This window comes from Lepisma saccharinum, chromosome 26 (genome assembly GCF_977018435.1).
Source record: "Lepisma saccharinum chromosome 26, izLepSacc3.1, whole genome shotgun sequence".
In the NCBI taxonomy this organism is placed as follows: Eukaryota; Metazoa; Arthropoda; class Insecta; order Zygentoma; family Lepismatidae; genus Lepisma; species Lepisma saccharinum.
In genome coordinates, this window is record NC_139254.1 from 41,026,822 (window position 1) to 41,295,302 (window position 268,481).

The following is a 268,481-nucleotide window of genomic DNA, read 5'->3' on the forward strand; positions in this document are numbered from 1 at the left end:
ACATTCGCTCATTTTCCAGTCTATCCTCCTTCCTCTCGTCACTTCTATTTTCTTTCATTTTCACCAAAAACACTCTTACATTCTCCTACTTTTTCACACTTACTACACTCTGTTCCACAACTAAAGTTCAGAGCTCCTTCCTTTTCCAAACCCTCCAGCCATTTGAACTGCAGGGAGCGCGTTCCCGAACTGGTCATCCGACCCGTCATTTCCGTTACATATAATACTTTCATATATTCCTCAATCTCATTTCACCTCACTGTCTCTCCACCACCCTCCCCTAATCTCAGATATAACACTGCACGTATGTGGGAAAATATCCTTCAAACTTACGATATCTTATCCGATGGTTACTCCATTGAGTCTTGACCTGGTGTTCGAGTTACTTCCTTGCAATAATATAATAAAATAATTTTAATTAAACTACAATTATTTGTGTGAATATTGTTTTTAAAACATTGAAATATCATAGCCTCGATTAGCTGAATGTGGTATAAAGGCGACGCATAATAAAGTGCATTTAAATTAAATACTCTGGGCTTTAGCAAATTTTGAACTCCTCACATGAAAATTTATTTCGGACAGCAAGGCCACCCGCACGAGTTGTTCTCAGATAGAAGCAGTGCTTAAAATGGGAGAAAGATGGGGTGATACATTCCCCCATTTAACACTCGAGAGGTAAAGTGTAAAACCAGTAACGCTAAAGCCAAGACGCAGTAATTGTGACGACCTTACGATTTTGCATTAGAGGAAGAGTTTTATTGCAATTAAATAAAACATTAAAATGCTGACCCAGGCAAAATTTATTGTATAGAAATATACACTAAAAACGTAACGTTGTCACTTTCTAACAAGGTCTTCTTTAGACAAAGATTCACAATCATTTGTCAACCGTACAGTATTTCAAACCAGACAGTGTCACTCGCTCCACAGTTCAAGGCCAGTTGAAGGTACTGAGGGTGCCAATCGCATCATGTGGTAAGAATGTGTGGAGGACACCATTTTTTGAATTTACGCTTCGTCAGTTTGACGAAGCCTTAGCTTTCAAAGGTTAAGAGATTTTTCACAATGCATCCCTAGCACTAGGATAACCTGCATTGGCAATTAATGTCCTGTCTTTCACGACACCCCTCATCCACGATTTAACGCAAACACTTCCAAAATTTGAATTATGTTAAGTATTTCCAGTTATTTCAAGGAAGACAAGTGCCCCCTCGTATCTTTGTGGCATAGGCGGAGTTATGGAGGGGCTGAGGGGCCTGCCACTTTTGTACTTAAAAATGACTAAAAAATAACACATAATAAAGTTCAGTTACTACATTTTTGTTATGAAGCCATTAGTAGTAGCAAAAGCAGCAAACGCAGTAGTATAAGAAACTTCGAAACGTGTGAAAGATACAAATTAGCAGTTTCAGTGTTGTAAATTATGAAAGTTTTGTATCAAATTCGATATCTCAAAACCAATTTCAAATAATCATGCAAAATGAACTGATATAAAGTGCTTAGTTTATAAATTGCCATACATTGAAAAAAAAGTAGATTGAAATTTCCAGGGTATCGACTGACCGGTTCGACTCCCCCCCCCCCCTGCCGATGACCATGCCTATAGTTACATATGCATGTGAAACCTGGACACTCAAAGATCCCTGAAAACAAAAATGATCAGTTTTTGAAGGTAAAAATAAGAAAAATCTATTGCTCAATTAAAGAAAATGATGGTACTTCGAGAATCCGAAATAATAATGAAATAAAGAGAATAATTAAAAGTTACACCATAATAAACTTTATCGAAGCTCAAAGACCAAGATGACATGGACATGTTCATAGAATTCCAGAGGAAAGGCTAGTTAAAGAAATATACAGACGGGACCCAGTAGGAACAAGAGCAAAATGCATACCAAAAAACAGATTAATGAATGATGTTATTAAGGATCTGATAGATATGACGACCAACAAATGGCGGAATTGCATCAAGGACAGAAAAATGGAGAGACATTGTTGAGAAGGCCAAAATTTTCAGTGTATGAAGTTGACCTGGCCGTATGATTCAAATCTTCCAGTTTTACTATTCTACAATTATTTTATTTACATCGGTTGGAAAATAATGGGAATGATCGTGTGTCTCATGTTAGGGAAAAAGCGACTCTCGTTCACGTAACTAGTGACCTTCGCCTGTTGCCATGCTAAAGTGAAGATTTTTTCCGCAAGTTAACGCCACCAATTTTTTTTTTTTTTATTTAGGAAAAATCCTTAACAGAACTAATAGTTCCAATTACAAAGGATCATATTAAAAACATTTATAATAAATATTAAATATACATTTTAAAAATTACAATAATACAAAACTTCAAAACTACAGAATTACAATATTACAGAATACAAATCAAAAGATAAAAAAATATAAAAAGATAAAAAATGGCAGTAGTATGTTACACAAAGTAACAGAACAAAATACAAACACATTATAGTACAATCACAACAGAGTACTGCTAAATACTTTCAGATACAAACATATTATACATTTCCCGGTAGTGTTGGTGTAACAGGGACAAGTGGGGAGTTGTTGTGCTGCTGTGTTATCATGGAACGTTGCCTATAAGATGAAAGCAAGATTTTAGTCAAACATTCCCATTTGCAGCACGAATAACGGAAAAATATACCAATATCTAACAATTCCTCTCTTTCACCACGCCATTCTCTATTTACAGTCCCTTCCCCTCTTTTCGTTGGCAACTGACAATTCGTCCACCACTGCGTGCTGCCACTTAGGAAACTTTCGATTCCGTTAGTGAAGCAGTAAACATGTAAATTCATTACAAGCAAGAGGACACGCTCAAATCAGCAATACGATTGAACGAAGTTAAATACATTTACAGTGTTTATGGGATTCTGGCATTCCTAAAACACTACAGACTCAAGTGCCTCTGACGTTTCCCTCATGAGCTAACTGCACATTTGAATATTAACTCGAGAAGCAGACACATCACCTTACGAGAAGTCCTAAAATTATATGGACGAACTAGTTCGTAAATTCTGACGTAATGTATACTGTCAAGATTACAAATAAACATTAGGGTGGTTCTTATCGGGACCCTTTTTATTTTCACTGGGGCACTCTGTGGTTAGATTCTTTCTCAAGATAAAATAATACGGAATTGTTTTTCATAATTTTTATAAAAGTTTTTGTGGTCGCTACCACATCATCAAGTTTTGTATTAAAAAGACGTAATACGGCTGGCTGTTCTAAACTTTATTTTAAGCAACTTAACAACAATATTAAAGATTATTTGTAAGCTAAATCAGTAAAAACATCATATTTAAACTTATTGGAACTGTTACGTACAAAACTCTAAACTTAGAATATATGTATATAATAATCATATTATGTAGATATGTAGATGTGCATACATTACAATAGCTAGGTGGATTTGCTCGCATCAGGGTATTTTTTTCTGTACTGTTTTTGTTCTTCATCTGTTGTATGCAATTTATTGTATTATGACGTACCGGCATAGCACTCAACAGATTCTGGTATTCGCCCAAAAACAATGGAACGATGAGTGACTGATGAGCAGAACGTCCCTTTAATGAATGCACTTAGTGGTTCGTAAGACTCACGAGAGATGGTGCTAGCATGCAGCACACAACTGCTTTACATGATTTGTTTTTACTTCCGGAACAGAATCAAAGTAAATTGCTTGATAAACAAATTTTACATTATCGTTCATAAGGATGCGTTAATAGTGATTGTTGATCCCACGCATCATTGTTGTACTCGTTTTGTAACTTCATTATTAGCACTGCCTTGGTTCTTATTAAATTTAAACAATCGGCCACATGTGAGTCCATGGTGATGGACAGCTCGGCAGACCATTGCATGAACGTTGCGTTCTGTTGATGCTACACCTTTATTTTAAAAGCATATCTAGGAATAAAGTTCCAAGTGTTCTTTATAATTTATGTTTGAAAACACGATGGAACGTGTGTTTGGTTTAACGAGTGATTCCTTGGTTCGTGTGTTCAAGACATTTTAATCGATCCTACGTTGATGTTCGATTCGAGATGGAAGTTGTTGATTTCTGTGCGCGATGATCGGAATTGACTTCCGGTGGAAAATATGAAGTGTTGAAAGAGAAAATATTGTAGTGAAAGAAATTGTCATTGTTTCCAGTAGTTTCTGTGGGAATCCGAAGTCTGCTGTTATGATAAAACCATGGATGAAAGCAGAGTACAGGCACGTATCCAGAGGGGAAGCTTAGTGGGCTCGAGCCCCCTCCGAAATTTTTCGATTTACACTAGAAAAAGTGAGGTATTTGGCTTGTGTGTGTGAAAAAAATATTGTGATTATAATTTAAAGAGAGATATAATTATCGAGGAAAAGCGAAGAATGTTCTATAACCCAGAGGAATAACCTTGTTATTGATAATATTGTATGTAAACTTTTGTTGCTCTTTGTTGTCGCAACGAACTTGATCATTATTTACAGATTTGTCAGCTTTTGTAAGTTGCACAACAAAGCTCTGTTGAAGGTAGTGCCAAGAGTCGGGCGATTCGTTGGATTACTAATTCTCTGAAAAGTGAATAGGATTTCGAGTCGAACTACAAAACATTTTATGTGCGGAACATTCCAGAATATAATATAGATATAAATACGAGGATTCAATTTCACGGCTTGTCTGTACAACAGAATCAATAAATAAGACTTCAGGAGTAAGTGTGACAGTCGATTAGTGATCAGTTGACAGTTTTATAAGATGTAGATATTAGGGGGGAGAATTAGTGACACATTTTGCTGGAAAGTGCTTCCACTATTACAAGTTTGGGTCCAAAGCTGAAGACATTACCGACAGTGTAGTGCTAGTTTCGGGTCATGAGCCGAAGAGATCGAAGGTCTCTAAAATAAATATTTCAGCAATAATGGGCATTGGAGCATCATTTAAAAAAAATGAGCTGCACATATCGACTGAAAATCTAAGTTTTGAGTGACGATTTATTAGTGACCGGACAAAGTTTCCTGTATGCAGTCCGAGAGTTTCGTGGGTTAAAAAAGGATCACGATGTTGCATATGTGGAAATTTTAGCGGAAAAAGCAAGCTCGACCATGACTCTGGCATATACGTGCCATTCTTTGTTCTACCAAGTGAGCTACCGAGTCTCCCTTGGCTTCGCTTGATGTTTTGCTGTCGCTGTAGAGCAATGGCATGGTATGCCTGGTGGAGCCTGCATTTTCCGCTTAAATTTCTATATGGCACATCTCTTGTGTATTCCCAACAGTAAGATGTTGCGTGTTTAATTAACAAGCTCAGAAAAAGGAGATAGAATAAAACTAAGGGACATTCCACTGGCTGACAAGATATTTTTCTTCTGTAGTCAACACAAGCTCCCGTTTCAAGGTGAAAATAAGATTGACCCACCAGATTTCACACAGAAGCTACAAGCTATACGTGTAGCTTGAGGATTTTACAAATCGAACACAGGCTTGTGCAGCCTTTCGTGCCGATACGGTGTGAAAAGCTTCTGTTGATTGGGTCACTCATTGCAAACGACGTTGTGTGTGTGTGTGCCTTCGGTCTGAATTCTTCCTAAATCTTGAAGATCCAAGTTACAAGGATGGAAAATTAGGATTTTTGTTAAGGTTACGTTTCGAAGGCAGGCGACAACACCATAAAGGATCATATCCAAACCTAGGAGAACACATTCGAATGGGCCGGACCCTGTGGCGGGGTGGTTAGCATATCGCGCTGCGACGCCAAGGTTCTAATTCTGCTCGAGAATGGTTGTTTGCAGAGGCCTGCACAAGACCTGGAGCAGACCCGTTCGCGAGACATCGCTCCTGAAATGCCATGCAACCTGCGCAACACCCTCGCTTGAGCAGCTTGTCTGGCCACCTGCCCAGATCGTTCCTGGCAGGCATTGTAGACCCGCCGGGTACCCGCAGTCTTACGATACCTAGTAGGTCTCAGTTCGTTCTTTCCATCAACTGCAGACCCCTCCCTCTGCATGACGCAGTTGCTTCGAGTAGAAACTGCACCGGGCCCACACCGTTCTGCAGTGTTGCCAACTGCAATAGATTTGCACTACTTAAAAAAGGGAACTCGAAGCTTCGTAAGCCACATCAAAAATGAAATGAGATTTACGAATGTTGCTACCCCCCCACACACACACACACATTGAAATAGGTTTTCCGTGGCACAGGATCCATAAGTATATGTCGTAAATAACCAATATACGTATATATAGTGATATAGGGCAGGACTGAAACATGTCACGTTCGGCGCTGAAGTCGCGAGTCAAACAACACACTGTTCTACTGCGAACACCAGCGCCGTAGCCAGCCAGGGGCATTGCCGTTAACCTCGTTTGGGGGGGGGGGCAAGTACTTGAATAAACGTAACAACAACAACAATCGCAATAATAGTAATAAAGTAGCATGAAAGGCATTATTATCCTCATAAATCACGCAAAAAGGGGGTAGAAATCGGTTCTCACGCATTTGTGTTGAAACAGAGGATTAGAAATATTTTTTTTCAACACGTCAATTTCACGTTAGCTAATAATGGAAAACAAGCACACAAACTATTTTTGAAAGAAAGAAAGTGCATGATAAATGCATTCCGAATGTACATACATATGGCATGTAAAATTTCCATGTACAATATTTTCTTTTCACATGGAGCGACGTATTACATAATTAATTCATCCAACTCGTAACAAACCAACATTAATAGCAAATAATATCACGGGCCGCCATAGCATTCTCTGTTTTAAAACTTTTCTCACTTAGATCGTTCGGCGCTCAGGGCCGACTCCCGCTACCCCTTTGCTACGGCATTGAACTGGATGAGACTTGTACTTTAATGTTTGACCCCCACCCTGACCCCTCCGCTAGACAATTTCCGTCCAAGGTTGTGAGCAATGCACCCTGCCCCCTCTGGTTGCGCCACTGCGTGCCTGGTTAAGGCACCATGCAATGAAAAACAATTAGTTTTCAGTGAGGAGATTTTTGTTTGCTCGATCATTCATTTAGATAAATGAAACTGTAATATTGCGTGCATTTCCTGGCAATAAGATAAAAACTGCTTACGCTGAACTGAAATCGCTAAGTATATAAATTCTCCTTGGAGAAGAAGCTCCTCCTAGGACTTCGTAGGATTTAGTAGCTACGTAAGTAGGCAACACTGGCTGCAGCCGTCCACGTGGTGATGAAACACCTGGAGCGACACGTTGCCGGAGGGCTGTTTCCTTCCAGCAGGTTTTGCAGGCGCCCGGGTCTTGATGAATGCCCAGGTACCTTGTAAGCGCAGAGCACCTTGAAGACCAAGAACCCGGGTAGAGACGCAAGTCGACTCGTTGCCGTGGGCAGGCGAGCAGGTAAACCTGTTATCGCGTGCAAGCGGGCAGTGGGTAGGTAAAAGGCTGTAACGTACAGAAACCTGGTAGTTACATAATACTGGCATTGTCTCGAACTAAGGAAAGACAAGAAAAAGACACACACATGCACACACACACATACGTACATTTATCTCATCCTCAGTTCTTGGAACTTGGTCAAGGATCTACTACTTCCTATGGTCGGTGCAAGTGAACTAGGAAAACCACCAAACAGGATATCATTGTGGCTTTTGCGATGCCAGGAGTGCTATATGGCCCTGGCGATTCTGGGAATGAACTTTGAACACAACAGGATGTCATAGGTGCATCTGTTCTGGGAAGGATGCACCAGATGGGTACGAAAGTACCCATCACTTCCTTCGTAGGTGCAGAGGCACCTGCACATCCTTAATTCCTAGAAAGGACTAACTAAGTACACAAGCCACTCAGTGCAAGTGTCCCTAAGGGAGAACTGAGGGTGAGACAAAGGACATACACAAATATAAAAAGGGCAGGATATAGAATGGAAAGGGTCAGTTGATTCTGAGAGTCCAGAGAGTCGAGAGTGCAGTCCTGATAATCCAGTCAGCCGAGGGGGAGTTCACCTACATCGATACCGAGACGCTGCCAGTCTACCTCGCTCCTCTCTACCTTAAGTGGGTAAGACGACGTTCCTTTCTTTCTCTAATATAACTGGTCATTTATTTAGCTAGAGTCAGGCCTTAGATTGTTGTACGACGCAACATGACCAATGTTTAATGCAGTATACAATAAACCATATTTAATCTACCTCTGTTGTGTTATGTTCTAGCGAGTAAGATTCCTTTTAAGTAACGTTTGTATCCCCAGAGCGTTACAGTTTGGTGGAGATGCGTTACTTTGCTAACGGCAAAGGCTCGACCCCTGTCCACTTCATTATGTACTTGTTAAAAATGTTACAGGCATAGGTAATCTCGTTTTGTCCTTCGTTCAATGTTGTCGGTTGTTCATTGTTCGTTTTGTGGTAACTCTGCTTCGTATGATGTTCATGTTGTGGATTCAAACTGATTGGTTGAAAGTTCCATTTTATGCTGATTGTGACATTACACTATGTTTTCTTAATGGTTCTTACACGTCAGCAAACCACTGGTGAACGTAAACCCCTCCTTACTGACGTTGTTACTTGTCCATTACCTGGTTGCTTAAGAGAAGCAATAAACACGCCATTACCCGCTGATAGCGAAGCATTAGAAATGCCAGACTCCGCGTCAAATCCTAGTACTTCAGGCGCTACGATGTGTACTTCCTCCAGAACACCGTCAATTCAACCCGATACATTTACCGCTGACACGGGTGAAAATATCACAGATTTTTTTGATACGTATAGAAGAGTTTCTTCCATATTGGGATGGACGGGATCGCAAAAAGTAAAATTTTTGCCTGCTTACTTAAAGAAAAGCGCATTAGCATACTGGGATTTGAACCGAACTACCTTAGAAAATCTAGAAGATTTCTCGCAGGTTGAAGAAGCTTTGACCAAAGCCTTTCAACCCGTTTTACCAGTTGGCCAAGCCTACCTTGACCTCGCAGCGCGGAAGAAATTGCAAGACGAATCGATAGAAAATTATTTCTACGACGTATTGAAACTGTGTAAGAAAGCCCACCCTAATATGAACGACGAAGGGAAAATTAACTTCATGTGTAACGGGTTACCGGCAAAAGACGCCGAAAAATTGGTAACTATGAACGCACAAACGCTGGACGAATTGTTAGCCAATTTACGTCTTTTAGAACGGGCGAAACGTCAATCCGACATTTCTTCACGTACTTACGCACAAGTAGTGAGAGGAAATAATGACAGACAACGAGAATCTTATTCCAACACGAGCAATCACACCCGTTATGTCCATACAATGGATCAATCACGGCATACTGACCGTCAGGATCAAAATAGGCAGACGGAGGATAATCATGGGAAAAGTAATCAAAGAAATACTGGTTATAATCAAGGTTCGTCAGCATTTCGTGGGTCTTACAGGGGAAAGTCAAACAATGCACAAAACAGTGGGAATACGTCGCGACAATGCTTTACGTGCGGATCTATCGGTCACTTTGCAAGAAACTGTCCTAGGCGTGTTTCATTTACACAGAGGGGAGGATATTCAACTGATCGTGGTCGTGGATCATTTTCTATTCAAGGCAGAAATTCACAGAATAATCGGCGAGGAAATTTCAGCAGGAATTACAGTAGAGAAACACGAAGTCCTTCTCCCTTCTCTGGAAATGCAAAACCCCCAAACATTTAAAGGGCCAGCGAAACAGGGGTCGTTTTAGCCCAAGGGAAGGAAAACCCCTGAGGAAACGAGCGTATCACGCCGAAACTTGTTCGTCATTCTTGTCAAATAATGATCACTCTTCTCAAAGACCTATGATTAATGTTAATATTTTCGGGAAAAATATACCCGCTCTTATAGACACAGGTAGTACTTGCAGTCTATTACATTTTGGAATGTTACCTCCACATTTTAGGATTTATGCACGAAAAACTGGATCTGTAACCCTATCCACTTTATCAGGAGTTGCATCAAGAAACACTCCAGTTTGTAATTTCCATTTCAGAATCGGGCAACATAAATTTACAATGCCATTGGCTATCTGTGGTAATTCTTCATTGCGTAATCGTATTATTTTGGGGGCTGATTTCTTTAACTGTTTTGTTAAGTATTTGACTCGAACCGGCGTAATGTTACGCAGATCACGAGATTCATTCATACCAAACGTAATCGAAACTCAGTTACCAATGAGTACAAACAAGATTCAAAACCGGGACAAAAACGACGATCAATTTAGTCTAGAGACGACAGTATTAGCTGCAGACAGTCAATATCCCAGACAAAGTAAAGATACTATAATGATTCCACGTATTTTTAATCATCCGCGTAAATTTATCTCTTTTGCTTTACCAGCTAATCGCGACGAAGTTCCACAGCAGGAAACAACATTTCGGCAAAAGGAAAATAATCCGGACGAAGACGCGGAAACACTCACGGACAATATTCCTTCCGGAAGAAAGAGTTTTACACTGCCGCATTCTAATGATGTAACAGATAAGACTCTTTTTCGAGAGCTTCCGTTCTGCGACAAGAAGGAAAACGAGAATAATGGAAGAGCAGCGTCTAAACTAAAGGTTTTTTCAGCGCATTCAGTAATTTTAAAACCGTATGAATATATGGAACTGATAGTGACTTTTTCTCCAGCTGTTCCATCTAATCAAGATTTTGTTTTAGAGGTAAATAATGGTCTTTATGACCAATATCGCTGTTTAGTGCCAAGATTGCTTATAAATTCATCAACCACACTGCAAGTTCCTATTATAAATATGAACCATTTTCAAGTCCCCTTTCCACAAAACTATGTTCTAGGTGTTTTGTTTAAACCGGAAGTTATTTCTTCTCCTCCGGAAGAAACGTCACTTGAATTTATCAACGCAATTCGTGACGATAAATTAAAGAGCGCATTCACGTTTTCAAACAAAGAGTTCAACGTGAAGACAGATTTGGATATTTCAAAAGATATAACTGATGAGCAGAAAAACGAATTGTTACAATTATTGGAACAATTCAAGGATTGTTTTACGTCATCTCCCGAACAATTAGGTGTTACAAATGCATACGAGGTTACTATTCCACTTGTAGATGATATCCCAGTCCGACGTACTCCCTACAGGGTGTCCCCAAAGCAACGTGACTTTATTAAGTCGGAATTAGACAAAATGCTTAGTCTCGGGATTATCAAAGAATCCGAATCTCAATATGGAGCCCCAATTATTTTAGTAGCAAAAAAAGATGGCAATTGTAGATTGTGTGTGGATTTTCGAGGATTGAATGCGAAGATGAAGGTCCCAAATTACCCTCTTCCATTAATTTCGGATATAATACACTATTTGAGTGGTGTAAACTATCTTTCTACGTTGGATTTGTATTCCGCGTACCATCAATTGAAAATTGCCGAGGAAGATCAATATAAAACCGCTTTAGTTAGTCCGGTAGGAACGTATGAGTTCACTAGACTCCCTTTTGGCCTTGCAAATGCACCAGCTGCATTTCAGCGATGTATTGACAAAGTTTTTGCTGGACTAAAATGGAACAGTTTATGCGTATTCCTAGATGACATTATAGTCTTCAGTGATACATGGGAACAACACATGGAAAGGTTAGAAAAGACGTTCCTTGCTCTAAGGAAGTCTAATCTCAAGGCAAAGCCATCAAAATGTCACTTCGCCTTTGCAGAAACAGAGATTCTGGGTCATATTATCAGTAGAGATGGGATAGCCACCGATCCGCGTAAGGTTTCAGCAATTCACGATATAGCAATCCCAACTAATTTAAAACAAGTTCGTTCCTTTTTGGGATGCGCGAATTTTTTTTCGCCGTTTCATCCAGAACTTTTCTCTGATTGCTAAACCGTTAACAGACCTAACAAAGAAAGGTGTACCATTTAACATGGGAGAAAAACAAATTGCTGCATTTAATGAGCTTAAGCACCGTCTATCAAGTGCACCCATTTTACGACATTTCGATCCTAAATTAGCGATTGAATTACATTGCGATGCATCTCAGCTTGCCTTTGGAGCAATGCTCTGTCACGTCACAATTGACCAAAATAATCCAAAACGGCATATCACACAACCAATTGCTTTTGTGTCAAGATTGTTCACAGGAGCGCAGATAAACTATAGTATCTGTGAGAAAGAGGCCTACTGTTTAGTATTTAGTGTTCTACACTTTAGGCAATATTTAACGGATACGCCGTTCACGGCTGTCGTCGATAGCGCCGGTGCGTGCTGGCTACGCACAGCAAAAGATTTGACAAATCGTTTGGCTCGATGGAGTATTCGGCTTAGTACGTTTAACTTTACTATCCGACATCGTCCAGGAAAAGTACATTGCGTACCGGACTGTCTCTCCCGCTCAGCTAAAGAACCACTCACAGACCAAGAGCGCGATTTTATTGATCATGGAGACGCAATCTGTATTATCGATCAGCAGATCGGTACAACATCAAGTATGCGCTCTCAAGAAATTCGTGAACGCCAATTGCAAGATTCAGAGGTAAAAACTCTAATTGAATTAAAAGAAAGGGACCCAACACATCTGTCTGTCCGTTATTATGACTTAATCAATGGTGTCCTATATAAACGTCATAATGACAGAAATCTACTTGTCATTCCAAACAATATGATACAGGACGTGCTGTCCGAAGTGCATGACTCGCCATATACCGGAGCGCATACAGGCCAAAGTTAAACTTTGCAAAAAGTAAATGAACGATTTTATTGGAAGACAGCTCGACGGGATGTTCACAATTACGTCCGTACGTGTCAATTATGCCAGGAGAAGAACTCTCCTACGGGTGTCAAACAGGGTTTACTACATCCCATACCTACGGGTAATATTTGTGAAAATTGGTCATCAGACATATTTGGACCGGTTACTTCTTCACATGGGTATAAATATATCCTATTTGCAATAGATGCACTATCCTCGTGGGTCGTTGCACAACCGTTAAAAAACATATCAGCGAAAAATGTCGCTAACTTTTTGGTAAATAAGGTTTACACGGTGCACGGACCCATTAACACTTTGCTCACCGATAGAGGTTCAGTTTATAAGGCTGCTTTGGTAGAGAACATATTGGATGAACTTAAAATAAAGCATCTAAACACCTCAGGGTACCATCCGCAATGTAATGGGAAAGCAGAACGCATTAACAGAAGTTTCGCCAATATTTTAAGTAAATATACGGCACGTAACCAAAAGGATTGGTCCACATTTTTGAATCTAGTCGTATATGCATATAACGTAAGTCCACTAGAAGGGATAAATATTTCTCCATACGAGATAATGTACGGTAGGAAGCCCACATTTCCTTTGGAGGTAGGATTAAATTTTAATCCGACGGACCCTTTTTCCATGAAATTTAGAGAAAAGGCAAAGGATATCCAAGAATTGGTAAGAAAACTACACGACAAAAGACATCTAGCCTCTAAGCGACGTTACGATAGCAACAGAATAGAACCTACGTATCAGGTAGATGATTTAGTAATGGTTTACATGCCTGCAAAGAAAAAAGGACTTTCGGATAAACTGCGCAGAAAATACGACGGTCCTTATCGCATTACAGATGTCAGAGGAAATAATGTTTATGATTTACAGAAAGTCAGAGGACAGAAAACACTACGGGTTAATATTTCTCGGTTGAAAAAGTATTGGCCTCGACCAGGTCAATCGATAGATTAGATACGATTAACTTATCCTTCCATTATACGAACTCAACAAAGAGAAACGTATTTTTAACAGACGGGCTTAACATAGCGAAATTCGACAGAAGAGATATCAAGGGAATTTCATTTTAATCATCTAAATTAACGAACGAGGAAATTCTTTCATATAGGCAGGTCAGTAGACAGAATAAATGAAAAGAGGTGATTAATTAAGCAGTGTGATTAATCGGGACGCCGATTACATTACATACACTATTCAAAATAACGTAAGCACGCAAAGTACTGTGAGAGAATTTAATTCAGGTTGTCCGGATAACAAACCCGTCTCTCTCTTGATTACCAGGCAATTGTTTCCGTCAGGATATCACGGATGTACAGCTCGAGTAAAGGCAATGCACAACTCGTTTTAAATATTCACGTGATTCTTCGTCGGGATAACTCTTTTCTTCATTTACTTTAGACTCTTCGGTGGTTTTGTTACGCGAAAATAGGAAAGATGGAATAGACGAAACTATTTTATTGTCATGACACTAACACCTATCCTGCAGAATTCGTTTTCCGTCAACACTATTAAGAAGCGAAAACAAAATCCCTCTTCCTTATGAGTTATCTGAATACTGCGGTTGACGCTTTATCTGATTTCCGGTCGACAGCCTGAGTAGCTCCGAAATAACACACAATTGTTATCAATCTTTCGGATATTCTCTATTAACGTGAATATGAAAATAAATTACTTCTTTTCTGAATATACAATACAAAAGGAGTGCGAATTTTTACCATTCTTATTAATTTTTTTTTTCTCTTTTCCTTATTTCAGGCGTTTATACCACGATTCTCAATAGACTTCAGGTATAACATTATATTACAAATTTACGCGCAGTTGGAACGCTTTATTTTGCTCGAGCTATTAGCATATCTTTTAACAAACTGTATATGGGATTCTTATCCTTATTAATTTTTTTTACTACAGTAATTTTTAAAGCTTTCGCTCTATGTCGCCTAAAGTGATAGGGCAAATCACAGTGGAAGGATTAGATCTGGCAATTACGCAAGACGGCCCTCAATTTCAATCTATTGTAGACGGTTTAGCCTCTCGCCTACATGTTTGCACACCGCGAGTCCTAGAACAGTCTAAGGTTGAATCAATAAATAAGCATTTGCTCATTCTTTATAAAACACAGACGGCAGATAAATTCTTTGCCGATTGTGCAGAAATTGTCAACAATTTCGTAAGGCTCCACATTAAAGCAGGTATATACAAGAATTTTCCAAGTACCATAGATACTAGAAAGGACGACAGGGACGCCGTTGATTTGTATACCCAATTCGACGAGCTCTTACCTCACAAGGCGCCGTAAGAAATATAGTTGTAGAACTCTATTCCATGGTTAATATATCATTGACCAAGATTTACACCTAAATATCTGATTATTTAAAGGCAGATTAAGTTCTTCACTAGTACATTATGTTTAGGAAGAAATAATATGCAGTCATGAGTATCAACGTTGATCATTGGTTCCATAGGTTAAGTACTGAACCATTTTTTATTCCTCCTATAGGAGATATTCGTGACCACGTATGTGAGTTAGTCATATTTTCCGAGTTGTTTTTATTTGTCAAGTTTGTTAATGGATGTGAAGTAGAGGCTCACATTAAAGACAACTTTTTGCAAGATTCGTTGCAGAGAATCAAACATTTTGTAGCTAGGTGCTATCGCAACTACGATTTAGATTTCATGTTCGACTGTGAATTTCAGGCTAGAACAGGCACGCTTGAATTAATTGCTTATTAAAAGGCTTATTAGTGAATATTTTTTCCTTAAGATGGGCGATGAAAGTCAAGATTCTTTTTCAAGTATCACTACGTTACCCTATGTATCATCAGACGATAATATGTCTATTGCAGACGATAGTCCTTCTGAAGCATATGGACGTATACTATCAACGCATGATTTTGAGTCGGATATTCTTCCAGAATACCCTTCTCTCCCTTTTCAGTGGAATTATCCCAACGCCATGGATATTCAGGCCTGTTTTCTTCTTCCAATGCCTAATGAAGAAATTGAGCTACTTATTTTTGTTTTTATGAATGTCGATTTTATCCAGGCATTCATTTCAGGTGAAAATCCTTTCATTGACGAGGGAGTCAATATTTTACCTATGGTCCTAAATCGTAGTTCAATCGCATATGTGTATGTAACTCATGACTTTGTGAAATTCTTACGTAATGGGCTTGATATGTTATCTTCCCCACAAGAACGTGTTTCGTGGCTTAATGAACGTTCCTCAGAATTGAGGACGTTTGTAACTTCCGTCATCAATTTGGCGGGAGATCTATGGACGCTACATTCACATTATGACCCAAGCACGGGTTATTTGCATAACTGGCCCTGCTTTCTGGAAGCATTTATTGGTCTCTATGAAGACTAATACCTTCATGTCTTCTTCATGATGTACATAGCTTCGGGTATTATTAATATATATATATATATATATATATATATTTTTTAGTAGGATTAAGGATATATTGTATTTACAATTCCACTAACCTTGGAATTTTAACTAAAAGATTAACTTACCTCTGTTTTTGTACAGTTCATGTTTCATATCGCGAGCATTACTAGTTTTTGATCGATATCATTAATAGTATTAGTTTAGTATTAGGGATTACTCTTATTAGGTTCATAAGTACACTTTGTTAGTACTATTGGGCGCACACAATTCATATTTTTAATTGTACATAGTTTAATAGACCGTTCGGCATCCCACCACCTCGCTGATAACTGGGATGGGAAATTTTCTTTTCCTGTGTGATGTCGTATGTTCACCCAGCATCTGCATACAGTGTACTCAATTTAGCGATTATTTCGTTTTACTTTATATTGGTACATTTTCTTATTCGCCACGCTTCGGGACGAAGCGCCTTTTCTAGAGGGGAAAATAAAATGTGAGATTGCAGTTGCTTATACGTTCTCTAGTTTCAGAACCATGAACTTCCTAATAGTACTATTATGCGTAAATGTTGGTTGGGCTATTCCAACAATTAGACTCATGCCGGGGGCCTATTGGAGACAGCTTCCCAAAGTGATCCTCTACGAAGGAAGTGTTCCGCTCACCTACAAGGAGAATCTTCCCCATAAGGATGTGGTCGATCAATCTCTTCTCGATTTGGCAAAACAGGAAAAGGTAAATATTCTACTGACGAATCCTGAGGACGAAATCTTCAACTCATTGGATCAAATGGTAGGTAATTTTCAGCAACTTTTTGTGTTACATTTAAATAATACTGATATAGAATTTCCATCACCACCTGATGAGTTTCCAAGAGCTAAGCGGGGATTAGGTTTAAACTTTATTGGTAATTTTGCAAATTGGTGCTGTGGGATATTAAGTGAAAACCAATTCCATGATATCCTCGTGAACGAACGTACACTGAATTCAGAAATACACAAGGTCACTTCTAGCTTGAAAAATGAACATCAGGAAGTGCATTTATTAAAGTCACAAATACGCGATTTAATTCAGCAAACAAATAGTTCTTTATATACTATTGAAACACAAGTTAATATTTTAAAAGCAAACTTCGGAGAACATCTTAAGACGCTAACTGCGAAAGCAAATAACACAAATCACAAAGTAAATTTAATGGCTTTAAAATCAGTTGTTTTGCATCAATTATTAATGAGTTCTACAATTAATTCCGAAATGAGAGAATTACGAACCGCATGTTTCGCAAACAAGATTCCATTGTATTTAATTACGCCTCAAACACTGAGACGAGACCTTAAACAATTAAAATTTACACTAGCAAAAAATGGATATCAGTTGGCCATACCAACTTCTAATTTAATGAAATATTATACTGTACCATTCGCTCACTGCTTGTTTTCTCCTAAGCAAATAGTTGTTACGTTAAAAATCCCAATCACGAAAATGGGAGATAATCCTATTCTTGAAGAATTTCTCACTGTACCTTTCCGCTGGCAAAATAACACTTGCAACATAATTCACCCACCGTTATTTTCAGCCACTAGTACAAATTCCGTTCGACTTTTATCAGGTACATTTCTCGCCACTTGTGACCCACACAATTCACCAATGTGTTATTTACCTCGTTTTGGTCACGACGCTACACTTGGCAGTTCTTGCGCCCAGAAGATACGATTAGGCGCTACGATTAAGGAACTAGCAGGACATTGCATGTTTCAATGTTATGAAGGAAATAATGTTATCATTACGGAAGTTGCTCAAGACCATTATGTCGTCACAAATCCACCACCTCAGATTCACGGCGAATGTAGCGATAAGGCAGTCACTTTAGAAACTTACGATACAGAGCCAGGAGCTCTGGAAATCACTCTTCCATGCAGTTGTTCACTAACAATAACCGATACTACGGCTATTCCAAGAACATTCCCTTGTGCTAGTCAGACTAGTGATAATCTACACAGCTATCATATTCTACCCGCCTCCTGGGGTAAAATACCAACAATGAAAATAGACGTATTATTCGCAGGGAGTAAAGCGGCAGAATTTAATCACTTTAACGATTGTTTAGACGCTGATTGGCCTAAGAAAATACCATTTCTAAAGATAACAACACAAACCGAATCAGTTAAAGATAATGAGGATTATACTGACAGCTTACAGGATATCGATACCGATATCTCAGACGGAAATTTAATTAAAATATCTTTTGGTCTCGTGTGGAATGTTATCCTTACTCTCACTGTAGTATGGATAGTTTATAAATATCGTATGATAACAGCTCAATTAATGGCACTTAAGCAAGTACAACCCGCAGATGCATTGGAAACATCACCAGAATTAATTCAGGATATTATAAGTTACTCAACTATTGCGTTAATAATACTCTTGGTAATTATTTTTATGTATTGGATATTTAAGAAATATGTGAGACAGTGTTGCAGACATATAACCCTAATAAGATCAAGACAGACTGTTCCGTCTACCCAAGTGTTATTTCAGAACGACACTTCCTCTAATGTACAGATGAACCCTGGAATCAAAACAAGACCTAAACCTCTACCACGTAAACTCAATACGGCACATAAACCTGTGCACCTCTCTATGACAGCATGACTAGTCGTGTTGATTTCTATCTTTCAGTCTTCTATTGTAAAAGTTGAAAGCTTAACCATGAGAACATTCGTTACATCTGGAATATATATGACCGAAATTGAACCCCCTATCTTGTATGAAACTTCAGTACCTCTACTATACCAACTACATTATAGTGAGGCATCTTCTGAAATTATAGACTGGGAAAATCTACCTTCATCTATAGGAAACACTCCTATTACCACCGACCCTTCACTTCAAGGATGGAGCTATTTCCTTATTACGAAAACCCATATCCGAACTCTATTTTTAAAAGAACAAGATATCACTAAAATTCGATATCGAATCCTACAATTCCCAGCAACAGACTGGATTAATATCCAACGTCTTGATCTTGCTAATGCACCGCACGTAATGCATATCCTAATTACTGCTTGTCAAAAACGAAAGATACATCCAGCGATAATATCCTTCCACACGCTAGCACAACATATTCAGACGCTGGAAAGTAAGGTAACCAAGTATAATTACACTCTGGCTATATCGTCCAATAACTTAGGACAGTATTATAACGTACCGATTTTAGAATGTACTATTGGACCCAACTACACCTTACTCGCACTAAAAATACATCTTATCAGGAAACACTCTACTATACAAGCATATAACTTGAGACCTTTACCTTATCAATTTGACCAGCGTGTTTGTCAAATACAATTGACAACAGACGTAATATTATTCGACGAACACGAACATACTTATTACGAACACTTTTGTTCCATATCAACTGATATTTTATGCTTTATCACGCCTGTCAGAAACATTTTTACATCGGAATATCGATGTATTGACTCTATAGTTAAACAAGAAGTTCAATCAGTAGTGCAACACTGCCCACTACAATGTCATGATGAACCGATATTAAACTTACCTGTATTATTGAATGTTTCAACTTATTTAGTATTACCATCTTCAGATGTTGAGATCACAGTAAAATGTGAAAGTATACTCTTTAGTTTTAAACGTAATTCCCCTCATGGCACTTTAGTAGTACAACTAGGATGCCAGTGTGTTATGTGTATTGCTTCGCAATGCTATCGAGCACAATTTCCATGTATTTTACCAAATCCTACAAAAGCGCAGATCTCGCAGTTTCTGCCCATACATTGGATAGATCAGAACAACACCAATGATACCGAATACGAATGTACTGCCAATATTATTGAAAAGCCTATATGCAAAGTAGTGAATCAACCTACCGAAACGTCTATACAAAATGTGACGTCCTTGGTACATATTCATGTATGGCTTAGTCTAGTGACATGCCTGTATATCTTTCTCACGGCATGGATCTCTTATAGGATCAATTGCAGAAAGCATAAGGCACAAAGAACCACTTCTGTTCCTGTGGCCATAAGAACTAAATTAGATCAGGCACCTAATTATGAAGCTCCACGATGCCCAATCTACGAAAGTATTTTAGAATAACGTATGTATCAATTGCTAAAGATATGTTAGTTTCAGAGCCTGGGACAACTATAAAATCGAAGCCAGCCTCTCCGGGGATCCGGCAGTAAACCAGCCGCAGTACCATTCCAATGGACATCAGGAAGAGGAAGTGGACTCCAGGTCAAGATGAACAAGGAAGTGGAAGTTCAAGTGCAAAATAATGGAAAATAATAGACGCTCAAATACATAAAGACTATTCCGATAGAGCAATGTAACTCACCATATATATATATATAATTGTATTCAAGTATAATACTTCTGGTATACTAGATTCCAGATAAATAAGTGACCAGAGTAAGATAAGAATAATGAACTGCAATATAGCACAGTCAATAGTTCCTTACGCAAGGATACTCCAATACTTAATATGATTAGATGGAGACCATCTAAGCTAGGGTGGGGCGTAATGTAACGTACAGAAACCTGGTAGTTACATAATACTGGCATTGTCTCGAACTAAGGAAAGACAAGAAAAAGACACACACATGCACACACACACATACGTACATTTATCTCATCCTCAGTTCTTGGAACTTGGTCAAGGATCTACTACTTCCTATGGTCGGTGCAAGTGAACTAGGAAAACCACCAAACAGGATATCATTGTGGCTTTTGCGATGCCAGGAGTGCTATATGGCCCTGGCGATTCTGGGAATGAACTTTGAACACAACAGGATGTCATAGGTGCATCTGTTCTGGGAAGGATGCACCAGATGGGTACGAAAGTACCCATCACTTCCTTCGTAGGTGCAGAGGCACCTGCACATCCTTAATTCCTAGAAAGGACTAACTAAGTACACAAGCCACTCAGTGCAAGTGTCCCTAAGGGAGAACTGAGGGTGAGACAAAGGACATACACAAATATAAAAAGGGCAGGATATAGAATGGAAAGGGTCAGTTGATTCTGAGAGTCCAGAGAGTCGAGAGTGCAGTCCTGATAATCCAGTCAGCCGAGGGGGAGTTCACCTACATCGATACCGAGACGCTGCCAGTCTACCTCGCTCCTCTCTACCTTAAGTGGGTAAGACGACGTTCCTTTCTTTCTCTAATATAACTGGTCATTTATTTAGCTAGAGTCAGGCCTTAGATTGTTGTACGACGCAACATGACCAATGTTTAATGCAGTATACAATAAACCATATTTAATCTACCTCTGTTGTGTTATGTTCTAGCGAGTAAGATTCCTTTTAAGTAACGTTTGTATCCCCAGAGCGTTACAAGGCACACTATGCTGGCCTCTAGTTGTTTGTGAATGTCCATTCATCAATTTCGTCATTCATTCCCATCTTCGCAAATTAGCCAAGGGGCACAAAACGCGAAGTAAAATAAAATAAATGAAATCAAATCAAAACATTCGAGTGGATTGTTCATTGCATAAGAGCTTCGTGAAATCGACACATAGACATACTAAGATCGTTTCGGCACAAACACAACGGGCGTACATTGCAACAGAGGAGTCGAGTTATAAAAAATGCCCCGATATCACGTTGTCGTTCTGAAAGGAAAAAAAACAGCAGCTTGAAAAGTGGAAGATTTAGGAGACAATTGCTCTCCATTTTTGGCCCAGCACTATGGCGTTTTAATGCTAACCTTTGTCTACCAAGAGAAAGTAAACATTTCTTGCCCCTTTTCCCCCCACCGTTTTGGAACTGAATAGCCACCATCGACCTTAAACCTTGCGAGGATCTATCTATACCCCTGTAAAAATATTATGATGCCCTCCCCCCGCCCCCGAAAAGAATTTCTGGATACGTGCCTGATAGAGTAGAAGTACAATGCAGAAAAACGTTGGAGGTGAGTCGAACTCTCGAGTCCCGGAGAGAAAAAAAGGGTGGATGTGCATGCAAGATTCTTCGTCCTCGAGACACAAGGTAAGGAAACAAAATTTCCTGAAGTTACGTTGAGAAGAAGAACATTCTCGCACAACATGGTACCTACGGATATGCAAAGTTCGTTAATGAGATAGCTATCTCGCGTGTTTTGAAACTAGTGTTACACGGTACTATTACTCGCTACGAACCATGCGGTAATTACAAAATGGCCGTCGACGCCATGTCAGAAAAACGTTGTGTGAACACATAGAACGAACTATTCTCGTTCGAGAAACGTATAGTACATGCCAAATAATGGTCAAATATGTTCCAGGATTAGTTTTACGTCTATTCTACGAAGTAATATCAGCTATTGGTAACCAATTTTATGTAACATAAAATTTGCATGCTAACGCTCGTATGTCACGGGTCATTGTTAAAGACATATTGACAATAACTTTTTTGCCAAGAGGAAACGCTTTTGCTCATCATCGTTTGCTCATTTTGAAAAGCAACACTCTATTTTTATTTCTTTCAAAACATAATGTAATATTCATATTATTAATAAACGATCATAAACATCTATACACATTAGGTAAAAGTTTAAATTGGAAGGTTGTGAAAGTATGTTATACGATAAGTGTATATGGCCTTACGTCGAATTAGTTCAGACTGGATGATATAAAATTATACGCTTGAAAGTACTGATCTTACATACTAAACAATTGTCACTATTTTTTATTTTATTTTTGTATATACACAATAGTGTATGCGGTGGCTCAGTCGGTAACGCGTCTGACTACCATGCTCAAGGTCCCGGGTTCGATCCCCGGCCGGTTCAAACCCGGGAACTTTTCTAACGTTGGAAGCGGCCCCGGCACCCACCAAGCGTCGAATAACATGCGTACCTGGGGGAAACCCTGGGGGGTAAAGGCGGTCAGGGGCGTGATGCTGATCACATCACCCCCATTCACGACCGGATCAACAAAGTGTGGGGCGTTACCCCCATACCCCCTATACGCCTTCATGGCGTGGTGCTATGCACAGGGGAGCACTTTACTTTTTTTTACCTTTATATACACAATAGTTTCAATGATCATTAAGGTTCAAGATCACACTAAATAATTTTGTAGAAATCTTCAGTCGAAACTTTATTCTTTCTCGACGAATGGAAGACTTGTTAACATTGTAATTCAGAGAATCACATCCAACGCATTTATCCCTTAAAGGAGCAAGAAATATTCCAATTGCGAAAAAAATATGACACTTTACAATCAGACTGCTTGAAACTTAAAAGTGACAGAAAGATACAAAAAATTTGTAAATTCCTGTTGCAACGTTGCCAATTTTGTTGTATCAAGAGAGATACAAAATTCCATTGCGGAAAATTTTGACAACATAACGCAATGTATCTTATATTATACAAAACAGAACATATATTTCCTTAAATTTATTCACAAAATGAAAATTTGGAAATTATTTTATTATTATATGCTATTGTAATAAAAATATAGCCGCGGTGCCTCAGCCAGTACGGTGTCTAACTACCATGCAAGAGTCCCGGGTTCGAACCCCTGTGAGGGAGAACTGGGGTATTTTCCACCTGTTCAAGTGGCTCCGGTATGTTTCTCCTTTGCGCCAGTTTCTACATCTACCCTAAGTGTCCAATTTTGTCATTGGGGGCAGTTTTTGTATCTATCCTTCATGCCCCATTATCTAGATATCATCCTATCGGATATGAGCCGTGACCAAGTGTTCTCCAAACAAAGGTAGTTTTGGTTCATTTTCTAGTTGGTGGTGATGGAACATTTTCTAGGGATGGGTGGACACTTTTCTTTTTGTGCTCAATTTATATCGAAATATCTTCGGCGCATCATTGTAACGCACTTCCAAAGATTAAACATGGGGACAACTAAATAAGGATCAAAGTGATTTGCAGTATCTTCACCTTCACTTGAAGAACTTCTCAAGTCAGAAATTCTGTGTCACAGGGAATGATACTCAAAATTTTTCCAGGCTTCTAAGAGTCTCATAAAACATGCAAAGCTGAATTTTCTAAAAATATTTAATGAATAATTTGAGTTTGGAAAGTATTTTTGTACTCCGGTATGGTAATATAAAATCTGCCATTTCTGTAAGCTTGTCCATTGAGGGGCAACTCAATATCATGCCATCAAAGGTTCTGGATTCGAATCCCAGTCAGTCGCATGTGATCCTTTGAGAGTGTCATTTTATAAATTTCATCTATTCATGAATCACATTCAGCACCATCATTAGCCAACAATGTTTCATTTTCTTTGACTTTTCTAACAAATAAAAGAAGAGTAATTATGAAATAACATCTATTTCTAATGTTTTTAGTAATACAGAAAAGCTTATAAATATTATAACATAAGTGAATTTATGCATAGAATATAGTCCCGGACCAAAAAAATATAGTTTTGAAGAAACTCTTATTGAAATATAGTAAAAACATAATGTTGTATGTGTACAATATCACATATATGCATTACAATCTGGTCCCAAAATCAAATTATGGTAAAGTGGGCAGTGCATCTTCTCGGATAAGATCCATTTTTATTCCATGAATTAGCCAAATATAATAGATGCGGCTATATTTTTATCTCTTATGTTTTATAGCACATTTCTGTTAAATATTCAACAAAAAAATTCATGAAAATATTATTTGGAAATTACAAATGAAATAAACCTACATGCATGATGCAGCATGCCTTATTGTTGTACGCCATCGTACGTTCTACAAAAACTAAAAGATGGCATCACTCACCAGTATGAAACAATACAAGTATCTTGTAAAACCCATTGCCGCTCCTGTGAGAAATCGCAATATTCTGGCTGTATAGAGGCTCCTATATTATATGTATCTTGAGAGATACATTTTCCTTAAGAGTAGTTGCCAGGACGACAGCTGCATTTTGGTTGCTTAATTTTGCAACATCGAGACCAACAGCCAAATTAGTATCTAGACGTTTCTTTCTACTTCGTTTCTTCGAAGGCTCTTCGGAGATTGAGGGTTCTTGAACTGAAGATGAATCCGATAAATCGCTTTGATTTTCACTCGAAGATTGCAGTAGGACTGGATTTTGCTTAGTGATCGATTTAATACTCTACTCCACTTTCAACAGCATTTTTTTCACACGATCCTTTTTCGTTTCAGCCTCAGCTTCTTTCTTTGCGAGTGCTTTTATCTAAGCCTTCAATTTTACCAGGGTGCTCTTTCTGTCGCTGGGAAATCACGATGTTCCACTGAAACATCATTTCTTGAGATTTTAGAAATTCATTATAACTGAGGAAGATAAAACATGTTTCGATAGTGCAACAGTAGTTTTGGGGGGTGGGGTAATAATGTGATCGCACATTGCCATTACGTTAGTTTTATTATAGGAGAGCCAGGAAGAGCAAATGAGCAAAATGTTATGTAACAGAGCCAAGCAATACATGGCTCTATGCTGTCAGAGTAACAGTTAGATGAAAATTAGAAGTGAAAATTACAAATTATGACAAAGCTCTGATCCGCGGTAGCGAACTCTAAAACGTAATGAAATGTAATACAATTTTACTGGGTCTCATCTTTCAAGTAGGAGAAAGAAATGGCGTGGTGCCCCGGTAATATTTTAGAAGTTGGATTTTAAGGACCACCCTAATGAACATGTTACTTTTTCATTAGCAGTGTGTCACGTATGTCATTGTGTGCGCACTATTTCACCTGTGCCATTTCCTACAGTAACATGTCAAAACAGACACTACAGCTTCCTGAAGTCTCTTGTCCTTCATCGAGCAAGCCAGTGACAACAATTCGCTGAAGAGGCAAGTAATACTCCCCTTTCAAAAATTTTTAAATTTTGGAGTAAAAAATAAAGGAATATATAAATGAAAAGCCTCCATTAGATCATATCGTAAATACTAATCTGGTGTATTGTCAATGACCTAATTGTTTAAGAAATTACTACAAAATTCGGATGTGTAATTTATGTTCATGGGATCACCGCCATGACCCACAAATATATTATAGCTAGTTTCTCCAGCAGTAGAATATATTTCCACACATATAATTCATTTGTAATGATTAGTGGCGTAGGGATGTGACGACCCCTTCGACCAGTGGCTTCTACACTGCAGTTAGTCAACCAAAAAAGTGAAATGGCCAACATTTTGCTCTTTTGGGATATACAGAGCTGACCTGTCATGGCTCTATGAGCATCCCACAATTGGCAGAAATGGGATACAGTTGGTGGACTACAATGTGCGGTCCTCCATTCATTTTGGGCGTTAGGCGTAGAGCTGCCAACTCTGCACTGTAAAAAGACATGTCAAGAATCAGCAATATGAGGCCATGGATGTTCCCAAGGTAAAATATACCGGAGGTAAAATAGTCCCCCATTCGGATCTCCGTGCGGGGACTACTTTGGGAGATTCCTGGACTAAAAATAAGATCTACATTAGGAATAAGGATATTAAATTAGGCACCTGGAATGTTCTCAGCCTTTGCCGACCTGGGGCATTTCAGTGTACAGTTAATGAGATAGTTAAGTATAAATTAGATGTTGTAACTGTCCAGGAAGTTAGGTGGCCAGGAGAATGTAATTGCAATTCTAAAAATTATACTTTTTTCTATGGTGGTATTGAAATATCATAATTTTGGAACATACTTCTTCATAAACAATATAATTAACTCGGCCCTTAAAACAGTGGAATTTATTAATGATAGTATATCATATGCAGTTTAACAAGGTAGGTGGTGCAAACGTATATTAATAAACATTCATGCACCAACGGAAGATAAAGATTATAATATTAAAGATAACTTTTATGCAGAGTTAGAACAGGTTTTTTTTATAAATTCTCCCAGTATGATATGCAAAATTCTCTTAGGTGACTGTAATGTACAGATTGGCAATGAAGAGGCATTTAAAACTACTATTAGCAAAGAAAGTCTTCATGAATTAAGTAACGATAATGGTATAAGAATAATTACTTTTGCAAATACAATTGTGAAAAGTACAACTTTTAAACATAAAGATATCCTTAAATATACCTGGTCTTCTCCAGATAGTAAACCTCATAATCAGATAGATCATATTCTTATTGATAAGAGAAGGGCATGCTAATATACTTGATGTTCGTTCACATAGAGGTGCAGACTGTGCCAATTACTATTATGTAGTAATTGCTAAATTAAGAGAAAGACTCTCGGTAATAAGTCATAAGCAAAACAAATCTAAATGCTCTAAAATTTAATACAGGAATGTTTTCTGACGATAGAATTTCTTACGTAAAGCAATAGAATCAGCAGCTGAGGAAATTATAGATACCATGAACCAAGCTAAAGTAAGATATGGTTTGATGATGAATGCCATAATCTAATAGAAATAAGAAATCAGCTAGATTTAGTTGGTTAAATAACTCTGATGATAGAAATCTAAGCAATTACAATAGAATAAAGCGAGAAGTTAACCGCACGGTTAGAAGTAAGAAAGAATATTACTTGAAAAGCAAAATTAACGAAATTGAGTCAAACAACAAAAATGAAAATATCAGAGATTTATATAAAGGTTTAAATGAATTTAGAAAGGGGTGGCAACCTAAAGTAAACTTGATAAGAGATAAAAATGGCATTTTTTTGGCTGACTCAAGCGATATTTTAAATAGATTGAAGAACTACTTTAATGATCTCTTGAATGTTCATGTAGGACATAAATTAGAAGTAAATGTAGTGCACACAGAACCTAACTTGACTGAAGTTAAAGATGCTATTAAAAGGCTAAAGAATAACAAAGCAGCTGGCATTGATTTGATACCAGCTGAGTTGAATAAATATGGTGGGAATTCGTTAATATGTAAAATTCATAAATAAATTTGCTTAATATGGAATAAAGAATTAATACCTGAACAGTGAAAATAATCCATAAATGTCCCTTTGTTTAAAAAATATGATAAAATGACCTGCAATTATTATCGTGTAATTTCTCTAGTCTGAACAACATATAAAATATATAACATTATTTAGCAAAACTAACCCCATATGCTAATTAAATTATAGGTGATTATCAATGTGCATTTAAACGTAACAGATCAACAACAGATCAAGTTTTTCACATCAGACAGACACTTAAGAAAAAGAGGGAATATATTCAAAATGTCCATAAACTATTCATTGATATTTAAAAGCACATGATTTAGTCAAAAGAGATAACTTATGTAATATATTAGTAGAGTTTGGAATACCCAAGAAACTTGTTCATATGATAAAAGTGTGCACCAGTGAAACAGAAAGTAAAATTCGTGTGAATATTAATATGCCTGACCAATTTACAATTCATGATGGGTTAAAACAAGGAGATGCATTATCTCCATTGCTCTTTAATTTTGCCTTAGAGTACGCTGTTAGGATGGTAAAAGAAACTAAGAAAGGACTTCAATTAAATGGTGTGACTCAGTTGTTAGCATATGAAGATAATGCAGACTTATTAGGGGATAATATAAATACAATTAAGAATTATGCTAAAGTATTTTTCATAGCAGCTATAGAGATTGGTGTGGAAGTTATCAAGATAAAACTAAAAATATGCTAACAGGCCGAAACCAAGTGTTAGGTAATAATCAAAATCGAATTATTGATAAAAAATTTCCAAATGCAAGTACTTAAGAGAAACACTAACAAATGAAAATGATATTAAACAGATAATAAACATGAGACGTAATTCAGGAAATGTTTGTTACTTTTCTCTTCATAAACTTTTGTCCCCTCGTTTAATATCTAAGAAACTAAAAGTTAAAATATACAAATCAGTAATTTTGCCTGTCATATTATGTGGATGCTAAACTTGGTCCCTTACGTTGAAAGTGGAACATAAAGTGAGAGTATTTGAAAATAAGATCCTTAGGAAAACATTTGGACCTAAATGGTGTGAGGAAACAGATGAGTGAAGAAGGTTACATAATTTAGCAGTACATAATTTTTATACATGTCCAGATATTATTAGAATAATTAAATCAAGAAGACTTAGGTGGGCAGGCCATGTATCACGAATGGGAGAGGAAAGAAGAGTTTGCAGGATTATTGTTAGAAAACCTGATGGTAAGAGACCAGTAGAAAGACCAAGATGAAGATGGGGGGATAATGTTGAGATGGACTTGAAGGAAATTAGTAGGAATAGAAAAGAGTATATAGATCTTGCTCAGGCTAGGGACAGATGTAAGGCCTGTGTTGCTGCAGCCATGAATCTTTGGGTTGTTGAAGGGTAGAGAGTTAGTTAGTTAGTTATTTGTAATGATTACAAAGGACAGGAAAATATCAATATTCCACTCTGTATCCTGTATTCTAACCAGTCATTTCAATCATTACATATGACGTGTTGTCAGTACCATGTTGAGGCGAATAGAAACTAATAAACTCTACAAAAAAGAAAATTTATTTTCTAGAATTATGTCCTAAACTCAGTTGTTCTTACTTTTTTTGTAAGAATCACGGACAGGAAATTCTTTTTTAAAGAGGAGAACCCAGATAAAAAAATTGATTCGTAAATATGTATCATTTTTTTAATGTTCATCCTAAATTAAATGTTAATAATTAATTAGACCATAATCATAAAACTAACAAATATAAAATTACATTTCAATTATTTACCAATTACTGGACTAAATCAATAATATAGCTAGTATATTGTAAATTCCTCAGCCCAAAAGCATTCAATTAATTTGTGCTCATTTTTCTTAACATTCATTTTTGATCAAACGTTTACAAAATTTATCAGTGTAAGATGTATTATTACATTGTTCAATTAATTAATTTTAGTGTTTCTTTTAATTGTGCTGAGAAAAATATGAAGAAATTTTATGTCAGCCATAGACATAAGCTGAGATGGAAAAGCAGCAGCAAGATGTCAACTCTCAACGAAAATTGTTTTTAACGGATTCAAGCGTCAAATATTTATATGAGCTAAGTATGTAAATTAGTTCATAAACACACGTCTCAGCACTAAGTAATATTTAAAATTTTAAAAAGTAGCACTTGTCATCAAGGACAAACACCATATACCTGTTGGCCAGAATTAAAGTTACCCAACTCAGATCCCTCTGTAGCCTGTTTGAGGCATCGTAGAACTCTGAAATTTGGTGAATCTACTATGCAGACCATGGCGAAGAGGATGGCGATAAATATAGTTCACTTTTCGCCACCAGGTTGAAATGTGGCGCTGTACTTTTATGATGGGTTGTGCAAATAATCAAGGTTAAGTGATTTAACTGAGTTGTTAATTAGAAAGACATTTGTTAGTGGCTGGAAGTTGCGAGAAAATAATCTGTCATTTATTTCAAGATTGCAAGGTAAAGGCAAATCCATAGTTTATTGGAGCATTTTACGTCATTATTACAACCCATCAAGGAAGTACAGCGCCAAATTTCAACCTAGTGGCGGGAAACTTAACTATTTTTTATCGCCATCCTCTTTCTCATGTGTGCTTCCCCGATGGCGCAGTGGTAGCGTCGTCGCCTTGTAATCAAGGGGTCCCAGGTTCGATACCCTGTGGAGGCACAAGTGGTTCGGATCCCACTTTAAAGTGTAGGCCGAGTCCCGATTAGCCTTTTTGTGCATAAAGTGGACAAAAACACCAATTCAATCAATCAATCAATCTTTCTCATGTTTTGTTTAGTGCATTCACGAAATTTCAGAGTTCTACGATGCCTCAAACAGGCTTCAGAGAGCTCTGAGTTGGGGAACTTTAATTCTGGCCACCCGGTATGTATATACAGGGTGCTCGGAAATTCCCCTTACAAACTCCTAGGGCTAGTAGAGGGGACTGAGTAGACAATATTTGGAATAGGAACCCATGTCCCGAAACGTACCGTTTCCGTGCTACAACCATGACAATGTGTGGAATGTACCTGTGTTGGTATGCAACCGGTTAGGCAGTACATGACGTAAGAAGAAAACCTGATGGAACGTGACGTCTACACTGCCGCGGTATCCAGCCTGGAGCCCCATTTACGTGCCTTTCCGTCTCCGATGAACATGGTTGAGTAGTGTAAAATACCCTATAACCAGTGCGAGAAATGATGACCCCCCCCTCAGGCAGATTTGCCTACACTTAAAACCTGCTCAACATGCCCATATGAGCTTTTTGCTCAAGTGTGGAACCCCGTCTAATCCAAGATTTTTGTAAAAATGCCCTCGGGAAGTTCCTGTGAAATGATGAGCCCCCTCAGATTGATTTGTCCACACTTACAAAAGGCACTTCTGTCAGATTGTTGTCCATAAACTTGTTAAAAATATGCCCCTCTTGATATTTTTTTTTGCCCACACCTAAAACTACGCCAAACGTATTAACACACACACACCCACCCACATACACCCACACTGATCTTGACCTTGACCTTGAGATGATGTTGACCTTGACCTTGACCATTTTTTCGATTATTTTTTCGATTATTTTTCGATTATTTTTTCGATTATTTTTTCGATTATTTTGACCTTGACCTTGACCTTGACCTTGAGATGACCTTGCCCTTGACCTTGACCACACCCACCCACATACACACACACACCCACCCACATACACACCCACACCCACCCACATCCACCCACATACACACCCACCCACATCCATACATATTTACTTCCCGGTACACTTCTATTGCATCATGTTGTGTAATATTATGCAATAAATTATTAGGCATGTGTTGTTTTCTGATTAATTGGTTATGACATAATGTGATGATGTGGTGTTTTCTGATTGGTTTAAATAAGCAAGGTTTCTATTGGCTCTATAAATCTATATAAGCCAGAGCACAGTGCAGATTCCTCACCATTGCTGGATCGGCAGTGGAACCCACATCGCGGGGGATAGAACCTGAACAGGCTCCACCAAAGTATAGGAGACTTAGAAGCATATAATTTGGCGGAAAACCCAAGTAAGGTCATAGAAACAATATACACTGATGCAATAAAAGCCAATTTTTGGCAGGGGGGCCAAAGTGGTTCCTAAATACAAAATAATTAATATCTCAAGAACTAATTGACATAGAGCTATGGAGTTTTTTTTTTCTGCACTGAACCCAACTGATATTTTTTTATTAAGCATAGAATTTTGATTTGAATCCCAAGAAAGTTTACATAAACACCAAAGCCAAAAATATTCACACACATACACACACACACACACACTAAATATACAAAACACACTGCTGAACCCAACTGATATTTTTTTATTAAGCATCGAATTTTGATTTGAACCCCAAGAAATTTTATATAATAAACATAACAAAATTCTAATATTTATTTTTGTTTAACAGGAACAACAAGTTCTGAGCACATAAGCAGTTTCTGAGGAATACAAGGCAGCAGCAGCAGCAAGCAATTAACTTATAGAAGGCAGTGTGTATCATATCTAATTGCATGGATAATCTTGACACAGGATTTTTTGAGAGAAGATGTATTTCAAAATACATAAAATCTAAGCCACTTGTTGATGATTTAAAGCTTAGATTTTTTGGCCTGTCCGAGTATGACCTGTTTGCTGTGCAGAATGAAACTGAAATGCAGTGGGTGCTTGCCAGTGACAGGCCATTCCAATGCCTATATCTCAACTTTATCAGTGAGTTTGAAAGGCTTGTATACAACAAGTACAAGAGAATTGTTGGATTGTTTGTTAATTTTTATACAGACAGGTGCCATTATAATTTAAGGTTGAAATTGTTTGACAATTATTGGTTCAACAATTGCTATGAGCATTGTTTTGAGTATAGGATGCCCATGATTGCATCTCAGAGTTTAAATTGGAGACATTATAAATATTCAAATAAAATTATTAACAAGATATCTAAATATAAGAAGATTGAATTTGTTACAACTGATAATGGGAATTTGTACAGTGGTGAAGATTTCAATCCAGAGTTTGTATCTTATTCCGACTATATATATTTGAATGAGCTTGTCATGTATTTTATAAGGCAAAAATTTAGAGATTACACTTATGATTGTATTGTTGAGGCACTGGGGCAGAATAATTTGCATGGCATATGCAACTGTGGGAGAGTTTTGTCCAGACTCTCAGTGTAATTTCAGGCACAGGAATCTGGCAGTTGGGCATCAACCCCTCCATATCCATAACAGCTCTGTGTTTATAATAGATAGGAATATTGAGTGCATCTAACAATTCCTGCCCATAACAGTTCCATGTTGTAGAAATATTAGCAAGGCTCTGTGTCTGTGAGATTTGAAACCTTGTTCCCAATCAGTTCCAAGCTGTACAGCTCTGTGTCTGTGAGATTTGAAACCTGTTCCTGTACAGCTCTGTGAGAATTTTCATAGTGCCTAATAATATCAGCACAGCTCAGTTAGGATCGCATCTAACAAATATCAAGGATTTGTACCTAATTACAGTAGCACAGGGATAGGGATAATAAGTATAGACTATTGATATAGAAATTATTTTTTTCTTCAATCTTATTCTTAACAGTTCTATGCTCCTATGTGTCTGAGCAACATCAGTACAGCACAGCTCTGTTAATTAATATCTATTGAAACATGTGTCTGTGCGGGGATTTGTACCTAAGTATAGCTATTATTGAGTATAGAATTATTATATCTAGAACTATTTTCTGTGTCTGTGCAGGGATTTGTACTTAATAACATCAGTACAGCATTGCTCTGTTAGAGTATAGATTTATATTATTATTGAAACAGCTCTTCACAAACAATCTCATCTAACAATTCTATAACAGTTCCGCTCAGCTCTGTGTCTGTGCGGGGATAAACATCAGCACAGCACAGCTCTGTTGCTCATCTTTTCAGCTCTGTGTCTGTGCAGGGATTTGTACCTAATAACATCAGTACAGCACAGCTCTGTTAGAGTATAGATTTAATTATATTATTATTGAAACATCTAGAAATTATTCCTCAAACAAATATCATCTAACAATTCCATAACAATTCCATGCTCAGCTCTGTTGCTCATTTTTTTCAGCTCTGTGTCTGTGCAGGGATTTGTACCTAATAACATCAGTACAGCACAGCTCTGTTAGAGTATAGATTTAATTATATTATTATTGAAACATCAAGAAATTATTCTTCCTAACAATTCTATAAAAAACCCATGCTCAGCTCTGTGTCTGTGCGGGGATTTGTACCTAATAACATCAGTACAGCACAGCTCTGTTAGAGATAGGGATATTGAGTATAGATTTAATTATTGAAACATCTAGAAATTATTCTTCAAACCAATATCATCTAACAATTCCACAACAATTCCATGCTCAGCTCTGTGTCTGTGCGGGGATTTGTACCTAATAACATCAGTACAGCACAGCTCTGTTAGAGACATTTAATTCTTCACATTTATATCCATAACATCTCTGTGTCTGTGTGTCAGTACAGCACAGCTCTGTTAGAGATAGGGATATTGAGTATAGATTTAATTATATTATTATTGAAACATCTAGAAATTATTTCATTCTTCACAAACAAATCTCATCTAACAATTCCATGCTCAGCTCTGTGTCTGTGCGAGGATTTGTACCTAATAACATCAGTACAGCTTAGCTCTGTTAGAGATATTTAATTCTTCACATTTATATCCATAACAGCTCTGTGTCTGTGTGAGACAAGCACAGCTCTGTTAGAGATAGGGATATTGAGTATTGAAACATCTAGAAATTATTTCATTCTTCACAAACAAATCTCATCTAACAATTCCATGCTCAGCTCTGTGTCTGTGTGGGGATTTGTACCTAATAACATCAAAACAACACAGCTCTGTTAGAGATAGGTATATTATATAAATTTAAAAATTATTTCATTCTTCACAAACAAATCTCATCTAACAATTCCATGCTCAGCTCTGTGTCTGTGTGGGGATTTGTACCTAATAACATCAAAACAACACAGCTCTGTTAGAGATAGGTATATTATATAAATTTAAAAATTATTTCATTCTTCACAAACAAATCTCATCTAACAATTCCATGCTCAGCTCTGTGTCTGTGCGAGGATTTGTACCTAATAACATCAGTACAGCATAGCTCTGTTAGAGACATTTAATTCTTCACATTTATATCCATAACAGCTCTGTGTCTGTGTGAGGCAAGCACAGCTCTGTTAGAGATAGGGATATTGATTATTGAAACATCTAGAAATTATTTCATTCTTCACAAACAAATCTCATCTAACAATTCCATGCTCAGCTCTGTGTCTGTGTGGGGATTTGTACCTAATAACATCAAAACAACACAGCTCTGTTAGAGATAGGTATATTATATAAATTTAAAAATTATTTCATTCTTCACAAACAAATCTCATCTAACAATTCCATGCTCAGCTCTGTGTCTGTGCGAGGATTTGTACCTAATAACATCAGTACAGCATAGCTCTGTTAGAGACATTTCATTCTTCACATTTATATCCATAACAGCTCTGTGTCTGTGTGAGGCAAGCACAGCTCTGTTAGAGATAGGGATATTGAGTATTGAAACATCTAGAAATTATTTCATTCTTCACAAACAAATCTCATCTAACAATTCCATGCTCAGCTCTGTGTCTGTGTGGGGATTTGTACCTAATAACATCAAAACAACACAGCTCTGTTAGAGACAGAATATTCAATTCTTCACATGCATATCCATAACATCTCTGTGTAATTCCATAACAGTTCCATGCTCAGCTCTGTGTCTGTGTGAGGCAAGCACAGCTCTGTTAAAGATCTTCACAAACAAATCTCATCTAACAATTCCATAACAGTTCCATGCTTAGCTCTGTGTCTGTGTGAGGCAAGCACAGCTTTCATTCTTCACAAACAAATCTCATTTAACAATTCCATAATAGTTCCATGCTCACCTCTGTGTCTGTGTAGGATTTGTACAGCAACATAGCTTTGTTAGAGACAGAGTTGATGGGTATAAATATTATCTCATTCAATTCTTCACCTCCATATCCATAACAGCTCTGTGAAATTTATTCTTCACATCTAACAATTCCCATAACAGTTTCATGCTCAGCAAGGCTCTGTGTCTGTGTAGATAGGGATATTAATATTTCATTCCTTCATAACAGTTCCTGTGTCTGTGTGGGATTTATACAGAGCACAGCTCTGAGATAGGGATTAATAGTTAGGGTATAATTAATTCTTCACATCTATTGAGTCTCTAGATGTTATTTCATCCCTATGCCATGACAGTTTCAACTCTGTATTTGTATGGAATTTTAAACATGTCTGAAAAGTGGCAATCAATGCCTATTGTTTCTATATAAACGTTTCAACGTACGTTGACACAGAGCTGAGCATGGAACTGTTATGGAATTGTGAAGAATTGAATATTCTGTCCCTAACAGAGCTGTGTTGTTTTGATGTTATTAGGTACAAATCCTCGCACAGACACAGAGCTGAGCATGGAATTGTTAGATGAGATTTGTTTGTGAAGAATGAAATAATTTTTAAATTTATATAATGTACCTATCTCTAACAGAGCTGTGTTGTTTTGATGTTATTGGGTACAAATCCCCACACAGACACAGAGCTGAGCATGGAATTGTTAGATGAGATTTGTTTGTGAAGAATGAAATAATTTCTAGATGTTTCAATACTCAATATCCCTATCTCTAACAGAGCTGTGCTTGCCTCACACAGACACAGAGCTGTTATGGATATAAATGTGAAGAATTAAATGTCTCTAACAGAGCTATGCTGTACTGATGTTATTAGGTACAAATCCTCGCACAGACACAGAGCTGAGCATGGAATTGTTAGATGAGATTTGTTTGTGAAGAATGAAATAATTTTTAAATTTATATAATATACCTATCTCTAACAGAGCTGTGTTGTTTTGATGTTATTAGGTACAAATCCCCACACAGACACAGAGCTGAGCATGGAATTGTTAGATGAGATTGGTTTGTGAAGAATGAAATAATTTTTAAATTTATATAATATACCTATCTCTAACAGAGCTGTGTTGTTTTGATGTTATTAGGTACAAATCCCCACACAGACACAGAGCTGAGCATGGAATTGTTAGATGAGATTTGTTTGTGAAGATTGAAATAATTTTTAAAAATTTATATAATATACCTATCTCTAACAGAGCTGTGTTGTTTTGATGTTATTAGGTACAAATCCCCACACAGACACAGAGCTGAGCATGGAATTGTTAGATGAGATTTGTTTGTGAAGAATGAAATAATTTCTAGATGTTTCAATACTCAATATCCCTATCTCTAACAGAGCTGTGCTTGCCTCACACAGACACAGAGCTGTTATGGATATAAATGTGAAGAATTAAATATCTCTAACAGAGCTAAGCTGTACTGATGTTATTAGGTACAAATCCTCGCACAGACACAGAGCTGAGCATGGAATTGTTAGATGAGATTTGTTTGTGAAGAATGAAATAATTTCTAGATGTTTCAATAATAATATAATTAAATCTATACTCAATATCCCTATCTCTAACAGAGCTGTGCTGTACTGACACACAGACACAGAGATGTTATGGATATAAATGTGAAGAATTAAATGTCTCTAACAGAGCTGTGCTGTACTGATGTTATTAGGTACAAATCCCCGCACAGACACAGAGCTGAGCATGGAATTGTTTTGGAATTGTTAGATGATATTTGTTTGAAGAATAATTTCTAGATGTTTCAATAATTAAATCTATACTCAATATCCCTATCTCTAACAGAGCTGTGCTGTACTGATGTTATTAGGTACAAATCCCCGCACAGACACAGAGCTGAGCATGGGGTTTTTATAGAATTGTTAGGAAGAATAATTTCTTGATGTTTCAATAATAATATAATGAAATCTATACTCTAACAGAGCTGTGCTGTACTGATGTTATTAGGTACAAATCCCTGCACAGACACAGAGCTGAAAAAAATAAGCAACAGAGCTGAGCATGGAATTGTTATGGAATTGTTAGATGATATTTGTTTGAAGAATAATTTCTAGATGTTTCAATAATAATATAATTAAATCTATACTCTAACAGAGCTGTGCTGTACTGATGTTATTAGGTACAAATCCCTGCACAGACACAGAGCTGAAAAGATGAGCAACAGAGCTGTGCTGTACTGATGTTTATCCCCGCACAGACACAGAGCTGAGCGGAACTGTTATAGAATTGTTAGATGAGATTGTTTGTGAAGAGATGTTTCAATAATAATATAAATCTATACTCTAACAGAGCAATGCTGTACTGATGTTATTAAGTACAAATCCCTGCACAGACACAGAAAATAGTTCTAGATATAATAATTCTATACTCAATAATAGCTATACTTAGGTACAAATCCCCGCACAGACACATGTTTCAATAGATATTAATTAACAGAGCTGTGCTGTACTGATGTTGCTCAGACACATAGGAGCATAGAACTGTTAAGAATAAGATTGAAGAAAAAAATAATTTCTATATCAATAGTCTATACTTATTATCCCTATCCCTGTGCTACTGTAATTAGGTACAAATCCTTGATATTTGTTAGATGCGATCCTAACTGAGCTGTGCTGATATTATTAGGCACTATGAAAATTCTCACAGAGCTGTACAGGAACAGGTTTCAAATCTCACAGACACAGAGCTGTACAGCTTGGAACTGATTGGGAACAAGGTTTCAAATCTCACAGACACAGAGCCTTGCTAATATTTCTACAACATGGAACTGTTATGGGCAGGAATTGTTAGATGCACTCAATATTCCTATCTATTATAAACACAGAGCTGTTATGGATATGGAGGGGTTGATGCCCAACTGCCAGATTCCTGTGCCTGAAATTACACTGAGAGTCTGGACAAAACTCTCCCACAGTTGCATATGCCATGCAAATTATTCTGCCCCAGTGCCTCAACAATACAATCATAAGTGTAATCTCTAAATTTTTGCCTTATAAAATACATGACAAGCTCATTCAAATATATATAGTCGGAATAAGATACAAACTCTGGATTGAAATCTTCACCACTGTACAAATTCCCATTATCAGTTGTAACAAATTCAATCTTCTTATATTTAGATATCTTGTTAATAATTTTATTTGAATATTTATAATGTCTCCAATTTAAACTCTGAGATGCAATCATGGGCATCCTATACTCAAAACAATGCTCATAGCAATTGTTGAACCAATAATTGTCAAACAATTTCAACCTTAAATTATAATGGCACCTGTCTGTATAAAAATTAACAAACAATCCAACAATTCTCTTGTACTTGTTGTATACAAGCCTTTCAAACTCACTGATAAAGTTGAGATATAGGCATTGGAATGGCCTGTCACTGGCAAGCACCCACTGCATTTCAGTTTCATTCTGCACAGCAAACAGGTCATACTCGGACAGGCCAATGAATCTAAGCTTTAAATCATCAACAAGTGACTTAGATTTTATGTATTTTGAAATACATCTTCTCTCAAAAAATCCTGTGTCAAGATTATCCATGCAATTAGATATGATACACACTGCCTTCTATAAGTTAATTGCTTGCTGCTGCTGCTGCCTTGTATTCCTCAGAAACTGCTTATGTGCTCAGAACTTGTTGTTCCTGTTAAACAAAAATAAATATTAGAATTTTGTTATGTTTATTATATAAAATTTCTTGGGGTTCAAATCAAAATTCCATGCTTAATAAAAAAATATCAGTTGGGTTCAGCAGTGTGTTTTGTATATTTAGTGTGTGTGTGTGTGTGTATGTGTGTGAATATTTTTGGCTTTGGTGTTTATGTAAAATTTCTTGGGATTCAAATCAAAATTCTATGCTTAATAAAAAAATATCAGTTGGGTTCAGTGCAGACAAAAAAACTGCATAGCTCTATGTCAATTAGTTCTTGAGATATTAATTATTTTGTATTTAGGAACCACTTTGGCCCCCCTGCCAAAAATTGGCTTTTATTGCATCAGTGTATATTGTTTCTATGACCTTACTTGGGTTTTCCGCCAAATTATATGCTTCTAAGTCTCCTATACTTTGGTGGAGCCTGTTCAGGTTCTATCCCCCGCGATGTGGGTTCCACTGCCGATCCAGCAATGGTGAGGAATCTGCACTGTGCTCTGGCTTATATAGATTTATAGAGCCAATAGAAACCTTGCTTATTTAAACCAATCAGAAAACACCACATCATCACATTATGTCATAACCAATTAATCAGAAAACAACACATGCCTAATAATTTATTGCATAATATTACACAACATGATGCAATAGAAGTGTACCGGGAAATAAATATGTATGGATGTGGGTGGGTGTGTATGTGGGTGGGTGTGGGTGGGTGTGGGTGTGTATGTGGGTGGGTGTGGGTGGGTGTGGGTGTGTATGTGGGTGTGTGTGTGTGTGTATGTGGGTGGGTGTGGTCAAGGTCAAGGGCAAGGTCATCTCAAGGTCAAGGTCAAGGTCAAGGTCAAAATAATCGAAAAAATAATCGAAAAAATAATCGAAAAAATAATCGAAAAATAATCGAAAAAATAATCGAAAAAATGGTCAAGGTCAAGGTCAAGGTCAAGATCATCTCAATGTCAAGGTCAGGATCAGTGTGGGTGTATGTGGGTGGGTGTGTGTGTGTTAATACGTTTGGCGTAGTTTTAGGTGTGGGCAAAAAAAATATCAAGAGGGGCATATTTTTAACAAGTTTATGGACAACAATCTGACAGAAGTGCCTTTTGTAAGTGTGGACAAATCAATCTGAGGGGGCTCATCATTTCACAGGAACTTCCCGAGGGCATTTTTGCAAAAATCTTGGATTAGACGGGGTTCCACACTTGAGCAAAAAGCTCATATGGGCATGTTGAGCAAGTTTTAAGTGTAGGCAAATCTGCCTGAGGGGGGGTCATCATTTCTCGCACTGGTTATAGGGTATTTTACACTACTTGGTTGAGTACAAGTTTGCAGAATACACGGCCATGATCCTTGTGTATGGCGCAACGGAAGGGAATGATAGAGCAGCTCGTCGGCTGTATCAAGAGCGTTATCCACAACGTGCGACTCCATCGCATACCCTATTTGCCAGCATTACGCAACGGCTCCGAGAACGAGGTACCTTCACCGGCGACAGGAAGGTCTGTGGTGCTCGAAAGAGACGTCGCACACCAAAATTGGAAGAGGCTGTACTGCACCACGTTGAACAGGACCCGTCAACAAGTACGCAAACAATTGCGCGTGAAATGGGTGTTTCTCGCAGCGTCGTGTGCGAGGTTCTGCATGAGCAACAACTATATCCTTACCACCACCAAATGATACAGGCTTTGAGACCAGCCGATTTTGTACCACGCGTTAATTTCTGCACGTGGTTTCTGCACCGCTGCATCGACGAGCCCCTGTTTCCACGTCGAGTTCTGTTAACAGATGAATGTAAATTCACTACGGAGTGTGTTCTCAATTCTCGAAACAGCCATGTCTGGGCAGACGAAAACCCTCATGCGACGCATGTCCGGGGATTCCAACACAGATTTGCTATCAATGTGTGGGCAGGTATTCTGGGCGGTCATGTGATTGGGCCGTACCTTCTTCCAGCCAGGCTAACGGGTGCCGCGTACTTGATTTTCCTACAGGCAGTATTGGCCGTCTTCTTGGATGCTGTGCCATTGAACGTATGCCCGGAACTGTGGTTTCAGCACTATGGCGCACCGCCTCACTTTACACGTGACGTTCGGAGACATCTTAACCGAAGATTCGTGCAAAGATGGATAGGCCGAGGTGGTCCAACCGCGTGGTCCCCACGATCGCCGGATTTAACGCCATTGGACTATATCTTGTAGGGTCGTATGAAGAGTATGGTGTACGAGACTCCTGTAGAGACAGAGTACTACGAACTGCTGGCACGTGTTATGGTCGCTGCACAAGGGATTGACGGGACACCAGGTGTGATGGAGCGAGTGTATCGGAACATGATTCGTCGATACAATGTGTGCAACGACGTTGGTGGTCGTCACATCGAGCCACTGTTGTAGTTGAGCAGTGCCGTATGCAACACATCTAGTGCAGTCACACGTCATTCACTTCTGTACCTTATGTAACACCTCATTTGACATGTGTATAATAAATGATTACACTTTAGGTCATCAGGCGATATTCTGACGTCATGTACTGCCTACCCGGTTGCATAACAACACAGGCACATCCGACACATTGTCATGGTTGTAGCACGGAAAAGGTACGTTTCAGGACATGGGTTCCTATTCCAAATATTGTCTACTAAGTCCTCTCTACTAGCCGTAGAAGTTTGTAAGGGGAATTTCCGAGCACCCTGTATATAGTACGTGTAGAACGTAAGTTTCATTTTCAGTTTCTGCCGCAGTAGCGCTGCGATTGCGAGTGCGCATGCTCGCCGAGTTTCTGATCCATTGTCAAGCACCGACGTCACTTGGATGAAATATAATTATCAACACACGCAGGGGAGAGGAGCTTTTCTTTCAGTACAATTTAGCACAGATAGGTTTATCGGAACTAGACTAGAAGTTAAAAGTGGGATCCGAAGTACTATGTACATACCTTAATCGGGTATCGACTCAGAGATCCCTTCAATAAAAGAGGACGACGCTTTCACTACACCATCTAACACTCCCTAGTAGTGCAGACGCTTGGCAGTGGGTTGTGATAATTTTCAAGAAAATCAAGACGACCCGCAATTATAAAGTGCTGTCTGTGATCCGATATTTGAATGCGCGGAATGTGTCAGCAGCTGAAATCCGCTCAGATTGGTTAGGTGTATGGGGAACAGGTCATGAAGATAAGTGTGGCATTTTAAAGATGAACGGAGAGTGTGAGTTTTTGTTTGAAGTCCAATTTATTTAGATGGATAATCAGGACTAGTTTAACGTAGGATCTCAACTACGATATGCCTCCACCGGGACCTTTTCATTACAAGGCGATGCCGTTATCACTACGTCATCGGGGAGGTACAGTGTCTTTCAAAAGTTTTAGGACAACGACATTTTAATCTAGGCAACCCAAATTACACAAGCCGTTGGTGGGTTGCGTGCAGAGTTAGGCTCAATTTCAGGGTTGCCACATGCACAATAGATATTTATAAAATACGCGAAAGAAATATAAACAATTATTATTGTATAAAATTATTAAAAATATCACTATTATATCGCAAATGACAAAATTCTTTCTGAAAGAAAAAAATAGGTTTTCTAGTATTTCATCGCTGATGAGTCTACAGTAAGGAAAAGAGGTGAGAGGAAACGAAAGGTTACAAAGGAGAGGAGAAAGAGAAAGCGAAAGGAGAAGAGGAAAGTAGAGGAGAGAAGAAAGATAGGATAGACGAGGAGAGGAGATGTAGTGAGGAGAATGGAAAAAGATTCAAGGAGAGATGAGGAAAACAGAACAAAGAAGAGAAAAGAGGAGGAAAACGAGAGGAGAGGAGAGGAGGAAACGAGAAGAGGGAAGTGGAGAGTAGAGTAAAGGAGAGAAAAATATAAGAACGAAAAAAGAGAGTGCAGTGGAGTCGGAAATCTAAGACAGGAAAGGAGATAAGAGGAGTGGAGAAGAGTGGTATGGAGATAAGATGCGAGAAAAGCAGGGAAGGCGATATGAGATAAAAGCAGAAGAGAAAGAGGGGAGAGAAGAAGGAGAGATGAGGTAGTTGCAGAAAATATCGTCTGAGCGTAAAGAATGGATGCATTGGTCAAATTATCAACATGAAACATTCAATAACATTTTGAAATGTATTGGAGAATATATTAGATCGGTGCGAAATGCCTTTTGGCTGAGTTCAGAGCAAATTAAAATCTTCCATGTAAGATCTTTGATTTTACCTGCGATTACACCACTAAAAAAATGAACGTAATTTTTAATATTTATAAGGATTATTCAATTCTTCTAAACTTCTCGGTTCGTTGAAATTGAGATTTTGTAATTCAATATTTCCTCTCCCCCCATGGTTAATTCCAAACTGCATCATTCCTTTTCACACGACGTGGACAATGAACACAATGGGATATGTCTAAAACGTACGAAAATGTTCTGCCACCGGAAGGGTTTGAACCTGCGACGATCAGATTGACAATCCTGAACGGTAGCCACTACCCTACAAGCTTTCGCTCTTTAAGCCAGGTAGAAGGAGCTGACCAATGAGACATGTAGATGTAACTCTCCTGCATGTAACGTGCAAACAAGTATTGTTTGTAACAAAGAAAACGAAAGTAGTAAGACTCGGCGAAAACATTTAATGGAGAATTGCACATGGTGAGAACTTTTCATTCTATATTTGCGGAGGTATCCTTGCATTGAACTCAAGTGGGAAAAGGGATAAAATTAGCATGTCCTGAATTGCCACACGTATAAATAGTTATTTCATTAATATTTGTCAATGTCTTTGAAGCAGTACACAATTATCGTTAGAGTATCATAATTCACGATCTTATATATAAAAATATCCCGTTGAACGTGTGTCAATTCATTTATTTGTTTATTTTTTTTTATAAATTTCATATGCAGAACAATGTATCCACTATATACTGCTATTACAAATAATGTTACCATGCTCTTGTTTAATGGAAGGGATTCTTTTTTAAGGAACATCTAGTATGGAGGATCGAACGTGGGACCGCAATGCTTTCAAGAACTCTAACCAATACACTACGCCCTTTGTTTTCTTGGAGCTACAGTTCCTAATTATTCTGTCGCCTCAATATTGTAAACGTTATCTGCAAAAAAGAAGTTAAATACTCAGATATAGCTCTGTACTTCTAGAATTACTTTATACACATGCATTTGAAATTTAACTCTGAATTTCTTTCTTCGTATTAGTATATCTAAGCTTGTGAATATATTTTATTTGTAATTTTATAACGGTTTCATGAACATCTACGAAATAGTTCCTTATAACTTGGAATATGGTGAATAGATATGAAATGTCTTGAAATTAATTTTCGACCACTAGATTTTGGCAAGGGAATTATGTGTGATCTTTTCCAGTCATTCATTGCTTAAACAAACGTTTTAAAACTACGTGGAATTTTCATTCTGGGATAAGTTTCTTTACTTGCTACATGTATGCAAACTACACTCTGTCCCACTTATCTCTGGAGCAGGTGAACGAAAAAAAGTATCTGAGCAGCGATGAACACGTGAGAGGAAAGGGATTGCGTGGAGGGAGGAAAACCACTGCAGTTACCAGCCTTCCCAGCAGCGTGCACTGATTCGCTCTCTCCACTCGATCCCTTTTCCCCACTTCTCTTCCGCTATGCGCGGCTTTGTTCCAGAGATGCTGGGACAGGGTACAGTTAATTGTTTCTCAAAAGGTATCATCTATGTTTGTATGCCACACATTGAATTCTTACTCACATGGAAAAAAAATATCAATTTGTATTCAGGGGTAGTTTCACAGTTACAAACTATTTTGGCCTTGATGAGAAGTTTAGTGTAAGTAGGCATTTTGTTTATAATTTTGAAATTGAGGTCGTCTAAGGTTGAAATCCTCATATTTAGGGCTTGAACTCGTCATCCCAAGAGGTTGAAGATCGTCCTCTACTTTGTGCGTGACCATCTTTATTTCCCTATTCATTATTCATCCTCATCGTCGCGATTAGCCAAAGGTAAAATAAGAAAAGTCCTCCTTTGTGAACTCCGACTGCAGGACGGCATGGATTCGAGTCCGCCTATGCTCACTCTCTAGGTTCTCGGCCTGTGTATGGGACCGGTGGCAACCCTCCATCGTGAAGAAATTGGAGATCTACGAGTGAGTAGCGTAACCCGGTCTCGGAAATCACATATGGGGCATGTTCCTGGGTAAACAAAAAATAATCGGTCACACAATTCGATTATCGAAGGCGATAAAATAACCTCCGGTTGACCAAGTTGCCAATATAAATAAATGGAATACAGATTGTCTTCGAGCTTACATTGTTAAAAAGGAGCGGATACACGTATTACTATGCCAATAATTATTCAATACGGTTTTTTGTTTGTCAGGAATTATCACTTAAACTATTGCATGTTGAGCTCGTGCCTACCTAGCCGCTTCTGATGAAATCTACCATTCTTCAGATTCTCTTTAAAAGTCGACTCTGGTCACTTGTAACGTGCTGGGTGCAGACACTGTGCATCGAATCACAGTGGGTTGCGATAAGAAGCGGCCTTGAATAGCGTGAGTGAGTCACTTTGATCGCGAGCAAGCTGGACTACCAAGCTTGTCTGCCTTTGAAAACCAAGTCATTTTTTTCACGGTTTCCGAACGCGATTGCTATTGTAGAAGTATATATTCTCTCGAAAGAGCAAGAAGGAAATTCGACCAATGTTCTCCCGTCGTTTAAAACCAAATATTATCTATTAAACGAAAAGTTCACGATTGTCAATAAACGGTTTAACCTATCTGAGCATAAGGTAAATGTAAATACTAAATTTAATAGAAGGGTTCTCCAAAATTTCTCTTCCACTGTCTACGTAAGGTCAGTATCCAGGGGAGGGGCCACGTGGGCATGCTCGCCCCTCGAACCCAAAAATGTTTAAATGTGAACCTATAAATAAATAAATACGAAAATAACATCGTCGATTTTTGAAATGTGTAAAAATTTCAATTTTCCTCTTGCATAAATGAATCTGTTTCTTGCGCAAAAGTCTTCAAGCTGCAATAGTGGGTGGTTTTAGTTCTATAATAATTGATGCAAGGCTAGCAGACGTCCGATTCACCGATTTAGTCAGAACAGTGCGTTACTTTCAATCCCTGTCCCGACTTTTTCGAACTGCAATCGTGATGCGAGATGTCTCTTTATTATTGTTTTTTTGTTAACTCACAATTAGACATGTTCTTTATTGTATGAATAATTCTAAGTACGCAACATAGAATTATCATGACTTTTTAATGGCGCTCGCACTATTTGAACTATTTTGTAATATCTGTCTGTCTGTCTGTCTCTCTCTCTGGTCTACGTCAATGACAGAAATACAAGCAATATTCTTATTTATTTTTAACCAATTAAAGGAAAGTGTAAGCATTTAAAAGAAATAAGAAAGATCATCACTGTTGCTCTTCCTTAGAAATTGTTGTTCTTCGAGGAAGAAAAATTAGAAGGATTTAGTCCAGCACCTTAACACAGTGTCCCACGAGTCTCTCTTTACTAATACTGTCAAATGTGACATGATTTTATGAATAAAATTTTCCGCCTGTTTACGTATAACGTTGCACAGATTTGGTAGTTCGCACACGGTGTAATTATTTCGTGTTACCTTACGCAACAGCAAATACATTTCATAAGACTGTTCTGGACACAAGACTTGCATCAGTAAACAAGCATTTTGTCTGTTACAGTATCACAGGGAAAGAACATCGTCCTGTAACGTTCAAGCCTCTAGATATTTTCCATTAATAATGTCTAATCACAATAATAAGTTAGAAGAAATAACTCGCATTTTCACAACTACCAATATTCTCGTTTTTAATCACTTCTAAAATTATTTCTCGAAGATATCGGTTATACTACAAGAAAGCAAATCAAAATTAAAGTAAAAGTTCAACTACACGTATACCAAACGACATTTACAATATTAAAGGGACAGAATACTTTAAAAAAATTGTTGTTTCATTCGAAGGTAAAGGCGTGGTGTAGCGGTTCTTCTACCTGGTTTAAGGAACGAAAGCTTGTAGGATACTGGCTAACGTTCAGGATTGTTAATCTGGTGGTCGTAGGTTAGAACCCTTCCGGTGGCAGAAAATTTTCGTACGTTTTAGACATATCCCATTGTGTTCATTGTCCACGCCGTGTGAAAAGGAATGATGCAGTTTGGAATTAACCAAGGGGGGAGAGGAAATATTGAATTACAAAATCTCAATTTCAACGAACCGAGAAGTGGAGAAGAATTGAATAATCCTTATAAATATTAAAAATTACGTTCATTTTTTTAGTGGTGTAATCGCAGGTAAAATCAAAGATCTTACATGGAAGATTTTAATTTGCTCTGAACTCAGCCAAAAGGCATTTCGCACCGATCTAATATATTCTCCAATACATTTCAAAATGTTATTGAATGTTTCATGTTGATAATTTGACCAATGCATCCATTCTTTACGCTCAGACGATATTTTCTGCAACTACCTCATCTCTCCTTCTTCTCTCCCCTCTTTCTCTTCTGCTTTTATCTCATATCGCCTTCCCTACTTTTCTCGCATCTTATCTCCATACCACTCTTCTCCACTCCTCTTATCTCCTTTCCTGTCTTAGATTTCCGACTCCACTGCACTCTCTTTTTTCGTTCTTATATTTTTCTCTCCTTTACTCTACTCTCCACTTCCCTCTTCTCGTTTCCTCCTCTCCTCTCCTCTCGTTTTCCTCCTCTTTTCTCTTCTTTGTTCTGTTTTCCTCATCTCTCCTTGAATCTTTTTCCATTCTCCTCACTACATCTCCTCTCCTCGTCTATCCTATCTTTCTTCTCTCCTCTACTTTTCCTCTTCTCCTTTCGCTTTCTCTTTCTCCTCTCCTTTGTAACCTTTCGTTTCCTCTCACCTCTTTTCCTTACTGTAGACTCATCAGCGATGAAATACTAGAAAACCTATTTTTTTCTTTCAGAAAGAATTTTGTCATTTGCGATATAATAGTGATATTTTTAATAATTTTATACAATAATAATTGTTTATATTTCTTTCGCGTATTTTATAAATATCTATTGTGCATGTGGCAACCCTGAAATTGAGCCTAACTCTGCACGCAACCCACCAACGGCTTGTGTAAATTGGGTTGCCTAGTTTAAAATGTCGTTGTCCTAAAACTTTTGAGAGACACTGTACATGCGCATGATGAGGAACACAGTGGCCGAACATCTGTGGTGGCTGACGACTTTGTCCGTGCAGTGAAAGAGAAGGTAACGGAGAACAGAGGTTTCACCCTATCGGCATTTTCAGTGACAGGAGCAAAGATGCTGTCACACTTGGTTATCATAACAGGCGGCATCGCTCTAATATACGGGGATACAAAACATGGTCTTGTCATGGTAAGTGTCTGAACACCATAAAAATTAGTCCAAAATATGTACAGTAGTGAAAAGAATAATTTCCGGATTGGAAGTCTTATATTCTCTTACTCTATTTCAATGTGCAATAAAGAATTTTACCCACTATATTTTGTATTTTCTTTCCTAATTGGCAAACATTACGAGGTTTCTACATGTGCAAGATATGTAATTTAATCCATAAACACTAGTTCAAACACGAATATATTTTGTTTAAATATACAGTACTTTAACCTTGAAATTTTAAGATAATGAAAATAGTTAAACTTTGTTTCTTTCATTATAACTATGTTTTTGAAGGTGCGTTTTGCAAGCGATATTTGTGTTGCTGTTCATGTCCGTTAGCTTATTAATTCTGGTATGAAATGAAATGACAGCCAATAGGAGACAGCCAAAAGGTTCCAGGTGGTTTCTTTATTCCGTTGTAACTACAGTCTGGCAGAAAATACAGTTCCACAAAGGCATATGGTAGAAAAACAAGCAAGAATTTATTTTTATTATTATTTGAATATTCAATTTGATCCAGAATTTCCAATTACTCACTGAAATAAAATTACTTTCCAGTCGTTTCTCAAATGATGATTCAATAAGATGAAGGTTACTTCATGAAATGGACTGTGTTCAACAAAATGTTGCACACCCGACATATTTTTCCTCTGGAGATCGTCATGTTGAGGATAATACTTATCAAACGAGAACATCATCATCTTGAAATGAGCTTACACAATATCTGAGAGCGACTTCTGTGTACAGAAATATCTACTTTTATAGAATGGTCTGTGCAAGACTGAAATATTTCATTGTTACATTCCACAGTCATATGAAATCGGAGCTTGACTTTCTTTTTCACTCAAATTTCGTAATCGGAGATTACGCGATGATTCATTAACTTTATGTTGAAACATACACTTTTCTTTCAATGACGTTTGATGTACATGTGTTATTTTAAGCGTTCTGTATCTGATCATTTGACACAATCATGATTATTATTCTCCTGAAAATATTTAATAATGAAAATGCTTAGGAAATTATAATGACAAATACCATGAGAACCTCGAGTGGCACCATAAAACTGATGGCAGAGCCCGGTACCAGGTCGTAATCGTGCACACATTATTACACACACACACATGTAACTCCCGTGCACTGTAAAATTAAACCACTGTCTTGTAGAGACGAAATTACTGTACCATTTGGAATTGACTACAAAATAAATATGAATACTACATGTTTGTAATATAAAAGTAACTTTTACCAGTGTTAATATAATGAATAAGCTTGTCCACAGACAAAATCTGCTGCAACTGTTTGTAGTTTCTTCTTGGTATTCTCGGGTTTGAATCCTGGTTTGGGCTTGCGTGATGTTTTTATATTTGAGGACTAAAAGTGGTAAACCTTGTAAGTGCAAAACGCGAAAATGTTTGGAAATCGCATAGTTCCGCACATCAGCCCATAAGAACGTGCACACTAGTGACCTCCTGACACGCCCTTTGAACTGCTTAGAGGGCTACCAGCCACATTTCACGTTTACCACATTATAAAGCATGGAACATTTCACAGTTTAAAGTGGAAAACGGTGTTTGAATTATTGTGGCACTTACAACGTTTACCAATTTTAGTCTTCATTTCTTCATCAATTTCATCCACTCATCCTCACCTTCGCGATTATCCAAAAGTGTCATACATGCGAAGTAAAATAAAACAAATTAACCAATCAATTATATTCTCATTGGAATAACTTTTTTCCCCAGCAGATAAGATTTTTCTTGATGTGGTACGCAAACCATGATGTTAGTGACTGACTTCGTCTGAGTGTTCAAAGGTTACGAAATGCTGGGTTAAAGGTTATTGTGATCGCAATACAAGACAATTTAACGTACCAAGTTATCTTTCTCTCTCACACGAACACATAAAAACATTTTCAAAACAAGGTCCTGCAAACGAGTTATGTGCAGAACCGCACTCAGAAAGCGGTCAGAGTGGCCGAGTGTGTTAAGTGATTGACACTGAAACTACCGGGTTCCGGGTTGGAGTCTTGGCCAGGAATGAACGTCCTTTGTAAGTATTTCACCATTAATTGTAGTATATGTTAGTAGATATGAAAAGTGAATTGAAGAGTTATTCTTTAATATTGCGTTGTCGAATTTATATATATGTTTTGCACGCACACACACACACACACACACACACACACACACACACACACACACACACACATATATATATATATATATATATATATATATATATATATATATATATATCATGCGTATGTGTGGCGTGCATGTATATATAAGTTAAACGAATATCAAAATCTCTTAACCTTTTGTAATTTTACCAACACATTTTGTTATTAGTTAGCCCAGTATCTGTTATAGATAGTACACAAAATTACACGTTAAATATTTAACTGAATGCGTCGGAGAGCATAAACTGCACAAATCGTGGTATTCATTTTTTGATCGCTACCGAGTCCAACCCTCCTCCAACCCTCTTGTGCTCTTTAATGTTTAAATGAAATGTTCTCGTTCATATCATTTGCAATTTTAAAAAAAAATCGGGATAATTTACTAAAGATTTTCATATTCAGCCTATAATCTTCGTTTTTTTTTAATTTGGAGCTAACAATAGGCACATTTAGTTCGCGTCAATTTTCGATACTAGGTGTAGTGGAGGTTGTAAGCCCATAGTGTAATATTACTCATGAATGACGTATTGAGACTCAATAGACAGGTGACTCAGGAAGGTTATGCCATTGGCTGGGCTTCTGCGCTGGGCGAGCGAGAGGTCTAGCGTGGCAGATCCTTGCCGACTGAGAGAGACTTTGGACGAACTGGACACAGGCTGGACAGGCTGAGTATACTGCATTACCGTCTATCAACCTTTTGGGGCCTGCATGGCCGGGTGTAATTTACCTAAAGATAATAGAGTTATTTTGAGTTCTTAAAAGTGCAAGAAAATGAATTTGTCTTTGTTTTAATTTTTTGAGGTGGATTGCTCCGGGTCATGTTGGCTGTGGGGGTTTTGGGCGGGGCTGAGGTTGGCTCAGACTCGTGTATCCGTTACTGACTGACTGGTGACAATCAAATGGGACGAACTGTACTATTTTAACTGGGCGTTAATCCATAGAAATTACTGTTGAGTTAACTAAATTTGGAAAGTATAAGTAATAATATTATTTGTAATAAAGAAAATGTGTTAAAGAATATTAAGTTTAAATTGTATAATTTAAGTACCTAATATATGATCATTACGTTCCACTGCGCCGATAAGACAATCCTCGTCTCACTTCTTTAGTATTAAAGGGGAAACAAGAGACGTAGAGGATTATAAGGGGTACCCCAATGTCAGGCTGGTGAAAGGACATTTCTCTGAACGAAGAAGACGGATAGTGGTGTTCAAGTTCATAAGAATTATCAAATGCGTGTATGTTGCTTTAAACTTTTATTTGATTAGGTAACACATACGTGACAATATACACACTACATCTGTCCGGAACGTAGTGCAAATGACACACACACCAAATACACTACATGACACCAAGTGAACGAAACAGATCAATCTGTGTCGCATGAACTAGGCCCGAGAGTGCAGAGAGAGTCGAAAAGTACAGCTCACTAAACAAGCATCCGTGGTAATATCCACACTCTCAATGGAAGAAAAATAATCGACAACACACCGTATCCTCCACCGTCTAGACATGGATTGGAAACTAATGGAATTGTTTTGAACGAAGTGAACCTTCCATAGCATAGTAAAATTTTGAAGATATTTTACCAGCATCATACACTGTACATTTATTTTCTTCGACAATTTACTTTTGATAAAATATTTTAAGTGACTAGTATGTACTACCTTTGATGAATTCCTTGAATAATGTGTAGAATCATTCATAGTGAATATTGTTGAGGAAATTGGGGTGGTTTTCGTTGCATTGACTGTACTGAGTGATCTGTCTTACAGCCACAAGTTCTATATAAGTTGCTTGACGACAAAGGTCTGGCCACACAATTCAGCGACTATTTCGGAATGGAAGTTATTTAAGTTTCTGAGTCTGTGTACAAGAAAGAAGAGAAGTGTGAGAATTAAAAGCCCAGATCACCTAATAGTCGAGGACAATTTTAGCTTCCAACGTGTATTTTCGATACATTTTCAACGTGGAATCGAGGATGTTGACAGTAAGATTTTTGGGTAAAAAATCAGATCATTGCTAATAAAATTATTACTGAAAATATTATCTAGTGCAAACACTGGATGAGGGGAATATCTGGCATGTGTTTCATTTGCATTTTTCAAACTACAAACCATAAATTGACTTAATCTACATACGTAGTTGTCCCAATATCTGTTAAAGTTTTATTACTTGAAGAGTTAATTTTAGCATTTAGAGGAAACACATGAAGAATCATATTATTGGAATTTTGAATGGAAATATAAATTTCTTTGATCAAAGGGTAGAATGTGTAAATAATCAAGATCTGTCCTGGATTATCTATTTTACACTTGTTATTAAACTGGGTACTTTTTATTTAATTATAAAAAACAAATAATATCACTGCTCAACAATGATTTTGTTAAATGAATAATTTTCACTCATACTTATGTTTCTTGGTGTCCTGATTCTGAATATGAAGTCAGTTTCTGTAACGGGCTCCTTTTTTTGGAACGCGTTACATTTATACCTCCTTGTAGACCGTTTTTACCATTGAGCTCTATTGTAGTAGCAAACGTACATGCATTATGAGTTCAAAAACATGGAAGAAAGTAACTTTCTTTGCTTAAAACATTTCTGGGCAAGCCAATCATTGTTGACAACATCGATAAAATAGTGGTTAATTACAATCAGGATATACAGCTAAGGTAACATTTCAGTTGAAATCCAGTTCTCTTACGTTTGTGGCATAAATAAATTAGTTGGCACTAGTTTCTACATATCTTGTGTTATATGCATTGTGTATGTATTTAAAAAATGCCTTATAAGTATTTTTGTTATATTTGCTGTGAGTCAGTGGCTAATACAGAAGTGACAGTTTCGAGTGACGAATTTCAGTCGAGTGACTCACCTCGCCCAGAATTTTTCTAACCTACACTTGCACTATTTTATTTAAACATTTTTTCGCACTGTAAAATGGAAACAAGCTGACTTCCATGTTCTAAAGATTAGAGTATTGTTTCACAAAAAAAAAAGAAAAATAGGTGTTCAGGGCTGGAATAGAAGGTTATTATTGCCTGAAAAGAAGAAAAGTATGAGTGAAAACTGCATTAGGCCTATACTGTTTTATTGAACATGAGTAATTGTTTCTGGAGCGTAAATATTTGTTATTTGAACTAGTTTGGATAGACAATTCTGGGGGATTGAGCGATATTGTATCACATTTTGAAGCACACTAGATCCAAATTTAAACTGTAGGTCCAGTCCCGATTAGCCTTACTGTGCATCAAGTGGAGTTAAACACCAAATCAATCCAATGAAACCTATGAATCATATTTTGGCTGTAAAATGGATGACTAGGATAAATATTGGACCCCTCATACCTGCTGAGTTTCATGTGAGATATTGGTATGTGTGGCTGAAAGAGTTCGTCACATGGCATTCCGGGAATCCATCGTTTGGAGAAAACCATTAAACAACTACAAAGTACTTCTTGATAACTGCACACATTAAGATTAATATGTTCCTAAAAATCCATTCGTTGGTTTAAATTTTTGACTTATCGCCCTCTGTCAATGACAATGTAAGTAACAATCATGAAGAACCCTTCCACCAGGAAATATACACCACGGAAAACAGTTACCAAGGTAAGTGGAGCCCACGAACGTTAGCCGACTACTCCTGGACTTTCAAGAGAGATGTCACTCAAGCTTAATAAGCTTAGTAGAGCCAAAAAATCTTTAGAAGTACATTTAAAGTCAGTATACAGAATATGTAAAACAAATTAATCTCAATAAAGCAAAGTTATTTCTACACAAACAAAGAAGTAAATTAGAAAATATCTTAGCTCGATAGAGAAAAACAGTAAACAGATTTGAATTCAGCGGTAAACATCCTTTAAGAATTACTTCTTCTATCCATTTAACAGAGAAAAACTTAAAATTTGGTTTCCAGTGTGAGCGTAATTATCCGAAATGTTTATCTTTCATTTACCATAAGAAATAATAGTTTTGCTCTTTTCCTGTAATGAAATGAATAACATGAATTTAGGAGAATGAAGCTGACAGGCTTGACTCTAGCAGCACCTTGCTAAGTCCAGGGCTATAAATGATAACAGTGATATTAATGCAGATAAAAACAAGTGCACCAAGGCATTGCATCTTTATTGAAAACTTAGCGAACAAATGATGTATAATCCCTCCGGATGCTTCACCACTCCTCGGGATTTGGAGCGTATACAGAAAAAAAAATGAAAAACTGTATTTTTTCCTTTCCCGTACTCTCTCCTGAAACCTTAATTTCTAATGCACTTATCGCGATAAAGATTACGTAGATAAGCGAATCGAAACACCTCTGTTTTTCAACATTCCATTAAGTATGTGTGGGCAGAACTTACGCCTATTACCAACACTGACCTATGATTTTGATACTTCTGCCTTTCCTGTAGTTTATTGGGTATCAAACAACAAAAAAATCTAGAATCCGTCCCATATCAGCTCGTGAACCCTATCTAGGTTAAGTTTTCCTGACCCCACGCCGTACTGACGCTTATGTTTTATCTCAATGGAAGTCAAGTTTTGCTCTTTTAATTATACACGCAACTTTGAGGCCATACTCTCTCTTGAACACATTTCTAGACATTTCATGTTAAATCGACAATATCCTGAACCTTACATTTTTTCATTCATTTGAAATGTGTCATACTGGAAAGAGCACTTGAGGTAGGAAAATATGCAAGGTTGCTGATCCATATCTTTTGTATTTCCGAAATTACAATGTTGCAATCTGACAATTTTTTCCAACATATTGTTAATTTTGAAATGCAATATTTCGGCAACCAAGGCATCTATAGAACTGGTTCGGATGGCGTTAGAAATGACTTGAAGAGCTGTTTAACATGAGATACAGCATGCCTATGCCAGGGTAAAAGAAAGTAGTTGAAGGTGGTGTAAAGAAAATTTTGGTAGCCATTTTTTGGAGGCTAATGGATCCAGAGTTATGTTAGAATTAGGTTAGGGAAGGCTATGGTAGGCTAGGTAATGGATGATAACAGATTTTGATTGACAAATTATGAAAACAAGAACGAAAATGTTACTGAAGAGAAGCACAGATATCTTAATCAATTTTCAAATTTTACTGCTGTAAACGTCTCGTTAAGTTGATCATTTAATTTGAATTACGTAGTATTTACATGTTTCTCGTGTTATTACCAGCATTTTGTTTTACAACAACTGTGATTTTAAATTGATGTCGAAGTATTCAAACATATTGAAATACTATTTTATTCACCAAAGGGACCGAAATGGACTGTACCTTATCCCCTCTCCCTTCATCGGCTACAGATCCGGAATGGCGAACAAAGGCAAAGGAATCCATCGGAGAGAATGAAGAAGTGGTGGAGACGAGTATTGTTGCTTTGAGGAACATGATTCTAGGTGAGTTGAAGACGTCATTGAGGGTTAGGCAATGGAAATTAAATCATCAAAGAGATGGGGCATTGGTTTCAAGCAGAGGGTACATATTTCAGAAACTTGGGTTGGATAATATCAAGCAGTTGTGGCAGAAGTGTGTGATTCTTGTTTTGTTTCTCTCACAATTTGTTTTTGGAGATAATGAAATCTTCACATAACCCTCTCGAATATACTTCCATACATTCGTGTACCGAATTAAAACGAAACATTAATTAAAGTTGTCATTGTTTGTGATAGTTTACGAAATTGCCTGCTGTCGAAAATGTTTCTGCATATGACATCGATGTTAAATGAAATCCTTCACCATATTCTAAGTGAATATGTATCTGGCTTAACAATTGTATTTCACCTCTTTTAAATACACATTGTAATATACGTTCCATACATTTGTCATGGTAATATCTTTCTGGAGGGGCGGTGGTGTAGTCGGTAGAGCGTCTGACTGCCCAGGGGTGGGTGATCCAAGGCTAGAATATTTCCGGCACTGTCCCCGATTAAAGCGGCTCTGTTAATTAAATGGGTTTACGGGAGGCAACCCTGGGGAGTAAAGGTGATCGTGTGCTTATGATCACAAAAACTTCAGACCACACATCCCTATATAGCCTCCTAGCATTGTGTAAAGATCACGAGGAACTTTACATTATGTTAGTGGAGATTGATTGATTTATTTAGTTATTTATTGTTCACTTTAGGGATATATTTATTTATTTATTATCCTGCGCACTACAGGCATCTGCCCTTTTACGGTGCACAGTAAATGTCTTACATAGCATTTATACACATCAAAATAATATGTATACACATTTCAGATATAAAAAAAATACATATAGAGGTTATATATATCGTCCATAAACATTACCGTGGATAAAAAATGAATCAAACCTTACACAATTACATTCATATATGTATGGGTGTATATATATATACACATAAAGAAGGTAATAATAATAATAATAGTAATAATAATAATAAAAAATAATAATAAAATAATAAAAAATAAGTAAGAATGTTGTCCACTAAATAGCGTTTATACTCAGAAAATTTAGCAAATATGTCCAAGTGTATGCCCCTCTCTAACCATTCATTATACAAGCTACACATTCTTCGCAGGGGAGCCATTTCTGCGGATTTTGTACGGGTGCGGGAAATTGCAAAGAAGTAGACCTAGTGTCCGGGTACTGAATCATCATTTGGGGCTCGTGGGGCTCGATCGCCTTAATGGATTTCTCTCGTAAGGCGCAGTGTTGCCAACTCCTTACCCGAAAAAATCACCAAGGTTGTGGCGCTCGTCGTAGCCTTTTATGATGTACATTTTGAGAGCAGAGTTGGCAAGACTGTGGGTTTACTGTAGCTTTTTATGAGGGGGGGGTTTATTGCCCTCTGTTTACATCTGGCAATACTACCGTAGATTGACAGTGTTGTTAACCTACTGGTTTTTTTTTCACTGTAAATTTTCATCAAAGGACCTGAGGGGTCCATGTATTTTTTATGTCTGGCAATACTGTTGGGGGCCTAGTGTTGGCGACACTGTGGGTTTTTACTGTAGCCTTTTATGAGGGGGGTCTATTGTCTTTTTTTATATTTGGAAATTTTATTGGATGTTTTGTTTGAGGCTTGGGTTTTTCCAACCCATCCGAAGAAAATTCCACTATATGATCTTTCACTGGCTAAGCTAACCTACAAATAGGAATTGGCAACACTGACGAGTCTTGAATTATTATTTGAGGCTCGTCGGTGTTGCCTACCCACTCTACAAAAATTCTACTATATGATATTTTGAAACTTTTGAATGCAACTTATCGTAATTTTCCAACTGTGGGACCAAATGTTTATATATCGTGACTTTTGTAAACCTCTTTCGGGAACAATGTGTCGCACACACACACGTGCGCGCGCGTGCCTGTATTGTGACGCAAGCAAACAAAAAAAACTTTGCGTGTCATTACAAAAAAAAACTTTGACCGTATTCTTAAATAACTAACAAAGACAATGAATCTTTTTGGCTTCCGCAAACAGATCAACATGGAGACTGCACCGCCAAATTCCAATAACCTCTTACCTTCCGTATTATCTAAACTCAATGGTTTACTGATTGTTCATCTCAACAGCATTTGGACGAAACTGAATGACGATGTGGGCAAGATGTTTTATGTTTTTAATAACAATTTACATTTTTACGAAATTCCGATCGACGGGAAACTTCAAATTACCGTGAATCCGGAAAACGCAGGCGAAATCAAAATTTCTACCGGCAAGAATATTTTTCGAATCAAGCACGACAAGATGCTTTCTAACATTACGTACGATGTTTCTGCAGATTATCTTTACATGGAACTTCTCGGAGATTACGACAAACTCATTCCTCTCTTTGTAGAATTACGAATCGTCTATCCTATTATAAATAACCGTTAACCAAAAATGCCTAACGACATTTTCGGCAACACCAAGCGTGTAGACCACGCAGAAGAGATTCTCATGTTGGACATTCGAGTTAAGAAGTTGAGGACCGATTTGATCGCTTTGCAGGAGACCTTAAACAAAAGTTTAGAGTCGGAAATCGCTACGCTCCAAACGCAATGTCTCGACCCCATTCTGAAAATCGATTCCGAACTGAAAACGCTCATAAAAAATTATGTCGACGTACCTTCTTACGACAGCGTTCAAAATATACAGTTGAGCGTGGATTCGCTTCAAAATGATTTGGCCAAATTACAGCAATTTCAATCGAAAAATGAAGATTTGTAAAAAATAAAACTCGAAATCGAAGAACGAACTTCCGCAATAGAAAAGAATTTCTCCGAACTTCAAACCGTGGTGAACGATATAGACGCAGAACGCTTGCACGTCGTCGTTTCCAAATTACAAGAAGAATTCACCGGCACGTTGGAAGAAATTAAATCCAAGTTGCAGACTTTGGAAGATACCATGACGAACCTACCATCGTCGGACGAACTGCAGGTCATCGGTAAAAGCGTTGCGAACATAAAAATTCAATTGGAGGCCTATCAAGATTTCGAACACATTCAAACCACCATCGCTACGCTTCAGGCGTCCTTGGAATTGATCAACGAAGAAATTAAAAATATTCACGCCGAAGCGAGAGCGTTGACGAGCATTCAAGACACGTTGAGCACGGTTCAGCATAAAATCGAATATTTAGAAAATTTGAACGTCGAAACGAATCTCGCTCATTTTCATCACGTACTCGACAACATACAGGGTGACTTGGAATCGTTACGGACGAGCGTGCCTTCGAGCGAAGATTTGGAAAAATTGAAAACGGCGGTGACGGCACTATCCGATTCGAACGACATCAAAAGTTCATTGAGCGATCTCGAGAGTAGGGTGGCCAATCTCCCCACCTCCAAAGAATTGCACGCTTTGAAAAGAAACATATCTCGAATGCTGAAACGACTGGAAACGGAAACGGCGAACGTGGAACAGATTCGAGACGAAATTAGTTCGCTGGTGTCGACGCTACCCACTTCGCAGAGCGTCGCCGATCTTCACACGCAGTTTACAGAGATGCGAAGCATCGTGAACGATCTTACCGAGAAGAGCTCGAAATTGAATCAAGTCGAGAACCTTCAGAATATTGTCGTCAACATCAGAGATCAAGTTGGAGTGTTGGAATCCACGCAGGAATCGACGCTGGCCTCTTTCGGTGCCAAGTTGCAAGAACTCAACGAAAACTACAAGCAGTTGAACGTGGAAGTGAAAATCAAACCGTCGTTTTCTGCCGTAACGGATACCATAGTCGAGCATTTGCTGCCCATCGAAAATAAACTCGGACCAGTTCACAGTAATCTGCTCGGCGTCGACACTAAATTCGCTAAACTGCATTCTCTGCAAGCCATCGAAATCAACAGCGTACCCAATCAACAGAGAATCTCCACGTTCGTCGAAGGTAACAAACTGTACATGTTGCATCCTTATCATCCGTACTACAAGTTTCTCCTCGATGGCACGATTCAGATAAACGAATTTTCGTACTGGTCTCACGGTAGAAAAGCTAGCGTTCCCACCATGACTTTGATATCGAATCGTGGTGTCCAGAAAGCAGGAAACATTCCTCTGGCACGTTGGAACGAAACGCGCAACATATATGAAATACACGAAGACGAAGATCTCACCGTTTTCGACGTGAGTGCCGGCGATAAGCTGATCATTCAAAACACGAGCGAAGTGCCACCCTCTTTGAATCCCATCACGCTTGTGCTTCTCTTGAAACGTAATCTCTAAAAAAAAAATGTCTATGCAAGCCATCGTCGAAGAATTGCATAAACCTGCACGCCGTAACTACGAACGTTTGGCTGTGGTAACCAAGGGCATCGACGACCTCTGGCAAAGCGACCTCGTCGAGATGAGTAGCGGCAATTTGAAAAACGTACATAAATTGAACAAGGGCAACAAGTACCTCCTCACCGTCATAGACACGTTTTCGAAATTCGCATGGGCTCTACCTTTGAAGGCGAAAACGGGAACATGCGTCACGGAAGCATTCAAATTAATTTTTCGCGAAAGCGGCGGCAGACGACCACGGTTTCTGCAAACAGACAAGGGGAAGGAATTTTACAACGCCGTATTCCAAAAGTTTATTCAAAAACATGAAGTTCAACATTATTCGACCTTCAGTCACATCAAAGCCAGCATAGTGGAAAGATTCAATCGAACCTTGAAAACACACATGTGGAAACGATTCACGCTTCGGGGGAATTACAAATGGGTCGACATCCTGCCGGAACTCGTCGACACCTATAATGATACGGTACACAGAACGATAGGCATGAAGCCAGCCGACGTTACCAAGTCCGACGAGCAGCGTTTAATTTCTACCGTTTACTGCCCAAAGTACACGCCCACGACAAAAAAAGCTAAATACAATATTGGAGACCGGGTGAGGATCAGCAAATTCAAACGCACCTTCGAGAAGGGATTCACAAAAAATTGGAGCACGGAACTTTTTACCGTGGTTCGAGTTCTACCCGGAAACCGACACACGTATATAATAAAAGATAGTAGCGGCGAGATTTTGAAAGGAAGATTTTACGAAGAGGAACTCTCTAAAACGAAACACCCGGACACGTACCTCATTGAGAAAGTATTGCGTAGGAAAGGTGACAAACTGTTTGTCAAATGGCTGGGACTTCCGGAAAAGAGTTGGATCGACGCGAACGAAGTGATCTTGTGAGTACGTGGAACGTGGTGAAGCGTCTACCGGATCCGGAAAGTCAAACGAGAAAAAAAAAGAACGGCAAGTTGCTTCCCGACAGCATCCGCTGTCTGATCGTAGGTCCTTCGGGGTGTGGGAAAACGACACTGCTCGTGGACAATTTTCTTCTCGCACCGAATTGGTTAGATTGGAAGAACAGGCACCTGTACGTGTTCTCGAAAAGTTTGGAGCAATCCAAATACCAGCAACTGATAACTGTACGATGGTCTGGACATTGCAACGTTCGCCTCGGAAATAAAACCACTCGACGATTGTCGTGAAAATTCAGTCGTTGTGTTCGACGACGCCATCCTGGAAAATCAAAATGAAATTCGCAACTTTTTCACGCAAGGTCGTCACAAAGGAATGGATTGTTTTTACCTAGCTCAAACGTTTTCCAAAATTCCAAAACAGTTAGTGCGCGACAACGCTAATTTCATATGTTTGTTTCGTCAAGATCACACCAACCTCAAGCACGCGTACGATGACTACGTAGGCGGAGACATGAACTACAATCAATTTTCGGAAGGCTGCTGCTCTACTTGCTGGAACGGTGACGATTTCGGATTCGCGACGATCGACATGACGAGGAAACCCAACGACGGAAAATACAGAAACAAAATCAACGACTTTCTAAACGTTGCAACGTTGTGAGAAACGATGTATATAAATAAACGTTATGACGAAACGAAAAATCGAGGACGAAAATCTCAAGCTTCGCGATTACCTCGCGAAACGCTTCAAAGGTTGGAAATCCGAGAATCGCGGATTCTACGAAGAGAAGAAACGTCAGGATCAACCTGTGATCGATGCCATCAGCGGTCTAGGTAAAGAAATTAAAAATGTCACGGAACAAAATAAAAATTTGATTAATGAACTCGTACCGCTCGCAGCTAAAAGTTACGCCGCACCCACGCCTATTTCGAGCATTCCTTCGACGCCGTTCGAACTGAAGGATGCACCGGCACGACGTCGAGCCATAGGCAGCACGTCTTCGGATAAAATCGAGTTGGGACCTTTGGCACGAGACTACCTGAGCACGGGGAAATTCGACAAGGATGAAGTGTTCGGATTGTATCCCAGCATGGAAACCAGCGAAGGCGGCGGTGTGGTGTGGAAGATTGGGAAATCGAAGGTGACCTTCGAAGGCAACGACATTAAAGTCAATTTAGGCGACAAGGATAGTTGGAACAGGTATCCGGGTACGGTGGGACTGTGGGAACTCGTCGCCAAAAAGCAGCCGAAAGATTACACCGACGAAGATTACCAAAGTTACAAGGAAATTCTGATCATGACGGATGCCTTGTACCAGAACAACGACGCCTCGCAGAATAGGGTGAAATCGAGCAGCGGCGAGAAGTACAGGAATCTCATCAAACCGATTTGGAACCAGGTCAAAACAGGCAGCGGCGTCAAACGCTACAACACGTTACCCAAAGAATTCGTTTGGGTGGACGACGTTAGGAAACTCGTGGACCGATTGTTGGTGATAGCCGGCGAAGAGAATGCAGGTAACCGTAATTTCTACAACGAGAAGGTTGGCATCGTGGACATGATCAGCACGAAACTTTCCAACTTCATCGTGAACGACGACAAGGGCATAGGTTACCTGATCAAAATCATCAACACGCTGCCTCCGAAATTTTGGAACGTGGCCGAAGGAAAGGGACTCGTGAACGACATCATCAACAAGTTACCTTTCGAGATGCATCTACCTGGCTACCAGTACTGCGGACCGGGCACCAAACTCGAGAAAAGATTGGGGAGAGGAGACAAGGGTGTGAATCCGTTGGACGCGGCATGCAAAGATCACGACATAGCCTACAACACCACGCAGACGGATCTGGACGCACGTCACGAAGCAGACAAAAAATTGGAACATGCAGCTTTCGAAAGGTTCGTGAGCAGAGACGCATCGCTGGGTGAACGGGTCGCCGCACTGGGTAGCACCATCGCCATGAACACGAAACAAAAATTGGGGTGGGGTATATAAATAACATACCGTAAAAAAAACAACTTGATATATAAATAACACACATCGTAAAAAAAATAATCTTCGGTATATATAATTAACACACATCGTGAAAAAAAAGCAATTAAATTTCTCTCTAACACTCTGACAACTGAAAAAATGAGTGATCTCCAAGCATTAAAACAAATGCTAAATTTGTCAGTCGAGTATGTAAAAATTCAGGAATTGGAAGTCGACAAACCTTACACGATAACTTCCGGTTCAATCGTTTCTACCCAGTATGGTCCCAAGGTACGCCTGTTGCTCAACGCACAATACAGTCTATTTTTACCAGATCGATACGCTAACATGTTATCCGACGAGAAGCTATCTATTTTAATCGAGAACAAAACTCGAATCGTGTACAAGGGGACAAAGGAACTTCTTGGTAAGAAAACGAAGCACGTAATAGAATTTGTGTAAGGACTGCGAGGCCGTGAAAAAAAAATCTCAGAATATTTATATATAAATAACATACCGTAAAAAAACTACACAAGAAAAAATCTCAGAATATATATATAAATAACATACCGTGAAAATAACACATAGAGCATCAACATGAAGCCCAAGGGTGTCGTGTACCAGATACCATACTCCAATCTTAAAAATCTAGGTACCCTCGATGGGTTACTCACCAAGAAACAACGCGAGAAGAAACGTTCTTGCTTGTCGAAAGGACACGGAATGAAATTACTTCTCAGCACACCTCAATTGAAAAGATTGCAGCGTTCGCGGAAACAGCAAAAGATCGGAGGTTTCATATTCAGCATCCCGGCCATCCTGGCAGCATTGGGGGCCGTGGGAAGTTTGGCCGGTGGAAGTGCCGCCATCGCGAAAACCGTCATCGACTCGAAGAAGAACAAGGCCGAGTTGGAAGAACAGAAACGTCACAACCTGGCCATGGAGAAGAAAGGAGGAAAAGGCGTGATGAGAAAGTTTAAAAAAAAGAAACAGAAGCACTCACCAACCGAGACATTGAATCTCTGATCGAACCGTTACAAATCAAACACTTCAGAGGAGTTTTCATGTCCGACTCGTTACCTTCAAGCGTCAAAAGAAGAGAATGCGGAGTAGTCAACTTGGACGGTCAAGAAAATCCAGGCACGCATTGGATATGTTACCACAAAAACGATGATAAAGCATTCGTTTTCGATTCTTTCGGAGGTGTTCCACCTACAAATTTAATTCATTATCTGAAAACGAACAAAACCTCTATATACTACAACGACGAACGCATTCAAAATTTCGGAGACGTGAACTGCGGTCATCTCTGCCTCTCCGTGCTCGCGTTTCTCTCTAAAATAAATAACCCTACGATCGAGGATTTCCAGAAAGCATTGTGGAACCTCAAACAGCATCACTAGGATGGGCGTGTTCCATCTCACGAGCGAATCTTCAATCTTGAAACTCACGCTGCACGACGACATCGTCTATCCTAAATCCGTGGCTCTGCGTGCATTCTACAGCATGTACCTCATACCTAATGTTACGCAGCACAACAACAAAATTAGCGTCGGAAGCGAACACATCGTCGTCACGCCAGGACAATACAATCTTTCCACTTTGCAAGCTCAATTACCCAAAGGCACATACCTTTCTCAAAATTCGGTCACGCACAGAGTGGAAATCCTGTCGGCGACGGAGACCGTGGACCTGGGCACCATGGGAGAACTTTTAGGTTTCGAGAACGACACCAAACTCGAAGCTGGCATCAAGCACGTGGCAACCAACATTCCTAAATTCTTGGCCATAGAGACTCTGAACGTGCACTGTAACGTGGCCGAAGGTATGATCACGAAATCTTCGGACGGATTGTTAGGAAGTCACAAGCAGACGGGAATCATAGCCACTTTCAAACCAAGTTCCGAGTTCATGGAACCGATCATCTACACGCCCTCTTCGCCGATCTATTTTCCAGTATGCCGCAACCGCATAGACGACATAGAGTTGGTGGTGACGAACGAGAAAGGAGACGTGGTGGATTTCGCAGGTGCCACTACGACGGCCATCGTGGAGATCAACGTATAATAAATAACCATACATGTAAAATGGAGCAAATCGAAAGTTACGAATTGCAATCTTTCCCTCCCAACCGTCGCACGTTCGCCAATCTGAACGAAGCGAACAGGGAGATCGAATACGACGTGGACGTAGGCGACGGGTTCATTCATCCTCACAGAGCGGACCTCTACCTTCAATTCGACGTGGTGAAGAAGGAAAGCGGAGACGCGTTTCCCGCAGCAGCAAACTTGATACTCGTGGACAACTTCGTGCCTCACCTGTTCTCGCAGGTGGAGGTGAGGAAACACAACACCGTCATCGACAGAATAGATTATCCAGGCATCACGTCGACGGCGGTGGGAACGTTGAAATTATCCAAAACGGACGCAGCGTACTACCAGGCCGGGGGATTCGAAGCCGGGGCCAAAATATCGACGAAAAGTCACACGGTGCTCTTTCCCATGCGTCTGCTGCCTGGTTTCTTCTCGGACTACAAGGAGATCATGTGGAAGGGAGAACTGAGGGTTACGTTTCGAAGAGCGGCCAACGACAACGACGCACTGATGCGATACGCTACTTTGGGTCCGGATGGCACCACGCCGATAGCCAACACTTTACCCGAAGCAGCGAAATGTGTCATCCGGAGCATGGAATTGAGAATGCCGGTGGTGGAATACGAAACGAACTACGCCCTCAAGTACAAAGCAGAGATCTTGAAAAGTCCGCAGGTGCCGATTCACTTTCACGGTTACCAGTGCGTGCAGAAGATGGCGTCGGGAAGTCACATGGAATTCGACGTGACGACGCAGTTCAACAACATACAGTTCGACATGCCAGATTTCGTCGTAGTGCTTTTTCAGACCGGGCGCGATAACAACCAGGAGAAAGATTCCAGCAAGTTCGACGACTGCAAAATCAAGAACGTTTATCTCAAGAATGGACGCAACGAAGTGTTCCCGCGCGAGAATTACAACCTCGACATGACCAAAGACGATTATCTCAAACTTTACGAAGCGTTTTCGGCTTACAAGCGCGTGACCGAGGGAAGCGTGGACATGTACTACACGCCCAGCGAATTCAAAGCACGGAGACCCATGACCGTCATCAACACATCTAAGAGGAAGCAAGTGGTGGTCAACGATCGTACCAACATCAAGATTGTATGCGAGTTCCACGATGCCTTGCCTGCAGATACTCTGTGCAGTGTCATTCTTATTGCAGAGAAAACATTTGTGTATGACGTCAAGAATGAAAGAGTAACTGAACAGTTTTAAATAAATAAAAAAAATAGCACACAATAAGAAATGTGGAATTTTATATATATAAGTACAAATTGCAATTAGCAGTTTCCAGAAGTTTAATTTTGCTGTGCCATGCATGCATGTAATCGAGGAAGTGGAAGTAAATTAAAATTGTTTTTTTTTTCGCATTGCCTATTACTTTTTGTTACACTCTGGGCAGGTCTTACTAGTTTGGAGGCGATAGTGGCCCCACGGAAGTGTATGGACCCCACATTCAAGAATACACCTCTTGTCGTCGTGTGCATCCAGAGCAACTTTCCTGACAATATTAGTTGTAAGCACATGATCGACGCTTTGGATACGATGCTCTTTTTGTAGAATGGGCGATTTTGTTCTGAGGCACTCGAGGTAATCCTCAAACTTGAGGTGCTCCCGAACCACTTGCCTGCTTACACCCTTTGCCTTTTTTGTTACAGAACCCTCAGCCCGGATCGCATAGGCTTTGGCACGAAGTCCAGCAAACTCCACAATCACATCCCCGTCTTTCTCGTCCTTGAGTTTGCCGGGTATTTTTTTGTTCCGGGGCAGAATTCCATACCGGTTTAGCTGGGGATAGCCCGATGTGTCGAAGAGCTTGACAAGAGCTGGAACTTTGGCCATATCACCATACGCATCGGCCGTGCGAACATGGTACACCAAGCTGTCTGTGTCTGTGTAGAGGAGCGAGATATTGTGGTTGTAGTGTGCACGTAGTATGCCGTAATATGTCTCGAACATGCACAACTTGCTCAGATCCAAAACTGCAGCTCCCACATAGATGGGCTTGTTGAGTAGCACCTTGCCCCGGTTCATGTGAATCAGAGACATCTGTTCGTTGTAAATTGTTCGAGACCTGAACAGCGGGCTTGGAACAAGTCGACGACACTGTGTTTTCTTCGTCACCAACCTCACATCAACGCGATTTCGCACATTCTCCATGGTCTTCCCAAATACCGCATTGTTCATTAATTTGAAAAAATCGCGATCAAGTTCCGAAGTGGCATCAGTGCGATGTTTGGTGTTGAGTTCGATGTACGGCTTCAACCATGGAGACTGCCTGAACAAGAGCACGCGGTAAACTGCTTTGAACGAGACCCCTTGCTGCATTAACCACTGGAGGTTCCGGTAGTGTAGCACATAACGCTTTTTGGGCTCCAAGTCCATGACGAGCTTCGGTTGATCCGAGCCAGGTGGACACTTGAATTCCGGAGCAGGCGAAAGGTCACAGAATGTATCCTGCAGCTTCTCGGGGAAGTCAAGGTCCACCTCGGCAAAAAACCCAAACTCGTCGCACTCTTTTTCGATGTCGTGGTATAAAGGATCAGCCCACTCAAACTGTCCTGTTGGGAGTGGCTGCATCATGGAGTGCCCGTAAAGATTATTCACGTCAGTGTACATGATGTAGCTTGATGGTTGGGAGGGGTCGTAACCAGTGGCCATGTGGTGATTGTTGGCGTGTGCGAAGCGTTGCGACACTTGGACCATGCCGCCCCGGATAGCTCTCTCGATGAAAAGCATGATATCAACATCGAAGATAAGTGAAAGTTTAACTTTAGTCAGCAGGAGCATGGCCGACCATGCCAGTCCAGGAAGGCTGTAAAAATATACAGGGTCCAGGTTGTAAATGTTTATCGCAGTCGCCCGAAACGCCTGGAACACATCGGCAAGAAGCGTCACATCAAGCTTCAGGTATGCATCGTGGTAATCACCGAAAGTTCGGCAACCCAACTCGACCCACATAGACTGAGCATGCTTGTACTCCTCGTCGGTAATACCTGAACCTCTCAGCTGGCTGTAGAACTTATCCTGGGGAGGCAGCAACTCTTCTTCGAACTTGGAAGGGTCGGTGACGTATTCGTAGGGGTAGACCCCTTTACGTCTGATGAGTGCGACATCTAAGTTCGGGAAACTTGATGTGGTAATGGCTAGTTGGTCGTCTCTGAGCTTCCCAGCAAGAGCATCGAGGCTTGCCTGGAGGAACCTCAGAGAGTCGAGGAACCGAAGCTCGATGCTGCTGCTTGAGTCGGGGATCGGCACCCACTTGCTGATGCTAATATAACGCTCCTCGTTCTGTGCCAGGACATTGATTCTCGCATTGTCGTACCCTGGATGTGTAACCAAGTGATGGAAATCATATCCCGAGCCATTGTGAAAAAAGACCGGTATGAAGCGCGGGTCCCTGGCTCTCAAGTTACATCTGTTGCACCACGGGCCAATGTAGCTTCCGCTCCCATAATGGTCATGGTGGTGGACCTTTTTGTTATCGTCAGTGAAGACCGAGTTGCAAACAGGACAATTTAGAGCCATTTCGTGCTGATGCTTGTTTTTGGGAGACAGAGGCAGCATGGGCTTGGGGGCCAGCAGCACCTTCCCTATCTTGATGGCTTCCTGTTGCATTCTCTCCAGGAAGTGTTTGACCGGGTCGGGACCGCGATACACATAGGGCTCGGAGGCAATATGTTGGTCTCGCCACACCACAATATAGGAGTAACTCGAGGCCTCGTGGATTTGGAAAGGAATGGTAGAGGATGTTTCGGGGTTGGGCTCGCAGTTAGATAGAGGTTGAAGAAAGGCCTCGAAGTCTGCTACAATATAGGCAGGATGCTTCACCATAGCACTGTGCATGCGAAAGCACTCTACTGCACCAGGTTCGGGCAAGATAATTCGTGCAGGCTTGTTGGTACCACAGTAGAACATGTGGCGAGCTAGCTTCTCAGCAGCAATGTTGGGACCTCTGATGCGCCGGTAATCCTGCTGTTCTCGATTATTAAATGTAGCCAAGCACCTGCGACACACCTCGACGTGGGTTTTGTCTTTGCTCCGTTGGCTCGAAACAAGCCGAGAGAGGGAACGGATAAGGGTGTAATGGTGATGGGTCTCGTCCTTGATGAGCAGGAGGTTGATTTCTCGTACCTCGTTGTTGTTGCTCACGTTGCTCACCCGGATGGGGTGGACCTCATTTTCGTTCTCGGTGAGACCGTAAACATTGATGGCTAATTGCAGGCCCAACAAGTCACGAGCACGAACCTCAAACTTGCGAATATGCGAGACTTCTACAGGGTAGGCAATCCCGGCCATTGCAACCTCCAGTTCCGACTCATACTGCGTGTAGTGGTTAACACGGCGTGGATTGTTTTCCCTAGGTATAGGGTGCAATGCTGCCAGCACCGACCAGAGGAAGCATTTGGTGTCTTTGTTCTGAATATTGAGAACAGCTTTCCTTGCTTCAACCTCGGGTGGCAGGGCAATATAGCTAGACCCTGCCAGTGGCAGGGACTTGCTAAGTTTCAGACGAAGTTCGTGGGGGTCGCCACACAGCGAACCGCCCGAGCCTTTAGCCTGATGCTCCTCGTGCTTTGCCACAAACTCCTCGACAAACTTGTCGTAGATGCTGTCGAGGTCAGTGACATCTGCCTGATGCAGTGTTTTTGCTTTTGTGGCATGGAAGAATTTATATATTTCATCAGACGGTTTCTTATACTTGCAGCATAGCACAGCATAGAATTTAGTGGAGTATGTAGCCAATGCATCGTTGAGGATGGATATTATCTTAGCTCGCTCGCTCTCCAGAAAACTACGCACATCGCAGAAGCTGTCTGATGTTATGTTAAAGTCTTCTAATAAATGCTCAAACGCAAATCGGTCTGCTTTCTTCGCCAGCTTGACGCGTTTGGTAGGTGGCGATGTATCGAGGGAGGTTACTTCTACCTTTCGCTTGGAAGGTTGCGGTAGAGATGTTCCAGTGCTCTTGCAAGTAAGCTGGTGTCGCTTGAAGTTGTCAATAGAAAAATTTATTCCACACTTAGAGCACAGTTTGGTCGCACATATTCGCTTTCCCGGCACACAAGTACGACAGTGCCTTTGAAAATGTTTACTTGACATAGCAATTTGGCACGTAGGGCAATTTTTTTCAGAACGCATAATGCAGAGATTTTTTGGGGGTATGTTATTTAATACCTAATGCTGTGCAATGCAAAATATAATTGTTCACTTTTTTTTTTAACTATTTTCTATGACCTTACTTGGGTTTTTTTTTTCGCCAAATTATATGCTTCTAGTCTCCTATACAATACAATATACGTACAATATTGTCGACAGTATGATATTTGAGCAGGTTGCTTGTCACCTAAACACTACAGCTCACAGGTTGGGAAAATCTGACATGAAAGCAGATAATACGCTTATGCCTTATTTATATATAATTTTCACGGGGCGTACAATATTGTCGACAGTATGATATTTGAGCAGGTCGCTTGTCACCTAAACACTACAGCTCACAGGTTGGGAAAATCTGACATGAAAGCAGATAATACGCTTATGCCTTATTTATATATAATTTTCACGGGGCGTACAATATTGTCGACAGTATTATATTTGAGCAGGTCGCTTGTCACCTAAACACTACAGCTCACAGGTTGGCAAAATCTGACATGAAAGCAGATAATACGCTTATGCCTTATTTATATATAATTTTCACGGGGCGTACAATATTGTCGACAGTATCATATTTGAGCAGGTCGCTTGTCACCTAAACACTACAGCTCACAGGTTGGGAAAATCTGACATGAAAGCAGATAATACGCTTATGCCTTATTTATATATAATTTTCACGGGGCGTACAATATTGTCGACAGTATGATATTTGAGCAGGTCGCTTGTCACCTAAACACTACAGCTCACAGGTTGGGAAAATCTGACATGAAAGCAGATAATACGCTTATGCCTTATTTATATATAATTTTCACGGGGCGTACAATATTGTCGACAGTATGATATTTGAGCAGGTCGCTTGTCACCTAAACACTACAGCTCACAGGTTGGGAAAATCTGACATGAAAGTAGATAATACGCTTATGCCTTATTTATATATAATTTTCACGGGGCGTACAATATTGTCGACAGTATCATATTTGAGCAGGTCGCTTGTCACCTAAACACTACAGCTCACAGGTTGGGAAAATCTGACATGAAAGCAGATAATACGCTTATGCCTTATTTATATATAATTTTCACGGGGCGTACAATATTGTCGACAGTATGATATTTGAGCAGGTTGCTTGTCACCTAAACACTACAGCTCACAGGTTGGGAAAATCTGACATGAAAGCAGATAATACGCTTATGCCTTATTTATATATAATTTTCACGGGGCGTACAATATTGTCGACAGTATGATATTTGAGCAGGTCGCTTGTCACCTATACACTACAGCTCACAGGTTGGGAAAATCTGACATGAAAGTAGATAATACGCTTATACCTTATTTATATATAATTTTCACGGACGTACAATATTGTTAAGAGCACCAGTTTTTGTAGAGCTCTCTTTTTCCATCTTTCCTCTATACAGTGAAGCTGTAGAAGACACAATTAGCTAACCTAGCATACAACATACCTTTCTAATTAATATGGATATTGTCACACATTCCTCTTATTTTATACTGTTGTAAATAGAAAAGATTATGTACGGTAAATGTTTTGTACATTATAGGGAAAAAATGCAAAATATCCCCCAATTTTAATTCGATCCACCTCTGAATCGAATTTTTTACATATTCTCACGCCGCCATATGTTGTTCTATTTGCTTCTTTTACTTGCCTTGCTTAATTAACTCTCGCTAATTAGCATTTTTTTGGAAGAAGTCAACTAGAACAACATATGGCGGTATGAGAAATATGCAAATCAAAGAACATTTTAGCAATATAGGGGCCCTAGCAATTAGCTTTATCGACTAAGAGTACTCTTTTAAACGTCTTTTGCTGATCGTATTACTAAACGAGGACGTTTAAAATGTTTGGGTGTTGAAAAAGTTTGACCCTACTTTTTATTTCTATTGTTTGCTAATAGATGGCGCTAATAGTACCCCCTCCCCTCCCTCTCCCCTCTTCTCCTCTGCTGTATGACAAATAGCACAAACATAAAAATCAAGATTTTGGAGAGCAAAACATAAAATTTGCATGCATCTGATGTCGAACTAAGAACTTTTATCTTTCGGGGAGTCAACATTATTTTTTTACTCAGTCGTCATATAACATGAACACACGCAAATATTCACATGTGCTTTTTATTATTTTGTGTTCGGTAAGTACAAGTATATTCTTACATAAATTATTGTTTAATTTAATAAATTGTAAACTCGGAGCCTGCTATACTAACACTCCTTCTGTCTATTGAAAGCGAATGTTGCGTGCATACGGAAATAACACAGAAAAAAAAAGCGGATGGAAGCAATTTAAAATCAGTGGAGCAAGGTCAGTATTACGAGAGCGTAAAAACATGTGCTTTCATTCAACTTCGAAAAATAAGAATAAATGTATGCATACAGAACACATATGCTTTCTTTTCACAGTTGTAAAAACATATAAATTGTACATGAAGTAAGTTACGGGAAGGCTCTCTCTTTTATGTCTGTGTATATGTTGTACAATTAGGTACAAGTTGTTGTACAATTAGGTACAAATTGTTGTACAATTATTCCTAGGCCCCCAACAGTATTGCCAGACATAAAAAATACATGGACCCCTCAGACCCTTTGATAAAAATTTACAGTGAAAAACCCAGTAGGTTGACAACACTGTCAAAAAATCTACGGTAGTGTTGCCAGATGTAAACAGGGGGGGGAGGGGGCAATAAACCCCCCCTCATAAAAGGCTACAGTAAAAACCCACAGTGTCGCCGACACTAGGCCCCCAACAGTATTGCCAGACATAAAAAATACATAGGCCCCTCAGGTCCTTTGATGAAAATTTACAGTGAAAAAAAACCCAGTAGGTTAACAACACTGTCAATCTACGGTAGTATTGCCAGATGTAAACAGAGGGCAATAAACCCCCCCCCCCCTCATAAAAAGCTACAGTAAACCCACAGTCTTGCCAACTCTGCTCTCAAAATGTACATCATAAAAGGCTACGACGAGCGCCACAACCTTGGTGATTTTTTCGGGTAAGGAGTTGGCAACACTGCGCCTTACGAGAGAAATCCATTAAGGCGATCGAGCCCCACGAGCCCCAAATGATGATTCAGTACCCGGACACTAGGTCTACTCAAAGAGTCGCTTTCTTGATCGCAACTTTGGATGGGGAACATAGAAAGCTATTTTTGAAAGCAGAGAGGAAGAATCCAATTTGTCGTTAAGAAGTTTGAAAAGAAAAAGGAGCTGATGTATGGTTCTTCTGTTTGCAAGGGAGGTAATATGTAATTTAATTAGTAATTCATTATAAGGTGTCATCTTTGGCTATGCACCATCTCTCCTAAAAATTATAGCGAGTGAACTTATTTTGAACTTTTTCAATAAGATATATTTGTTTACTGGTTTGTGGACTCCACACTATAGATGCGTATTCTAATTTGGGCCTAACATATAGGTTAAATAATGATAACAACGCTTTATTTTCATTGAATTCTCTTGCAGTTCTCATAATGAACCCCAGTTTTCTATGCTCGTCATTAACAGTCTCTGTGATATGTAACTGAAACGATAATTTATCATCGAACACTACACCAAGATCTGTTATTGATTATAATGATCCATGGTTTCGTCAATTACATGATATCATATTAGCTACCTTGCATACTACAATAGAGTACATTTTTTAGTATTACACAGTTCATGATACAATCCAATATATAATATATTTGAACATTACGTAGATAGTGAGTCTTTACACATATGTTCATGACCATTAAGGGTTAATAGAGTAGACAGGTATGTTCGTCACTCTTCACATTCTATCAGTGGAGTTATTCATACTCATTTAGTTTCTTCATTTTTCTAGGAATTCATTACTATCTAATACATGTTGCTGAACATGTTTTCTGAATTGCTAATTGCACATTTGCTTGTATACAAATAGTCCTGTTTGGTCAATACAGTTTTTCGATATCTGTAGGCTTATTATTTTTAAATCATTATTCTGAGCTGTTCTTGTGCTGTATTTGTGAAGGGCTCATTTTTTGTTAAACAGAAGAGGATGTTCATGTATCAATGTGACTGTTTCTAAAATATATATACACGGTACGGGTAATATGTAAAGAGACTGGAATATAGGTTTACTGGCTGACCTTGAAGTTTTCTGCACGTTATTCTGATAATTCTTTTTGCAGTTTGAGTATAATATCTGTTTTGATTGAAAGGCACCAGTACGGGACACCATACGTAATATGTATTTTAATATTTCTGTTGTTACAATATTTGCAAGGATATTGAACATATAGCTGTATGAACTCACTTTTTCTGCTAACACTTGAGTCTCTTTCTCCCATGTGGGTTTCCCATTGATCCATACTCCTGGGATTGTGCTGTTTTGGCTTTCTACATTTCTCTTTTCATTGAGTTCTATATTTATACTTTGTTGTGCCCCTTTCTCAGGATTAAAGTTAACACTGAAGATATTTGTTTCGTATATGTATAATTGATTGTAACACATCCAGTTCGTCAACTTGTTCATAGCTTCAAACTGGTACATGTTTGTAATATATGATCCGAATCATTCATATGCAACTCCCCTATTTCCTAGATCGTTTAATTTTTTAATTAATTATTTATGGTTTACCATATCGAAAGATTTGTAAGGTGAGAGGAAATACCGTGTACATGTTCGCTTTCATTTCTGGTATTCTATATTTTTGATAAGAATGAGTCTAAAGCTTCATTTTTTGTTTTATTTTTCTAAAGCCAAATTATGTATCTGACAGTGCTTAATGCTATCTACAGATTGATTCACTCTGTTATAGTTGAGTCGTTCAAGTATTTTGGAGAAAGTTGGGAGAACTGAGATTGGCCGATAATTTTGCAGATTTTACTTATTTCCTTTTCTAAATTTTTTTTTATTATTTTCAATTCATCAGGAAATTGACCTGTTTTGAGTGAAAGATTGCATATGTCAGTGAGGCGATATATAATGTATTCTGCTCAGATTCTTATTATTATAAAACTAGGGATTTCATCATGTCCAACATAGTTTGTATCTTTAATTTATCAATACGTAACATCAAAGCTCAATATCATGTATAATCTTGCAAAAACCTGTTCCAACTTGAGCAGACCTGTAGTTGGCTTTGTTGAGAAAGACGTTTTGCCACAGAAAGTGGTTAGCCGGTTACCATGGAGAAAGGTGAGTCAAGGTGAAGCAAAATGGACAAAACGAGGAGAATTGGGGGCCAACGGTCTATTTTGGTCAATGATCGCTAATAGGTGAAGACCGAGGAAGATACGTTCTGCACGACATCGAAAGGGTTAGTGATCATTATTCCTCTAACTGCCATTCTCAGTCAGAAAGGTTGGGATAAATCAACTAACATGTCATTTATTTAAGTTAGATCGGTTACTTCGTATCTGGATCTGATGGGGCCGTCGCGGCAAGCTAGTGTTGCGATTTATGCGATACGCTACAACACCATTTCTTAGATCCCACGTTCTACATGGTAGAACGCTACGTGGTGTTCATGCTTGGGCTTTTTCATCCATTTTTTTCGGAAATGCGGTGAAAAATTAGATATGGCATTAAATAGTGGCGTTCCAGATTTTTTTCGTGCGGTTCTTATTACAAAAATGGCGTCAATATTGTTAGTAATATTTAATGTCGTTTTGCGAACTTGAAAACGAGGTCGATACCATCTTGGACGTCTTATTAATCTCTCGGAAAATGCAGTTGACCCGTCTATTGACACAGAGGGGCCTCCGTGTGTATCGTCCAATCCCCGCAGGAGTACTATTTTTACTAGGAGTCCCAACGCGTGCAAGCTACTTCTGAAACTCTAAACATTCCAATAAGTTAAATCAATCCCCAAGAATGGCTCATCGTACATCCCCTTCTTTTTGAGAGCATCAAATTTCAGGGTGCCTCAGGTGAAGACCTTAATATATTTGTTGAGCGCTTCAAAAGGTCGGCGATTCTGAAAGCTGGGACGAGGCTAGGAAATGTCTTATGCTTTCAGTCTTGTTCAGCGACCCAGCGCTGCGATGGTTTAATGCCATCAGCCAGCAACAAGGTGTAAGTTTAATGACTTATGACGATGTGAAAAAGAAACTGATCGAGGATTGCACAGGCTCCCACGACTAGCTGCGAATTGAAGAACAAATACGACACCGCTTTCACAGATATGATGAGCCGTTATCCTCTTTTGTTTAGCCGCCAACCTTAGTTTATGAGGGAGATTTCTAAGAAACAATACGATTAAGTTCCAGGGCTTTTGAATGACTTAAATGATTTTGAAAAAGCTAAATTATTGATGTGTCGTAGTTCAGTGCAGAAACTCCTGCATACTTCACATAAAGAAAGCTTATTCCCCTCTACCGCTGAGTACATTTCTATGCAACATAACCCAGTAGTCAGCATTACGGGGGTTGATCCAGACATTGTAGCTAGAGCTAAACAAGATGTAAGTTTACAGCTGCACGCGTTGCAAGCGGAAGTGGACCTTCTGAAAGCACAACAAATGCCCCAACCTAGCTCAGAATTGTCTGCTCTTGAAAGGCTTACCAAACAGGTCAATAAGTTAACGCCGAAAGTCGAAGAAGCATTGCACACCAATAACAGTAACAACTCCAAAACTGGAGACCCAAATCCCGATAGAGCTAGATTTACTTGCTTACGGTAATAGAAGAGGTTTTCAAGGCAAGGGAAATCGAGGCTACAGCCAATATCAGTGTACTGTACAATACCGGTCAAATTTTAACCGTAGCCAGTGGCTAGGTCATCCCGTTCCCCCACAAGGAAGTTTGTAACAAGGTTAGCGACGTGGCAGGCAGCTGTATGATATTTGCTGTTTTGCTAACCACCGTGAAGAGTACTGTCTACAGAATATAGATCGTTTACACTCCAATTAGCCGCAACTAGTGGAGACATACATTCAGGCAATAAAAGGACCCAGTCTCTACTTTCCCGTCTTAAGACCTATCTATATCAATGCAAATGCAAATGGGGAACATCAAAGGTTTTTTTTGTACTGCGGCAGTCAGAGATCCGTGACGGTTTAGAAGGGCGTTACTGCCTATGCAATGAGCAAAGAGGTTTCAAGTAAACAGTCTCATAAAAGGTGTCACAAATAACTGTTTGACACTCAAGGAAGTTGTAATTTTAGAGTCTACTTTAAACGGCTTAACATTTAGTCACCCCTTTAGGGTAGTGCAGAATTTCAGTCAAGATACCATCCTCGTTAACGATTTTCTCAAAGCTTTAAATGCAAATTTAGATTTTGAAAGTAATAAACTGGTTTTGAACAGTTTGGGCACTCCACCTCGCAACCAAATTCTGTTAAATTCTAAGAAAACTTTTGTTGTGTCCATCAAATTAGCAAAGCTAATTATAAACACTGAAGAATATGTAGGAATGTAAAGAATAGTGGTGAAACCGAAATCACACTTGTGTATTTCTTTAAAATTTGTGAATACGGAAAATGAAGATATAAATTTGATTGAACCAGATTTAGATTTTCAGACTAAATGAGAGCTTTCGGTGCCGCGGGCAATACTCAATCCTGCAATACGGTTTGTTTGGGTATCCAACCCTTTGAATTAAAGAGTTATTATTCGCAAGGCTACTCGGATTGTTGGTGCTGAATTTTGTGAGTTTTCAACTCGCTCATCAGACATAAGGAAAATTGTAAGATATTAAACTAAGGCAGAATCAGAAAACGAAGATATCCCATTCGCGGATATTTCCCAATTTGATATCAATTCGGAATTGAAGAACATGAAAACAGTCAACTTTTGGAACTTTTTTTAATATTCAAGCATGGCCAAGGTATAGCTACAAACCAAAAGTTTCATGGCCTCCAGGAAATTCCTTAAACCCCTTTGTAAATCCGAGTTGAACAATTCACCCCATCAAGAGGAAATTCGAGCATTTTTCTTCACGTACAATATTTCCCACGACAGTACACCGTTCTGGACCTGTACCTTTTGGAGGACAGGAATTTGATGTACAGTCAACAATATTTGCGACGGGATCACAGAATGCTTAGTATATACAACTCGCACAGCATTTCCTTCTTAAGTTTCTTTCGAACTATGAAAATGCAATTCCACGCCATTGGATGTGCTTAATTGCGATATTGGAATATATATATTTTTAGGTGATCGAGGTATATTGCATAGCCGTCAAACGCCCAACGGATGTGCGTTCATGGACCTATCGCATAGTATAAATAGGAACATATTTTGCAATTTATTACTAAAATTATTTTACCGATTACTTCCAGACACCAAAAATCTCAAGTGCAGAACAGATGACATTTACATCCTTAGGTACCTCAGACATTGCAAATACGACATCAAAGAAGCTTATAATATGGTAAGTTGTAGTGACATTTTAAGACCTATACAAGTACTGTAAAATATACCATAGCACATAACAAAAACAATACATCAAGATCAGGGGTTCAAGGGTTCGATACCCAAAGGAGGCACATGTCAATGTGGTTCAGACCCCACTTTAAATTGTAGGCCCAGTCTCTATTAGCCTTTCTGAGCATAGAGTGGACTTGAAACAATAATTCAATCAATCAATTCAATTTTCAAGATGCATGGCAGTTTGTATATATCTTGTCTACTCTTACGGCGGCCGCTCTACATCCTGGCAAGCAGAGGGTTAGCAGTGAATGCACCGCAGACCAAGCAGACAGAAAAGGTGCCGCCGGCAGATACGACATGTCGGGAGGAAGTACTACACATCTCGTTCTACAGGCTGCTGTTTTTCTTATTGCACTGGATTGGTGGCTTCCCAGCTACCATCTTCTCTTACCAGCATGTAGAACGCCTGCCGTAAGAGTGGAAAAATGCTGTATTGGGAGTGGATGGACGTGCGTGAATATAGCTCAGCATTAGCACCGCTCTGGAACCCAGGCATTCTTCTCTCCACAGTCGCTATTTTCCCACATTTTCTGCCAGACGAATATTGTTTCCTAATGTGGGCATTAGTCGACTAATTTTGGTAGATTACTAAATCAATAGAAAAATATCGATTAATGAAAATTAGCCTACTGAAAAGAATAGACAACTAATATCAGTCGAATTGGTTGTTCGACTAATATTAGTCGAATTCGTCGTTCGTCTAATTATAATCAAGCTAGTCGATCGAATAGTACTAAAATTTTTAGTCGAAGATTATGTATATTGTTATACAGGTGTATAAGCTTAAATCTGCTGTTTGCTCATAGATGGCGTTACTGAGCGTATGAAGCTACCATGGGCACTCCATACCTGGTGTTTGTATGAGTTGGACATCGGCCAACACGAATCAGTGCACATCGTCAGCACGTGGAGACAACAACAGACAGTGTTCCTGTGGTAAGCATGTCTAGTTTTGTGCCAGAAAAAAAGCATATGCGGGAAGCTTTGCTTTTCTGCTTCCATTTAAAGAAATAGGCTGCTGAATCGCATCGAATGCTTGTGGAGGCCTATGGTGACAGTCATGTAGCGGAAACAACGTGCAGGGATTGGTTTTGTCGGCAATTTTGACCTGAACGACAAGAAGAGTGAAAATCGGCCCAGGAAGGTTGAGGACCATCAATTGCAGGCTCTTTTGGACGAGGACGATACCCAAATGCAAAAGATGCTTGCCGAGCAATTGGGTGTTACTCAAGCAGCCATTTCCATGCGTCTACGTGCCATGGAAAGGTTCAAAAGATTGGAAAATGGGTGCCGCATGAATTCACCGATCGGCAGCTGGAGAGACGCCATAACACATGCGAAATCTTGCTTGCCAGACAAAAAAGAAAGTCTTTCCTGCATCGGATTGTGACTGGCGACGAAAAGTGGATATATTTCGAGAATCCTAAACGCAAGAAATCGTGGGTTGATAACGGCCAACCATCAACATCTTCCTCGAGACCAAATTGCTTCGGCCGGAAGACGATGCTGTGTGTTTGGTGGGATCAACAGGGTATCATCTACTTTGAGCTGTTGAAACCTGGTGAAACTGTCACTGCCAACCGCAACCACCAACAACTGATCAAATTGCACCGTGCTCTGTGTGACAAAAGGCCGGATTATCAACAAAGACATGACAAGCTGATTTTCCTCCACGACAACGCCCCATCGCACACGTCAAGACTGGTCCAAAACTACTTGGAGACACGCAACTGGGAGGTGCTACCCCATCCCGCCTATTCACCAGACCTGTCCCCTTCCGACTACCATCTGTTTTCGTCGATGGGCCACGCCCTCGCTGAGCAGCACTTCGATTCCAATGCAGACGTCCAAATATGGCTTGATGAGTGGTTTGCCTCGAAAGAGAAGGACTTTTTTTGGCAAGGTATCCACAAATTGCCCGAGAGGTGGGCAAAATGTGTAGCTCGCGAGGGCAAGTACTTTGAATAAATTTCTTGTTGCTTTCTATGAACAAACCATGTGTTTTTCTGACTACAAAACAGCAGATTTAAGCTTATACACCTGTATATGGTGATAAGCTCAAACGAGAACTAGGGTAGGGGATTTCTTCGCTCCTGCTTGACCTTCAATTGATCATAATCCAATAAGAATGCCAGTAATTTCAATGTTTCTCGTTGTAGATCCCCTGTTTGCAATCTTCATATAGTTACGTGGCACCTAGAATGCACTCCTGAAAGAAGTAAAACTACAGAAGTACAAACACTTTCGTAAGACACTGGACACGTATGTTTCACGAAATGACGAACAGAATCAAAGTAAGACCAGATTCGACTATAACTGAAATGTCATCTGACTTATTATAAAATATATAACTAAGTGACCGAAACGAATGAAGTACATAGGTAATCTTATCATTATGTCATTTATTTGCACACAAACAGAGTATTTTCTCATTTCTTTGTGAAGTTGAAGCTTCTTTACATAAGTTAATTGTTCATTATTTCATTCATGTAGAGGTGCTGACTGTGCCAGTGACCATTATTTAGTAATTGCTAAATTAAGAGAAAGACTCTCAGTGATAAATCATAAGCAACAAAATCTAAAAGTTCTAAAATTTGATACAGGAAATTTTACTGATGAACGAATTAAGAAAGATTACCAAATTAAACTGTCAAACAGACTTGATGTTTTGCAGGATTTAAATGATGATTAAAATATAAATGAAACAGATGTAAATAAGAATTGGGAGCACATAAGTAATGCAATAGAATCAGCAACTAAAGAAAGTATAGGATACTATAAACCGAGAAAAAGTAAGCCATGGTTTGATAATGAATGTCATAATCTAATAGAAATAAGAAATCAGGCAAGACTTAGGTGGTTAAATAACTCTGATGATACAGATCTAAACAATTATAATAGAATAAAGCGAGAAATTAACCGCACGTTTAGAAGTAAAAAAAGAGATAACTTGAAAAGCAAAATTAACGAAATTGAAACAAACAGCAAAAATAAAAAAATCAGAGATTTATATAAAGGTGTAAATGAATTTAGAAAGGGGTGGCAACCTAAAGTAAACTTGATAAAAGATAAAGACGGTGATTTTTTAGCTGACCCAAGCGATATCTAAATAGATGGAAGAACTGCTTGAATGACCTTTTAAATGTCCATGTAGGAGATAAATCAGGAGTAAATGAAATCCACACAGCAGAAACTTTAGTTCCAGAACCTAACTTGACTGAAGTTAAAGATGCTATTAAAAGGCTAAAGAATAACAAAGCACCTGGCATTGATTTAATACCAGCTGAGTTAATTAAATATGGTGGAAATTCATTAATATGTCAAATTCATAAATTCATTTGTTTAATATGGAATAAAGAAGAAATCGCTCAACAGTGGAAAGAATCAATAATTGTTCCTGTGTTTAAAAAAGGTGATAAAATGAACTACAATAATTACCGAGGAATTCTCTACTCTCAGAAACATACAAAATATTGTCTAACATTCTTTTAACAAGACTAACACCATATGCTAATGCAATTATAGGTGATTATCAATGTGGATTTAAACGTAACAGATCAACTACAGATCACATTTTTCACATCAGTCAGACACTTGGAAGAAAGTGGGAATATAATCAAAATGTCCATCAGCTATTCATTGATTTCAAAAAAGCATATGATTCGGTCAAAAGAGATAAATTATATAATATATCAGTCGAGTTTGGAATACCTAAGAAGCTTGTTAGTATGATACAAATATGCACCAGTGAAACAGAAAGTAAAATTCGTGTGGGTAATAATATGTCTGACAAATTTACAATTCATGATGGGTTAAAGCAAGGAGATGCATTATCTCTATTGCTCTTTAATTTTGCCTCAGAATATGCTGTTAGTAAGGCAAAATAAATTAAAGAAGGACTAAAATTAAATGGTGTGACTCAGTTGTTAGCATATGCATATGATGTAGACTTACTGGGGGATGATGTGAAAACAATTAATAACAATGCTAAAATATTTTTCAAAACTGCTAAAGAGATAGGTTTGGAAGTTAACAAAGAGAAAACTAAATATATGCTTACAGGCCGAAACCAAGTGTTAGGTAATAATGAAAGTCTAATTATTGATAACAACTCGTTTGAACCAGTTTCCAAATTCAAATACTTAGGAGTAATATTAACAAAATGAAAATTATATTAAAGAGGAAATAAAAACTAGGCTTAATTCAGGAAATGCATGTTACTTCTATCTTCATAAACTTTTGTCTTCTCGTTTAATATCTAAGATACGAAAAGTAAAAATATACAAAACAGTAATTTTGCCTGTAGTATTATATGGATGTGAAACGTAGTCCCTTACATTGAAAGAGAAACATAAATTGAGAGTATTTGAAAATAAGATCCTTAGGAAAATATTTGGACCTAAAAGGGATGAGGAGACAGGTAAGTGGAGAAGGTTACATCATTTAGAACTACATAATTTGTATTCATGTCCAGAAATTATTAGAATGATTAAATCAAGAAGACCTAGGTGGACAGGCCATGTGGCACGAGTGGGAGAGGAAAGAGGAGTTTATAGGATTCGTGTTTGGAAACCTGATGGTAACAGACCTGTAGGAAGGGCAAGACGAAGATGGAAGGACAACATTGAGATGGACCGATAGAAATCGGTAGGGATAGAAAATAGTATATAGATCTTGCTCAAGATAGAGACAGATGGAAGGCCTGTGTTAATGCAGCCATGAACCTTCGGGTTTAAGAAGGCTATAGAGTTAATTAGTAAGTATCTTATAATTTCCATGTGTACTCTGCTACATCTTATTTTGTGGGATTACGTTGTAGATCAGCATTTACTAAACCTTTCCCCAAAATAAAATCTATTGAATTGAATTGAATTGATGGTTGCATAAACTAATGAGAAAAAAAATCGCATTTATATTGTTAGAAACTAGACGCGCAAAACTAAAATTTGAAGGTTTCCAAAATTGCAATAATTTGTAACGTATTGAATTTCAATTAGAGTACAAAAATTCTTCATATTTTTTACATATAGTGTAAAGTCTTAATTTTTATTTTCAGTTGATAAAGCACTATAAACACAAGTCAGTCGAAAGGGGCTGGTATATCAATGACCCCGAATCTGATCTTGGATCGGCCCTGGAGGCTGTGAATATTAACATTTTGGAAGAACGCGATGATGCTGGAAGGAGAATAGTATGTGGCCGCATAGGTAATTATAGATTTTATGCAAACATGTTAAGAATGAATTCTGCGGAAATAGTATACCTAAGTCCAGTAGGAGAGAATATCCCGCAGAGATATATACTGGATAATTTTCATTATAACAGCATATTTTCAGGATTCTTATTAAATTGTTCTCCAAATTAGCCGTTTTTTTTCAGCTTAAAATATAAATCGCCAAATAACGGCGTTTTTTTCCATAATATATATTCTAAGTACTAAAAGTGTGCAAACACTAGTAGTAATTCTTGTGTGCAAAGCCACTCCTCGCACTATCACCTTTGTGAGACAAGGGTACAAATTAGTACAATGTTGCCAATTTTCATTGTTCGTATTACATAATTGACTACAGAAATGAGCTCAGGGATTTGTAACAGGATCGTTCTCGCCATAGGCTATAGCACCCCTCCCCCACCCGAAAGAGACGACCAGATTGTTCTGATTGAAAATAATATTTGATTCTCAAACGCATAAAATTTGATTTATTGAATTTTCTAAATTATTGACAAATTATTGAAGACTTTACACCTAAATAAAATAATCGTTTGTTTCTTTCCACCTTTTTCCTCAAAGTTCCCCTAACCCATAATCAGGCAAACAGTAAAGTGTATCGAAGAAGGCACATAGTATAGGAATTACAGAAACACAGTTTGCAAAAGTTGCGTAATGGTACCAAAAAATCTTTAGGTAAATCTAAAACATTTTAGGGATTTCTTGCCACACCAAGAGGGCTGGTTCTTCAGCTTGTATAAAAGTAAAGGAAGTCCACCACTTCACTAGACGCAAACGTTAACTTTTGTGGCGAAATGCAAGTACGAGCTGAAGTAGTTGTAGCTAAAAGAAATATAATAACGAGACTAATATTTTTCAGCCTTATCACCATCCCCTTGCTATTACATTACTTCCTTTTTGTATAAAATAATCAGATTTCCTCTCATAGGATTGTAATTGCTTCCTAGCATCAATGTTAGATCTGATATAAGCATATCTTTCTCACCATAAAGAGAAGATGAAGTATATACCATTATTGTGACCAGTCTCTCAACTTATTGGGTGTGACGAAGAAAGCGAGCAATTGCTGTTCAGCAATATTGAATGCATCTACCATTTTCTTGATGAAATTTGAATTTCAAATGCGTAACCGTAAATAGCTCTCTTTCGAAGCTCACATCCCAGTCTATCAAGTTGATGTCCTCTGCCATGAAATGTATGTCTGGCACTTTTGAAATTCCACATCTGCACTTCACCGATTACACTGATTAACAAAAAAAAAAAAAAAAAAAAAAAAAAAAAACGGCGGATATCTTGGTATCCAACACGCGTTCTAAGACAATTGAAACATGCTGATTCAAAATATGCAAACCATTTGTCTGTAACACCCACCATTCTTGAGATATACGACATCAACCATTTATATATGTTTAACATTGTATCAAGGCAAACAACTCACAGACATACGTTTCACTAGAGCACTTTTTGCTAAGTGGAGTACTATTGAACATGGCTTTAGCTAAGAAAATTGTGCAAGTGCATCACATGACACATATACTATATAGTAACATCTAGTTGAAGGTATAATAAACATATAAAATTCATACATGTAGAAAATACTTCCTTAATTTAAGGTGTGTTTGGTTTGAATTTCTTGGCTGTAGAGTTATGTTTGTGCTGAGCATTTGGCATCTCACGCTGAAGCGTCCAACAGTAGTCAGTCTACATTGCTGCACTCCATCGACACCGATAGCGTGAATCCATCACCAAGATGTCCTGATGAAAATGTTCACTATGTTCGTCGCTGACTGAATGTAGGTTCTCGGGGAAGAAGTCAAGATGTGAGTCGAGGATATGAATTTTGAGGGACATGTTGCAACCCAGCTGTCTTCTGTACACACTAATGCACTTCTGCACAACATTCACATAGTCAGCAGATTTATAATTTCCAAGGAAATTGGCTACGACTGACTTCAATGCCACCCATGCATCTCTTTCAGTGCCACACAGTAAGTCTTGGAAGTGGCTGTCAGCAATGATCTTCCTTATTTGTGGACTTATGAACACACCTTCTTTCACTTTCGCATAACTCATCTCCGGGAACTTGTTGCACAGGTACCGAAAAGCATCTGAGTTGTTGTCTAGTGCCTTCTTGAAATTCTTCATGAGTCCCAGTTTCTAATGAAGAGGTGGCATGATAACTTTTTCACGTTCAACCAACGGCACACGAAGGACGTTTTTACTTCATGACTGCATTCTATCTCTGATCGGCCAATCCTTGTTTATATAGTGGTGCTTCCTATCTCTGCTATACTACTCGCAGATGAAGCAGCAGTACTTCTTCGCCTTAATTATCAACCGCGCAAGTTGCATGCACATGTAAAACATATGATCTGTGGTGCCCATGAATTACTACTATCTAGTACCTTCGAATCGTATAGTTCATATGCTTTCTTCAGAAACGGTGTAAAAGTCTTACGATGAGGATGGATTTCTGTTAGATAGCAGCACACATAGCAAAACAGATCTGGTGAATTTATGCAACCTCTGGACCCCATAGTCCACTGTCACTCAAATTAAAAATGAAATAAATGAAAGTATAGTAATGCGATCTTGAAAATATTTCAACGTATTACATTAAGTATAACTGTTTTCACAAACGACGAAAAAAAAATGGTGTTGCACGAAAAATAATGAAAAACGACGAAATTTTTTTGAGGAACGGTATTCCATGAAAAATAAAATGTTGTCGATATCTTCAAAACCTGACGTGATAGAGCAAAACGGTTTTCAGATTTGAAATCAGCATGAAAAACTGCATTAGAAAATGTAAACATCATGTCAGATATCTACAGCTTGTTTATCACTGTTATTTGCCTTCTAAGCTTCTAAAACACTTCTCACTGACATTTCTCTGACTTGTGTCTAGCATCTGTTCACATACTGGGCAGCAAATTCTTTGGGAGAGTCAAAAGTGAATTCTTGCTGATCTCCTAATCCAACACAGTTTTCCAAAGACCTTAAAGGTACCTTGAGAGCTAAATTGCCAGAAACAAATGCCTAGTACTATTTGCATATTGAATTCTATCCTACAGAGAACGAAACAGGGGAATATACATACACACAACGCAAGGTACCTAAACAATATGGCAATACGGCCTGTTTGCTGTTTCCAAGTAGTTACATGGTGAATTCAACACATGGCGTTAGTATGTCATTCATATTATCTGAATAACATGATTGATCATGTTGACTGCACCTTTAGTGTAGTAACTTGAGGGAAAAAATCGTAAAATATGGAACTTGTGATTGTGATCTAAGTGATATCAAGAAAAATTCCTACCTTTACTAGATGTTTTGCTCTTTCTGTGAATTATTAATTCCTACAGCTTCCAGGTGATTACTGTTTATATCTCTAGTTCATATTATCGTATGACGGATTTGGGTCATAATTACTTCCGAGAAGAGAAGTTCCTTTAATGTTCAAGTAGACAAATTAATTAGCAATTGTTGCCGAACTGATTTAGTGATTTGGGGTTTCTCGTCCGTTGTGTTAATGCACGCGTAGTTCAGAGAATTCACGCTGGGGAAAAAGCTTACGAGCACAAAGGAAACCACAAATAAATGATTCAAAATTTACACATTATTTGTCTCTGTTTAAGAATTTATGAAGAATGGAGGAAATCTTCATTAATTTAATAATTAAAATCTTCATATTTATTATAAACTTCTCACATAATTTCGCAGTAAACTTGAGAGAAAAGAAACTTTTGTTTAGCAAACAGTACGAATTATCATATTATGAATAACGTGTAATAGTGGACATGTTAACGGATTTCAAGGGAATGGTTGTGTTCAAAAATCCATGTGTAGAATGAATGTAAGAGTATCCGATTATCCGCGCTGCCATTGAGTTTATTTAACCAGAAAATAATAAAAGTGGCTTATTAAGCGTAGATAATCACTTCTTTAACACACACTCATTGTAACGTTTTGGCATGGGGTTGTTCATTGACAAACGTTTCGACCATTTTGTGTCCCTAAATAAATTCGTTCATCATCTCGTTGCCCTAACTTTACATTGGACAGCGATAGCATGGCTATCCAAACGTTATTTTCAACGAAGGTAAGAATTTCTCGTGTAAATCGAAAACAAAAATGTGTTTTGCAAACCTTTATGATTATATTGCAACTCATAATTTTCCGAAAATTACATTCTCCTGAACCTAAAAATTAATATGTTAAAGTGCAACGGAATTGTAGCTAAATATATAGTATACTTATACACAGAGAGCACAAAACTTGACGTAATTTAGGTCGCCCTTAGCTGCCATACGTCTATAATACAATTAAAATTTTTCCACCACGCTTTACGTTTCCTCTTGTTGAGATTTGCAAGTATTTATAATTCAACTTCGGAAGCAGGAATCGGAGAAACTCACCAAATTACAAATAAAAACTAATGTATTAAGTGAGGAAATTCATGATATTTATTATTATACACTATGCCCTATCCGATAATTTAAAATGAACTATGTTTTCTTTGTATTAAGCAGATTCTTCCCCGAAATTTTGTCTTTTTTTCTTTCGGTTACAACAATTTTAAAATTATAATTCCTGTAGATAAGAAAGCTCTAGAGATTGCGAGACAAGAAACAGAAAATAAAATATTTTTGGTAATAACTATTCTTCTCGAAATATGTGTATTTATAAAATAGAGAAGCATGTTTACTGACCATGAGAAAAAGTACGATATCATGTAGAATAAGAATAAAAGTACATTATTATGTATTAGAATTATTATGTATTATTTTTTACCAGATTCACAAGAATAAAACACTTATATTGTGAAAATTTCAAGTGACGAAAACAAGTGCTGTGCAAATCATTTCGGCATACACGATTGACTTCACATGATCCCACAATGGGGACAAATCTGGTGATCGAGGAGCCCATTAAACTAGCCCACGTCAACCAATCCGTCGACCAGGGAACTGGAGGTCCTGATAGTGACGAAACTGTCGCCCATTATGAGGTTGTGCTCCATCCTGCTGAAATTATTAAGGGGAAACTGCTATCCTGCTTCAAAACGGACGGTGAAATGTGTTATTGTAACAACTGCAAGTATCCCTCGTCATTTAAATTGTCATGAATGAAGAATTGGCCAATGATACTTGTCCCCCAGATCCCGGCCCACCCCATAACCTTCCCAGCACCAACCATATTGCTCGGATCTCTCCACAACGGGTTTTCAAAGGACCAATACCGCATGTTCTGTTTATTCACTTCCCCTTTCTCATAAAAAGTTGCTTCATCAGAATGCAGAACATGCAGTGCAAAGTGTGGGTTCTTGCCCATAACATTCTTATCATTAAAGGTTTCATAAATCTAATTTCACCACTGAATTATTGGTGAAATTCTAGCACAAAACCATACCCCCACATGTTCCACTTAACATTTAAAGAAATGATGTTGTATTCAAGATGGCGGTCACCAAGATGAGGGATGTTGTCATGACATGCAACAAAAAGATTCCCCCTAGGTCTAACATATTACTACCATGACCAATTGCTGCAATCATACTCCTTTCCATTTTATAAGGAGTGGTCAGGGACTTTTGTCTCACCCTTTAAATTGCTGTGCATTGCCTATAATAGAGAGACGTACTGTACGTGGTTCTGACAGTAATTTTGTAAAAAGCACTTTTACGCAACCAACACTTTTACTGTGAGAATCAAAAAATATTTTACGTATTACAGTTAGTGCTAATTAAATGTAATATCGACTTCGTGATCAACGGTTGTTCCAATGTTCGATCGAGTGACATCACGTGATTGAACGATCGTGTACTTCGAATGTAACAACACAAGCGTTAAGGGGTTGATATCTCTTCCAATGTACAGACAAGTTTTTTTTCTTTTAATAATAAGATATACATATAACCTGAAAATATTTGATTTGTTATTATCACTGTAGTTGTGAAGCTGACACGAGATAATTGCCAGTAGCTTCAAATGTGTGAAATTACGCGACGGTAATTGAGGCGTTGAGGATACGAAGGGCAAACTCAACATTGGTCGATTTTTTCTTCCCTTGCTTGGTTGTCAGGCGTAAGTGAATATGTTAGACAAGCTTTTTTGTTTAGAATACCCTTCTCACCATATACAACTAGGGCTGACTGAAGTTCTCCTATCTTCTAAGAGCGGTAGAGCTCCGGATACGAAGGGCGAACTCAACACCCTAGCTCCCTGCTACTCGGACCCCGCCCACCCCACTCCACCGCTTAGCACGTGGCTTGGATGATTCAATCCACTTAGTTTAGTTTAGTTCGTCACTTCTATTGCTCACCTTGCTGGAATGCTATCACGATGTCATTAAGTGAATTAACGATAATCATGTTTGCGGGGCACTCCAGAAAGCGAGAGGAAAACGAGAAGCCGTGGAAGAAGGTGGAGGCAATGAAGAAAAGGAACTCCGGCGAAGAATACGTATCAAGACAGACGATTGTTGTGGTACCAGCTCGTCAAATCGGTGAGCCATGTAGCTGCCAATGTTATTTGAAGGTAGACCGAGAGAATGTGAAAGAGAGTTTTGATGGTATCTGGAAACTGGGTAGTTACGACTTACAGAACTCGTATATATATCAAAGTTGGAGATAAGCAAGGACGTAAAAATGCCTATTGTAAAGGGAATGCTGAGTTGGATTTTGTGGTGTCTCGACTACACTGTAACAATACACAGTGTGAAACACAAAGTATGCCGTACCCCATTTTATAATGTGCATGGAATATCGCAAAAATGTGTTCGTACTGCTATTGATAAAACTGGTTCGACTGGAGCCGTTGATCCTGACCTAAGGTGAAAATAAAATCTGGTCATAAAGTAGCAGAAGACAGAAAGACTAAAGCGAAACAACGCATTATGTCTTTGCCAACTGTGTCAAGCCACTATAGCCGCGCAAAAGTCCTCATCGAAAGTACCTCCCGGTTTGATTAAACATTAGTTCGGTCTTTTCCCTATACTTGGAGTGGCCGAAAGAAAAGTATCCAGGAAGTGAGCCCGTAACCAAGCATTATTATATGATATTTTCAATCGCGAATTTAACATCGGGTTTGAACCTCCCCGCAGTGATACTTGCAATTCGACATTCCCATAAAAAAATATTTAAAAAGATAACTGCGGTTCTGCCGACAAAATCAAAATTCTCAAACATTAAAAAAAAAGCTGCATCTGATGAAAGCTTAACTTCCTCAAGAGCTCATCAAATCTTTGGAAAATGATGCCTATGAAGGTGTCCTCGCTATTGCATTCGACTTACGGCAGGCACTCCCCAACCCGTGGTATCCAGTTTTATAAACGGAAACTGTGGACATACAACTTCGGTATTGATAAAGTTAAAAGAGGGGCCTCTAAAATATAGGGTAAGTCAAAATGATGGACCCGATTACAGAAATTTATTCTGTGAAATCTAATAAACATATGTTATTGTGAGACATGCGCTTTGAAAGGTTAACTTTCAAAGTTTAGTTTCCACGCAGTGTTTCCACTTTCTACCGCTAGGAGTGAGCAGCGAGCAGGAAAATGGCGTTGACTGGAGAACAGAGATCTTTCTGTGTGCTTGATTATCATGTGAACAAGTCTGTGATTAGTGTGCAACGGCATTTCCGTACCAAATATCGGGGAGAACCACCTACGGGGAAGGCCATTCGTAAGTGGTATGAACATTTCAGAGATTCGGGCTGCATCTATAAACGAAAATCGACTGGTCGTCCGTCGACTGGGGAAGAGACAGTGGAACGAATGCGCACATGTTTCGTGCGGAGTCCACAGAAGTCCACTTCTACAGAAAACTGTCTGTCGGGTTCTTCGGAAACATTTACAAATGAAACCCTACCGCTTGCAACTAGTTCAAACCTTAAAAGACACTGATTATACTTTGCGCACGTCCTTCTGTGCTGATTTCCTTGCATAATGGAAACGGATGGGTTCTCTGAGAGATTAATTTGCAGTGATGAAGCAACTTTTCACCTTTCAGGGAAAGTGAATAGACACAACGTAAGGATTTGGGGAACTGCTAACCCTCATGAGTTTGTGGAACACGAACGCGATTCTCCCAAAGTGAATGCCTTTTGTGCCATTTCCCATGAAAAGATTTATGGGCCCTTTTTCTTCCATGAACGTACTGTGACAGGACTTGTTTTCCTTGATATGCTGCAACTATGGCTCCTTCCACAGCTTGCAGAGGATAGCGCAGATTTCATTCTCCAATTGGATGGTGCCCTGCGCATTACCATGGCAGCGTTCGGGACCATCTGAATGGGGCATTGGAACAACGTTGGATAGGCCGTGCATCTCCGGAGGATCGACCTCTCCTTCATTGGCCACCTCGTTCCCCCGACTTGCCCCATGTGATTTCTTCATGTGGAGTTTTGTCAAGGATCATGTTTACGTACCACCACTTCCAACGACGTTGGATGACCTGCGTGCCCGGATCACAGCAGCCATTGCTGATATTGACTGAAACATGCTACACAAGGTTAGGATGGAGATAGACTGTTGGCTTGATGTGTGCCGTGTAACGCGAGGTGCTCACATAGAACACTTGTGATTTGTTTTAAAAAAAACTTTGACAGTTTACCTTTCTTAGCACATGTCTCACAATAACATTTGTTTATTATATTTCACAGAATAAATGTCTGAAATCGGGTCCATCATTTTGACTTACCCTGTATATGTGTTGGATGAAGCGACAGCAAATCTTGGTTCATGTGAAATCACTAGCTGCATTAGTCACTTCTTATCAGACGTTGATGATTGCATTAAACAAATGATTATGCTTAGCGAAAACTGCTTTGGACAGAATATGAAATTGAATTTAGTTTTGGCCAACTTGTCTTAAATCCACAGAGTAAATTCGAAGAAATACGACATGTTTCTTTGACGCCTGACATTCCTACCTTCCTTGTGACTGGGACTTTGGACATATTGAGAAAGAGGTTCGGCTTGTCAACGTCTACTCCAAGGATCATTACGAGTACTTCATTCAAAAATGTTGTCAGAAAACACCATTCACGGTAGTACAAGTCACGCAAGATTTTGTTTTGGACTACACCAAAAATATAAGAGGTTTTTTTAATCAAGGTCCAATCGGTCGTGAATGAATGCAGTGTACGGTGAAACTTTCATGAGTGGCAGCAAAGTGCGGCAATGGTGCAGGAACTTTGAAGCAGGACGTACAGACGTTCATGATCCAGCCGGTCAGGGAAGGAAGCGAGTGTGAACGGATGATCTTGTTCAGAGAGTGGATTAGGCGATTCGAGAAAATCGTCGGTTCACAATTTCTGTGTTGAGTGAGTTGTTTCCCGAAATTTCAAGGTCAGCTCTCCATACCATCGTGAGTGAGAGACTTCATTACCGCAAACTCTGTGCGAGATGGATTCCCAAGATGCTGTCCGATTAGCACAGAAGACAGCGAATGTGCGCCGCCTTAACGTTTCTTCAGCGCTACCATGATGAGGGAGAGGATTTTTTGAACAAAATTGTCAGGGGAGGAGACATGGATTCATCTCGAAAATGAAGAAACAAAAGAGCAATCCAAACAGTGGATGAATTCCCATTCCCCGAGTAAACCAAAGAAGTGAAAGCGAACCTTCTCCATCAGAAAGTGTATGGCTACTGTGTTCTGGGACAGAAAAGGAGTGTCGATGGTGGAATTCATGGAACGTCGAACGACCATCACTGCAGCCTCATACAGCGTGATGCTTCAACGTCTACGAAGTTCAATTCAGAACAAGCGAAGAGGAACGTTTTCATCAGGCATTGTCCATCTTCATGAAAATGCTCGGCCGCACACTGCAGCTGCAACACAAACGCTCCTGCAGCATTTTCGACGGGAGGTGTTTGATCACCCACCCTACAGCCCGGACTTGGCTCCCTTAGATTTTCATCTCTTTACGCACATGAAAAGCTGGCTAGGAGGACAGCATTTTGGCACAGACAACGAGCTGCAGACCAGCGTAGAGAATTGGCTGAAAGCACAGGCGGCTGCCTTCTATGACGAGGATATTGGAAAGGTGGTACGACGCTACGACAAATGTCTAAATCTGGTCAGCGACCAAGTAGATAAGTAGCTTGAAGGCGTAGCTAAATGTTGCAAATGAATGGTTTTTATTTCGCGACCGCTCGGACCTTGAAAAACAAATAGCCCTCGTACAACAAAAACTCAGCTCCACGGCGCCAAATTTAAGGATAGTAAAACATATGAGTTCACCAAAGACTACAATCAGTGGTTTTACATCCACAAAGCTTACAATTTGGGCGTCAAAACTTCAGTGAAACTTCAGAAAGGAAAGTACAGCTCTTATGACACTTCCAAGTTCAATCTGTCCGCAGTTAAGTTACCGAGTCTTTATGATTCCCTTGTGCATGTGCCCCCTTCAAAATTGAACCAGATCTACTGCCGTACGTTCCATTGCCATGGTCAGCATACTTCACAACCATTCTGGAAAATCATACTGGAAATATCTCCACACCAAACGAGGGTGACGCTGAGGAAATAGAAGACAACCAACTGGATTACGATAACTAAATTGCATATTGTTCAGTTTAAAATAAAGTTATAATAATGTTTTAAGTTCAATGGGAAAAATAGTTTTGAGTTCTGATTTCGTTAATAGTATATTGTACACTACAGTTCCTTTCATTAGTATTTCTTGTGCAATATAGATATATTTTCATTACAAGTCTGGTTCTCCTTTTTATTTCCATGACATTTATTTTATTTGCTCACTTTCGAATGTTTGTTATAGATAATATTTCTTAACAAAATTTAGACATTCAGATCAAAAATAGCTTAAATGTTTTTTTGTTGAGTTTATCCGAGTGCAAAATGACTTCATGCGTTTATATCGAAACCAGCATTTGTTGAGTTCGCGAGGCATGAGGAGCTTTTAGGTCGTCCACCACGTTACAGCGATGCTCCAACCTCAGTACACTCGAGTACAAAATTATTCAAATGATACAACTGTCATAACTCCCCTCTCTTGGGAGAAAAATTTCCTGCAAGTGAAATTTTTACAAAATACACATTTATAATTTACACATTATTGTTGCCCTTGGTCGGATGTCTACTCGGCTTCGTTCTCATACATAGTTCACAATCTTTGATATAACTCAGAATACCTTTTCTCATACCAGGCAAAAAGTACAGTTTCCTAACTCTTCTGAGTACCTTTTCACAATCAAAGTGGCCCATATTGTCATGATAATTCTTCATGTATTACAGAAACTAAAGATTGAGGTATACATATTTTCCAGATGTTCTCAAAGTAAAAATCTCTTATCATCAAAATTCCATTGCATATTTTACAAAACTTTTTCAAATGTCTACACCTTTGAGGTAAACTTACATTTATACTTTCACAATTGTTCAAATAATCAATAATAGTTTGAAATAGCTTATCATTGTACTGTTCTTGGACTAACAACTCTACCGGTATATCTAATACTTCATTTTTAAACTTTACATTATTGTTTATGTGCATCATAATCGGCTCTGATTCTGAAAATTGTCTGGACAAAAAGTCCGCTAGACCATTGTCAGATCCTTTGCAGTATTCTACAATGAACTGGTATTTTTGAAGTTAAAGGGACCGAAGCAATAAGCGAGGGTTTCAATTCTTCGAATGGTTCTGCCAGGTGAGACACTTATGATCACAGACTAAAGTAAATTATTTACGCAAAAGATATTGTTTCATTTTTCAATACAAAATAAAAGACTTAAACATTCTAGCTCGGTTATGGTGTATTGTTTCTCATACTTTCAATGTACAACTTACAATAGCTTATTATTCTTTTCTCATCATCAATTATTTGATACAAATATTCTCCAATGCCAAGTAAAGAAGCATCTCCTTGGACATAGAACCTTTTATTAAGATCAGGATGAAATAGAAATTTCTTGTTTGAGCAAATCAAAACTTTATTGTTCCTTCTTAGTCCATATCCATTTCTTACCTTTCCTTAACAATTCATATAAAGGTGCACATATGGAAGCAAAGTTTGGAATGAATCTTCTCATCCAAGAGAAAAAACACTATTTTTTAAGTGTCTTTACATCCTTTGGAGTAGGAAGACTGAGAATAGCCTCTACTCTCTCTGGATTTACTCTTATACCAGTTTTGTCAATAATGTGACCCAAGTACAATAACTTTTCTTTACAGAGGAATTTCTTCTTTAGACGTACAGTCATACCAGACTCTCTTAATTTTGAAAATACACATCTTAAATGTTCTATGTGACTTTCTAAAGATTCACTTCTAATGCATGAGTCATCAACATAAATGATCAAATTCTCTGACAGAATGTCGCCTAATACCTTGGTCATTGCCATCGTAAATGCTTGTAGTCCATTACATGTACCAAATACTAAACGTTTGTATTGGTACTGTACACGAGGGTCACTATTTATATTTTGAGCCTAACAATGAAAAAACAGGAATTTGGCATTGAAAACTGCTTTATTGTTTTTCGAAGTATTCTCCTTTATGGTCAATACACTTTTGCATTCGTTCGAACCATTTGTCAAAGCAGTTTTTCCAATCTTCTTGAGACACCTCCATAATATGGTTTTTCAACGCATCAACGGCGTCTTCCGCCGACGAAAATCGTTGTCCACGCAATTTATTCTTGACATTCGGGAACAAGAAGAAGTCATTGGGTGCCAAATCAGGACTGTACGGCGGATGACCCATCAATTCGATTTTTTGACTGTTCATAAAGTCGGTTGTTAGACGAGATGTGTGACAGCTGGCATTGTCTTGATGAAGAATGATCCTACGGCGTTTGTTTGTTTTCCGTATTTGACCGAAGACCTCTGGCAAACAAATTGTTGTGCACCATTCACAGTTGACCGTTCTACGTTCCTCTAAAGGCACAGTTGCCACATGACCAGTTTTCCCGAAAAAACGGGCGACCATTTGTTTCGATGTGCTTCGAGCGCGAAAAACTTTTGTTGGATTGGGTTCATCTTGAAACACCCATACAGTCGACTGCTGTTTAAGTTCCGGCTCATATGCATATATCCATGATTCGTCACCTGTTACAATCTTATATATGTCTTTTGAAGCACCACGATTGTATTTATTGAGCATTTGTTTGCACCAATTGACGCGAGCGTCTTTCTGAATTTTTGTCAATTTGTGTGGGATCCAACGAGAACATACCTTTCTCACAGCTAAATAATCATGTAATTTTTTATATATGCTGGTGGACCTAATGCCTATGGTTGCCTCAATCTCACAGTATGTCACATGACGATCTTGCAGTATTAGGTTTTGCACAGCATCAATGTTTTCTTGAACAACAACTGATTTTGGACGACCTTCGCGAATCTCGTCGGTGAGCGAATGGCGGCCACTATTAAATTCGTTATACCAGCGTTTCACAGTGGCAAAGGATGGGGCTTCATCGCCAAATGTGGAAGTAAGTTGATCGATGCACTCTTGTCTTGATAATCCACGTCGAAAATCGTAAAAAAATCATCGCACGAAAATGTTCACGAGTTAATTCCATTTTATTGTTTTCGCGCAATCTCCAAGGCAACATAAACAACACAAATGAAGCTATTAACAACACATTTGAAGTACGGTATGGTCAATAATGCCAGACGATTCCGTGCAAACGTCAAATCGCGCCTAACTTCAATCAGTGTTGCCAAGGCTCAAAATAATAAATAGTGACCCTCGTACCTTCAAACAAAAATGCAGTATACTTTTAAGATGACTCTAACAACAAAATGTGCTGAAATGCAGAGGACATATCGACCAGTGATACATATGGACTACCAACAAATCCTTGTAATGCCTCTTCAATATTAATTGGTCTAATTTGACTAACTTTTTGGCGTTGATTAATATTCCTAAAGTCAGTACATAGCCTTACACTTCTATCAGACTTAGGAACTCTTACTAGTGGATTTAAATAAGGTGAATCAGAAAGTTCTATAATGTCCCACTCAAGTATTTTTTTTAATATGTCCTCTAGCATTTTGTCTGTAATGATAAGGTATTCGATATGACTTAGAAACTATAGGTTTTGTTGTATCTAATTCAATATGATTTTCATATTTAGTTAATAAACCAGTTTTTTAATCAAACAACATCCTCAATTCAAGTAACAAATCAAACAGTTGCTTCTTTTCACCTTCATCGAGTATTTCAGCTTGCATAGCATTCAATTTAAGATCTTCTACACTTTTCCTCTTTTGACTTCGTGTTACATTAAGAAAACTACTCTATGCCTCTTCATTCACATCAAAATTTGGACAAGATATAGGTAATAATTTAACTAATCTTTCACCTTGTTTGGTATGTAACAATAATGAATATTCCTTGAAGTCTACATTATACAAAAAATCTAAACCTAAAAGAATTTCTACTGTCAAATCTTTGACAACATCAAACTGAACAAAGAACATAGTATTTTCAATTTCTATATCCACACAAAATTTTCCAAGTACTTTCTGTTTTCTTTTTCCATAATAGCCAACCAAAATAATGTCTTATATTGACTCTAATGTAGGTCTGGTGACTTCACTAGTAATACTTTTCCATTTGTTCTCTGACATCAAACAACTTTCGCTACCACTATCTACTAAGCATTTACTCTCTATCCCATTAATATTTGCAAAGATAGAAGTTGTATTCTTGACTTTGTTCCTGAGGTTTACAGGGAACCTTCAGTTATTATAACTTTATATCGCTTCATCTTCTAACAAGTCTTCATAAAAATTAATATCTACCCTACATACATTTTTAAAGCATTATTGACAGTTTGCTTTACTAGGATTTTCATTACAAAGTTTGTTTCTTAAATCTTCAGTATTAAGATTGACTACTGACACAAAATTCTCATCTTCGTCTTACCTATTCTGTGTCACAATTACAATAGACTCACTATTTAGTTTAAAGGTTGTTCAGGCACAAACCAGGGCGCATTCATCCTAAATGGAGATCCAACATCACCATTTTCTATTTCTTCCCTAGTACTACATCTAGGCTCACTTCTTTGAGGATTGTTTTGAACATCATCGTGGGGTGCAGTGTTTGTACTAGTATTTCCATACCTAGACCTACTATTATCAGCATTTAAACGATTCTGGTTACTATAATTGTATCTACCTCGAAAGTTACTATTCCTATAGTTATTACCAGAATATGAAAAACAGTTTACTCTCCAAGACCTTTGACCAGATCTACTATCATTACTACTATTATTATCAGTGGCATATCTCCTGAATTTACCAGAATTCCTTACATTAGTCTCATGGCTTGTATTAGAATTTTGCATATTGCTTACTCTAGATTGATTATTCCTTTTAGTTTCATTAACAACTTGTACTTGATAATACCAACAGGCCTTCCATCTCTCATACTTTCACCTTCAGCACTTGCATACAAAGCTTCATGACGAGGAACCAATTCAGCAGCGGTACCAAGACTGATATAAGGTTGATTTAAGATTGCTTCTCTAACTCTATTTGGTAACTTCTGGGATACTAAAATAGTTTTTTTGATGTTCTGGCATGTCTGGCTGAATGGAATTTAGTAAATTAATCTCTGACCAGAAATAATTTAACAGAGTTTATCTACTTTCTTTGCTGTAGCTCTTGCACAAGACATTTGCAAGACATGTTGACTTCCACGATGCCGTTTCAAAGGCATTAATTAAAAGAACCTTAAAAGAACTAAAATCTACGATGTGTAGTTTCTCTTGACAGATCCAATTTTCAGCAACACCTATCGAAAGCATTGGTACATACTTCATGTAATCTTTTTTTGGAACATTTAACATATCCAAGCGATCTTCAAACTCTTGAAAAAATTGTGACGCCAAATAATCCATCCTAGTTGCAGTAAATTTAGGTAACCTATCTAGATCGAAGTACTTAAGTGTACTAGGTACAAACTTCCTTCTGTAACTACTACTTTTGTGTTCAGTTCAACTTTCCGAACTACTATCACGAAATTTATTTCTTGACGTGATTTTCGCAACTCTATCTCTCTTATAGCTACTTGCAGATTTACGTTTAATCCCCCTTAACTGAACTTTAGTTTCAGAGCTAGAAGATTTTACATCAGAATCAGATTCTCCTTTACGTAATGATCTTTGCTTTCTAAACGTGATATATTTAGTTTTTTGGATGGGTAAAGAAGGTTTATTTGCTTCCCTTTGCAGTTCAGACAATCTGGAAACATCAGGACTAACTAAGCCTTGTACTCAAGTTTCTAATCCATAAGAAGATTTTACCGGTTCAGCACTTACTCTCAACATGGAAAAATCATTCATTAAATCTCTAACTTGATACCAAATATTCTTCAACTTATCATCTAGAACCTCATATTTGTTAGTAATCTCTGTAAGTTGTTGTAAGCAACCCTTAACAGTAATGTCAATACTAGATATTTTCTGTTGAACGGATTGAACGCTCAAGTTTAGATCTTGAATAGTTTGTCCAGACTTAACACTAATTTCGTTAAATTTACTATTCAACTCAGCAATACCAATTTCATGTCCACTAATGTTATTAAACAACTCCTTCAAACTACTTTCATTTACATGTACAAGTTGACTAAACTTTCAAACTTCTTTTGATTCATTTCGAGTGTTTCCTTAATATCTACACATTCATTTTTTACCTGTTTTACATGAGAATCGAAAACTTCTCTCAATTTTTTATGTTGATTTACACACGTAACAGAAACTTTGTTTATCTTCTCTTCCAATTTCGTGCTCAAGTTGACCACTTGTTCCTATAGTTCATGGGTGCATTCCTTTGTTTCGACCAAATTACCAGACACTTTCTTTTCGGCTCGTGCTTCCAATAATTCGAAGTCTTGCCTTAAGATACCTATACTGGTGCCTACATTACTTACTCTGGCCTCAACACTATTAATATCCGCTTTGACGTTACTTTCAACACTGTTAATATCAACCTTTGCACTACTAACTTGTTCGCCGAGTCTAGTTTCAAATTGTTTAAAGAGAAACTCCAATTCCTTTTTTGTAGCCATTTTCAATTTCCGTTACTGCTAGCTAAGAATTTTAGTTGTCTCAGTGTTCAGTATAACTATTTTATAATTTCGGTGCTACAATCACAGCACGATAAAGTTATTCGTCACTCTTCTTTTCTACATAGAAAAAGTTCAGTACTTACGTTCCAACATCACAGACAAAAAAGTTGAATTCTTCCATCCAACAGCTACAACAAGATTCTAACGACGTATACGATCCAGTCCTCCTGTTTGTGCGCCATACTTATGACGACGGGAAGTAATGAGAATCAGTTTCTTTGACTTACTATTTATTCAACACAAACAAGTAATTGCAGGTATTACACTCCCTTCAAACGTCGAGCCACTGCCCGATACCCAGTCCGACAGCAAGCGATCAGCCGTTTCAACTACTAGCACCTCCCCCTTCCCTCCTCGCTCGAGCCGCGAGGCATGGGGAGCTCTGAGGTAGTCTACCACGTCACAGCGACGCTCCTACCTCAATACACTCGAGTACAAAATTATTCAAATGATACAACTGTCATAACTGTGTAGGATTTTCGTGAAACGTAAAGGATCGAGCACCAACGATAATGGCGGACCGTTCATAATGGTAGCTCATCATTTGAAGATTGCAATGATTTACATATTATCAGACATTAGTCTACAGTCTTTTAACGAAGGAAAAATTAACACATTGTAAGGTGGAATCAATATGGCATGATCAAATATGAAATTATCTCTCTTATGTTCAGATACTGTATGTGGCGCTTACTAAGGACAGTGAAGGACCTTTCGTTCGCCCAGACTGTGACATGTAATCCTTAGTCTTGTGGTGACAAATTATGACACGTAACATCCTTGTTTATTGGTTTTGTAAAAGATTGTATTTACTTGCGTAATCTCATGTCAGAATGTAAATAAAATGTGTTTCGATATACGTATCTACCAATGAATGTAACATATTATTAGTTACAATATATCCTTTGGCCATTTTTGGCGTAAAACAACAAAATATATCACCAGGCCATTTTGTGTACATACATCAATTTACCCAATATGGATAAAATGTTATATTTAACAAGCTTTTCACTGCATCCATGGTATTATCTGGAACTTTCTCTAGTATTCTGAAAATGTTAATCCATGCTCTGTCTTTGAAATTTTTCCATTAGTATTACTGACCTGACTTCCAACATCATTATAAATAATTGCAAACCTTAGGTTGGTCATATCGGTACGTTACTTTTGGTAAGAATATTCAGTTCTTCTATTCTTTTTCTGTTGTTACGTAAAGCTGAAGCGAAAAGCAGGTAGTAATATGTCACTGAGCATGAGGTAATTGGCCAGGCTTCTTGTTTCTTGGACGTGTGTGTCACTTTCCATTGATGACAGCTTCACACATTTGCTGAGTGTACTGCTGATCTGGGCTCAAATCTTGTGCGTTTGCAAAGTTTAAATTTTCGATGGGATAGCATGAAAGTTTGTAATTAGCCACTCCTCACAAATATTTAGCATTTTCCCTACAGGATAAGAAATAATAAAAATATATGAAGACATACTTTATACAAGAAACGTAAATAAGACACCAAGTTTTCACATATTTATTCTATTACAATTTGTAATCTTGTTTCGTTAAATTTGTGTGCAAGAAAATTTACATCAAATGAGGAACTGTAGATGTAACTTACAGTTAATTTACAAGCACCAGTTACTGTAGCTGTAACACGGTTAGTTTTTTTGGAAATAATGTTCTGAACACTGAATATTCGTAAAGAGATATTGACGTATATATGGGTTAGGCCTATATGTAAGGAAAACAGAAGTATACGTAGTTACACAAAATATAATAAACATTTAGACGTATGTTATTTTGTAAAGATACCAAATAGAAACAAATTAATGAAGGTAAAATTGCAAGGCCAAATCCGAAACTCGGAGAATGACAAGTCATCGCTTTTTCTTCTTCGTTTCCCGACCTCCAGTAATCGCAATCAACCGTGGCAGTCCAGGACTACAAGAAGTAGCAGAAGTAAAAAGCGATGAATATAAAATAGTTCCACCAAAAGCTTCCGGAGAAAAATGTCCCAGACCTCAAAAGAGAAGCAGGGGATCTTATCCTGAATGTTGTACTGGCCGCCACAATGTTAGTACTGGGTCATCGGCTTTAGTGTTCTCTAGGGCCCCTAATTGTATTACCTGAATTAGATGAGAACGAAATCGATCATGTACAATAAGATGTTGTCCGGCCTGGTTAAAAATTGATTTCTTGAAAAAATATTAAATCCATTAATCCCCCAAGCACTTTACATGGAGGAAGAAATGGCAAATAAGACTAACGAGATCGTGATGACCTACACACAGTGACCTGTGTGTCACTGTGTGGAAAATGCTGCACCTATTTATACCAAAAAAACGCAAGGGAATTCTTAGTGTTAGCATCTGTTAAACTAAAAGATAATCTCTGTAGAAAATGTAAATTACAATAATTAAACATATGATTCAACTATGATTGATATAAAAGATTACATATTGCGCTAAGAAAACCCTGTTACAGTTCCAAGGGATTCAATGATACTGACGGCGGAAAACTTGGCCCGGCTGCTTGTCTGTGTCGCAGAGTACCTGATGGAGGACGAAGACACGCAGATGGCTGGAGTGATATCTGTGATAGACGCAGCTCCTGCAAGTTGGGAGCACTTCCGCCTCTGCACCCCTCATAACATAAGGACTTCAGTGTACATGATTGAGGTAAGATACATCACTTTCATCTCCACCAAAAAGAATAATTTCGTTCCAGGATAATTATATGAGTTTGAGATAGCTTATAACCTGTCTTTAAGTAATTTTGAAAAGTACGCTTTTCTGCTTACATTTCAAATATTAACTCACACTCCTCACAAGTTTTGAAAATATTAAACAAATCCAGAATCAATATTTATATTACATTTACTTTGAGTAGTTGTATACACTATGTGGTATTATTATCGTCCTTTATGACGATGATGATGATGTTAATAATAATAATAATAATAGTAATAGTAATTATTAGTAGTATTTGGTGTCTAATAGGTAAACAAATTAGTGTTGGTCAAGGATTGTGACAACGATTACTGCTATAAATTTAGAGTTGAATTTTTCAATGCAGTTAAGTATAGCAATGAAATGAAGGGATATTGCATTCCACGAATCAGACGATGCATATCAAAATGTCAGACGAAAAATCGTGCATCTAACTTGTTTTTCAATACTCTGTGGAGATCACGTTTTCGGATTCCTAGTGCATATAGTCTGCCAAAATTTGACTATTATTTTAATGAATATTTATAATGTATAGTTATTGAGGGAGAGAGAGTAATTCCCTAATTATTGTCACCACGGTGACTAAGGTACAATTAAAGATTCCGACCTGAAATTTCTACACATAAAAGTTATCTTGGCTGATTGGCACTTACTAACATTAGAAATAGTTGGCCAACGTATTTTGCAAGAACTAAAAATTCCACTCATACTTTTCAACGAAACACAGAGCAACAACCATAAAAATATTAAATATTTCTCTAGAGACAAATAAAGCAACTTTATAAATATTATCAAGTCTCCAAAATTATTCAAAATCATTAGACGTTGAAATAATATGTAGGATAGAGGTAATAATATGTACTATTAAAATTTTTGAAATAGGAATGCCATTGATTACACAGAAAGTCAAGGATTTATTGAAATGAAATTATCTGATATATATCCAGAATATAGAGCTTATATATATTAAATCGATACCATGTGAAGTGATAAGTTACCAACTATAGCATCTAAGTAACAGATATTAATTTTCAGAATGTAGCGGCAACTTTGTTAGATCTAAAACTTTGTTTTTCAATCAGACAAGTATATTATATACAAAGCTTAGGCTTCACGATTACCTCTCAGGTTTTGGGATTCTTTTGCACCATACACTATTTAAATGTCTATTTTTAGGTTCTTCGCATCGGCTTTGGCTTTAATCATCAATTTCATACTTTAATTGGTGATTTGATGTTAGTCGCGACATCGGGGAATGGAGGTAATCACAATGAGATTAAGAACATTCATTACGAAGGAACGGACATAATATAACCGATTTTAGGAATATGAACTCACGGAACTCTCTCCTTAGTTACAGTAATGCTTTACATCAATGTAACCCTGACTTAACATAATTGTATATATATCGGTATCTTCAAATCGATATTTTATTTCTACATTGAATATTGATTGACTTGTTTTGTTTTACTTCGCTTTTCATCCACTTATGAATAATCAACGAAGATGAGGATGAGTGATGATATGATGAAGTTGATGGAGGTTGACTCACAAGGAACACCGGAGCTAAGGCGTGGAAACGATCACAGGATCACTGGCGTCGTAGCGCGAATCCCCTACCACTCCGACACGAAGCCCAGACACAGTGAAAAGCACATTCAACAAAGACCTTAAATAATATTACGTACAGCATCCAGAATACAAGTATGTGTGAATTAGTCATAATGTGTTTGTTAACAAAATTTAAAACACATTGCTAAAAGGAAAAACCAATTTACCTTAAATCCTGGCAATCCACTGAGTATCATTATACTTGTGATACGTATATCGTCAACGAAAAGCATCAGCATCTTAAACATCGTCCCTCGCGCAAAAGATTAATTTTAAGAGATCTCATAAACATTCATTTATACGTCGTACTTCATAAATATCAACGATCTGCATTTTGTTAATAATAAAACAAATTAGAAAGGAAGAGGATGTGCTGGTCTTTAAACCCGCAAGCTCTTATGCTTGGCTAAAAGCAAGTGACGGTAAGAATACCTGCGTCTTACAAACTGTTTTATGACACCTTACTGAACACAAGCCATTTGAAACTGTTGAAGTTTGTTAAACATCTATCTGTCTGTGTTGGTGACATTTTATCCACAGATTGTGGGGAAAGAAATGATATTGTGCATGATTCTTATTGTAAACCAAATCCCGGACATTTGCCTCTTTCTTCTCAAACGCATGGTTTCCAGGTAGAATAAAACCATATTCATTGCTTCAAACCTTAGAAAAAACGAAAAACGATTTCCAATTGCCATGCATAACCGTAAACATTATTCACAATTCTTAATCCAATTGACTATTTGCTTGATTATGTATTAAATTATAGTTTCCCTATAATGTTTTTCGTCCAGTTGAAGGACCCGTCTCAAATTTGGCTACTCTCAGTTGGCGCTGAAGTACAATATTCGTTCGTTTAAGAATTCTGGACATTGAACATTTTCTGGGCAGTCAAGGAGCAAGTTTAGAAGTGAACAACAATGTAAATGTTATTACTTACCTTCTCACCACAGAAGTTCCTAGCATGGAATCTCGGCCTAGCCATGGGTTTTCTTTCAAAATTCCTCTTGAATATTTTAATTTAATTAGCACGTGTCTTCAATGTCGTCATTTGCGAGAGATGACAGAAAAGTGACAAAAATACAAATTCAAGAAAATGTTTTTTTAAAAATAGATTTCTTGCACAATTTGAACCGATCAAGAAGGGCTGACATTTTATATATTTTCGTCTCATCAAAAGTGGAACCATTCTAGGACTTGATCTGCAAGAGATTTCGACATAAGTAGGTTAACTATGGATTTAATGTTGATGGCGAATATTGGATATTGGAAGACGAGTATTTTTGCTACCAGAAATTAGTTTTGACACATATTGGCAGAATTGACAATAGTTATTATGTTAACTGATTCAGCAGCTAACACCTCCATTTTATGGTGGTTTTAAAAGAATGCCATCCGCCTCCGTGGTTGAACCCTTTGAATGACCGATTGTTACTTTAGGTTCTATGTTCCAGTTTCATTTTAGACGTGGGAGGTGTCCTATAATTCAATAATCATTTATTTGTAGCCCTTCTATCTATCTAAACTTCTCGAATTAGAAACTACAATTAGTATATTTCATATTTACTCAAAAAAGATAATGTAAATAAGGATATTTAAAAATTTCAAGGAGCGAGCTGAAGGAACCGAAGTTGTAGGAGGAAGATCATACTAAGCGATATCCCACCATGCTATCCAAAAAATATTTCAAATAAAATTCAATGAAATCCAGAGAACCCAGATTCAAAGATACATCGCAAATCAGAAAAGTCGTTAAAAAGTTCAGTTTCTATGCGCAGATATGTGGATCTCTATGAATTTTAAAGCTTGTGTTTCTCAAATGTTCGAAAAATATGGTGTGCACTATTTCATCTCATCTCATCAGAGTTGTACCTGATTCCACCATTGTGTGATTTGGTCAATGAACATGGTGCATTTTTTACAGGAAACATTTCCAATTGAAGAGAAAGAAAGGCATTTTATAAACACTCCGCCTATATTTAATATGCTGTACTCTGCAGTGAAGCCATTTCTACCTGAGAGGATTACCAAAACTGTAAGTTAACACTAAAGTTTGAAAAGGTGAAGGACAACTGTATTGTCAAACCCAAGTCGTAAAGCTGTTACTAGAATTAAGACACGGTACTTAATTTTTTCCGACTTCTACCTCTAATGTACTAGTATATACACACATATCTAACATATACCTACTTAGAAAAAGTTATTTTGCCACTATAATATACGCATGATGGTTCGCATGAACATCACTAGGTAACAATTTTACTGCTGGAATTCTTGTACATGGTTTAATCAATATATTTGGAATTACAGTTTAATAGTACTATTGTTTTTGGTTTTGTAAGTAAGAATAATGTAATAGAAATGTGTTCCACAACACACTCACGTAATTAGAGAATCAAGGCAGAAATAATAAAAAATGAAACAAAAGTCAGGAGTGGAATCCAAGGCTGCTGGAATACCGATATCGTATTGCAAAAAGACCTTCAACAAACTATCATCAGTATTGAACACTTAAGATGGAGAAAGTTTATTCTGCCGTTGCCGTTACCTATTCTTTAAAAATTAATTTCATTCTTAAAAATGGTGGCATACTGTCGTGGTACGTACTTCTGCCTTCAAGTAAATCTTTTTCTTATCGATAAAGCTTGAGACGTATCTTGATTAATTACAAAAATACAATTTTGCAATTTTGAACGTCTCCATATACACCTCTCTCAAACAAAAAGTACTTTTTTATAATTCTGTAGTTCTTACAAATACAAACCTGCATTTATTTCAGGATTCTGAACTAGATTTTCAGATACACCTGGTTTACAGTCAAAATCATCAATCATTTTAAGAATTGGTCCATCATAGAATAAATTGAGAAATTCAGGGTTGCCGACAAAGAATTTCAAACTATAAAAGTACTTACAAAGTGAATTTTTCGGTTGCAATTCTCTAGAGTTTTTCCACACTCGATTTTGTTTCTAGCCCTTCGTTCAGTTTTCACGACTAGACTAGTCAGCTTAACTTAAATTTCGTTCATGTGTCAATTGTTATGCGAGGAAGAAGACGTATGAAAAACAGGCACAAAGTATTTATACCCTGTCCCATTATCTCTGGAGCAGAACCGTCTATAGCGCCAGAGAAGGGGAGGAAGTCGAGTTTGCAGAACGAAACAGTACACGGTGCAGCGAAGGCTGGTAAAGGCAGTCGACTCTCCTCCTCCCTCCACGTAATGGAGTTCCCTCTCCCGTGTTCATTGGTGGAGCCGTCTCGCGTCACAAATTGCCCAGAGACATGTTTTCGTTCCCCTGCTACAGAGATAGTTGAGCAGGATATACCTCAACATGAGACACGGTTACGCCCCTTCCCCTCTCGTCCACTATTGCCTTTCAAGAACTTGAATATGAATTGAACACGATATGTAGCTTGAAGGAAATTGTGGTGTGCTTAATTCCATGGCAACGATGAACATGCTCAGGGTGCATGATATATCTGTTGGAAGGCATTCAAGAAATCAGCCAAAAATCTTGTATGGAGCGAACGTGGAGGAAAGTTGTAATCTGCATTTAGTAAACCTAGAGGAAAAATTTGATTGTGGAAGCTCTTGCTTAGCACCATATAAAACCTTCACAATAAATACAATTAAAAGTTGTGACAGCTAGTAAGAAAATGGCATGATTGTAATATAGAAAGTAGAAACTGGATCTTTCTATTCGTTACATTTTACAGGGTGATTCTAAAGGTATAGTACAAACGAAAACCACAGATACCTCCCATGAAATAGAGACGAAAGTTCCCCTTCCACTTTGCCGAGAGATGCCTCCGTGAGGAGCTAGACAACGCCAAAAACGTGTGAAAATGAACTTCACACCTCTGTACAGCCAGTACCAGTGAAGATAGAAAGGCGGAACAAACGAAGTCAAAAGGAACACCAAAGTCGCCCATCCGAAAAACACTAGACGGCAGTTGCGCAACGCTTGCGCATGGGGTTCCACAAAGGAAATAGGAGTGTCCCGCAAGACAAGTGAAGGGAAAGGGTAGCGATCGACAACGGTATGGACAAAAGAAGCAATGAAGCATGAAGTAACAATTGCACAGCGGGAAACAAACACATGCCACGCGTGGGGAGTCCCCAAACACAGTGGGGAGACACCGCAGCAAGAACAAAGCACGGTGCAACAAAAGAGAAAGAGGACCGGACGGGGAATGGTACCAGTCAAGGAGACAACAAATGCGGGACGAGGGATTCCCCGTAGCAGCACCGAGGATATGTCACACAGAGGTCGTGCGCCAGCAGGACAAACACAGAAACTACGGGCACAGGAGGTTTATTGCCACGAAAAAGGTGCACTTACAGATAGGAATAGTACGTAGTACGTAGTCGTACCCCGGACTGACGTTGTTACAAAAGTTGCTCAAATTGACGACCACCACATTCAATGCAGGTATTGCAGCGTCGCAGGAAATTCTGACGAACCCTATCAAAAATCCCTGGCATGGTACACACCTCGGCCGATGCTGCAAGTATCCGCGCTACCAATGTTTCCTTGTCAGGCACCGGGGTCTCGTAGACGAGTGTTTTCACATGACCCCACAAGAAGAAATCCATTGGTGTGAGGTCAGGCGAACGGGCGGGCCAGGGGACGGGGCCCTCTCTGCCGATCCAGCGCTGTGGGTAGGTACGGTGCAAAAGGGTTCGCACTGTGCCATCAAAATGTGCAGGCGCTCCATCCAATTGAAACCACATACGATGTCGCACGTAGAGGGGTACATCTTCTAGCAGCTCTGGAAGGACAGATGCAAGAAAGATGCGATAGAGGCGGCCATTTAAACGTAGTGGCAGCAGGTATGGACCGATAATCTGTTCATCGATGATACCTGCCCAGATATTCACTGCAAACTGGGTCTGATGGTGCACCTCGACTGCTGCATGTGGATTTTCATAATCCCACACATGGCTGTTTCGGCAATTGAAGATGCCCTCACGGGTGAATGTTGCCTCGTCCGTGAAAAGCACATGGCGCAAAAAACGGGGATCGTCGGTACATAACTGCAACAGTCGTTGACAGAATTCCACACGTCGTGGGTAATCCCCAGCCTGCAACACGTGGACTCGCTGTGGATGATAGGGATACAGCAGATCATCATGAAGGACACGCCACACTGTCGACTGTGACACTCCAGTAGTGGTATTGACTGTATTATAAACCCGAGAAAGGAAGAGCCCCCCTCAAGCAGATTTGCTACACTTAAAACAGGCTCAACATGCCCATATGAGCTTTTTGCTCTAGTGTGGAACCCCGTCTAATCCAAGATTTTTGTAAAAAATGCCCTCGGGAATTTTTTGTGAAAGGAAGAGCCCCTCAGATTGATTTGTCTATACTTAAAAAAATTGCATCAGCCAGATTTTTGTCCATAAATTTGTCAAAAATTGATATTTTTTTGGCCACACCAGAAATTAAGCAAAAACCCATACATACACACACATACACACACACACCCACCCATATACATACATATTCACTTCTAGTTTAAGTTTAATTGATAAACAAGGGGTTCTGGGTTCGAGTCCTGATAGATTGAAATATGTGTGGCAAAATAATATTTCCATACGTGAGATTTTGAGAATAATTACTGCTAGTTGATAGCTCCCAGATCTGAAAACCTGGTAAAAGTGTTATACAACAGAGCCTAGTTAATAGCCGTTGTCTGGGTATAAAATCATATTAACTGCTGTTATATTTTTATGAGGCAAAACTCCCTGATCAATACAATGGAATAGAGGTCAAGCAAACATAATTAATTGTTTGCATGTTCTTCTAATCTTTTAATCAATCCTATGTTTTGGCCGACAATAAATTATGCTTGCCCGGGAAAATTATATTTCTTTTATGCCAGCAGATATAATCTACACTGCGTCTTTTCAGAGAGAAATAACATATTATTCATCATCAAAGAGTAATTGCCTTCTTTCTGTATGCCAGTAGATATAATCTATATTGTGTCTTTTCAGAGAGAAATAACATATTATTCATCATCAAAAAGTAATTGCCTTCTTTCTGTATGCCTGGGAGATTTTATCTGTTGGCTTAACCTGCACTATGTTTTTTCAGAGGGAAATTACATGTCATTTATCATGGGACTCAAAGAGAAATTATTATCTACACTGTACCCCTTTCAGGGACCATCCATCATATTGAGGAAATTCCTAGTATTGGCTTCATGGATATTTGTCATGCAAACTGAATTGCAGGTTTGGTTTTGTTGCAATAATATAGGCTCAAGTCTTTAACTTACAAAATATTGTATATTTCTGTATTTCAGCTTTTGGCAGATGTGTTGTGTTTTGGGTAGGTATAAAAGCTTTTCTGCCACGAGCAGAGGTACTATAAAATTTGGGTAAGTAATATATTTCCTGACGGCAAAGTGTTGTTTTATAATCAAGGGGCTTCTGTGTTTGAATCGGACCTCTAGAATTGCTCTGTGACCCTCTCATTTCTTACATCATAAACATATGATTTTTCCCCTATGAGAATAACACTACATATGGTGTCATCAGGTAATGCCTCATGGAATTCACAGATAATTTTAATGTTTGTCCTGTCATTCACCACAACTTGTTTTCTTTTTGAAGTGTTGATTACAAACATGGGTCTCTGTGCTTTGAATTCATCTGGTGTGTAATGCATGTCAGTATTGCCAGTAGTGACACGTTTGAATGCCGTAAATGCCTCATATAATTTGAGGAAATCATTCTTGGACATGTCTAAATTATAATTTTCTCTAGGAAAGACCTCATTTCTGCCATTTTTAAGATATATGTTCTTGATGTTGCAGTTATCAAATTTGCTTAAATTTTTTTCCTGATTATTGTGTCTTCCAGTCTGAAACAGAACCACCACAAAATCCGGCATGTCATATTGAATACTGGAGAATGAATTTGTAGCATCAAACTCATAATATGTACCAGATGCAGGCTTCTGTACACATTGATATGTATAAAATTGCAAAATAACCTGTGGATTTTTTATTATATCAGCTTTGTATTTAAGAGCATAACTGGCCTCATATTCAACAACCGGGATTCTTAACTCCATAGTCTGAATAATGCATTTGCCTTCATCAGGTAGGGTATTGGGCAGAGCTTCTCCTGTAGGGTTTATTGCACTGTACCTCATCAAAGCATTATTATCATTTGCAGCTCTTCTAAATGTAATTCTTAACCCACCCTTCCACATAATTTCTTTGTAATCCGAGAAGAATCCTGGCAATAGGCGCATCGGGAACAGCACAGTGTGGTTCTTAGATAATATCTTATCACCAGCCTCAAATCCACCTATTTTGTAGTATGAAGCCTCGGTTTTGGATAATTTTAATGTGGCTAGAGCTGTGGGGGTAATGCCGGGATAATCCACTCTGTTTATAACAACACCATGCTTTCTGATCTCAATTTCAGAGAACAGATGCGGCACAAAATTATCTACTAATCTTATATTTGAATTTGCCGGATAATCTGTTCCATCGAGCTTTACAACATCAAATTTGATGTATAGATCTGCTCTGTGGGGGTGTATAAATCCATCCCCTACATCAAGATCAACCTCAATCTCTGTGTTGGGTTGATTTAAATTTGCAAATGTCCTCCTGTGTGGAGGGAATGATTGTAGCTCATAACTCTCAATATTTTCCATTTTTTTTGTATGTATTTTTATTTAAATATTAATCTCTATGATAGCAGTTGTTATGGCTCCAGCAAAATCAACTAATTCTTCTTTTTCATTAGTGACCATCAATTCAATATAATCTATTCTATTATGGCACACAGGAAAATATAATGTTGGGGATGGATTGTAGATGATTGGCTCCATAAATTCAGAATTAGGTTTGAATGTTGCAATGATGCCAGTTTGTTTGTGAGTGCCTATGCCATTTAACTTGGTGATCATACCCTCGGCCACATTACAGTGAATATTCAGAGTCTCTATGGCTAAGAATTGAGGTATATTGATAGCAGTGTGTTTGATGGCTGGTTCAAGTTTTGTGTTGTTCTCAAAGCGTAACAGCTCTCCTATAGTACCCAGATCCACTGTTTCTGTAGCAGATACAATCTCTACTCTGTGAGTGACAGAATTTTGAGTTTTCTGGGTAATTGAGCATTTAGAGTGGACAGATTATATTGCCCTGGAGTGATGACAATTTTTTGATCCCCTACTGCAATTTTGTTGTTGTGGTGTCTAATATTAGGGATCAAGTACATGCCATAAAATGCTCTGAGAGCTATTGTTTTGGGATACACTATATCATCATGTAATTTGAGTTTCAATATTGAATTTTGGCTGGTGAGATGGAATACCCCCATGATGTTTCAAATACCACAAGGCTTTTTGAAAATTTTCAATTGATGGTTTATTTATTTGAGACATATATCTGAGAACAGATAAACACAAATGTCCACAATTAACATCTTTGAAGTTTTGAACACGGGCATTATTGTAATAAAGATTAGCTGAATTTAGATATTTTATTAAATTTTCAGGTGGAACACCTCCAAATGAATCAAACACAAATGCCTCATTTTTTAAATATTTAAGATAACAAATCCAGTGAGTGCCCTGATTTTTGTACTTATCCAAATTAACAATGCCACACTCTTTGTTGAGTGGTTGTTCTGGTAAAGAATCAGACATGTACACACCTCTAAAATGTTTGATGCCCAGTGGCTTGATTAAAGCTTCAATATCTTGGTTTGTAAGCGGCTCTTGTTTTTTTTAAACTTATTCATGGCTCTCTTAACACCTTCGCCTTTTTTCTCCATGGCCAGGTTATGGCGCCTCTGCTCATCTAATTCTGCCCTATTTTTCTTGGCATCTATTACTGTTTTTGCTATGGCAGCTGATCCCCCAGCCAAGCTCCCAACAGCCCCGAGAGCAGCTAAGATGGCCGGGATGGTAAATATGAATCCCCCCACATGTGATTTTTTTCTTGATTGCTGTAATTTTTTTAATTGAGGGGTACTAAGCAACAATTTCATACCATGGCCCTTGGCAATACAAGAGCTTTTTTTCTTGCGCTGCTTTTTGGTTAAAAGACTGTCAATAGTTTTAAGAGATTTGAGACCTGCATAAGGTATTTGATACATAACACCCTTGGCCTTCATTGTAGGTTTATTATATACATATTCACAGCCCCCACCCCAGTTTTTGTTTGGTGTTCATAGCTATGGTGGTTCCCAATGCTGCTATTTTTTCACTTAATTAAGCATCTTTGCTTACAAATCTACCAAATGCAGCCTCTTCTAATTTCTTGTCTGCAACATGTCTCTTGTCAAGATCAGAATGTGTGTTGTATGCTATGTCATGGTCTCTACAAGCAGCATCTAGGGGATTAACACCAGGATCTCCTCTGTTTAATCTATGGTCCAATTTTATACCTGGACCACAATACTGATAGCCTGGAATGTGTAGTTCAAATGGCAGCTTGTTTATGATGTCATTAACCAGCCCCCGGCCCTCAGAAATATTCCAAAATTTAGGTGGTAGAGTATTAATAATTTTTATGAGATATCCAATCCCCTTAGTGTCATTCACTATAAAATTAGACAATTTTGTGCTTATCATGTCCATAATTCCAACTTTTTCATTGTAAAAATTGTGGTTGCCAGCATTTTCCTCCCCAGCTATCACCAATAACCTATCTACAAGTTTCCTGACATCATCAACCCACACAAATTCTTTAGGCAGGGTGTTGTATTGTTTGATTCCACTGCCAGTCTTGATCTGTGACCATATGGGCTTGATTAAATTATTGTATTTTGCTCCACTGCTCGACTTGACTCTTTTTTGTGTGGGATCATTGTTCTGGTATAGAGCATCTGATTTTATTAATATTTCTTTGTAATAATCATAATCTTGATCTGTATAGCTGCCAGGCCTCTTCCTAGTTATCAGTTCCCACAATCCAGGTGTTCCGGGGTACTTAACAAAAGCACCTTTTTCTCCGAGACGAGATTCTGAATAAACAATCAGATCATCCCCCATAAATGTTACTCTGAAATTGCCAATTCTATGTATGATACTGCCATCAAGCTCTGTGTCAGCATATAAGCCAAACACCTCATCTTTGTTGTCTTTAGGTGTGGTTAAATATTTTTGGGCAAGAAGACCCAATTCAATAGGATCCTGAGTAGCTTCAATTCTTATAGCAGCAACAGGACTAGGTGTATGAATACTGGAAAGTGGGGTAAATGGATAATCTAATATGTTCCTAGCAGCTACAGGTACAAGCTCTGTGATCAAATTTTGATTTTGCTCTGTAACAGTTTTGATGTTCTTACCTAAATTATTAATAGCATCAATGACAGGCTGTTCTGTTTGTTTGTGTTTTTCATAAATTCCACGGTTCTCTGATTTCCATCCCTTAAATCTTTTTACAAGATAATCTCTTAACTTAAGATCATCAATGATTGGCCTTTTCATGGTTATTTATTTATATTTCAATGTCTAGAAAATTGTTGATTTTATTTCTATATTTGCCACTATTGGGTGTTCTTGTCATATCAATTGTGACAAACCCATAACTGTCCTGGTTCCAGCACCTACTGCAAAACTTGGAAAAATTATTGTAGCTCAAGTCCCCACCTACATATTCATCATGTATGTGTTTGAGGTTGGTATGATCTTGATGAAACACACATATAAAATTGCTGTTGTCTCGGATCAGCTGCTTCGGTATTTTAGAAAAAGTCTGTGCCAGGTAGAAGCAATCAATGTTTTTGTGTCGGCCCTGTGTAAAGAAATTTCTAACCTTGTTTTGATTATCCAGTATAATGTCATCAAACACAACAACAGAATTATCGAGACATTCATGAAGTGGCTTAACATCTGATTCAAAAGTGGCAATATCCAATCCATCATATAGCTTCATCAGCTGCTGATATTTTAATTGTTCCAAGCTCTTAGAGAAGACATACAAGTGCCTATTTCTCCAGTCTAACCAGTTGGGTGCCAATAAAAAATTATCAATCATTAGTGTAGTTTTACCACAAGCTGATGGCCCAACAATAAGACATCTAATATTTTCAGGCAGCAACTTGCCATTTCTCTTAATCTGCTGTTCAGGTTCTGGCAGCCTTTTTATAACATCCCAGGTGCTCATATTATCACTTTGTCTGCATCGATCCAGCTGTGTTCTGGAAGTCCTAGCCATTTGACAAATAACTTGTTGCCTTTTCTGCGGATGATTTTTTCTATGAGATATGTGTCAGGCTGTTTAGTTTTGTTGAGTTCTTCTTCATAGAACCGGCCTTTGAGAATTTCTCCTCGGTGGTCTTTTATTATATATGTGTTAAGGGTCCCAGGTTTAATTTGAACCACTGTAAATAATTCAGTGCTCCAGTTTGTTGTAAAGCCTCTTTTGAATAAGTGCTTATATTTGCTGATTCTTACTTGTTCACCCACCCTGTATTTGGCCTTTCTTGTTGTTGGCTGGTATCTAGGATAATAAACAGTCCTGATCAATTTTTGCTCATCAGATGAAGTTACTTCAGAGGGTTTCATGTTGATTGTGGAATGGACCGAGTTGTTATATTTATGTAGAAGTTCTGGAAGAATATTAATCCATTTATAATTACCTTGGAGGGTAAATTGTTTATACATAAGATTTTTTAGGGTTTTGTTGAATCTCTCTACAATTGAGGCTTTGAGATCACTGTAACTCGAGTAATGTTTTATTGCCTGACTTTTAATAAATTGTTGAAACACTGAGTTATAAAATTCTTTGCCATTATCTGTTTGCAAATAGCGCGGTGATCTTCCACTCTGATTGATGATTGTTCTGATGGCTTCTGTAACACATTTTCCAGTCTTGGATTTGAGTGGCACAGCCCAGGCAAATTTTGAAAATGTGTCTATTACAGTGAGTAGATACTTGTAGCCCTTGTTGATTTTGTCTAAGTTCTTCAACTGTCCACTTGCCATTTCAATCAAGTCGCTCTGCCATAAATCATCTATGCCCTTTGTGACTACTGGGAGTCTCTTAAAATTATGTCTGGCCTGTCTGTGTAATTCATCAACAATAATTTGTCTAGACATAATATGAAAACAAGAATATTGCAACTATGGGGTGTTCAGCAGCTGATACTACAGGATTTTCTAAATATAATTTGTCTCCAATATGTATTTTAAATTCCAAAGAGCCATCATCTTCAGTATAGGCTGTTTCTAATGTATTGGGATCTGTAAAATCCTCTAATTCTACACTGGTGATTTTCACTTTGTTATCAGCATTTGTTATTGATAAGGTGGGGTAGTGGTGTGCCTGTGGTTGAAGCCAATATTTGATCTTGATTGGTCTCAATGTGCCCCCAACAAAAAATTGGTAATGAAATTGTGCAGGGGACAGCATATATATTTTGCCACCTGGTGTAAATGGAGAATTATATTCTTTGTTGGGGATGCTGTACAATTCAAGAATTACTGAATGTTTTGGATTCTCGATTATGCCTGTTATTTCCTTTTCTGCTGTGAGCAATCTGCTTGTTACAGATTCAAGATGCTCATTGATAGTCCTAACAACATCATCATGGCCTGGCTTAATTTTTATGTCCACAACAAGTTTCTTGTATTGTTGCACAATCTCTTGAAGCTGGGTGGCAAAAACAGACAGAGCATTTGCTTGATTGGATTCCATGGTTCCTAGCTGTTGCTTGATATTAGCTACAATTTGTTGCAAATTTTCAACAACTGCCAATTTTGAATTTTGAGCAGTAAGATCATGGACCTGTCTTCGGATATCCTCAAACAGGGCATGCAGTTCATTAATATGTTGATTGGTTGGAAGAGTGGCCACTGTCTGAGTGAGATGTTTGATCTCTGTCTGGATATTCTTGATATCTTCTGATTTCAATATCCTATTCACTGCCCTCTTAATATTTTTAAGTTCCTGTGATGTAGGAAGATTTGATACTGTATTTTGCAAAGATTCAAGTGCCAATTTTACATTGTTTAATTCAGAAGCATCAGCCACATTTTGCATAGCATTTTGGAGCAGGGCTATATCTGCCTGAGTGGGTGTGGATTGTTGTAAAATTTCAAGTTTTGTTTGGATATCATCTATCAAGTGATGAAAATTAGATAGTTCAGATTCAGTGCTGAGGTTTTCAAGCTTTGTGATTTGGTGCTGGACACTGACAAGGGTATCTACAATTCCAGACAATCGGGATTCTAGTACATTTGCCAAATCACTTTGCACTGCTGCTATTGTACCTTCAAGATGGGTTATGGTACTTTGAATTTTTCCAAAATCTTCATATGTTTCAAGTTGGAGCTTAATATTTGCTACACTCCGAGTTATTGCATTCAAAGCATCAGAAGATGGCAAGTTGTTCATAAAATTTTCAAGTGTCTCAATTTTTTCTTTAACCTCGGCTATGGCATTGTTCAGAGGATCCAGATTAGGTATCTGGAGTGACTGAATTTGTTCTTTTAGAGTGGAAATCACTAGATCAAAATCTTCTTGTGATTTTATGCTTTTGACAATTGTTTGGAGCTGTGCCTGGACATTATTAATCTGCTCTTCCAATTGTTGTTTCAATTGCTCAGAGTTGGTGGCCTGTTTCTTAAATTTGGCTTGAAGAGCTGCTACAGCTTCTTCCAAACTTTGAAAATTATCCAATGTGGCCAAATCAGTATATTTTTGAAGCAACAATTTGAGTTCAGAATCAATTTTAAGAAGAGGGTCCATGCATTGTGATTGTAAATTTGTAATTTCTAGTTGAAGGCTGGCATTGAGTGTGGTTTGTAAAGCTTGTAAATCACTTCTCAATTTCTTGACTCTGACATCAAGCATCAGAATCTCATCACTGTGATCTTCATGTCTTGTATGGCCAAATATATCATTAGGCATTTTTGTTTTACTGGTTATTTATTATAGAGTATCTGATTCTTAATTCTATAAAAAAGGGTATAAGCTTGTCATATGACCCAGGGACCTCAATATATAAGCAGTCACCAGCAGAAACAGTATATACAGTGCCAGAAATCATGTTTGAGTGCTTAATTCTATAAATATTTCAACCTATTGAAATCTTGACATTACCCTCAGGGGTTGTAATAAATTGCAATTGACCACCTACAGGTAATTGGTAATAATTTAAATTATTGTTAAATATGTACAATGTTTTACCTGTTTCATCATCATTATCTGTAAATATGCTGTTCAGATGAATAATTAACAAGCCACTCAGTTTAGACAGCATATCAGAAGAGGGTTGTGGTGTTGGCAGCTCCATAATAGCCTGTTTTTTGAACCCAAATAAGTTCATAGGCATGTTTATTTATTTCAAATCATGCTCTGTAATTGGGCATTGATTTCCATTTTTCAAATCACAATGCCCCCAAGGTAAAGTATGTATGCCACATGATAAAATGCATCTCTTATCATCATGTGGGTCCAGGGCCACTTTTCTTACAATATTTGAAGTCAATAAGTGATCCTCACTCTGAATTCTATTTTCTGATGTTTTGATTAAATTCTGGGATTTGAGGCAATTTTCATAATCTTCAAATACAAGCTCTTTTTCAACAGTTATTTTGCCGATACCCTTGGCCTTTTTGGCAACAGCACCACTACATGTTTTAAAAGTGTACATCTTGGCACTTAACCCAGCAAATTTCACAATAACATCACCAAGTGTCTCATCTTTTAACTTGCCAGGCACCTTTTTGTTGTGGTGTTTAATTATTGTATGTTCACTGGTATCAAAGTATTGAAAAAATTCAGGCTGTGCAATATCTTGATAAACATCTTCTGTTTTAATATCAAGAACAAAACTATCCGTATCCATGTACATCAATTTTACACGATCACCATAAAAAGGTTTCAGCACATCATAATACAATGTTAACATATGTAATTTGGCCAATTCCAATATCGCAGCCCCTACATAAATAGGCTTATCAAACTTAATCTTTGTTTTCTTCATGTTGAAAAGTGCCATGTGCTCATCATAAATTCTTCTATAATTGAAATTAGGCTTTGCAACCAATTTTTTGCTCAGGCTGGGGTCAGTAATTATTTTAACATCGGTATGTTTTCTGACATTTTCAATTGTTTTGCCATACACTGAATTCACTATCAATTTAAACAAGCCCTTATCAAATTGGCTCTTTGCAGATGTTCGAAGCTCTGTGTTTGTATCAATGTATGGTTTCAACCATTCTGAGTGCCTGAACCTCAAAACTTTGCCAACTTTGGTCACTTGAACACCATGATTCATCAGGAACTGGAGGTTTTTGTAATATGCGGCATAACCCTGTTTTGGCTCCAGAGTCATCATGAGCTTCTTCTGTTTAGAGCCAGCTGAGCACTGAACCTCGGGAATTGGGGGCAGATCAGAAAATTTATTGTGCAAATCATCAGGAATTATCAGATCAGCCTCTAAGAATAGGCCGTAGTCACTGTCATCAAAGTCCTGAAGATCTTCAATATTGAAATCTTCAACCCATTCAAGCTCTGCATATGGCAGTTTTTGCATCATGGCATGACCATAGAGGCTGTTTGCATCTACATACACTATATAATTTGATGGCCGTGCTGGATCATAATCAGGCATATATTTGTTATTTGCTCTGGCATATCTCTGAGAACATTGCACCATCCCTCCTCTTATACATTTCTCCATAAACAGATACGTATCTTGATCTTGGATCAGATCCAATTGCATTTTAGTGTTTAAAAACATTGCAGACCATGCTTGGCCCGGAGCACTGTAAAAATACATTGGATCCAGCTTATAATTTTGCATGGAAGATTTTCTGAATGCCTGCAATATATCAGCTAAGAGGGTGACATCAAGTTTCAAATATGCCATGTGATAATCACCAAATGTCTTGCATTTTAAATTGTTCCACATCAATTGGGCATGGTGATAATCTTCATCAGTGATTCCAGATCCTCTGATTCTGCTGTAAAACTCTTCTTGTGGTGGCAGGGAACACTCATCAAATTTAGAAAAATCTGTAACATAGTCATATGGATATACACCCTTCCGCCTAATTAATTTCAGGTCCTGATTTGGAAACAATGCACGTGTGATTTTGAATTGATCATCAGATAATTGATTTGCCAGTGTAGGCAGGCTAGCCGATAAAATTCTGTAAGAATCAAGAAATCTTATGTGAATAGGAACACCATCAACTTTAATTATCTTGCTAATAGATATATATTTCTCATCATTTTCAGCTAAAATATTTAAATTCTGCTTGTCAAACCCCTCGTATCTGATCAGATGATGAAAATCATAATTGGATGCTCCATGGCAAAATATGGGGATAAATCTTGGTCTCTTGATCTGAATATTGCAGCTATTACACAGGGCCATTTTAAATTTACCATCTGTATGAGAATGGTGATGAACCTTGATATTTGCATCTGAAAATTCACAATCACATACCGGGCATTTTTCTGCATTGTTGAAATCTTCAATCTGTTTCTCTGTTAAAGGCAACATAGGCTTTGATTTTAATAAGATGTTAGATGCTATGTCACGGCACTCATTTTTTATTCTATGCGCAAATATTTTGATGGCATCTGCTCCCATGTATGAATATTCTTTAATAACAACACCATCCTGTACAACCACATAACAAAAGCTGGAAGGTTCATGTAGCTGGTATGGTGTAATTGCAGATTCTTCAGGATCTGGATTGCAGAATGCAAGAGCTTTGAGGTTTGATTCAAAATCACAGACAATATATGCTGGGTGTTCCAACAAGGCTTCAAACTTTTTGAATTTGCAATTTTCACTTGGATTGGGCATCACCATATGAACAGGTTTATGGTTCCCACAGTATTTCAGATGCTCAATTAACTTGTTTTTGGCAATTTCTGCACTCTCTTCACGAACCCTATTTACCATTTTTTGACCATAAAATACAGTTAAGCATCTTCTGCACAACTTGAATATTGTATTGCATTTGTCTAGTTGTTTTCTGACTAAAGCTTCAAGATTATGTATCAGAGTGTAATGATTTGTGCCATCCCCTTCAATTAAGAGCAGATCAATCGGAACAGCAGAATCATCATCAAATGTACTGATTCTGAGAGGTGCTATCGGGCAATTGCCAGTGGAACAAATAAATACATTAATAGATAATTGTTTGCCATTGATGTGCCTGGCCCTTTTTTCAAATTTATCAATATTCTGAACAGACATTGGATATTCTAAACCCTCCATTGCATCGTCAAAATCATATTCATGCTGTTTGTAATAACTTATTCTATCAGGATGCCTTGAAACTGGATACAAAGCAGCTAATATACACCACAAAAAGCATTTCTGGTCGGTATTTTCAATATTGACCACGGCTCTTTTGTTTTTGATATTGGCAGGTAATGGCAAATATGTAGATCCTTGCAATGGGCTGAATTCAGAAATATTAACATATAACTTGTGTGGAGAACCGCATAGGCTCCATCCAGACTCTTTTGCCGCAAATTCTGAGTGTTTGATGTTCAGTTGATCCATCAAACTGCTTATTATTTTGTCCGAATTTGCATTTGAATATACAGGTACAGTTTCTGTTATGTGGGGCTGTGTAAATTTTGTGCCATTTGGCTTCTTATATTGTACAAACAATTTGAGGGACAGCTTATAAGACCCATTTTGTGCATTTAGAATTGCCTGCACATTAGGATTTACTGTTCAAAAAATTATTAATACCACATCTTGGCTCTGATACAAACCGGTGATCCCTTAATTGGCCGTTAAAACTGCTACGGATGGGTGCATGGCGTGGCTGCTTTGCTGCTCTGGCATTAACAGGTGCTTCATGCCTTCTTTTCAGACCAGATGTAGATGGTTGTGTTGATGATTGTGCAGAGCAAGTATCTTTATGTGTATATGTGAAATATTCCATGCTGTATTTTGTATTGCATTTGGGGCAAATTTTTGTGGGAGTTCTGTATTTGTCTGGGTTACAAATCTTTTGGTGTCTGGCCCAATTAGAGCTAAATATATTTTTATTGCACTGATTACAATATTTTTGATTCGGCATTTTTGCTGTTGTTTATTATATACAATTTCCTGGGTTTCAATTCAAAACTTTATACTGAATAAAAAATATCAGTTGGGTTCAGCTGTGTGCTTTGTGTGTGTGTGTATGTGTATGTAGGTGTGTATGTGTGTTAATATTTTTGGCTTTGGTATTTATATAAAATTTCCTGGGTTTTAAATCTAATCTCTATGCTTATTATGACAGGTTGTAAAGCCAATAGCTTACAAGTGGAAAAAAAAAATATTCATTCACACTGACCCAGCGCAAATACCTGCACAAACATGCGTATCTAGAATGGCAATGACCTTGTTATGTATTGATTTTTGTATAACAGGCTGGGACAAATATAAGCTTGACTCTAAATATGAGTGGATTACAACAAATATCAGATTTTATATTGTTCAATATGAATATTTAAACCAAACAGGCCTGTAAGTATGAGAAGCACTGTATCAACACATCTGTTCTCCTCAGTCACTCTCACAATACTGGCTGATGCAATACTCGGGAATTTCTGTAAGTACTGGCGCTGAGGAGAAACATGCAAAACAAAAATCAATACTACCGTCTCGGGAATTGTACACACTGACACAGAGGGGAATTACTTGAAACATGCAAACATATAATATAAGAAATAAGAGAGTCACGGAGCAATTCTAGAGGGGCTCTGCATATTGCATTGTTTTAATATTAGATAAGCAAATTGAACCTGGTATCCAATTAAACTTAAACCAGAAGTAAATATGTGTGTGTATGTATGGGTTTTTGCTTAATTTCTGGTGTGGCCAAAAAAATATTAATTTTTGACAAATTTATGGACAAAAATCTGGCTGATGCAACTTTTGTAAGTATGGGCAAATCAATCTGAGGGGCTCTTCCTTTCACAAAAAATTCCCGAGGGCATTTTTACAAAAATCTTGGATTAGGCGGGGTTCCACACTTGAGCAAAAAGCTCATATGCTCATGTTGAGCTTGTTTTAAGTGTAGCAAATCTGCTGGAGGGGGGGCTCTTCCTTTCTCGGGTTTATAATACAGTCAATACCACTACTCACTCCCACTGCACGTGCAATGCTACGGGTGCTTGTGGACGGTGTGTCGTCCACGCGAGCAAGTACGTCACCCTCGACCGCCGCGGTGCGCACATGTCTTGGGTGACCGACATGATGGCCTGCACGTAACACACCCGATTCACCAAGGGTACGGTGCACGTTCGAAAACAACCTGCTGTCGGGTTGTCGACTCTCCGGATACCGTCCGCGATAAAGGCGTGCAGCTGGTCGGCCATTGCCATCTGCAAGGCCGTAGACAAAATGCATGTCCCTCAGTTCTACAAATGTGTAGCGTTCCATGGTACGGTGAGGATAGTGCCAATTATTGAATACTGTACTGCAGTGCACAGGTGGCACACACACACACACATTGGTCACAACGGCTTCGAAACAACGTACTCAATTGTCGTACGTCAAGCACACCTCCACCGCACCGGCTCTTTCACTGACACGCTCCCTGACGCTGCACTTCCAATCAGCCCACACGTCCGCACGGCGCTGTGGTACAATCAGCTGACGTTCCTGAGCCACCCGTGCCTGTGCTCTTCACTACCTGACCACTGCCGTCATGTGGGGCCATGTACTCTGGGGCCTTGTCATCGTGGAACACATGTAGCGTCCTTCATTCTTGGCCGATTCACCCACAACACGTACTTCGTCCGTCTTGCTCGAGCCGACGGGGAGCACTACGTACGATCGTGTGGTGTTTGTGTACACCAATGTGGGGTAACCCAGCAGTTGAACAGACGTGCTAACCCCCACGTAGCTTCATTACGCGATTGTCCCACGCAGTTTATCTGTCCAGCCTTGCTAGGCCCGGTCTCACACCCACGCGGCAGTGTGCGGCTGCGGTGGTGTGACGCCACGCTTGGTTTCGGAGCGGAAGGCTGCGGCCGAGGAGGGACTCGAGTTGTTCGGCTGGGGTTGCGCTCGGAAGCAAGCAGCCGCGTCAGGTCTGGGAACGGTGGACCTGGTGATCGGGATGGAAAGATTCCGACCTCGTCCATTAGTGGCGTCCACCGTACGGAGTGGTGGGGTCCGTACGACACTCAAGCAGCCTTTCGCCCGCTCCCACCCAGCGATGTGTCTCCGGCTTCATTTCTAAGAGGCTGATTGGGCCCCATCACGACGTTTGTTACAACGTCAGTACGGAGTACGTGGTCCTATCTTTTGTCCCTACCGTTGTCGATCGGTACCCTTTCCCTTCAATTGTCTTGCGGGACACTCCTATTTCCTTTGTGGAACCCCATGCGCATGCGTTGCGCAACTGCCGCCTAGTGTTTTTCGGATGGGCGACTTTGGTGTTCCTTTTGACTTCGTTTGTTCCGCCTTTCTATCTTCACTGGTACTGGCTGTACAGAGGTGTGAAGTTCATTTTCACACGTTTTCGGCGTTGTCTAGCTCCTCACGGAGGCATCTCTCGGCAAAGTGGAAGGGGAACATTCGTCTCTATTTCATGGGAGGTATCTGTGGTTTTCGTTTGTACTATACCTTTAGAATCACCCTGTATATGAAAATTTGAATATCGAAGATTGATTTCAAGGAGATCATTCTCACGTAAGATCAGAAACCAATTCTGTTTTGCCTTCCTACACAAGAGAAAATAGCGAGGATGCGTAGGAATTTTACAACAGATCAAATGACGAAAACTGGTTTTATTTTAAATTTATATGAAAACAATACATTTCTAATGCTATTACTTTAAGATTTATCGTATTTACAAATTTATTTGACTGTATTCAAGTTAAGAAAATACTTTCTATAATTCTATTTTCTGTTTCGATGACACATGTATTTTTAACCTTATTCTTAATGTTTCTTTTTAAAGATCTTCGTCCATGGAAATGATTATTCTTCGCTGCACAAACACATCAAACCAAGTCTTCTACCTCGAAAATATGGTGGCACGCAACCTGATTTCGACCTTGAAACAAGTAGAAGTATTATCCTCACGAAAGCAGAAGCCCTAAAAGGTAATAATAGGTTCTTTATTTTAAGCAGATATATAGCGTATGTAAATACATATCTTTGTGTCATATCATTGGTAATTTAAGTAGAAATTATATGGAGGGCGTCGGGGCTGGAGGTACATAAAACACATATATACGGGGACTACTTTGAAGTAGATTAATGTAAGAGTAGTGTATATTGGTTGTTTCTACGCAACACTTTGTAGGTATGCATTTGTAGCCTATTTTTTATCAATTGAATATCAGTTTTTGACATATTTTGACAATTTTTTGTCGATGTTTTAGCGTTTAGCGATGTTTTAGTAAAATTTCCCTTTTTTCCCACTCACAGTTGTAGGTATATTACGATCTTACTTGATATAATTTAACCTATTCATTTTTTTTATTACGTGCTAAACTACACGAGGTAGTAGTAGTGGAAGAAACCCGGTTCACCAACCGAAAATGAGGCTCGAAGTGAGGCTCGGTGAGGCTCGCCTTAATGGTTTTCTCTTGTAAGGCATAAGTCTCATTTTCTCGCAGTGTTGCCAACACCTCACTCGATCACGATCTTACGTGATATAACTTAAAGTATCTTACGATTTTTTTTACGATCTTCAGTGATATAACTTAACCTATCATTTTTTTATTTGCACACCGAACTAACTTACATTATATTTTATATAACCTAAAAATGTATTGATTTTTTTTTAGTATGTGGCAATTTTTTTAGGATTTTTTTTAAAACTCCGTAACCCTCTCGTTCTTCACGTCATGAATGAAGGACTTCTCTGCAATCAGGATGACGCTGCACACGGTATCCTCGGGCAGCGCGTCGTGGAACTCGCAGACGACCTTGATGTTGGTTCGATCGTTGACCACGACCTGCTTCCTCTTCGTGGTATTGATGACGAACATGGGTCTGTGGGTTTTGAATTCGCTGGGCGTGTAGTACATATCCACGTTTCCCTCGGTCACGCGCTTGTAAGCAGAGAACGCTTCGTAAAGTTTTAGGTAATCATCTTTGGTCATGTCGAGGTTGTAATTCTCGCGCGGGAACACTTCGTTCCTCCCATTCTTGAGATAAACGTTCTTGATCTTGCAGTCGTCGAACTTGCTGGAATCTTTTTCCTGATTCTTGTCCCTCCCGGTCTGAAAGAGCACTACGACGAAATCTGGCATGTCGAACTGTATGTTGTTGTACTGGGTCGTCAGTGCCTTTCCACGAACTCCAGGTAGGCCTTCGCCGTGGGCCACACGATGCTCGTGACGATCTGATCGACCGAGTCCGTCGTACGATATCCCGTGTCGAAGTATTCACCCCACGCTCTCTTCAGGATCGTGATCAGAAAATGTATTTCCTGCACGTCTATGGCGGTCCTCAACCCTTTAAATTGCACCTCGTCGCTGTCGGCCAGCTGCAAGACGTACTTTTCTTGGTCAGCGCGAAAAAGTTTTTCAGTACGAATTCGACCTTCACCCGCAAGTTCGGGAACCAACCGCTCGTGCAGGTGATCGATCAAGCTATCCTGAGCGCGTTTATCCGTGAGTATGAAAAGCGAATCCGTGTCCATGTACATCATGCGCGGTCGCGGGTTCGAGGGAAATTTTTTCGACCACGTCGCGCGATTTCAGCAGGATGGTTCGCGACAGAAAAGTAACGATGGGGACGCGCAAGCGGGGTGTTCTTCGAAACGAACGAGCCCCAAACTTTTTTCCCGTACGGCCTGCGAATGTAAGGTTGGTTCACGTGAGCGCGAATTTCTTCGGGAATGTCTTTTAGTTCGTACATCTGACCGTACATGCTGTTCATCATCAACTTCGCCGTGTTCCGTTTTGCGTCCATTTCGAGAAAAATTTGCCCGGCGGCAAGGGTCTTGCAGTTCTTGGCATGCTTGATTTTTTTACGCAAGGTCATGATCTTGCGGATGCACAGCAAAAAATACACGTGCAGATCCGTTTCCGTGCAGCCGGTTGGGATTCGTGCTGCCGCGATAAACGTCCACTTCCGTGCCTGGTGGTTCCGGTGTGGAATTCACGCCACTCAACGTGAACTTGGAGTGGCGAGAGCCCCGCTGCGACCATGACGCTCGGGTAGTAGGGACGTATGAACCCCGAGAAAATTCTATATAAAATAACATACCTGGAAATTATATTCACAGTATAGATTGAATTTTTGATTTTTGTATTCCCCTGAGAAATTCTATATAAATAACATACCTGAAAATTCTATTCACAGTATAGATAGAATTTTTTGAGTTTTGTAATCACCCCCAAGAAATTCTATATAAAATAACATACCTGAAAATTGTATTGTACACGACGATTTCGATGCTCAAGGGTCGGGATGGTCTCTGTGTGGAAGTCCTCACACGTTAACCGTTTACGTGAACCGATTCTCGCCTCTTCGCGCATCCAGCTACGTTCCTCTTCCAGTGGATATTAAAAATAAAAAAGCCGTGCTGAACATTCAAAATATAGAAGATAAATGTTTTCTTTGGTGTGTGTTGGCGGAACTTCACCCGATTCATTGGTCAAATCATCCAGAACAGGTTTATCATTACAAGCAACATGAACCTGAACTGGAAAATGCAATGGCTGGCATCGAATACCCGGTAACCATTTCGGATATATCAAAATTCGAAACACGAGCACGAGATGCAGAAGGAAAACGCTTAATCATCAACGTGTATTCCTATACATTGGATAAACATGTCGTGCATCCCGTCAGGATAAGCGATGTCGACGATGACGATGCTCGTGTGAATAATCTTCTTCTAATTTCAAACGACAGTGTTCACCATTACTGTCTCATTCGTTCACTATCACGCTTGGTCACAAGTCAATCAACCAAGCATGCAAACAACATCTAAGTTTGCCCGAGATGCCTAACCACGTTCGACGATCGAAAACAAGTCGATTATTGAAATTAAACCAGACGTCAGATTGCTACCGATAAACTTGCCGAACATAAAATATATTGCGGCAACAACAGACCGGGTCGAATGTTGATGACCGAAAAGAACGAAGTGGAAGAATTTAGGATGCACAAGGCGTTGTTGGAACATCCGGCCATCATCGTTGCTGATTTCGAGGCGTTCCTCAAACCACTTTCATACTGCGATCCGGATCCCGAAGTTTCTTCCACACCTTACCAGCTTCACGAACCAAACAGTTTCGGTTACGTTGTCGTGCGACAGGATAAAATAAATGAACCGTACGTATACCGAGGACCCGATGAAATCAAACGCTTGTTCGAAAAGATGGTCGAGGAGGTTTGGAAAATTGGATGCATGCTGCGAACATCGAAACCGATGCTTCCGTTATCTGCTATCGAACTTCAAAATTACTATGACACTGTCAAGTGTCCTGTGTGTGATAACCACTTCACAGACGACAATCGTAAAGTGTTTCACCATTCGCATACGGACGGTCGCTTCATAAGCGGAATCTGTAATGCATGCAACCTCAAAATCCAAAAACCAAAATTCGTCCCCATATTCTTTCACAATGATTCTAATTACGATTTTCATCCCTTAATTAGGAAACTCGGATACGACACTCAAAAAATAGATATTCTTGCTCAAAACGAAGAACGATACATCTCTATAAGTAAGAAAGTTATGATTCCTGAGACTAAAAATACCATCGATATGAGGTTTCTGGATTCATATAGATTTATCTCTGCAAGCCTGGACGCTCTTGCCAGCAAACTTTTAGACGAACAATTCAAAATTACAAAAGCTAGTTTTCCCAACGTAGACATAGAACTCGTTAGACGTAAAGGGATTTATCCTTACGAATATGTTAGTGATAATTCTAAATTTAATGACGACGCTCTCCCACTTCCAAGAGAATTTTACAGCAGACTCAGAGAGAAAGCAATTACGGACGAAGAATACCAACACGCGCAACTCATGTGGGAGAAATTAGAATGTAGGACACTCGGAGACTACCACGATGCCTACTTAAAATTAGACGTAACGATACTCGCGGATATTTTTCAAGCGTTCAGGAAAACGGCAACGAATATTTATAAATTAGATCCAGCGTATTTCTACAGCCTACCGGGATTAGCGTGGTCGGCAATGTTATTCCAGACAAAGGTCAAGCTGGAACTGATATCGGACGTGGACATGTTACTTTTCATCAAGAGGGGGATTCGGGGCGGGATGGTACAATGTGTACAGAGATATGCAAAAGCCAACAACGTGCACATGAAAGAAGATTATGATTCAAATCGAGCATCGAATTACATCTTCTACGCCAACGTTAATAATCTCTACGGACATGCCACGGTACAGAAACTTCCTTACGGGGGATAAATCAAAATTTTTCCCGATGAAATATAAAACGGAGAGTTTACTGATTATAAATACAAATATTTTGCTATTTTTAATTATTATTTGAGAATTAGAAGTTGAGAGAAGAGATTTATTAAATAATTAATTTACCTAAAATTTTATTGTTTTAAGAAGAATCCTAAAAAAATATTTTATATATATAAAACCTAAATTATAAAAATATAGATATAAACCAAAAGTTTACTGATTAATAAATTGAGATTATAAATACAAATATTTTGCTATTTTCAATTATTATTTGAGAATTAGAAGTTGAGAGAAGAGATTTATTAAATAATTAATTTACCTAAAATTTCATTGTTTTAAGAAGAATCCTAAAAATATTTTATATATATAAAACCCAAATTATAAAAATATAGATATAAAACCCAATTATAAAATATAGATATAAAACCCAATTATAACAAAATGAATAATCAAATTAAAAATCCAAACCAAGATATTTTATATCATGTTGTATATAATACAACACATGTAGATAATGAAGAATTAGATATTCCAAATTTTCTAGCTAAACTTAAACCTAAATTTAAAAATTTAATTTGTGATAAACTTAGACAATATTCTCTCAAATTATATTGTATTTTATCATCAAATTATATAAATCCTGGTAATAAAATAGAAAAATTTTATCATCAGACTCATGTGTTAAAATTATACTATAATGATACTAATAATTTAGATGATATTTATGATAGTATTTGTGAAGAACTTAAGTTACAACAACAACAGTTCGAAAAACAAGATTCAGGTTGGTCTCTTTGTGATACAAACCATGAACTTGAATTGAAAATAGCAAAAAATGCCCCTCTTGGAGGATCTGGTTATATTAAATTACCTAAAGAGATCAGAAACAAATTAGCTGTATTAAATATTCAAAATAATGATAATAAATGTTTCCTCTGGTGCATCATAGCATATTTTCATCCAGTTAAAAATTATAATGATCACAAATATCGTGTCTCCAATTATGAAAAATTTGAAACAGAATTTAAAAAATCCATGTCAGGAATAAAATATCCAGTACAAATCTCAGATATTGAGAAATTTGAAAAGCAATATCAACAATACAATAAAAAATCAATAAATGTTCATGTTTATGGTTATGATATAAATAATAATATTTATCCACTCAGACACCATCCACTATCTGCTGGTGGACATATCATAAGATTATTATATGTTACAGAGAGAAATAAGAAACACTATTGTCTCATACAAAATCTAACAAAATTGGTGCATAATCAAATAACATTACATCATCTTAAAATTGCTATATGTGATAGATGCTTGACAAAATTTTATGGAAGAGGTGACAAATCATGTGAACAGCAATTAGAGGAACATATTGAAAAATGTTATTATTATCCTCATGTAACTTACAAATTTCCATCCAAAAGTATAAAATTTTCTAATTATGAATCGCTGGTACAACATCCATTTGTAATCTATGCTGATTTTGAAACAATACAGATACCGATGCAAACATGTCTTCCCGATCCAAATGAATCATATACAACAAATATAGCTAACCATGAATCTTGTGGTTTTGTACTAAAATTAGTAAAAACTTATGAAGAAAATATTCCACAACAATTATTTATTTATAGAGGTAAAAATGCATCTCGAATATTTATTGAAAAACGTAGAGAGTGGGTAAAAGATTTTGCTCCAATTTTATATAATACAAAATTGATGAATAAACTTACACCAGAACAACATCAGAATATTATGATACCAAACAATGCAAATATTGTAAAAATATTTTTAATTTATTTAATCCAAAAGTTAAAAACCATAACCATTTTAATGGAGAATATATTGAAACAATTTGCAATTCATGTAACTTGAAAATAAAGAAACCAAATTTTATTCCAGTATTTATTCATAATTTACAAAATTTTGATGCACATTTATTTATCAAAGAATTAGGATATGATACAGAAAATATTAATATTATACCACGCAGTAAAGATAAATATATTACCATAGAAAAAACTATCAGATTAGAAAATGGACAAATAATTAAACTTAGGTTTCTAGATTCATATCAGTTTCTATCTAGTAGTTTGGCAAATCTGGTGAAATAATTATCCGATGATGAATTTATTCACACAAGAAAATATTTTAATAATGTTAATATGGAATTGCTAAAAAGAAAAGGAGTTTACCCCTATCAATACATGGATAGTTTTGATAAATTTAATGAGACACAGTTACCACCGAAAAAATAAATTTTATAACCATCTTCAGGATGAAGAATGTAGTGAAATAGATTTTCAATATGCACAGACAATTTGGAATATATTAAATTGTAAAACAATGGGAGATTATCATGATATCTATTTAAAACTGGATGGTCTTTTGTTAGCTGATGTGTTCGAGATTTTTCGAAATCGTTGTTTCAAGAAATACAATTTGGATCCTGTTTTTATGTATACAACACCTGGTTTATCCTGGCAAGCTATGCTTTTAAATACAGAATTTGAAATTGGTCTTGTTACCGATATCGAACAGTTCATGTTTGTTGAATCTGGTAAGCGTGGTGGTATAGTCCAGTGTCCTTTAAGATATGCAAAAGCAAATAATAAATATTTATCTAGAAATTATAATGCTAATAAAAAATTTAAATATATTTTATATATTGACATGAACAATTTATATGGTTATGTCATGAATCAATCACTACCAATTGACAATTACGAATGGATGACAGATACAGAACTTGAAGACAAAGATTTCTTAAACTGGTCTGAAGATAATGCAAAAGGTTGTCTACTGGAAGTTGATTTGGAATATCCATCACATCCACATGACCGACACCATGGTTTTGCTATGGCACCAGTTTCTCAAAAAGTACCAGGTACAGAGGAAACAAAATTGATATTATCATTTGAAAATAAAAATAATTATGTACTTCATTATCGACTGTTACAGTATTATTTGAAACATGGTATGAAATTAACAAAAATCCATAAAGGGTTAAAATTTGATCAAGAAAGATGGTTATCTCAATATATTGAGAAAAATACAAATAATCGAATACAAACAAATTCTAAAGTTGAAAAAAATATTTATAAATTAATGAGTAATTCCATATATGGAAAATGTTTAGAGAACAAAAGAAATCGAGTGAGGTGTAATTTGGTGTCAGAACGAAAAAAACTTCTGAAACTTATTGCCGACCCCACATATAAAAGTTTTACAAAAATTACTAATAATCTAACTCTTATTGAAAGATCCAACACCAATATAATGTGTGATGCACCGATAGCTGTTGGTGTTACAGTTTTAAAATTATCAAATTTGGAAATGTATAAATTTCATTATGATGTTATGAAACCTAAATACAAAAATAGAATTAAAGTAGCTTATATGGATACTGATAGTTTTGTATATGAGATAGAAACAAATAATTTATACAATGACTTGTTCTCTATAAATAAATATTTTGATTTTAGCAATTATCCAGAAAATCATCCATTATACAATATTGAAAACCAGATGATCCCTGGGAAAATGAAAGATGAGGCAGCAGGATCTATAATATCAGAATTTGCCGGACTCAGATCGAAAATGTATTGCATGAAAATGGATGGGGAAGAAAAAGAAATTAAAAAAGCTAAGGGTGTAAAACAGGCATGTACAAGAAAACTTGCAATAGATGATTTCAAACAATGTTTAAAAAATAAAAATAAAAAATTATACATGCCTGCCTACCATCTTACTAGTAAATTAGACGGTGTTTATACTACAATAGAAAATAAAATAGCTCTTGATGGGAATGATAATAAATTGCAAGTATTAAATTGCAATATCCATACTAGAGAATATGGACACTATAATACATTAAAAATTTGTTTTAAATGTTATAAATTCAAAAAATTAATATAAATATTACAACAATTTAAAATTAGTTTATTCTATTATATTTTTATTAAAATTATTCTATAAATTCAAAAAATTAATGCAAATATTACATAATTTATTTTATATAATTAATATTTTTTTAAATAATACAGCAACCTAACACTGTTCTATTATATTTTGTTCTATTTTATTCTATTCTGTTAAAATTGTTGTATCATTCTTTCATTTTTTACATCATATATGTGTGATTTCTCCAAAATTAAATTGCACTACATATGGTATTTTCAGGTAATGGTTCATGAAATTCACATATTAACTTAATATTAGTTCGATCATTGATAACCACCAATTTTCTTTTGATGCATTTATTAAAAACATAGGTCTGTGAACTATGAACTCGTCTGGGTTATAATACATATCGATATTTCCTTCAGTTACTCTTTTAAATGCAGAATATGCTTCATATAATTTTAAATAATCTTGTTCTGTAATATTTAAATTGTAATTTTCACGTGGGAATACCTCATTCCTACCATTCTTAAGATATATATTTTTAATTTTACAGTTATCAAATTTGCTGCTATCTTTTTCCTGATTGTCATCTCTCCCTGTCTGAAACAATACGGCTACAAATTCTGGCATGTCATATTGTAGAGATTGGAACTGATTAGTAATGTCGTACTCGAAAAATTTACCCTCTACAGGTTTCTGTATGCATTGATATGAATAAAATTGTATTGGAATTTGAGGATTTTTCAAAATGTTGGATTTGTACTTCAGAGCATAATTCGATTCATATTCAACTATAGGCATGCGTAACTCCATAGACTGGATATATGGTATGGATACTAGATAATACTAGATAATGGTGTAGGAGGAAAATCTGCATAATTTTTAGCAGTAAGAGGTACCAATTCATTTATGAGATTTTAATTTTGTTCTGTGACACCTTTAATTTCTTTACCAAGACCACTGATTGCATCTATAATTGGTTGATCTTGACGTTTGTGTTGTTCATAGAATCCTCGATTTTCTGATTTCCAACCTTTGAATCGTTTGGTGAGGTACTCACGTAATTTAGAATTGTCTTCTATTTTGTGTTTTGTCATTTTTTTGATTAGAGGTTATTTTTATAACGTTTTAACGTTTTTTATATCGATTTAACGTTCATGAAATCGTTGATTTTGTTTCTATATTTTCCATTGTTAGGTTTTCTAGTCATGTCGATTGTAACAAATCCAAAATCATAATCGTTCCAACAGGATGAACAAAATTTGGAAAATTGGTCGTAATTTAAATCTCCCCCCACATAATCATCATGAACATGTTTAAGATTAGTGTGATCTTGACGAAACAAACATATTAAATTTGAATTATCCCTCAGTAACTGTTAGGAATCTTAGAATATGTTTGAGCCAAATAAAAACAATCTATTCCTCTGTGTCGACTTTGAGTGAAGAAATTTCGAATTAAATTTTGATTTTCCAGAATCACATCATCGAATACCACAACAGAATTTTCTAAACAGTGGTCGAGAGGTTTAATTACTGATTCAAATGTGGCTATACCCAGTCCCTTATACAATTTCATGAGTTGCTGGTATTTTGGTTGTTCTAAACTTTTTGAGAATACATACAGGTGCCTATTTTTCCAGTCTAACCAATTAGGCGCAAGCAAGAAATTATCTACCAGCAGTGTAGTTTTACCACAACCGGATGGGCCAACAATAAGACACCTAATATTGTATGGTAACAACTCACCATTTTTTTTTACTAGTTTCTACTAACTCTGGCAAACGTTGCACAACGTTCCAAGTTGGTATCATAGAATCACCTGGTTTTCCTGTATCCAATTTTTTTCAGGCAATCCTAGCCATTTTACATACAATTTGTTATTCTTTTTCTTTAATATTTTTTCAATAAGATATGTATCTTGATATTTTGTTTTAGTGAGTTCTTCTTCATAAAATCTTCCTTTCAGTATTTTATTATAATTATCTTTTAATATATAAGTATACCTGTTGCCTGGTAAAACTCGAACCACTGTAAACAATTCGGTGCTCCAATTTTTTGTGTAACTTTTCTCAAATAAATGCTTAAATTTACTAACTCGCACCTTATCTCCTATTTTAAATCTGGGTTTCTCTGTTGTGTATTTATACTTATGACAGTAAACAGTAGAAATCAATCGTTGTTCATCAGATCTAGTTACCTCGGCAGGTTTCATATGTATGGTTCTATACATGGAATTATTGTAATTATGTACTAGGTCAGGTAAAATTTCTACCCATTTATAGTTACCCTGTAGAGTAAATTGTTTCCACATGAGATTTTTTAATGTTCTGTTGAATCGTTCTACTTTACTTGCTTTAAGATCACTGTATGTAGAATAATGTTTAATATTATGTTGATTCATTAATTTGGTAAATGTGGAATTGTAAAATTCTTTTCCTCTATCTGTGTGCAAATAATTCGGGATCCTACCTTGCTCGAAAATAAATTTGAAAGCTTCAGCGACACAAGTTGCTGTTTTAGATTTTATAGGAATTGCCCATGCATATTTGCTAAATGTATCTATTACGGTAAGTAAATATTTGTAACCATGATTTATCTTATGTAAATTTTTTAAAACCCCCGTAGACATTTCTATCAGATCACCCTCCCACAGAACATCTATGCATTTTGTTACCACAGATAATCGTTTGTAATTACGACGGGCTGGTCTGTGTAATTCATTAACTATACCTTGTCTAGACATCTAGTACGAAGAGAAAATATTACATAAAATGGATTAACCTCAGGGTATAATTGTTTTATGTCAAAAATTAATTTATCACCAGTTTCAATATGAAAAAGCGATAATTGTTCATCCTCATGTATTTTATATTTGTTGGCAGATTCATCCCGGTATGCTATAGGTATTTGAACTGCTTTGTGTATACCATCTTTTCTTATTATAGTAAATTTGGGAACTTCGACATGTTTTATATTATTTAGAAATCTAATCTTCAAAAATTTAAGTTGGCCATCAACAAAAAATTCGTGTGCCTGTGCGTACGGGTATAATTTGTAAACATTACCTGCATTAACATATGTCCATTGCCCTCGAGTGTTTGGAATACTTTGTAACCTAACAATTTCCATAGAATAAAACTGACGAGAATCTGCATCGTCTAATCTGCTTAATACCGGTTCCAGGTGTTCGCTGATAGTACGAACCAACTCATCGTAACCCGGTTTAATTTTCACATCCACATTTACCTGTTTGAATTGTTTTTTCAAATCATGCAATTGATTGGCGAAATTCGATAAGTTCGATTCTTGTGCTGCTTCAATGGTGCTAATTTGCACCTTAATGTTCGAGATAATCTGCTGTAAACATTCTACTAGTTTCAATTTTGAACTCTGGCTAGCGAGATCGTGTACTTGATTTCTGATGTCCATAAATAATAACTTTAGTTCATTGATTATTTGGTTGGTGGGAAGATTAGCAACAGTTTCTTTGATTTGTGCAATTTCCCCCTGAATATTTTTAATATCTTCAGATTTGAGTATTCGATTTACTGCTCTCTTCATGGCTCTTATTTCCTGTGAAGTAGGCAACAATGCTACAGTATTCTGAAGTGTGGTCAGAGTTAATTTTACAGCATCCAGTTCGGTTGCATCTACAACAGTTTTCAAAATTTCTTGCAGTTGGGTTATGTCATCTTGAGTAGGAGTAGATTGCTGCAGTTTTTCTAACTTATTCTGTAAGTCATCTATGAGATGGTGGAAATGAGATAATTCAGATTCGGTATTGAGATTTTCTAATTTAGCAACTTGTTGTTGTACTAGGGCTAAAGTTTCGGTGATACCTGGCAATTTTGATTCCAGAGTTTCCTGTACAATAATTAATTCATTTTTCATAATTTTAAGAGTATCTTCGATGTGAGCTATGGTTGCTTGTATCTTACCAAAATCCTCAAAAGTTTCCAGCTGCAATTTAATGTTTGTTACACTACGAGGAATGGCATTGAGTTCAGTAGATGAAGGCAAATTATGAATAAAATCTTCCAATGTTTGAAGTTTGGTTTAAACTTCGGTTATGTCTGAATGCAGTTCATCTGTCTGCAGTTCTATTTTAATATTTTCCAGTGTAGGAATCTCAAAAAATTGAAACTGTTCCCCTAATTTGGTAATACTCGCATTTACTTGTTCAAATTCCTCTTGAGTTTTGATACCCTGAACAATGGTTTGCAGTTCGGTGCGAATACTATTCGCTTGCTTGTTTAATTGCTGTTTCAATTGTTCGGTATTGGTTATCTGCATTTGTCGAAATTTATCGAGTTCATTTTTTAATTTGGCTACACTTTCCTCCAAGTTTTGAAGATTATCTATTGAGGCTAAATTGGTATATTTTTCCAGTAGAGATTTGAGTTCTCCATCAATTTTTACTATGGGGTCAATCAGTTGAGTTTGAAGATTTGTGATTTCTGCTTGTATATTCACATTTAATAAATTTTGTAAAATTAATAAATCTGATTTAAGTTTTTTTAGACGTTCATCTAATCTAGCAATATCATTGGAATTATCCGGTATTTCCTGTCTTCTCCTGTTCCCAAATATGTCCATAATATATTTGTTATTTTATTTATTTATTATTATTTTATTTTTGGTATTTTATATATTTCATAAATTCATAGATTCATAGATTATTCTTATTTCGATGAAGAGATGAATTAATTTATTATACTCCCCAATTGTTTCAGCATACAGGAATTCACCTGCTTGCACTTCGTATGTTGTGTCGGGACTAATTGCATTATGCTTAATTCTATACAAATTCCGACCTATGTGTACAAGTGCTGCATTGGATGGAGAGATACTTATTTGCATTTACCCACTGACAGGAATTTTATATGATGGTTTGTTATTATTGAATACATGTAATTGTTTCCCTGTGTCTTCATCAACTTGGTACCAGATTCTATTTAGATGAATGATGACCAAACTTCTCAATTTACTAAGAATATTTTTTATAATATCCATGTTGACTGGAATTTTCTCTATTTGTTGAATATGTTGTTTCTTAAACCCAAACACATTCATTGGCATAATTAGAAAATATTTATATAGTTATTTTATTAATATATTTGCATGAAATATGTTGAGGTTTAGGATTCTTTTCAAAACTATAAAATTTTAGATAATTAATTATTTTAACAAACCTCTTCTCTCAACTTCCTAATAATATAAGAAATAAAAATTAGTACACATATGGTGATATAGAGATATACAAATACAGGATCTTCGGTTCAGATCTGAACCGAATAGATGCTGGAGTATTTTGCTAAAATTTGTAATAATTTATAATATTTTTAACTTAGCACTTCGCTTTAATTATTGAAAAATAAAATTTTAGTAAAAGTTATAAAAAGATTTTGAGTATATTACTGTATAGGTGTAGACAATAAAAGTACACCAAAATTTCGGGGGTAGCCTAGACCGGAAATAGACCGGAAGTAGACCGGAAGTAGACCGGAAGTAGACCGAAAGTGGACCGAAAGTGAACCGGAAGTAGACCGGAAGTAGACAGGAAGTGAACCGGAAGTGGACCGGAAGTATACCGGAAGTAGACCGGAAGTAGACCGAAAGTGAACCGGAAGTGAACCGGAAGTAGACCGGAAGTAGACCGGAAGTGAACCGGAAGTGGACCGGAAGTATACCGGAAGTAGACCGGAAGTAACTTAGCACTTATTTTTAACTTAGCACTTCGCTTTAATTATTGAAAATTAAAATTTTAGCAAAAGTTATAGAGGGATTTTCGAAAATTAGCAATTTTGCACTATGAAAATTGGAATTTGAGCTTTGACTTTTTTTGCGCTTGTATTATATCACTTTTTGTAACAGTCAAAGTTAGATTTTGAGTATATTACTGTATAGGTGTACACAATAAAAGTAAACCAAAATTTCGGGGGTGGCCTAAAACGTACCGTTTACCCTACTTTCAATCTAGATATGAAATTCAGAAAACCAACAAACTCACCTTCCACGATCACATCGATTGCCTTTACTCACAATCGACGATACTAAGTATAGAACAAAGAATCCAAAGTGTAGACCATGTGATTACAACAAACAAAGTTAGGAAAGTAGCATTAGATCCGCATGACGATAAAAGATGTATTTTGTCTTGTGGAATCCACACGTTGCCTTGGGGACACTATCGTTTAGAAATTTGTAAAAATTGTAGGCAATGCAAATGAAAAAAATAAACTTAAATAACTATAACTAAAATAAAAAAACTTTAACTGTCTCACATACACAATAAATAAATAGCAAGGACAAAGAATCTTTTTGGTTGCCGAAAATCATCATGGAGACTGTACACCGCACGACGACAGATCTACCTTCCGTGTTATCTAAACTCAACTGCCTGTTGATCGTTCACCTCAACAGCATTTGGACAAAATTGGATGATGAAGTCGGCAAAACTTTTTACGTCTTCAACAACAATTTACATTTTTACGAGATTCCGATCGGCGGGAAACTTCAAATCATCGTGAATCCGGAGAACGAAGGGCGAAAAATCAAAATTTCTACCTGCAAAAACATTTTTCGAATGAACCACGACAAGGTACTTTCTAACATGGCGTACGATGTGTCTGCAGGAGATTTTTTATGCGTGGAACTCCTCGGAGATTACGACAAACTCATTCCTCTCTTCGTAGAATTACGAATCGTCTATCCTATTATAAATAACCATAATGCCTAACGACATTTTCGGCCACACCAAGCGTGTAGACCACGCCGAAGAAATTCTCATGCTCGGTGTTCGAGTTCAAAAGTTGAGGAGCGATTTGATCGCTTTGCAGGAGACCTTAAACAATAGTTTGCAATCGGAGATCGCTACGCTCCAAACGCAATGTCTCGATCCTATTCCGAAAATCGATTCCGAACTGAAAACACTAATAAAAAATTATGTTGATGTACCTTCTTACGACAACGTTCAAAATATACAGTTGAGCGTGGATTCGCTTCAAAATGTTTTGGCCAAATTACAGCAATTTCAATCGAATGAAGATTTGGAAATATTGAAACTCGAAATCGAAGAACGAACTTCCGCAATCGAAAAGAATTTCTCTGAACTTCAAACCGTCGTGAACGATATCGATGTAGAACGCTTGCATGTCGTCGTTTCCAAATTAGAAGAAGAATTCACCGGCACGTTGGAAGAAATTTTAATCCAAGTTACAGACTTTGGAAGATACCATGTCGAACCTACCATCGTCAGACGAACTGCAGGTCATCGGTAAAAGCGTTGCGAACATAACAATTCAATTGGAGGCTTATCAAGATTTCGAACACATTCAAACCACCATCGCTACGCTTCAGGCGTCTCTGGAGTTGATCAACGAAGAAATTAAAAATATTCACGTTCAAGCGAACGCGTTGACGAGTATTCAAGACACGTTAAGCTCGGTTCAGCAGAAGATCGAATATTTAGAAAATTTGAACGTCGAATCGAACCTTGCTCATTTTCATCACGTACTCGACAACATACAGGGTGACTTGGAATCGTTACGGACGAGCGTGCCTTAGCAGGAAGATTTGGAAAAATTGAAAACGGCGGCGACGGCATTATCCGAATCGAGCGACATCAAATGTTCATTGAGCGATCTCGAAAGTACGGTGGCCCACCTCCCCACCTCCAAAGAATTACACGCTTTGAAAAGGAACATATCTCGAATGCTGAAACGACTAGTAACGGAAACGGCAAACGTGGAACAGATTGGAGATGAAATTACTTCGCTGTTGTCGACCTTGCCCACTTCGCAGAGCGTCACGGATCTTCACACGCAGTTTACCGAGTTGCGAAGCATAGTGAACGATCTTACCGAGAAAAGCTCGAAATTGAATCAAGTTGAGAACCTTCAGAACATTGTCGTCAACATCAGAGATCAAGTTGGAGTGCTGGAATCCACGCAGGAATCGACGTTGGCCTCTTTCGGTGCCAAGTTGCAAGAACTGAACGAAAACTACAAGCAGTTGAACGTGGAAGTGAAAATCGAACCGTCATTTTCTACCGTAACGGATACCATAGTCGAGCATTTGCTGCCCATTGAAAATAAACTTGGACACGTTCACAGTAATCTGCTCAGCGTCGACACTAAAATCGCCAAATTGTTCACCTTGCAAGCCATCGAAATCAACAGCGTACCCAATGAACAGAGAATCTCCACGTTCGTCGAAGGTAACAAACTGTACATGTTACATCCTTATCATCCGTATTACAAGTTTCTCCTCGAAGGCACTATTCAGATAAACGAATTTTCGTACTGGTCTCACGGCAGAAAAGCTAGCGTTTCCACCATGACATTGATATCGAATCGGTCCAGAAAGCAGGAAACATTCCTCTGGCACGTTGGAACGAAACGCGCAACATATATGAAATACACGAAGACGAAGATCTTACCGTTTTCGACGTGAGTGCCGGCGATAAGCTGATCATTCAAAACACGAGCGAGGTGCCACACTCTTTGAATCCCATCACGCTGGTGCTTCTCTTCAAACGTAATCTCTAAAAAATGTCTAGGCAAGACATCGTCGAACAATTGCATAAACCTGCACGCCGCAACTACGAACGTTTAGCGGTGGTAACCAAGGGAATCGATGACCTCTGGGAAAGTGACCTCGTGGAGATGAGTAACGGCAAGTTAAAAAACGTACATAAATGGAACAAGGGCAACAAGTACCTCCTCACCGTCACAGACACATTTTCGAAATTCGCATGGGCTCTACCTTTGAAAGCCAAAACGGGAACATGCGTCACGGAAGAATTCAAATTAATTTTTCGCGAAAGCGGCGGACGACCACGGTTTTTGCAAACAGACAACGGTAAAGAATTTTACAACGCCGTATTCCAAAAGTTTATTCAAAAACATGACATTCGACATTATTCGACTTTCAGTCACATCAAAGCCAGCATCGTGGAAAGATTTAATCGAACCTTGAAAACACACATGTGGAAACGATTCACGCTTCGGGGAAATTACAAATGGGTCGACATCCTGCCGGAACTCGTCGACACCTATAATGATACGGTACACAGAACGATAGGCATGAAGCCAGCTGACGTTACGAAATCTGACGAGCAGCGTTTAATTCCTACAGTTTACTGTCCAAAGTACATACACTCCGACTACCAAGAAATCAAAATTCAAAATTGGAGACCAGGTGAGAATCAGCAAATTCAAACGCACCTTCGAGAAGGGATTCACAAAAAATTGGAGCACCGAACTTTTTACGGTGGTTCGAGTTTTACCCGGAAACCGACACACGTATATAATAAAGGATAATAGCGGCGAGATTTTGAAAGGAAGATTTTACACCCCGACACGTACCTCATCGAGAAAGTATTGCGTAGGAAAGGTGACAAACTGTTTGTCAAATGGCTGGGACTTCCGGAAAAGAGTTGGATCGATGCGAACGAAGTGATCTTGTGAGTACGTGGAACATGGTGAAGCGTCTACCGGATTCGGAAAGTCAAACGAAAAAAAAAGAACGGCGAGTTGCTTCCCGACAGCATCCGCTGTCTAATCGTAGGTCCTTCAGGGTGTGGGAAAACGACACTGCTCGTGGACAATTTTCTCCTCGCACCGAATTGGTTAGACTGGAAGAGCAGGCACCTGTACGTGTTCTCGAAAAGTTTGGAGTAATCCAAATACCAGCAACTGATGAAACTGTACGATGGTCTGGACATTGCAACGTTCGCTTCGGAAATAAAACCACTCGACGATTGTCGTGAAAATTCAGTCGTTCTGTTCGACGATGTCATCCTGGAAAATCAAAATGAAATTCGCAACTTTTTCACGCAAGGTCGTCACAAAGGAATGGATTGCTTTTACCTAGCTCAAACGTTTTCCAAAATTCCAAAACAGTTACTACGCGACAATGCTAATTTCATATGTTTGTTTCGTCAAGATCACACCAACCTCAAGCACGCGTACGATGACTACGTAGGCGGAGACATGAACTACAATCAATTTTCGGAACGCTGCTCTTCTTGCTGGAACAGTGACGATTTCGGATTCGCGACGATCGACATGACGAGGAAACCCAACGACGGAAAATACAGAAACAAAATCGACGACTTTCTAAACGTTGCAACGTTGTGAGAAACGTCGTGTATAAATAACGTTATGACGAAACGAAAAATCGAAGACGAAAATCTTAAGCTTCGCGGTTACCTCGCGAAACGCTTCAAAGGTTGGAAAACCGAGAATCGCGGATTCTACGAAGAGAAGAAACGTCAGGATCAACCAGTGATCGATGCCATCAGCGATCTAGGTAAAGAAATTAAAGGTGTCACTTAACAAAATAAAAATTTGATCAACGAACTCGTATCACTCGCAGCTAAAAGTTACACTGTACCCACATCCATTTCGAGCATTCCTTCGACGCCGTTCGAACTGAAGGACGTACCGGCACGACGTCAAGCCATAAGCAGCACGTCGTCGTCTTCGGATAAGATAGAGTTGGGACCTTTGGCAAGAGACTACCTGAGCACTGGGAAATTCGACAAGGATGAACTGTTCGGATTGTATCTGAGCATGGAAACCAACGAGGGTGTTGTGTGGAAGATTGGAAAATCGAAAGTCACCTTCGAAGGCAATGACATTAAAGTTAATTTAGGCGAGAAGAATAGTTGGAACTGGTATCCGGGTACGGTGGGACTGTGGGAACTCGTTGCCAAAAAGCAGCCGAAAGATTACACCGACCAAGATTACCAGAGTTACAGGGAAATTCTAATCATGACGGATGCCATGTACCAGAACAACGATGCGGTGAGAAGTACAGGAATCACATCAAACCGATTTGGAACGAGGTGAAGAGTGGAAGCGGCGTCAAACGCTACAACACGTTACCCAAAGAATTCGTTTGGGTGGACGACGTGAGGAAACTCATCGACAGATTGTTGGTGATAGCCGGCGAAGAGAATGCAAGCAATCGTAATTTTTACAACGAGAAGGTTGGCATCGTGGACATGATCAGCATGAAACTTTCCAACTTCATCGTGAACGACGACAAGGGCATAGGTTACCTGATCAAAATTATCAACACGCTGCTTCCGAGATTCTGGAACGTGGCTGAAGGAAAGGGACTCGTGAACGACAACATCAACAAGTTACCTTTCCAGATGCATTTACATGGCTACCAGTACTGCGGACCGGGTACCAAACTCGAGAAAAGATTGGAGAGAGGTGTCAAGGGTGTGAATCCGTTGGACGCTGCATGCAAAGATCACGACATCGCTTACAACAACACTCGCACCGATCTGGATGCACGTCTCGAAGCAGACAAGAAATTGGAGCATGCCGCTTTCGAAAGATTCGTCAGCAGAGACGCCTCGCTGGGTGAAAGAGTTGCAGCACTGGGCACCACCATCGCCATGAACACGAAACAAAAAATTGGATGGGGTGTATAAGTAAATAACATACAGTAAAAAAAAACATGTCTTGTATAACCGACTTACCGCACGAACTGCTATGTAAAATATTCAAACACGCAGTAAACGGAGATGTAGGGACACTTTTAAACATAGCAAAAACGACGCCGGAATTTCGTATCCCATGTGAAATGGTTGTCAAGGATTATCTTCGGGAGATCAATGGCATGAGGTGCGGTGATCTCGACACTCTTCTTTCGGCCGCAGGGGAAAAATTAAACAAGAAGATGGACGAGCTTCACGAGGCGAGGCAGGGGTCTAAACAGGAGACCGAGGAAATCATCGTGCACATCATCGCGTTTTCCGAAGCACGAAATTTCTTCCTCTGTGAAAAAAAATAATAATATATACGTGTCAAAAAAAATTTATATATAAATAACACACATCGAGAAAAAAATCTTCGGTATATAAATAACACACATTGTGAAAAAAATTCTGTAACACCCTGAAATTTCTCTTCGATATGACTGAAAAAATGAGTGACCTCCAAGCATTAAAACAAATGCTAAATTTGTCAGTCGAGTATGTAAAAATTCAGGAATTGGAAGTCGACAAACCTTACACGATAACTTCCGGTTGAATTGTTTCTACCCAGTTTGGTCCCAAGGTGCGTCTGTTGCTCAACGGACAATACAGTCTATTTTTACCAGATCGATACGCTAACATGTTATCCGACGAGAAGTTATCTATTTTAATCGAGAACAAAACTCGAATCGTGTACAAGGGGACAAAGGAACTTCTTGGTAAGAAAACGAAGCACGTAATAGAATTTGTGTAACGGCTGCGCGGAGTATATAAAATAACATACCATGAAAAATGACAACTTGTATAACTCAACTTCCTCCCGAAATGTTGCACAAAATATTTACGTTCACGTTCGACGGGGATGTAACTAAACTCATAGACTTGTGTAAAGTAACGCCAGAATTTCGTTCACCGTGCAAAATGATTTTAATGGATCACCTCCGGGAAATAAGCGGAATGAAAAAAATGTTCTGATCCCCAGAGACTCTCTTTCGAGTTGCATACAAAAAAATTGACAATAGGTTAGACGAGCTGCACGAGTGGAGGCAGGGGAGAAGAAGATTTACCGAAGACTGGTACGCGTCGAACATTGAAACTGTCGATCTTGTAAACCACATGATAGCATTAGGCGATGCAAAAACTTTTTTCTTTCCCAGAATACATATATATAAATAACACACCGCCACCTATTCTGAGTGAGACGATATAAATAACACATACCTTGAAAAAAAAATTACACGAGAGAGGGGAGACAAAAAAATCTCAGAATATATATATATATATAAATAACATATCGTGGAAAAAACAAAACATGAAGCCCAAGGGTGTCGTGTACCAGATAACATACTCCAATCTAAAAAATCTAGGTGCCCTCGATGGGTTACTCACCAAGAAACAACGCGAGAAGAAACGTTCTTGCTTGTCCAAGGGACACGGAATGAAATTACTTCTCAGCACACCTCAATTGAAAAGATTGCAGCGTTCGCGGAAACAGCAAAAGATCGGAGGTTTCATATTCAGCATCCCGGCCATCCTGGCAGCATAAGGGACCGTGGGAAGTTTGGCTGGGGGTAGAGCCGCCATCGCGAACACCGTCATTGACTTGAAGAAGAACAAGGCGGAATTGGAAGAACAGAAACGTCACAATCTGGCCATGGAGAAGAAAGGGAAGGGGGTCATGAGGAAGTTTAAAAAAAGAAACAGCACTCACCATCAGAGACATTGAATCTCTGATCAAACCATTACAAATCAAACACTTCAGAGGCGTTTTCATGTCCGACTCGTTACCTTCAACCGTTAAAAATAGAGAATCCGGCGTAGTCAACTTGGACAGTCAAGCAAATCCAGGCACGCATTGGATATGTTACCACAAAAATGATAAAGCATTTGTTTTCGATTCTTTCGGAGGTGTTCCACCTACAAATTTAGTTCGTTATCTGAAAACGAACAATCCTATATACTGCAACGACGAACGCATTCAAAATTTCGGAGACGTGAACTGCGGTCATCTCTGTCTCTCCGTGCTCGCGTTTCTCTCTAAAATAAATAAGCCTTAGGTGGAAGATTTCCAGAAAGCATTGTGGAACCTGAAACAAAATCACGATGGGCGTGTTCCATCTCACGAGCGAATCTTTGATCTTGAAACTCACGCTGCACGACGACAACGTCTATCCTAAATCCGTAGCTCTGCGTGCATTCTACAGCATGTACCTCATACCTAACGTCACGCAGCACAACAACAAAATTAGCGTCGGAAGCGAACATATCGTCGTCACGCCAGGTCAATACAATCTTTCTACTTTGCAAGCTCAATTACCCAAAGGTACGTACCTTTCTCAAAATTCGGTCACGCACAGAGTGGAAATCGTATCGGCGACGGAGACCGTGGACCTGGGCACCATAGGAGAAGTTTTAGGTTTCGTGAACAATCACTCAAAACTCGAAGCTGGCATCAAGCACACGGCAGCAAACATTCCTAAATTCTTGGCCATCGAAACTTTGAACGTACACTGCAACGTAGCGGAAGGCATGATCACGAAATCCGACGGATTGTTAGGAAGTCACAAGCAGACGGGAATCATAGCCACGTTCAAACCCAGTTCCGAATTCATGGAACCGATCATCTACACACCCTCTTCGCTGATCTATTTTCCAGTATGTCGCAACCGCATAGACAACATAGAGTTGGTGGTCCCGAACGAGAAAGGAGACGTGGTGGATTTCGCAGGTGCAACGACGACGGTCGTCGTAGAGATCAACGTATAATAAATAACACATAGTGGAAATGGAGCAAATCGAAAGTTACGAATTGCAATATTTTCCTCCAAACCGTCGCACGTTCGCAAATTTGAACGAAGCGAACCGGGAAATCGAATACGAAGTGGACGTAGGCGACGAGTTCGTTCATCCTCACAGAGCGGACCTTTACCTTCAATTCGACGTGGTGAAGAAAGAAAGCGGAGAAGCGTTCCCCGCAGCAGCAAATTTGATACTCGTGGACAACTTCGTGCCTCACCTGTTCTCGCAGGTGGAGGTGAGGAAACACAACACCGTCATCGACAGAATAGATTATCCAGGCATCACGTCGACGGCAGTGGGAACATTGAAATTATCCAAAACGGACGCAGCATACTATCAGGCGGGGGGTTCGAAGCGGGGACGAAAATATCGACGAGAAGTCACACGGTGCTCTTTGCCACGCGTCTGCATCCGGGATTCTTCTCGGACTACAAGGAGATCATGTGGAAGAGAAGACTGAGAATCACATTTCGAAGAGCGGCCAACGATAACGACGCACTGATGCGATACAGCAACTTTAACGCGGACGGCACGCCACTGCCCAACACTTTACCCGAAGCAGCCAAATGCGTCATCCGGAGCATGGAGTTGAGAATGCCGGTGGTGGAATAAGAAACGAACTACGCCCTCAAGTACAAAGCGGAGATCTTGAAAAGTCCACAGGTGCCGATTCACTTTCACGGTTACCAGTGCGTGAAAAAATTAGGGTCCGGAAGTCACATGGCATTCGACGTGACGACGCAGTTCAACAACATACAGTTCGACATGCCAGATTTCGTCGTAGTGCTCTTTCAGACCGGGAGGGACAAGAATCAGGAAAAAGATTCCAGCAAGTTCGACGACTGCAAGATCAAGAACGTTTATCTCAAGAATGGCAGGAACGAAGTGTTCCCGCGCGAGAATTACAACCTCGACATGACCAAAGATGATTACCTAAAACTTTACGAAGCGTTCTCTGCTTACAAACGCGTGACCGAGGGAAACGTGTACATGTACTACACGCCCAGCGAATTCAAAACCCACAGACCCATGTTCGTCATCAATACCACGAAGAGGAAGCAGGTCGTGGTCAACAATCGCACCAACATCAAGGTCGTCTGCGAGTTCCACGACGCGCTGCCCGAGGATACCGTGTGCAGCGTCATCCTGATTGCAGAGAAGTCCTTCATTCATGACGTGAAGAACGAGAGGGTCACGGAGCAGTTTAAAAAAAATCCTAAAAAAATTGCCACATACTAAAAAAAATCAATACATTTTTTAGGTTATATAAAATATAATGTAAGTTAGTCCGGTGTGCAAATAAAAAAAAATGATAGGTTAAGTTATATCACTGAAGATCGTAAAAAAAATCGTAAGATAGGTTAATTTATATCACGTACGATCGTGATCGAGTGAGGTGTTGGCAACACTGCGAGAAAATGAGACTTATGCCTTACAAGAGAAAACTATTAAGGCGAGCCTCACCGAGCCTCACTTCGAGCCTCATTTTCGGTTGGTGAACTGTGTTTCTTCCACTACTACTACCTCGTGTAGTTTAGCACGTTAAAAAAATGAATAGGTTAAGTTATATCACGTAAGATATTAATATACCTACAAGTGTGAGTGGGAAAAAAGGGAAATTTTACTAAAACATCGCTAAACGCTAAAACATCGACAAAAAATTGTCAAAATATGTCAAAAACTGATATTCAATTGATAAAGAAAAGAGGCTACAAATGCATACCTACCAAGTGTGATTGGGAAAAAAGGGAAATTTTACTAAAACATCGCTAAACGCTAAAACATCGACAAAAAATTGTCAAAATATGTCAAAAACGGATATTCAATTGATAAAAAAAGAGGCTACAAATGCATACCTACAAAGTGTTGCGTAGAAACAACCAATATACACTACTTGTAAGATTGTGGTATCTGAGTACACATTTTGTTATTAATAAAAGTCCGTTACTTTTTGAACAATCCTCGTATGTTAGACTCAAGAATGTTCATTGATTTTCTTGTTCAGGTTTTGCAAGAATATTTCAATTGTTTTACGTACAATTCAATTTGGACACCATTTTGTAGCTCGACACATATCAAAACGATACTAAAGCTTGTGGCAAAGTTTGGCGAGCATTTGATGCGTTATTAGCGCAAGGATACACTGTATGAAGTCACCCAAATCGTGAAGTTTCATATGGTGCCAAACATGTTTAATTAAGCCCCATGAAAAAAAAACGCCGAATGGTGTCAAATCTGTGATTCTCTCTTATTAGGCAGTGGCCCCTCTTCCGATTAGACGCTCAGGAAACGTTTCATTCAGAAACGTGGTAACCTCTCTATATAAGTGTGATGGGGTACCATCCTGCTGAAATATGAAACCGGCGAGAATTTTCGCATGTAAAAGTTTGCGTCAGTATAGGCTCCATAAAAATTGAACCTATGACGCCATTTTGTGCATTCCTAGCCAGTCATTGACATTTGGTGTGTTCTCTTCAAGTTTGATCATTTATAAGGATTTCCATTATATCAAATGGCAATTGTGCTTGCTAACCTTCCTAGAAATGCGAAAGGTGGAGTCAACACTGTATAACACACTATCAAGATAATTGTGATTTCCATCAATACGGCCGAGCATATCAACAGCGAAATTAGATCTTAGGAGGTAATCAGTTGGTTGCAAGTGCTTAAATAGTTTCAGTTTGTAAGCATGCAAATGGAGATGTTTCTGAACAGTGTCGTGAACAGTTCAATAGGGATCAACGTGAAGTTCATGTCTCATGGACTAACGTATGTGGACTCCCAGAGAATGCATCACGCACTCGTTCCACAGTCTCTTGGCTCGCATGGTTTTAAAGACGTTTTCCATTTTCTGAAACCAAACTTCCAATCTTCCTTAGAGTTATATCTCACTTATAAATGAATTTGCGTGATGCGTAATTCTTATTCCATTCCCTCCGTACACGCCGCCGAACACTCGTCACTGATATTAACTCAGCCAACCACAACACGCACTGCGTTTTACGCTGTAGCATCCAGCGGCCTTCACTAGACATGGTACAGACCAGTTTGCGAGAAATCCACTACATAGAAACAGGAATTTTAGCTACGTATGACACATCGCTGAACATGCAAATAGGTTTCCTGTAGTGCATCTTCAATGAAAAACAACAAATTTTGCGTGGCTGGAAGTTATATGAGAGCTATTGTTTGCTGTTTTGGGTTGCATACATAAAATAAAGATTTTAAGTACTTGTAGGGCAGAAACTAAGCGCTTCCGGGGTGATTTTTATTAGGAAAAGTTACTTTTTTTATTTAATATTTTCCAGCACCCAACCGTTGTTGAAGTTGTTTTGCTACACTCTGTGTACTTATATATAACAACAAGAACATATGTTGACCTACATGCATACACACATACACATGGGCATATATATGTGTGTGTGATAGTGTGTGCGTGCATATGTGTGTGTGTGTGTATATATATATATATATTATATATATAATTGAAACGTCCTTTCCCATTGTACTTTTATTCTTATTCATTCCCTTTTCTCTTGTACAAATGTTTATTGTTATTAAATCTTAATTTCCGTAATTTACCTATCACTGATAATGTCAGGATAGTGACAAACCTGTATACTTATCTTGTTAAGAATTGTTGCCATGGCAATTACGGGTGTGTTTTGTGTTGACTTGGAAGTTCTGGCTCGGTTTTTGAATAGAGTGATCAAGTTAAATTATACGAATTTTAATTTCTTTGAGTGACATGTTGTATGTTAGGCATATAAGTATTTAGTTTGCAAAGAAGTAAAATAGACTATCTTTTTCTTAGTGCAAACTTAACTTTGATTTTTATCTTACGAACTAAGATATTACCCCATACACTGTTTCATGTGAACTTATTATTTTCTCGTTTAGTTAAATCATGTTCTTTGACTAAAGAACGTGTCAAGATTTTGGAGCAACAACGCGGCCTCGAAATCTGATGTATCCTAAGTGGTGTTCATTTTTGTGTGTTCGTGAAGTGAAATTGATTTGTGATTGTGATGGATATTCTGTGTAGACGAATATCGTAACGCAACTCCCATGCTGCGTTTGGGATAGAACCAAGAACCTCTAGAATGAATTGGGTGATGTAGTTATTTGTTATTCATCTCTCGGATGGTTATCACTCGCTTGGCCTAAATGTGATAAATGCAAGAGGTTACATTTAAAGGAATGGCGATAGAAATTAACTTAAGTTAGATATGGGTTTTATACTCTCCATGACTGAACCGATATGGATTGGTTTAGAAAAGGATATTATTTGCATTACAAATAGATGAAGATTGTTCCTTCACTTGTCCTCTCAAATGTTACTTGTCTAACCTCGCTGTCACACATCGATTCAATCACACACCATCGTCCAATAATCGTTCTTCACTTTGCTTCTCTCTCACAATCCGCAGACCTTACTCTCTCTCGTATTCTCGCCAACTGATCACACCTCCTGACAACTCCATCACTCATGCCACATACGCCTTCCAAGTCAATCACCCGACCTTTGTCTGATTTCTTATTCAGCATTCCTATCTCTGCTACCTGCTATGCTAAGACTTTATACTTCTTACCCAATACCTTGGGTACGATACGCTCCTCTACTCCCTAAAGAAAATCTTTTGATTTTACTTAAATATGAAAGATTTAAAGTTGTATTCCATATCGATATTTTCTATAGAGAGATTTATTTATTATAAAATATAGTGTACTAAAACATTGTAATAGCATACCATTACCCAGAATATATGTAAATGGAATAATATAGGTCCTGAAAACATATAGATATCACAAGTCCCGATAGAAAATGAGAAGATAGAAATACGTCTGCGTAAAGCATATAAAAGGTAAACACTGGCACGTGAGTTTGTTATGCTAACTCGGCAATCTGCTCGTGCGCGTATTCATTGAGAGGCTTACGCTCCACACCTAAGTTCCAATACTACATGATGACGTAACGAAGTCCGTGCATAAGCATGCAACACTCTGGCACCACGTGAGAAAATCACACACGTTGACGTTATGATTGTCCATGCATAAAATATGTAAACACACACCACGTGACACAATTATAAGGTCATTGTTCCATCAGTATTGACCTATTTAAAAGGTTTATGGCACAGTAACACACTAACGAGGTAGTATGCAATCAAACCTATAAACACTGACACTGAACAATTCTATTAAATTTTGAAGTTAATATTTACAAAATCAGCAACGTTTATGATACTCATCCAAGATACATTTGCACACATATTTTCGATGTAAAGTTCACCGTCTCTTACTGTAGCGTATCGTGTAAATATCCCTGTCGTTTTTATTTATAATATATTTCAACTATCACACTAAATATTTAATTAGAAAACTTGAAGTTAATCAAAATATACATATACACTGTATCAGTAACTGTCCTTGAGTAATAATATATGTACATGAATTTATGTATTTGAAAATAAGAATATAATAGTGTTCGATAGATAAAATCACAGCACTAACATTTGTCCATAAAATTAATGCTTGAGGGATTCTGATTCTCACAAAGAGTTCAAGTAAAATACCATAATTTTACTCTTGTTAACATCACTTAATAGTCTCTGCGTATAGGAATGAGGTTTGTTCTTGAACCAAACCACGTATATATGTATATATTAGTTCCTTGTGGCCGTGAAAAATGTTTTTCACTTTGATGCATTAACTTTGCAGCTACAAATATTGTCATTGATGAAAAACGTACAGTAGAGAACTGCATATCGTCGAATTGTGAATGTGAAGTATTTAGTTGCATGTAAATATTCCTTCAAATCGATGTATGTATTATCAGCGTTGAAGATTAGCCTCGCTACTACTTAACTTCAGTAGCAGTTAATTAGAATAGAATGAAGGAGATCCGTGGTAAACGATTTGGTGCTTACCAACTGATTTCGCTGTACTGCGTAATTAAAATTGTTGAAAGGTCTAATTGTAATTCATGTTTCCTCGTGTCGAAAAATTAAAAGAAAAATCTGAGAAACAAAAATCTTGAGAAATTCTCAAAAATTTTCGTAGATGAAAATAATTTCTCTGCATCCTTCAGGTGTAAATCGTGTTGATTTCTTATTTTTCAAGGTTTTAGCTGGTAACCATCTCTAGACGTTGACATCTGTGTAAAAGCTGAACTGAGTACTGTTAACATGGTTTCATAATATTGCTAAAATGTTAAAATGTTCATTTCACCGTTAAAATTTGAATTATCTGTGAGGTTAATTCAGGTACGTTTTGGAAAGGAAATTTGCATCATATACCGAACAGGTATTTCCTCATGATCGTTGGTGTAATGTTGTGTGTATAAGAGAACTTAATATGTCAGTATGTGTAGAGGTTTTGTTGAGACAAGGGCGCCTCTAAGTCACCCTTATTTTAAGAAAGTAGTATTTGTAAATATTTCATGTATGAAAAATCTTGTAGTTGAGGGTTGTTATATTTTAGGAAATGGAATTTGACAAGGAGTACCGATTCAATCATAACATTTACTCTTACTAAAAATTACCAAAATTCTGATTAATGCCATCCTTTACACACCAAATGTAATTACAATCTTGAGAAGAGAAAATAAATAAATATAACTACTAATAATTACTAAAAGCAAATTGAACTTTACATATGAATGGAATGGAATGCGTTATATACTCCTGAAGATTTTATGAGTGCATACTGTATACTACTGCAAAATTTAAATTATAATTGATTTCTGAAAATATTTATAAATAATAATTGAATTGAATGAAATACTTTAAATATTACTAAAAATAATGTGTCGAACGATCGTTCTTCTGTTAGTATAATTGTTAACAATAACGTCATTAATAAAGATTAATTGTAAAATACACAACTTGCTGATAGTGTCCATGACAATTGGAATACGTAAAATAATATTCTAAGAATCCGAAATTTCCTTGTCCATTATAGACTCTTTCTCCCCTAATGATATTGCAATCAGCCTAAGAATATTCAAGGGAAATAATAAACAATTGTGTGTACAAAAAAAATATGGAGAGAAAAAAGTGAAAGTTGACAATTGGTAGTGTTTAACTATTTATATATATATATATATATATATATATATATATATATATATTCACGTAACATTAAATGACATAAAAATGAAAACTTAATTGCAACTCATATTCCAAATGTTGCCAGATGAAGAAATATCGTTCTGAACGGACATGAAGTTGCATGTTCTTTGTATCCTTGAAGTCGTTAGCCAGAGTTGAAAGAATGTTCTGTCGGCAGTTTATTCAGTTTCCCGGCTAATGTGGAATGTGAGATATCTGCTGTTTAATTTGCAACGTGTTGGTTACTTCATGTCAAAAGATAATTTTGCCCCTGCCGATGTAGGGAGATATCGTTGCCGCAAGAAACGAATAGAATGCGTAACTTGTATATTTCTTCAGTTGTTCTGTCTTTCTGAATGTAACTCAAGTTTCCCCATTCCTTAAAGAGGAAGGAAAATTTCCGTTGCATCCGAGTTAAACTTTATGCTTTTGCTAACGAAAGACATTTTACCGTGAAGGCATTTGAAATTGACTTTGGATATCGCTTCGTATCGCTGTATGTGTAAAATACTACTTAGTTCTCCTATGCTCCTCATTGACTTGTTAATCTTCATATTAGATTTCAAATCTAGCTTTTATGTAAAGTTATGTAAGAAAGATATACAAAATAATTAAATCTCAATGTAAAATGCGTATAATTATAAAGGTAATCTTATATTATTTCCAAATGATACATTTTATTTAAGCTTTATAAATATCAATGAACTTAATATATTCACTATTCTCTTCGTTATTATTATTATCTATATTATAATTCTTATTATCGCAATTCTTATTTAGTTATTATTGATTTGTAGCTTGTTTAATTGAATAATTTACTGGCTGTATGCATATTCAGCTCTTATTATAACTGATCTCTTTATTTTAACGTTATTTAAATTTTATAAAACTGATAATCTCATATTTCTATCATTTATTTAGTTATTAAAATTATAAATGTAATTAACTTAAATTTAACAATTGAAATATTAAAATGTGTATTTGTTTAAACACTATTTTGATTAACCACGCTAAATCATAGAGAATTTTATTCTCATTGGGCGTGAACACATATTAAAGAAAGATTATGGAATCTGCCCTTCATTCTAAGTTTACAGATCCTGTCGTTGTGAGGTGTGAAGCCTAGAACATTCATCCTGATTTCCGTTCGTACCATAAATCCAGTTCCTAGGTGACCTTTTCTTTCGCTATTGTAGTTATAGTATAAAGAATAGTCTATTTTTGTTATGTTTCCATAGTATTTGCATCTACTTTCGTGAATGGCTACTATTTGGAATGTAGATTTCAATATTTCTACAGCAATTTCTTGCATTTTACCTGGTTTCAGCATCGTAAGTATGTTCCAAGTTCGAATTTTGACGATCTCTCTTTAATTCCTTTTAACTCGCCTTCGCTGTCGTATGTAAATCAGTCCGGCATTCCTTTGTTGAGCATTTTTTGCATGTGTGATCTTTACTTGGTGCAGGAGTCGGCCTAACGCAAAATCCGGAAACTAGAGGACTAGGGTTTGTATCAGGTTTGCTTCCTTAGAGCGGTTGCATTACTACGGCTGAGGAATTCGATCCATCCACTCATAACCCTGGTGACTAGACAATTACCAGGTGCTACCTCCCGGGTCAGGAGGAACTGTAGCTCACGTCGGCATAGTTCTACTCCCTGAGATAGGACACTCTCTAGAAGAGAGTTCTGCTACGTTCATTTGGTGCAAAGGTACATAAACCTTAATCTTAAAACTCAGCTAGCTTATCTACAGGGTAGGGTTCTTTGTAGACAACGAAACCAGACAGGATGCCTTCCAATGGAGACGTTTAAACGAATATATTATTTAAACACATGATACATGGAGTAAGAATATTTACATGATAAGCTACTTTCTTCTATGATTTGTATTATTTTATTTTCTCTATTTGTATATTCTTCTATCTGGACTTCCTTCTCAATGGACAAATCTGGATCTGGACTTCCTTCTTAATGGACGGTCTGGATCGGGACTTCCTTCTCAATGGACAGTCTGGATCGGGACTTCCTTCTCAATGGACAGTCTGGATAGGGACTTCCTTCTTAATGATACAAGTTTGTGTCTTTGAGCAGATATTGCATCTGTTTGGTTGATTTACCATTCCCGTAGCGGAATGTTTGTTTTTCATCTTTCCAATTTGCTTTGTTCTTATTTATAAAATTATTCACATATATTATGCCAATTCTTAACCTTGCACGACTGGTGCTGCCATCTCTATTCGTCTTTGGCAAACTATTCACATTACTTGGTCCTATTGGGTACGTAACAGTTCCTACTAGTTATTGTTGTTTGGACTGGGTAGGAATATTAGGATAGGATACGATAGGTAAGATAGGACGTTTCCTGTTAATATGTTGGAATATATTTTTCTGAGTTTATTATGAGCAGGAATGTAAAGATTCCACCAATATGCTCTTGGTCAAGCAAAGATATATGTAGTAAAGTTTCGCTATTTTGATATTGCTGCATTAGCAATTTAGGTATTAGAACAATTTCTGGCCTGTCAGTTAACTTTTGGAAAAGTGTGCATTATTTAAGTTATGTGCATAATAGTTTATAAACAGTTTCACAAAGTTGGTTACAGAAAATGAAAATATCACAGCATTATAATTTTATTTTAGTTTTACAAAATTAAAATCAAATGTAACGCTAATCTAATTTGATTTATTTCATCTAATTTCAGCAGAAGCAGCAGCAGGATTCACATCCGAGATGAATTATCAAAGTTAGAGACCGTAGTGGCTTTCCTTCAGCTATTGTGATCTTTTCTCTTTTAAGAAACGTGCTAGTAGAGCTGTATAGAATTCTCCCTTTGTATCATATCATGAAAATACATTTAATATTTGTTGCTGTTAGTTTTGTATTAGCAACTAGTACAAATATATTATTTGTTTTAAGAAAGAAAAATACTGAAATCTACTTACGAATTGGTATATTACACTATATCCCATAATACATAATTAGAACAGTAACAGTGATAATGAAATGAATTTCTTATAATCATATGTTTTTTTATCATTAATACAATTTAATTGTCAATGTTATAAAAATATGACAGTCACAATAACCTCCCCTCCTGGGGTGAAGATAATATAGACATCATACTTTGGTGGCTTAAAAAGATACAAGATCTTAAATATACACATCGAAGAGTTACATAACTTTAAAATATTCAACATTCAAAACAACATTTAATACTATAACAAATCTTTCAAAGAATGACAATAAATTCGAAACTTGCGCACCTATTTGTTAACATTCAACAACAGCTCGTGTTTCTTCTCCAATGAACAGTGGAAGGGTTTGCTATTTTGTAAATTGTGTCTACACTTTATCTGTTTTCCATCTAAAGACACCAAGTTCACGAAATTGTTCTTCACTTCCTCCACCAAAAATGACCCCACATATAAGTCATAAAATTTTTGGATAGTTTTGTTCAAGGCAGAACTTCTTGCATGATTCCTAACCATAACCAAATCACCTTGAACAATTGTAGGTGTTTCTGTGTTTGAATGAGTCTTCTTTCTAGATTTTGAACGTTTAGTTGTTTCAATTAACTGAATATATTTAGCTGTCCAAGAGAATTCGTTCATCTCTTCTGGCCAGTCAATAACAGAAGTTATTTTATCTCGAACTTCCTCGTGTAGAAAAATTTCAGCCGGAGTGAAACCAACAACCTCGTTATATGAGTAATTTAGTAATTTTATAACATTTGTTAAAACTTTGGACCAAGATCTGTGGTTGGCTTTACAAAAGAGTCTAAGCAAACGAATGATCTCTTTATTATATCTCTCAATTGGATTCGCATGAGGCGAATATGGTGAAGTGAGAATATGCTTTACACAAACTGACTTCAAAAATTTTTCCCATTCATTGGATTTAAATTGTGATCCATTATCTGTTAAAATAACTGTACACATAGGATAATGATGGAAATAACCTAAGTTAATTCTGTTTATAATTTCTCGAGTTGTTGCCTTCCTGAGAGGATAAGCCATAACATATTTGCTGGTCAATTCTACAATAGTCAGAATATGTTGATATCCTTGAGATAATGGCAATGGACCAATCAAGTCTAAAAATAAGAACTGATGTAAATTGAAAGAAATCATGTGAAGCTCCTCTTTGGTAATATGTTGTATTTTTTGATTCGTCCTTGCACATTCTACACAATCACTTAAATATGGCTTGACACTTCCTCTCATCTTAGGCCAGAAATAGAATTTAGAACACTTCTTATAAAGCTTAGAGAATCCAGAATGGGCAGCCAAATCATGTTGTTCATACAAAACTTTTTTGACAGCTGCTTCAGGTACAAAAACTCTCCAATGATTCGAGCTGGTAGATCTATAAAAAAATATATTTTGATGTAGTTTAAATATTCCTTTTGCCTCTCAACATAGGCAAAAGTTCAGATATAGGTTCTACCTGTGTCATGGGTGAAATTACATGTTCATTCAGCTTCCTAAAATCAACAACAGGACGCCACAATCCACCTGCCTTTGGAACTATGTGGAGAGGGTTCCGGTATGGAGAAGTACTTTCATGAATTACTCCCCACGTTTTTTTTTCTTTAATTCTTTCTCCATATCATCTCGTCTACCGAATGGAATAGGGTACGTAGATGCCACTATAGGTTCATTCGTATCTAGCTGTATGTCATATGATTCCACCTTGGCTGCCTTTAGTTTGTCCGAAAAAACATCTTGATACTTCACTAATAAATTAAATAATTTATCAGCAACTCCAGTTTCACAATATTCGTTGTCATAAACTTTATTATGGATATCTTCTTCAGAAGCAAGATAAGCAGAATCATTAACATGAGAAGATTCAAATGTTAAATTTTTACAAGCTTCAATTACGGAATTTAGCGAGCAAGTATTATTTGTGAAACTCGGAAGAAAAGGAGCTGACACTTCCTTACCACTTGAATGAATTAGTTCAACAGTAGACATACGATAATTAATTATAGCCTTATACTGCCTCAAAAATGGTGCTCCCAAGATCAAATCGGCATGTAATTGTTTAACTGCATAAATACCCAAGTGGAAAAATTCATCTCCCAACTGCATAATGACATATTTAAAACCTACAACTTTTATATGTTGCTCACCAGCGAAACAAGCCAACTGAATTCCTTCTATTGGTTCCAGCTTTATACTTGGTAATAAAGAACTTAGAGTGATCCAAACCTTGTAATCCAACAAATTACATTGACTACCAGTGTCAATTAAACAATTAAGAAACAAGTCACAAATTCTTTCCTGTATTTCTGGTGCTTCAAGTAAAGGTGTAGGAGTTCCTTTATCTGTAACAGTCCACTCAGGCTCTGAATCAAACCACTCCAGCAAAAATGCAACAGGTAAAATATCTCCTTTATCAACGCCTAAATATTTAACTCCATTAAAGTCACCGAGACAAGACGTAACATGCATAAGGTTAGCATCATAATTACAAGTAAGCTCCATGTGGTCATCCTTTGGCAGGGCTAATTGGAGCGCATTTCCCCGCCTTAGTTGTTTAATGTTCTCGGAGGGCTCCGACTAGTAATATTAGTAGTGTAATTGATGCTACAACCAGGACCACTTACAAGTGTACAAATGATGAGCTCATATAATTAAACAGCCCGATTTGCCCACACTTAAAATTATGCCAAGATGCCCTTATTCCCCAATTCTTCAAGTGTAATATGCTCTTAATTCTAAGAATTTTGAATTCTAGTGTACAAATGATGAGCCCCCTCAGATTGATTTGCCTACACTTATAAAAGGCACTTCTGTGAGATTGTTGTCCATAAATTTGTTAAAAATATGCCCCTCTTGATATTTTTTTTGCCCACACCTAAAACTAGGCCAAAACGTATTAACACACACCCACACACACATACCCCCCTCACCCACACCCACCCATACACACACACACACACACACACATATTTACTTCTGGTTTAAGTTCAATTGGATACCAGGTTCAATTTGTTTATCTAATATTAAAACAATGTAATTCTTCTAGAATTGCTCTGTGACTCTCTCATTTCTTACATCATAAACATATGATTTTTCACCTATGAGAATAACACTACATATGGTGTCATCAGGGAGTGCATCGTGGAATTCACAGATAATTTTAATGTTTGTCCTGTCATTAACCACAACTTGTTTCCTTTTTGAAGTGTTGATGACAAACATGGGTCTCTGTGCTTTGAATTCATCTGGTGTGTAATACATGTCAGTATTGCCAGTAGTGACCCTTTTGTATGCTGTAAATGCTTCATACAATTTAAGGAAATCATCCTTGGACATGTCTAAATTAAAATTTTCTCTAGGGAATACCTCATTTCTGCCATTTTTAAGATATATGTTCTTGATGTTGCAGTTATAAATCTACTTGAATTTTTTATCTGATTATTGTGTCTTCCAGTCTCAAACAATACCACCACAAAATCCGGCATGTCATATTGTATACTGGAGAATGAATTTGTAGCATCAAACTCATAATAAGTACCAGTTGCGGGCTTCTGTACACATTGATATGTATAAAATTGTAAAGGAATCTGTGGATTTTTTATTATATCTGCTTTGTATTTAAGAGCATAACTGGCCTCATATTCAACAACTGGGATTCTTAGCTCCATAGTTTGAATAATGCATTTGCCTTCATCAGGTAGGGTATTAGGCAGAGCTTCCCCTGTAGAGTTTAATGTGCTGTACCTCATCAAAGCATTATTATCATTGGCAGCTCTTCTAAATGTGATTCTTAAACCACCCTTCCACATAATATCTTTGTAATCTGAAAAGAATCCTGGACACAGGCGCATTGGAAACAGCACTGTGTGGTTCTTAGATATAATTTTATCACCAGCCTCAAATCCACCTATTTTGTAGTAAGAAGCCTCGGTTTTGGATAATTTTAGTGTGGCCAAAGCTGTGGAGGTAATGCCGGGATAATATATTCTGTTTATAACAACACCATGCTTTCTGATCTCAATTTCAGAGAACAAATGCGACACAAAATTATCTACCAATCTTATATTTGAATTTGCCGGATAATCTGTTCCATCGAGCTTTACAACATCAAATTTGATGTATAGATCTGCTCTGTGGGGGTGTGTAAAGCCATCCCCTACATCAAGATCAACCTCAATCTCTGTGTTGGGTTGATTTAAATTTGCAAATGTCCTCCTGTTTGGGGGGAATGATTGTAGCTCATAACTCTCAATATTTTCCATTTTGTTGTATGTATTTTTATTTAAATATTAATCTCTATGATTGCAGTTGTTGTGGCTCCAGCAAAATCAACTAATTCTTCTTTTTCATTAGTGACCATCAATTCAATATTATCTATTCTATTATGGCGCACAGGAAAATATAATGTTGGGGATGGAGTGTAGATGATTGGCTCCATAAATTCAGAATTAGGTTTAAATGTTGCAATGATGCCAGTTTGTTTGTGAGTGCCTATAAAGGTAAAGGTAAAAAAAAGGTAAAGTGTTCCCCTGTGCATAGCACCACGCCATGAAGGCGTATAGGGGGTGTGGGGGTAACGCCCCACACTTTCTTGATCCGGTCGTGAGTGGGGGTGATGTGATCAGCATCACGCCCCTGACCGCCTTTACCCCCCAGGGTTTCCCCCAGGTACCCATGTTATTCGACGCTGGGTAGGCGCCGGGGCCGCTTCCACCGTTAGAAAAGTTCCCGGATTTGAACCGGCCGGGGATCGAACCCGGGACCTTGAGCATGGTAGTCAGACGCGTTACCGACTGAGCCACCGCGGCCACGCTTGTGAGTGCCTATGCCATTTGATTTGGTGATCATACCCTCGACCACATTACAGTGAATATTTAGAGTCTCTATGGCTAAGAATTTAGGTATATTAATAGCAGTGTGTTTGATGCCCGGTTCAAGTTTTGTGTTGTTCTCAAAGCCTAACAGCTCTCCTATAGTACCCAGATCCACTGTTTCTGTAGCAGATACAATCTCTACTCTGTGAGTGACAGAATTTTGAGTTAATACTATACCTCTGGGTAATTGAGCATTTAGAGTGGACAGATTATACTGCCCTGGAGTGATGACAATTTTTGATCCTCTACTGCAATTGTGTTGTTGTGGTGTGTAATATTAGGGATCAAGTACATGCCATAAAATGCTCTGAGAGCTATTGTTTTGGGATACACTATATCATCATGCAATTTTAGTTTCAATATTGAATTTTGGCTGGTGGGATGGAATACCCCCATGATGTTTTAAATACCACAAGGCTTTTTGAAAATTTTCAATTGATGGTTTATTTATTTGAGACATATATCTAAGAACAGATAAACACAAATGTCCACATTTAACATCTTTGAAGTTTTGAACACGGGCATTATTGTAATAAAGATTAGCTGATTTTAGATATTTTACTAAATTTTCAGGTGAAACACCTCCAAATGAATCAAACACAAATGCCTCATCTTTTAAATATTTAAGATAACAAATCCAGTGAGTGCCCTGATTTTTGTACTTATCTAAATTAACAATGCCACACTCTTTGTTGAGTGGTTGTTCTGGTAAAGAATCAGACATGTACACACCTCTAAAATTTTTGATGCCCAGTGGCTTGATTAAAGCTTCAATATCTTGGTTTGTAAGCGGCTCTTGTTTTTTAAAAACTTATTCATGGCTCTCTTAACACCTTTGCCTTGTTTCTCCATGGCCAGGTTATGGCGCTTCAATTCATCTGATCCTGCCCTATTCTTCTTGGCATCTATTACTGTTTTTGCTATGGCAGCTGATCCCCCAGCCAAGCTCCCAACAGCCCCAAGTGCTGCTCAGATGGCCGGGATAGTAAATATGAAACCACCCACATGTGATTTTTTTCTAGATTGTTGTAATTTTTTTAATTGGGGGGTACTAAGCAACAATTTCATACCATGGCCCTTGGCAATACAAGAATTTTTTTCTTGCGCTGCTTTTTGGTTAAAAGACTGTCAATAGTTTTAAGAGATTTAAGACCTGCATAAGGTATTTGATACATAACACCCTTGGCCTTCATTGTAGGTTTATTATATACATATTCACAGCCCCCACCCCAGTTTTTGTTTGGTGTTCATAGGTATGGTGGTCCCTAATGCTGCTATTCTCTCACTCAAAGAAGCATCTTTGCTTACAAATCTACCAAATGCAGCCTCTTCTAATTTCTTGTCTGCAACATGTCTCTTGTCAAGATCAGAATGTGTGTTGTATGCTATGTCAAGGTCTCTACAAGCAGCATTTAGGGGATTAACACCAGGATCACCTCTGTTTAATCTATGGTCCAATTTTGTAACTGGACCACAATACTGATAGCCTGGAATGTGTAGTTCAAATGGCAGCTTGTTTATAATGTCATTAACCAACCCCCGACCCTCAGAAATATTCCAAAATTTAGGTGGTAGAGTATTAATAATTTTTATAAGATATCCAATCCCCTTAGTGTCATACACTATAAAATTAGACAATTTGGTGCTTATCATGTCCATAATTCCAACCTTTTCATTGTAAAAATTGTGGTTGCCAGCATTTTCCTCCCCAGCTATCACCAATAACCTATCTACAAGTTTCCTGACATCATCAACCCACACAAATTCTTTAGGCAGGGTGTTGTATTGTTTGATTCCACTGCCTGTTTTAATTTGTGACCATATGGGCTTGATTAAATTGTTGTATTTTGCTCCACTGCTAGACTTGACTCTTTTTTGTGTGGGATCATTGTTCTGGTATAGAGCATCTGATTTTATTAATATTTCTTTGTTGTGCTCATAATCTTGATCTGTATAGCTGCCAGGCCTTTTCCTAGTCATCAGTTCCCACAATCCAGGTGTGCCGGGATATTTAACAAAACCACCTCTTTGTCCAAGATGAGATTCTGAATATACAATTATATCATCTCCCATAAATGTTGCTCTGAAATTGCCAATTCTATGTATGATGCAACCATCACGCTCTGTGTCAGCATATAAGCCAAAGACCTCATCTTTGTTGTCTTTAGGTGTGCTTAAATATTTTTGAGCAAGAAGACCCAATTCAATAGGATCTAGAGTAGCTTCAATTCTTCGAGGAGCAACAGGACTAGGTGTATGAATACTGGAAAGTGGGGTGATTGGATAATCTAATATGTTCCTTGCAGCTACAGGTACAAGCTCTGTGATCAAATTTTGCTCTGTAACAGTTTTGATATTTTTACCTAATTCACTAATAGCATCAATTATAGGCTGTTCTGTTTGTTTGTGTTGTTCATAAATTCCTCGGTTCTGTGATTTCCATCCCTTAAATCTTTTTACAAGATAATTTCTTAATTTAAGATCATCAATGATTGGCCTTTTCATCCATCATATAGCTTCATCAACTGTTGATATTTTAATTGTTCCAAGCTCTTAGAGAAAACATACAAGTGCCTGTTTTTCCAGTCTAACCAGTTGGGTGCCAATAAAAAATTATCAATCATTAGTGTAGTTTTACCACAAGCCGATGGCCCAACAATAAGACATCTAATATTTTCAGGCAGCAACTTGCCATTTCTCTTAATCTGCTGTTCAGGTTCTGGCAGCCTCTTTATAACATCCCAGGTGCTCATATTATCACTTTGTCTGCATCGATCCAGCTGTGTTCTGGAAGTCCTAGCCATTTGACAAATAACTTGTTGCCTTTTCTGCGGATGATTTTTTCTATGAGATATGTGTCAGGCTGTTTAGTTTTGCTGAGTTCTTCTTCATAGAATCTGCTTTGAGAATTTCTCCTCGGTGGTCTTTTATTATATATGTGTTAAGGGTCCCAGGTTTAATTTGAACCACTGTAAATAATTCATTGCTCCAGTTTCTTGTAAAGCCTCTTTTGAATAAATGCTTATATTTGCTGATTCTTACTTGATCACCCACCTTGTATTTGGCCTTTCTTGTTGTTGGCTGGTATCTAGGATAATAAACAGTCCTGATCAATTTTTGCTCATCAGATGGAGTTACTTCAGAGGGTTTCATGTTGATTGTAGAATAGACCGAGTTGTTACATTTATGTAGAAGTTCTGGAAGAATATTAATCCATTTATAATTACCTTGAAGTGTAAATTGTTTATACATAAGATTTTTTAGGGTTTTGTTGAATCTCTCTACAATTGAGGCTTTGAGATCACTGTAACTCGAATAATGTTTTATTGACTGGCTTTTAATAAATTATTGGAACACAGAATTATAAAATTCTTTGCCATTATCTGTTTGCAAATAGCGCGGTGATCTTCCACTCTGATTGATGATTGTCCTGAAGGCTTCTGTAACACATTTTCCAGTCTTGGATTTGAGTGGCGCAGCCCAAGCAAATTTTGAAAATGTGTCTATTACAGTGAGTGGATACTTGTAGCCCTTGTTGATTTTGTCTAAGTTTTTCAGCTGTCCACTTGCCATTTCAATCAAGTCGCTCTGCCATAAATCATCTATGCCTTTTGTGACTACTGGCAGTCTCTTATAATTATGTCTGGCTTGTCTGTGTAATTCATCAACAATAATGTCTCTAGACATAATATGTAAACAAGAATATTGCAACTATGGGGTGTTCAGCAGCTGATACTACAGGATTTTCTAAATACAGTTTGTCCCCTATTTGTATATTAAATTCCAGAGAGCCATCTTCTTCAGCATAGGCTGTTTCTAATGTATTGGGGTTGTAAAATTCCCTAACTCTACACTGGTGATTTTTGGTTTGTTATCAGCATTTGTTATTGATAAGGTAGGGTAGTGGTGTGCCTGTGGTTGAAGCCAATATTTGATCTTGATTGGTCTCAGTGTGCTCCCAACAAAACTGGTAATAAAATTGTGCAGGGGACAGCATATATATTTTGCCACCTGGTGTAAATGGTGAATCATATTCTTTGTTGGGGATGCTGTACAATTCAAGATTTACTGTATGTTTTGGATTCTCGATTATGCCTGTTATTTCTTTTTCTGCTGTAAGCAATCTGCTTGTTACAGATTCAAGATGCTCATTGATGGTCCTAACAACATCATCATGGCCTGGCTTGATCTTTATGTCCACAACAAGTTTCTTGTATTGTTGCACAATCTCTTGAAGCTGGTTGGCAAAAACAGACAAAGCATTTGCTTGATTGGATTCCATGGTCCCTAGCTGTTGCTTGATATTAGCTACAATTTGTTGCATATTTTCAATAACTGCCAATTTTGAATTTTGAGCAGTAAGATCATGGACCTGTCTTCTGATATCCTCAAACAGGGCATGCAGTTCATTAATATGTTGATTAGTTGGTAGAGTGGCCACTGTCTGAGTAAGTTGTTTGATCTCTATCTGGATATTCTTGATATCTTCTGATTTCAATATGCGATTCACTGCCCTTTTTATATTTTTAAGTTCCTGTGATGTAGACAGATTTGATACAGTATTTTGCAATGATTCAAGTGCCAATTTCACATTATTTAATTCAGAATCATCAGCCACATTTTGCATAGCATTTTGGAGCAGGGCTATATCTGCCTGAGTGGGTGTTGATTGTTGTAAAATTTCAAGTTTTGTTTGGATATCATCGATCAAGTGATGAAAATGAGATAGCTCAGATTCAGTGTTGAGGTTTTCAAGCTTTGTGATCTGTTGCTGGACACTGACAAGTGTGTCTACAATACCAGGCAGGCGAGATTCTAGAGATTCTTGTACATTTGTCAAATCACTTTGCACTGCTGCTATTGTACCCTCAAGATGGGTTATGGTACTTTGAATTTTTCCAAAATCTTCATATGTTTCAAGTTGCAGCTTGATATTTGCAACACTCCGAGTTATTGCACTCAAAGCATGAGAAGATGGCAAATTGTTCAAAAAATTTTCAAGTGTCTCAATATTTTCTTTAACCTCGGCTATGGCATTGTTCAGAGGGTCCAGATTAGGTATTTGGAGTGATTGAATCTGTTCTTTTAGAGTGGAATACACTAGATCAAAATCTTCTTGTGATTTTATGCTTTTGACAATTGTTTGGAGCTGTGTCTGGACATTATTAATCTGTTCCTCCAATTGCTGTTTCAATTGCTCAGAGTTGGTGGCCTGGCTCTTAAATTTGGCTTGAAGAGCTGCTACAGCTTCTTCTAAATTTTGAAAATTATCTAATGTGGCCAGGTCAGTATATTTCTGAAGCAATAATTTAAGTTCTGAGTCAATTTTAAGAAGAGGGTCCATGCATTGTGATTGTAAATTTGTAACTTCTAATTGAAGACTGGCATTGAGTGTGGTTTGTAAAGCTTGTAAATCACTTCTTAATTTCTTGACTCTGACATCAAGCATCAGAATCTCATCACTGTGATCTTCATGTCTTGTATGGCCAAATATATCATTAGGCATTTTTGTTTTAGTGCCAGAAATCATGTTTGAGTGCTTAATTCTATAAATATTTCTCCCTACTGAAATCTTGACATTACCCTCAGGGGTTGTAATAAATTGCAATTGACCACCTACAGGTAATTGGTAATGATTTAAATTATTGTTATATATGTACAATATTTTACCTGTTTCATCATCAACATCTGTAAGTATGCTGTTCAGATGAATAATTAACAAAGCACTTAGTTTAGATATTATATCCGAAGAGGGTTGTGCTGTTGGCAGGTCCATAATAGCCTGTTTTTTGAACCCAAATAAGTTCATAGGCATGTTTATTTATTTCAAATCATGCTCTGTAATTGGGCATTGATTGCTATTTTTCAAATCACAATGACCCCATGGTAAAGTATGTATGCCACATGACAAAATGCATCTCTTATCATCATGTGGGTCCAGAGTCACTTTTCTTACAATATTGCTAGTCAACAAGTGATCCACACTCTGAATTCTATTTTCTGATGTTCTGATTGTGCTACATGATTTGAGGCAATTTTTGTAATCCTCAAATTCAAGCTCTTTGTCAACAATTACTCTGCCAATGCTCTTGGCCTTTGTGGCAACAACACCACTACATGTTTCAAAACTATACATCTTGGCCCTTAACCCAGCAAATGCCACAATAACATCACCAAGTGTCTCATCTTTTAACTTGCCAGGCACCTTTTTGTTGTGGTGTTGAATCTCTGTATGTTCACTGGTATCAAAATATTTAAACAATTCAGGCTGTGTTATATCTTGATAAACATCTTCTGTTTGAATATCAAGAACAAAATTATCTGTATCCATGTACATCAATTTTACACAATCACCATAAAAAGGTTTCAACACATTATAATACAATTTTAACATGTGTAATTTGGCCAATTCCAATATCACAGCCCCTACATAAATAGGCTTATCAAATTTGATCTTTGTTTTTTTCATGTTGAAAAGTGCCATATTTTCATCATAAATTCTTCTGTAATTGAAGTTGGGCTTTGCTATCAATTTTTTGCTCCGGCTGGGGTCAGTAATTATTTTAACATCAATATGTTTTCTGACATTTTCAATTGTTTTGCCATACACTGAATTGACCATCAATTTAAACAAGGTCTTATCAAATTGGCTCAATGCAGATGTTCGAAGCTCTGTGTTTGTATCAATATATGGTTTCAACCATGTTGAGTGCCTGAACCTCAAAACTTTTCCAACTTTGGTCACTTGAACACCATGATTCATCAGGAACTGGAGGTTTTTGTAATATATGACATAATCCTGTTTCGTCTCTAGAGTCATCATCAATTTCATGTGTTTAGAGCCAGGTGAGCACTCAACCTCGGGAATTGGGGGCAGATGAGAAAAGTTATTGTGTAAATTATCTGGAATTGTCAGATCAACCTCTAAGAACAGGCCATAATTACTGTCATCAAAATTCTTAAGATCTTCAATATTGAAATTTTCAACCCACTCAAGCCCTGGTTATGGCAGTTTATCCATCATAGCATAACCATAGAGGCTGTTTGCATCTACATACAGTATATAATTTGATGGCAGTGCTGGATCATAATCAGGAATATATTTGTTATTTGCTCTGGCATATCTCTGAGAACATTGCACCATGCCTCCTCTTATACATTGTTCCATAAACGGATACATATCTTGATCCTGGATCAGATCCAATTGCATTTTAGTGTTCAAAAACATTGAAGACCATGCTAGGCCGGAGCACTGTAAAAAAACATTTGATCCAGCTTATAATTTTGCATGGAAGATTTTCTGAATGCCTGCAGTATATCAGCTAAGAGGGTCACATCAAGTTTTAAATATGCCCTGTGATAATCACCAAATGTCTTGCATTTTAAATTGTTCCACATCAATTGGGCATGGTGATAATCTTCATCAGTGATTCCAAATCCTCTGATTTTGCTGTAAAACTTTTGTTGTGGTGGCAGAGAACACTCATCAAATTTAGAAAAATCTGTAACATAGTCATATGGATATACACCCTTGCGCCTAATTAATTTCAGGTCCTGATTTGGAAACAAAGCACATGTGATTTTGAATTGATCATCAGATAATTGAGTGGCCAGTGTAGCCAAGCTAGCCGATAAAATTCTGTATGAATCAAGAAATCTTTAGTGAATAGGAACACCATTAACTTTAATTATTTTGCTAATGGCAATATATTTCTCATCATTTTCTGCTAAAATATTTAAATTCTGCTTGTCAAACCCCTCGTACCTGATCAAATGATGAAAATCATAACTGGATGCACCGTGGCAAAATATAGGGATAAATTTTGGTCTCTGGATCTTAATATTACAGCTATTACACAGGGCCATTAAAAATTTACCATCTGTATGAGAATGGTGATATACCTTGACATTTGCATCTGAAAATGCAGAATCACATACCGGGCATTTTTCTGCATTGTTGAAATCTTCAATCTGTTTCTCTGTTAAAGGCAACATGGGTTTTGATTTTAATAGGACATTAGATGCTATGTCATGGCACTCATTTTCTATTCTTTGTGCAAATTCTTTGATGGCATCTGCTCCCATGTATAAATATTCTTTACTAACCACACCACCCTGTACAACCACATAATAAAAGCTGGAAAGTTCAAGTAATTGATATGATGTAATTGAAGATTCCTCAGGGTCTGGGCTGCAGAATGCAAGGGGTTTGAGATTTGATTCAAAATCACAGACTATATATGCTGGGTGTTCCAACAAGGCCTCAAACTTTTTGAATTTTGCATTTTCACTTGGCATTGGCATCACCATATGAACAGGTTTATGGTTGCCACAGTATTTCAGATGCTCAATTAACTTGTTTTTAGCAATTTCTGCATTTTTTTCCCGAACCCCATTTACCATTTTTTGACCATCAAATACAGACAAACATCTTCTGCACAACTTGAATATTCTATGAGTTTTGTCTAATTGTTTTCTGACTAAAGCTTCAAGACTGTGTATCAGAGTGTAATGATGTGTGCCATCCCCTTCAATTAAGAGCAGATCAATCGGAATAGCAGATTCATCATCAAATGTACTGATTCTGAGAGGATCTATAAAGCAATTGACACGGCCAGTGGAACAAGTAAATACATTAATAGATAATTGTTTGCCATTGATATCCCGGGCCTTTTTTTCAAATTTATCAATATTCTGAACAGACATTGGATATTCTAAACCCTCAATTGCTTCATCAAAATCATTTTCATGCTGTTTATAATAACTTATTCGCTCAGGATGCCTTGAAACTGGATACAAAGCAGCTAAAATACACCACAAAAAGCATTTCTGGTCATTATTTTTTATATTAACCACGGCTGTTTTGTTTTTGATATTGGCAGGTAAAGGCACATAAGTGGAACCTTGTAATGGGCTGAATTCAGAAATATTAATATATAACTTGTGTGGAGATCCGCATAGGCTCCATCCAGACTCTTTTGCTGCAAATTCAGATCTATCAAACTGCTTATTACTTTGTCTGAATTTGCATTTGAATATACCGGTACAGTTTCTGTTATGTGGGGCTGTGTAAATTTTGTGCCATTTGGCTTCTTATATTGTGTAAACAATTTGAGAGACAGCTTATAAGAGCCATTTTCTGCATTTAGAATTGCCTGCACATCTGGATTTATACTCTTCAAAAAATTCTTAATGTCACATCTTGGCTCTGATACAAACCGGTGATCCCTTAATTGACCGTTAAAACTGCTATGGATGGGTTCATAGCGTGGCTGCTTTGCCGGTCCAGCATTAACAGGTGTTTCATGCTTGCTTTTCAGACCAGATGTAGATGGTTGTGGGGGCAATGTTGATGACTGTACAGAACAAGAACCCACATGTCTATTGAAATATACCTTGCTAAATATTTTATTGCATTTAGAACATATTTTAGTGGGAGTTCTGAATTTGCCTGGGTTACAATTCTTTTGGTGTCTGGCCCAATTGGGGCTGGATATATTCTTATTACACTGATTGCAATATTTTTGATTTGGCATTTTTGTTGTTGGTTTATTATATAAGATTTCCTGGGGTTCAATTCAGAATTTTGTACTTAATATATATATATATTTTATTCAGCTGTGTGCTTTGTTTATTTCTTGTGTATATTTAATATGTTAATATTATTAATTTTTATTCTCAGTTTATTATATAAATTTTTTTGGGTTTTAAACCAAAACTCTATGCTTATTATGACAGGTTGTAAAGCCAATAGCCTACAAGTGGAAAAAGATAATAAATATTGATCTACACTGACCTCCGCAAATGCCTGCACAGACATGCATGTAATAGAAAGGCAATGACCTAGCGCTGTGTTATGAATTGATTTTTATACAACAGGCTGGGACAAATATAAGCCTGACTCTAAATATGATTGGATTGCAACAAACAAGCTGGATGCAACAAATATCAGATTTTTTATACAAAATATAAGCCCTTTTTGTTCAATATACCAGAAATATATTTAATATGAATTATATATTAAACCAAACAGGCCTGTAAGTATGAGAAGCACTGTAACAACACATCTGTTCTCCTCAGCCACTCTCACAATACTGGCTGAGGAGTAGCGCAAAATCTCTTTCTATACCCCAAGCACGGATTAAAACATCTGAAACAATAAAGCAATCAGAATATAACACATCATCACATTATGTCATAATTAACCAATTAGAAAACAATACATGCCTAATAATTTGCTTCATAATATTAAATAATAATTTGTTGCATAGCATGATGTAATAGCTCTTGCATCATAATTTGTTGCATAATATTGGATAATAATTTGTTGCACAGCATGATGCAAGAGCTCTTGCATTACATGTGTGTGTGTGTGTGTGTGTGTGTGTGTGTGTGTGTGTGTGTGTGTGTGTGTGTGTGTATGGGTGGGTGTGGGTGAGGGGGGTATGTGTGTGTGGGTGTGTGTTAATACGTTTTGGCCTAGTTTTAGGTGTGGGCAAAAAAAATATCAAGAGGGGCATATTTTTAACAAATTTATGGACAACAATCTCACAGAAGTGCCTTTTATAAGTGTAGGCAAATCAATCTGAGGGGGCTCATCATTTGTACACTAGGATTCAAAATTCTTAGAATTAAGAGCATATTACACTTGAAGAATTGGGGAATAAGGGCATCTTGGCATAATTTTAAGTGTGGGCAAATCGGGCTGTTTAATTATATGAGCTCATCATTTGTCCTGGTTCTAGCATCAATTACACTACTGAGGAACATTCTTGATTTAAACTAATGTCATTGCAATTCATTCCATTTCGGAAATTCCCATTGTTCTTTGCTGAAATCTCTCATTTAGTGTTAATGGAGTCACCTTGCAATGCTGTATTGGTCGGACTTTGAAATCTTCTATTTCTGTTGTATCTAGGTGCATCTGTATTATTGCCATTACTAGCGTTCCTTTGAGGATTTGTTCTTCGATTGTTATTATGAAAGTACAAACTTCGATCGTTACCTTGTCGCCTATAGCTCTCTTGGTTAGCTCCACATTGCCTATAGTTTTTTCTGGGATTCCTAGCAGCTGGTTGGCCCATAAGTCTCTCTGAAGCTACTGTTTGGGGAGATGAATCGCTGCATGACTTATTTTCCATAGACACTTGCCGTACAAAATGCCTAGATTTTTCGAACCTATTCGAGTTGTACTCCCTACTTATATAATCACCAGGTAGTGACAAAGATTTGGTTTTATCACTAGAATATAAGTCTATTGTCCTGAGTTTATGTGTTAATTGTTTAAGGTTGGAAATTTCGTGACAACCCACATTCTTAGAAACTGTTTCTGGCAATTGCTTCAGAATTACTCTTATTATATCAGCTTGTTTAGGCTTTTCTACAAGGTTGCAATAAGATGAATATACCTTCAATGCGTACGCTTCTAATGATAAACCAGAAGATGTGTTGTATTTACGAGAACGCAAAACTGCCAGTTGGCTTTCTAACAAATCATTCGAAGCAATTTGTTCAAGAAACTTGCACACAAAATTATCATATGATGAGAAATTCCGTCTTTCACTGTTGAACCAATACGCTGCAGTATTGTAGAAACATTTGTGAATAACTTGCAGGCGGTATTGAGAAGATACACCAACCAAATTTAACATTGTTGTCAGCTGGTCTATAAACTCCCTAGCTGATTGTTTCGAGACGTCACCTCCAAAACGTGGTAACTGGCTTAGCTCATTTACACGAATAACTTTACCCGGGCATTCTCCAAATGGGTTTCCTGCAGAAATATTTGTATTACATTCTGTACGCGCAGGTTTACAAAACTGGTTTGATTCAAAATTTGGAGACTTAGAATCCCTAGAAGCAATGTTAATTGGATCATTCAAAATGTTATTTCTGGGAGTGTAATTTTGGTTACAAAACATCGGACTCATTGAAGTTGTAGCATTTGTATTACCAGCCACAGTATATATTGGCTTCTCACATGAAGGTGTATACTGAAAATACATTTGTGAAATTGGATTATTTGAATAAGCTTTCGTTGTACAACATTGAGTTTCATTATGAAAACTGGCATTCAGAGGACTTCCATAACCATAATGGTTAGTAGAACAAGGTTCATTGTAATGCCCTCTATATCCATTCTCCGAAAGTGCGAAGTCCCTATTGGCCAACGGATGTGTAGTGAAATGAGCAGGTGATCCGTCACGTAATGGAGGATCCCACAAATAGGATGTATTGGAAAGCCTATAGGTAAAATCAGTTCCTAAAGAAGTAACGTTCTGACCTGATTTACGTTTAGTAATTGCAGGTACATCAATATCAGAAGAATCATAACCGGAAGAACCAACACCACGTTTGTCACTCCAAGCACTATCCCGAAATTTAACATTTCGTGATCTTCGATTTGAATTTGCATTATTTGTTTGACAAGCCACATGCTCAGTTTGTTTACTATTTCCATCCTCTTCGCCCAGTTCTCGTCTTCCATTCAAAGTTTCATTAGCAACACTGTTACTGATGGCATTGCCTTTCTCCAAAGAAATAACCCTATCTCTAAGGTCATTTACCAATGTTTCAGAGCTACTTGTAGCAGTCTGAACTACCTTCATTCTATCTAATTCCGCATTTAATGTTTCAAATCTAACCTCTTGTTGAGAAAATTTCTCCATAATTTCCTCATTGCAGACTTCCAACCTTGCCAACTTTCCGTCATGACTCTGAAACTTCGACATGCATTGTACTAATACCTTAATCCAATTTACACCTCAACTCACTGCTAACATTTTGACAAGTTTGGGCAACATCTTGTAACGAATGTTCAATATGATCAAGCTGGCCGTTAAACCTAACATTATGCAGCTGTAATTCATTTTGAATGGCTTGAAATTCCCTTTGTAACATTTCATTATTTTGTCGCATATCCTTTTGTAACTCCTTTTGCAACATTTCATTATTTTGTTGCATATCCTTTTGTAACTCCTTTTGAAACATTTCATTATTTTGTTGCAATTCACAGCGAATGTTCTGTTGCAATATTTCTTGTAGTTTTTCATTATTTTGTTGCAAACTTTGAGTAACCGTAACTTAAAATGCAGCAATAATCTTGCCAAAGTTGGGATTCACTGTACGTGTATACGATTTTAACAAAAATGGATCAAAATCTGGTTTACAAGATTTGCAGAAATAATTTTCAATAGAAGAACTAAATATTACCCAGTGCATTACAGTCAAACCTCTGCACTCCAAATGTTCCCATTTAATGCAGCCATTGCACTTTACAAGACAGGAATCTGCTTCAATGTTACTGCAACAAATAATATTCTTCATTGGATCAGCATTTTCTTCAATAGTTCCATTTTCCCTGAAACTATCGACGACATCGGATCTTAAGAAAACTCCCGTTCTTAATTTGTAAGAATGTTGCTTCCGAACCATTATTTAAAGTAATCAGAAGATAACTTCCACACTATATATTCACGAATCCTGGCTGAAGATCGCCATAATTGTTGCTGTTAGTTTTGTACAACTAGCAACTAGTACAAATATATTATTTGTTTTAAGAAAGGAAAATACTGAAATCTACTTACGAATTGGTATATTACACTATATCCCATAATACATAATTAGAACAGTAACAGTGATAATGAAATGTCTTTCTTCTTATCAAAGATTTTTTTATCAGTAATACAACTTGATTCTGAATGTTATAAAAATATGACAGTCACATATTACAGTAGTTCTTGCTTTTTACAAATGGTTTTGACTGAAATAATCAGCATTTTCACTACGCTATTGCATAAACTTTTAATATTTCACTCCTCTGATCATATTATCACACTGATATTTTCCTGATACCGCCGGCTCAGTGACAGATGTTGCCATCGTAAATATTTTCTACTACATGCTGGTGAGGGAAGTGGGGAGCGGGAAATTGAACAATCCAGCACGAAAAGGAATGAAGCAGCCTGTAGAACGAGGTTCACGTAGTACTTCCTCACATCACATCGTAACTCTCGGCTCCACCGCTGTTGCCTTGTTGGCCTACGGCGCAATCTCAGCTCCCCACTTGACTTGCAAGCATGTAGAGCGCTCGCCGTAGGAGTAGAAAAGAACTGTAATTACGGTCTGTGATGGGCATTATTTCAATTAATATAAACGTTACTTATTGTTGCGATTAGCCAAAAGTGCAGAACAGTGACATTCAATCTAGGCTGTTCATGACGAGGCACTAAAATCATAGAATTTCATTTTAGAGCAAATAATTGTTTACGTTTATAATTTTAATTGCAAATGTTACAGCTACGATACACATATTGTATCAGCACAACTCAGAATCATTACAAGTGTCCAAAATAAAATTATAACTATGGAATAGAATAGAATGGTCTTTATTTTAGCAGTCGTGTTTCGGCCTCATGTCTCGAGTTTTTTACTTCAACATAAGGAATGCATTGGAATATATAACTACATTAAAATGACTTTCTGAAATTAAAAAAGAGCAAATTTTAAATGCAAAGGATCTAACTGAGTTCGTGGATAGCGAGTGCAAAAATTTCAGTATTATTTTCTACCACTTTAGAGAAAAGATTAATTGACAACGAAGATGTATAAACAACAGGTGAGGGTTTCATATATCGCCTTCATATTTAACATAAGTCACCGTAGATTTGCTATCAACTTGTAATACATTGTGTTCCACATGCTATATTTATCAACTGCCGTACGTCAATTCAATCTCAGGACCATAAAGTGGTAAGCGGTGATGATTCTTTCTCTTCATCAAATAAAAGGATTGTTTTTGGTTTTATATCAAAAATCTAATCTCCATCAACCGCTAACTTCAAGTGACGAACTTTTACACCAGACGTTAGTGACTGATAAAATTAAAGCGGAGTTGAGTTGGTGAAGGAATCTGAACTCCAATAAAAAGATGGTCATCAATTCTACAAATAATTAGGTAGTAACGGCAGATAACTATGGGTATGTGCCACTTTGCAGGTTCATATAGGAACCAGCACTTTGATAATTGTATGTATCAATGTCCAGGTGCAATACAAACATTAATATGTAATAAATGTAATGGATTTTTTTCTACCATAGATATACTGTTGAACCTTAAGAGAAAAGTAAATAGATTAAATGGCCAAATAGAATTTCCAATATGTGGGATAGAAAGTCAAGTGTTGTTAGATGGGAAGAAAAAAACGAGATATGAACGTCGCAGGGTAGCCTGAGTCATTTAGACAGAGACGTCAATTTATTCGAACAAGTGTTCTCGGGTTACGAGCCAGGTTAAATTGGAGTTGACTTTCAACGTTTCGAGGGCATGCATTGCTCTAATCTTCAGGGAATGTAGAAATGGATACCAGTGACTATAATGTGGCGGAGTTTGGATTCTGTCTTCCTATTGGCTTTCTCCGGATCCTGGTGTTCTCATTGGCTGGTGTCTTGTTTTTACGGAGGAGTGGGGTTCCAGGTGTGACTGAGCTGGAGTCCCACGTCCCTGTTAAGTTTGGTGCTTCCCCGTGGTATGGTTATGGCTTCCTTTACCCGTCTGTCCCAGTAAACGGCACAATTGGCTTTTATTTTGGTGTCGGCAAATAAAATTATGTGTCCCTTGTGTTCCGCAAGTCTTGACTTTACCGGTTGGAATAATCGGATATTACGTTCACGTTCATTCCGCCGCTGCTCAATGGTGCGTCCCGTTTGGCCTATGTATGGTGTCCCACATTCACAGGGTATTCGTATTGCATGAGTGTACCGAATGTGTAAAATGTGCCAAAATTCCCAAAATCCTTCCTTTCCTTATACTTCCAGTCGCTTGCGGCACCTTAAGGCTAGAAACCGTTAGGGTCTGTGTTTCTCACACATCAGAATCTAGGTGAAGCTAATGCAATTCAGACGCAGCCGAGGTTTTTGCTGGATAGCAGGCTTTTATCCTAGAAGCTTCCCTTCTCTTTCTCTTCAAGTTTTTTAAACATTTTTCTAATTTCGACACTTGGTAAAAGTCTTCTTTAACAATACTATAAACCAGGAAGCATGATTTCCGACATCCTGTAGGTAGTTAACTACTAGTGCATTCCTGTATGAATAGAGGTCACTTCAGAGGGGCCACATCCAGCTAAACCTGGATTTGACTCTCAGAGGAGGGCTACCCCTGGCTGAAACCAAATCCGGACGCCTCAATCAGCCTTATGAGGCAAACTTGAGACACTAGGCAGGGTTAAAAGATGTAAAGGGGTAGTTGCCGGTTGACTCAGGTCGTGCACCACTCACCCCCGCGAGCCCTTTGGGGGGCGGGATTTTTCCTTTCCTTCTTTCTTTACTTTTTTTATTTCTACATTCTCTGAAGATGAGAACAATGTATGTCCTCGAAACGTTGAAGCCAACTCCAATTTAACCTGGCTGGTAACCCGAGAACACTTCTTTGAATCACGTCACCAGGAAAGCTACAATACCCACATCTATTGATGTATTTTGTTTCTTATGAAATGAAATGCAAAATTAGTATATTTTAGCGTAAAATATGTGTTTGTTCTACAGCTGCTGGAATTCTCTGTCCTTTTTTTAAACAATTGATGTTGTCAAGTGTTTCACATAATGTTTCAGAGAGATTATTCGTTATTAATTTACACTTATTTAAACATTAAATGATATAGCAAAATGTCATGATAATTTGGAAGGAATATTGTCATCAATGAAGAGGTCAAACTTTAGTTTAAACATTTCCTCTGCTTTAACTTTTAATGCTGTTAACAAGAAAAAAATTGTGTTATTGTTTTAGTATGAAAAATTTGATTAAAGAGAGTAGCATGCATCATATCACTGTGTTTTGAAGGAGGATAATTTGTGTGAAAAAGTTTTCCGTTTCTAAATTGTGACGATAGAAACCTTTAAAATATATTACTTCATCAATTCCAGCTACTTTTCCTCTTGTGTGTATATATATATATAACACAGGGTTAGTTAAAAGTATCGGGACAGGCCAGTAGACGGAGGAAAATCACATGTTGCAAGTGGGTATTGGTGCGGAAACTGCATTGAATGGGGGTGTGGCCATCACAGCAGTCATCTTGCATTCCGCAATATTGGATATCACACAATATTTTCAAATGGAAAGGGGTATGTATGACACATCAATTTAGGCTAGAATCGTCCCACAAATGGCAATCCGAACCCATTTTGGACCTATCGCCATTCGTGGAAGAGATAGGGTGTGCTACGTTATACTGAAAAAATGAGATTTGTCTGAAAGAATTGTTTACTGTATTCTTGTGGGTAACTGTACACTTCAAGTAAACAGAGAGAGCATGGACATGAAAACATGACATGGACTTACAGAATGCCTCAAAGCAAGTGCTCACACTGCTTCCCGTCGACTGTCTGACAATACTATGTCAACCGATCATAAAAACTGCAAAGTGAACGTTGCATCATATCCCTAGAAAGTCCTCTTCTTTCGTCCACAATGCGATTCCGTAGATCATTCATTGAGTGTGGTTTGGTGCGATACACTTTGTTCTTCATGTGCCCCAATAGAAAGTAATCCAGGGGTGATAGATCGGGAGATCTGTTTTCCTCAGTTCTCCCAGGCGAATGCCAGGATGGTACCTTACTTAGAGGCTGTGACTTCTACTTATCTTCGTTTCTTCCATTCCTGCCTCTAGTCTTTTACATGGGTTGCTTTGATAGTTTGTTGAAGACAACATAGTATCGCAAATTACCGAATTAAAGGCCAGTCTAATCAATCCTTCCTTACAACAGAATAACATACTCTTTTGTAGCTAACACTCCTATTTCAGGAATTAAGAGCATGAGGTACGTATTTGTTTTACTTTCCCTTCCACGGACAGAAATAACATTATTCGTCTGGATATGGCTCTACCTGTACACATCCCTTGTAGATTGTAGTCAACTTCCTCGAAGGTCAGTTGTATTTGTTATCGTCCTTGCGAACGTTCTGCATGTCGCTCATGTTGGTGAGTGTTGTACCAAAGGAAGTGATTTGTGTCCGTGTCGGTGGTCAAAATTGAGCTAAGTGAACGAGAACGTATTACGTTATTAATGATGATGGCTATGGAGATCGCAAGCGATCGTATACCGAGGTGCGACAGATATTTAATGCTACATTCCCTGAACGTAACCCAATTTCGAAGTAAACTGTCGAAAGAACCATTCGACGTTTTGCAGCAAGTGGAAGTGTTAAAGACCGTGTGCGATCAGGAAGGCCGAAATCGTGTAGCGACCAAGCAGTTTCTTTGGATGTGTTACAATCTTCTGTGGAAAATCCGCATACATGGACAACCAGCGTTGCCAACATGCTGGACATCTCCCAGAGTTCAGTGCAACGAATTTAAGTGCGCAGTAAGTTTAAACCCTACAAAGTGAGTTTAGGCACGAACTGACGAAATATGACTTTGATCGCCGTATTAAATTTTGCGAAGTAATGATCCGAAATATCGATAACGATAGTATTCAGCTTAATGACATTGCATTCTCTGATGAAGCGACATTTATGTGAACCGACATAGCTGACACTATTGGAGCGATGAAAATCCGCATTGGATGATGAAGCATCAAACCCAGTATCCACAGAAACTGAATGTTTGGGTAGGAATGATAAGAGGCATCATTCTTGGTCCTTTCTTCATTGACGGCAATCTGACAGGTGATTTGGAATCTCTATTTCTTAGTAATTCTCTCCGTATAATTTATATCCCTTCGTATTGATATTTTCGACAATTATCTTCAAAGTAGTCTATGATAAGTGAAACTTTGGAACAATTTAGCCTTGCTGCAGTTACGTACTGTAAGGAGCCCTTTGGAGCTGTCTATATAAATGAGTATGCCAGAGATATTCGGAACCATCCCCAAGTAACTCTGGCTCAAATTATACAATTAAAGGAAGTAAATGGTGAAAGATAGACTATTGATGCTATTTAATAACAAATCGGACCCTGTTTTGAAAACACATACCTGTCGATGTTGTTGCACACACTTGCTCGCACACAATCCAATCAAGCACTGACTATTCTCCCCCGACATCTCGCCTATTGCATTCTCCGTCCTTGCGGTAGTTGGAGCCAAACACCTTCTCATCTGCTGACTTAACATTGTATACGCAGGAAAGGAGGTAGGGTAGGCAAACATACACCACACACCCCCTCTTGCCAATGCAAAGAATGTGGAGAGCGAGCGGTAGTGTTTCCTGAAATATACAATAAATATAACATAATATATGAAGAATAATTGGAAATATCATATCATATGTAACCTCTGTCCGGAGAAGAAATGTCACTATCATCACAGTTATTATATGCACAAAAACTCATTATCACTGCCAAGAGACACTAATTTTTGTTTACGTTGCTCTTAAGTTTATTGTATCTTTCGTTTTATTTCATTGTTTTAAGCACCACATCATTGTCATATGATCAATTCAGTAAAAAAAGCAACACCATGTCCATCACCAGGAGTAAATAAAATCAGAATCTGTTAGATGAGCTGTTGGTTTCGTTGACCTTACGTCAAGCAAAATATGAAAATAAAAGAACGATGACGTAATGCTCAAAGTGCAGTGGACTCGGGAACATCGGTATCTCAGATAGCAAAATATCTCATCACTGGAAAGACAGCAGCGTCAGCAGTTCTTGCCGTGGCTAAGCTGTCCAAAGTTCACTGGTCGTCGGAGTTGGACCGCTGAGTGCTGCGACGTGTCGCATCATCAATGTAAACAATAAGGCACGTGGTGCAGGGATATATGTTTCCGTGGGTTCATAAGAAATATGAAAAAAAATGAATTTGACTGAAATCTTTAAGGATTGCAACTAATTAATTTAACGTCAGCAAGGGCTGAATACTTCTTTTGATTGGTAGGATGAAGATATGGGCCAGAGATCGAGCGCTACAGTGGATCGTGAATTGCGGGCGAAGGAAGTGAACCCGCGGTCTGCGAGGTAGGACTGAAATTGCCGGTCGCGTGGCCGGGCGACGCTGCTTTCATTTCATTCAAGAAGGAATGATACGGAAATTCTGGAGAATACATATGATGAAGAGAAGAAACAAAATTAAAAGAAGAAGGATGATTGTTGCTGCCGAGGAAATGTGTGTAGGCGATTGAAGTTCGAACGCTCGTGCTCGTTGAGGAAGTTATAGAAGAAGACAAGTGACATAAACGTGACAAGTAGATTCGTTATCTAGAGCGTTTATATGCGAAAGTCAACATGTAAATAAAAGGGTTGGAATTCATGCTTAGGAGTGAGCTAAAAAGACGCTAAATTCAGAAATGGCACTTGCATTTTCCAATTTCTGTTAGTCACTTGAGAAATATTGAAGTTAGGCGTGAGATCATAAATGGTTCCAAGAGGAATTTCTGTTGAATTCGACCATTTCGAAGGTAAAAAGTGTATGGTATGAAAGGCTGAATGTTGTTTTGCGACGCAAGGATAAACGGGATGAATGATGAGGATATCAGCAATAACAACTTTCGAATTACAAGGCAAGGATATCTTGATTGTGTCGTCATGTTGATGAGTGTGGAGAGGATAATTAATTAAGGAAGCATTAGGAACTCTGACACAAATTCCGTTCGGTCAATTTGCAAGAATTGTTATACAAAAATATCAACATTCCGATAAGGAGTCACATACAATCGTGGCATTAAGAACTTGTATGCATGCTGCGAATCCATAAAGAGATGAAAGAGGAGTCGGGATTTTACAATTTTTTTCTCGATGACGTTGACATCTGTCCAGTTTTGCACCCTGTATAAGGCTGAAAGCATTATCATCGTTAATTGCCACAAAAGATGGAACTGAGTCAATGAGACATGCTCCGTTTTCGAATTTAAATGGAATGGCAATTATTTTGTATAGCTTATAAGCTGACAAATTTCGTTAAATTGACACATTAAGAGTTACATAGATGTGTGTGTCCTTTATTTTACATTTTGCTATTTGCGTTTGATAGTAGCTTTATATCAATTTCGTTGGAATAGTCAATGAATATCCATCAGGAAATATGTTTTCAGTACGTTCTTCCAGATCCTTACGTAAGGTTTTCAAAGGTACAGTTTCGGAGTCTAAATATACCATGCGGCATGATTTTAACGTACTTCCGTACTTTGAAAATTTAAAATTATCACGAGTTGTGAAATTTGCATTAATGAAGTCGAAATTTCCAATATTAAGCCTTGAAATATTTTCTTGTTTTCTGCAAGTGTATAAAGATTCTGGTCATATTTGTTCTGTTGGTTATCGAATGTGGTAACGAAATTTTTAAACTGCTTCAGAATGTAATTTAATTTAGCATCATAGGTCTGTATTTCGCTGTATAAATTCTGAAGAAATACATGGTTGCCTGCTATTTCTTCACGTAGTGCAACAACTGCACTCTCTGCCTTTGGTTGAGAAGTTCTGATTTTGTCCACGGATCCCTGTGTAGCGACGTCAACATAATATTTTTCAAAAGTTGAAACAAAACTAAAAATTGATCGTTTCTCTCGAGATCCTGAATTTTGCGGCGGTTGTGTAAAGTCTTGGATCTCTTGATAGTATGTTTGAAGGATTGAAAATTCGTCAAATAGGTGATGGCGCAGCCTTTGAAAGTTCTTGGACAAGACGCAACGGATGTGTGTTTCGTAGGGCTTTGTTGCACTTATCCTCGTGTAGCTTCGATTCTAATTTCTGTAGGAGGGAAAGTTCCAAGAAAACTTTGTATATTACATAGTCATAGGTGAAGATTTCTGGTAACAGCTTAAGGTAAATGCCAGAAACGTTTTGAAATTCATTTGTTTCTGCAGCATTGTAAGGATTAGCTAAGATATACAAAAGGGGAAGTAAATCTGTAAATGCCATTCTTCTCTCTCTTGCCTGGGCTATCGCAATAAGTATTCTGAAGGTAAAATTCATTCTTTTTTTACATACGCCGAAACGAAAATTATTTGAATTATGTGCACAACGTTGTGTAATTGTTTACTAAGTGTGTACAATGTAAGGTGTAACAGGGGCTGAAAGTGTCACCAGATGTTGGTCTTCTGTTTCTGCTGGTTGTGCATGACGACATCTTGCATCGTCCAAGGTGTTGCTTTCCCTTTGAAATGGATAGGGATGATATCGTACTCCTGAAGAAAGTGGGCCAAACGTGTCATTCTACTATTTTTTTTTTATATTTACAAACGTAAGAGACTTGCTTTCTGTTACGAGATAAAGAGGTTTTCCTAACAGGTAGAAAGGAAACATTCTTAGTGCATAAACACATGCTAAAGCTTCTAAGGACAACGTATCGTACCTAGTTTCTGCATCACTTAACGTTCTGCTGGCAAATAAAATAGGTCTCAAGTTTCCATTGATGTCACTTTGAATTAGAATTCCTGTGATACCACGGGTACTTGCATCTGTGAATACATAAATCGGTTTCTCAGGAGAATATGCTGCAAGTACAGGTATGGAGACATAGGTTTTCGTCAGTGTTTCAAAAGAATTCTGACATTCTTCTGTCCACTAAAATTTCACATTTTATCTTTAGCAGTTGAAGAATTGGGTAGGCAATAGACACATATGTTTTAATGTAGGCTCTCAAATATGAACATGCGCCCAGAAAACGCTATGCTTCTTTCTGATGTTTTAGCACTGGATAATTTTAAATCGAATTGATAATATTTTGTGAAATTTAGAATCCCTTTTGTGAGACTACGTGTCCAAGATCTAAAATGTTGGTGCAACTGAAGAAACCTTTACAAGGTGCTAGGCACAACTGTATTTGACGTAATCTTGTAAATGTATCACGTATGATTCTAAGCAGTGATGGAATGAAATTACTTGCTAACGTGATGTCATCAAAATATATTGACATTTCCTTTTCATCGATGCCATTAAAAACCATTGAAATAACCTTATTCAGTGCTGCAGGTGAATACTTGTATCCCATAGGAAGGTAATTGAACTGATACGAATCTGCTGCTGGAATGGAGAACGCTGCTTTCGTCTTAGATGCCTGAGATAGCCTGATCTGTTAAATGGCTGAAGCTAAATCAAGTTTCGTGAAATGTTTCTTAACATTGTTTCGATTGATGGAAGAGAAAATATGTCATATTTTACTTGTTCATTCAAATGTGCACATCAACCAGTAGCCTGTATGTATAATCTGGCTTCTTTATGAGAATGTTTTGGAAATTGTAATGCAAGCCTTCCAACATCCTAATAATTCCCACAGATTGCATTTCCTGCAATTTTATCTTAACTTAATCTCGTAAATGTATGGGCAGCGTATACTGCAATCGATGGGAACGGCAAATTAGTGCCTGTGTCGATGTTGTTCTCATAGAATAGATAATCTCCACGATCAAACTTATCCTATTGACATGTGTGTCACTAATTCAAAAATAGAGTCATTAATATTTTTATTTTCTTCATTACTAAGGTCTCTGTTAATGTTAAGTTTGTTACTATCAAGTTTTATTCTGTCTAATGTTTCTTGGTTTAAGTTTAGACACTTGTGTGAGGGGTTACTTGTGCACTTGTGGCTGCGCGTCATTATTGTATTTCGTTGGATGCGAAAGGAAACGGCAGATTATTTCGCCACTGGCTAAATGACCTAGCATTGTCCCATTGTATATTTTCATCTTTTAAGTTGTAGGATTAGTGACAGGCAAAATAGGTGAGTTGGTAGTTATGAGTGCTTTAGGGATTAAAATATCTTTCTCGCGAAACGATTCATCAGGTTTAAAATGATTCAAGCTTTTATCTGCCGTGTTGACAATTATGACAGGCACGAATATCCGGGAGCGAGGCCGAATGTAAACTTTTCTAGATAAGGTGACTTGCGGCTTCGCTTCGGCTGATATTCTGTTAATGAAATGATCCGGAACAATGTTTACTTCAGTTTCGTTCTTCGGAAGAGAAAATGGAGGTGGTTTTCCAAACCATGAAATTTGCACAGTACTACTGTTGGAATAAATATTTACATCATGTACCATCTAAAAATTGTGGATATAGTTTGTGAACAGTAGCTACGCGGAACGCATGTCGAAACCATTTCCTTCTAAGGCGAAATCTGACAACGGCTACTTCTCGTACAGGAATTTTTGTTCCAGAGACTACCTTGATGTAAGAGTTAATTTTGATTCTTCGCGAATTTGGTGGAATGAGTTCTTCACTAATTATGTTTTCAGCGCTCCTAGATCTAAACAGATGTTTACAAATTTATCATTATAATTTCCGAACTTTGCGCTTAAAAAATACAGGTCTTTTTCATTTATGAGAGGGCCATTTACTCTAAATGGTCGTCCGATACGCCATGCCCAATCCGAACAGTGTTTATATGTTTACATTGGAATTTAAAACATGATGTTCTTACTTGCGATTGGCTTGCTTGGAAGTACTGCAGATGAATGAGGCTTGTTGGGACGCTTGGCACACTTGAGTTTGTGTCTGTATGACGCAACTTTGGTGATGGAACGCTGAATGTTACGTACCATTACCGCGTCTTCCATTATATGGTCGTGAGGGTCTCAATATGCGATCTGTTTGTTGTGACAAAAAGTTTGTTCTTGGTTGTTTTGGTAAGCATCGCCAGTGTCTCGTGGGAAAAAATGTGCGAACTGAAATTCCCTCTTTGTCCTCTATTTAAACGTCCTTGGTTAAAGCGGTATTTATTGTTTAAACAAAGAACAAAATGCATACGAGAGCAAAGGACCAGTGAATGATGTGAAAAACTAAAATTGGTACTTAAAAAATTGATTCTTCTTTAACACATATATATCTTTATATCCCATGTTATGAAAATGATTGACGATATTTTTCAACATTTTACAGTCCTTATGTAACTAAATCGAACCGAAATGTATACAAAGAGAATGGATTTTCCCAAGGTAAAATATTCCGGAGGTAAAAAAGTCCCCCGTTCGGATCTCCGGGTGGGGACTACTTTGGGAGGTCCCTGGACTAAGGATAAGATCTACGTTAGGAATAAGGATATTAAATTAGGCACCTGGAATGTTCTGAGCCTTTACCGGCCTAGGGCATTTCAGTGTACAGTTAATGAGATAGTTAAGTATAAATTAGATGTAGTAGCTGTCCAGGAAGTTAGGTGGCCAGGAGAAGGGAATTGTAAAACTAAAAATTATACTTTTTGTATGGTGGTACTGAAAATCATAATTTGGGAACAGGCTTTTTCATAAAAACTAAAATTATCTCGCCTCTTAAAACAGTAGAATTTATTAATGATAGGATATCATATGCAGTTTTACAGGGTAGGTGGTGTAAAATTATTTTAATAAACATAGATGCACCAACGGCAGATAAAGATGATAATACTAAAGATGATTTTTATACAGAGTTAGAACAGGTCTTTGATAAATTTTCTCAGTATGATACGAAAATTCTGTTAGGTGACTGTAATGCACAGATTGGCAAAGAAGATACATTTAAACCCACAATTGGTAAAGAAAGTCTTCATGAATTAAGTAATGATAATGGTATAAGATTGATTACTTTTGCAACCTCAAAGAATTTAATTGTGAAAAGTACCACTTTTAAACATAAAGATATCCATAAATATACCTGGTCTTCTCCAGATGGTAAAACTCATAATCAGATAGATCATATTCTCATTGATAAGAGAAGGCATACTAGTATAATTGACGATCGTACACATAGAGGTGCTGACTGTGCCAGTGACCATTATTTAGTAATTACGAAATTAAGAGAAAGACTCTCAGTGATAAATCATAAGCAACAAAATCTAAAAGTTCTAAAATTTGATACAGGAAAGTTTACTGATGAAAGAATTAAGAAAGATTACCAAATTAAACTGTCAAATAGATTTGATGTTTTGCAGGATTTAAATGATGATGAAAATATAAATGAAACAGACGTAAATAAGAATTGGGAGCACATATGTAATGCAATAGAATCAGCAGCTAAAGAAAGTATAGGATACCATAAACCGAGAAAAAGTAAGCCATGGTTTGATAATGAATGTCATAATCTAATAGAAATAAGAAATCAGGCTAGACTTAGGTGGTTAAATAACTCTGTTGATACAAATCTAAACAATTATAATAGAATAAAGCGAGAAGTTAACCGCACGTTTAGAAGTAAAAAAAGAGATTACTTGAAAAGCAAAATTAACGAAATTGAAACAAACAGCAAAAATAAAAATATCAGAGATTTATGTAAAGGTGTAAATGAGTTTAGAAAGCGGTGGCAACCTAAAGTAAACTTGATAAAAGATAAAGACGGTGATTTTCTAGCAGTAGTGGGTTTTACGGTACGGACGGCGCGAGAAAGTACGAACCTTTCTCCAGCAGCTTTGGCCATACTTAAAACTTGGTCAACATGCCTATTTGAGTTTTTTTGCTCAAGTGTGGAGCTCTTATAATTCAAGATTTTTGTAAAAATGCCCTCGGGAATTTTTCAGAAAGTACGAACCCCTCCTCAAGCAGATTTGCTATACTTACAAAAGTTGCATTAGCCAGATTTTTGTTCATAAACTTGTCAATTTTTGGCTACACCAGAAATTAAGCTTGTAGTATGTTTTTCTGTCAAAATCCCAGGAATCTTGAATTGATATCTATTGGGTTCTGAGACCGAGTGGAGTGTGGTGCATTGCCTTGTAATCAAAAGGCTCGGGTTTGAGTCCTCATAAAATCTGATGGCAAAATGTTAATATTGTTGTTTTGTAAACAAAGAGGCTTTGGGTTCGAGTCCTGAGAGATGTGGCATTCCATACGTGAGATTTTGCCCTGTTGATAGCTCCCAGATCTTAAATTTGGTAAAAAATATTATACAACAGAGTAAAATTATTCTCTATTAAGAATCACCAGAGTTTTGTTATCTGGGAGCTCAACAATACGGGGCAAAACTACATAATCAATACAATAGAATGGAGGTCACGTAAACATTGTATGTTCTTTCCAATCTTTTTGATCAGTTCCATGTTTTGGCCAACAATAAATTATTGCATGCCTGTGAGTTGTATGCCAATAGATATAATCTATACTGCGTCTTTTCAGAGAGTTATTTATTATTAAAGAGTAATTGCCTTCATTCTGTTTGCCTGAGTGATTATATCTATTGATATTGCCTCTATTGTGTCTTTTCCGAGGGGAAATTACATGTTATTTGTCATGGGACTCAAAGAGAAATTCTTATCTATACTATATACTCTTTCAGGAAACCATCCATCATATTGAGGAATTGCCTTCTCGGATATTATCATGCAAAGGTTTGGTATTGTCGCAACAAAATAATTGCAAGGGCAGATGTGCTGGGTAGGTAAAAGCTTTTCTGCTCGTAAGCTATAAAATGGGTAGGTAATATATTTTCTGACGGTAAAGTATTGTTTTATATCCAAAGGGTTTCTGTGTTTAAATCGTGTTTCTAGTTCGAGTTGCTGTTTTAAGTCTATTTTATGCACAGTAAGGCTAATCGGGACTGGCCCTACAGTTTTAAAGTGGGATCCGAGCCACTTGTGCCTCTACCGGGTATCGAACCCGGGACCCCTTGATTACAAGGCAATGACGCTACCACTGTGCCATGGGGGAAGCCCTGAATCGTGCTTCTAGAACTGCTCCGTGACTCGCTCATTTCTCACATCATAAATATATGATTTTTCACCTATGAGAATAACGCTACATATGGTGTCATCTGGTAAAGCCTCGTGGAATTCACAGATAATTTTAATGTTTGTTCTGTCATTAACTACAACTTGTTTTCTTTTCGAAGTGTTAATTACAAACATGGGTCTCCGTTCCTTGAATTCATCTGGTGCGTAGTACAGGTCAGTATTGCCAGTAGTGACCCTTTTGAAAGCCGAAAAAGCTTCATATAATTTGAGAAAATCATCCTTGGAAATGTCTAAATTGTAATTTTCTCTAGGAAAGACTTCATTTCTGCCATTTTTAAGATATATGTTCTTGATGTTGCAGTTATCAAATCTACTTGAATTTTTTTCCTGATTATTGTGTCTCCTAGTCTGAAACAGAACCACCACAAAATCAGGCATGTCAAATTGAATACTGGAGAATGAAGTTGTCGCATCAAATTCATAATAAGTACCAGTGGCAACCTTCTGTACGCATTGATATGTGTAAAATTGAAGAGGAATTTGCGGATTTTTTAGGATATCTGCTTTGTATTTAAGAGCGTAACTGGCCTCATATTCAACAACCGGGATTCTTAACTCCATAGTCTGAATAATGCATTTGCCTGCATCAGGTAAGGTATTAGGCAAAGCTTCCCCTGTAGGGTTTAATGTGCTATACCTCATCAATGCATTGTTATCATTTGCAGCTCTTCTAAATGTAATTCTTAACCCCCCCTTCCACATGATATCTTTGTAATCCGAGAAGAATCCTGGCAACAGGCGCATAGGAAACAGCACCGTGTGATTTTTAGATAATATCTTATCACCAGCTTCAAATCCGCCTATTTTGTAGTAAGAAGCCTCGGTTTTGGATAATTTTAGAGTGGCCAAAGCTGTGGAGGTAATGCCGGGATAATCTATTCTGTTTATAACAACGCCATGTTTTCTGATCTCAATTTCAGAGAACAGATGCGGCACAAAATTATCCACCAATCTTATATTCGAATTTGCCGGATAATCTGTTCCATCCAGCTTTACAACATCAAATTTGATGTATAGATCTGCTCTGTGGGGGTGTATAAAGCCATCCCCTACATCAAGATCAACCTCAACCTCCGTGTTGGGTTGATTTAAATTTGCAAATGTCCTCCTGTTTGGGGGGAATGATTGTAGCTCATAACTCTCAATATTTTCCATTGTATGTATTTTTATTTAAATGTTAATCTCTATGATAGCAGTTGTTGTGGCTCCAGCAAAATCAACTAATTCTTCTTTTTCATTAGTGACCATCAACTCAATGTAATCTATTCTATTATGGCACACAGGAAAATATAATGTTGGGGATGGATTGTAGATGATGGGCTCCATGAATTCGGAATTAGGTTTAAATGTTGCAATGATGCCAGTTTGTTTGTGAGTGCCTATGCCATTTGATTTGGTGATCATACCCTCGGCCACATTACAGTGAATATTCAGAGTCTCTATGGCTAAGAATTTGGGTATATTCATAGCAGTGTGTTTGATGGCCGGTTCGAGTTTTGTGTTGTTCTCAAAGCCCAACAGCTCTCCTATAGTACCCAGATGCACTGTCTCCGTAGCAGATACAATCTCTACTCTGTGAGTGACAGAATTTTGACTTAACACTACACCTCTGGGTAATTGAGCATTTAGAGTGGACAGATTATACTGCCCTGGAGTGATGACAATTTTTTGATCCCCTACTGCAATTGTGTTGTTGTGGTGCGTAATATTTGGGATCAAGTACATGCCGTAAAATGCTCTGAGAGCTATTGTTTTGGGATACACTATATCATCATGCAATTTGAGTTTCAATATTGAATTTTGGCTGGTGAGATGGAATACCCCCATGATGTTTCAGATACCACAAGGCTTTTTGAAAATCTTCAATTGATGGTTTATTTATTTGAGACATATATCTGAGAACAGATAAACACAAATGTCAGCAATTAACATCTTTGAAGTTTTGAACACGGGCATTATTGTAATAAAGATTAGCTGATTTTAGATATTTTATTAAATTTTCAGGTGGAACACCTCCAAACGAATCAAACACAAATGCCTCATTGTTTAAATATTTAAGATAACAGATCCAGTGAGTGCCCTGATTTTTGTACTCATCCAAATTAACTATGCCACACTCTTTGTTGAGTGGTTGTTCCGGTAAAGAATCAGACATGTACACACCTCTAAAATTTTTGATGCCCAGTGGCTTGATTAAAGCTTCAATATCTTGGTTTGTAAGCGGCTCTTGTTTTTTTTAAACTTATTCATGGCTCTCTTAACACCTTTGCCTTTTTTCTCCATGGCCAGGTTATGGCGCCTCTGCTCATCTAATTCTGCCCTATTTTTCTTGGCATCTATTACTGTTTTTGCTATGGCAGCTGATCCCCCAGCCAAGCTCCCAACAGCCCCGAGAGCAGCTAAGATGGCAGGGATGGTAAATATGAATCCCCCTGTATGCAATTTTTTTCTTGATTGCTGTAATTTTTTTAATTGGGGTGTGCTAAGCAACAATTTCATACCATGCCCCTTTGCAATACAAGAGCTTTTTTTCTTGCGCTGCTTTTTGGTCAAAAGACTGTCAATAGTTTTAAGAGATTTGAGACCTGCATAAGGTATTTGATACATAACACCCTTGGCCTTCATTGTAGGTTTATTATATACATATTCACAACCCCCACCCCAGTTTTTGTTTGGTACTCATAGCTATGGTGGTCCCCAATGCTGCTATTTTTTCACTTAAAGAAGCATCTTTGCTTACAAATCTACCAAATGCAGCCTCTTCTAATTTCTTGTCTGCAACATGTCTCTTGTCAAGATCAGTATGTGTGTTGTATGCTATGTCATGGTCTCTGCAAGCAGCATCTAGGGGATTAACACCAGGGTCCCCTCTGTTTAATCTATGGTCCAATTTTGTGCCGGGACCACAATACTGATAGCCTGGAATGTGTAGTTCAAATGGCAGCTTGTTTATAATGTCATTAACCAACCCCCGACCCTCAGAAACATTCCAAAATTTAGGTGGTAGAGTATTAATAATTTTTATAAGATATCCAATCCCTTTAGGGTCATTCACTATAAAATTAGATAATTTTGTGCTTATCATGTCCATAATTCCAACTTTTTCATTGTAAAAATTGTGGTTCCCAGCATTTTCCTCCCCAGCTATTACCAGCAACCTATCTACAAGTTTCCTGACATCATCAACCCACACAAATTCTTTAGGCAGAGTATTGTATTGTTTGATTCCACTGCCAGTCTTGATCTGTGACCATATGGGCTTGATTAAGTTGTTGTATTTTGCTCCACTGCTCGACTTGACTCTTTTTTGTGTGGGATCATTGTTCTGGTATAGAGCATCTGATTTTATTAATATTTCTTTGTAGTGCTCATAATCTTGATCTGTATAGCTGCCAGGTCTCTTCCTAGTCATCAGTTCCCACAATCCAGGTGTTCCGGGGTACTTAACAAAAGCACCTTTTTCTCCGAGACGAGATTCTGAATAAACAATTATATCATCCCCCATAAAAGTTACTCTGAAATTACCGATTCTATGAATAATGCTGCCATCAAGCTCTGTGTCGGCATATAAGCCAAAGACCTCATCTTTGTTGTCTTTAGGTGTGGTTAAATATTTTTGAGCAAGAAGACCCAATTCAATAGGATCCAGAGTAGCCTCAATTCTTCTAGGAGCAACAGGACTAGGTGTATGAATGCTGGAAAGTGGGGTGAATGGATAATCTAATATGTTCCTTGCAGCTACAGGCACAAGCTCTGTGATCAAATCTTGATTCTGCTCTGTAACAGTTTTGATATTCTTACCTAAATTATTAATAGCATCAATGACAGGCTGTTCTGTTTGTTTGTGTTTTTCATAAATTCCCCGGTTCTCTGATTTCCATCCCTTAAATCTTTTTACAAGATAATCTCTTAACTTAAGATCATCAATGACTGGTCGTTTCATGGTTGTTTATTTATGTCTCAACGTCTAGAAAATCGTTGATTTTATTTCTGTATTTGCCAGTATTAGGTGTTCTTGTCATATCAATTGTGACAAACCCATAACTATCCTGGTTCCAGCACCTGCTGCAAAACTTGGAAAAATCATTGTAGCTCAAGTCCCCACCTACATATTCATCGTGTATGTGTTTGAGGTTGGTATGATCTTGATGAAACACACATATAAAATTGCTGTTGTCTCGGATCAGTTGCTTCGGAATTTTAGAAAAAGTCTGTGCCAGGTAGAAGCAGTCAATGTTTTTGTGCCGGCCCTGTGTAAAGAAATTTCTAACCTTGTTTTGATTATCCAGTATAATGTCATCAAACACAACAACAGAATTATCGAGACATTCATGGAGTGGCTTAACATCTGGTTCAAAAGTGGCTATATCCAATCCATCATATAGCTTCATCAGCTGCTGATATTTTAATTGTTCCAAGCTCTTAGAGAAGACATACAAGTGCCTGTTTTTCCAGTCTAACCAGTTGGGTGCCAATAAAAAATTATCAACTATTAGTGTAGTTTTACCACAAGCAGATGGCCCAACAATAAGACACCTAATATTATCAGGCAGCAGCACTCCATTTATCTTATTCTGCTGTTCAGGTTCTGGCAGCCTTTTTATAACATCCCAGGTGCTTATATTATCACTTTGTCTGCATCGATCCAGCTGTTTTCCGGATGACCCAGCCATTTGACAAATAACTTGTTGCCTTTTCTGCGGATGATTTTTTCTATGAGATATGTGTCGGGCTGTTTAGTTTTGCTGAGTTCTTGTTCATAGAATCGGCCTTTGAGAATTTCTCCTCGGTGATCCTTTATTATATATGTGTTAAGGGTCCCGGGTTTAACTTGAACCACTGTAAATAATTCAGTGCTCCAGTTTCTCGTAAAGCCTCTTTTGAATAAGTGCTTATATTTGCTGATTCTTACTTGATCGCCCACCCTGTATTTGGCCCTTCTTGTTGTTGGCTGGTATCTAGGATAATAAACAGTCCTGATTAATTTTTGCTCATCAGATGAAGTTACTTCAGAGGGTTTCATGTTGATTGTGGAATGGACCGAGTTGTTATATTTATGTAGAAGTTCTGGAAGAATATTAAGCCATTTATAATTACCTTGCAGTGTGAATTGTTTATACATAAGATTTTTTAAGGTTCTGTTGAATCTCTCTACAATTGAGGCTTTGAGATCACTGTAACTCGAGTAATGTTTTATTGACTGGCTTTTAATAAATTGTTGAAACACTGAATTATAAAATTCTTTGCCATTATCTGTTTGCAAATAGCGGGGTGATCTTCCTGAATGATTGATGATTGTCCTGAGGGCTTCTGTAACACATTTTCCAGTCTTGGATTTGAGTGGCACAGCCCAGGCAAATTTTGAAAATGTATCTATCACAGTGAGTAGATACTTGTAGCCCTTGTTGATTTTGTCCAAGTTTTTCAACTGTCCAGTTGCCAACTCAATCAAGTCGCTCTGCCATAAATCATCTATGCCCTTTGTGACTACTGGCAGTCTCTTAAAATTATGTCTGGCCTGTCTGTGTAATTCATCAACAATAATTTGTCTAGACATAGTATGTAAACAAGAATATTGCAACTATAGGGTGTTCAGCAGCTGATACTGCAGGATTTTCTAAATATAATTTGTCCCCTATTTGTATTTTAAATTCCAGAGAGCCATCATCTTCAGCATAAGATGTTTCTAATGTATTGGGGTCTGTAAAATCCTCCAACTCTACACTGGTGATTTTTGGTTTGTTATCAGCATTTGTTATTGATAAGGTAGGGTAGTGGTGTGCCTGTGGCTGATGCCAATATTTGATCTTGATTGGTCTTAATGTGCCCCCAACAAAAAACTGGTAATAAAATTGTGCGGGGGACAGCATATATATTTTGCCTCCTGGTGTAAATGGCGAATCATATTCTTTGTTGGGGATGCTGTACAATTCAAGAATTACTGTATGTTTTGGATTCTCGATTATGCCCGTTATTTCTTTTTCTGCTGTGAGCAATCTGCTTGTTACAGATTCAAGGTGCTCATTGATGGTCCTAACAACATCATCATGGCCTGGCTTGATTTTTATGTCCACAATAAGTTTCTTGTATTGTTGCACAATTTCTTGAAGCTGGGTGGCAAAAACAGACAGAGCATTTGCTTGATTGGATTCCATGGTCCCTAGCTGTTGCTTGATGTTAGCTACAATTTGTTGCAAATTTTCAACAACTGCCAATTTTGAATTTTGAGCAGTAAGATCATGGACCTGTCTTCTGATATCCTCAAACAGGGCATGCAGTTCATTAATATGTTGATTGGTTGGAAGAGTGGCCACTGTCTGAGTGAGTTGTTTGATCTCTGCTTGGATATTCTTGATATCTTCTGATTTCAATATCCTATTCACCGCCCTCTTAATATTTTTAAGTTCCTGTGATGTGGGAAGATTTGAAACAGTATTCTGCAAAAATTCAAGTGCCAATTTTACATTATTTAATTCAGAAGCATCAGCCACATTTTGCATAGCATTTTGGAGCAGGGCTATATCTGCCTGAGAGGGTGTGGATCGTTGTAAAATTTCAAGCTTTGTTTGGATATCATCGATCAAGTGATGAAAATGAGATAGCTCAGATTCAGTGTTGAGGTTTTCAAGCTTTGTGATTTGTTGCTGGACACTGACAAGTGTGTCTACAATACCGGGCAGGCGGGATTCTAGTACATTTGCCAAATCACTTTGCACTGCTGCTATTGTACCCTCAAGATGGGTTATGGAACTTTGAATTTTTCCAAAATCTTCATATGTTTCAAGTTGCAGCTTAATATTTGCTACACTCCGAGTTATTGCATTCAAAGCATCAGAAGATGGCAAGTTGTTCATAAAATTTTCAAGTGTCCCAATTTTTTCTTTAACCTCGGCTATGGCATTGTTCAGGGGATCCAGATTAGGTATCTGGAGTGACTGAATCTGTTCTTTTAGAGTGGAAATCACTAGATCAAAATCTTCTTGTGATTTTATGCTTTTGACAATTGTTTGGAGCTGTACCTGGACATTATTTATCTGCTCTTCCAGTTGCTGTTTCAATTGCTCGGAGTTCGTAGCCTGGGTCTTAAATTTGGCTTGAAGAGCTGCTACAGCCTCTTCTAAACTTTGAAAATTATCCAATGTGGCCAAATCAGTATATTTTTGAAGCAGCAATTTGAGTTCGGAATCAATTTTAAGAAGAGGGTCCATGCATTGTGATTGTAAATTTGTAATTTCTAATTGAAGACTGGCATTGAGTGTGGTCTGTAAAGCTTGTAAATCACTTCTTAATTTCTTGACTCTGACATCAAGCATCAGAATCTCATCACTGTGATCTTCATGTCTTGTATGGCCAAATATATCATTAGGCATTTTTGTTTTACTGGTTATTTATTATAGAGTATCTGATTCTTAATTCTATAAAAAAGGGTATAAGCTTGTCATAAAATCCAGGGACCTCAATATATAAGCAGTCACCAGCAGAAACCGTATATACAGTGCCAGAAACCATGTTTGAATGCTTAATTCTATAAATATTTCTCCCTATTGAAATCTTGACATCACCCTCAGGGGTTGTAATAAATTGCAATTGCCCACCTACAGGTAATTGGTAATGATTTAAATTATTGTTAAATATGTACAATGTTTTGCCTGTTTCATCATCATTATCTGTAAGTATGCTGTTCAGATGAATAATTAACAAGCCACTCAGTTTAGACTTTACAGATTGTAAATCAGGGGAGGGTTGTGGTGTCGGCAGGTCCATAATAGCTTGTTTTTTGAACCCAAATAAGTTCATAGGCATGTTTATTTATTTCAAATCATGCTCTGGAATTGGGCATTGTTTCCCATTTTTCAAATCACAATGCCCCCAAGGTAGAGTATGTATGTTACATGACAAAATACATCTCTTGTCATCATGTGGGTCCAGAGCCACTTTTGTTACAATATTTGAAGTCAGCAAGTGATTCTCACTCTGAATTCTATTTTCTGATGTTCTCATTGAATTCTGTGATTTGATGCAATTTTTATAATCTTCAAATTGGAGATCTTTTTCAACAGTCACTCTGCCAATGCCCTTGGCCTTTTTGGCAACAGCGCCACTACATGTTTTAAAACTGTACATCTTGGCACTTAACCCAGCAAATTCCACAATAACATCACCAAGCGTCTCATCTTTTAACTTGCCAGGCACCTTTTTGTTGTGGTGATGTTGAATTCTTGTATGTTCACTGGTATCAAAGTATTGAAACAATTCAGGCTGTGCCATATCTTGATAAACATCTTCTGTTTGAATATCAAGAATAAAACTATCCGTGTCCATGTACAATAATTTTACACGATCACCATAAAAAGGTTTCAACACATCATAATACAATGTTAACATATGTAATTTGGACAATTCCAATATCGCAGCCCCTACATAAATAGGTTTATCAAACTTAATCTTTGTTTTCATCATGTTGAAAAGAGCCATGTGCTCATCATAAATTCTTCTGTAATTGAAGTTGGGCTTTGCAACCAATTTTTTGCTCCGGCTGGGGTCAGTAATTATTTTAACATCGGTATGTTTTCTGACATTTTCAATAGTTTTGCCATACACTGAATTCACCATCAATTTAAACAAGGCCTTATCAAATTGGCTCTTTGCAGATGTTCGAAGCTCCGTGTTTGTATCAATGTATGGTTTCAACCATTCTGAGTGCCTGAACCTCAAGACTTTGCCAACTTTGGTCACTTGGACACCATGTTTCATCAGGAACTGGAGGTTTTTGTAATATATGACATATCCCTGTTTCGGCTCCAGAGTCATCATGAGCTTCTTCTGTTTAGAGCCAGGTGAACACTGAACCTCGGGAATTGGGGGCAGATCAGAAAATTTGTTGTGTAAATGATCTGGAAATATCAGTTCAGTCTCTAAGAAGAGGCCATATTCACTGTCATCAAAATTCTGAAGATCTTCAATATTGAAATCTTCAACCCACTCAAGCCCTGCATATGGCAATTTATCCATCATAGCATGACCATAGAGGTTGTTTGCATCCACATAAAGTATATAATTTGATGGCCGTGCTGGATCATAATCAGGCATATGCTTGTTATTTGCTCTGGCGTATCTCTGGGAACATTGCACCATCCCCCCTCTTATACCTTTCTCCATAAACAGATACATATCTTGATCGTGGATCAGATCCAATGGCTTTTTGGTGTTGAAAAACATTGCGGCCCATGCTAGGCCCGGGGCACTGTAAAAATACACTGGGTCCAGTCCATAATTTTGCATGGAAGATTTTCTGAATGCTTGCCATATATCAGCTAAGATGGTCACATCAAGTTTCAAATAAGCCATGTGATAATCACGAAATGTCTTGCATTTTAAACTCTTCCACATCAATTTGGCATGGTGATAATCTTCATCAGTGATTCCAGATCCTCTGATTTTGCTGTAAAATGCTTCTTGCGGTGGCAGGGAGCACTCATCAAATTTAGAAAAATCTGTGACATAGTCATATGGATATACACCCTTCCGCCTAATTAATTTCAGGTCCTGATTTGGAAACGAGGCACGTGTGATTTTCAAGTCATCATCAGATAATTGAGAGGCCAGTGTAGCCAGGCTAGCAGGTAAAAATCTGTAAGAATCAAGAAATCTTAATTGAATAGGAACACCATCAACTTTAATTATCTTGCTAATAGATATATATTTCTCATCATTTTCAGCTAAAATATTTAAATTCTGCTTCTCAAACCCCTCGTACCTGATCAGATGATGGAAATCATAATTGGATGCTCCATGGCAAAATATGGGGATAAATTTTGGTCTCTTGATCTTAATATTACAGCTATTACACAGGGCCATTAAAAATTTACCATCTGTATGAGAATGGTGATGAACCTTAATATTTGTATCTGAAAATTCAGAATCACATACCGGGCATTTTTCTGCATTGTTGAAATCCTCAATCTGTTTCTCTGTTAAAGGCAACATAGGCTTTGATATTAATAAGATGTTAGATGCTATGTCACGGCACTCATTTTCTATTTTATGTTTAAATATTTTGATGGCATCTGGTCCCATGTATGAATATTCTTTAATAATAACACCATCCCGTATAACCATAAAACAAAAGCTGGAAGGTTCATGTTGCTGGTATGGTGTAATTGCAGATTCTTCTGGATCTGGGCTACAGAATGCAATAGGTTTGAGGTTCGATTCGAAATCACAGACAATATATGCTGGGTGTTCCAACAAGGCTTCAAACTTTTTGAATTTGCAATTTTCACTTGGATTGGGCATCACCATATGAACAGGTTTATGGTTGCCACAGTATTTCAGATGCTCAATTAACTTGTTTTTTGCAATTTCTGCATTTTTTTCAGGAACCCCCTTTACCATTTTTTGACCATCAAATACAGTCAAACATCTTCTGCACAACTTGAATATTCTATTAGATTTGTCTAGTTGTGTTCTCACTAAAGCTTCAAGATTATGTATCAGAGTGTAATGGTATGTATCATCTCCTTCAATTAAGAGCAGATCAATTGGAATAGCAGATTCATCATCAATTGTACTAATTCTGAGAGGTGCTATCGGGCAATTGCCAGTGGAATAAATAAAAACATTAATAGATAATTGTTTGCCATTGATATGCCTGGCCTTTTTTTCAAATTTATCAATATTCTGAACTGACATTGGATATTCCAAACCCTCCATTACATCGTCAAAAAGATGTTCATGTTGTTTGTAATAAGTTATTCTCTGAGGATCCCTTGAAACTGGATACAAAGCAGCTAATATACACCACAAAAAGCATTTCTGGTCGGCATTTTTTATATTGACCACGGCTCTTTTGTTTTTGATATTAGCAGGCAAAGGCACATAAGTAGATCCTTGTAATGGGCTGAATTCAGAAATATTAACATAGAGCTTGTGTGATGAACCGCATAGGCTCCATCCTGACTCTTTTGCCGCAAATTCAGAGTGTTTAATGTTCAATTGATCTATCAGCCTGCTTATTATTTTGTTTGAATTTGTATTTGAATATACAGGTACAGTTTCTGTTATGTGGGGCTGTGTAAATTTTGTGCCATTTGGTTTCTTATATTGTACAAACAATTTGAGGGATAGCTTATAAGAGCCATTTTGTGCATTAAGAATTGCCTGCAGATCAGAATTTATACTGTTCAAGAAATTCTCAATGCCGCATCTTGGCTCTGATACAAACCGGTGATCCTTTAATTGGCCGTTAAAACTGCTACGGATAGGTGCATGGCGTAGCTGTTTTGCTGCTCTGGTATTAACAGGTGCTTCGTGCTTTCTTTTCAGACCAGATGTAGATGGTTGTGCTGAGCAAGTATTTTTATGTATATATGTGAAATATTCCATGTTGTATTTTCTATTGCATTTGGGGCAAATTTTTGTGGGAGTTTTGTATTTGTCTGGATTACAAATTTTTTGATGCTTGGCCCAATTAGAGCTGGATATATTTTTATTGCACTGATTACAATATTTTTGATTCGGCATTTTTGCTGTTGTTTATTATATGCAATTTCCTGGGTTTCAATTCAAAACTTTATACTGAATAAAAAATATCAGTTGGGTTCAGCACTGTGATTTGTATGTGTATATGTATATATGTGTGTATACACTTAATATTTTTGGTTTTGGTATTTATATAAAATTTCCTGGGATTCAAATCTAATCTCTATGGATTAATATTATTAATATTAATCTTATGACAGGTTGTAAAGCCAATAGCTTACAAGTGGAAAATCATTCACACTGACCCGGCACAAATGCCTGCACAAACATGCATGTATAGAATAGCAATGACCTTGTTATGTATAACCGGCTAAGACAAATATAAGCTTGACTCTAAATATGAGTGGATTACAACAAATATCAGATTTTATATTGTTCAATATGAATTTAAACCTGTAAGTATGAGAAGCACTGTATCAACACGTCTGTCCCCCTCAGTCAGTCTCACATAACTGGCTGATGCAATATTCAGGAATTTCTGTAAATACTAGCACTGAGGAAAAAAATCAAGACTAACGTCTCGGGAATTGCGCACATTGCCACAGAGGGGAAACATGCAAACACGGACCAATTCTAGAGGTAGGCTCTGCATATTGCATTGTTTTAATATTAAATAAGCAAATCCAATTAAACTTAAACCTGAAGTAAATATGTATAGGTAGGTATGGATACAAGTTTATAGACAAACTGATACAATTTTGTAAATCTGCTTGAGGGGGGTTTGATATTTTCTGAATTATAAAATTCTTGGGTTAGGCAGGTGCTACACTTAAACAAATAAACATGTTGACCAAGTTTTAAGTATAGCAAATCTGCTGGAGAGGGGTTCGTACTTTCTGAAAAATTCCCGAGGGCATTTTTTACAAAAATCTTGAATTATAAGTACTCCACACTTGAGCAAAAACTCATATGGGCATGTTGACCAAGTTTTAAGTATGGCCAAAGCTGCTGGAGAGAGGTTCGTACTTTCTCGCGCCGTCCATAGCATAAATATATCTACTTCTAGCTGACCCAAGCGATATTCTAAATAGATGGAAGAACTACTTTAATGACCTTTTAAATGTCCATGTAGGAGATAAATCAGAAGTAAATGAAGTACACACAGCAGAACCTTTAGTTCCAGAACCTAACTTGACTGAAGTTAAAGATGCCATTAAAAGGCTAAAGAATAACAAAGCACCTGGCATTGATTTAATACCAGCTGAGTTAATTAAATATGGTGGAAATTCATGAATATGTCAAATTCATAAATTAATTTGTTTAATATGGAATAAAGAAGAAATCCCTCAACAGTGGAAATAATACATAATTGTTCCTGTGTTTAAAAAATGTGATAAAATGAACTGCAATAATTACCGTGGAATTTCTCTATTCTCAACAACATATAAAATATTATCTAACATTCTTTTAACAAGACTAATACCATATGAAGGGCCAAGGGGAAAAACGATGAATGTCGATTTTTCGCCCATTTTGAGATCGCAACGCCATCTGATAGTTCAGAAGCTGTACTATAAGAATGAGAACGGCCTTGGTTGGGAAACGATGAGATGTGCCTGAAAAACGCATTATTATTTTGGCATATATTAACGTTCTTATGGAAAGAAATACTTTGTTTTTCATTTCCTGGCAAATTGTCTCGAATGAACATTCATCGTTTTTCCCCCTGGCCCTTCATATGCTAATGAAATTATAGGTGATTATCAATGTGGATTTAAACGTAACACCTCAACTACAGATCAAATTTTTCACATCAGACAGACACTTGAAAAAAGGTGGGAATATAATCAAAATGTCCATCAGCTATTTATTGATTTCAAAAAATCGTATGATTCGGTCAAAAGAGATAAATTATATAATATATTAGTAGAGTTTGGAATACCTAAGAAGCTTGTTAGTATGATAAAAATATGCACCAGTGAAACAGAAAGTAAATTCGTGTGGGTATTAATATGTCTGACAAATTTACAATTCATGATGGGTTAAAACAAGGAGATGCATTATCTCCATTGCTCTTTAATTTTTCCTTAGAATATGTTGTTAGGAAGATAAAAGAAACTAAAGAAGGACTAAAATTAAATGGTGTGACTCAGTTGTTAGCACATGCAGATGATGTAGACTTATTAGGAGATGATATAAATACAATTAGCAATAATGCTCAAATATTTTTCAAATAAGCTAAAGAGATAGGTTTGGAACAAAGAGAAAACTAAATATATGCTTACAGGCCGAAACCAAGTGTTAGGTAATAATCAAAATCTAATTATTGATAACAACTCGTTTGAACCAGATTCCAAATTCAAATACTTAGGAGTAATATTAACAAATGATAATTATATTAAAGAGGTTATAAAAAGTAGGCTAAATTCAGGAAATGCATGTTACTTCTCTGTTCATAAACTTTTGTCTTCTCGTTTAATATCTAATAAACTAAAAGTTAAAATATACAAAACAGTAATTTTGCATGTAGTATTATATGGATGTGAAACTTGGTCCCTTACATTGAAAGAGGAACATAAATTGAGAGTATTTGAAAATAAGATCCTTAGGAAAATCTTTGGATCTAAAAGGGATGAGGAGACAGGTGAGTGGAGAAGGTTACATAATTTAGACTTATATAATTTGTATTCATGTCCAGATATTATTAGAATAATTAAATCAAGAAGACTTAGGTGGGCAGGCCATGTGGCACGAATGGGAGAGGAAAGAGGAATTTACAGGATTCTTGTTGGGAAACCTGATGGTAAGAGACCTGTAGGAAGGCCAATGCGAAGATGGACGGACAACGTTTTGATGGAGCTAAGGGAAATCTGTTTGGATGGAAAAGAGTATATAGAACTTGCTCAAGATAGGGAAAGATGGAAGGCCTGTGTTGCTGCAGCCATGAACCTTCGGGTTAAGAAAGCTAGGGAGTTAGTTAGTTATGTATGCAAAGTTAAATAAAATTTTTGAAAGTGCTCTTTCAGATAACTGTTCTCCAAATGAGGGTATTAATCTATGCAAGCGTGGAAATAAGAAAATAAATATTGAAATAGACAGTTATGAGAAAGATCTTGAATAGGATAAAAGGGGGTGAGGACTTGTGAATGGCGATAATATTTAGTATATTTGAATAAATCTCTGCACCGAAGGTTGAAGTCCTGACATGATGTTCCTTTAAGACTGTCCCTTCATAAACAATCTTCATCATGCCGACCTCAGTGGCAGAGTGGTTATCACTAGGGAACGGAACTTTATGTGCTTAAAAACTAGGAAATATTTAATTTTTATGTGTCATAAATGTTGAAAATATGTGACAAGAATAAAAAAAAAACATTTGGTAACAAAACAAAATATAACTTGCATTTCAAACACCTGAAATTAGTTTCTATATGCTTACCTCTTAGCGAGCTATTTTTTGGGAGAATTGCAGAGGATCACCATAGTTTTGTTTCCAAATTCTCCATTGTAAATCTGTAACGATTATCTCTAAAAAGCATCTTGTATTGTGAGAAAGATCGGTACAAGTCACAAAAACAATTCTTGCATATTTGAAACACGAATTGTCACTAACGCTGAAGTTTTCCAAAGCACGGAAGCTGCAAAAGCGTTCGCGGACGATTCAAGCTTTCGTATGGAATTAGAGAGAATGGGCATGTTTGTTGAGACGTATGCCAATTCTTGCAGAATTTCTATAGACTTCTATATGCGTCTTCTTTGTCGAGATCATTTACAACAGATACATTTATTTTTTAAAAGTTCTGTTCATAATATATGAAAGAGGTGGGGAGAATAAACATTTTTCCTTCGAGGATTTCGAGGTAGCTGAAGTCAATGATCTATTTTATGCATTTAAAATGAAAATTCGCAAAATGTGTATTTACATACGAAAAACTCGAAAACATGTGCTTTTATGTAAAATAAAATTTGCTGAGTTAACATAAGGCTATGATCAGAATTTTGGAAATAACGAGGGTCTCTATTATAACGATCAAATCTTGCCAACTATCAGGTAAATATATTAATCACCGTAATAAGCAACAAAAAATAATTGGACTGTGGTTGTTGCACTGTGGAATATGGATGACGAGCCGGTTTACCGGGCGAGGAGGCCGATTCTGGGGTAAAAAAAAAACATAAAAATACAATTTTGGAGCAAATGGACGGATTCGATTGATATTTAAGACAGCCCAGTATCAGTTTCTGATTGGCAAAATCCCAAAACCACAACATGATATTACATGAATTAATGGAGATATTAAAGGTTAAAGAGCGAGAGTTGATGACAATAGGTACAGACTCCCTGTCGCTCTCTACAAAGCGACCGTGCAGAATAGGGTGTATCGAAAAAAACTTTTTTTCGAAATGTTAATGTGGCTAGTGCGGAAAAGTGGCCATTTCTGACCAAAAAGACGCCTGATTTATTTCAAATTTTTTGGAGGTCATTTAGGTGGCGCGCATCGACCTTGAATTTTTTATAGTGATCTGGTTATACAACACGCACAACAATTTCACAAAAATGTCAATATTTGGCTATGTTATGTCTTTTTTTCTGCATTATGGTCGTTTATTGTTTTGTTTATGGTAAATATGTTAAATTCGTGCGTCAGGGGTGGTTTTTCTATGCTGTTTACGTATTCTTTTGCTGGAGAGTGGAGAAAACAAAAGAAGAAGAAACTGAAGCGAACGAAACAGAACTGGGTGGGGAATGGGATGTGTTCTCGGGGTTATGGCAGAGGGAGAGGGGGGAGAAGGGGTTGAGAGCGGCAAACATTCGGTACAGCGCCTTGAATAACGTAGTGTGGAAAACGGCACGGTTCTGCGCTCTCTGGCTGGTCCCACTCGAAAATGATACCGCTAGAGGCGTTGGTGTTGGTCCCGGTGCTTGGTATTCGTCTGCTTATAATGGAAGAAAATGGAGTTTTAGCTGCAACGTCTGATTCTTTTACATGAAGCATTTCTATGAATGTGATAATTGCTATGATATTTATTACAGTGGTCGCGAAGATATTAACGAACATTCTAGACAGTCGACCACGTCCTGTTATCGTCATACTTTCGTTATAGTGCAGGAGGCCTTAAAAAGATCGCCTCGCGGGCTTCCAGCAGACAACAATATGGGGGTGTGTCTGCGAGAACCAATCAGGTCCGCGAATGAGCGAACCCAGTTGCCACAGCTAGCTCGCTGCACCCTTCTGGAAGGGTGAGTAACCTCTGCCTCTTGCTACCTCAGCCTGTTTGTTTGGCTGAGGAGCAGACGACACGAGAGTATCGGCAATAGTGTGCGAGCGACGTCTGCTGCTAGCTGTTAGCCCGCGAAACGATCTTTCTAAGGTCTCCTGCACTATAATATTACGGGAGAAAAAATACGCGTGGAATGTTCTTGGCAACTAGATTTTTGTGTATGAATTAAGTTCATTATTATTATCATCATCATCATTTCTTTTAAAGATATACACACTGAAGCATTTGTAGTTTTGATATTTACTGTCTCTTTTCTTCCGCTTTAAACTAATCGCGGCGATGATGATAATGATGATTGCTAGAAATGACAAGAGGAACCCCACAAAACTTTCTTAGTGACATCGACATGAGTGTAAGGAAACTTTCAAACCAATGGGACAAGCGACACGGGATGTTCACACTGTCGCACTAGTGACACACACTTCCAGACTGTAAAATAGCATTCATTGCAAATGAGGGTCCAAACAGCAAACGACACGTTCATATGGCGTATTCGCTTGCTACTTCTTACTTTGGTCGGAGAGCTCCTTAAAGGAAGGGTGCTGAGACCGAAGCGACGCGCTACAGGGGTAGTTCCCTACTAAGTGACAAGCGACATGGTGCATTCAGTCTATTAGCAAGCGTTGCTTGCTAACAACAGATAGGCGAGACGATAATCCGCACATTACAACAACAGATCTAGGCGACACGATAAGCCACACGTGTCGCTTTGTCGCTTCTTCGTTGCTCAAACTGGGCCATTTCCTCAATAGCTCGCAACATGTTGCCGTGGTTTGCTGTTTCCGCATACGCGATGCAATGAGTGTCTTGATTTAGTGAGATTGCGCACCAAAGTGACAAGCGGCACGCGACACTTATGGCTTGAGGATTTCACCCACCAAACGCTGGCCCGTGCTTCCCGTCATGCCGCTACGATGTGAAATGTTGCTCTTGATTGGCTCGTTTCCAAGCAACATGTCTCGCTTCGGTATTAAAGTTGCCTTGGACCGAAGGACCCGTGTCGCTTTGGTGTGAAATCCTCGTATCGTTTGTTGCGTGTCGCTTTGGTCTAAAATCTCCTTGAGGAAACGTTGCAGTCATAGCTTATGTCCCTACAGTTCGAAAGGCTGCTTTGATTACCGACTGCTCGCTTTCAAGCGACAATTGTGGTTTGTCGCCTCGGTATGAAATATCTCTCAGGATACTATTTATATTCTAATAACATAGAAAAATGAACTCTAATACACAGTCCAAGACCTGACGTCCGGAATCACATTGCGATGTTTCTTCTTGTGTTACGCACGCATGCTATTTATTTTTTCATTCTATTTTACTTTTATTTCTAAATTAATGCCATTTCGTGACTGCAAATCACTCCAGAAATATAACTGTTTCCATCAATTCACGTACCGCCTTTCAAGACAAACAAATGTACATAATATATTCCAAAAACTAACAAAGCCGCATTACTTTCATAAGAAAATTATCACCGATTCTGATCGCAATGCCATCTATGTTCTCATCAGTCGTGGGAACCAGTTTCTTGGGTCGTTTTCCACACTACGTTATTCAAGGCGCTGTACAGTCGGCAAGCATCGGTGCTCTTGGAGGGGGAAGAGGAGGGGAGGGAGTGGCCTGAGAGGAGGGATTTGTTTGTTTTCAATATGAAACCCTTAGTCTGCCTTGCTCTTTGCGGCTGTAAACTGCTTGGCGTGTTGCGCTTGTGTGTCGATAATTAAATATTACTTGCTTGCGTTCATTTTTGTCTTTGTTTACTGCGCAGTTACTACCATTTTGTAATTGCTAGAAAGTGATTTCGCAAAATGAGTAAGAATAAAGTGTTGCGTCAAACTGACAAGGACTTCTAATTTGGGTGTCCAGAAGAGCTTTCGGACAATAGGCTTCCAAGTTATTGTGATGTTAAGAAACATTTTCTTTGGGAAAAAAAAAGTGCAAAAAGTTGCAAGAGGCGAAAATCCCTTCCTCAGAGATTTGGCGAACGCTACCGCGAATAAAACTATTCCTACAGTGTCTAAAAAACAAGTGGTGGACATGATTTTGGATTATAACAAATCTTCAATGAATTTGCTTAAATGTGCAAAACGTGCCTCGGCTGAAGAAAAGGTGAAACGTTTTAAGGAAAGTGGACATAAACTCTGATATTTGCTCGTGCAAGTGTACCAACTCAGGAAAGTTATCCAACTGTGAAAGAGTGAACAAAGTGTGAGAAGCAGAGCGACCTTTTGTTATGGATCAGCAAACGAATGGGAAAATGCTAATTGGAAAGGTGGATTCTGAAATGTCAGACGAAATTCGAAAAAAGGCTGAAAGAAGGGAGAAATGGTCTGCGTCCAAGACAAACGTTACGGACACCAGCATGAAGAGAAAGAAGACGAGATCCTGGACGACGGAAGAATCTTCGAGTAAAACTGAAATATCTGGAACTAACGAAAATGATGCGGATTTTGAGCCCGTGGCATCAACCTCAACATCAGTAAAAACACTGACACGCATCGATCTATAGGAAGTTGCTTCAGCTACCTATCCAACCAGGACTTCGAGGAGCCACGTTTCTCTTATAGTATGTGCTACTTTGGAAGATGTGGGAATAATTTCACCTGACAATAAAGACAGTGTTGTTGATAAAAGCAAAGTGACGCGAGAAATGCAAAAACTTCGAGCTCAAATTCAATCTACATCAAAGTAAGAACAAAAACGTATCAGTGGACTTTACTTTGATGGACGTAAATACAAAACTTTACCGAAGCAGCAAAAAGGAGATCGTTTTTACCGCAAAGATATCTTTGATGAACATGTATGTTTGGTAGAAGAACCGGGATCGATTTATTTTGGCCACACAACGCCCTTATCTGGAACTGCCGAGGAGATTAAAAATGGTATTTTCTATTTCATTGAAGAGAAGAACATTGACTTGCCTGATCTACAAGTCATTGGGTATGACGGCACACCGGTAAACACAGGGTGGAAATGCGGAGTCATGCTTTTAATTGAAGAAAAAGTCGGCAAGCCACTCCAACACGCAGTTTGTCTTTTTCACTTAAACGAATTGCCGTTTCGCCATTTACTAACAACATTAGATGGTGCCACTAAAGGTCCGTCGAAACTTTCAGGACCGATTTGAACAACCATACAAACCTGTGAAAATCTTCCAATTTGTAAGTTTTAACCTATCACAGTCCGCTGGGTGGAACAAATGTCAGGTATAACAGATTTAAGCACGGAGCCAGACACCTCTGGAATATGATCCACTTGTCCCGATTTCTCCAAGACCACTTGAGAGATCTGATGGATAGGGTCATTCAACAAAACGCATTCTTCGTCCATCCTGAAAATCTCCTGCTGGCTTTAATAGCCGACCAAAACCCAGAAATAAGAAGTCTTGGTTGTCAAAGAATTAAGAAAGCAAGAGGATTGACAAAAAGGAAAAAGAATTAGCACTTTTGTTTTACCAACCATCAATTTTCATGCAGATCAATACTATGACATGGTTGATTGGGCTTCATGCTCCCTCCACGAGCCTCTGTTGACAAATAATATTACAAATGAAGAAGTAAATGACTACATTGAAAACAAGATTTCCCCTGCCAGACACAAGCAGTGGAGCGACTTGTGAAAATCATCACAGAGGCTGCTTCTTCCGTTTTCGGCGCCAGCGCACGTGATGGCTACATCAAAGCAAAATTGGAATCTAGAGAACTTATGCCGACATTTCGAACAAAAGGTGACTATAAAGTTGAAGTAGAAAACTAGAAGAAAATCTTGGTCTGCCCCTTAGTAAAATTATGTTTGCCAACATAATATTTGGAGCTCGCAGTCCAGCCACCTCCTCGTGGAGAGCTCAGGGTTATTTTCAAATCATAATAAGCTATGGAAATAAGCTGGACGTTAATTGAGGAACTGTTAGCAATCAGAAAGCCAAAATATTATATTTAGTTTTTTATATCGGAAAACTTTCGAATAAAACACAAAGTCGAAACCAATTGGAAAACATCAATAGAAAAAAACGAATTTTAGCCTGAAATTGACAATTTTTGACCAAAAGCATACGAAAACAGAATAGAAAGCCACCCCTGAGGCACGAATTTAACATATTTGGAATAAACAAAACAATAAACGACCATTGCCAAATAATGACATTTTTGTGAAATTGTTGTGCTTGTTGCATAGCCAAATCACTATCAAAAATTCAAGATCGTCTTGAAGCAATAATTTTCCTTAAATCATATTCAAAATTAGCACCAACCCCAGCTATAAATATTGTTAATCTGGATAATAGTAATAACACCCTACGAAAAATAGTAAACATCACTATGTCCCTAAAACGAATCAACAAATAAACCCCAGTAGTAACCAAAGTAGAAGAGTGAACCAATGCAGAAACTGATGTTGGCGCCGCTATTGCTGCCGGCAATCATCCAGAAAACGGAATTTGTGCACTCCTTTTTATCCCATCAACAATAATAAATCTAGTAATAGTAGTATGATTGGTGCTATTATAAACGCGAGAAATGATGAGCCCCCCTGAGGCAGATTTTCCTACACTTAAAACTTGCTCAACATGCCCATATCAGCTTTTGGCTAAAGTGTGGTACTCCGTCTAATCCAAGATTTTTGTAAAAATGCCCTCGGGAAGTTCCTGTGAAATGATGAGCCCCCTCAGATTGATTTGTCCACACTTACAAAAGGCACTTCTGTCAGATTATTGTCCATAATCCTGTCAAAAATATGCCCCCCTTTATATTTTTTTTGCCCACACCTAAAACTAAGCTCTTGCATCATGTTATGCATCAAATTATGATGCAAGAGCTTTTGTATTATGCAACAAATTATGATGCAAGAGCTTTTGCATTGTGCAACAAATTATGATGCAAGAGCTTTTGCATTATGTTGTGCAACAAATTATGATACAAGAACTTTTTGTATTACATATCAGTTAGTATTGTGAGAGTGGCTGAGGAGTACAGATGTGTTGTTGCAGTGCTCCTCTTATTTTTTAAAAAAACACAAAAATATAGCAGATTTGTATAAATTGAATTATAGGTTTGTTTGATTCAATATATAGAATTTTCTAATATATTGAACAAAGGGTTTATATTTGCCCTAGTTTGTTATACAAGATCAATACATGACACATGGCATTAGGTCAATGCCTTTCCATGCACATCACGACATGCCTGTGCAGACATGCAATTGTGAAAGGTCAGTGCTTCAGTGGATCAATACTTATTCTATCTTTGTGCATGTAGGCTATCCTGTACAACCTGTCATAGGTTTATTAAGTATAGAGTTTTGATTTGAACCCCAAGAAATTTTATATAAATACCAAAGCCAAAAATATTAACACACATACACACACACACACACACACTAAATATACAAAACACACTGCTGAACCCAACTGATATTTTTTATTAAGCATAGAATTTTGATTTGAACCCCAGGAAATCTTATATAATAAACAACAACAAAAATGCCAAATCAAAAATATTGTAATCAATGCAATAAGAATATAACCAGCCCCAATTGGGCCAGGCATCAAAGGAATTGTAATCCAGACAAATGCAGAACTCCCACAAAAATATGCCCTAAATGCCATAGAAAATATAGTCTGGAATACTTCACTTATAAACATAAAGGTACTTGCTCTGCACAGTCATCAACATTGCCCCCTCAACCATCTACATCTGGTCTGGAAAGGAAGCATGAAACACCTGTTAATGCTGCACCGGCAAAGCAGCCACGCTATGAACCCATCCATAGCAGTTTTAACGGTCAATTAAGGGATCACCGTTTTGTATCAGAGCCAAAATGTGACATTAAGAATTTTTTGAACAGTATAAATTCTGATGTGCAGGCAATTCTAAATGCACAAAATGGCTCTTATAAGCTGTCCCTCAAATTGTTTACACAATATAAGAAGCCAAATGGCACAAAATTTACACAGCCCCACATAACAGAAACTGTACCGGTATATTCAAATGCAAATTCAGACAAAATAATAAGCAGTTTAATAGATCAATTGAATATTAAACACTCTGAATTTGCTGGAAAAGAGTCGGGATGGAGCCTATGCGGATCTTCACACAAGTTATATATTAATATTTCTGAATTCAACCCATTACAAGGATCTACATATTTGCCTTTACCTGCCAATATTAAAAACAAAAGAGCCGTGGTTAACATAGAAAATAATGATGAGAAATGCTTTTTGTGGTGTATTTTAGCTGCTTTGTATCCAGTTTCAAGGCATCCTGAGCGAATAAGTTATTATAAACAACATGAAAATGATTTTGATGAGGCAATGGAGGCTTTAGAATATCCAATGTCTGTTCAGAATATTGATAAATTTGAAAAAAAGGCCCGGGATATTAATGGTAAACAATTATCTATTAATGTATTTATTTGTTCTACTGGCCGTGGCAATTGCTTGATAGCACCTCTCAGAATCAGTACATTTGATGATGATTCTGCTGTTCCGATTGATCTGCTCTTAATTGAAGGGGATGATACACACCATTATACTCTGATACATAATCTTGAAGCTTTAGTCAGAACACAACTAGACAAATTTAATAGAACATTTAAGTTGTGTAGAAGATGTTTAACTGTATTTGATGGTAGAGAAATGGTGAATGGGGTGCGGGAAGTGAATACAGAAATTGCTAAAAACAAGTTAATTGAGCATCTGAAATACTGTGGCAACCATAAACCTGTTCATATGCTTATGCCTAACCCAAATGAAAATGCCAAATTCAAAAAATTTGAAGCCTTGTTGGAACACCCAGCATATATAGTCTGTGATTTTGAATCAAACCTCAAACCCCTTGCATTCTGTAGCCCAGATCCTGAGGAATCTTCAATTACATCATACCAGCTACATGAACCTTCTAGTTTTTATTATGTGGTTGTACAGGATGGGGTTGTTAGTAAAGAAGATTTATACATGGGAGCAGATGCCATCAAAAAATTTGCAGATAGAATAGAAAATGAGTGCCATGGCATAGCATCTAATGTCTTATTAAAATCAAAACCTATGTTGCCTTTAACAGAGGAACAGATTGAAGATTTCAACAATGCAGAAAAATGCCCGGTATGTGATTCTGAATTTTCAGATGCAAATATCAAGGTTCATCACCATTCCCATACAGATGGTAAATTCTTAATGGCCCTGTGTAATAGCTGTAATATTAAGATCCAGAGACCAAAATTTGTCCCCATATTTTGCCATGGTGCATCCAATTATGATTTTCATCATCTGATCAGGTACGAGGGGTTTGACAAGCAGAATGTAAATATTTTAGCTGAAAATAATGAAAAATATATTGCCATTAGCAAAATAATTAAAGTTAATGGTGTTCCTATTCACTTAAGATTTCTTGATTCATACAGAATTCTGTCTGCTAGCCTGGCTACACTGGCCACTCAATTATCTGATGATCAATTCAAAATCACATGTGCTTTGTTTCCAAATCAAGAGCTGAAATTAATTAGGCGGAAGGGTGTATATCCATATGATTATGTTACAGATTTTTCTAAATTTGATGAGTGTTCTCTGCCAGCACAACAAGAGTTTTACAGCAAAATCAGAGCATCTGGAATCACTGATGATGATTATCACCATGCCCAATTGATGTGGAACAATTTAAAATGCAAGACATTTGGTGATTATCACAAGGCTTATATAAAACTTGATGTTACTCTCTTATCTGATATACTTCAGGCATTTAGAAAATCTTCCATGCAAAATTATAAGCTGGATCCAATGTATTTTTACAGTGCTCCGGGCCTAGCATGGTCTGCAATGTTTTTAAACACTAAAATGCAATTGTATCTGATCCAGGATCAAGATATGTATCTGTTTATGGAACAATGTATAAGAGGAGGAATGGTGCAATGTTCTCAAAGATATGCCAGAGCAAATAACAAATATATTCTTGATTATGATCCAGCACTGCCATCAAATTATATACTGTATGTAGATGCCAACAGCCTGTATGGTTGTGCTATGATGGATAAATTGCCATATGCAGGGCTTGAGTGGGTTGAAGATTTTAATATTGAAGATCTTCAGGATTTTGATGACAGTAACTATGGCCTGTTCTTAGAGGTTGATCTGACAATTCCTGATGATTTACACAACACATTTTCTGATCTGCCCCCAATTCGTGAGGTTAAGTGTTCACCTGGCTCTAAACAGAAGAAATTGATGATGACTCTAGAGCCGAAACAGGATTATGTCATATATTACAAAAACCTCCAGTTCCTGATGAAACATGGTGTTCAAGTGACCAAATTTGGAAAAGTTTTGAGGTTCAGGCACTCAAGATGGTTGAAGCCATATATTGATACAAACACAGAGATTCGAACATCTGCAATGAGCCAATTTGATAAGACCTTGTTTAAATTGATGGTCAATTCTGTGTATGGCAAAACAATTGAAAATGTCAGAAAACATATTGATGTTAAAATAATTACTGACCCCAGCCGGAGCAAAAAAATTGATTGCAAAGCCCAACTTCAATTACAGAAGAATTTATGATGAGAATATGGCACTTTTCAACATGAAAAAAACAAAGATTAAGTTTGATAAGCCTATTTATGTAGGGGCTGTGATATTGGAATTGGCCAAATTACACATGTTAAAATTGTATTATGATGTGTTGAAGCCTTTTTATAAGGATCGTGTAAAACTGATGTACATGGACACAGATAGTTTTGTTCTTGATATTCAAACAGAAGATGTTTATCAAGATATAGCACAGCCTGGATTGTTTAAATATGTTGATACCACTGAACATTCAAAAATTAAACACCACAACAAAAAGGTGCCTGGCAAGTTAAAAGATGAGACACTTGGTGATGTTATTGTGGCATTTGCTGGTTTAAGGGCCAAGATGTACAGTTTTGAAACATGTAGTGGCGCTGTAGCCAAAAAGGCCAAGGGCATTGGCAGAGTGACTGTAGACAAAGAGCTTGAATTTGAAGATTACAAAAATTGCCTCAAATCATGTAGCACAATCAGAACATCAGAATCCAGAATTCAGAGTGTGGATCACTTGTTGACTACAAATATTGTAAGAAAAGTGGCTCTGGACCCACATGATGACAAGAGATGCATTTTATCATGTGGCGTACATACTCTACCATGGGGTCATTGTGATTTGAAAAATGGTAATCAATGCCCAATTACAGAGCATGATTTGAAATAAATAAACAAGCCTATGAACTTATTTGGGTTCAAAAAACAGGCTATTATGGACCTGCCAACAAATAATGATATATTTGGCCATACAAGACATGAAGATCACAGTGATGAGATTCTGATGCTTGATGTCAGAGACAAGAAATTAAGAAGTGATTTACAAGCTTTACAAACCACACTCAATGCCAGTCTTCAACTAGAAATTACAAATTTGCAATCACAATGCATGGACCCTCTTCTTAAAATTGACTCAGAACTCAAATTATTGCTTCAGAAATATACTGACCTGGCAACATTGGATAATTTTCAAATGTTAGAAGAAGCTGTAGCAGCTCTTCAAGCCAAATTTAAGACCCAGGCCACCAACTCTGAGCTATTGAAACAGCAATTGGAAAAGCAGATTAATAATGTCCAGACACAGCTCCAAAAAATTGTCAAAAGCATAAAATCACAAGAAGATTTTGATCTAGTGATTTCCACTCTAAAGGAACAGATTCAATTACTCCAGATACCTAATCTGGACCCTTTGAACAATGTCATAGCCGAGGTTAAAGAAAAAATTGAGACACTTGAAAATTTTATGAACAACTTGCCATCTTCTGATGCTTTGAGTGCAATAACTCGGAGTGTTGCCAACATTAAGCTGCAACATGAAACATATGAAGATTTTGGAAAAATTCAAAGTACCATAACCCATCTTGAGGGTACAATAGCAGCAGTGCAAAGTGATTTGACAAATGTACAAGAATCTCTAGAATCCCGCCTGCCTGGTATTGTAGACACACTTGTCAGTGTCCAGCAACAGATCACAAAGCTTGAAAACCTCAACACTGAATCTGAGCTATCTCATTTTCATCACTTGATCGATGATATCCAAACAAACTTGAAATTTTACAACAATCAACACCCACTCAGGCAGATATAGCCCTGCTCCAAAATGCTATGCAAAATGTGGCTGATGCTTCTGAATTAAATAATGTGAAATTGGCACTTGAATTTTTGCAAAATACTGTAACAAATCTGCCTACATCACAAGAACTTAAAAATATTAAGAGAGCAGTGAATCGCATATTGAAATCAGAAGATATCAAGAATATCCAGACAGAGATCAAACAACTTACTCAGACAGTGGCCACTCTACCAACTAATCAACATATTAATGAACTGCATGCTCTGTTTGAGGATATCAGAAGACAGGTCCATGATCTTACTGCTCAAAATTCAAAATTGGCAGTTATTGAAAATTTGCAACAAATTGTAGCTAATATCAAGCAACAGCTAGGGACCATGGAATCCAATCAAGCAAATGCTCTGTCTGTTTTTGCCGTTCAGCTACAAGAGATTGTGCAACAATACAAGAAACTTGTTGTGGACATAAAAATCAAGCCAAGCCATGATGATGTTGTTAGGACCATCAATGAGCACCTTGAATCTGTAACAAGCAGATTGCTTACAGCAGAAAAATAAATAACAGGCATAATCGAGAATCCTAAACATACAGTAATTCTTGAATTGTACAGCATCCCCAACAAAGAATATGATTCACCATTTACACCAGGTGGCAAAATATATATGCTGTCCCCTGCTCAATTTTATTACCAGTTTTTTGTTGGGGGCACACTGAGACCGATCAAGATCAAATATTGGCTACAACCGCAGGCACACCACTACCCCACCTTATCAATAACAAATGCTGACAACAAACCAAAAATCACCAGTGTAGAGTTAGAGGATTTTACAAATCCCAATACATTAGAAACATCTTATGCTGAAGATGATGGCTCTCTGGAATTTAATATACAAATAGGAGACAAATTATATTTAGAAAATCCTGTAGTATCAGCTGCTGAACACCCTATAATTGCAATATTCCTGTTTACATATTATGTCTAGACAAATTATTGTTGATGAATTACACAGACAAGCCAGACATAATTATAAGAGACTGCCAGTAGTTACAAAAGGCATAGATGATTTATGGCAGAGCGACTTGATTGAGATGGCAAGTGGACAGCTGAAAAACTTAGACAAAATCAACAAGGGCTACAAGTATCTACTTACTGTAATAGACACATTTTCAAAATTTGCCTGGGCTGTGCCACTCAAATCCAAGACTGGAAAATGTGTTACGGAAGCCTTCAGGACAATCATCAATCAGAGTGGAAGATCACCGCGCTATTTGCAAACAGATAATGGCAAAGAATTTTATAATTCTGTGTTCCAACAATTTATTAAGAGCCAGTCAATACAACATTATTCGAGTTACAGTGATCTCAAGGCCTCAATTGTAGAGAGATTCAACAAAACCCTAAAAAATCTTATGTACAAACAATTTACACTTGAAGGTAATTATAAATGGCTTAATATTCTTCCAGAACTTCTACATAAATATAACAACTCGGTTCATTCCACAATCAACATGAAACCCTCTGAAGTAACTTCATCTGATGAGCAAAAATTGATCATCACTGTTTATTATCCTAGATACCAGCCAACAACAAGAAAGGCCAAATACAAGGTGGGTGATCAAGTAAGAATCAGCAAATATAAGCACTTATTCAAAAGAGGCTTTACAAGAAACTGGAGCACTGAATTATTTACAGTGGATCACCGAGGAGAAATTCTCAAAGGCCGGTTCTATGAAGAAGAACTCAACAAAACTAGACAGCCTGACACATATCTCATAGAAAAAATCATCCGCAGAAAAGGCAACAAGTTATTTGTCAAATGGCTAGGACTTCCAGAACACAGCTGGATCGATGCAGACAAAGTGATAATATGAGCACCTGGGATGTTATAAAAAGGCTGCCAGAACCTGAACAGCAGATTAAGAGAAATGGCAAGTTGCTGCCTGATAATATTAGATGTCTTATTGTTGGGCCATCAGCTTGTGGTAAAACTACACTAATGATTGATAATTTTTTATTGGCACCAAACTGGTTAGACTGGAAAAACAGGCACTTGTATGTTTTCTCTAAGAGCTTAGAACAATTAAAATATCAGCAGTTGATGAAGCTATGTGATGGATTGGATATTGCCACTTTTGAATCAGATGTTAAGCCACTTCATGAACGTCTCGATAATTCTGTTGTTGTGTTTGATGACATTATACTGGATAATAAAAACAAGGTTAGAAATTTCTTTACACAGGGCCGACACAAAAACATAGATTGTTTCTACCTGGCACAGACTTTTTCTAAAATACCGAAGCAGCTGATCCGAGACAACAGCAATTTTATATGTGTGTTTCATTAAGATCATACCAACCTCAAACACATACATGATGAATATGTAGGTGGGGACTTGAGCTACAATGATTTTTCCAAGTTTTGCAGTAGGTGCTGGAACCAGGACAGTTATGGGTTTGTCACAATTGATATGACAAGAAAACCCAATAGTGGCAAATACAGAAATAAAATCAACAATTTTGTAGACATTGAAACATATATAAATAGCCATGAAAAGGCCAATTATTGATGATCTTAAATTAAAAGATTATCTTGTAAAAAGATTTAAGGGATGGAAATCAGAGAACCGAGGAATTTATGAACAACACAAGCAAACAGAACAGCCTATTATTGATGCTATTAGTGAATTAGGTAAAAATATCAAAACTGTTACAGAGCAAAATCAAAATTTGATCACAGAGCTTGTACCTGTAGCTGCAAGGAACATATTAGATTATCCAATCACCCCACTTTCTAGTATTCATACACCTAGTCCTGTTGCTCCTCGAAGAATTGTAGCTAATCAGGATCCTATTCAATTGGGTCTTCTTGCTCAAAAATATTTAAGCACACCTAAAGACATCAAAGATGAGGTTTTTGGCTTATATTCTGACACAGAGCGTGATGGTAGCATAATACATAGAATTGGCAATTTCAGAGTAACATTTATGGAAGATGATCTCATTGTATATTCAGAATCTCATCTTAGAGAAAAAGGTGGTTTTGTTAAATATCCTGGCACACCTGGATTGTGGGAACTGATGACTAGGAAAAAACCTGGGAGCTATACAGATCAAGATTATGAGCATTACAAAGAAACATTAATAAAATCAGATGCTCTATACCAGAACAATGATCCCACACAAAAAAGAGTCAAGTCTAGCAGTGGAGCAAAATACAACAATTTAATCAAACCCATATGGTCACAGATCAAGACTGGCAGTGGAATCAAACAATACAACACCCTGCCTAAAGAATTTGTGTGGGTTGATGATGTCAGGAAACTTGTAGATAGGTTATTGGTGATAGCTGGGGAGGAAAATGCTGGCAACCACAATTTTTACAATGAAAAGGTTGGAATTATGGACATGATAAGCACAAAATTGTCTAATTTTATAGTGAATGACACTAAGGGGATTGGATATCTTATAAAAATTATTAATACTCTACCACCTAAATTTTGGAATATTTCTGAGGGTCGGGGGTTGGTTAATGACATTATAAACAAGCTGCCGTTTGAACTAAACATTCCTGGCTATCAGTATTGTGGTCCCGGTACAAAATGGGACCATAGATTAAACAGAGGTGATCCTGGTGTTAATCCCCTAGATGCTGCTTGTAGAGAGCATGACATAGCATACAACACACATTCTGATCTAGACAAGAGACATGTTGCAGACAAAAAATTAGAAGAGGCTGCATTTGGTAGATTTGTAAGCAAAGATGCTTCTTTAAGTGAGAGAATAGCAGCATTGGGGACCACCATAGCTATGAACACCAAACAAAAACTGGGGTGGGGGCTGTGAATATGTATATAATAAACCTACAATGAAGGCCAAGGGTGTTATGTATCAAATACCTTATGCAGGTCTTAAATCTCTTAAAACTATTGATAGTCTTTTAACCAAAAAGCAGCGCAAGAAAAGCTCTTGTATTGCAAAGGGCCATGGTATGAAATTGTTGCTTAGTACCCCCCAATTAAAAAAATTACAACAATCCAGAAAAAATCACATGTGGGTGGATTTATATTTACTATCCCGGCCATCTTAGCAGCACTTGGGGCTGTTGGGAGCTTGGCTGGGGGATCAGCTGCCATAGCAAAAACAGTAATAGATGCCAAGAAGAATAGGGCAGAATTAGATGAATTGAAGCGCCATAACCTGGCCATGGAGAAACAAGGCAAAGGTGTTAAGAGAGCCATGAATAAGTTTAAAAAAAACAAGAGCCGCTTACAAACCAAGATATTGAAGCTTTACTGAAGCCACTGGGCATCAAAAATTCTAGAGGTGTGTACATGTCTGATTCTTTACCAGAACAACCACTCAACAAAGAGTGTGGCATTGTTAATTTGGATAAGTACAAAAATCAGGGCACTCACTGGATTTGTTATCTTAAATATTTAAAAGATGAGGCATTTGTGTTTGATTCATTTGGAGGTATTCCACCTGAAAATTTAATAAAATATCTAAAATCAACTAATCTTTATTACAATAATGCCCGTGTTCAAAACTTCAAAGATGTTAATTGTGGACATTTGTGTTTATCTGTTCTCAGATATCTGTCTCAAATAAATAAACCATCAATTGAAGATTTTCAAAAGGCCCTGTGGTATTTAAAACATCATGTAGGTATTCCATCTCACCAGCCAAAATTCAATATTGAAACTCAAATTACATGATGATATAGTGTATCCCAAAACAATAGCTCTCAGAGCATTTTATGGCATGTACTTGATCCCTAATATTACACACCACAACAACAAAATTGCAGTAGGGGATCAAAAAATTGTCATCACTCCAGGGCAATATAATCTATCCACTCTAAATGCTCAATTACCCAGAGGTATAGTATTAACTCAAAATTCTGTCACTCACAGAGTAGAGATTGTATCTGCTACAGAAACAGTGGATCTGGGTACTATAGGAGAGCTGTTAGGCTTTGAGAACAACACAAAACTTGAACCAGCCATCAAACACACTGCTATTAATATACCTAAATTCTTAGCCATAGAGACTCTGAATATTCACTGTAATGTGGCCGAGGGTATGATCACCAAATCAAATGGCATAGGCACTCACAAACAAACTGGCATCATTGCAACATTCATTCCTAACTCTGAATTTATGGAGCCAATCATCTACACTCCATCCCCAACATTATATTTTCCTGTGTGCCATAATAGAATAGATTATATTGAGTTGATGGTCACTAATGAAAAAGAAGAAATAGTTGATTTTGCTGGAGCCACAACAACTGCTATCATAGAGATTAATATTTAAATAAAAATACATACAAAAAAATGGAAAATATTGAGAGTTATGAGCTACAATCATTCCCTCCAAACAGGAGGACATTTGCAAATTTAAATCAACCCAACACAGAAATTGAGGTTGATCTTGATGTAGGGGATGGCTTTACACACCCCCACAGAGCAGATCTATACATCAAATTTGATGTTGTAAAGCTCGATGGAACAGATTATCCGGCAAATTCAAATATAAGATTGGTGGACAATTTTGTGCCGCATCTGTTCTCCGAAATTGAGATCAGAAAGCATGGTGTTGTTATAAACAGAGTGGATTATCCCGGCATTACCTCCACAGCTTTGGTCACACTAAAATATCCAAAACCGAGGCATCATACTACAAAATAGGTGGATTTGAGGCTGGTGATAAAATTATATCCAAGAGCCACACAGTGCTGTTCCCCATGCGCCTGTTGCCAGGATTCTTCTCAGATTTCAAAGATATTATGTGGAAGGGTGGTTTAAGAATCACATTTAGAAGAGCTGCCAATGATAATAATGCTTTGATGAGGTACAGTGCATTAAACTCTACAGGGGAAACTCTGCCTAATACCCTACCTGATGAGGGCAAATTCATTATTCAGACTATGGAACTAAGAATCCCGGTTGTTGAATATGAATCCAGTTATGCTCTTAAATACAAAGCAGATATAATAAAAAATCCACAGATTCCTTTACAATTTTATATATATATATCAATGTGTACAGAAGCCTGCCGCTGGTACTTATTATGAGTTTGATGCTACAAATTCATTCTCCAGTATACAATATGACATGCCGGATTTTGTGGTGGTACTGTTTCAGACTGGAAGACACAATAATCAGGAAAAAAATTCAAGTAAATTTGATAACTGCAACATCAAGAACATATATCTTAAAAATGGCAGAAATGAGGTATTTCCTAGAGAAAATTATAATTTAGACATGTCCAAGAATGATTTTCTTAAATTATATGAAGCATTTACAGCATACAAAAGGGTCACTACTGGCAATACTGACATGTATTGCACACCAGATGAATTCAAAGCACAGAGACCCATGTTTGTCATCAACACTTCAAGAAGAAAACAAGTTGTGGTTAATGACAGGACAAACATTAAAATTATTTGTGAATTCCACGATACACTCCCTGATGACACCATATGTAGTGTTATTCTCATAGGTGAAAAATCATATGTTTATGATGTAAGAAATGAGAGAGTCACAGAACAATTCTAGATGATATTTGCATATTACATTGTCTTAGTACTAGATATATGAGTTGAGGCTGGTGTCCAATTGAACTTAAACCAGAAGTAAATATGTGTGGGTGTGGGTGGGTGTGGGTGTGGGTGTATTTTGGCTTAGTTTTAGGCGTGGGCAAAAAAAATATCAAGAGGGGCATATTTTTGACAGGATTATGGACAACAATCTGACACAAGTGCCTTTTGTAAGTGTGGACAAATCAATCTGAGGGGGCTCATCATTTCACAGGAACTTCCCGACGGCATTTTTACAAAAATCTTGGATTAGACGGAGTACCACACTTGAGCAAAAAGCTGATATGGGCATGTTGAGCAAGTTTTAAGTGAAGGCAAATCTGCCTCAGGCGGGCTCATCATTTCTCGCGTTTATAATAGCACCAATCATACTACTAGTAATTAATATTATATCAAAATCAGAAATTAACCATAAATATTAAATATAATTTCAACTACCATAATTTAATATCCAAGCAATAGATAATAAAATTAATACATCCCAACTCGATTAGATATAGCAATTAATATCCCCGCAGAGTAAGAACGAACATTCTGATAATAAATTACTAAACAATATGACACAAGCCCTAAACCATCTCATCCTAAAATAATTCTAATAATATTAGGAGAAACAATTAAAAACATTATAGACCCAACAAAAAATAAAATAATAAATCGACTTATGTTATAAACTCCTAAATAATAAGCTCTATAATTAATAACTATTGAGGAAATATATATAACCAACCCTATAAAAATTAAGGATATTCAATCAAATAGTATTGTTATAATAATATTAGAACAATTTAACTTAAAATACTTCAATCAATAAAAATTGTAACATCTTTAATTAAAAACATTATTCTTAATAATAATAATTTTTTCTACTAATAAATAAAATAATTGAACTGATGATTGTAATAGAAAAATTTAAAGCCATTGATTTAAGAACTTACAGCTAAAGAAAGTATAGGATACCATAAACCAAGAAAAAGTAACCCATGGTTTGATAATGAATGTCATAATCTATTACAAATAAGAAATCAGGCTAGCATTAGGTGGTTAAATAACTCTGATGATACAAATCTAAGCAATTATAATAGAATAAAGCGAGAAGTTAACCGCACGTTTGTAAGTAAAAAAGAAATTACTTGAAAAGCAAAATTAACGAAATTGAAACCAACAGCAAAAACAAAAATATCAGAGATTTATATAAAGGGTTAAATGAATTTAGAAAAGGGTGGCAACCTAAAGTAAACTTGATAAAAAATAAAGACGGTGATTTTATAGCTGACCCAAGTGATATTCTAAATAGATGGAAGAACTATTTTAATGATCTTTTAAATGTTGATGTAGGAGATAAATCAGAAGTAAATGAAGTCCACACAGCAGAACCTTTAGTTCCAGAACCTATCTTGACTGAAGTTAAAGATGCTATGAAAAGGCTAAAGAATAACAAAGCACCTGGCATTGATTTAATAGCAGCTGAGTTAATTGAATATGGTGGAAATTCGTTAATATGTCGAATTCATAAATTAATTTGTTTAATATGGAATAAAGAAGAAATACCTTAACAGTGGAAAGAATCCATAATTGTTCCTGTGTTTAAAAAATGTGATAAAATGAACTGCAATAATTACCGCGGAATTTCACTACTCTCAACAACATATAAAATATTATCTAACATTATTTTAACAAGACTAACCCCATATGCTAATGAAATTATAGGTGATTATCAATGTGGATTAAAACGTAACAGATCAACTACAGATCAAATTTTTTACATCAGACAGACAATTGAAAAAGGTGGGAGTATAATCAAAATGTCCATCAGCTATTCATTGATTTCAAAAAAGCATATGATTCGGTCAAAAGAGATAAATTATATAATATATTAGTAGAGTTTGGAATACCTAAGAAGCTTGTTAGTATGATAAAAATATGCACCAGTGAAACAGAAAGTAAAATTCGTGTGGGTGTTAATGTGTCTGACAAATTTACAATTCATGATGGGTTAAAACAAGGAGATGCATTGTCTCCATTGCTCTTTAATTTTGCCTTAGAATATGCTGTTAGGAAGCTAAAATAATCTAAAGAACGACTAACAATAAATGGTATGACTCAGTTGTTAGCACATGCAGATAATGTAGACTTATTAGGGGATGATCTAATACAATTAACAATAATGCTAAAATATTTTTCAAATCTGCTAAAGAGATAGGTTTGGAATTTAACAAAGTTAAAACTAAATATATGCTTACAGGCCGAAACCAAGTGTTAGGTAATAATCAAAATGAAATTACTGATAACAACTAGTTTGAACCAGTTTCCAAATTCAAATACTTAGGAGTAATATTAACAAATGAAAATGATATTAAAGAGGAAATAAAAAGTAGGCTTAATTCAGGAAATGCGTGTTACTTCTCTCTTCATAAACTTTTGTCTTCTCGTTTAATATCTAAGAAACTAAAAGTTAAAATATAAAAAACAGTAATTTTGCCTGTAGTATTATATGAGTGTGAAACTTGATCCCTTACATTGAAAGAGGAACACAAATTGAGAATATTTGAAAATAAGATCCTTAGGAAAATATTTGGATCTAAAAGGGATGAGGAGACAGGTGAGTGGAGAAGGTTACATAATTTAAAACTACATAATTTGTATTCATGTCCAGATAGTATTAACTAACCAACTAACTCCCTAGACTTCTTAAACCCGAAGGTTCATGGCTGCAGCAACACAGGCCTTCCATCTTTCCCTATCTTGAGCAAGTTCTATATACTCTTTTCCATCCCTACCGATTTCCCTTAGGTCCATCTCAACGTTGTCCCTCCATCTTCGTCTTGGCCTTCCTACAGGTCTCTTACCATCAGGTTTCCCAACAAGAATCCTGTACACTCCTCTTTCCTCTCCCATTCGTGCCACATGACCTGCCCACCTAAGTCTTCTTGATTTAATTATTCTAATAATATCTGGACATGAATACAAATGATGTAGTTCTAAATTATGTAACCTTCTCCACTCACTTGTCTCCTCATCCCTTTTAGATCCAAAGATTTTCCTAAGGATCTTATTTTCAAATACTCTCAATTTATGTTCCTCTTTCAATGTAAGGGACCAAGTTTCACATCCATATAATACTACAGGCAAAATTACTGTTTTGTATTATTTAACTTTTAGTTTCTTAGATATTAAACGAGAAGACAAAAGTTTATGAACAAAGAAGTAACATGCATTTCCTGAATTAAGCCTACTTTTTATTTCCTCTTTAATATAATTTTCATTTGTTAATATTACTCCTAAGTATTTGAATTTGGAAACTGGCTCAAACGAGTTGTTATCAATAATTAGATTTTGATTATTACCTAACACTTGGTTTCGGCCTGTAAGCATATATTTAGTTTTCTCTTTGTTAACTTCCAAACCTATCTCCCTAGCAGTTTTGAAAAATATTTTAGCATTATTCTTTATTGTATTCACATCATCCCCCAGTAAGTTTACATCATCTGCATATGCTAACAACTGAGTGACACCATTTAATTTTATTCCTTCTTTAGTTTCTTTTACCTTCCTAACAGCATATTCTAAGGCAAAATTAAAGAGCAATGGAGATAATGCATCTCCTTGTTTTAACCCATCATGAATTGTAAATTTGTCAGACATATTAATACCCACACGAATTTTACTTTCTGTTTCACTGGTGCATATCTTTATCATACTAACAAGCTTCTTAGGTATTCCAAACTCTACTAATATATTATATAATTTACCTCTTTTGACCGAATCATATGCTTTTTTGAAATCAATGAATAGCTGATGGACATTTTGATTATATTCCCACTTTTTTTAAAGTGTCTGTCTGATGTGAAAAATTTGATCTGTAGTTGATCTGTTACGTTTAAATCCACATTGATAATCACCTATAATTTCATTAGCATATGGGGTTAGTCTTGTTAAAAAATGTTTGATAATATTTTATATGTTGTTGAGAGTAGAGAAATTGCACGGTAATTATTGCAGTTCATTTTATCACCTTTTTTAAACACAGGAACAATTATGGATTATTTCCACTGTTGAGGGATTTCTTCTTTATTCCATATTAAACAAATTAATTTATGAATTTGACATATTCATAAATTTCCACCATATTTAATTAACTCAGCTGGTATTAAATCAATGCCAGGTGCTTTGTTATTCTTTATCCTTTTAATAGCATCCTTAACTTCAGTCAAGTTAGGTCCAGATAGTATTAGAATAATTAAATCAACAAGACTTAGGTGGGCAGACCATGTGGCACGAATCGGAGAGGAAAGAGGAGTTCACAGGATTTTTGTTGGGAAACCTGATGGTAAGAGACCTATAGGAAGGCCAAGACGAAGATAGAGGGACAACGTTGAGATGGACCTAAAGGAAATCGGTAGAGATGGAAAAGAGTATAAAGATCTTGCTCAAGATAGGGACAGATGGAAGGCCTGTGTTGCTGCAGCCATGATCCTTCGGGTTTAAGAAGGCTAGAAAGTTAGTTAGTTAGTTAGTTAGTTCATATTTAAGCCTAAGCCCACAACTTAATATTCTACTTAAACTACTTAAAAAAATTAAATTCAATGAAATATTGGTGAACAAAAAACCAATTAAAAATTCAATGGAACCAAATGACAAAATAATAATAAATGTTCAGGAATATTACTTCTTCAGCAAGAATATATACCAGAATAGTATATTCCGTGTTGAGTATATGAATACAAATATAAAGTATAGACCGCACTTAAAAAATAAATTAGTGCAACTCCATTAAAACTAAAGTAGGATCACCAAATAATTCTATTTAGTAAGCTAATCTACCCCAACAAATTAATAGAGGGGGGAGCCACTATATTAGTAATTCTTAACATAAATCATCATAAAGAGAATCTAGGAATATAATTAATTATTTCCTTATTAATTAATATACTACGACTGCCCAACCGCTTATAAGTAATATTTGCTAAACAAAATATACCAGAACAAAGATCATGTACCACTATTAGAGTAAGCCCACCACTCATACCCCATACTCTTATGGTTATAATTCCTATTAAAAAAAGACCTATGTGTGCCACAGAGAAGTATGCAACCAAGGCCCTTAAGTCAATTTGACGTATACAAACAAGACTAATTATTCAAATACCAACAACTCTAATACCAAACAAAAAAATATTATACTTACAGTAATAGCTAACCCTCCAATACAAGAAGCATTTCATAAAATACCATAGCCCCCAAGCCTTAATAGAATTCCAACCAAAATTATAGAAGCACTCACCGAGCCTCAACATGAGCCCTAGGTAACCACAAATGAACCACAAATATAGGTATTTTTACTAAAAAGGTAAATACCATTTTAATATATCAAATAAAATAACTTATATTAAGATTAACATAATTAAATATATACATACACAGCCCCCTTATAATTTAATATAAAAATACCAATCAAAAGAGGTAGTGAAGCTAGTAGTATGTATAAAAAAGTAGATATACTCCCGCCTGTACTCGCTCTGGCTGATATCCTCACCCTAAAATTAATAGGATATTACATCGAACATCGAACCCAACGAAGTAACTAGATCTCCATACCTCAATACCAACTCGCACCATTAATGAAAACAAGAAACAACCAAAAATAATAGAAATTTGAACCACTATCTATAAAGAACTATTAAATCTTAAAAGGATTAAAAGCATAAAATAAAAATATTTTTTTACACTTCAATAATACAAAAGAATTAAAGTAATCATTACCATGAATACGTATGACTGACACTATAATAGATAAACCAAGAGCTCCTTCACATACACAAAATGAGAGAAACAATAACCAAAAATAGGATTCTTCTTCATTACTAATAAAACAATAAGGCACATAAATATAATGACAACACAATAAATTCTAGTCTTAGTAGAGTTACTAATGAATGCCTTCGTTGAGAAATAAAACATAAAAATGTAATAAACAAAATATTTAATATAAATAATACTCTTATCATAAGAGTTTATAGTTTAATAAAAACAGTGGTCTTATAAATCATTAATTGAATTAATAATTCTAAAAACATCAAGGAGGATATAAATATATCACCAGTAACTCCCAATGCTAATATTCTAATTAAACTACCCCTTGATAACAAAATTCAATTGATACTAATTACTATTAGGTTACTAGTAGCACTATTATAATTACAAATAAAACGTCCACTATCTATGGGAATTATATTAATTATACAAACTATTATTGCTTGTCTGACAATATCAACATTTTTAAAATCCGCATGACTTTCCAACGTACTATTCCTAGTATTTCTAGGAGGAATATTAGTCCTCTTTATTTATACAACAAGACTCGCACCAAACGAAATATTCAAACTAAGCGTAAAAATAATAATAGGCAGTATAGTCCAAATATTACGTCTATTTATATTAATACTAATAGATCCATTAATAACCCCCTCAACACTATAAAATATAGATACACATACAACCTGAAGAAATACAAATCCACTACTAGGAATAAAATTATATAATTAATCCATTATAATAATAACTACTATAACAGTAATCTACTTGTTAATTACATTAATTGCAATTGTAAAAATTATTAGACTCTAACAGGGACCCCTACAAATAATTAAATAATTACAAATGACAAAGCCAGCACGAATTTATCACCCTATACTCAAATTAGCAAATAATGCATTAGTAGACCTACCAGCCCCATTAAATATTTCCTATTGATGAAACCTTGGTTCACTTATAAGGATATGTCTATCAATTCAAATTTTAACAGGCCTTTTTTTTAGCAATACATTACATTTCAAGAACAGAATTAACTTTTTCTAGAGTAATACACGTTTGTCGAGATGTAAATTATGGATGAATATTACGAATATTCATCCTAATGGAGCCTCCCTATTCTTTATTTATATATATATGCATGATTGGACGAGGAATATATTATGGATCTTATTTATACATTCATACATGATCAGTTGGGGTTATAATTATATTAACAACAATGGCAACAGCATTCGTTGGATATGTATTACCATGAGGTCAGATATCATTCTGGGGTGCAACAGTAATTACTAATTTACTTTCAGCTGTCCCATATTTAGGAACTATACTAGTTCAATGATTTTTTTTTTCAGTAAATAGTGCCACATCAACTCGATTCTTTGCCTTTCATTTCTTACTACCATTTAGTTTAAGAGCAATATCAATAGTTCATCTACTCTTTTTAAATCAAACCGGATCTAATAACCCACTCTCTATTAACAGCAATATATACAAAATTTCATTCCATTCATATTTCTCTATAGAAGATATATCAGGGTTTATAATCATAATCTTAATACAAATATAACTCTCATTAATATTTCCCACAATTCTAGGAGATCCAGAAAACTTCACTCCAGCAAACCTCCTAGTAACACCAGTACATATCCAGCAAGAATGATACTTTCTATTTGCATACGCCATCCTACGATCAATTCCAAATAAATTAGGAGGGATAGTTGCACTAGTACTATCCATTATAATTCTACTAATTATACCAATACATCATAAAAGAAAATTTCGAAGTTTACAATTCTACCCAATAAACCAAACATTATTCTGAATAATATTTGCAACTTTTATTCTATTAACTTGAATTGGAGCCCGGCCAGTAGAGACCCCATACATCACTACTGGGCAAGTATTAACAACTATATACTTTATATACTTCATTATATCCCCAGCAACACTACTAATATGAGATAAAATACTAGAAAAATGGCTTCTTGACCGAAATTTTAAGCATATGTCTTGAAAACATAAAACTGAATATAAATATTCTAGAAGTCTGTATATTCTAATTATTATGCAATTAAACATAAATTGATATAATTAATCCCCTAAAACCAACGAAAGAAACAAGTAATTCAAAAGAAAGTGGAAGGAAACTCCTCCAAGCCAAATATATTAATTTATCATAACGAAATCGTGGTAAAGTTCCACGAACACAAATATAAATAAATCCTAAAAAAAAATAACCCTTAAATAAAACAAATAAGAAAATGTATACCCCAATATATAATAAAATTCTAAATAATACACTTATAAATAAGATACTAGCATACCCAGAGTCCCAGACATAAACATTAGGACAAATCCACCAGCACTATATTCAACATTAAACCCAGAAACAAGTTAAGATTCCCCCTCAGCAAAATCAAAGGGAGTTCGATTAGTTTCAGCTAATCAAGAACTCAATCAAGTTAAAGCTAACGGGAAAGCAATAAAAATAAATCACAAATAATGTTGAAAAAAACCAAATAAAAGTAAGTTATTAAAAAAAAATTTTAAAAAATAATTAATAAATTAAATTTAAAAAATAAAAGATAATAAAATTAAAACTAATCTAACCTCATAAGAGATAGTCTGAGCAACTGCTCGAAGACCACCAAGCAATGCATAATTAGAGCAAATATTACTTTATATACTCCCATTCTTATACAGCATAAAAAGAAAAAACAAATAAAAATTAAATAATAAAGTATGATACGGAAAGACAACCTAAACAAATAAGGACAAAAACAAACTAAAAACCGGAGACATATAATAAGGATAATAATTTCTCAAAATATGTAATATCTGCTCCCAAGTAAATAGCCTAATTGCATCAGCAAAAGGCTGACAAATAGCACAAACTCCAACCCTATTAGGACCCCTACGAATTTGAATATATCCTAAAATACTAAGCTCAAACAAAGTATAAAAAGCAACACTAATCAAAACACATACAACCAAAATAATTAAAAAAATAACCCCAATAAATAATTCTAGTATCATTTACTATATAAAAAAATTATCTTCATTTTTGAATCCTAAGTTCAATGCACGTCTTTGCCATTATAGTAATTATTATTAATAAATATTTTATATATATAATATAAATATTTGGTCCTTTCGTACTAAAACATTTTAAATATTAACAGATAGAAATCAACCTGGCTGACGCCGGTTTGAACTCAGATCATGTAAGAAATTAAAGGTCGAACAGACGATCAAATTTCATATGCTACACCCAAATGGTATCTTAATCCAACATCGAGGTCGCAAACCCACCTGCCGATATGATCTCTCACGCAAGATTACTCTGTTATCCCTAAGGTAACTTATTCTTTCAATCACTAATAATGGATCCAAATAACAAAAATTATTGAATATTAAATAAAAGAGTTTACTATTATCTTTCCATCACCCCATCAAAATATTATTTAATAATGTATATAATCATAATACTAACCAAAACACTACTAAAACATAATAAAGATCTATAGGGTCTTATCGTCCCCTTAAAAAAATAAAGCCTTTTCACTTTAAAGTAAAAATATATATTAATTAATCAAATAGTTTTTTCTTCGCCCAACCATTCATTCTAGCCCCCAATTAAAAGACTAATGATTATGCTTACTTCGCACGGTCAAAATACCGCGGCCATTAAACAAATGTCATTGGGCAAGTTATACTTCATATAAAACCATGAAAAGATGTTTTTGATAAAGGCGAGAATAAAATTTTGCATAATTTCTCTAATTAATTAACTGAATATACTAATTGAATCCTAATTTCTGAATAAAATTAACTAAAACACACAATTAGGTAAATAAGTAAAACTTAACTAAATTTTTAATAAATCCCAAATAAATTATAACAAAATTACAAAATACTAGCAATCTCCAAACCAATAAATATAATGCTTTATTATAAAGTTATAACCAATATATTAACCAGAAGCACATCCCCCAAGTCATAACTAAACACTAATATTAAAATATAAATTAATATAAAAATATTAAAACGTTATTCTATATTAAATATAATTCCCTAATAACTAGATATAAGATAAGTCGAATAACATTTTATTACAACTAATAATTTTAACAGAAAAATATAACACTTTTACCTTAAAATCAACCCTACTAGCCCCTCACCTTTCAAGAAAAAAGAATATTCAATTAAAATTTCATCCTCCCTGATATAAAAGGTACGATTTTCAACATCTCTTATAATAAAAATCAATATTTCATATATTTAATAAATCCCAACACTGTACTAATAACTTATAACCAACCTAATTTATATACAATAAATACACAACCAAAAAACATAAAATTATTTTTCACATAAAATCCACTTATAAACTAAATTAGATAGTAATAGAACCTCTATCAAAATATATTCAATCGCACGACTAATTATTCAATGTAAATGAATATCCTATGTAATAAAAATATTTTGATATAAACCAAACCAGGCACCTTCCGGTAAGCCTACTATGTTACTTCTTATCTCATCTATATAAGTGAGAGCGACGGGCGATGTGTGCATGTCCTAGAGCTAATAAACCAACATACTTTTCTAAAATAAAATCCAATTTCAAATGTATTTTCAACATACCATCCAAATCGACACAATGTAACCCATCTCCACCCATTAATAACCTGCACCTTGACCTGAAATATATTACAAAAGAAAAAAAGAATATATATATATATATATATATATATATATATATATAAATCCTAAAATTACGGCGGTATACAAACTGGTATTTTACAATAACAGGTCAAATAAAACGTGCAATATCGATTACGGAGCAGGTTCCTCTAATTAGAATAAAGCACCGACTAATTCCTTGAGTTTCAAGATCATAACTAATACTACTCAAACCAAATTTACAATGGTAATAATATGGTATTTAATCCTAGTCTAATATACCACCTTTATAGAATTAATAAAAATAAAGAACAAATTATAATAAAAATTCCACCTAACAAATAGAATATAAACAAAAAATATTAATTATTACTACAATTAAGTCAACAACTCTCGATTTATGCCCCTACGTCTAACCGCGGCAGCTGGCAGGAATTTTGCCGGGCAAATACTATTAAAGATTAAAATCCTGTAATCTAACTTATACTAAACTGAACAAACCCACGCACTGCGAGCCATCAAACCTTAATTATACAACCGTCTCCACCCATCAAAAATTGACGGAATATTCTACCTCTCTTTAATAAATACATATGTGAAATTTAATTAAGGAGACATAAGCCAGAATAAAACTTTAATTTAAATTATAAAGAGAAGTTCTTATTATTATATAGCATGTATTATATTAAATTAGATTATAATTAGAAATTATCTCACAAAAATATCCCCCAAAATTTAATTATTCTCACTCTCCCATATTATATAGAACACAATTTTCTTTCCCCTCAAAATTGTGTTCTATATAGATATATTAACTTATTTCTTGTCTAGATTCGATAGGCATTAAAATTACATATTAAGTAAGGCAATTACTTTAAGTTGTCTAAAAATACGTCCACAATTAAATAAAATTAAAAGCAATTTTGAAGTATTTTATATTATTTAGGAAATAGATTCTAATTGTTAGTCATAAAAATAAAAACCCGATAAATAATTTTCTTAACCCACTACTATAACTAACATATAAATTACATGTCTGAAAAAGGATTGCCATGATAGGGTAAAGTATACATGAAACCTAGCATGTTCTTATTATCGTGTTTTATAACTGAAAGAATTAAACTTTCACTGATGGTATCAAACCACATAGTGCATCATACACCAAAATATCATAAAAAGGTAAGCTAATTAAGCTAGAGGGCTCATACCGCACATATGAAGGTTCATAATCAATCCTTTCCTTTTAAATGCTCACAACCCCTAGAAAAATAATATTCCTATTGACCCTCACAATAGGAACCCTTCTTTCTATTTCTTCCACCTCATGATATTGAGCCTCAATAGACTTAGAAATTAATTTAATATATTTTATTCCATTAATGTCTACACCAAATAACCAACGAAATACAGAAGCATCACTTAGGTACTTTTTAATTCAAGCGCTGGCATCATCAATAATTCTGACAGCAGCACTAATTATAATTAATTCAATAAACGTCAATCTAGAAATTCAACTTCTAATATTAGCATTATTAAAAAAAATAGGAGCTGCTCCGTTCCACATCTGAATACCCGAAGTTATAGAAGGAATAACATGAATTAATTGTTTAGTAATAACAACTATTCAAAAAATTGGTAAATCAACGTTACTTAGATATGTAGTTGATAACTTAAACATAATTTTAACTATCACAATCAGAATATCAGCAATCATTGGAGCAGTTGAAGGGTTAAATCAAACTTCATTACGAAAAATTATAGCCTTTTCATCAATTAACCACATATCATGGATCATCCTGAGAATAACATCTGAAGATAACACCTGATTAACATATTTACTCCTATATATTCTTATAACCTCCTCAGCTATTATACTATTTTCAATAAACTAATCATATTATATCCATCAACTCTTTATACTAAAGCTTCCATCTATAAAAAAACATATCCCTATATATTTCAATACTGTCGCTTGGGGGTCTTCCACCACTATTAGGATTTTTACCAAAATGAATAGTTGTTATCCAAATAACCAACTTTAAACAATTACTAATAATTACCATTCTAATTAGCATGTCACTACTGACCTTGTATTATTACTTACGAACATCCCTCACCTCAATTTTAATAAACTACAAAATTAACATTATATTATTAAATTAGCTATTATTAATGACAAGCCACTAAATCTAAAAGAACAAACACTATCAGTATTTACAATTTTTATATCGATTTATGGAATGCCTCTAGTTCAACCAATTTATATATCTTTCTAAGGTCTTAAGTTAATTTGAAACTAATGACCTTCAAAGTCATAAATAAGGGGCACTCTTTAGGCCTTAAAACATAGTATGTTTTATTTGAAATTGCAGTACAAAATTATATATTAAACTATAAAGCCAAATTAATGAGAGAGTTTAAAAACTCATAAATAAATTTACAGTTTATCACCTACAATTTCAGTCACCCCATTCTTGCAATGATGATTATTTTTTACTAACCACAAAGATATTGGTGCAATATATATAATTTTCGGAGTACAGGTATGATCAGGAATGGTTGGAACATCATTAAGTATTCTAATTCGTACAGAATTAGGTCAACCGGGAAGTTTAATTGGAGATGATCAAATCTATAATGTAATTGTATCAGCACATGCATTCATTATAATTTTCTTTATAGTTTTATACCTATTATAATTTGAGGATTTGGAAATTGATTAGTACCCTTAATAATTGAGCCCCCTATATAGCATTCCCACGATTAAATAACATATCTGATTACTGCCCCCATCACTAACTCTTCTATTATTAGGAAGAGTTGTAGAAAGTGGTGCATGAACTGGGTGAACAGTATATCCACCAATATCCCCAGGAATTGCACATGCTGGAGCATCCGTTGATCTATCAATCTTTTCATTACATTTTGCAGGAGTTTCCTCTATTCTAGGGGCAGTAAACTTTATTACAACAGTAATTAACATACTAACTACAGGAATATCAATGGAACGAGTACCACTATTCGCATGACCAGTAATCATCACGGCAGTCTTCTATTACTATAATTACCAGTTCTCGCAGGAGCAGTCACCATACTATTAACAGATCGAAATTAAATACCTTTTTTTTATCCATCCGGTGGAGGAATACCCAATCTTATATCAACACTTATTCTGATTCTTTGGTCACCCAGAAGTTTACATCCTAATTTTACCGGGATTTGGTATAATTTCACACATTGTAACCCAAGAAAGAAGTAAGAAAGAAACATTTGGAGTATTTGGAATAATCTATGCAATAATAGCAATTGGTTTTCTAGGATTTATCGTATGAGCACATCATATATTTACTGTGGGTATAGACGTGGATACCCGAGCATATTTCACTGCAGCCACAATAATTATAGCTGTACCAACAGGAATTACAGTATTTATATGAATTGCCACACTACACGGAACTCAAATCAACTACTCCCCATCAATATTATGAGCATTAGGATTTATTATTTTTTTTTAGGATGGGACAGGGTGTAGGTAAATTTGGACCATGGTATCCATCATAATACAAAGATGTACAGTATGTCTCACTGTCAGTAACGGTGATTGGGTACCAAAAGACTGGGAAGGCGGTACGAACAGTTTACGTTTTCTTGGTAGGGAAGGCATAGCATGAAGAGGCCATAGTGCGGCGCAATAGTGAGGGGGGGGGGCTGACTGCCCCACGCCCTCTTAACGCCGCCATTGCTCATTGTTATATTTGAGGACACCAACTTTTGTATGTAAACTTATTTTACGAATTTCTGGTGTTTTGACAATCGTAATCTTTTAAATGTCAACAAAGAAGTGCCGCATTTATGTACCTACGACAAACAAAGCGAATTAAAAGGAATAAAAGTGATATCATTAAAATTGGAACTTGGAACATACTTACGATGCTGAAACCAGGTAAAATGCAAGAAATTGTTGAAGAAATATTGAAATCTACACTCCAAATAGTAGCCATTCAAGAAATTAGATGAAAAGGCTATGGACACATAAAGATAAAAGACTATTCTTTATACTGTAGCTGCAATAGCGAAAAAGCAGGTCACCTAGGAACCGGATTTATGGTACGAAAGTAAATCAGGAAAAATGTATTAAGCTTCACACCTCACAACGACAGGATCTGTAAATTTAGAATGAAGGGCAAATTTCATAATCTTTCTTTAATATGTGTTCACGCCCCTAGGGAAGACTCATCTGACGAAGATACAATCAATTCTATGAAAATTAACATTTGATACAAGATCAGACACCCAGACAAGATATAACAATAATACTAGGAGATATGAACGCAAATGTATAACTTGAAAATGCATACTTCTCAATAACAGGCGACCACTCTCTAAACAATGAATGTAATAAGAATGGTGAGATATTATGTGAATATTCAGCTAGTAATTACATAATGATAATGAGCACAAAATTTCAACCTAAAAATATCCATAAAGGTCCTGGATCTCACCCGATACAAAGACTTTGAACCAGATTGATCATGTGCTTGTTAATTCAACTAAGAGTAGTACGTTGCAAGACGTTAAGACTAGACGTGGATTTATGTGTGATTGGGACCTCTTCTTGGTCCAACTGGAAATAAAACAAAAACTAATAGCAATTAAACACCAACAGATTCAACTACAAAAATGGAACAAGAACAATCTAAGTGACTCTAAAATGCAAAACCTATATAGACAGTGTTTGCAATGAAAACTAAAAGGAAAGGATGAGTCACAGGATACTAACATAGAATGGCAAGACATTAAGAAATCAATACTTGAAGCAGCCAACCCCAGAAAAAGAGAACATTCAATGAATGGTGGGACGAAGAATGTAGATTAGCTATGGATGAGAAGAATAAAGCAAGAATGAAATGCTTAAAGAAAAGAAAAAAGAGCAAACCAAGAAAAGTACATACAAGAAAGGAAAAATGCCACAAAGATCTGTAAAATAAAAAAGAAATAATGGATAAATAATAAAATCAAAGAAATAGAAGAAGCAAGTAGGAAAAATGGAAAGAAATTAATTTTTTAACAAATTACAGTTTGCAGAATTTCAACACAAAATGTTAATAAGAAATGAAATTAGGCATGCCATATTTAATGCAAAATGTTGAATTTTTCACGAGTTTTGTATCTCTTAAACCAATTAAATCTCAAACTCAAAATTTTTACTGAAGTTACTTAACATGGAGTACTGTATTGTGTAGAAATTTCATATTTTTAAACAACTGCGCACCAGAGATATTTAACCCTGAGCTTGGATTTTTTTTAACAAAAAGTGCATGTTTATGACCCTGTAGAAAAACAAATATTAAAGTCTGAAGCTTCAAATAATTTTGACGTACTCTATTGGTACACAGGTACTTGCGCAAAAAAAATCAAGTGTCAAGCAAATTGCCTTCCCCCTCAAAAAAATGTCCGAAAATGTCATTTTGAGCGATTAAAATACACAATTTTGACCTTAACATTTATTATGAAGGAATAATATTTTGAACATTACACAGAAATATAATTGTAGCCTATAATGTGCTTAACATCACAGATTTTGTCTCATTGTCGTAGGACTTACCAGAGCTGAGAAAAAAAAGTTGCCGCTGATGCTTACGAATGGAGAAAATGACGCACGCCATGATAAAAAAGAGCCCGCCATCTTCAAATCGGCGATCTGAACTGTCAATATATGAGGCTCACACCACTCAAAAAATAAACTTTTTTAAAAATGGTCGAGCAACCAGGTTTTATGATTTCATATGGATTGACCCTATCATGAAATGAATAGAATTTTTCCGAAACAATATAATTTGTGCCCAAAAATATTGAAACTTGCTGCAATTTACATTTTATACGAAAACTTATATGACAAAAGTTAACAAAGCGCTTTCCGTTAGGAAGGAGAAAATCAATGTAATTTTAATTTCTGGCACTAAAATAAGATTAATAAATTGCATGAAATTAATTTTTGTTCAAAACATTTTTTTATTACAGAATATGTAAAACAAATCTACCTGGGTCCAATGGAGCCGAATTGTTCTAGATGGTTTAAAATTTTACCTGGAGTTCCAGGGTTAAAGCCGAAGGTTTATGGCTGCTGCATCTCACACCTTCTATCTGGTATCCATCCTGAGCAAATTCAATCCAATATTGTCCATCGTTACCGATTTCCACTAAGTCCATCTCAACGATATCCCTCCTTCTTCGACATGGCCTTCCTACTGGTCTCTCATCATCAGATTTCCAAATAAGAATCCTTGTAAACTATTCTTTCCTCTCCCAATCGTGCCACATGACCTGCTCACCTAAGTCCTCTTGATTTAGTTATTCAAATGATATGTGGACATGAATACAAATGCAGTACTAAATTATATAACTTTCTCCACTCACCTGTCTTCTCATACCTTTTAGATCCAAATATTTTTCTAATGATTTCATTATCAAATGCTCTTAATTTACGTTCCTCTCTTAATGTAAGGAACAAAGTTTTTAATGTCCAAGTGAAACTATGATCGAATTTACATTTTTGTATATTTCAACTTTTATTTTATTATTGCGAGAAAATAAAAAATTGTGAAGAGAAAAGTAACACCCATTTCCTCAATTAGGTTTTTAAATTAGTGATTTACATAAGTGAATTAAAATTTCCTCAATTCTACATATAGAACCTCAAACAGCTCAATAATTTGCTCAATACAAATGTGATTGAATATTATTAACATCCCCGTTGAAACACGAGAATTACGATACTCTAAAAAGAAGTAAAAACATTTCAAGACGAATTTCCCAAATCAACAGGTTTCCGAATACAGATAACGTTATTACATTTCTTTATTTTAATTAAGTGATAAAACATGTTCTCAAATGCAAAATTAGTTTATCTTGAAACTTTTATAGGAATATAAATATTGTACTTGGTATGAGAAGAGATATATTTGTTTATATTAGATATTAAATCTGCTGAACGCAAAATATATAAATACCTTAATAAGAAGGGAAGCACGAAGCATAATTTCATTTCATAGGATGTAATCAATCGTTGTTTTAAAGTTTAATATCATGTGTTACTGTACATAGGCTAATATGGATGTTTGGGAATCTATAACCTGATTAAGATGGGTCCTCGTAAAGGGAGTAATTAAATACATAAACAAAATACATTCCTCTCTTGTATCTCTTTAAGATATTTTTCCATTACACAAACATAGCAAAATTGCTCAAGGGTCTGGACCCAGCCATTTTAGCAATGGACTTGGGTGGTATGTTGTATGAATTAGAATCATTTGCAGACGTAGGGGAGTACATTGCACAATGGGAAAGCAAACTAGCTGGTGAGTTAAGTATTGAACAAAATGTCTTCGTTCTTCTTTTGTTGATAAGTCTAAGTTTCGTACGTAAAAAGCCAACCATCATGGCGGAGTGGTTAGCACAGAGCGCTACGATGCCAGGGATCCAGGGTTTGATTCTCTGTTGAGACATGTGATTGTGTTTGTCCAAGACAAGAGTAACTGTCCAAATTGAGTAAAAAATTATATACAGGGTGTTTCTAAAGGTCGTTTACAATGCTTGGGAGGTGATTCCTCACACGAAAACAAGCAAAAAGTGTGAGTTCCATTTTTACGGCTGAGACTTCGTTCCCGAGATAGGAGCCTCGCAAAAGGGGACAAAGTGAAAGTCACACCTAACTGCGACGAATACTATCACAGATAGAGAGGCGGTTCCAAGGGAATCATAAAGGAATCGTATGTGCTCAGTCCTGAAGTCACTATGAAAAGTTCACTGCACGCATGCGCAATGGAGTCCTCAAAGGAATTGGGGATTTCCAGCAAGAACAAAGCATGGAAAGAGTATGTAACGCAGCAAGAAGGACCGTGACAATGAGAAATGCGTTAAAGACAACACATTCCGACATCAAACATCAAAACATGAGCACGGAACACAAAATCCGAAAAGTTGAGCACGGTTGCATACCCCAGTTACACGCGAGGAATGAACGAATCATGTCATGTGGCATACGAAAGACACATTACTGCAACAGGAGGAGGGAAACAAAAACACAATATCAGATGATTGCGAAAACGTGTATTTTTACACGCGACAACTACGTAATATGCCCCTCCCACACACACACAACAAACAACAAATGCTACAATGTCTTACGCACATACAGTGCATGTCACTGTACACCAACTGAAGATGTCACTTTTATCACACAAAAGGGGTGCGGAGCAATACCAAGTGTTCGCATGCGATAACTGTGACGTTAAAGACACCAGTTGTGGAAGCTCTGGGCAGGCAAGTCTGGCTCTCGTAGTCTATGTTTGACCTTCATGACTGCTGTACCCGCGAGAGGAGCTCGAAAGGTTGGTTATCTCCGGCAGTCGTCCCAGTCGTGTTGCTGGGATATGATCAGCAGTTCGCTCTAGGTTGTCATACGCATTGAAGAGTACTAGTATGTTGTATTGATAAAAGTTGACGTGTTGTAGTGGGCAAGTCAAGTATCGCAACATTTGTTCTGTGGTGTTCGTACGGTGGTACGGCCAATTTGTGCAGTGTGCCAGTGTTAAACAAAAACGGTACTTTGCAGTTTCAGGTCCCTGTTACACAGATGGCTGCGTATACGACCCAGCAGCTAGCAGACATGCATCTCATGTATGGGGAGGCACGTGATAATAGCCGTGAGGAAAGGCGTCTTTATGGAGAACGTTTTCCACATAGACGTTTACCGTCTCGCGTCTTCTTTCAGGTAGTGAACAGTCGACTGCGTGAAACAGGGTCAGTGTTACCACCGCGGCAAGAAGTTGGAAAACCCCGAAGTGTACGCACACATCAGTTTGTAGATGTGTTAACAGCGGTCGCAGAACATCCTGACACCAGAACGCGCGTGCTCGCTCGGGCACGAAACACGTCTCATTTGAATGTTTGGCGAGAGTTGTCAGAGGAAGGAATGCACCCTTTTAAACTGCAGAAAGAACAAGAACTGTTGCCTCGTGTCTTTCGCCCTTGTATGGAGTTTTGCCAATGGTTGTTGCATCAGCTGGACACAGACCCTCACTTCGGAGCAAAGGTATTGTGGACAGATGAAGCCATTTTCATCAGGATGGATGTCTTCAATAGTGGAAACAGTCATGTCTGGGACTTTGTCAACCCACATGCACTTTATGTGGCCCATCACCAGCACAGGTTTTCAGTGAATGTGTGGTGCGGGATAGTACATGATCATTTAATTGGACCATACATTCTCCCTGTTCACCTGAATGGTCGCACGTATCATGCATTTCTTAGTGAGGTTCTGCCTGAACTGTTGGAGACAGTACCTTTGGCATTGCGGCATGAAATGTGGTACCAACACGATGGGGCACCAGCTTATTTCGATCGTGTACGACATTTCCTGCATGACGTGTTTCGCAACAGCTTCATTGGTAGGGATGAGCCTGTGCCTTGGTCACCGAGGTCGCTAGATCTCAACCCTCTCGATTTTTCTTTTGGGGAGAAATGAAAACCCTCATATACGACACACCTGTCACATCATCAGCTAAGGACCTCGTTGCTCGCATCAACGTCGCCGCCGCAACGGTAGCAGACACACCTGGCTTGTTTGCTAGTACTCGACAATCCTTGATTCGTCACTGTCATCTGCATAGAAGTGAACGGCAGACATTTTGAAAACCGTCTGTGATTATCGCCCTCGGCAAATGCCACTGAGAACACTTTTGGTATTGCTCCCCACCCCTTTTGTGTGGTGAAAGTGACATCTTAAGTTGGTGTACAGTGACACGCACTGTCTCTGCGTAAGACATTGTAGCATTTGTTGTTTGTTGTGTTTGTGGGGGGGATATTACTTAGTTGTCGCGTGTAAAAATACACATTGTCGCAATCATCTGATATTGTGTTTTTGTTTCCCTCCTCCTGTTGCAGTAATGTGTCTTTCGTATGCCACATGACATGATTCGTTCATTCCTCGCGTGTAACTGGGGTATGCAACCGTGCTCAACTTTTCGGATTTTGTGTTCCGTGCTCATGTTTTGATGTTTGATGTCGGAATGTGTTGTCTTTAACGCATTTCTCATTGTCACGGTCCTTCTTGCTGCGTTACATACCCTTTCCATGCTTTGTTCTTGCTGGAAATCCCCAATTCCTTTGAGGACTCCATTGCGCATGCGTGCAGTGAGCTTTCCAGGACTGAGCACATAAGATTCCTTGATGATTCCCTTGGAACCGCTTCTCTATCTGTGATAGTATTCGTCCCAGTTAGGTGTGACGTTCACTTTGTCTCCTTTGGCGAGGCTCCTATCTCGGAAACGAAGCCTCAGTCGTAAAAATGGAACTCACACTTTTTGCTTGTTATCGTGTGAGGAGTCACCTCCCAAGCATTGTAAACGACCTTTAGAAGCACCCTGTATATATGTTAAAAGATAAAAATGGAAGAAACTAGAGCTCAGACGTTTTTCTTCAAAAAATAATGGTTAGAACTCTTACGAAGCCAAGGGTCCCGAGTTTGAATCCCAGCCAAGCCAGGGGTGTTCTTTGTGAGTGTCCCTTCATCAATATCATGATATAATCACAAACAATTCTTACGTAAGATGTACAATATGCACTGTATGAATAACGTTTTTTCGATTATCATTCTAAAAGAAGAAGTTTGCTAATTACATAGCATGCAAAATTGTAAAAACGAGAAATAAAAACAAATTTATATAAGAATATACGAGAAAAAGAGACAAGAGGCAAAATCAAAATAGATTAACTGCTGAATACTGAACAAAAAATAATAGACATAACAGGTTTTTTTTTCCTCGAAACATCAATAGAGTAAACCGAAAGAAAAATATATATGTATATACTTGTTTCCTGAGATATTTGCTTCCCTGTGTTATTTTATGTGTGTTGCATAACTCTACATCTGTGGACGGTCTTCCTAGTAACCTTCTGATGCAAAGGATACATGTGTACAAAAAATGTTACGAGTCAACTATTTCTGATATTGAACAACTGATTTCATCTGACATCTAAGAACAAAACCATCTTACTCATTTCATTAACGAAATTGTATCTTAATTGATATTTATCGGAGATTATGGCACTTTTACCCCTTATATCCCATTAGTACATACCATCTGCCTGGGAAGCCCGTATTCATTTTAATCATTATTTAAATGAATAGCCATAAAACACAATGAACATGAAATCAGGAATTTATCAATTCACCCCAACACCCCCTAACATCCCTCCAAATTTACTCAACACCCCCTAAAACGTTTCACAAACATCAAATTTCTGTTCACTTCAGCTCCAATTATACGTTTACAGTCCCCTTAAATACTAGCTTACACACACTCAAGATGGAAAATTGTGGATAATCCCCTGCGAGAAGGGTTTACTCCTGTTTCGCCGAATTCCCTTTCGCCGAATGCCTCGCACATCAATAACTTACCCAATCAAAATTTTCGGCAAACGGGAATTCCCATTTTGCAGAATCCACGTTCGCCGAATATTTCGAAGAGAGTAAGTTTTTCCTCCACTGGGAAATTTTAGTTACTTAAGTGAGAGACAATGACAATTTCAACGACGTCAGAAACTCATTTTACATATGCATTGGCTGATGGAGTGAATCTTAAGCTTGTCGCACACTGAGACCCTGGAACCGCGTTACCCGGAACCTGGGAGTGGAAACTTCAACTTTCCTTTCCGAGATTACTCCGTACATGTACCTCGCCGAAACAGAGAGAGCAGTGATTGTGGTTCACGAGTCTTCAGGATGAGCGCGAAGGCAGACGAAGACTTGTTGTTTACTGCTGCACTCCTTGCTAGTGAAGAAGAAGAAAAGTGTACAGAGAGGTGTGGGTTCATAATATAAATGAATAAAGGGAAATTTACGTAGAGTTCCATAATTTGTTTCCTAATCTATGGTCAGATCGTAGAAAACCAGTCATGTTTTAAAAATGTACTGTGTAGCAACATGTAATCTACTTTATCTCATATGTATGTATGCACAAACGCCAAGTATCAAGCGGAAAAATTAGGTATTATTTATTGTTACTTCCATTGTTATTTTTTTGTTATTTCCATTGTTATTACATTCCAATGAAAAATGGCCAAAACTATATTTGGAATTCTCTGCTAAATAAATTTTTAAGTATTTTTGAATGTCCCAATAAAAATTCTATGAAGTCGTGAACGTAGTTAAGCCTTTCAAAAAGCTTCAAAATACCACACTTCGCCAATCGGAACCATGTGAAGAAAGACTTGCCGTATCTTTTAGTTCAGATATTATTCCTCGTATAGAAATATAAACTGGGAAGTGTCGGAATTGGTCCTATATTATAAAACAGTATTGTAACTCACAAATATTTGTTGGAAATTATATTATCTCGCATATGTTTGTGCCACGTAAACTTTCTTTGTTTCTTTAAACCTCCTTTCTTTAATCTTCATGGAACTTTAATTATTTTTGTTCTAAACAACAAAAGAAAAGAAACAGGAGAATGAGAGAAACGTTAAGGAAAGCAACTAACTTTCATTAAACAGATGTACATTATTATCACAAAACAACTTTCTCACTTAGTTTTAAGCTATAACTGACTAAAAGCAAAAAAATAAAAGAAAAGTTATCGTCTGTGAATTTCACATTGCTATGCAGGCATACAGGAGGTGTTGGGGTAAGGCTCCAAACATTCCCGATATCGCTCACAGTGGAGGTGATGTGTTCAGAACATCAGAACTGTAGAACATAAGATAAAATACAAAACTGGGAGACCCCTTAGCTGTTGGGACTGCAGACTTTCTCTTTTTAGAAATGTTTTCTACTTTCTTACATTAGGTAACTATTGTGGAAACGAAGAACACGTTGAGAGCTGTGAGGGTCTCTTTGAATCGAGTGCCTGAGGAAATAATGCCCTATTTGCCCCGCCCTACTGTCAGTGGCCCTGCATTTATCGAAGTACGAAGTAAATATTTGTCCTTTTTACATTTCTTCTTATTAAGAAAAAACATTATTTTATAAACGCACACATAAACAACATGCTGTTCACCCTGTTAAATTGTAGTTGATTCACATACTTACCGAAGCAAAAGATGAATCCACCACACCAAAGGAGCAACCACGAATGTTTGTCTTAGAGGAGGCGGGAGACCATAATAATAATAATAATAATAATAATGACAGTAGTACTCGTAGTAATATTAAACACGTAAATCACGCAAGTAGAATGTAGAAGTTAACGCTAAAGCAATAGTGTCGGAACAAAAGATTTCAAATATTTTAGCACATGGTTGTTTGTGAATGTCCATTCATCATTTTCATCATTTCATCACTCATTCCCAAATTAGCCAAGAGGCACAAAACGCGAAATAAAATAAAATAAATCAATCAATAAATCAATCAAATATTTTATTTCAACACGTTCAGTTTCACATGAACTAATAAATGAAATCACGCACACAAACTGTATTTTTTAAAAAAGATAGAAAATACACGACGAATGTAATTCTTTATTTTGTACGTGTGACATTTACATGTATGTTGCGAGCGATCCAATTTCTTGAAAACTGAAAAGAACATTGATTTAATAGAGCACAAATAAATTTACGGTGCCCCCCTCCCCTTGTGGAAACACCACTGTATCACTACACAACATTCTCACCTGTTGAGCCCGGTATCCACTTGTTGCAAACCAGTGTATCGTATCCCTTTCCCCATCATTCTTTGATACGATACGGATCCCATCTTACCATCACTGCGTATCCATCCAACCTGTAGCATGATTGATACGGAGGTCCGTTCCTTTCTTTCACAGTCTGCTATCAAATGACGATGAGTACACCGCAGCAAGTCAACACGTTGGTGGATGACAAACATGTACTGTATAGTGGAAGCAGCTTATTGGCAAACTTGCTGATCCAGCAGATCAGCGGATTATACAAAAAACTTTTGTCGGATGCATATATAATAAATGCAATAGTATTTTCCTTATCCCACTCCATAAAAAGAAATTTAAGAAAATACTTTGACAATGGGACGTACTGTCATTTACAGAGCTCACTACACACTGAAGGATGAGGCAACGGAACGCGCGCATGCCCGTTCACATTACCCCTCCTACGCGCATCGTATCCTTCCTTTGATGTGACGTGTAAAAACCGCCAAACGAGCAATCGGGTCCCTTCAGTATTTTTCTCACATTTTGAAACGGAGCTTTGCAAGGTTTTTTTTTTTTTCGAATAAATTGATACGGAACGGGGATACGATAAGCTGGTGTGAAACAAGTGGATACCGGGTTTTATACGCTACAGCTAAGCCGAGGGTGACTCTTGCCGGAGCTAAATCAAGAGGTGCGAAATTACACGAGAGAGTAGCTGACAACTCAATCATGGAGAATATCCAACGCAGGAACCTGCAGACATGTGGCAGGAAATTCGGTGGTTTGGTTGCGCACATTTTGCAGTAGTTGGCGTTACACCACTTGATTTCAATAGAAGCAGACAACAGAAGTTCTGTTGCTGGATTTTTTCGTGTTTCCCCGAGTCTCAGTTAGTGTTTCATTAACTGATCCTTCCTAGTCAGTTGCCACACCAATGTCTCTCTCTTTTCTTGAACATTTCCAGCATTGCTCTTCTAACACGAACTCCATCCACGCGCTTTTATTTCTTATTTCATCTATCTATTTCACATACTCCATTCGCCGCCATAGTCACATTTCTAAAGCTTCTAGTCGCTCTTCTTCATTTCTTCACAGTGTTCAGGTTTTTGCATCATACAACGGTATAGCTCGACACACACAGAAATAAATGAAACATTAGTCGTTTCCTTAGTTCTTTGATCAAAGTTATCCACTTTTTATTTTATTAAATAAATCTCTTTCCACTGCTATTCTCAACAGTCTTTCCTCACCGCAGCCCGTCAATGCGTATGATTATGGTTCTGAAGTTGATGATTTAACAAGAATCCTATAGAATGACCTAAATAATTCGATAAAACTCGTTGTTTGGTGGTTTAAACTACCAAATCAAAGGGTAAAATAATTAAGTACTTATAGGTATATTTTAACTTCACTATTACAAAATACAGCGCAAGGTTTTTCTGTATAAGTCATTAACCTCCTTTCAGAGTTGGTTTTCCATGATACAGTAGTCTCTCAGCATCACAGTACAGTTGTGTTTCAAGTGCACCAGATAATAGTTTTCTTTAATGTTGTGATGAATTGTACATTCAATTTGGAGCTTAAAGCCAGCAAGGGAACTTCAAGTAGCTTTACCCAAAATATTTTAAGTTTACTGGAGGAAAAATATATTTACCACAATTATTTATATTATCCACTGTCAACGATTTCAGTTAATTATAATATTGTGCTTTTAGATTTACCATATTTTCGATTAATGGCATATTTGCTAAAGGGACCGTGAAAGGAAATTTAAATATGAAACAACGCTAACAAATTCATATAAATTTCACGAAACAACACGGAGAGAGGATAGATGCAAAAGAGTAACCTCTAACAATATAACAAATGCAACTAGAACGGCATAAAATACTGGAAACTAACCTAAGAGACCAAAAATGCCGAAAAATGCATAACAATGCAAAATTAAAATATTTTCTTTCTGGTTCTAATTGAAGCTAAATTGATCACTTTAGGGTTTAGCTTTGTCTTCATTCACAGAAAAGACAGCAATTTTCATCAACTTCCGATCCCTGCAAACTTTTTCTTTACTTTGGCCTCGGATTCTCACATTGCCTTCGTTCCTTTCAAGAAACGATACCCTTCCTCTTGGTTATATTTATTTTCATCTTGAACGCTTACAGTGGACATTCAAATATTATTTACTGTCTTCTCGTGTTCTGCTAGTAAAAGCATATCATTCGCAAATCTAAAACATATTTTTTTCATCCTTCTATTAACCTTTGGCGTATTATTTGATTTTTCTTCTTAGCCAATTCTTCTAAGTAGATGTTGAATAGTGTACGTAATCGGCAGATCCCTGTTCCCCAAATTTCAGTTCCATCTGCAATTTTTCTCCTACTCTCAATTTAACTATTGTAATTGTTTGATTTACACATTCCTTATGAGTCTCCACAATTTCAATCTACAATTGGAACTTATCTCTGTAAGTTTCGTCCAATTTACTCTATTTTATGCTTTCTCGAGATCCCAGAAACTGTAAATACGTCTTTCATTTAGGAGTCATTCCATACGAAATCAACACACCTCCCAACCTGACCATCTTCGATTATCATGACATTTGAGGAGTTGAAAGTATGCATGGAACTTAGCAACTGTAACAATCTTGAGCCTCGTTTATCATGTAGTTGTAAAATTCTTGAAGGTCAAATTTCGCTTAAATTCCCCTTTCTGAGCTCTTTTAGGTATACTAAATGTGCTGTAACTCTGCTCCTATTTGACGTAGGAAGCTGAAATCCAGTTTTTTTGTGCAGGGAATAGGACAAGCTTTCCAATGATATGTAACCAGACTACCTCTGGATAAAAAGAAAACTGTGGTACGTGACTTGAATATATCAAAACATGTCATCGCCAAAAGTCGTGAAAAAATATATTTGGCACATCAAGTTACGAATATTCTAAAACATATGAAAAAAAATGAAACTGGGACTGCAATGCGATCAGAAGATGTAAAATAATATTTGTAGCTACGTGACTGATAAAGGTCCCATTACAATGTATTAGGGTTAGTCAAAGTTTCTCTTACATCTCCTCTAATATGTAAAGGAGTTATGCTGAGTACATTTGGCCATGATGAAGACATGTTAGGCCCAGAAAGAACCATAATTGTGTGTATCACGGGGAGCTCCGCCATATTGTTGGAGACATAGTGAATTCAACTCAAACGTTTTGAATGGAAACGGGATGATGTAACACATGAAATCAGGCTAGAATCTCACGAGAAATGCAGTGGGGAATGCTATTAGTTTCTTGCTAGCATATTTGGCTTCGGGTCGTTTTCGACCGAAGTCCATATCTAGCCAATGAGAATTGAGAATAATCCAAGAACTTAAAACATTAAATCTGGGGCCCTAAAGCATGGTATACTTCACAAATAAACAAAATACGCCATAATAAAATACCAGTGCATAGCATGTCATATATATGTTAATAGATATACAGGGTGGCTCAATAAGTCCCTTAACACCCCCGATACTAGGCTATTGCAGCATGGCACGTGGAAATGATCACGACCAATCGTTGTCAGGTGAAGGTGGAACCATATTGACTCCACCAGCCTGGTTGGCGGCCATCTTGAATTCAACTTCAGAATTTTAAATAGGAAGGGGGTGATATGATATATCAAATCAGGCTAGAATTTCACGAGAAATGCAATGGTGAAGGTGTTTTCTATGTATCTTCAACCAGCAAAAAGTTATGAGTGAATTCTTGAACCAATTTGCTCCTTTTCGAGGTGTCAGAAATTAACATTGAAATATCTTTAGTAACGAATCAAGGTCAAAGTGACGTCTAGGGACAGAAGTTCGCATGCCATTGCACACGATTTTAATCGGATACATCCTCGAAGAGCTGCGAATTACGAATGTTGTCTAGAACAATTACAGCTACTTCCGTTGAATGAAAAGTCCTCCACAGTAACAATGCTAATGTTTATGTTCATGGTGAAGTTAATAAACAGAATATGCGACACTTGTCATCTCATAATTAACGTTGGATAGAAACTGTCTCGTAACGTTCGCATAGTGTTCTGCCCTACTGAAAAAGGAACTGTAAAAAGTACCTTCTTCCGTAAGCAAGGATGGAAAATCCTGTTCATTTAACAAAACCAAGTAGCCCTAAACATTTAAACTTCCATCGATGGAAAATGAACCAATCGTGTTCCACACAGCATGCCAGCCACATCATTAACTTACCAGCAATAACCATTCGGCTGTGATCTGTCCAAAATAGGTTTTCAGATAAAAAGCGTTGAATGTTCTGTTCATGGACTTCATTTTAAAATTAAAATGTAGCCTCGTCACTGTGAAGGACTTTTCATTCGATGGACGCGTGACACTTTAATTGTTCGAGACAACCATTCGTAATGCGCAGCACTTCGAGGATGTATCAGATTAAAATCGTGTTCAATGGCATGCAAACTTCTCTCCCTAGACGTCACTTTGATCTCGATGCGTTACTGACGCGCTAAAGACATTTTAATGATAATTTCTGACACCTCGAAAAGGAGCAAATTGGTACAAGAATCCAGTCATAACTTTTTTCTAATTGAAGATAAATCGAAAACATCTTCACCATTGCATTTCTCGTGAAATTCTAGCCTGATTTGATATATCATATCACCCAATTCGCATTTAAAATTCTGAAGTTGAATTAAAGATGGCGGACATCAAGATGGCCGACGACCACGCGGGTGGTGTCAATATGGTTCCCCCTTGGCCTGGCAACGATTGGTCGTCACCATTTCCACGTTACGCGCTGCAGTGACCTTGTACCGGGGTGTTAAGGGACTTATTGAGCCACCCTGTATATTATTTCAAAAACATATAACAAAGGAGTTGAGAAAAATATAGATATTTAAAAAAAGAAAAGCGAAATTTTGAAGTCTTAACAATGTGTCCTAACGTGTTTAAACATGAATCGATTTTTATATGAATTAAAAATTATTTTTTCAGGGCAAGAATTTAATGAAAGAAAAAGAAAATTAAACACGAGTTTCATATGAATGGTATTTGGGAACACATGTAATATTATAGATTGTTCTGTTTCAAAAATGTGTAATTAATATAAGTTAATATAAAATTGTAAAATATTCTCCTCCTCTATTATGAAATTACTGCGGTTAATGTTATGGCAGTATTGACATCCACACGAAATATTCCGAATTATAGATCTTTCATTACACTGGTCTACAAAATGAAACTTGTTCGGAGCTGTTTTGGAAATTATAGGGTTATTTAACATTAGTCCGGGATGTTGATTACGATTATGCAATTCATATTCTCAAATCACGTCAGATTTATCACAAAATTGTAAAAATAAATTCCAAATATAGATATTTACATTCGCTATTTGCGTGTGCTAGCAACTGGATTTATCTTGAAAAAAAAAACGTGAATTTTCACAATAAATTCAAAATGCCATTGGTGAAACATGCTTAACTCAAGTCTGTTTCTGCCTTTCGCGTGGATGCTCCAAAAGCAGATTTCCTTTTGTATGTACCTCGTTGAATCCTCACTACCAGCGTTCAACAGTAATCCGCCATCACTTTTGTATTCCAACGTGCATGGAACCAGCACGCCATGCCACTCTCGGTGAAATCGTTTAACGTGTTTTGCACTTAGTTCAGTCACGTTAGGAAGTAAATCTGTCTGAAAGCGAATGCAGGAACTGGATCTTTGATTCAGTGCTTTCATCCATTCTGTACTCCGTGTCATTGCTTTCGCTGCTACTAGATGAAGGGTTTGTATATAGCAGTTCTCGTGGTTGAACTTCATTTTTGGATTTCGCGTGCCAAATTTATGATGGAGACGTTCCTTGCTTCCAAACAGCAAAACCATTGTATATGATTTCCCCATTAAAATTATTTACTCACTTTTATCCTTCGTAATAATTTTCACTTTCCGTTAGTCTTCAGCCCACGTTATGCACAAGAAGACTAACAGGGTTGCACCCACTGATTAAAGTGGATTTAGAACTACTATGTGCCTTCATGAGTTATTTAACCCGGGACCTCTTTCCACTACGTCATCAGCTGGACCATGTGGCCTAGTGGTTAGCACATCGTGATTCGACGCCAAGGGTTCTGGGTTCGAATCCCGCTCAGACTTGGTTGTTTATGAATGTCTATTCATCAATTTCATCATTTCATCACTCATCCCCATTTTCGCAAATTAGCCAAGAGGCACAAAACGCGAAGTAAAATAAACTAAATCAATCAATCAATAAATGAAACGACTAAGTCATGACGGGTAAGGGAGTGGGTAGAGAAATGTGTATAAATCCTGGGTTTGGTAATTTAGTGTAACTCACTTTCTTACTTTCTGTAAAAAATATGTTAGTTCTATAGCAAGGTCGATAAGGCCTCTTATTGCTTTATCAAATTTTTCATTATGTAAAAAATGGAACCGAAATTCTGGAACGAAGTACATAAAATTCCATTTATCTCAAACTTACTGCAACAAACAAGGGAGGCGTATATTTTGTGGTCGGTAAAACTCTCCATGACCAGTATTAGAGGATGATATTATAGCATAATTATGTTATTTAGAACTTTCTGCCTTGTTAAAGGCAAATAAAGTAATGTTTGGTGAATCATTCCCACCTAAATTTGTGTGTTCCTCCGAAATATATTTCTCTTTGGAATTTCCTCGTTTCCTTATTCACGCGTTAGGTGATGGTTTAACGAAATTGCGAACAAGTATTTGTTGGAGCATCCACTTCATTTTCTTTTCGTGTTTAATTACTTCTTATCTTCTACCATCGTACATTGCGCAACTAGCTCATTAGGAATCGTGCGAACGTTGAACGAGGTGAAGGCATTTGAATAGCCATTTCTCAACACAGAACACGGCATCCACTGGAACCGGTCCAGCAGTACCTGTTATTTGACGTAATTTTTTCAAAGGTGAATGCAAGTTGCAATCACAACGAGTTTGATGTGTTTGTAGTGGGAAAATGTCTATGTTGGAATAGTTAATTTGGCTTTCCCTTTAGTTTCATTTGAGCTCTTATTGTGTTACGTACTTCTACATCACAAGGTGAGTCTTTCAAATACATTGTCATTCTATCTATTTCTTCCTCAGAGTATTGGAAGATACCTGACGAACAATTGTTTTGGGTATGTGGAATTCAATGCCTTTGGAAAACACTGAGGTTACTACGAAAGTTTTCAGATACATAATAATTAATTGATTGACTGTTGGATTGAGTTGGTATTTTAACCCTTAACAGGAAGTATGTGTCTGACAGACACGCATGGTTTTTCTTTTCGTTGTGCTGGCAACCCTGTATGTTTCTGTGAAGCGAGCTCCTCAATACCTTCATAATTTTTTTTCTTAGTTTGGTGGTGTGATTCATTGTTGTCGGTCGCGCTTGTGTGTTAGCTGATAAGACCTTTTTTGTAACCTACCGTGTCTGAGAGGCACATACTTCCAATAACGTAAGTTTTTTTGCGTGTCCCGTGGACACATACTTCCAGTAGTGTAGTTTTCTTACACACAAGTATTATTGATGTTGATGATTAGAACTTAGTTATAATGGAGGAAGGACCTTCTACATCTAGGAAAAGGAAACTAAGCGATGTAGCTAAACTGGGTGAACCCAATTTTTGCGCCAAGGTTTTAAAAATGTGGGAAGAAGAAGATGGGCTAGAAGAGGAGATGGAAGATCTATTTTCTGATGATGATTCCGATGTGGACCCCACGTTCATTCCTGATACATATGGTTCTTCCACTGATGATGAAGATTGTCGTAATTTCGAAGCTAGTATTTCGTCTGTAAGTTGCAGAACAAATAAAGAGAAAGACGTTCCGGCTTTTTTTCAAGGGAAGATAGGATATTCTTGGGAATCTAAAGTACCAACCAAGACTAGACGTGTTCCTCGTCAAAATATAATACGAGGAATTCCAGGCTTGACAAAGATTGTTAGAAATTTAGGTGAAAATCCTCAAATGGAAGATATTTCGTCTCTAATTTTTGATGACGACATTATTGATCATATTCTGTTGTGGACAAATGTAAAATTAGAGAAAACAAGAATTAAAGTCAAAGAGCATCAAAAGAGCAATTACAGACCAACTCATAAGTGTGAAATAAAGGCACTTTTAGCTCTTTTTTATGCTTACATCAATTTGTAAGTCTGGACATGAGGATATGGTTTTCCTATTTTCTACTGATTCTATGGGTAGACCCATATTTAGATCAGCTATGTCAGTGAAGCGTTTCTAAATTTTGTTACTCTGCCTCTGATTTGACGACTCTGAAACAAGAGAAACACGGAAGGAGACAAGCAAAGTTGCATTTTCATAAAAAAAGAAAAGTTTTTCTCAATAATAGTTATTTTTTCTTACGTAGCACTTGCGTTGTGTATTTATTTTGAAATAAATTTTATAATATTAGATTATAAGAATAAATCTATGTAATACTTTGCAAGGAAACAAAAGTTTCGGCGTTCCGTGTCTGTCAGACACATACTTCCAATTATGTAATAAAAAATCATACTTCCTGTTAAGGGTTAAGTCCACTTTACGCACAGTAAAGCTAATTGGTACTGGACCTGTAGTTTAATGCGGGATCCGAACCACGGGATATCGAACCTTGAATACAAGGCAACGGCACTACCACTGCGCCATCGGGAGGACCACATAATAACTAAGAAAGATAAAATAATTTGCATTACAATATTTTCTAAAAGTACTCGCCACGACGACATACAATGCACTTTTGAATTCTTGTAAAACGTTTTCGGAAACATATATTTTCCCACTGGTTTTCGTCGAGTGCTGTAAGTTCACATTCATAGTAGTGAACAGCTTGTTCAGGGCTGAATAACCTTTCTTCGTGTATGCGATTTTTAACTGCAGAGAACAGGAAATTATCACATGCGGCTAGCTTGGGTCTGTAAGGTAGATGAGTCAAACGTTTAACCTCTGTGGACTTAGGAACTGAATTGTGAAGTTGGGTTTGTGGACGGAACGCATTGTCTTGGTGCAAGATTATCCATCACCGTTCTGTCCTTCGTTGCCGTTCTAGAGGCTTCTCGAAAAGTTTTGATAGGGCGAAATGTTGTACACCACTGTAGTTCTGAAACCTGTTTCTTCAAATGAGAATAAACCAGTGCTTACAGTGGGAATTCCCACATGATATGATGTTTCTCTTTTCCTTACGTCGCGTTAGGTTAGGTATTCTTGTTTGATTTAACGTTGGGTAGGAGAACGGATGCTTTTCTCTTATAATATCCTAGTTTTGGGGTCGGGAGTGGCATATATAAAGCGTTCACTAATCGAGTTGTGTATTTAACACGTCGGATTCTAAATGTAAAATCATGAAAACATTTGAAGTTCTAAGAGTTTTATTATTCCACAGGAGCCAAATCGTTGTTTTTCTGAGGGAGAAAACTTAATATGGACTTGTGAATTTTTACGTATCTTTCAGACATTATAATTCGGCTTCAGCCAGACTGAATTTTAAGTAATATTGACACGAATCAATAAACTACTACTGTCAAGAAATATTTCAGAAATTAATGCTTGGAGAGAAAAAAAATGAACTTGAGAGTTATAATTTCATTAATGGATGCATATTTACATGCAAATAGTGTAAAGGCGCGAAATTCATCTGCTATTTGGGGTTGGGGTAAAGCTAAGTAAAACTTAAATCGGGGTTACTTTTCTTTTAGGGGGTGCAAGGAAAGATTCCTTCAGTAGTAAGGATCTTTCGTTTTTTTTTAATAGCACGATGTAATACATAACTTCCGATTGGAAATTTCATTATTGCATTTTGTTTATAATACTTATTCACGCTATCCTTTATTGGAGTTTAATATATTCGCAAATACTTTCTCTCAGGGATATTCCACAGCGAAAAGACGATCGACAAGCAACAAACGACAAGCGACAAACGAGGAGCGAGAGATGTTGTTTCAAAGCGAACTATCGGTAATCAATGAAACTTTTCGAACCGAAGACACGATAAGCTGGACGCACTGCTTGTCGCTTGCGTGTCACTCGGACTTAGGCGTTTTCTCAGTACTGTGCATTGTGTTACCTCACTTTGTTTTTCGCGCATTAGCAGTGAAAATTTCATCCAAACGAGCTGCAATTAAACTCTAGAAGATAGGGAGGCCAATCGGAGTCCTTAAAACATAATTTATCAATATGTACGCTGTTTCAAGATGTAAACACAACGTTCTTTTACCTTGGCCAGTTATAGGCTGTAATTTACCTTCAACATCATGTAAAGAGACCGTCTTTTTGACTATTTTTGTTGTGATTGGTTTTGTTTGAAACAGTCAGCATTTGGAGGCAAGTTAGTCCAAAGTAGATACGTTATAGTGGTAGCATACTTTTGTGCATTGTTTTTCAGCCTCAAAGCCCTGATATCAATTGTTGTTTCCTTGATGTTTGGGAAAAAGCATTTAAGTCAAAACTTGAAATGTTACTGCAAGCAGTTATTTATGTTAATTATGTGAATCGGAAACATTACAGACATGATATACATGTTGTATAATCACTGATAAGAATCTTTTCACAGGACCAATATAAAATTATACTCCTCATATTTTCTTTTATTACTACAGAGTGACTTAAATGGAAGAAACAGAGAATCGCAGTTTGTGACGTAAGTGCTTTTGCCTGACGACAACCCATTAATTATACTGGGCGACGAGAGGTCTTGCTGAAACTGGATGGCAAATAACATAATCCAAATTTCATATTTGAGTTGTGAGTTTTTGTTTTTAATTCCTTTTCATGCAGAAAGGGACTAGTCGAGACTGAATATACAGTTTTGTCCGTACTACTATGTTCCTGCACTAGGTATCGAACACATGACCAATTGATTACAATGTGACGACGTTACCGTTACGGCATCAATATTTGTTGAATATTTGTCAACAAGTCTAGACGAAATCGAACTATTGCTCTTAAATGATTATGTCAGAATTTTATTTTTCAATATTTTATATTAATGTTAATTCATGTGTACAATTTTACGTACTGGAAAGGTATGTATGAAGACAATTCTGTCTGTATTCTTGTTTCATTTCCAATGAACCCCCTTTCAGTTTCAGTATGTTCTATCCAACAATTCAAAATATTCAATTCTAAAATAGTCTGTATGGTCATCCTGAAGGAAAGACTCGGCAATACCCGTATTTCGTTTGCGTGATCGTTTTCTTTTATAGTACATGACATCTTCTCAAGATCATGTTTCTCAACTGCATGGAAGATGTGCTCAAAATCCTATACAATAACTGTTCGCCATCAATAGCTGAAGCGCATTTGCAGGGCCTTGCTGCTCCCTTATATGCTATGGTTAGAATTTCCTAAAAAATCAAAATCAATTTGGAGGTCAAAATAAAGTGTTTTATTTGTGAAATATTTTCATAGTACGGTTATGTTGCCTCTTTCTTCGTAAGTTTAAAATGAAAGAGCACAGGGGCACAACGATGTATATTCATTAAAATGAGTAAGATACAAGCAACTCATTTTGTTGGAGTAGGCGTCAAACATTGGCCGGGCGGGCCACCAAAAAAAGTAATAGGCTATATCTTTTAAACTTAAAATCATAATATAGCAAGCGATTTCTAAATTCAGTGTGCGTTCCAAATAGAGTGTTTGCACAGTCATGCTGGATACTATAAATAGGACCTACTCATGCACACGTCGATTCTCGGGGTGATTGCTAGTAAGGAACGTGGATCTGAGACATTGACGTGTATATAGTTCACGTAAGGGGGAGGTTCGACTTTGTTAAGATTAAGGTTCCCATATTTCATAAGTGGAAATCCTGGACACGGCTGACCTGAAGTTTGTTCGGCGGGGGGAGGGGGAGGTGCTGGACCGACAAATTTGTTTGTGTATACATATCCATTATCATGTTCTTTACACTACTTAACAGAAATTTATTTCTAAGTATATCTTTGACATAGGCGTGCGCAGACCCTCTGAATAAGGGGGACAAATGCCTTGATGAAAGTTCAGTCTGGAATGAAAAACCTCATTTATCTCACTCTTTTAGTTTTATTGCATTGAGGGTGTGTATGTGCATATTATATACATGTATATATATATATATATATTATTTAAATATATTACATAGATTCTATAATTAGTGAATACAATTCAAAAAACCACGCTACTTAGTATTGAAGATTTTCTGTTCATCTTGTGCCAAACAACTTGAGAATGTTACGGTCTTTTCCTGGTTTTCTCGCACCGCGTTTTTCAAAACCAAATTCCTTGAAGAAAACGCAAAGCAAAAACATATGACTGATTTGGCAGTCCCAATGCAGTTTGTTTTCTCAGAAATTCAGAAACTATCAGGAAATTGTAGACATTTCGTCTGCAGTCCCATCTAGTGTGTGAAAATACGAAATTTTCTTCAAGTATGTATCCCATCCTATACGTCTCGAAGTTAGGAGAATAAATTACGGCCGAATAAATTTTTATGAACAAGTGGATAGAACAGGTAATCTGGTAATTTTATTGATCCATAAGAGGGGGGGTGTACACATTGAACCCTTCCCCCCTTAAATATACCTATGATCTGAGGGTACCTGAATTAATTTTACCTTTGGGGGACATCAAACCTTGTGGAGAATTTTGAAGGCGATTCACAACACATTTTAAGACGAGAGAGACCAGAAATATATGTATTTTCTTCTTCTGATGGTTTTTCATGCTGAAATAATGGCGGTTTGATGGCGGCACTGGGACATATGCAAGTTAGAATGCTGATTTCATTTCACAGATTCATCCAATACATTCGACATTGGAAACTTTTACTTAGGAGCAGGTGATGTTTCATGCGACATGTAAAAAGAGAACAAAAGAGTGAATGGGTTACCCAGTTCCTCTTAACACTTCATTCATTTACGGTCATTAATGTTTAATTACTTTTAGTACAGATATCATCCAAGCCTGCACATCTATTTGCTTGGTGTGTGTGTATTATTAGAGAAAAACAGTTGATTATTGATAAACCAGCAAAGCTCTTAAAAATTAGAACTTGTCTGAAAAGGCAATTTTCCACAAGGCATCACAGATATACATCCTTTTAGTGTGTTGCATTAATTTTGATGGGAAGAGAAGCAATTAAGTAAACATGAAATAATAAAATATATGTTTCCTTTCCCCTGCTTCTCTGTGTATTCAATCATGCACTTACAAGATTATCTGAAACACCTAGTCTCTAACGACCCCTGGGCCTCCCTGATAGCACAGTGGTAAAGTGCTTGTAATCAAGGGGTTCCACGTTCGATATCCGGTGGAGGCACATAGGGGTTCGAATCCTACTTTAAACTGTAGGTCCACTACATATTAGCCTTACTGAGCATACAGAGGCCTCAAAACACGAACTCAATCAATTAAATTACACTTCTGAAATATATGTCTTACAGTAAATTCAGTTATTCACAACTTCTGATTTTAACATTGGTGATAATCACAAGAGATTCGTTTTATCGTTTTGCTTGAAAGGCTTATATGGACGAATTTCATGGTCAGAGTTACATTTCAGAATTACAATATATCAGAAAAAACATGGGTGACACAGGAAAATTGACAATAACTAAATTTGTGAACGAAATCAGAAATTCATTTTATTTTGAAACGTAAACTAAACGTTATGTTTTAGCCTTCTAGCAAGGTCTTCTTCAGATTCTGTACCAAATGCAAATGAAATAAGGTATACCTTCCTATTTTGTGCCTTTTTACAATTGTGCTTGGTACAGAGTCCGAAGAAGACATTGCTAGAAGGTTGAAACTAGGTTTGAATCTGCAACCCCGAAATTTTGTGTTCCCCGTTACACATATACTAGTGTTACAACATGAAATATTTACGAGATACAATGTCCCTTACATTGTTTTAATTAACTAGTTCACGGCCATCCAAGCTACTGCCAGCGTTCCGCATCTGGTTCATCTTTGTTCATAATAAAAAATAATTAGTACATCATGCAATATATTTAGCGTAAGTATGGACCAATATCCTGCAATCAATCGCTCAAATAGTTACTGGCTCTGCACATAAGAAATTTGTGAGTCAGCGGATACGTCTGGGTTACCCCTATTTCTGGATATCTATATACATAATATGCATGTGTGATCCCGTAAAACATCAGGGGTGAGGGGACACTCAACCCTCTTCCTCTTAAGGGTGTATCCAGGGGGCGGTTCCAGGGGGTACGGACCCCTCCCTAAATTCCTTAGTTTTTTGTGGATTCTGAAAATAACATCCACTAACTTTTTTTTAAAAAAAATGTTTTGGTACAGTAAGTGAAGTTGATGTGTTTTTTTAATAATATATGCACAGGTGAAATACTAAAAACAAATACATTGCATTATGTACCAGGCATTGATATAAAGCAACTATTGTCAATGTGTGAAATTCGATTTCTAGAAAAGACATGATTCACTTCATGTTTTTGTTATAGTTCTTTAAATTTGTCAGTTAAGCAGAGCTGTACAAGTGAACCATCCGAAGAAAGTGATCTTCTAGCCACAGTTGAAAAGAGGACTTTCTTAATTGTACTCTTCATCTGAGAAAAGTTTTTCAGTTTTACTGAACAGTTGAGAAAGCATGCTTCACTCTGCCCCTCCCCTCCACGCGGGAGTACGATGCACAGGATTCGCAAGTCTGCATCGCCTTTGGTTCTACTGTACTTTACCCATCAAGACTCTGGCGCCTGTACCCGCAGCCAGTATAATCCTCTGTGGGGTTATGTGTTGTTCTTACGTGTGCTGAGTTTCTCCTTAGCTCTGGAGATTCTATGGGTCTTAGCCTTCGTAGGGAGCTCACTTCCGATAAACGTGTTGAAATCAGAACAGTATGTTTTATAAGGACCCCGCGATGCAAGGGCTTCTCAAAAGGTTGGTTTCTATTCTCAGTCATTTCGTTCTTCTAACTTTTTCTAGCTATTGGTAATTTTCTATATTTGAATTATATGATTTAAAAAATGTCTTGAAATAAGAAGTTTGATATATTAAGGAGCACCTCTTCTAGATCGTGATGTGGCCTCAATGAAGCTGGTATTGCCCCAATGTATACATACCATCGCAGATTAGCTAAAAGTAAGAAAAAATGGAATTAAATACGTCAAAATAGCATCGATTGGCTGATAATGTATTTATCACTGCTTGTTTGTGCAATTATATTACCTGGAGGACGGCGGGAACAGCATCTCTAACTTAATCTAAAATGTAATATAAATTACATGAATATAATAAAAATAAAATATATAATTATTAATATATTTTATATTAATTAATTATATATATATACGTATATATATATAAAAAGAGATTTAGAAAAAATGTTGGTGGATTTATGAACTTGCCCCCGCACTCCGAAATAAGTTCCGACGTCCCTGAACCTAACGTTTAGTTTATATTATAAAATAAAATAAATCTCTGCCTTGGTCAGCTTATTTAGTTATTGTTATCATGGAAACAAGGCTTAATGGTGTTATCATTGATAGGAAAGTTAATTCCAAGTTCGAACTCTGGATGTAAAAATCTTCAAAAAAAAATCTCTTTTCTGCATGGAAAAATAATAAATTGTTGCAAAGTCTTCTAAAGACCCATCAAGAGGTTGAAGTACAATAATCAGAAACATTTCAACGGTGCTACATCTGCCCACTTAGCAAAGAACAAAAAACAGACGACATATTGCTCCAATTGCTTTCATAGTGTCTACAATCGCGTGGACTAACGAAAGTCATGTAGATATTCAAAATCTTGATGTTAATTTTCATGTTTTCCTTTTTATCTGAACTGAAAGAACACAGTATAAATGTGTTTTCCTTTGTATAAAATTATAAGAAAACCAGCTTAGTATTGGTAAATCCGGTTTCGTTAGGGTAAAATTTTTTTTTTAAAATGTTATCTTGTGTTTAAGCAGTAATTATAAATATTTAAAATCGGCAGTTTTTTTTAAAACAAATCTTTGGTAATTATACACGATTGCACTGAAGTGCAGATGTTAGTTGTTATCAGTGCATTCCATTATCATGAATATATGGTTGAAAATAGATAATATGGTTGAAAATACACTAGACATATTCATAACGTATAATTTATGCACAGAAGGAGAATCCACCACAGCATAGTTTAAAGTACTGTCAAACCGGCACGGGGAAAGGTTTTGCTGCAACTAGCTTTTTTATTTTACTTTAGCCTATTCGTGAAAGCATAGCTTTGTTGTTAATTGCATCTTTCAGCCCTGTACAGAACATGAACACCTGGATGTGCCTTATGAAATAGGAGTTCCACTATCATCTGATGCCCCGTACATATATTAGTTGTGCAAATATTTATACACATCTCCAAACACCCAATGAAAAGCACAAACCATCTAGTGTTGTAGTGTTACATTGTGGAAGCATGGAACGGCCAAACTGAAGCGGTTGTTTCAGTAAGGTGACCAAACTAACTGCCCGAAAATTAAATGTTTTGACTTCAGCTAAACAATTCGAAGGACTGTTTCAGAAATCATTGAGAATATATTAATCTGTGTAAAACTGTCTATATGCTGAATGGCTTCTAAGATTTGATTTACTTAGATATTGAATGTAATATATTTTATCTGTGCAAATTCTTTTGAGAGTCATGAGTCTTTCTTTTTCCAGCCAGACAACCAAGCGAGGATGTTGCAGAGTGAAGAAGTAATTGAGAAATATCTCTCTCCCGCCGAAGCCTACGACAAGGCTCTACAAAAGGAGAGCACCCAGGAGGCTTTGAGCAAGTTCAAGGAAATGGTTAAAGGTCAGTTTCGGGACTTTCATCATGTACTGACATATTTCTTGAACAGTCAATATATTTCATATCGAACATTTCATCGCAAGTTGAATTTGCATATATGCCGGAAATGAACTAGAAACACTATTAGATTTTCTAAAAAAAAAAACTCTGTTCTCAAAAGGCGAAGTCATGAAACACACAACGGTTTCGTGAGTTTAGCACATCAAAGCAACGTTCCGAATAATCCTCAGCTAGAGGAGCAATGGACTGTTGATGGTTCCTTGATGAAAAGCGAATATTGGTAAATGGGAGAATATTGATACATCCTATACTGTATAGAATTCAACAATACACCCATCTGAATTATTTTTTTACTGTTGTTATTGTTTGTAAGTAATTACGTCTAATAACATGCACAATTCCATAGCATAAACATATATTTATGATAATTATATTTTTTTATTTGGGGCAAATATCTATTACGGTTATTTTGTTCTTCAAGCCTTACACCACTTAAAGAATCTTGTAGGCAATGAGGTTAAAAAAATATACGAGAGCAGTTATTTTCGCCTCTGATTTTTAAACATTGCTTTTTGCCAGAAAGGTACCATGCAAGCCAATTAGCCAAACAAAAGCATATTTTGACATCACCACTGGCGTATACAAAAGGCGGAGGTTGAAGGGGCTATATCATAAATTTTAATAAAAATCAAATTGAAACTGTGATAAAGTCGGTAAAGCCCCATGTAGTATAAGCAAACCACGCTCAAAAAGACCCCCGATAACAATTTTTGTCTTTAAATAATTTGTAAAACAATGGTTTAAAATAGTAATAGGAGCTGTCATCGTTATTGATTTACAGCAATATAAAGATCACATTCATGGTATCTAACCCGCGTTGACATTCAGCTGCAGACATTGGCAAAATTTCTATTGAATTCACGTCATCTTTGACTTAGGTGGAAATGTGTTTTGAATTTTCTCTAGATCAGAAAACCTTTACCTAAAGACGTACGCATGCTTTCGGTTATATTCAAGTTCGCCTGACACGTCACCTTAAAACACACGTGCACAATCATTTAAATGCCATGTACAGTGTGTCTCATAAGTACAGGTTAAAGTCCACAATAATAGAAGCAAAAAAATGTCTTAGTAAACATGGGTCTGCAAAAGAGCCGTTTCGAAATAATCGCGAATGTGTGATTACAAGCCGCCACTGACTGTATTGTATGTAAACGTCGTCCTAGTTGATAAAATGCTAATAATGTGTGCGAATGTGTGGTTACTAGCAGTCATTGATTCAATTCTGTAAACACCGAGTACTTTACTCCTTGCACAGTCCGAGGTTTGCTCTTTGTTTACAAAACAGAATATTTCCGAGAGTTGGCGTTGTAATCAAACAGGATGGATACAATCAGTACACAGTCTAATCGTACGGTGGGAGTCACGTCAGTTGTGCTGCGTAGTGAAAATGGAGCCTTACTGTTCTATTAAGGAAAATATTATAATTTTTAATAATAATAATAATAATAATAGTTTATTTTAAGTGTTGAGCACAGTATGAAACCTAATACAGCACTAAGTCAAATACAAAAGTACAAAGTTACACGAAAAAAATACATAAGCTGCAGAATAACATAACATAACCAGTTAGCATATTTACACTTCAAGTTACAGTTTTCAATGAGATCTATTATATCTCTGATACTAATAATTGTTTATTGTCATATAATATT

At 37.2% G+C, this 268,481-nt stretch overlaps 1 protein-coding gene across 1 annotated transcript; it reads left to right on the forward strand.

Annotated features, from left to right (window-relative positions):
• Positions 1-56,439: 56,439 nt before the first annotated feature.
• LOC145979635 (clavesin-1-like) lies at positions 56,440-233,274 on the forward strand. The gene is made up of 7 exons (XM_083112600.1): positions 56,440-56,574; positions 79,316-79,407; positions 84,523-84,673; positions 104,284-104,477; positions 108,064-108,174; positions 127,058-127,202; positions 233,210-233,274. The coding sequence occupies exons 1-7, from the start codon at positions 56,442-56,444 to the stop codon at positions 233,272-233,274; spliced, it is 891 nt and encodes a 296-aa protein (XP_082968726.1). The 5' UTR covers positions 56,440-56,441.
• The last annotated feature ends 35,207 nt before the right edge of the window (positions 233,275-268,481 follow it).

Coding starts and splice junctions, on each gene's coding strand:
- LOC145979635 (XM_083112600.1), top strand. CDS start 56,442: ATGGACTGTACCTTATCCCCTCTCCCTTCATCGGCTACAGATCCGGAA. Junction 79,408..84,522: donor TCAAAGAAGCTTATAATATG/GTAAGTTGTAGT, acceptor TTTTATTTTCAG/TTGATAAAGCACTATAAACA. Junction 104,478..108,063: donor CTTCAGTGTACATGATTGAG/GTAAGATACATC, acceptor CATTTTTTACAG/GAAACATTTCCAATTGAAGA.